This window comes from Elephas maximus, chromosome 11 (genome assembly GCF_024166365.1).
Source record: "Elephas maximus indicus isolate mEleMax1 chromosome 11, mEleMax1 primary haplotype, whole genome shotgun sequence".
NCBI classification, from domain to species: Eukaryota; Metazoa; Chordata; class Mammalia; order Proboscidea; family Elephantidae; genus Elephas; species Elephas maximus.
In genome coordinates, this window is record NC_064829.1 from 5,889,386 (window position 1) to 6,177,743 (window position 288,358).

The following is a 288,358-nucleotide window of genomic DNA, read 5'->3' on the forward strand; positions in this document are numbered from 1 at the left end:
TAATCTCTTCTATTCTAGTCTACTCTATTCTATTCCACCCTCCTCTCCCCTTCTCTAATCTAGACGTTTGGATTGGATTGGATGCATTGAACGGGATTCGACGTGATTAAGCTTGAATCAGCTCGATTCGATTCCATTTGGCTCTATTCGGTTCGTTGGGCTTGAATTGCTTCGATTCTGCTCAATTCGGCCTCTTTCGGCCCTATTCTGCTCTATTCGACTCTACTCTTTTCGTCTCTATTGGACTCCATTCTATTTATTCCACACCATTCGACACTATTCTGCTCTACTCTATCCTACACCACTCTAATTTACTCGAATCGATTAGACGTGATTCCTCTCATTTCGACTCCATTCGGCTCTATTCAGCTGTATTCGAGTCTACCCTATTCTACACTAGCCTACTCTATCGTACTCTAGTCTACTCGTCTCTATTTTCTTTATTCTTCCTATTCTGTTCTGTTCTATTCTACTCTATTCTACCCTACCCTATGCTACCCAACTCTACTCTATTCTAGTCCATTTGATTGGATTGGATTCAACCCATCTGGACACGATTCGGCTCAGTTTGGCTCTATTTAGCTCTGTTCGAAGCTATTCTACTCTACTCTGTTTCCCTCTACGCTACTCTAGCCTACCGTTTTCTGTATTCGTTCTGTATTGTTCTGTTCTCTTCTAGTCTCTTCTGTTTTATTTTATGCTACTCTATTCCACCCTGCCATACCCGAAGCTCCCCTACTCTAATCTGTTCAATTCGATTCCATGAATTTGGACACGATTCAGGTCGAATTGGTTCGATTCATGTCCATTCGGCTCCATTTGGCTCGAAGAGTGTCGATTCAGCTGGATTAGGCTCAATTCGGCTCCATTAGGCTCGATTTGCTGGATTTGGCTCAATTCAGCTCGATTCGGCCCTCTTCAGCCCTCTTCAGCACTATTCGGCTCTATTCGGCTCTTTTCTGCTCTTTTCGACTCCATTCGATTGCGTTGCACAGCATTCTACTCCACTCAACACTATTTTACTCTACCCTACCCTAATTGACTGGAATTGGTTCGAGGGGATTCAACGCGATTTGCCTTGTTTCCTCTCCATTTGGCTCGATTCGACTCTAGTCGACTCTGTTCTACTCTACACTATTCTGCTCTGCTCTAAGCTTTTGGACTCGATTCTCTTGTATTCTTTTTATTCTCTTTTACTGTGTTCAATTCTATTCTACTCTATTTTAACCAACCCTACTCCAATCTATTCCACTGGATTCGACTCCACGCATTTCGATGCGATTCGGCTCCAGTCGGCTCCGTTGCACTCCATTCATCCCTCTTGGGCTCCAATCGGTACGATTCGGTTCTAACCGGCTCCATTTCGCCCTGGTCAGCTCTATTCAGCTTGAATAGGCTCGATTCAACTCTATATGGCTCTATGAGTCTACTCAACTCTAGTATCTCTTTTCAACTCCATTCTACACCATTCTACTCCATCCGACTGTATTCTTCTCTATTCTATTGTCTTGTACTCTACCCTTCTCTAGTCTATTCTAATCGATTCGATTGGATTGGACTTGAATGGATGGGATTCAATGCAATTCAACGGGATTCGACGCGATCCAGCATGATTCCGCGGGATTTGGCGCCATTCATCTTGATTTCTGTCACGTTGGGTCTTTGGGGCTCTATTTTGCTCTAGTCGGCAATATTCAACTCTATTCTTCTAGACTCTGCACTACTCGACCCTACTCTATTCTTTCAGTTTTCTCTTCTATCCTGTTCTGTTCTACTGCATTTTGGTCTATCCTACCCTACTCTAACTTAGCCTACTGTAATCTGTTCTATTCTATTCAACAGACTTGAACGGGATTCGACCTGATTCAGGTCCTATCGGCTCGAATCAGCTCCTTTTTGTGCGAATTCAACTCGATTCGGTTTGACTTGGCCCTTTTCCTCTCTCTTCGGCTCTTTTCGGCAGGATTTGACTCGATTTGACTCTAGTCTACTCTTCTCTATTCTCTCTGGTCTATTCTAATCTATTCTTTTCTACCCTACCCTACCCTCATCTTACCTGCCCTACACTAAACTAGTTGATTGGATTCGACACTTTTCAACGCGATTCGACATGATTCTTCTCGATTCACCTCGAATTTGGTGGATTCGGCTGCATTCAGCTCTGTTTGGCTCTATTCAACTCTATTGGACTCTGTTCTACTGTACTCGTCTCTACTTCATTCTATTCGATTCTTTCTCTTGTGTTCTGTTCTGTTCTAGTCTAACCCCTCCTACTCTACCCTCCTCTACTCTAATCTATTCCATTCGATTCAATGCCTTTCAAGGCGATTCCATGGGATTAGGCTTGAATTGGCTTGATTTAGCTCGATTTGGCTTCAATCGGGTCAATTTGGCTCGATCCTGCTCGATTCAGCATCATTAGGCTCGATCCAAACTTATCCGGCCCTGTTCAGCTCTATTCAACTCTTTTCCACTTTATTCGTCTCTATTTGGCTCCATTCGACTCCATTCCACACCATTCTACTCTGTTCGACTCCATTCTACACTATTCTATTCTCTTCTCCCCCACCCTACTCTAATCTATTCGATTCATGGAGATTTGTCTCATTTCCTCTCCATTCGACTCGATTCAGCTCGAATTGGATCTATTCATCTCTATTCTGCACTACTCGACTCTGACTAGTCTACTCTACTCCACTCTACTCCATTCTACTCTTTGTATTCTCTTCTACTCTATGCTTCTCTAGTCTATTCCTCTGTGCCCTACCCTATTGAATCCCAGCCTAACCTACACTACTCTAAGCTGTTCTACTGAATTCGATTGCATTCGATTCGACCCGATTTGACACAATTGGACGGGATTCGGTGAGATTTCATGAGATTCGATGGGTTTTGGTGGGATTGGATGGACTTCGACGAGATTCCATGCGATAGGATGCGATTAGGTGCGATTTGGCTCAATCTAGCTTGGCTCATTTTCTTGGTCTCTATTTGGCTCATTCCAGCTCCGTTCGGCTCCATTCAGCTCGAATCTGGTCGATTGGACTTGATTGGGCTCGATTGGGCTCGATTGGGCTCGACTCAGCCCTATATGTCCCTATTCGGTGCTATTCCGCTCTATTCAACTCTTTTCTAGTCTATTCATCTCGGTTTGACTGCATTTGACTCCATTCCACACCATTCTATGCTCTTCTATTCTACAGAACCCTATGCCGCCCTAGTCTTTCCTCATCTAGTCTCTTCTTTTCGATTCTGTTGTATTGGATTCTCGTTTTCTCTTTTCTCTATTCCATCCTATGCTACTCTACCATACCCTACACGAAACTAAGCTATCCTGACTTATCCTCTTCTATTCTATTGGATTCTGTTTTCTCTGTTCTACCGTCTGCTACCCTACCTTATGACACCCTACTGTACCATACCCTACTCCATAGGGGTACTCAAGAAGGGTACTAGTTTGGAAAAGGGACTACCTAAGGCAAGGGGACTAGTTCAGGCTACTAGTTAGGGCCACTGTACTAGTTAAGAGTACTAGTTCATGGACGGGTACTAGTTAAGGCTACTAGGAAGGCAAGGTACAAGTGAAGGCTACGACTTCAGGCAAGCGTATTAGTTTAGGCTACTAGTTGATGCAAGGGTACAAGTTCATACTACTAATTAAGGCCAGGGTACTAGTTAAGGCAACTGGTCAAGGCAAGGGTAGTAGTTATGGGTAGCGATAAGGCCAGGGTACTAGTTAAGACTACTAGTTAATGCCAGGATACTAGTGGAGGCAAGGGTACTAGTGACGGCCAGGGTACTAGTTAAGGCTGGGCTACTAGTCCATGCAAGGCTCCTCCTTAAGCGTACTAGTTAAGGTTTGGCTACTAGTTAAGAGGACTAGTAAGGCAAGGGTAGACGTTAAGACCGTTCCTTAAGGCAAGGTGACTCGTTAAGGGTACTAGTTACCACAAGGCTTCTAGTTCAGAATACTAGTTAGGGCCACTGTACTAGTTCAGAGTACTAGTTAAGGCTACTAGGAAGGCAAGGAATGAGTTAAGTCCACTACTTCAGGCAAGAGTACTACTTAAGTCTACTAGTCGATGCAAGGGTACATGTTAATAGTACTGGCTAAGTCCAGGTTGCTAGGTAAGGCAACTGGTTAAGGCAAGGGTAGTAGTTATGGGTACTGATAAGGCCAGGCTACTAGTTAAGACTACTAGTTAATGCAAGGGTACTAGTTAAGGGTACTTGTTGAGGCAAGGGTAGCCATTAAGACTCTTCCTTAAGGCAAGGCTCCTAGTTAAGGGTACTAGTTAGGACAAGGCTACCAGTTCAGGATACTAGTTAGGGGCACTGTACTAGTTAAGAGTACTAGCTAAGGCACGAGTACTAGTTCAGGCCACTACTTAAGGCAGGAGTACTAGTTAAGGCTACTAGTTGATGCAAAAATACAAGTGAATACTACTAGTTAAGGCCAGGGTACTAGTTAAGGAAACTGGTTACGGCAAGGGTAGTAGTTCTGGGTACTGATACGGCCAGGGTACTAGTTCAGACTACTAGTGAATGCGAGGGTACTAGTTAAGGGTACTATTTAAGGCTACCAGTGAAGGCCAGGGTCTTAGTTAAGGCTACTGGAGAAGGCCAGGGTACTAGTGAAGGCAAGGCTACTAGTTAAGGGTACTAGTTTAGAGAAGGCTACTAGTTCAGGATACTAGTTAGAGGCACTGTACTAGTTAAGAGTACTAGCTAAGGCACGAGTACTAGTTCAGGCCACTACTTAAGGCAAGAGTACTAGTTAAGGCTACTCTTGGATGCAAGTTTACAAGTTGATACTTCTAGGTAAGGCCGGGGTACTAGTTAAGGCAACTGGTTAAGGCAAGGCTACTAGTTAAGGCAAGGCTACTAGTTAGGGGTAGTAGTTAAGGCTTGGCTACTAGTTAAGGGTACTAGCGAGGCAAGGGCAGACGTTAAGACTATTACTTAAAGCAAGGCTACTAGTTCAGGGGACTAATTCAGACAAGGCTACTAGTTCAGGCTACTCGTTATGGCCGCTGTACTAGTTAAGAGTGATAGTTAAGGCACAGGTACTAGTTAAGGATACCAGTTAAGGCAAGGTACAAGTGAAGGCTACTACTTAAGGCAAGACGACTCGTTTAGGCTACCAGTGGATTCAAGGGTACAAGTGAATACTACTAGTTAAGACCAGGGTACCAGTTAAGGCAGCTGGTTAAGGCCAGGGTAGGACTTATGGGGACTGAGAAGGCCAGGTACTAGTTAAGACTACTAGTTAAGGCGAGGGTACTAGTGAAGGGTACTAGTTGAGGCAAGGGTACGAGTGAAGGCCAGGGTACTAGTTAAGGCTACTGGTGAAGGCCAGGGTACTAGTTAAGGCAGGGCTACTAGTTCAGGGTACTAGTAAGGCAAGGGTAGACATTAAGACTATTACTTAAGGCAAGGCTACTAGTTAAGGGGAGTAGTTCAGACAAGGCTACTAGTTCAGGATACTACTTAAGGCAAGGGGAGTAGTTCAGATTCAGAATTTAGGGGACTTGTCAGGGCAAGGGTACTCTTCAAGGCTAGTTGTCTAGCCTACTGATCTATACCACTAGTCTGACTAGTCCAGCTGTCTTGTCTAGGCTACTACTCTAGACTTCTCTTGCCTACTCTACTCTAGTCTGCTTTCGTCTACCCTAGTCTACCCTATCAAAAACCACCCTACCCTAACCTTTTCGAATCTATTCAATTGGATTCGATTCAAAGCATTTCAATGGGATTGGACGCGATGATGCTTGAATCGGCTCATTCGGCACCATCAGCTCGATTCAGCTCGATTTGGCTTGAATCGCTTCGATTCAGCTTGTTTCAACTCAATTCGACTTGGTTCAGCCTTATTCGGCTCGATTCGACTCTTTTCTACTCTAGTTTTCTCTATGCAACTCCATTCGACTCGATTCTACTCTATTCTGTTCTACCCTACCCTACTCTAATCTATTCTAATGCATTCGATTGGACGCTATTCGACGCGATTCATCACGTTTTGTTTCCACTGGGCTCGATTCGGCTAGAATTGGCTCTATTCAGCTCTATTCTGCACTATTCCACTCTATTCGACTCTACTCTTCTCTACTTTACTCTGCTCTGCCGTACTGTGCTATCTTCTGTTCCTTCTATTATGTACTGTTCTATTCTATTCTGTTCTACCCTCCCAGCCGCTCCCCTCCCCTTCTCTAATCTTTGATTCTGTTCGAGTCATCGCATTTTCACGCCATTCGACCCGATTAGGCTTGAATCAGATCAAGTCGCTTCGAGTCGGTTCGATTGGGCTCCATTTTGCTCCATTCCGCTCCAGTGGCATCGATTCTGCTGGATTCTGCTCGATTAGGCCTTCTTTGGCCCTATTCGGCCCAACTATGCTCTATTCGACTCTTTTCTACTCTATTCGTCTCTAGTCGGCTCCGTTCTAATCCATGCCACACCATTCTGCACTATTCTCCTCTATTCTCGTCTACCCTTCCCTACCCTAATCTATTCGAATGGATTCGATTGGACCCGATTCGAAGCGATTCAACGCGATTCATCTTGTTTTGTCTCCATTCGCCTCAATTCGGCTATGTTCTGCACTATCTGACTCTTTTCTACTCTCTTCTATTCTGCTGGATTCTTTCTCTTCTGTTCTGTTCTCTCCTATTCTGTTGGACTCTGTTCTATCCTACCCTACCCAAGCCTACTGCACCCCACCCAAACCCACCCTACTTGAATCTATTTGATTCAATTTGATTCACTTCGACGCGATTGGACAGGATTCGACGGGATTCGACAAGGTCCGAAGGCATTTGACGGGATTCAAAGAGATTAGACGAGATTCCATACGATTCGACGTGATTCAGCAGAATTCTAGGAGATTGGACGCAATTCGAAGTTATTGGACGTGATAGGACGTGATTCGTCGTGATTCGACGACATTCGATGCAATCCGATGTGATACGAAGCGATTCGACCCGGTCCGACACAAAACGATGTGATTTGATGCGATTCGATATGATTCGATGTGATTCGACGCTATTCAGTGACAGTCGGCGTGATTCTGCTTGATTCAGCTCGATTAGGTGCGAATCGGCTCCATATGGCTCCTTTACGTCTCTATTCGGCTCCATTCAGCTCTGTTTTCTCTATTCGTCTCTATTTGGCCTATTCGCCTCTAATCGACTCTATTCGAGTCTATTCGACCCTACTCTTTTCTACTCTATTCTATTCCTTCTATTCTGTTCTAATCTCTTCTATTCTAGTCTACTCTATTCTATTCCACCCTCCTCTCCCCTTCTCTAATCTAGACGTTTGGATTGGATTGGATGCATTGAACGGGATTCGACGTGATTAAGCTTGAATCAGCTCGATTCGATTCCATTTGGCTCTATTCGGTTCGTTGGGCTTGAATTGCTTCGATTCTGCTCAATTCGGCCTCTTTCGGCCCTATTCTGCTCTATTCGACTCTACTCTTTTCGTCTCTATTGGACTCCATTCTATTTATTCCACACCATTCGACACTATTCTGCTCTACTCTATCCTACACCACTCTAATTTACTCGAATCGATTAGACGTGATTCCTCTCATTTCGACTCCATTCGGCTCTATTCAGCTGTATTCGAGTCTACCCTATTATACACTAGCCTACTCTATCGTACTCTAGTCTACTCGTCTCTATTTTCTTTATTCTTCCTATTCTGTTCTGTTCTATTCTACTCTATTCTACCCTACCCTATGCTACCCAACTCTACTCTATTCTAGTCCATTTGATTGGATTGGATTCAACCCATCTGGACACGATTCGGCTCAGTTTGGCTCTATTTAGCTCTGTTCGAAGCTATTCTACTCTACTCTGTTTCCCTCTACGCTACTCTAGCCTACCGTTTTCTGTATTCGTTCTGTATTGTTCTGTTCTCTTCTAGTCTCTTCTGTTTTATTTTATGCTACTCTATTCCACCCTGCCATACCCGAAGCTCCCCTACTCTAATCTGTTCAATTCGATTCCATGAATTTGGACACGATTCAGGTCGAATTGGTTCGATTCATGTCCATTCGGCTCCATTTGGCTCGAAGAGTGTCGATTCAGCTGGATTAGGCTCAATTCGGCTCCATTAGGCTCGATTTGCTGGATTTGGCTCAATTCAGCTCGATTCGGCCCTCTTCAGCCCTCTTCAGCACTATTCGGCTCTATTCGGCTCTTTTCTGCTCTTTTCGACTCCATTCGATTGCGTTGCACAGCATTCTACTCCACTCAACACTATTTTACTCTACCCTACCCTAATTGACTGGAATTGGTTCGAGGGGATTCAACGCGATTTGCCTTGTTTCCTCTCCATTTGGCTCGATTCGACTCTAGTCGACTCTGTTCTACTCTACACTATTCTGCTCTGCTCTAAGCTTTTGGACTCGATTCTCTTGTATTCTTTTTATTCTCTTTTACTGTGTTCAATTCTATTCTACTCTATTTTAACCAACCCTACTCCAATCTATTCCACTGGATTCGACTCCATGCATTTCGATGCGATTCGGCTCCAGTCGGCTCCGTTGCACTCCATTCATCCCTCTTGGGCTCCAATCGGTACGATTCGGTTCTAACCGGCTCCATTTCGCCCTGGTCAGCTCTATTCAGCTTGAATAGGCTCGATTCAACTCTATATGGCTCTATGAGTCTACTCAACTCTAGTATCTCTTTTCAACTCCATTCTACACCATTCTACTCCATCCGACTGTATTCTTCTCTATTCTATTGTCTTGTACTCTACCCTTCTCTAGTCTATTCTAATCGATTCGATTGGATTGGACTTGAATGGATGGGATTCAATGCAATTCAATGGGATTCGACGCGATCCAGCATGATTCCGCGGGATTTGGCGCCATTCATCTTGATTTCTGTCACGTTGGGTCTTTGGGGCTCTATTTTGCTCTAGTCGGCAATATTCAACTCTATTCTTCTAGACTCTGCACTACTCGACCCTACTCTATTCTTTCAGTTTTCTCTTCTATCCTGTTCTGTTCTACTGCATTTTGGTCTATCCTACCCTACTCTAACTTAGCCTACTGTAATCTGTTCTATTCTATTCAACAGACTTGAACGGGATTCGACCTGATTCAGGTCCTATCGGCTCGAATCAGCTCCTTTTTGTGCGAATTCAACTCGATTCGGTTTGACTTGGCCCTTTTCCTCTCTCTTCGGCTCTTTTCGGCAGGATTTGACTCTATTTGACTCTAGTCTACTCTTCTCTATTCTCTCTGGTCTATTCTAATCTATTCTTTTCTACCCTACCCTACCCTCATCTTACCTGCCCTACACTAAACTAGTTGATTGGATTCGACACTTTTCAACGCGATTCGACATGATTCTTCTCGATTCACCTCGAATTTGGTGGATTCGGCTGCATTCAGCTCTGTTTGGCTCTATTCAACTCTATTGGACTCTGTTCTACTGTACTCGTCTCTACTTCATTCTATTCGATTCTTTCTCTTGTGTTCTGTTCTGTTCTAGTCTAACCCCTCCTACTCTACCCTCCTCTACTCTAATCTATTCCATTCGATTCAATGCCTTTCAAGGCGATTCCATGGGATTAGGCTTGAATTGGCTTGATTTAGCTCGATTTGGCTTCAATCGGGTCAATTTGGCTCGATCCTGCTCGATTCAGCATCATTAGGCTCGATCCAAACTTATCCGGCCCTGTTCAGCTCTATTCAACTCTTTTCCACTTTATTCGTCTCTATTTGGCTCCATTCGACTCCATTCCACACCATTCTACTCTGTTCGACTCCATTCTACACTATTCTATTCTCTTCTCCCCCACCCTACTCTAATCTATTCGATTCATGGAGATTTGTCTCATTTCCTCTCCATTCGACTCGATTCAGCTCGAATTGGATCTATTCATCTCTATTCTGCACTACTCGACTCTGACTAGTCTACTCTACTCCACTCTACTCCATTCTACTCTTTGTATTCTCTTCTACTCTATGCTTCTCTAGTCTATTCCTCTGTGCCCTACCCTATTGAATCCCAGCCTAACCTACACTACTCTAAGCTGTTCTACTGAATTCGATTGCATTCGATTCGACCCGATTTGACACAATTGGACGGGATTCGGTGAGATTTCATGAGATTCGATGGGTTTTGGTGGGATTGGATGGACTTCGACGAGATTCCATGCGATAGGATGCGATTAGGTGCGATTTGGCTCAATCTAGCTTGGCTCATTTTCTTGGTCTCTATTTGGCTCATTCCAGCTCCGTTCGGCTCCATTCAGCTCGAATCTGGTCGATTGGACTTGATTGGGCTCGATTGGGCTCGATTGGGCTCGACTCAGCCCTATATGTCCCTATTCGGTGCTATTCCGCTCTATTCAACTCTTTTCTAGTCTGTTCATCTCGGTTTGACTGCATTTGACTCCATTCCACACCATTCTATGCTCTTCTATTCTACAGAACCCTATGCCGCCCTAGTCTTTCCTCATCTAGTCTCTTCTTTTCGATTCTGTTGTATTGGATTCTCGTTTTCTCTTTTCTCTATTCCATCCTATGCTACTCTACCATACCCTACACGAAACTAAGCTATCCTGACTTATCCTCTTCTATTCTATTGGATTCTGTTTTCTCTGTTCTACCGCCTGCTACCCTACCTTATGACACCCTACTGTACCATACCCTACTCCATAGGGGTACTCAAGAAGGGTACTAGTTTGGAAAAGGGACTACCTAAGGCAAGGGGACTAGTTCAGGCTACTAGTTAGGGCCACTGTACTAGTTAAGAGTACTAGTTCATGGACGGGTACTAGTTAAGGCTACTAGGAAGGCAAGGTACAAGTGAAGGCTACGACTTCAGGCAAGCGTATTAGTTTAGGCTACTAGTTGATGCAAGGGTACAAGTTCATACTACTAATTAAGGCCAGGGTACTAGTTAAGGCAACTGGTCAAGGCAAGGGTAGTAGTTATGGGTAGCGATAAGGCCAGGGTACTAGTTAAGACTACTAGTTAATGCCAGGATACTAGTGGAGGCAAGGGTACTAGTGACGGCCAGGGTACTAGTTAAGGCTGGGCTACTAGTCCATGCAAGGCTCCTCCTTAAGCGTACTAGTTAAGGTTTGGCTACTAGTTAAGAGGACTAGTAAGGCAAGGGTAGACGTTAAGACCGTTCCTTAAGGCAAGGTGACTCGTTAAGGGTACTAGTTACCACAAGGCTTCTAGTTCAGAATACTAGTTAGGGCCACTGTACTAGTTCAGAGTACTAGTTAAGGCTACTAGGAAGGCAAGGAATGAGTTAAGTCCACTACTTCAGGCAAGAGTACTACTTAAGTCTACTAGTCGATGCAAGGGTACATGTTAATAGTACTGGCTAAGTCCAGGTTGCTAGGTAAGGCAACTGGTTAAGGCAAGGGTAGTAGTTATGGGTACTGATAAGGCCAGGCTACTAGTTAAGACTACTAGTTAATGCAAGGGTACTAGTTAAGGGTACTTGTTGAGGCAAGGGTAGCCATTAAGACTCTTCCTTAAGGCAAGGCTCCTAGTTAAGGGTACTAGTTAGGACAAGGCTACCAGTTCAGGATACTAGTTAGGGGCACTGTACTAGTTAAGAGTACTAGCTAAGGCACGAGTACTAGTTCAGGCCACTACTTAAGGCAGGAGTACTAGTTAAGGCTACTAGTTGATGCAAAAATACAAGTGAATACTACTAGTTAAGGCCAGGGTACTAGTTAAGGAAACTGGTTACGGCAAGGGTAGTAGTTCTGGGTACTGATACGGCCAGGGTACTAGTTCAGACTACTAGTGAATGCGAGGGTACTAGTTAAGGGTACTATTTAAGGCTACCAGTGAAGGCCAGGGTCTTAGTTAAGGCTACTGGAGAAGGCCAGGGTACTAGTGAAGGCAAGGCTACTAGTTAAGGGTACTAGTTTAGAGAAGGCTACTAGTTCAGGATACTAGTTAGAGGCACTGTACTAGTTAAGAGTACTAGCTAAGGCACGAGTACTAGTTCAGGCCACTACTTAAGGCAAGAGTACTAGTTAAGGCTACTCTTGGATGCAAGTTTACAAGTTGATACTTCTAGGTAAGGCCGGGGTACTAGTTAAGGCAACTGGTTAAGGCAAGGCTACTAGTTAAGGCAAGGCTACTAGTTAGGGGTAGTAGTTAAGGCTTGGCTACTAGTTAAGGGTACTAGCGAGGCAAGGGCAGACGTTAAGACTATTACTTAAAGCAAGGCTACTAGTTCAGGGGACTAATTCAGACAAGGCTACTAGTTCAGGCTACTCGTTATGGCCGCTGTACTAGTTAAGAGTGATAGTTAAGGCACAGGTACTAGTTAAGGATACCAGTTAAGGCAAGGTACAAGTGAAGGCTACTACTTAAGGCAAGACGACTCGTTTAGGCTACCAGTGGATTCAAGGGTACAAGTGAATACTACTAGTTAAGACCAGGGTACCAGTTAAGGCAGCTGGTTAAGGCCAGGGTAGGACTTATGGGGACTGAGAAGGCCAGGTACTAGTTAAGACTACTAGTTAAGGCGAGGGTACTAGTGAAGGGTACTAGTTGAGGCAAGGGTACGAGTGAAGGCCAGGGTACTAGTTAAGGCTACTGGTGAAGGCCAGGGTACTAGTTAAGGCAGGGCTACTAGTTCAGGGTACTAGTAAGGCAAGGGTAGACATTAAGACTATTACTTAAGGCAAGGCTACTAGTTAAGGGGAGTAGTTCAGACAAGGCTACTAGTTCAGGATACTACTTAAGGCAAGGGGAGTAGTTCAGATTCAGAATTTAGGGGACTTGTCAGGGCAAGGGTACTCTTCAAGGCTAGTTGTCTAGCCTACTGATCTATACCACTAGTCTGACTAGTCCAGCTGTCTTGTCTAGGCTACTACTCTAGACTTCTCTTGCCTACTCTACTCTAGTCTGCTTTCGTCTACCCTAGTCTACCCTATCAAAAACCACCCTACCCTAACCTTTTCGAATCTATTCAATTGGATTCGATTCAAAGCATTTCAATGGGATTGGACGCGATGATGCTTGAATCGGCTCATTCGGCACCATCAGCTCGATTCAGCTCGATTTGGCTTGAATCGCTTCGATTCAGCTTGTTTCAACTCAATTCGACTTGGTTCAGCCTTATTCGGCTCGATTCGACTCTTTTCTACTCTAGTTTTCTCTATGCAACTCCATTCGACTCGATTCTACTCTATTCTGTTCTACCCTACCCTACTCTAATCTATTCTAATGCATTCGATTGGACGCTATTCGACGCGATTCATCACGTTTTGTCTCCATTGGGCTCGATTCGGCTAGAATTGGCTCTATTCAGCTCTATTCTGCACTATTCCACTCTATTCGACTCTACTCTTCTCTACTTTACTCTGCTCTACCGTACTGTGCTATCTTCTGTTCCTTCTATTATGTACTGTTCTATTCTATTCTGTTCTACCCTCCCAGCCGCTCCCCTCCCCTTCTCTAATCTTTGATTCTGTTCGAGTCATCGCATTTTCACGCCATTCGACCCGATTAGGCTTGAATCAGATCAAGTCGCTTCGAGTCGGTTCGATTGGGCTCCATTTTGCTCCATTCAGCTCCAATGGCATCAATTCTGCTGGATTCTGCTCGATTAGGCCTTCTTTGGCCCTATTCGGCCCAACTATGCTCTAGTCGACTCTTTTCTACTCTATTCGTCTCTAGTCGGCTCCGTTCTAATCCATGCCACACCATTCTGCACTATTCTCGTCTACCCTTCCCTACCCTAATCTATTCTAATGGATTCGATTTGACCCGATTCGAAGCGATTCAACGCGATTCATCTTGTTTTGTCTCCATTCGCCTCAATTCGGCTATGTTCTGCACTATCTGACTCTTTTCTACTCTCTTCTATTCTGCTGGATTCTTTCTCTTCTGTTCTGTTCTCTCCTATTCTGTTGGACTCTGTTCTATCCTACCCTACCCAAGCCTACTGCACCCCACCCAAACCCACCCTACTTGAATCTATTTGATTCAATTTGATTCACTTCGACGCGATTGGACAGGATTCGACGGGATTCGACAAGGTCCGAAGGCATTTGACGGGATTCAAAGAGATTAGACGAGATTCCATACGATTCGACGTGATTCAGCAGAATTCTAGGAGATTGGACGCAATTCGAAGTTATTGGACGTGATAGGACGTGATTCGTCGTGATTCGACGACATTCGATGCAATCCGATGTGATACGAAGCGATTCGACCCGGTCCGACACAAAACGATGTGATTTGATGCGATTCGATATGATTCGATGTGATTCGACGCTATTCAGTGACAGTCGGCGTGATTCTGCTTGATTCAGCTCGATTAGGTGCGAATCGGCTCCATATGGCTCCTTTACGTCTCTTTTCGGCTCCATTCAGCTCTGTTTTCTCTATTCGTCTCTATTTGGCCTATTCGCCTCTAATCGACTCTATTCGAGTCTATTCGACCCTACTCTTTTCTACTCTATTCTATTCCTTCTATTCTGTTCTAATCTCTTCTATTCTAGTCTACTCTATTCTATTCCACCCTCCTCTCCCCTTCTCTAATCTAGACGTTTGGATTGGATTGGATGCATTGAACGGGATTCGACGTGATTAAGCTTGAATCAGCTCGATTCGATTCCATTTGGCTCTATTCGGTTCGTTGGGCTTGAATTGCTTCGATTCTGCTCAATTCGGCCTCTTTCGGCCCTATTCTGCTCTATTCGACTCTACTCTTTTCGTCTCTATTGGACTCCATTCTATTTATTCCACACCATTCGACACTATTCTGCTCTACTCTATCCTACACCACTCTAATTTACTCGAATCGATTAGACGTGATTCCTCTCATTTCGACTCCATTCGGCTCTATTCAGCTGTATTCGAGTCTACCCTATTCTACACTAGCCTACTCTATCGTACTCTAGTCTACTCGTCTCTATTTTCTTTATTCTTCCTATTCTGTTCTGTTCTATTCTACTCTATTCTACCCTACCCTATGCTACCCAACTCTACTCTATTCTAGTCCATTTGATTGGATTGGATTCAACCCATCTGGACACGATTCGGCTCAGTTTGGCTCTATTTAGCTCTGTTCGAAGCTATTCTACTCTACTCTGTTTCCCTCTACGCTACTCTAGCCTACCGTTTTCTGTATTCGTTCTGTATTGTTCTGTTCTCTTCTAGTCTCTTCTGTTTTATTTTATGCTACTCTATTCCACCCTGCCATACCCGAAGCTCCCCTACTCTAATCTGTTCAATTCGATTCCATGAATTTGGACACGATTCAGGTCGAATTGGTTCGATTCATGTCCATTCGGCTCCATTTGGCTCGAAGAGTGTCGATTCAGCTGGATTAGGCTCAATTCGGCTCCATTAGGCTCGATTTGCTGGATTTGGCTCAATTCAGCTCGATTCGGCCCTCTTCAGCCCTCTTCAGCACTATTCGGCTCTATTCGGCTCTTTTCTGCTCTTTTCGACTCCATTCGATTGCGTTGCACAGCATTCTACTCCACTCAACACTATTTTACTCTACCCTACCCTAATTGACTGGAATTGGTTCGAGGGGATTCAACGCGATTTGCCTTGTTTCCTCTCCATTTGGCTCGATTCGACTCTAGTCGACTCTGTTCTACTCTACACTATTCTGCTCTGCTCTAAGCTTTTGGACTCGATTCTCTTGTATTCTTTTTATTCTCTTTTACTGTGTTCAATTCTATTCTACTCTATTTTAACCAACCCTACTCCAATCTATTCCACTGGATTCGACTCCACGCATTTCGATGCGATTCGGCTCCAGTCGGCTCCGTTGCACTCCATTCATCCCTCTTGGGCTCCAATCGGTACGATTCGGTTCTAACCGGCTCCATTTCGCCCTGGTCAGCTCTATTCAGCTTGAATAGGCTCGATTCAACTCTATATGGCTCTATGAGTCTACTCAACTCTAGTATCTCTTTTCAACTCCATTCTACACCATTCTACTCCATCCGACTGTATTCTTCTCTATTCTATTGTCTTGTACTCTACCCTTCTCTAGTCTATTCTAATCGATTCGATTGGATTGGACTTGAATGGATGGGATTCAATGCAATTCAACGGGATTCGACGCGATCCAGCATGATTCCGCGGGATTTGGCGCCATTCATCTTGATTTCTGTCACGTTGGGTCTTTGGGGCTCTATTTTGCTCTAGTCGGCAATATTCAACTCTATTCTTCTAGACTCTGCACTACTCGACCCTACTCTATTCTTTCAGTTTTCTCTTCTATCCTGTTCTGTTCTACTGCATTTTGGTCTATCCTACCCTACTCTAACTTAGCCTACTGTAATCTGTTCTATTCTATTCAACAGACTTGAACGGGATTCGACCTGATTCAGGTCCTATCGGCTCGAATCAGCTCCTTTTTGTGCGAATTCAACTCGATTCGGTTTGACTTGGCCCTTTTCCTCTCTCTTCGGCTCTTTTCGGCAGGATTTGACTCGATTTGACTCTAGTCTACTCTTCTCTATTCTCTCTGGTCTATTCTAATCTATTCTTTTCTACCCTACCCTACCCTCATCTTACCTGCCCTACACTAAACTAGTTGATTGGATTCGACACTTTTCAACGCGATTCGACATGATTCTTCTCGATTCACCTCGAATTTGGTGGATTCGGCTGCATTCAGCTCTGTTTGGCTCTATTCAACTCTATTGGACTCTGTTCTACTGTACTCGTCTCTACTTCATTCTATTCGATTCTTTCTCTTGTGTTCTGTTCTGTTCTAGTCTAACCCCTCCTACTCTACCCTCCTCTACTCTAATCTATTCCATTCGATTCAATGCCTTTCAAGGCGATTCCATGGGATTAGGCTTGAATTGGCTTGATTTAGCTCGATTTGGCTTCAATCGGGTCAATTTGGCTCGATCCTGCTCGATTCAGCATCATTAGGCTCGATCCAAACTTATCCGGCCCTGTTCAGCTCTATTCAACTCTTTTCCACTTTATTCGTCTCTATTTGGCTCCATTCGACTCCATTCCACACCATTCTACTCTGTTCGACTCCATTCTACACTATTCTATTCTCTTCTCCCCCACCCTACTCTAATCTATTCGATTCATGGAGATTTGTCTCATTTCCTCTCCATTCGACTCGATTCAGCTCGAATTGGATCTATTCATCTCTATTCTGCACTACTCGACTCTGACTAGTCTACTCTACTCCACTCTACTCCATTCTACTCTTTGTATTCTCTTCTACTCTATGCTTCTCTAGTCTATTCCTCTGTGCCCTACCCTATTGAATCCCAGCCTAACCTACACTACTCTAAGCTGTTCTACTGAATTCGATTGCATTCGATTCGACCCGATTTGACACAATTGGACGGGATTCGGTGAGATTTCATGAGATTCGATGGGTTTTGGTGGGATTGGATGGACTTCGACGAGATTCCATGCGATAGGATGCGATTAGGTGCGATTTGGCTCAATCTAGCTTGGCTCATTTTCTTGGTCTCTATTTGGCTCATTCCAGCTCCGTTCGGCTCCATTCAGCTCGAATCTGGTCGATTGGACTTGATTGGGCTCGATTGGGCTCGATTGGGCTCGACTCAGCCCTATATGTCCCTATTCGGTGCTATTCCGCTCTATTCAACTCTTTTCTAGTCTATTCATCTCGGTTTGACTGCATTTGACTCCATTCCACACCATTCTATGCTCTTCTATTCTACAGAACCCTATGCCGCCCTAGTCTTTCCTCATCTAGTCTCTTCTTTTCGATTCTGTTGTATTGGATTCTCGTTTTGTCTTTTCTCTATTCCATCCTATGCTACTCTACCATACCCTACACGAAACTAAGCTATCCTGACTTATCCTCTTCTATTCTATTGGATTCTGTTTTCTCTGTTCTACCGTCTGCTACCCTACCTTATGACACCCTACTGTACCATACCCTACTCCATAGGGGTACTCAAGAAGGGTACTAGTTTGGAAAAGGGACTACCTAAGGCAAGGGGACTAGTTCAGGCTACTAGTTAGGGCCACTGTACTAGTTAAGAGTACTAGTTCATGGACGGGTACTAGTTAAGGCTACTAGGAAGGCAAGGTACAAGTGAAGGCTACGACTTCAGGCAAGCGTATTAGTTTAGGCTACTAGTTGATGCAAGGGTACAAGTTCATACTACTAATTAAGGCCAGGGTACTAGTTAAGGCAACTGGTCAAGGCAAGGGTAGTAGTTATGGGTAGCGATAAGGCCAGGGTACTAGTTAAGACTACTAGTTAATGCCAGGATACTAGTGGAGGCAAGGGTACTAGTGACGGCCAGGGTACTAGTTAAGGCTGGGCTACTAGTCCATGCAAGGCTCCTCCTTAAGCGTACTAGTTAAGGTTTGGCTACTAGTTAAGAGGACTAGTAAGGCAAGGGTAGATGTTAAGACCATTCCTTAAGGCAAGGTGACTCGTTAAGGGTACTAGTTACCACAAGGCTTCTAGTTCAGAATACTAGTTAGGGCCACTGTACTAGTTCAGAGTACTAGTTAAGGCTACTAGGAAGGCAAGGAATGAGTTAAGTCCACTACTTCAGGCAAGAGTACTACTTAAGTCTACTAGTCGATGCAAGGGTACATGTTAATAGTACTGGCTAAGTCCAGGTTGCTAGGTAAGGCAACTGGTTAAGGCAAGGGTAGTAGTTATGGGTACTGATAAGGCCAGGCTACTAGTTAAGACTACTAGTTAATGCAAGGGTACTAGTTAAGGGTACTTGTTGAGGCAAGGGTAGCCATTAAGACTCTTCCTTAAGGCAAGGCTCCTAGTTAAGGGTACTAGTTAGGACAAGGCTACCAGTTCAGGATACTAGTTAGGGGCACTGTACTAGTTAAGAGTACTAGCTAAGGCACGAGTACTAGTTCAGGCCACTACTTAAGGCAGGAGTACTAGTTAAGGCTACTAGTTGATGCAAAAATACAAGTGAATACTACTAGTTAAGGCCAGGGTACTAGTTAAGGAAACTGGTTACGGCAAGGGTAGTAGTTCTGGGTACTGATACGGCCAGGGTACTAGTTCAGACTACTAGTGAATGCGAGGGTACTAGTTAAGGGTACTATTTAAGGCTACCAGTGAAGGCCAGGGTCTTAGTTAAGGCTACTGGAGAAGGCCAGGGTACTAGTGAAGGCAAGGCTACTAGTTAAGGGTACTAGTTTAGAGAAGGCTACTAGTTCAGGATACTAGTTAGAGGCACTGTACTAGTTAAGAGTACTAGCTAAGGCACGAGTACTAGTTCAGGCCACTACTTAAGGCAAGAGTACTAGTTAAGGCTACTCTTGGATGCAAGTTTACAAGTTGATACTTCTAGGTAAGGCCGGGGTACTAGTTAAGGCAACTGGTTAAGGCAAGGCTACTAGTTAAGGCAAGGCTACTAGTTAGGGGTAGTAGTTAAGGCCTGGCTACTAGTTAAGGGTACTAGCGAGGCAAGGGCAGACGTTAAGACTATTACTTAAAGCAAGGCTACTAGTTCAGGGGACTAATTCAGACAAGGCTACTAGTTCAGGCTACTCGTTATGGCCGCTGTACTAGTTAAGAGTGATAGTTAAGGCACAGGTACTAGTTAAGGATACCAGTTAAGGCAAGGTACAAGTGAAGGCTACTACTTAAGGCAAGACGACTCGTTTAGGCTACCAGTGGATTCAAGGGTACAAGTGAATACTACTAGTTAAGACCAGGGTACCAGTTAAGGCAGCTGGTTAAGGCCAGGGTAGGACTTATGGGGACTGAGAAGGCCAGGTACTAGTTAAGACTACTAGTTAAGGCGAGGGTACTAGTGAAGGGTACTAGTTGAGGCAAGGGTACGAGTGAAGGCCAGGGTACTAGTTAAGGCTACTGGTGAAGGCCAGGGTACTAGTTAAGGCAGGGCTACTAGTTCAGGGTACTAGTAAGGCAAGGGTAGACATTAAGACTATTACTTAAGGCAAGGCTACTAGTTAAGGGGAGTAGTTCAGACAAGGCTACTAGTTCAGGATACTACTTAAGGCAAGGGGAGTAGTTCAGATTCAGAATTTAGGGGACTTGTCAGGGCAAGGGTACTCTTCAAGGCTAGTTGTCTAGCCTACTGATCTATACCACTAGTCTGACTAGTCCAGCTGTCTTGTCTAGGCTACTACTCTAGACTTCTCTTGCCTACTCTACTCTAGTCTGCTTTCGTCTACCCTAGTCTACCCTATCAAAAACCACCCTACCCTAACCTTTTCGAATCTATTCAATTGGATTCGATTCAAAGCATTTCAATGGGATTGGACGCGATGATGCTTGAATCGGCTCATTCGGCACCATCAGCTCGATTCAGCTCGATTTGGCTTGAATCGCTTCGATTCAGCTTGTTTCAACTCAATTCGACTTGGTTCAGCCTTATTCGGCTCGATTCGACTCTTTTCTACTCTAGTTTTCTCTATGCAACTCCATTCGACTCGATTCTACTCTATTCTGTTCTACCCTACCCTACTCTAATCTATTCTAATGCATTCGATTGGACGCTATTCGACGCGATTCATCACGTTTTGTCTCCATTGGGCTCGATTCGGCTAGAATTGGCTCTATTCAGCTCTATTCTGCACTATTCCACTCTATTCGACTCTACTCTTCTCTACTTTACTCTGCTCTACCGTACTGTGCTATCTTCTGTTCCTTCTATTATGTACTGTTCTATTCTATTCTGTTCTACCCTCCCAGCCGCTCCCCTCCCCTTCTCTAATCTTTGATTCTGTTCGAGTCATCGCATTTTCACGCCATTCGACCCGATTAGGCTTGAATCAGATCAAGTCGCTTCGAGTCGGTTCGATTGGGCTCCATTTTGCTCCATTCAGCTCCAATGGCATCGATTCTGCTGGATTCTGCTCGATTAGGCCTTCTTTGGCCCTATTCGGCCCAACTATGCTCTAGTCGACTCTTTTCTACTCTATTCGTCTCTAGTCGGCTCCGTTCTAATCCATGCCACACCATTCTGCACTATTCTCGTCTACCCTTCCCTACCCTAATCTATTCTAATGGATTCGATTTGACCCGATTCGAAGCGATTCAACGCGATTCATCTTGTTTTGTCTCCATTCGCCTCAATTCGGCTATGTTCTGCACTATCTGACTCTTTTCTACTCTCTTCTATTCTGCTGGATTCTTTCTCTTCTGTTCTGTTCTCTCCTATTCTGTTGGACTCTGTTCTATCCTACCCTACCCAAGCCTACTGCACCCCACCCAAACCCACCCTACTTGAATCTATTTGATTCAATTTGATTCACTTCGACGCGATTGGACAGGATTCGACGGGATTCGACAAGGTCCGAAGGCATTTGACGGGATTCAAAGAGATTAGACGAGATTCCATACGATTCGACGTGATTCAGCAGAATTCTAGGAGATTGGACGCAATTCGAAGTTATTGGACGTGATAGGACGTGATTCGTCGTGATTCGACGACATTCGATGCAATCCGATGTGATACGAAGCGATTCGACCCGGTCCGACACAAAACGATGTGATTTGATGCGATTCGATATGATTCGATGTGATTCGACGCTATTCAGTGACAGTCGGCGTGATTCTGCTTGATTCAGCTCGATTAGGTGCGAATCGGCTCCATATGGCTCCTTTACGTCTCTATTCGGCTCCATTCAGCTCTGTTTTCTCTATTCGTCTCTATTTGGCCTATTCGCCTCTAATCGACTCTATTCGAGTCTATTCGACCCTACTCTTTTCTACTCTATTCTATTCCTTCTATTCTGTTCTAATCTCTTCTATTCTAGTCTACTCTATTCTATTCCACCCTCCTCTCCCCTTCTCTAATCTAGACGTTTGGATTGGATTGGATGCATTGAACGGGATTCGACGTGATTAAGCTTGAATCAGCTCGATTCGATTCCATTTGGCTCTATTCGGTTCGTTGGGCTTGAATTGCTTCGATTCTGCTCAATTCGGCCTCTTTCGGCCCTATTCTGCTCTATTCGACTCTACTCTTTTCGTCTCTATTGGACTCCATTCTATTTATTCCACACCATTCGACACTATTCTGCTCTACTCTATCCTACACCACTCTAATTTACTCGAATCGATTAGACGTGATTCCTCTCATTTCGACTCCATTCGGCTCTATTCAGCTGTATTCGAGTCTACCCTATTCTACACTAGCCTACTCTATCGTACTCTAGTCTACTCGTCTCTATTTTCTTTATTCTTCCTATTCTGTTCTGTTCTATTCTACTCTATTCTACCCTACCCTATGCTACCCAACTCTACTCTATTCTAGTCCATTTGATTGGATTGGATTCAACCCATCTGGACACGATTCGGCTCAGTTTGGCTCTATTTAGCTCTGTTCGAAGCTATTCTACTCTACTCTGTTTCCCTCTACGCTACTCTAGCCTACCGTTTTCTGTATTCGTTCTGTATTGTTCTGTTCTCTTCTAGTCTCTTCTGTTTTATTTTATGCTACTCTATTCCACCCTGCCATACCCGAAGCTCCCCTACTCTAATCTGTTCAATTCGATTCCATGAATTTGGACACGATTCAGGTCGAATTGGTTCGATTCATGTCCATTCGGCTCCATTTGGCTCGAAGAGTGTCGATTCAGCTGGATTAGGCTCAATTCGGCTCCATTAGGCTCGATTTGCTGGATTTGGCTCAATTCAGCTCGATTCGGCCCTCTTCAGCCCTCTTCAGCACTATTCGGCTCTATTCGGCTCTTTTCTGCTCTTTTCGACTCCATTCGATTGCGTTGCACAGCATTCTACTCCACTCAACACTATTTTACTCTACCCTACCCTAATTGACTGGAATTGGTTCGAGGGGATTCAACGCGATTTGCCTTGTTTCCTCTCCATTTGGCTCGATTCGACTCTAGTCGACTCTGTTCTACTCTACACTATTCTGCTCTGCTCTAAGCTTTTGGACTCGATTCTCTTGTATTCTTTTTATTCTCTTTTACTGTGTTCAATTCTATTCTACTCTATTTTAACCAACCCTACTCCAATCTATTCCACTGGATTCGACTCCACGCATTTCGATGCGATTCGGCTCCAGTCGGCTCCGTTGCACTCCATTCATCCCTCTTGGGCTCCAATCGGTACGATTCGGTTCTAACCGGCTCCATTTCGCCCTGGTCAGCTCTATTCAGCTTGAATAGGCTCGATTCAACTCTATATGGCTCTATGAGTCTACTCAACTCTAGTATCTCTTTTCAACTCCATTCTACACCATTCTACTCCATCCGACTGTATTCTTCTCTATTCTATTGTCTTGTACTCTACCCTTCTCTAGTCTATTCTAATCGATTCGATTGGATTGGACTTGAATGGATGGGATTCAATGCAATTCAACGGGATTCGACGCGATCCAGCATGATTCCGCGGGATTTGGCGCCATTCATCTTGATTTCTGTCACGTTGGGTCTTTGGGGCTCTATTTTGCTCTAGTCGGCAATATTCAACTCTATTCTTCTAGACTCTGCACTACTCGACCCTACTCTATTCTTTCAGTTTTCTCTTCTATCCTGTTCTGTTCTACTGCATTTTGGTCTATCCTACCCTACTCTAACTTAGCCTACTGTAATCTGTTCTATTCTATTCAACAGACTTGAACGGGATTCGACCTGATTCAGGTCCTATCGGCTCGAATCAGCTCCTTTTTGTGCGAATTCAACTCGATTCGGTTTGACTTGGCCCTTTTCCTCTCTCTTCGGCTCTTTTCGGCAGGATTTGACTCGATTTGACTCTAGTCTACTCTTCTCTATTCTCTCTGGTCTATTCTAATCTATTCTTTTCTACCCTACCCTACCCTCATCTTACCTGCCCTACACTAAACTAGTTGATTGGATTCGACACTTTTCAACGCGATTCGACATGATTCTTCTCGATTCACCTCGAATTTGGTGGATTCGGCTGCATTCAGCTCTGTTTGGCTCTATTCAACTCTATTGGACTCTGTTCTACTGTACTCGTCTCTACTTCATTCTATTCGATTCTTTCTCTTGTGTTCTGTTCTGTTCTAGTCTAACCCCTCCTACTCTACCCTCCTCTACTCTAATCTATTCCATTCGATTCAATGCCTTTCAAGGCGATTCCATGGGATTAGGCTTGAATTGGCTTGATTTAGCTCGATTTGGCTTCAATCGGGTCAATTTGGCTCGATCCTGCTCGATTCAGCATCATTAGGCTCGATCCAAACTTATCCGGCCCTGTTCAGCTCTATTCAACTCTTTTCCACTTTATTCGTCTCTATTTGGCTCCATTCGACTCCATTCCACACCATTCTACTCTGTTCGACTCCATTCTACACTATTCTATTCTCTTCTCCCCCACCCTACTCTAATCTATTCGATTCATGGAGATTTGTCTCATTTCCTCTCCATTCGACTCGATTCAGCTCGAATTGGATCTATTCATCTCTATTCTGCACTACTCGACTCTGACTAGTCTACTCTACTCCACTCTACTCCATTCTACTCTTTGTATTCTCTTCTACTCTATGCTTCTCTAGTCTATTCCTCTGTGCCCTACCCTATTGAATCCCAGCCTAACCTACACTACTCTAAGCTGTTCTACTGAATTCGATTGCATTCGATTCGACCCGATTTGACACAATTGGACGGGATTCGGTGAGATTTCATGAGATTCGATGGGTTTTGGTGGGATTGGATGGACTTCGACGAGATTCCATGCGATAGGATGCGATTAGGTGCGATTTGGCTCAATCTAGCTTGGCTCATTTTCTTGGTCTCTATTTGGCTCATTCCAGCTCCGTTCGGCTCCATTCAGCTCGAATCTGGTCGATTGGACTTGATTGGGCTCGATTGGGCTCGATTGGGCTCGACTCAGCCCTATATGTCCCTATTCGGTGCTATTCCGCTCTATTCAACTCTTTTCTAGTCTGTTCATCTCGGTTTGACTGCATTTGACTCCATTCCACACCATTCTATGCTCTTCTATTCTACAGAACCCTATGCCGCCCTAGTCTTTCCTCATCTAGTCTCTTCTTTTCGATTCTGTTGTATTGGATTCTCGTTTTCTCTTTTCTCTATTCCATCCTATGCTACTCTACCATACCCTACACGAAACTAAGCTATCCTGACTTATCCTCTTCTATTCTATTGGATTCTGTTTTCTCTGTTCTACCGTCTGCTACCCTACCTTATGACACCCTACTGTACCATACCCTACTCCATAGGGGTACTCAAGAAGGGTACTAGTTTGGAAAAGGGACTACCTAAGGCAAGGGGACTAGTTCAGGCTACTAGTTAGGGCCACTGTACTAGTTAAGAGTACTAGTTCATGGACGGGTACTAGTTAAGGCTACTAGGAAGGCAAGGTACAAGTGAAGGCTACGACTTCAGGCAAGCGTATTAGTTTAGGCTACTAGTTGATGCAAGGGTACAAGTTCATACTACTAATTAAGGCCAGGGTACTAGTTAAGGCAACTGGTCAAGGCAAGGGTAGTAGTTATGGGTAGCGATAAGGCCAGGGTACTAGTTAAGACTACTAGTTAATGCCAGGATACTAGTGGAGGCAAGGGTACTAGTGACGGCCAGGGTACTAGTTAAGGCTGGGCTACTAGTCCATGCAAGGCTCCTCCTTAAGCGTACTAGTTAAGGTTTGGCTACTAGTTAAGAGGACTAGTAAGGCAAGGGTAGACGTTAAGACCATTCCTTAAGGCAAGGTGACTCGTTAAGGGTACTAGTTACCACAAGGCTTCTAGTTCAGAATACTAGTTAGGGCCACTGTACTAGTTCAGAGTACTAGTTAAGGCTACTAGGAAGGCAAGGAATGAGTTAAGTCCACTACTTCAGGCAAGAGTACTACTTAAGTCTACTAGTCGATGCAAGGGTACATGTTAATAGTACTGGCTAAGTCCAGGTTGCTAGGTAAGGCAACTGGTTAAGGCAAGGGTAGTAGTTATGGGTACTGATAAGGCCAGGCTACTAGTTAAGACTACTAGTTAATGCAAGGGTACTAGTTAAGGGTACTTGTTGAGGCAAGGGTAGCCATTAAGACTCTTCCTTAAGGCAAGGCTCCTAGTTAAGGGTACTAGTTAGGACAAGGCTACCAGTTCAGGATACTAGTTAGGGGCACTGTACTAGTTAAGAGTACTAGCTAAGGCACGAGTACTAGTTCAGGCCACTACTTAAGGCAGGAGTACTAGTTAAGGCTACTAGTTGATGCAAAAATACAAGTGAATACTACTAGTTAAGGCCAGGGTACTAGTTAAGGAAACTGGTTACGGCAAGGGTAGTAGTTCTGGGTACTGATACGGCCAGGGTACTAGTTCAGACTACTAGTGAATGCGAGGGTACTAGTTAAGGGTACTATTTAAGGCTACCAGTGAAGGCCAGGGTCTTAGTTAAGGCTACTGGAGAAGGCCAGGGTACTAGTGAAGGCAAGGCTACTAGTTAAGGGTACTAGTTTAGAGAAGGCTACTAGTTCAGGATACTAGTTAGAGGCACTGTACTAGTTAAGAGTACTAGCTAAGGCACGAGTACTAGTTCAGGCCACTACTTAAGGCAAGAGTACTAGTTAAGGCTACTCTTGGATGCAAGTTTACAAGTTGATACTTCTAGGTAAGGCCGGGGTACTAGTTAAGGCAACTGGTTAAGGCAAGGCTACTAGTTAAGGCAAGGCTACTAGTTAGGGGTAGTAGTTAAGGCCTGGCTACTAGTTAAGGGTACTAGCGAGGCAAGGGCAGACGTTAAGACTATTACTTAAAGCAAGGCTACTAGTTCAGGGGACTAATTCAGACAAGGCTACTAGTTCAGGCTACTCGTTATGGCCGCTGTACTAGTTAAGAGTGATAGTTAAGGCACAGGTACTAGTTAAGGATACCAGTTAAGGCAAGGTACAAGTGAAGGCTACTACTTAAGGCAAGACGACTAGTTTAGGCTACCAGTGGATTCAAGGGTACAAGTGAATACTACTAGTTAAGACCAGGGTACCAGTTAAGGCAGCTGGTTAAGGCCAGGGTAGGACTTATGGGGACTGAGAAGGCCAGGTACTAGTTAAGACTACTAGTTAAGGCGAGGGTACTAGTGAAGGGTACTAGTTGAGGCAAGGGTACGAGTGAAGGCCAGGGTACTAGTTAAGGCTACTGGTGAAGGCCAGGGTACTAGTTAAGGCAGGGCTACTAGTTCAGGGTACTAGTAAGGCAAGGGTAGACATTAAGACTATTACTTAAGGCAAGGCTACTAGTTAAGGGGAGTAGTTCAGACAAGGCTACTAGTTCAGGATACTACTTAAGGCAAGGGGAGTAGTTCAGATTCAGAATTTAGGGGACTTGTCAGGGCAAGGGTACTCTTCAAGGCTAGTTGTCTAGCCTACTGATCTATACCACTAGTCTGACTAGTCCAGCTGTCTTGTCTAGGCTACTACTCTAGACTTCTCTTGCCTACTCTACTCTAGTCTGCTTTCGTCTACCCTAGTCTACCCTATCAAAAACCACCCTACCCTAACCTTTTCGAATCTATTCAATTGGATTCGATTCAAAGCATTTCAATGGGATTGGACGCGATGATGCTTGAATCGGCTCATTCGGCACCATCAGCTCGATTCAGCTCGATTTGGCTTGAATCGCTTCGATTCAGCTTGTTTCAACTCAATTCGACTTGGTTCAGCCTTATTCGGCTCGATTCGACTCTTTTCTACTCTAGTTTTCTCTATGCAACTCCATTCGACTCGATTCTACTCTATTCTGTTCTACCCTACCCTACTCTAATCTATTCTAATGCATTCGATTGGACGCTATTCGACGCGATTCATCACGTTTTGTCTCCATTGGGCTCGATTCGGCTAGAATTGGCTCTATTCAGCTCTATTCTGCACTATTCCACTCTATTCGACTCTACTCTTCTCTACTTTACTCTGCTCTACCGTACTGTGCTATCTTCTGTTCCTTCTATTATGTACTGTTCTATTCTATTCTGTTCTACCCTCCCAGCCGCTCCCCTCCCCTTCTCTAATCTTTGATTCTGTTCGAGTCATCGCATTTTCACGCCATTCGACCCGATTAGGCTTGAATCAGATCAAGTCGCTTCGAGTCGGTTCGATTGGGCTCCATTTTGCTCCATTCAGCTCCAATGGCATCGATTCTGCTGGATTCTGCTCGATTAGGCCTTCTTTGGCCCTATTCGGCCCAACTATGCTCTAGTCGACTCTTTTCTACTCTATTCGTCTCTAGTCGGCTCCGTTCTAATCCATGCCACACCATTCTGCACTATTCTCGTCTACCCTTCCCTACCCTAATCTATTCTAATGGATTCGATTTGACCCGATTCGAAGCGATTCAACGCGATTCATCTTGTTTTGTCTCCATTCGCCTCAATTCGGCTATGTTCTGCACTATCTGACTCTTTTCTACTCTCTTCTATTCTGCTGGATTCTTTCTCTTCTGTTCTGTTCTCTCCTATTCTGTTGGACTCTGTTCTATCCTACCCTACCCAAGCCTACTGCACCCCACCCAAACCCACCCTACTTGAATCTATTTGATTCAATTTGATTCACTTCGACGCGATTGGACAGGATTCGACGGGATTCGACAAGGTCCGAAGGCATTTGACGGGATTCAAAGAGATTAGACGAGATTCCATACGATTCGACGTGATTCAGCAGAATTCTAGGAGATTGGACGCAATTCGAAGTTATTGGACGTGATAGGACGTGATTCGTCGTGATTCGACGACATTCGATGCAATCCGATGTGATACGAAGCGATTCGACCCGGTCCGACACAAAACGATGTGATTTGATGCGATTCGATATGATTCGATGTGATTCGACGCTATTCAGTGACAGTCGGCGTGATTCTGCTTGATTCAGCTCGATTAGGTGCGAATCGGCTCCATATGGCTCCTTTACGTCTCTATTCGGCTCCATTCAGCTCTGTTTTCTCTATTCGTCTCTATTTGGCCTATTCGCCTCTAATCGACTCTATTCGAGTCTATTCGACCCTACTCTTTTCTACTCTATTCTATTCCTTCTATTCTGTTCTAATCTCTTCTATTCTAGTCTACTCTATTCTATTCCACCCTCCTCTCCCCTTCTCTAATCTAGACGTTTGGATTGGATTGGATGCATTGAACGGGATTCGACGTGATTAAGCTTGAATCAGCTCGATTCGATTCCATTTGGCTCTATTCGGTTCGTTGGGCTTGAATTGCTTCGATTCTGCTCAATTCGGCCTCTTTCGGCCCTATTCTGCTCTATTCGACTCTACTCTTTTCGTCTCTATTGGACTCCATTCTATTTATTCCACACCATTCGACACTATTCTGCTCTACTCTATCCTACACCACTCTAATTTACTCGAATCGATTAGACGTGATTCCTCTCATTTCGACTCCATTCGGCTCTATTCAGCTGTATTCGAGTCTACCCTATTCTACACTAGCCTACTCTATCGTACTCTAGTCTACTCGTCTCTATTTTCTTTATTCTTCCTATTCTGTTCTGTTCTATTCTACTCTATTCTACCCTACCCTATGCTACCCAACTCTACTCTATTCTAGTCCATTTGATTGGATTGGATTCAACCCATCTGGACACGATTCGGCTCAGTTTGGCTCTATTTAGCTCTGTTCGAAGCTATTCTACTCTACTCTGTTTCCCTCTACGCTACTCTAGCCTACCGTTTTCTGTATTCGTTCTGTATTGTTCTGTTCTCTTCTAGTCTCTTCTGTTTTATTTTATGCTACTCTATTCCACCCTGCCATACCCGAAGCTCCCCTACTCTAATCTGTTCAATTCGATTCCATGAATTTGGACACGATTCAGGTCGAATTGGTTCGATTCATGTCCATTCGGCTCCATTTGGCTCGAAGAGTGTCGATTCAGCTGGATTAGGCTCAATTCGGCTCCATTAGGCTCGATTTGCTGGATTTGGCTCAATTCAGCTCGATTCGGCCCTCTTCAGCCCTCTTCAGCACTATTCGGCTCTATTCGGCTCTTTTCTGCTCTTTTCGACTCCATTCGATTGCGTTGCACAGCATTCTACTCCACTCAACACTATTTTACTCTACCCTACCCTAATTGACTGGAATTGGTTCGAGGGGATTCAACGCGATTTGCCTTGTTTCCTCTCCATTTGGCTCGATTCGACTCTAGTCGACTCTGTTCTACTCTACACTATTCTGCTCTGCTCTAAGCTTTTGGACTCGATTCTCTTGTATTCTTTTTATTCTCTTTTACTGTGTTCAATTCTATTCTACTCTATTTTAACCAACCCTACTCCAATCTATTCCACTGGATTCGACTCCACGCATTTCGATGCGATTCGGCTCCAGTCGGCTCCGTTGCACTCCATTCATCCCTCTTGGGCTCCAATCGGTACGATTCGGTTCTAACCGGCTCCATTTCGCCCTGGTCAGCTCTATTCAGCTTGAATAGGCTCGATTCAACTCTATATGGCTCTATGAGTCTACTCAACTCTAGTATCTCTTTTCAACTCCATTCTACACCATTCTACTCCATCCGACTGTATTCTTCTCTATTCTATTGTCTTGTACTCTACCCTTCTCTAGTCTATTCTAATCGATTCGATTGGATTGGACTTGAATGGATGGGATTCAATGCAATTCAACGGGATTCGACGCGATCCAGCATGATTCCGCGGGATTTGGCGCCATTCATCTTGATTTCTGTCACGTTGGGTCTTTGGGGCTCTATTTTGCTCTAGTCGGCAATATTCAACTCTATTCTTCTAGACTCTGCACTACTCGACCCTACTCTATTCTTTCAGTTTTCTCTTCTATCCTGTTCTGTTCTACTGCATTTTGGTCTATCCTACCCTACTCTAACTTAGCCTACTGTAATCTGTTCTATTCTATTCAACAGACTTGAACGGGATTCGACCTGATTCAGGTCCTATCGGCTCGAATCAGCTCCTTTTTGTGCGAATTCAACTCGATTCGGTTTGACTTGGCCCTTTTCCTCTCTCTTCGGCTCTTTTCGGCAGGATTTGACTCTATTTGACTCTAGTCTACTCTTCTCTATTCTCTCTGGTCTATTCTAATCTATTCTTTTCTACCCTACCCTACCCTCATCTTACCTGCCCTACACTAAACTAGTTGATTGGATTCGACACTTTTCAACGCGATTCGACATGATTCTTCTCGATTCACCTCGAATTTGGTGGATTCGGCTGCATTCAGCTCTGTTTGGCTCTATTCAACTCTATTGGACTCTGTTCTACTGTACTCGTCTCTACTTCATTCTATTCGATTCTTTCTCTTGTGTTCTGTTCTGTTCTAGTCTAACCCCTCCTACTCTACCCTCCTCTACTCTAATCTATTCCATTCGATTCAATGCCTTTCAAGGCGATTCCATGGGATTAGGCTTGAATTGGCTTGATTTAGCTCGATTTGGCTTCAATCGGGTCAATTTGGCTCGATCCTGCTCGATTCAGCATCATTAGGCTCGATCCAAACTTATCCGGCTCTGTTCAGCTCTATTCAACTCTTTTCCACTTTATTCGTCTCTATTTGGCTCCATTCGACTCCATTCCACACCATTCTACTCTGTTCGACTCCATTCTACACTATTCTATTCTCTTCTCCCCCACCCTACTCTAATCTATTCGATTCATGGAGATTTGTCTCATTTCCTCTCCATTCGACTCGATTCAGCTCGAATTGGATCTATTCATCTCTATTCTGCACTACTCGACTCTGACTAGTCTACTCTACTCCACTCTACTCCATTCTACTCTTTGTATTCTCTTCTACTCTATGCTTCTCTAGTCTATTCCTCTGTGCCCTACCCTATTGAATCCCAGCCTAACCTACACTACTCTAAGCTGTTCTACTGAATTCGATTGCATTCGATTCGACCCGATTTGACACAATTGGACGGGATTCGGTGAGATTTCATGAGATTCGATGGGTTTTGGTGGGATTGGATGGACTTCGACGAGATTCCATGCGATAGGATGCGATTAGGTGCGATTTGGCTCAATCTAGCTTGGCTCATTTTCTTGGTCTCTATTTGGCTCATTCCAGCTCCGTTCGGCTCCATTCAGCTCGAATCTGGTCGATTGGACTTGATTGGGCTCGATTGGGCTCGATTGGGCTCGACTCAGCCCTATATGTCCCTATTCGGTGCTATTCCGCTCTATTCAACTCTTTTCTAGTCTGTTCATCTCGGTTTGACTGCATTTGACTCCATTCCACACCATTCTATGCTCTTCTATTCTACAGAACCCTATGCCGCCCTAGTCTTTCCTCATCTAGTCTCTTCTTTTCGATTCTGTTGTATTGGATTCTCGTTTTCTCTTTTCTCTATTCCATCCTATGCTACTCTACCATACCCTACACGAAACTAAGCTATCCTGACTTATCCTCTTCTATTCTATTGGATTCTGTTTTCTCTGTTCTACCGTCTGCTACCCTACCTTATGACACCCTACTGTACCATACCCTACTCCATAGGGGTACTCAAGAAGGGTACTAGTTTGGAAAAGGGACTACCTAAGGCAAGGGGACTAGTTCAGGCTACTAGTTAGGGCCACTGTACTAGTTAAGAGTACTAGTTCATGGACGGGTACTAGTTAAGGCTACTAGGAAGGCAAGGTACAAGTGAAGGCTACGACTTCAGGCAAGCGTATTAGTTTAGGCTACTAGTTGATGCAAGGGTACAAGTTCATACTACTAATTAAGGCCAGGGTACTAGTTAAGGCAACTGGTCAAGGCAAGGGTAGTAGTTATGGGTAGCGATAAGGCCAGGGTACTAGTTAAGACTACTAGTTAATGCCAGGATACTAGTGGAGGCAAGGGTACTAGTGACGGCCAGGGTACTAGTTAAGGCTGGGCTACTAGTCCATGCAAGGCTCCTCCTTAAGCGTACTAGTTAAGGTTTGGCTACTAGTTAAGAGGACTAGTAAGGCAAGGGTAGACGTTAAGACCATTCCTTAAGGCAAGGTGACTCGTTAAGGGTACTAGTTACCACAAGGCTTCTAGTTCAGAATACTAGTTAGGGCCACTGTACTAGTTCAGAGTACTAGTTAAGGCTACTAGGAAGGCAAGGAATGAGTTAAGTCCACTACTTCAGGCAAGAGTACTACTTAAGTCTACTAGTCGATGCAAGGGTACATGTTAATAGTACTGGCTAAGTCCAGGTTGCTAGGTAAGGCAACTGGTTAAGGCAAGGGTAGTAGTTATGGGTACTGATAAGGCCAGGCTACTAGTTAAGACTACTAGTTAATGCAAGGGTACTAGTTAAGGGTACTTGTTGAGGCAAGGGTAGCCATTAAGACTCTTCCTTAAGGCAAGGCTCCTAGTTAAGGGTACTAGTTAGGACAAGGCTACCAGTTCAGGATACTAGTTAGGGGCACTGTACTAGTTAAGAGTACTAGCTAAGGCACGAGTACTAGTTCAGGCCACTACTTAAGGCAGGAGTACTAGTTAAGGCTACTAGTTGATGCAAAAATACAAGTGAATACTACTAGTTAAGGCCAGGGTACTAGTTAAGGAAACTGGTTACGGCAAGGGTAGTAGTTCTGGGTACTGATACGGCCAGGGTACTAGTTCAGACTACTAGTGAATGCGAGGGTACTAGTTAAGGGTACTATTTAAGGCTACCAGTGAAGGCCAGGGTCTTAGTTAAGGCTACTGGAGAAGGCCAGGGTACTAGTGAAGGCAAGGCTACTAGTTAAGGGTACTAGTTTAGAGAAGGCTACTCGTTCAGGATACTAGTTAGAGGCACTGTACTAGTTAAGAGTACTAGCTAAGGCACGAGTACTAGTTCAGGCCACTACTTAAGGCAAGAGTACTAGTTAAGGCTACTCTTGGATGCAAGTTTACAAGTTGATACTTCTAGGTAAGGCCGGGGTACTAGTTAAGGCAACTGGTTAAGGCAAGGCTACTAGTTAAGGCAAGGCTACTAGTTAGGGGTAGTAGTTAAGGCTTGGCTACTAGTTAAGGGTACTAGCGAGGCAAGGGCAGACGTTAAGACTATTACTTAAAGCAAGGCTACTAGTTCAGGGGACTAATTCAGACAAGGCTACTAGTTCAGGCTACTCGTTATGGCCGCTGTACTAGTTAAGAGTGATAGTTAAGGCACAGGTACTAGTTAAGGATACCAGTTAAGGCAAGGTACAAGTGAAGGCTACTACTTAAGGCAAGACGACTCGTTTAGGCTACCAGTGGATTCAAGGGTACAAGTGAATACTACTAGTTAAGACCAGGGTACCAGTTAAGGCAGCTGGTTAAGGCCAGGGTAGGACTTATGGGGACTGAGAAGGCCAGGTACTAGTTAAGACTACTAGTTAAGGCGAGGGTACTAGTGAAGGGTACTAGTTGAGGCAAGGGTACGAGTGAAGGCCAGGGTACTAGTTAAGGCTACTGGTGAAGGCCAGGGTACTAGTTAAGGCAGGGCTACTAGTTCAGGGTACTAGTAAGGCAAGGGTAGACATTAAGACTATTACTTAAGGCAAGGCTACTAGTTAAGGGGAGTAGTTCAGACAAGGCTACTAGTTCAGGATACTACTTAAGGCAAGGGGAGTAGTTCAGATTCAGAATTTAGGGGACTTGTCAGGGCAAGGGTACTCTTCAAGGCTAGTTGTCTAGCCTACTGATCTATACCACTAGTCTGACTAGTCCAGCTGTCTTGTCTAGGCTACTACTCTAGACTTCTCTTGCCTACTCTACTCTAGTCTGCTTTCGTCTACCCTAGTCTACCCTATCAAAAACCACCCTACCCTAACCTTTTCGAATCTATTCAATTGGATTCGATTCAAAGCATTTCAATGGGATTGGACGCGATGATGCTTGAATCGGCTCATTCGGCACCATCAGCTCGATTCAGCTCGATTTGGCTTGAATCGCTTCGATTCAGCTTGTTTCAACTCAATTCGACTTGGTTCAGCCTTATTCGGCTCGATTCGACTCTTTTCTACTCTAGTTTTCTCTATGCAACTCCATTCGACTCGATTCTACTCTATTCTGTTCTACCCTACCCTACTCTAATCTATTCTAATGCATTCGATTGGACGCTATTCGACGCGATTCATCACGTTTTGTCTCCATTGGGCTCGATTCGGCTAGAATTGGCTCTATTCAGCTCTATTCTGCACTATTCCACTCTATTCGACTCTACTCTTCTCTACTTTACTCTGCTCTACCGTACTGTGCTATCTTCTGTTCCTTCTATTATGTACTGTTCTATTCTATTCTGTTCTACCCTCCCAGCCGCTCCCCTCCCCTTCTCTAATCTTTGATTCTGTTCGAGTCATCGCATTTTCACGCCATTCGACCCGATTAGGCTTGAATCAGATCAAGTCGCTTCGAGTCGGTTCGATTGGGCTCCATTTTGCTCCATTCAGCTCCAATGGCATCGATTCTGCTGGATTCTGCTCGATTAGGCCTTCTTTGGCCCTATTCGGCCCAACTATGCTCTAGTCGACTCTTTTCTACTCTATTCGTCTCTAGTCGGCTCCGTTCTAATCCATGCCACACCATTCTGCACTATTCTCGTCTACCCTTCCCTACCCTAATCTATTCTAATGGATTCGATTTGACCCGATTCGAAGCGATTCAACGCGATTCATCTTGTTTTGTCTCCATTCGCCTCAATTCGGCTATGTTCTGCACTATCTGACTCTTTTCTACTCTCTTCTATTCTGCTGGATTCTTTCTCTTCTGTTCTGTTCTCTCCTATTCTGTTGGACTCTGTTCTATCCTACCCTACCCAAGCCTACTGCACCCCACCCAAACCCACCCTACTTGAATCTATTTGATTCAATTTGATTCACTTCGACGCGATTGGACAGGATTCGACGGGATTCGACAAGGTCCGAAGGCATTTGACGGGATTCAAAGAGATTAGACGAGATTCCATACGATTCGACGTGATTCAGCAGAATTCTAGGAGATTGGACGCAATTCGAAGTTATTGGACGTGATAGGACGTGATTCGTCGTGATTCGACGACATTCGATGCAATCCGATGTGATACGAAGCGATTCGACCCGGTCCGACACAAAACGATGTGATTTGATGCGATTCGATATGATTCGATGTGATTCGACGCTATTCAGTGACAGTCGGCGTGATTCTGCTTGATTCAGCTCGATTAGGTGCGAATCGGCTCCATATGGCTCCTTTACGTCTCTATTCGGCTCCATTCAGCTCTGTTTTCTCTATTCGTCTCTATTTGGCCTATTCGCCTCTAATCGACTCTATTCGAGTCTATTCGACCCTACTCTTTTCTACTCTATTCTATTCCTTCTATTCTGTTCTAATCTCTTCTATTCTAGTCTACTCTATTCTATTCCACCCTCCTCTCCCCTTCTCTAATCTAGACGTTTGGATTGGATTGGATGCATTGAACGGGATTCGACGTGATTAAGCTTGAATCAGCTCGATTCGATTCCATTTGGCTCTATTCGGTTCGTTGGGCTTGAATTGCTTCGATTCTGCTCAATTCGGCCTCTTTCGGCCCTATTCTGCTCTATTCGACTCTACTCTTTTCGTCTCTATTGGACTCCATTCTATTTATTCCACACCATTCGACACTATTCTGCTCTACTCTATCCTACACCACTCTAATTTACTCGAATCGATTAGACGTGATTCCTCTCATTTCGACTCCATTCGGCTCTATTCAGCTGTATTCGAGTCTACCCTATTCTACACTAGCCTACTCTATCGTACTCTAGTCTACTCGTCTCTATTTTCTTTATTCTTCCTATTCTGTTCTGTTCTATTCTACTCTATTCTACCCTACCCTATGCTACCCAACTCTACTCTATTCTAGTCCATTTGATTGGATTGGATTCAACCCATCTGGACACGATTCGGCTCAGTTTGGCTCTATTTAGCTCTGTTCGAAGCTATTCTACTCTACTCTGTTTCCCTCTACGCTACTCTAGCCTACCGTTTTCTGTATTCGTTCTGTATTGTTCTGTTCTCTTCTAGTCTCTTCTGTTTTATTTTATGCTACTCTATTCCACCCTGCCATACCCGAAGCTCCCCTACTCTAATCTGTTCAATTCGATTCCATGAATTTGGACACGATTCAGGTCGAATTGGTTCGATTCATGTCCATTCGGCTCCATTTGGCTCGAAGAGTGTCGATTCAGCTGGATTAGGCTCAATTCGGCTCCATTAGGCTCGATTTGCTGGATTTGGCTCAATTCAGCTCGATTCGGCCCTCTTCAGCCCTCTTCAGCACTATTCGGCTCTATTCGGCTCTTTTCTGCTCTTTTCGACTCCATTCGATTGCGTTGCACAGCATTCTACTCCACTCAACACTATTTTACTCTACCCTACCCTAATTGACTGGAATTGGTTCGAGGGGATTCAACGCGATTTGCCTTGTTTCTTCTCCATTTGGCTCGATTCGACTCTAGTCGACTCTGTTCTACTCTACACTATTCTGCTCTGCTCTAAGCTTTTGGACTCGATTCTCTTGTATTCTTTTTATTCTCTTTTACTGTGTTCAATTCTATTCTACTCTATTTTAACCAACCCTACTCCAATCTATTCCACTGGATTCGACTCCACGCATTTCGATGCGATTCGGCTCCAGTCGGCTCCGTTGCACTCCATTCATCCCTCTTGGGCTCCAATCGGTACGATTCGGTTCTAACCGGCTCCATTTCGCCCTGGTCAGCTCTATTCAGCTTGAATAGGCTCGATTCAACTCTATATGGCTCTATGAGTCTACTCAACTCTAGTATCTCTTTTCAACTCCATTCTACACCATTCTACTCCATCCGACTGTATTCTTCTCTATTCTATTGTCTTGTACTCTACCCTTCTCTAGTCTATTCTAATCGATTCGATTGGATTGGACTTGAATGGATGGGATTCAATGCAATTCAACGGGATTCGACGCAATCCAGCATGATTCCGCGGGATTTGGCGCCATTCATCTTGATTTCTGTCACGTTGGGTCTTTGGGGCTCTATTTTGCTCTAGTCGGCAATATTCAACTCTATTCTTCTAGACTCTGCACTACTCGACCCTACTCTATTCTTTCAGTTTTCTCTTCTATCCTGTTCTGTTCTACTGCATTTTGGTCTATCCTACCCTACTCTAACTTAGCCTACTGTAATCTGTTCTATTCTATTCAACAGACTTGAACGGGATTCGACCTGATTCAGGTCCTATCGGCTCGAATCAGCTCCTTTTTGTGCGAATTCAACTCGATTCGGTTTGACTTGGCCCTTTTCCTCTCTCTTCGGCTCTTTTCGGCAGGATTTGACTCTATTTGACTCTAGTCTACTCTTCTCTATTCTCTCTGGTCTATTCTAATCTATTCTTTTCTACCCTACCCTACCCTCATCTTACCTGCCCTACACTAAACTAGTTGATTGGATTCGACACTTTTCAACGCGATTCGACATGATTCTTCTCGATTCACCTCGAATTTGGTGGATTCGGCTGCATTCAGCTCTGTTTGGCTCTATTCAACTCTATTGGACTCTGTTCTACTGTACTCGTCTCTACTTCATTCTATTCGATTCTTTCTCTTGTGTTCTGTTCTGTTCTAGTCTAACCCCTCCTACTCTACCCTCCTCTACTCTAATCTATTCCATTCGATTCAATGCCTTTCAAGGCGATTCCATGGGATTAGGCTTGAATTGGCTTGATTTAGCTCGATTTGGCTTCAATCGGGTCAATTTGGCTCGATCCTGCTCGATTCAGCATCATTAGGCTCGATCCAAACTTATCCGGCTCTGTTCAGCTCTATTCAACTCTTTTCCACTTTATTCGTCTCTATTTGGCTCCATTCGACTCCATTCCACACCATTCTACTCTGTTCGACTCCATTCTACACTATTCTATTCTCTTCTCCCCCACCCTACTCTAATCTATTCGATTCATGGAGATTTGTCTCATTTCCTCTCCATTCGACTCGATTCAGCTCGAATTGGATCTATTCATCTCTATTCTGCACTACTCGACTCTGACTAGTCTACTCTACTCCACTCTACTCCATTCTACTCTTTGTATTCTCTTCTACTCTATGCTTCTCTAGTCTATTCCTCTGTGCCCTACCCTATTGAATCCCAGCCTAACCTACACTACTCTAAGCTGTTCTACTGAATTCGATTGCATTCGATTCGACCCGATTTGACACAATTGGACGGGATTCGGTGAGATTTCATGAGATTCGATGGGTTTTGGTGGGATTGGATGGACTTCGACGAGATTCCATGCGATAGGATGCGATTAGGTGCGATTTGGCTCAATCTAGCTTGGCTCATTTTCTTGGTCTCTATTTGGCTCATTCCAGCTCCGTTCGGCTCCATTCAGCTCGAATCTGGTCGATTGGACTTGATTGGGCTCGATTGGGCTCGATTGGGCTCGACTCAGCCCTATATGTCCCTATTCGGTGCTATTCCGCTCTATTCAACTCTTTTCTAGTCTATTCATCTCGGTTTGACTGCATTTGACTCCATTCCACACCATTCTATGCTCTTCTATTCTACAGAACCCTATGCCGCCCTAGTCTTTCCTCATCTAGTCTCTTCTTTTCGATTCTGTTGTATTGGATTCTCGTTTTCTCTTTTCTCTATTCCATCCTATGCTACTCTACCATACCCTACATGAAACTAAGCTATCCTGACTTATCCTCTTCTATTCTATTGGATTCTGTTTTCTCTGTTCTACCGTCTGCTACCCTACCTTATGACACCCTACTGTACCATACCCTACTCCATAGGGGTACTCAAGAAGGGTACTAGTTTGGAAAAGGGACTACCTAAGGCAAGGGGACTAGTTCAGGCTACTAGTTAGGGCCACTGTACTAGTTAAGAGTACTAGTTCATGGACGGGTACTAGTTAAGGCTACTAGGAAGGCAAGGTACAAGTGAAGGCTACGACTTCAGGCAAGCGTATTAGTTTAGGCTACTAGTTGATGCAAGGGTACAAGTTCATACTACTAATTAAGGCCAGGGTACTAGTTAAGGCAACTGGTCAAGGCAAGGGTAGTAGTTATGGGTAGCGATAAGGCCAGGGTACTAGTTAAGACTACTAGTTAATGCCAGGATACTAGTGGAGGCAAGGGTACTAGTGACGGCCAGGGTACTAGTTAAGGCTGGGCTACTAGTCCATGCAAGGCTCCTCCTTAAGCGTACTAGTTAAGGTTTGGCTACTAGTTAAGAGGACTAGTAAGGCAAGGGTAGACGTTAAGACCATTCCTTAAGGCAAGGTGACTCGTTAAGGGTACTAGTTACCACAAGGCTTCTAGTTCAGAATACTAGTTAGGGCCACTGTACTAGTTCAGAGTACTAGTTAAGGCTACTAGGAAGGCAAGGAATGAGTTAAGTCCACTACTTCAGGCAAGAGTACTACTTAAGTCTACTAGTCGATGCAAGGGTACATGTTAATAGTACTGGCTAAGTCCAGGTTGCTAGGTAAGGCAACTGGTTAAGGCAAGGGTAGTAGTTATGGGTACTGATAAGGCCAGGCTACTAGTTAAGACTACTAGTTAATGCAAGGGTACTAGTTAAGGGTACTTGTTGAGGCAAGGGTAGCCATTAAGACTCTTCCTTAAGGCAAGGCTCCTAGTTAAGGGTACTAGTTAGGACAAGGCTACCAGTTCAGGATACTAGTTAGGGGCACTGTACTAGTTAAGAGTACTAGCTAAGGCACGAGTACTAGTTCAGGCCACTACTTAAGGCAGGAGTACTAGTTAAGGCTACTAGTTGATGCAAAAATACAAGTGAATACTACTAGTTAAGGCCAGGGTACTAGTTAAGGAAACTGGTTACGGCAAGGGTAGTAGTTCTGGGTACTGATACGGCCAGGGTACTAGTTCAGACTACTAGTGAATGCGAGGGTACTAGTTAAGGGTACTATTTAAGGCTACCAGTGAAGGCCAGGGTCTTAGTTAAGGCTACTGGAGAAGGCCAGGGTACTAGTGAAGGCAAGGCTACTAGTTAAGGGTACTAGTTTAGAGAAGGCTACTAGTTCAGGATACTAGTTAGAGGCACTGTACTAGTTAAGAGTACTAGCTAAGGCACGAGTACTAGTTCAGGCCACTACTTAAGGCAAGAGTACTAGTTAAGGCTACTCTTGGATGCAAGTTTACAAGTTGATACTTCTAGGTAAGGCCGGGGTACTAGTTAAGGCAACTGGTTAAGGCAAGGCTACTAGTTAAGGCAAGGCTACTAGTTAGGGGTAGTAGTTAAGGCTTGGCTACTAGTTAAGGGTACTAGCGAGGCAAGGGCAGACGTTAAGACTATTACTTAAAGCAAGGCTACTAGTTCAGGGGACTAATTCAGACAAGGCTACTAGTTCAGGCTACTCGTTATGGCCGCTGTACTAGTTAAGAGTGATAGTTAAGGCACAGGTACTAGTTAAGGATACCAGTTAAGGCAAGGTACAAGTGAAGGCTACTACTTAAGGCAAGACGACTCGTTTAGGCTACCAGTGGATTCAAGGGTACAAGTGAATACTACTAGTTAAGACCAGGGTACCAGTTAAGGCAGCTGGTTAAGGCCAGGGTAGGACTTATGGGGACTGAGAAGGCCAGGTACTAGTTAAGACTACTAGTTAAGGCGAGGGTACTAGTGAAGGGTACTAGTTGAGGCAAGGGTACGAGTGAAGGCCAGGGTACTAGTTAAGGCTACTGGTGAAGGCCAGGGTACTAGTTAAGGCAGGGCTACTAGTTCAGGGTACTAGTAAGGCAAGGGTAGACATTAAGACTATTACTTAAGGCAAGGCTACTAGTTAAGGGGAGTAGTTCAGACAAGGCTACTAGTTCAGGATACTACTTAAGGCAAGGGGAGTAGTTCAGATTCAGAATTTAGGGGACTTGTCAGGGCAAGGGTACTCTTCAAGGCTAGTTGTCTAGCCTACTGATCTATACCACTAGTCTGACTAGTCCAGCTGTCTTGTCTAGGCTACTACTCTAGACTTCTCTTGCCTACTCTACTCTAGTCTGCTTTCGTCTACCCTAGTCTACCCTATCAAAAACCACCCTACCCTAACCTTTTCGAATCTATTCAATTGGATTCGATTCAAAGCATTTCAATGGGATTGGACGCGATGATGCTTGAATCGGCTCATTCGGCACCATCAGCTCGATTCAGCTCGATTTGGCTTGAATCGCTTCGATTCAGCTTGTTTCAACTCAATTCGACTTGGTTCAGCCTTATTCGGCTCGATTCGACTCTTTTCTACTCTAGTTTTCTCTATGCAACTCCATTCGACTCGATTCTACTCTATTCTGTTCTACCCTACCCTACTCTAATCTATTCTAATGCATTCGATTGGACGCTATTCGACGCGATTCATCACGTTTTGTCTCCATTGGGCTCGATTCGGCTAGAATTGGCTCTATTCAGCTCTATTCTGCACTATTCCACTCTATTCGACTCTACTCTTCTCTACTTTACTCTGCTCTACCGTACTGTGCTATCTTCTGTTCCTTCTATTATGTACTGTTCTATTCTATTCTGTTCTACCCTCCCAGCCGCTCCCCTCCCCTTCTCTAATCTTTGATTCTGTTCGAGTCATCGCATTTTCACGCCATTCGACCCGATTAGGCTTGAATCAGATCAAGTCGCTTCGAGTCGGTTCGATTGGGCTCCATTTTGCTCCATTCAGCTCCAATGGCATCGATTCTGCTGGATTCTGCTCGATTAGGCCTTCTTTGGCCCTATTCGGCCCAACTATGCTCTAGTCGACTCTTTTCTACTCTATTCGTCTCTAGTCGGCTCCGTTCTAATCCATGCCACACCATTCTGCACTATTCTCGTCTACCCTTCCCTACCCTAATCTATTCTAATGGATTCGATTTGACCCGATTCGAAGCGATTCAACGCGATTCATCTTGTTTTGTCTCCATTCGCCTCAATTCGGCTATGTTCTGCACTATCTGACTCTTTTCTACTCTCTTCTATTCTGCTGGATTCTTTCTCTTCTGTTCTGTTCTCTCCTATTCTGTTGGACTCTGTTCTATCCTACCCTACCCAAGCCTACTGCACCCCACCCAAACCCACCCTACTTGAATCTATTTGATTCAATTTGATTCACTTCGACGCGATTGGACAGGATTCGACGGGATTCGACAAGGTCCGAAGGCATTTGACGGGATTCAAAGAGATTAGACGAGATTCCATACGATTCGACGTGATTCAGCAGAATTCTAGGAGATTGGACGCAATTCGAAGTTATTGGACGTGATAGGACGTGATTCGTCGTGATTCGACGACATTCGATGCAATCCGATGTGATACGAAGCGATTCGACCCGGTCCGACACAAAACGATGTGATTTGATGCGATTCGATATGATTCGATGTGATTCGACGCTATTCAGTGACAGTCGGCGTGATTCTGCTTGATTCAGCTCGATTAGGTGCGAATCGGCTCTATATGGCTCCTTTACGTCTCTTTTCGGCTCCATTCAGCTCTGTTTTCTCTATTCGTCTCTATTTGGCCTATTCGCCTCTAATCGACTCTATTCGAGTCTATTCGACCCTACTCTTTTCTACTCTATTCTATTCCTTCTATTCTGTTCTAATCTCTTCTATTCTAGTCTACTCTATTCTATTCCACCCTCCTCTCCCCTTCTCTAATCTAGACGTTTGGATTGGATTGGATGCATTGAACGGGATTCGACGTGATTAAGCTTGAATCAGCTCGATTCGATTCCATTTGGCTCTATTCGGTTCGTTGGGCTTGAATTGCTTCGATTCTGCTCAATTCGGCCTCTTTCGGCCCTATTCTGCTCTATTCGACTCTACTCTTTTCGTCTCTATTGGACTCCATTCTATTTATTCCACACCATTCGACACTATTCTGCTCTACTCTATCCTACACCACTCTAATTTACTCGAATCGATTAGACGTGATTCCTCTCATTTCGACTCCATTCGGCTCTATTCAGCTGTATTCGAGTCTACCCTATTCTACACTAGCCTACTCTATCGTACTCTAGTCTACTCGTCTCTATTTTCTTTATTCTTCCTATTCTGTTCTGTTCTATTCTACTCTATTCTACCCTACCCTATGCTACCCAACTCTACTCTATTCTAGTCCATTTGATTGGATTGGATTCAACCCATCTGGACACGATTCGGCTCAGTTTGGCTCTATTTAGCTCTGTTCGAAGCTATTCTACTCTACTCTGTTTCCCTCTACGCTACTCTAGCCTACCGTTTTCTGTATTCGTTCTGTATTGTTCTGTTCTCTTCTAGTCTCTTCTGTTTTATTTTATGCTACTCTATTCCACCCTGCCATACCCGAAGCTCCCCTACTCTAATCTGTTCAATTCGATTCCATGAATTTGGACACGATTCAGGTCGAATTGGTTCGATTCATGTCCATTCGGCTCCATTTGGCTCGAAGAGTGTCGATTCAGCTGGATTAGGCTCAATTCGGCTCCATTAGGCTCGATTTGCTGGATTTGGCTCAATTCAGCTCGATTCGGCCCTCTTCAGCCCTCTTCAGCACTATTCGGCTCTATTCGGCTCTTTTCTGCTCTTTTCGACTCCATTCGATTGCGTTGCACAGCATTCTACTCCACTCAACACTATTTTACTCTACCCTACCCTAATTGACTGGAATTGGTTCGAGGGGATTCAACGCGATTTGCCTTGTTTCTTCTCCATTTGGCTCGATTCGACTCTAGTCGACTCTGTTCTACTCTACACTATTCTGCTCTGCTCTAAGCTTTTGGACTCGATTCTCTTGTATTCTTTTTATTCTCTTTTACTGTGTTCAATTCTATTCTACTCTATTTTAACCAACCCTACTCCAATCTATTCCACTGGATTCGACTCCACGCATTTCGATGCGATTCGGCTCCAGTCGGCTCCGTTGCACTCCATTCATCCCTCTTGGGCTCCAATCGGTACGATTCGGTTCTAACCGGCTCCATTTCGCCCTGGTCAGCTCTATTCAGCTTGAATAGGCTCGATTCAACTCTATATGGCTCTATGAGTCTACTCAACTCTAGTATCTCTTTTCAACTCCATTCTACACCATTCTACTCCATCCGACTGTATTCTTCTCTATTCTATTGTCTTGTACTCTACCCTTCTCTAGTCTATTCTAATCGATTCGATTGGATTGGACTTGAATGGATGGGATTCAATGCAATTCAACGGGATTCGACGCGATCCAGCATGATTCCGCGGGATTTGGCGCCATTCATCTTGATTTCTGTCACGTTGGGTCTTTGGGGCTCTATTTTGCTCTAGTCGGCAATATTCAACTCTATTCTTCTAGACTCTGCACTACTCGACCCTACTCTATTCTTTCAGTTTTCTCTTCTATCCTGTTCTGTTCTACTGCATTTTGGTCTATCCTACCCTACTCTAACTTAGCCTACTGTAATCTGTTCTATTCTATTCAACAGACTTGAACGGGATTCGACCTGATTCAGGTCCTATCGGCTCGAATCAGCTCCTTTTTGTGCGAATTCAACTCGATTCGGTTTGACTTGGCCCTTTTCCTCTCTCTTCGGCTCTTTTCGGCAGGATTTGACTCTATTTGACTCTAGTCTACTCTTCTCTATTCTCTCTGGTCTATTCTAATCTATTCTTTTCTACCCTACCCTACCCTCATCTTACCTGCCCTACACTAAACTAGTTGATTGGATTCGACACTTTTCAACGCGATTCGACATGATTCTTCTCGATTCACCTCGAATTTGGTGGATTCGGCTGCATTCAGCTCTGTTTGGCTCTATTCAACTCTATTGGACTCTGTTCTACTGTACTCGTCTCTACTTCATTCTATTCGATTCTTTCTCTTGTGTTCTGTTCTGTTCTAGTCTAACCCCTCCTACTCTACCCTCCTCTACTCTAATCTATTCCATTCGATTCAATGCCTTTCAAGGCGATTCCATGGGATTAGGCTTGAATTGGCTTGATTTAGCTCGATTTGGCTTCAATCGGGTCAATTTGGCTCGATCCTGCTCGATTCAGCATCATTAGGCTCGATCCAAACTTATCCGGCTCTGTTCAGCTCTATTCAACTCTTTTCCACTTTATTCGTCTCTATTTGGCTCCATTCGACTCCATTCCACACCATTCTACTCTGTTCGACTCCATTCTACACTATTCTATTCTCTTCTCCCCCACCCTACTCTAATCTATTCGATTCATGGAGATTTGTCTCATTTCCTCTCCATTCGACTCGATTCAGCTCGAATTGGATCTATTCATCTCTATTCTGCACTACTCGACTCTGACTAGTCTACTCTACTCCACTCTACTCCATTCTACTCTTTGTATTCTCTTCTACTCTATGCTTCTCTAGTCTATTCCTCTGTGCCCTACCCTATTGAATCCCAGCCTAACCTACACTACTCTAAGCTGTTCTACTGAATTCGATTGCATTCGATTCGACCCGATTTGACACAATTGGACGGGATTCGGTGAGATTTCATGAGATTCGATGGGTTTTGGTGGGATTGGATGGACTTCGACGAGATTCCATGCGATAGGATGCGATTAGGTGCGATTTGGCTCAATCTAGCTTGGCTCATTTTCTTGGTCTCTATTTGGCTCATTCCAGCTCCGTTCGGCTCCATTCAGCTCGAATCTGGTCGATTGGACTTGATTGGGCTCGATTGGGCTCGATTGGGCTCGACTCAGCCCTATATGTCCCTATTCGGTGCTATTCCGCTCTATTCAACTCTTTTCTAGTCTATTCATCTCGGTTTGACTGCATTTGACTCCATTCCACACCATTCTATGCTCTTCTATTCTACAGAACCCTATGCCGCCCTAGTCTTTCCTCATCTAGTCTCTTCTTTTCGATTCTGTTGTATTGGATTCTCGTTTTCTCTTTTCTCTATTCCATCCTATGCTACTCTACCATACCCTACACGAAACTAAGCTATCCTGACTTATCCTCTTCTATTCTATTGGATTCTGTTTTCTCTGTTCTACCGTCTGCTACCCTACCTTATGACACCCTACTGTACCATACCCTACTCCATAGGGGTACTCAAGAAGGGTACTAGTTTGGAAAAGGGACTACCTAAGGCAAGGGGACTAGTTCAGGCTACTAGTTAGGGCCACTGTACTAGTTAAGAGTACTAGTTCATGGACGGGTACTAGTTAAGGCTACTAGGAAGGCAAGGTACAAGTGAAGGCTACGACTTCAGGCAAGCGTATTAGTTTAGGCTACTAGTTGATGCAAGGGTACAAGTTCATACTACTAATTAAGGCCAGGGTACTAGTTAAGGCAACTGGTCAAGGCAAGGGTAGTAGTTATGGGTAGCGATAAGGCCAGGGTACTAGTTAAGACTACTAGTTAATGCCAGGATACTAGTGGAGGCAAGGGTACTAGTGACGGCCAGGGTACTAGTTAAGGCTGGGCTACTAGTCCATGCAAGGCTCCTCCTTAAGCGTACTAGTTAAGGTTTGGCTACTAGTTAAGAGGACTAGTAAGGCAAGGGTAGACGTTAAGACCGTTCCTTAAGGCAAGGTGACTCGTTAAGGGTACTAGTTACCACAAGGCTTCTAGTTCAGAATACTAGTTAGGGCCACTGTACTAGTTCAGAGTACTAGTTAAGGCTACTAGGAAGGCAAGGAATGAGTTAAGTCCACTACTTCAGGCAAGAGTACTACTTAAGTCTACTAGTCGATGCAAGGGTACATGTTAATAGTACTGGCTAAGTCCAGGTTGCTAGGTAAGGCAACTGGTTAAGGCAAGGGTAGTAGTTATGGGTACTGATAAGGCCAGGCTACTAGTTAAGACTACTAGTTAATGCAAGGGTACTAGTTAAGGGTACTTGTTGAGGCAAGGGTAGCCATTAAGACTCTTCCTTAAGGCAAGGCTCCTAGTTAAGGGTACTAGTTAGGACAAGGCTACCAGTTCAGGATACTAGTTAGGGGCACTGTACTAGTTAAGAGTACTAGCTAAGGCACGAGTACTAGTTCAGGCCACTACTTAAGGCAGGAGTACTAGTTAAGGCTACTAGTTGATGCAAAAATACAAGTGAATACTACTAGTTAAGGCCAGGGTACTAGTTAAGGAAACTGGTTACGGCAAGGGTAGTAGTTCTGGGCACTGATACGGCCAGGGTACTAGTTCAGACTACTAGTGAATGCGAGGGTACTAGTTAAGGGTACTATTTAAGGCTACCAGTGAAGGCCAGGGTCTTAGTTAAGGCTACTGGAGAAGGCCAGGGTACTAGTGAAGGCAAGGCTACTAGTTAAGGGTACTAGTTTAGAGAAGGCTACTAGTTCAGGATACTAGTTAGAGGCACTGTACTAGTTAAGAGTACTAGCTAAGGCACGAGTACTAGTTCAGGCCACTACTTAAGGCAAGAGTACTAGTTAAGGCTACTCTTTGATGCAAGTTTACAAGTTGATACTTCTAGGTAAGGCCGGGGTACTAGTTAAGGCAACTGGTTAAGGCAAGGCTACTAGTTAAGGCAAGGCTACTAGTTAGGGGTAGTAGTTAAGGCTTGGCTACTAGTTAAGGGTACTAGCGAGGCAAGGGCAGACGTTAAGACTATTACTTAAAGCAAGGCTACTAGTTCAGGGGACTAATTCAGACAAGGCTACTAGTTCAGGCTACTCGTTATGGCCGCTGTACTAGTTAAGAGTGATAGTTAAGGCACAGGTACTAGTTAAGGATACCAGTTAAGGCAAGGTACAAGTGAAGGCTACTACTTAAGGCAAGACGACTCGTTTAGGCTACCAGTGGATTCAAGGGTACAAGTGAATACTACTAGTTAAGACCAGGGTACCAGTTAAGGCAGCTGGTTAAGGCCAGGGTAGGACTTATGGGGACTGAGAAGGCCAGGTACTAGTTAAGACTACTAGTTAAGGCGAGGGTACTAGTGAAGGGTACTAGTTGAGGCAAGGGTACGAGTGAAGGCCAGGGTACTAGTTAAGGCTACTGGTGAAGGCCAGGGTACTAGTTAAGGCAGGGCTACTAGTTCAGGGTACTAGTAAGGCAAGGGTAGACATTAAGACTATTACTTAAGGCAAGGCTACTAGTTAAGGGGAGTAGTTCAGACAAGGCTACTAGTTCAGGATACTACTTAAGGCAAGGGGAGTAGTTCAGATTCAGAATTTAGGGGACTTGTCAGGGCAAGGGTACTCTTCAAGGCTAGTTGTCTAGCCTACTGATCTATACCACTAGTCTGACTAGTCCAGCTGTCTTGTCTAGGCTACTACTCTAGACTTCTCTTGCCTACTCTACTCTAGTCTGCTTTCGTCTACCCTAGTCTACCCTATCAAAAACCACCCTACCCTAACCTTTTCGAATCTATTCAATTGGATTCGATTCAAAGCATTTCAATGGGATTGGACGCGATGATGCTTGAATCGGCTCATTCGGCACCATCAGCTCGATTCAGCTCGATTTGGCTTGAATCGCTTCGATTCAGCTTGTTTCAACTCAATTCGACTTGGTTCAGCCTTATTCGGCTCGATTCGACTCTTTTCTACTCTAGTTTTCTCTATGCAACTCCATTCGACTCGATTCTACTCTATTCTGTTCTACCCTACCCTACTCTAATCTATTCTAATGCATTCGATTGGACGCTATTCGACGCGATTCATCACGTTTTGTCTCCATTGGGCTCGATTCGGCTAGAATTGGCTCTATTCAGCTCTATTCTGCACTATTCCACTCTATTCGACTCTACTCTTCTCTACTTTACTCTGCTCTACCGTACTGTGCTATCTTCTGTTCCTTCTATTATGTACTGTTCTATTCTATTCTGTTCTACCCTCCCAGCCGCTCCCCTCCCCTTCTCTAATCTTTGATTCTGTTCGAGTCATCGCATTTTCACGCCATTCGACCCGATTAGGCTTGAATCAGATCAAGTCGCTTCGAGTCGGTTCGATTGGGCTCCATTTTGCTCCATTCAGCTCCAATGGCATCGATTCTGCTGGATTCTGCTCGATTAGGCCTTCTTTGGCCCTATTCGGCCCAACTATGCTCTAGTCGACTCTTTTCTACTCTATTCGTCTCTAGTCGGCTCCGTTCTAATCCATGCCACACCATTCTGCACTATTCTCGTCTACCCTTCCCTACCCTAATCTATTCTAATGGATTCGATTTGACCCGATTTGAAGCGATTCAACGCGATTCATCTTGTTTTGTCTCCATTCGCCTCAATTCGGCTATGTTCTGCACTATCTGACTCTTTTCTACTCTCTTCTATTCTGCTGGATTCTTTCTCTTCTGTTCTGTTCTCTCCTATTCTGTTGGACTCTGTTCTATCCTACCCTACCCAAGCCTACTGCACCCCACCCAAACCCACCCTACTTGAATCTATTTGATTCAATTTGATTCACTTCGACGCGATTGGACAGGATTCGACGGGATTCGACAAGGTCCGAAGGCATTTGACGGGATTCAAAGAGATTAGACGAGATTCCATACGATTCGACGTGATTCAGCAGAATTCTAGGAGATTGGACGCAATTCGAAGTTATTGGACGTGATAGGACGTGATTCGTCGTGATTCGACGACATTCGATGCAATCCGATGTGATACGAAGCGATTCGACCCGGTCCGACACAAAACGATGTGATTTGATGCGATTCGATATGATTCGATGTGATTCGACGCTATTCAGTGACAGTCGGCGTGATTCTGCTTGATTCAGCTCGATTAGGTGCGAATCGGCTCCATATGGCTCCTTTACGTCTCTATTCGGCTCCATTCAGCTCTGTTTTCTCTATTCGTCTCTATTTGGCCTATTCGCCTCTAATCGACTCTATTCGAGTCTATTCGACCCTACTCTTTTCTACTCTATTCTATTCCTTCTATTCTGTTCTAATCTCTTCTATTCTAGTCTACTCTATTCTATTCCACCCTCCTCTCCCCTTCTCTAATCTAGACGTTTGGATTGGATTGGATGCATTGAACGGGATTCGACGTGATTAAGCTTGAATCAGCTCGATTCGATTCCATTTGGCTCTATTCGGTTCGTTGGGCTTGAATTGCTTCGATTCTGCTCAATTCGGCCTCTTTCGGCCCTATTCTGCTCTATTCGACTCTACTCTTTTCGTCTCTATTGGACTCCATTCTATTTATTCCACACCATTCGACACTATTCTGCTCTACTCTATCCTACACCACTCTAATTTACTCGAATCGATTAGACGTGATTCCTCTCATTTCGACTCCATTCGGCTCTATTCAGCTGTATTCGAGTCTACCCTATTCTACACTAGCCTACTCTATCGTACTCTAGTCTACTCGTCTCTATTTTCTTTATTCTTCCTATTCTGTTCTGTTCTATTCTACTCTATTCTACCCTACCCTATGCTACCCAACTCTACTCTATTCTAGTCCATTTGATTGGATTGGATTCAACCCATCTGGACACGATTCGGCTCAGTTTGGCTCTATTTAGCTCTGTTCGAAGCTATTCTACTCTACTCTGTTTCCCTCTACGCTACTCTAGCCTACCGTTTTCTGTATTCGTTCTGTATTGTTCTGTTCTCTTCTAGTCTCTTCTGTTTTATTTTATGCTACTCTATTCCACCCTGCCATACCCGAAGCTCCCCTACTCTAATCTGTTCAATTCGATTCCATGAATTTGGACACGATTCAGGTCGAATTGGTTCGATTCATGTCCATTCGGCTCCATTTGGCTCGAAGAGTGTCGATTCAGCTGGATTAGGCTCAATTCGGCTCCATTAGGCTCGATTTGCTGGATTTGGCTCAATTCAGCTCGATTCGGCCCTCTTCAGCCCTCTTCAGCACTATTCGGCTCTATTCGGCTCTTTTCTGCTCTTTTCGACTCCATTCGATTGCGTTGCACAGCATTCTACTCCACTCAACACTATTTTACTCTACCCTACCCTAATTGACTGGAATTGGTTCGAGGGGATTCAACGCGATTTGCCTTGTTTCCTCTCCATTTGGCTCGATTCGACTCTAGTCGACTCTGTTCTACTCTACACTATTCTGCTCTGCTCTAAGCTTTTGGACTCGATTCTCTTGTATTCTTTTTATTCTCTTTTACTGTGTTCAATTCTATTCTACTCTATTTTAACCAACCCTACTCCAATCTATTCCACTGGATTCGACTCCACGCATTTCGATGCGATTCGGCTCCAGTCGGCTCCGTTGCACTCCATTCATCCCTCTTGGGCTCCAATCGGTACGATTCGGTTCTAACCGGCTCCATTTCGCCCTGGTCAGCTCTATTCAGCTTGAATAGGCTCGATTCAACTCTATATGGCTCTATGAGTCTACTCAACTCTAGTATCTCTTTTCAACTCCATTCTACACCATTCTACTCCATCCGACTGTATTCTTCTCTATTCTATTGTCTTGTACTCTACCCTTCTCTAGTCTATTCTAATCGATTCGATTGGATTGGACTTGAATGGATGGGATTCAATGCAATTCAACGGGATTCGACGCGATCCAGCATGATTCCGCGGGATTTGGCGCCATTCATCTTGATTTCTGTCACGTTGGGTCTTTGGGGCTCTATTTTGCTCTAGTCGGCAATATTCAACTCTATTCTTCTAGACTCTGCACTACTCGACCCTACTCTATTCTTTCAGTTTTCTCTTCTATCCTGTTCTGTTCTACTGCATTTTGGTCTATCCTACCCTACTCTAACTTAGCCTACTGTAATCTGTTCTATTCTATTCAACAGACTTGAACGGGATTCGACCTGATTCAGGTCCTATCGGCTCGAATCAGCTCCTTTTTGTGCGAATTCAACTCGATTCGGTTTGACTTGGCCCTTTTCCTCTCTCTTCGGCTCTTTTCGGCAGGATTTGACTCTATTTGACTCTAGTCTACTCTTCTCTATTCTCTCTGGTCTATTCTAATCTATTCTTTTCTACCCTACCCTACCCTCATCTTACCTGCCCTACACTAAACTAGTTGATTGGATTCGACACTTTTCAACGCGATTCGACATGATTCTTCTCGATTCACCTCGAATTTGGTGGATTCGGCTGCATTCAGCTCTGTTTGGCTCTATTCAACTCTATTGGACTCTGTTCTACTGTACTCGTCTCTACTTCATTCTATTCGATTCTTTCTCTTGTGTTCTGTTCTGTTCTAGTCTAACCCCTCCTACTCTACCCTCCTCTACTCTAATCTATTCCATTCGATTCAATGCCTTTCAAGGCGATTCCATGGGATTAGGCTTGAATTGGCTTGATTTAGCTCGATTTGGCTTCAATCGGGTCAATTTGGCTCGATCCTGCTCGATTCAGCATCATTAGGCTCGATCCAAACTTATCCGGCCCTGTTCAGCTCTATTCAACTCTTTTCCACTTTATTCGTCTCTATTTGGCTCCATTCGACTCCATTCCACACCATTCTACTCTGTTCGACTCCATTCTACACTATTCTATTCTCTTCTCCCCCACCCTACTCTAATCTATTCGATTCATGGAGATTTGTCTCATTTCCTCTCCATTCGACTCGATTCAGCTCGAATTGGATCTATTCATCTCTATTCTGCACTACTCGACTCTGACTAGTCTACTCTACTCCACTCTACTCCATTCTACTCTTTGTATTCTCTTCTACTCTATGCTTCTCTAGTCTATTCCTCTGTGCCCTACCCTATTGAATCCCAGCCTAACCTACACTACTCTAAGCTGTTCTACTGAATTCGATTGCATTCGATTCGACCCGATTTGACACAATTGGACGGGATTCGGTGAGATTTCATGAGATTCGATGGGTTTTGGTGGGATTAGATGGACTTCGACGAGATTCCATGCGATAGGATGCGATTAGGTGCGATTTGGCTCAATCTAGCTTGGCTCATTTTCTTGGTCTCTATTTGGCTCATTCCAGCTCCGTTCGGCTCCATTCAGCTCGAATCTGGTCGATTGGACTTGATTGGGCTCGATTGGGCTCGATTGGGCTCGACTCAGCCCTATATGTCCCTATTCGGTGCTATTCCGCTCTATTCAACTCTTTTCTAGTCTATTCATCTCGGTTTGACTGCATTTGACTCCATTCCACACCATTCTATGCTCTTCTATTCTACAGAACCCTATGCCGCCCTAGTCTTTCCTCATCTAGTCTCTTCTTTTCGATTCTGTTGTATTGGATTCTCGTTTTCTCTTTTCTCTATTCCATCCTATGCTACTCTACCATACCCTACACGAAACTAAGCTATCCTGACTTATCCTCTTCTATTCTATTGGATTCTGTTTTCTCTGTTCTACCGTCTGCTACCCTACCTTATGACACCCTACTGTACCATACCCTACTCCATAGGGGTACTCAAGAAGGGTACTAGTTTGGAAAAGGGACTACCTAAGGCAAGGGGACTAGTTCAGGCTACTAGTTAGGGCCACTGTACTAGTTAAGAGTACTAGTTCATGGACGGGTACTAGTTAAGGCTACTAGGAAGGCAAGGTACAAGTGAAGGCTACGACTTCAGGCAAGCATATTAGTTTAGGCTACTAGTTGATGCAAGGGTACAAGTTCATACTACTAATTAAGGCCAGGGTACTAGTTAAGGCAACTGGTCAAGGCAAGGGTAGTAGTTATGGGTAGCGATAAGGCCAGGGTACTAGTTAAGACTACTAGTTAATGCCAGGATACTAGTGGAGGCAAGGGTACTAGTGACGGCCAGGGTACTAGTTAAGGCTGGGCTACTAGTCCATGCAAGGCTCCTCCTTAAGCGTACTAGTTAAGGTTTGGCTACTAGTTAAGAGGACTAGTAAGGCAAGGGTAGACGTTAAGACCGTTCCTTAAGGCAAGGTGACTCGTTAAGGGTACTAGTTACCACAAGGCTTCTAGTTCAGAATACTAGTTAGGGCCACTGTACTAGTTCAGAGTACTAGTTAAGGCTACTAGGAAGGCAAGGAATGAGTTAAGTCCACTACTTCAGGCAAGAGTACTACTTAAGTCTACTAGTCGATGCAAGGGTACATGTTAATAGTACTGGCTAAGTCCAGGTTGCTAGGTAAGGCAACTGGTTAAGGCAAGGGTAGTAGTTATGGGTACTGATAAGGCCAGGCTACTAGTTAAGACTACTAGTTAATGCAAGGGTACTAGTTAAGGGTACTTGTTGAGGCAAGGGTAGCCATTAAGACTCTTCCTTAAGGCAAGGCTCCTAGTTAAGGGTACTAGTTAGGACAAGGCTACCAGTTCAGGATACTAGTTAGGGGCACTGTACTAGTTAAGAGTACTAGCTAAGGCACGAGTACTAGTTCAGGCCACTACTTAAGGCAGGAGTACTAGTTAAGGCTACTAGTTGATGCAAAAATACAAGTGAATACTACTAGTTAAGGCCAGGGTACTAGTTAAGGAAACTGGTTACGGCAAGGGTAGTAGTTCTGGGTACTGATACGGCCAGGGTACTAGTTCAGACTACTAGTGAATGCGAGGGTACTAGTTAAGGGTACTATTTAAGGCTACCAGTGAAGGCCAGGGTCTTAGTTAAGGCTACTGGAGAAGGCCAGGGTACTAGTGAAGGCAAGGCTACTAGTTAAGGGTACTAGTTTAGAGAAGGCTACTAGTTCAGGATACTAGTTAGAGGCACTGTACTAGTTAAGAGTACTAGCTAAGGCACGAGTACTAGTTCAGGCCACTACTTAAGGCAAGAGTACTAGTTAAGGCTACTCTTGGATGCAAGTTTACAAGTTGATACTTCTAGGTAAGGCCGGGGTACTAGTTAAGGCAACTGGTTAAGGCAAGGCTACTAGTTAAGGCAAGGCTACTAGTTAAGGCAAGGCTACTAGTTAGGGGTAGTAGTTAAGGCTTGGCTACTAGTTAAGGGTACTAGCGAGGCAAGGGCAGACGTTAAGACTATTACTTAAAGCAAGGCTACTAGTTCAGGGGACTAATTCAGACAAGGCTACTAGTTCAGGCTACTCGTTATGGCCGCTGTACTAGTTAAGAGTGATAGTTAAGGCACAGGTACTAGTTAAGGATACCAGTTAAGGCAAGGTACAAGTGAAGGCTACTACTTAAGGCAAGACGACTCGTTTAGGCTACCAGTGGATTCAAGGGTACAAGTGAATACTACTAGTTAAGACCAGGGTACCAGTTAAGGCAGCTGGTTAAGGCCAGGGTAGGACTTATGGGGACTGAGAAGGCCAGGTACTAGTTAAGACTACTAGTTAAGGCGAGGGTACTAGTGAAGGGTACTAGTTGAGGCAAGGGTACGAGTGAAGGCCAGGGTACTAGTTAAGGCTACTGGTGAAGGCCAGGGTACTAGTTAAGGCAGGGCTACTAGTTCAGGGTACTAGTAAGGCAAGGGTAGACATTAAGACTATTACTTAAGGCAAGGCTACTAGTTAAGGGGAGTAGTTCAGACAAGGCTACTAGTTCAGGATACTACTTAAGGCAAGGGGAGTAGTTCAGATTCAGAATTTAGGGGACTTGTCAGGGCAAGGGTACTCTTCAAGGCTAGTTGTCTAGCCTACTGATCTATACCACTAGTCTGACTAGTCCAGCTGTCTTGTCTAGGCTACTACTCTAGACTTCTCTTGCCTACTCTACTCTAGTCTGCTTTCGTCTACCCTAGTCTACCCTATCAAAAACCACCCTACCCTAACCTTTTCGAATCTATTCAATTGGATTCGATTCAAAGCATTTCAATGGGATTGGACGCGATGATGCTTGAATCGGCTCATTCGGCACCATCAGCTCGATTCAGCTCGATTTGGCTTGAATCGCTTCGATTCAGCTTGTTTCAACTCAATTCGACTTGGTTCAGCCTTATTCGGCTCGATTCGACTCTTTTCTACTCTAGTTTTCTCTATGCAACTCCATTCGACTCGATTCTACTCTATTCTGTTCTACCCTACCCTACTCTAATCTATTCTAATGCATTCGATTGGACGCTATTCGACGCGATTCATCACGTTTTGTCTCCATTGGGCTCGATTCGGCTAGAATTGGCTCTATTCAGCTCTATTCTGCACTATTCCACTCTATTCGACTCTACTCTTCTCTACTTTACTCTGCTCTACCGTACTGTGCTATCTTCTGTTCCTTCTATTATGTACTGTTCTATTCTATTCTGTTCTACCCTCCCAGCCGCTCCCCTCCCCTTCTCTAATCTTTGATTCTGTTCGAGTCATCGCATTTTCACGCCATTCGACCCGATTAGGCTTGAATCAGATCAAGTCGCTTCGAGTCGGTTCGATTGGGCTCCATTTTGCTCCATTCAGCTCCAGTGGCATCGATTCTGCTGGATTCTGCTCGATTAGGCCTTCTTTGGCCCTATTCGGCCCAACTATGCTCTAGTCGACTCTTTTCTACTCTATTCGTCTCTAGTCGGCTCCGTTCTAATCCATGCCACACCATTCTGCACTATTCTCGTCTACCCTTCCCTACCCTAATCTATTCTAATGGATTCGATTTGACCCGATTTGAAGCGATTCAACGCGATTCATCTTGTTTTGTCTCCATTCGCCTCAATTCGGCTATGTTCTGCACTATCTGACTCTTTTCTACTCTCTTCTATTCTGCTGGATTCTTTCTCTTCTGTTCTGTTCTCTCCTATTCTGTTGGACTCTGTTCTATCCTACCCTACCCAAGCCTACTGCACCCCACCCAAACCCACCCTACTTGAATCTATTTGATTCAATTTGATTCACTTCGACGCGATTGGACAGGATTCGACGGGATTCGACAAGGTCCGAAGGCATTTGACGGGATTCAAAGAGATTAGACGAGATTCCATACGATTCGACGTGATTCAGCAGAATTCTAGGAGATTGGACGCAATTCGAAGTTATTGGACGTGATAGGACGTGATTCGTCGTGATTCGACGACATTCGATGCAATCCGATGTGATACGAAGCGATTCGACCCGGTCCGACACAAAACGATGTGATTTGATGCGATTCGATATGATTCGATGTGATTCGACGCTATTCAGTGACAGTCGGCGTGATTCTGCTTGATTCAGCTCGATTAGGTGCGAATCGGCTCCATATGGCTCCTTTACGTCTCTATTCGGCTCCATTCAGCTCTGTTTTCTCTATTCGTCTCTATTTGGCCTATTCGCCTCTAATCGACTCTATTCGAGTCTATTCGACCCTACTCTTTTCTACTCTATTCTATTCCTTCTATTCTGTTCTAATCTCTTCTATTCTAGTCTACTCTATTCTATTCCACCCTCCTCTCCCCTTCTCTAATCTAGACGTTTGGATTGGATTGGATGCATTGAACGGGATTCGACGTGATTAAGCTTGAATCAGCTCGATTCGATTCCATTTGGCTCTATTCGGTTCGTTGGGCTTGAATTGCTTCGATTCTGCTCAATTCGGCCTCTTTCGGCCCTATTCTGCTCTATTCGACTCTACTCTTTTCGTCTCTATTGGACTCCATTCTATTTATTCCACACCATTCGACACTATTCTGCTCTACTCTATCCTACACCACTCTAATTTACTCGAATCGATTAGACGTGATTCCTCTCATTTCGACTCCATTCGGCTCTATTCAGCTGTATTCGAGTCTACCCTATTCTACACTAGCCTACTCTATCGTACTCTAGTCTACTCGTCTCTATTTTCTTTATTCTTCCTATTCTGTTCTGTTCTATTCTACTCTATTCTACCCTACCCTATGCTACCCAACTCTACTCTATTCTAGTCCATTTGATTGGATTGGATTCAACCCATCTGGACACGATTCGGCTCAGTTTGGCTCTATTTAGCTCTGTTCGAAGCTATTCTACTCTACTCTGTTTCCCTCTACGCTACTCTAGCCTACCGTTTTCTGTATTCGTTCTGTATTGTTCTGTTCTCTTCTAGTCTCTTCTGTTTTATTTTATGCTACTCTATTCCACCCTGCCATACCCGAAGCTCCCCTACTCTAATCTGTTCAATTCGATTCCATGAATTTGGACACGATTCAGGTCGAATTGGTTCGATTCATGTCCATTCGGCTCCATTTGGCTCGAAGAGTGTCGATTCAGCTGGATTAGGCTCAATTCGGCTCCATTAGGCTCGATTTGCTGGATTTGGCTCAATTCAGCTCGATTCGGCCCTCTTCAGCCCTCTTCAGCACTATTCGGCTCTATTCGGCTCTTTTCTGCTCTTTTCGACTCCATTCGATTGCGTTGCACAGCATTCTACTCCACTCAACACTATTTTACTCTACCCTACCCTAATTGACTGGAATTGGTTCGAGGGGATTCAACGCGATTTGCCTTGTTTCCTCTCCATTTGGCTCGATTCGACTCTAGTCGACTCTGTTCTACTCTACACTATTCTGCTCTGCTCTAAGCTTTTGGACTCGATTCTCTTGTATTCTTTTTATTCTCTTTTACTGTGTTCAATTCTATTCTACTCTATTTTAACCAACCCTACTCCAATCTATTCCACTGGATTCGACTCCACGCATTTCGATGCGATTCGGCTCCAGTCGGCTCCGTTGCACTCCATTCATCCCTCTTGGGCTCCAATCGGTACGATTCGGTTCTAACCGGCTCCATTTCGCCCTGGTCAGCTCTATTCAGCTTGAATAGGCTCGATTCAACTCTATATGGCTCTATGAGTCTACTCAACTCTAGTATCTCTTTTCAACTCCATTCTACACCATTCTACTCCATCCGACTGTATTCTTCTCTATTCTATTGTCTTGTACTCTACCCTTCTCTAGTCTATTCTAATCGATTCGATTGGATTGGACTTGAATGGATGGGATTCAATGCAATTCAACGGGATTCGACGCGATCCAGCATGATTCCGCGGGATTTGGCGCCATTCATCTTGATTTCTGTCACGTTGGGTCTTTGGGGCTCTATTTTGCTCTAGTCGGCAATATTCAACTCTATTCTTCTAGACTCTGCACTACTCGACCCTACTCTATTCTTTCAGTTTTCTCTTCTATCCTGTTCTGTTCTACTGCATTTTGGTCTATCCTACCCTACTCTAACTTAGCCTACTGTAATCTGTTCTATTCTATTCAACAGACTTGAACGGGATTCGACCTGATTCAGGTCCTATCGGCTCGAATCAGCTCCTTTTTGTGCGAATTCAACTCGATTCGGTTTGACTTGGCCCTTTTCCTCTCTCTTCGGCTCTTTTCGGCAGGATTTGACTCTATTTGACTCTAGTCTACTCTTCTCTATTCTCTCTGGTCTATTCTAATCTATTCTTTTCTACCCTACCCTACCCTCATCTTACCTGCCCTACACTAAACTAGTTGATTGGATTCGACACTTTTCAACGCGATTCGACATGATTCTTCTCGATTCACCTCGAATTTGGTGGATTCGGCTGCATTCAGCTCTGTTTGGCTCTATTCAACTCTATTGGACTCTGTTCTACTGTACTCGTCTCTACTTCATTCTATTCGATTCTTTCTCTTGTGTTCTGTTCTGTTCTAGTCTAACCCCTCCTACTCTACCCTCCTCTACTCTAATCTATTCCATTCGATTCAATGCCTTTCAAGGCGATTCCATGGGATTAGGCTTGAATTGGCTTGATTTAGCTCGATTTGGCTTCAATCGGGTCAATTTGGCTCGATCCTGCTCGATTCAGCATCATTAGGCTCGATCCAAACTTATCCGGCCCTGTTCAGCTCTATTCAACTCTTTTCCACTTTATTCGTCTCTATTTGGCTCCATTCGACTCCATTCCACACCATTCTACTCTGTTCGACTCCATTCTACACTATTCTATTCTCTTCTCCCCCACCCTACTCTAATCTATTCGATTCATGGAGATTTGTCTCATTTCCTCTCCATTCGACTCGATTCAGCTCGAATTGGATCTATTCATCTCTATTCTGCACTACTCGACTCTGACTAGTCTACTCTACTCCACTCTACTCCATTCTACTCTTTGTATTCTCTTCTACTCTATGCTTCTCTAGTCTATTCCTCTGTGCCCTACCCTATTGAATCCCAGCCTAACCTACACTACTCTAAGCTGTTCTACTGAATTCGATTGCATTCGATTCGACCCGATTTGACACAATTGGACGGGATTCGGTGAGATTTCATGAGATTCGATGGGTTTTGGTGGGATTAGATGGACTTCGACGAGATTCCATGCGATAGGATGCGATTAGGTGCGATTTGGCTCAATCTAGCTTGGCTCATTTTCTTGGTCTCTATTTGGCTCATTCCAGCTCCGTTCGGCTCCATTCAGCTCGAATCTGGTCGATTGGACTTGATTGGGCTCGATTGGGCTCGATTGGGCTCGACTCAGCCCTATATGTCCCTATTCGGTGCTATTCCGCTCTATTCAACTCTTTTCTAGTCTATTCATCTCGGTTTGACTGCATTTGACTCCATTCCACACCATTCTATGCTCTTCTATTCTACAGAACCCTATGCCGCCCTAGTCTTTCCTCATCTAGTCTCTTCTTTTCGATTCTGTTGTATTGGATTCTCGTTTTCTCTTTTCTCTATTCCATCCTATGCTACTCTACCATACCCTACACGAAACTAAGCTATCCTGACTTATCCTCTTCTATTCTATTGGATTCTGTTTTCTCTGTTCTACCGTCTGCTACCCTACCTTATGACACCCTACTGTACCATACCCTACTCCATAGGGGTACTCCAGAAGGGTACTAGTTTGGAAAAGGGACTACCTAAGGCAAGGGGACTAGTTCAGGCTACTAGTTAGGGCCACTGTACTAGTTAAGAGTACTAGTTCATGGACGGGTACTAGTTAAGGCTACTAGGAAGGCAAGGTACAAGTGAAGGCTACGACTTCAGGCAAGCGTATTAGTTTAGGCTACTAGTTGATGCAAGGGTACAAGTTCATACTACTAATTAAGGCCAGGGTACTAGTTAAGGCAACTGGTCAAGGCAAGGGTAGTAGTTATGGGTAGCGATAAGGCCAGGGTACTAGTTAAGACTACTAGTTAATGCCAGGATACTAGTGGAGGCAAGGGTACTAGTGACGGCCAGGGTACTAGTTAAGGCTGGGCTACTAGTCCATGCAAGGCTCCTCCTTAAGCGTACTAGTTAAGGTTTGGCTACTAGTTAAGAGGACTAGTAAGGCAAGGGTAGACGTTAAGACCGTTCCTTAAGGCAAGGTGACTCGTTAAGGGTACTAGTTACCACAAGGCTTCTAGTTCAGAATACTAGTTAGGGCCACTGTACTAGTTCAGAGTACTAGTTAAGGCTACTAGGAAGGCAAGGAATGAGTTAAGTCCACTACTTCAGGCAAGAGTACTACTTAAGTCTACTAGTCGATGCAAGGGTACATGTTAATAGTACTGGCTAAGTCCAGGTTGCTAGGTAAGGCAACTGGTTAAGGCAAGGGTAGTAGTTATGGGTACTGATAAGGCCAGGCTACTAGTTAAGACTACTAGTTAATGCAAGGGTACTAGTTAAGGGTACTTGTTGAGGCAAGGGTAGCCATTAAGACTCTTCCTTAAGGCAAGGCTCCTAGTTAAGGGTACTAGTTAGGACAAGGCTACCAGTTCAGGATACTAGTTAGGGGCACTGTACTAGTTAAGAGTACTAGCTAAGGCACGAGTACTAGTTCAGGCCACTACTTAAGGCAGGAGTACTAGTTAAGGCTACTAGTTGATGCAAAAATACAAGTGAATACTACTAGTTAAGGCCAGGGTACTAGTTAAGGAAACTGGTTACGGCAAGGGTAGTAGTTCTGGGTACTGATACGGCCAGGGTACTAGTTCAGACTACTAGTGAATGCGAGGGTACTAGTTAAGGGTACTATTTAAGGCTACCAGTGAAGGCCAGGGTCTTAGTTAAGGCTACTGGAGAAGGCCAGGGTACTAGTGAAGGCAAGGCTACTAGTTCAGGGTACTAGTAAGGCAAGGGTAGACATTAAGACTATTACTTAAGGCAAGGCTACTAGTTAAGGGGAGTAGTTCAGACAAGGCTACTAGTTCAGGATACTACTTAAGGCAAGGGGAGTAGTTCAGATTCAGAATTTAGGGGACTTGTCAGGGCAAGGGTACTCTTCAAGGCTAGTTGTCTAGCCTACTGATCTATACCACTAGTCTGACTAGTCCAGCTGTCTTGTCTAGGCTACTACTCTAGACTTCTCTTGCCTACTCTACTCTAGTCTGCTTTCGTCTACCCTAGTCTACCCTATCAAAAACCACCCTACCCTAACCTTTTCGAATCTATTCAATTGGATTCGATTCAAAGCATTTCAATGGGATTGGACGCGATGATGCTTGAATCGGCTCATTCGGCACCATCAGCTCGATTCAGCTCGATTTGGCTTGAATCGCTTCGATTCAGCTTGTTTCAACTCAATTCGACTTGGTTCAGCCTTATTCGGCTCGATTCGACTCTTTTCTACTCTAGTTTTCTCTATGCAACTCCATTCGACTCGATTCTACTCTATTCTGTTCTACCCTACCCTACTCTAATCTATTCTAATGCATTCGATTGGACGCTATTCGACGCGATTCATCACGTTTTGTCTCCATTGGGCTCGATTCGGCTAGAATTGGCTCTATTCAGCTCTATTCTGCACTATTCCACTCTATTCGACTCTACTCTTCTCTACTTTACTCTGCTCTACCGTACTGTGCTATCTTCTGTTCCTTCTATTATGTACTGTTCTATTCTATTCTGTTCTACCCTCCCAGCCGCTCCCCTCCCCTTCTCTAATCTTTGATTCTGTTCGAGTCATCGCATTTTCACGCCATTCGACCCGATTAGGCTTGAATCAGATCAAGTCGCTTCGAGTCGGTTCGATTGGGCTCCATTTTGCTCCATTCAGCTCCAGTGGCATCGATTCTGCTGGATTCTGCTCGATTAGGCCTTCTTTGGCCCTATTCGGCCCAACTATGCTCTAGTCGACTCTTTTCTACTCTATTCGTCTCTAGTCGGCTCCGTTCTAATCCATGCCACACCATTCTGCACTATTCTCGTCTACCCTTCCCTACCCTAATCTATTCTAATGGATTCGATTTGACCCGATTCGAAGCGATTCAACGCGATTCATCTTGTTTTGTCTCCATTCGCCTCAATTCGGCTATGTTCTGCACTATCTGACTCTTTTCTACTCTCTTCTATTCTGCTGGATTCTTTCTCTTCTGTTCTGTTCTCTCCTATTCTGTTGGACTCTGTTCTATCCTACCCTACCCAAGCCTACTGCACCCCACCCAAACCCACCCTACTTGAATCTATTTGATTCAATTTGATTCACTTCGACGCGATTGGACAGGATTCGACGGGATTCGACAAGGTCCGAAGGCATTTGACGGGATTCAAAGAGATTAGACGAGATTCCATACGATTCGACGTGATTCAGCAGAATTCTAGGAGATTGGACGCAATTCGAAGTTATTGGACGTGATAGGACGTGATTCGTCGTGATTCGACGACATTCGATGCAATCCGATGTGATACGAAGCGATTCGACCCGGTCCGACACAAAACGATGTGATTTGATGCGATTCGATATGATTCGATGTGATTCGACGCTATTCAGTGACAGTCGGCGTGATTCTGCTTGATTCAGCTCGATTAGGTGCGAATCGGCTCCATATGGCTCCTTTACGTCTCTTTTCGGCTCCATTCAGCTCTGTTTTCTCTATTCGTCTCTATTTGGCCTATTCGCCTCTAATCGACTCTATTCGAGTCTATTCGACCCTACTCTTTTCTACTCTATTCTATTCCTTCTATTCTGTTCTAATCTCTTCTATTCTAGTCTACTCTATTCTATTCCACCCTCCTCTCCCCTTCTCTAATCTAGACGTTTGGATTGGATTGGATGCATTGAACGGGATTCGACGTGATTAAGCTTGAATCAGCTCGATTCGATTCCATTTGGCTCTATTCGGTTCGTTGGGCTTGAATTGCTTCGATTCTGCTCAATTCGGCCTCTTTCGGCCCTATTCTGCTCTATTCGACTCTACTCTTTTCGTCTCTATTGGACTCCATTCTATTTATTCCACACCATTCGACACTATTCTGCTCTACTCTATCCTACACCACTCTAATTTACTCGAATCGATTAGACGTGATTCCTCTCATTTCGACTCCATTCGGCTCTATTCAGCTGTATTCGAGTCTACCCTATTCTACACTAGCCTACTCTATCGTACTCTAGTCTACTCGTCTCTATTTTCTTTATTCTTCCTATTCTGTTCTGTTCTATTCTACTCTATTCTACCCTACCCTATGCTACCCAACTCTACTCTATTCTAGTCCATTTGATTGGATTGGATTCAACCCATCTGGACACGATTCGGCTCAGTTTGGCTCTATTTAGCTCTGTTCGAAGCTATTCTACTCTACTCTGTTTCCCTCTACGCTACTCTAGCCTACCGTTTTCTGTATTCGTTCTGTATTGTTCTGTTCTCTTCTAGTCTCTTCTGTTTTATTTTATGCTACTCTATTCCACCCTGCCATACCCGAAGCTCCCCTACTCTAATCTGTTCAATTCGATTCCATGAATTTGGACACGATTCAGGTCGAATTGGTTCGATTCATGTCCATTCGGCTCCATTTGGCTCGAAGAGTGTCGATTCAGCTGGATTAGGCTCAATTCGGCTCCATTAGGCTCGATTTGCTGGATTTGGCTCAATTCAGCTCGATTCGGCCCTCTTCAGCCCTCTTCAGCACTATTCGGCTCTATTCGGCTCTTTTCTGCTCTTTTCGACTCCATTCGATTGCGTTGCACAGCATTCTACTCCACTCAACACTATTTTACTCTACCCTACCCTAATTGACTGGAATTGGTTCGAGGGGATTCAACGCGATTTGCCTTGTTTCCTCTCCATTTGGCTCGATTCGACTCTAGTCGACTCTGTTCTACTCTACACTATTCTGCTCTGCTCTAAGCTTTTGGACTCGATTCTCTTGTATTCTTTTTATTCTCTTTTACTGTGTTCAATTCTATTCTACTCTATTTTAACCAACCCTACTCCAATCTATTCCACTGGATTCGACTCCACGCATTTCGATGCGATTCGGCTCCAGTCGGCTCCGTTGCACTCCATTCATCCCTCTTGGGCTCCAATCGGTACGATTCGGTTCTAACCGGCTCCATTTCGCCCTGGTCAGCTCTATTCAGCTTGAATAGGCTCGATTCAACTCTATATGGCTCTATGAGTCTACTCAACTCTAGTATCTCTTTTCAACTCCATTCTACACCATTCTACTCCATCCGACTGTATTCTTCTCTATTCTATTGTCTTGTACTCTACCCTTCTCTAGTCTATTCTAATCGATTCGATTGGATTGGACTTGAATGGATGGGATTCAATGCAATTCAACGGGATTCGACGCGATCCAGCATGATTCCGCGGGATTTGGCGCCATTCATCTTGATTTCTGTCACGTTGGGTCTTTGGGGCTCTATTTTGCTCTAGTCGGCAATATTCAACTCTATTCTTCTAGACTCTGCACTACTCGACCCTACTCTATTCTTTCAGTTTTCTCTTCTATCCTGTTCTGTTCTACTGCATTTTGGTCTATCCTACCCTACTCTAACTTAGCCTACTGTAATCTGTTCTATTCTATTCAACAGACTTGAACGGGATTCGACCTGATTCAGGTCCTATCGGCTCGAATCAGCTCCTTTTTGTGCGAATTCAACTCGATTCGGTTTGACTTGGCCCTTTTCCTCTCTCTTCGGCTCTTTTCGGCAGGATTTGACTCTATTTGACTCTAGTCTACTCTTCTCTATTCTCTCTGGTCTATTCTAATCTATTCTTTTCTACCCTACCCTACCCTCATCTTACCTGCCCTACACTAAACTAGTTGATTGGATTCGACACTTTTCAACGCGATTCGACATGATTCTTCTCGATTCACCTCGAATTTGGTGGATTCGGCTGCATTCAGCTCTGTTTGGCTCTATTCAACTCTATTGGACTCTGTTCTACTGTACTCGTCTCTACTTCATTCTATTCGATTCTTTCTCTTGTGTTCTGTTCTGTTCTAGTCTAACCCCTCCTACTCTACCCTCCTCTACTCTAATCTATTCCATTCGATTCAATGCCTTTCAAGGCGATTCCATGGGATTAGGCTTGAATTGGCTTGATTTAGCTCGATTTGGCTTCAATCGGGTCAATTTGGCTCGATCCTGCTCGATTCAGCATCATTAGGCTCGATCCAAACTTATCCGGCCCTGTTCAGCTCTATTCAACTCTTTTCCACTTTATTCGTCTCTATTTGGCTCCATTCGACTCCATTCCACACCATTCTACTCTGTTCGACTCCATTCTACACTATTCTATTCTCTTCTCCCCCACCCTACTCTAATCTATTCGATTCATGGAGATTTGTCTCATTTCCTCTCCATTCGACTCGATTCAGCTCGAATTGGATCTATTCATCTCTATTCTGCACTACTCGACTCTGACTAGTCTACTCTACTCCACTCTACTCCATTCTACTCTTTGTATTCTCTTCTACTCTATGCTTCTCTAGTCTATTCCTCTGTGCCCTACCCTATTGAATCCCAGCCTAACCTACACTACTCTAAGCTGTTCTACTGAATTCGATTGCATTCGATTCGACCCGATTTGACACAATTGGACGGGATTCGGTGAGATTTCATGAGATTCGATGGGTTTTGGTGGGATTAGATGGACTTCGACGAGATTCCATGCGATAGGATGCGATTAGGTGCGATTTGGCTCAATCTAGCTTGGCTCATTTTCTTGGTCTCTATTTGGCTCATTCCAGCTCCGTTCGGCTCCATTCAGCTCGAATCTGGTCGATTGGACTTGATTGGGCTCGATTGGGCTCGATTGGGCTCGACTCAGCCCTATATGTCCCTATTCGGTGCTATTCCGCTCTATTCAACTCTTTTCTAGTCTATTCATCTCGGTTTGACTGCATTTGACTCCATTCCACACCATTCTATGCTCTTCTATTCTACAGAACCCTATGCCGCCCTAGTCTTTCCTCATCTAGTCTCTTCTTTTCGATTCTGTTGTATTGGATTCTCGTTTTCTCTTTTCTCTATTCCATCCTATGCTACTCTACCATACCCTACACGAAACTAAGCTATCCTGACTTATCCTCTTCTATTCTATTGGATTCTGTTTTCTCTGTTCTACCGTCTGCTACCCTACCTTATGACACCCTACTGTACCATACCCTACTCCATAGGGGTACTCCAGAAGGGTACTAGTTTGGAAAAGGGACTACCTAAGGCAAGGGGACTAGTTCAGGCTACTAGTTAGGGCCACTGTACTAGTTAAGAGTACTAGTTCATGGACGGGTACTAGTTAAGGCTACTAGGAAGGCAAGGTACAAGTGAAGGCTACGACTTCAGGCAAGCGTATTAGTTTAGGCTACTAGTTGATGCAAGGGTACAAGTTCATACTACTAATTAAGGCCAGGGTACTAGTTAAGGCAACTGGTCAAGGCAAGGGTAGTAGTTATGGGTAGCGATAAGGCCAGGGTACTAGTTAAGACTACTAGTTAATGCCAGGATACTAGTGGAGGCAAGGGTACTAGTGACGGCCAGGGTACTAGTTAAGGCTGGGCTACTAGTCCATGCAAGGCTCCTCCTTAAGCGTACTAGTTAAGGTTTGGCTACTAGTTAAGAGGACTAGTAAGGCAAGGGTAGACGTTAAGACCGTTCCTTAAGGCAAGGTGACTCGTTAAGGGTACTAGTTACCACAAGGCTTCTAGTTCAGAATACTAGTTAGGGCCACTGTACTAGTTCAGAGTACTAGTTAAGGCTACTAGGAAGGCAAGGAATGAGTTAAGTCCACTACTTCAGGCAAGAGTACTACTTAAGTCTACTAGTCGATGCAAGGGTACATGTTAATAGTACTGGCTAAGTCCAGGTTGCTAGGTAAGGCAACTGGTTAAGGCAAGGGTAGTAGTTATGGGTACTGATAAGGCCAGGCTACTAGTTAAGACTACTAGTTAATGCAAGGGTACTAGTTAAGGGTACTTGTTGAGGCAAGGGTAGCCATTAAGACTCTTCCTTAAGGCAAGGCTCCTAGTTAAGGGTACTAGTTAGGACAAGGCTACCAGTTCAGGATACTAGTTAGGGGCACTGTACTAGTTAAGAGTACTAGCTAAGGCACGAGTACTAGTTCAGGCCACTACTTAAGGCAGGAGTACTAGTTAAGGCTACTAGTTGATGCAAAAATACAAGTGAATACTACTAGTTAAGGCCAGGGTACTAGTTAAGGAAACTGGTTACGGCAAGGGTAGTAGTTCTGGGTACTGATACGGCCAGGGTACTAGTTCAGACTACTAGTGAATGCGAGGGTACTAGTTAAGGGTACTATTTAAGGCTACCAGTGAAGGCCAGGGTCTTAGTTAAGGCTACTGGAGAAGGCCAGGGTACTAGTGAAGGCAAGGCTACTAGTTAAGGGTACTAGTTTAGAGAAGGCTACTAGTTCAGGATACTAGTTAGAGGCACTGTACTAGTTAAGAGTACTAGCTAAGGCACGAGTACTAGTTCAGGCCACTACTTAAGGCAAGAGTACTAGTTAAGGCTGCTCTTTGATGCAAGTTTACAAGTTGATACTTCTAGGTAAGGCCGGGGTACTAGTTAAGGCAACTGGTTAAGGCAAGGCTACTAGTTAAGGCAAGGCTACTAGTTAAGGCAAGGCTACTAGTTAGGGGTAGTAGTTAAGGCTTGGCTACTAGTTAAGGGTACTAGCGAGGCAAGGGCAGACGTTAAGACTATTACTTAAAGCAAGGCTACTAGTTCAGGGGACTAATTCAGACAAGGCTACTAGTTCAGGCTACTCGTTATGGCCGCTGTACTAGTTAAGAGTGATAGTTAAGGCACAGGTACTAGTTAAGGATACCAGTTAAGGCAAGGTACAAGTGAAGGCTACTACTTAAGGCAAGACGACTCGTTTAGGCTACCAGTGGATTCAAGGGTACAAGTGAATACTACTAGTTAAGACCAGGGTACCAGTTAAGGCAGCTGGTTAAGGCCAGGGTAGGACTTATGGGGACTGAGAAGGCCAGGTACTAGTTAAGACTACTAGTTAAGGCGAGGATACTAGTGAAGGGTACTAGTTGAGGCAAGGGTACGAGTGAAGGCCAGGGTACTAGTTAAGGCTACTGGTGAAGGCCAGGGTACTAGTTAAGGCAGGGCTACTAGTTCAGGGTACTAGTAAGGCAAGGGTAGACATTAAGACTATTACTTAAGGCAAGGCTACTAGTTAAGGGGAGTAGTTCAGACAAGGCTACTAGTTCAGGATACTACTTAAGGCAAGGGGAGTAGTTCAGATTCAGAATTTAGGGGACTTGTCAGGGCAAGGGTACTCTTCAAGGCTAGTTGTCTAGCCTACTGATCTATACCACTAGTCTGACTAGTCCAGCTGTCTTGTCTAGGCTACTACTCTAGACTTCTCTTGCCTACTCTACTCTAGTCTGCTTTCGTCTACCCTAGTCTACCCTATCAAAAACCACCCTACCCTAACCTTTTCGAATCTATTCAATTGGATTCGATTCAAAGCATTTCAATGGGATTGGACGCGATGATGCTTGAATCGGCTCATTCGGCACCATCAGCTCGATTCAGCTCGATTTGGCTTGAATCGCTTCGATTCAGCTTGTTTCAACTCAATTCGACTTGGTTCAGCCTTATTCGGCTCGATTCGACTCTTTTCTACTCTAGTTTTCTCTATGCAACTCCATTCGACTCGATTCTACTCTATTCTGTTCTACCCTACCCTACTCTAATCTATTCTAATGCATTCGATTGGACGCTATTCGACGCGATTCATCACGTTTTGTCTCCATTGGGCTCGATTCGGCTAGAATTGGCTCTATTCAGCTCTATTCTGCACTATTCCACTCTATTCGACTCTACTCTTCTCTACTTTACTCTGCTCTACCGTACTGTGCTATCTTCTGTTCCTTCTATTATGTACTGTTCTATTCTATTCTGTTCTACCCTCCCAGCCGCTCCCCTCCCCTTCTCTAATCTTTGATTCTGTTCGAGTCATCGCATTTTCACGCCATTCGACCCGATTAGGCTTGAATCAGATCAAGTCGCTTCGAGTCGGTTCGATTGGGCTCCATTTTGCTCCATTCAGCTCCAGTGGCATCGATTCTGCTGGATTCTGCTCGATTAGGCCTTCTTTGGCCCTATTCGGCCCAACTATGCTCTAGTCGACTCTTTTCTACTCTATTCGTCTCTAGTCGGCTCCGTTCTAATCCATGCCACACCATTCTGCACTATTCTCGTCTACCCTTCCCTACCCTAATCTATTCTAATGGATTCGATTTGACCCGATTTGAAGCGATTCAACGCGATTCATCTTGTTTTGTCTCCATTCGCCTCAATTCGGCTATGTTCTGCACTATCTGACTCTTTTCTACTCTCTTCTATTCTGCTGGATTCTTTCTCTTCTGTTCTGTTCTCTCCTATTCTGTTGGACTCTGTTCTATCCTACCCTACCCAAGCCTACTGCACCCCACCCAAACCCACCCTACTTGAATCTATTTGATTCAATTTGATTCACTTCGACGCGATTGGACAGGATTCGACGGGATTCGACAAGGTCCGAAGGCATTTGACGGGATTCAAAGAGATTAGACGAGATTCCATACGATTCGACGTGATTCAGCAGAATTCTAGGAGATTGGACGCAATTCGAAGTTATTGGACGTGATAGGACGTGATTCGTCGTGATTCGACGACATTCGATGCAATCCGATGTGATACGAAGCGATTCGACCCGGTCCGACACAAAACGATGTGATTTGATGCGATTCGATATGATTCGATGTGATTCGACGCTATTCAGTGACAGTCGGCGTGATTCTGCTTGATTCAGCTCGATTAGGTGCGAATCGGCTCCATATGGCTCCTTTACGTCTCTATTCGGCTCCATTCAGCTCTGTTTTCTCTATTCGTCTCTATTTGGCCTATTCGCCTCTAATCGACTCTATTCGAGTCTATTCGACCCTACTCTTTTCTACTCTATTCTATTCCTTCTATTCTGTTCTAATCTCTTCTATTCTAGTCTACTCTATTCTATTCCACCCTCCTCTCCCCTTCTCTAATCTAGACGTTTGGATTGGATTGGATGCATTGAACGGGATTCGACGTGATTAAGCTTGAATCAGCTCGATTCGATTCCATTTGGCTCTATTCGGTTCGTTGGGCTTGAATTGCTTCGATTCTGCTCAATTCGGCCTCTTTCGGCCCTATTCTGCTCTATTCGACTCTACTCTTTTCGTCTCTATTGGACTCCATTCTATTTATTCCACACCATTCGACACTATTCTGCTCTACTCTATCCTACACCACTCTAATTTACTCGAATCGATTAGACGTGATTCCTCTCATTTCGACTCCATTCGGCTCTATTCAGCTGTATTCGAGTCTACCCTATTCTACACTAGCCTACTCTATCGTACTCTAGTCTACTCGTCTCTATTTTCTTTATTCTTCCTATTCTGTTCTGTTCTATTCTACTCTATTCTACCCTACCCTATGCTACCCAACTCTACTCTATTCTAGTCCATTTGATTGGATTGGATTCAACCCATCTGGACACGATTCGGCTCAGTTTGGCTCTATTTAGCTCTGTTCGAAGCTATTCTACTCTACTCTGTTTCCCTCTACGCTACTCTAGCCTACCGTTTTCTGTATTCGTTCTGTATTGTTCTGTTCTCTTCTAGTCTCTTCTGTTTTATTTTATGCTACTCTATTCCACCCTGCCATACCCGAAGCTCCCCTACTCTAATCTGTTCAATTCGATTCCATGAATTTGGACACGATTCAGGTCGAATTGGTTCGATTCATGTCCATTCGGCTCCATTTGGCTCGAAGAGTGTCGATTCAGCTGGATTAGGCTCAATTCGGCTCCATTAGGCTCGATTTGCTGGATTTGGCTCAATTCAGCTCGATTCGGCCCTCTTCAGCCCTCTTCAGCACTATTCGGCTCTATTCGGCTCTTTTCTGCTCTTTTCGACTCCATTCGATTGCGTTGCACAGCATTCTACTCCACTCAACACTATTTTACTCTACCCTACCCTAATTGACTGGAATTGGTTCGAGGGGATTCAACGCGATTTGCCTTGTTTCCTCTCCATTTGGCTCGATTCGACTCTAGTCGACTCTGTTCTACTCTACACTATTCTGCTCTGCTCTAAGCTTTTGGACTCGATTCTCTTGTATTCTTTTTATTCTCTTTTACTGTGTTCAATTCTATTCTACTCTATTTTAACCAACCCTACTCCAATCTATTCCACTGGATTCGACTCCACGCATTTCGATGCGATTCGGCTCCAGTCGGCTCCGTTGCACTCCATTCATCCCTCTTGGGCTCCAATCGGTACGATTCGGTTCTAACCGGCTCCATTTCGCCCTGGTCAGCTCTATTCAGCTTGAATAGGCTCGATTCAACTCTATATGGCTCTATGAGTCTACTCAACTCTAGTATCTCTTTTCAACTCCATTCTACACCATTCTACTCCATCCGACTGTATTCTTCTCTATTCTATTGTCTTGTACTCTACCCTTCTCTAGTCTATTCTAATCGATTCGATTGGATTGGACTTGAATGGATGGGATTCAATGCAATTCAACGGGATTCGACGCGATCCAGCATGATTCCGCGGGATTTGGCGCCATTCATCTTGATTTCTGTCACGTTGGGTCTTTGGGGCTCTATTTTGCTCTAGTCGGCAATATTCAACTCTATTCTTCTAGACTCTGCACTACTCGACCCTACTCTATTCTTTCAGTTTTCTCTTCTATCCTGTTCTGTTCTACTGCATTTTGGTCTATCCTACCCTACTCTAACTTAGCCTACTGTAATCTGTTCTATTCTATTCAACAGACTTGAACGGGATTCGACCTGATTCAGGTCCTATCGGCTCGAATCAGCTCCTTTTTGTGCGAATTCAACTCGATTCGGTTTGACTTGGCCCTTTTCCTCTCTCTTCGGCTCTTTTCGGCAGGATTTGACTCTATTTGACTCTAGTCTACTCTTCTCTATTCTCTCTGGTCTATTCTAATCTATTCTTTTCTACCCTACCCTACCCTCATCTTACCTGCCCTACACTAAACTAGTTGATTGGATTCGACACTTTTCAACGCGATTCGACATGATTCTTCTCGATTCACCTCGAATTTGGTGGATTCGGCTGCATTCAGCTCTGTTTGGCTCTATTCAACTCTATTGGACTCTGTTCTACTGTACTCGTCTCTACTTCATTCTATTCGATTCTTTCTCTTGTGTTCTGTTCTGTTCTAGTCTAACCCCTCCTACTCTACCCTCCTCTACTCTAATCTATTCCATTCGATTCAATGCCTTTCAAGGCGATTCCATGGGATTAGGCTTGAATTGGCTTGATTTAGCTCGATTTGGCTTCAATCGGGTCAATTTGGCTCGATCCTGCTCGATTCAGCATCATTAGGCTCGACCCAAACTTATCCGGCCCTGTTCAGCTCTATTCAACTCTTTTCCACTTTATTCGTCTCTATTTGGCTCCATTCGACTCCATTCCACACCATTCTACTCTGTTCGACTCCATTCTACACTATTCTATTCTCTTCTCCCCCACCCTACTCTAATCTATTCGATTCATGGAGATTTGTCTCATTTCCTCTCCATTCGACTCGATTCAGCTCGAATTGGATCTATTCATCTCTATTCTGCACTACTCGACTCTGACTAGTCTACTCTACTCCACTCTACTCCATTCTACTCTTTGTATTCTCTCCTACTCTATGCTTCTCTAGTCTATTCCTCTGTGCCCTACCCTATTGAATCCCAGCCTAACCTACACTACTCTAAGCTGTTCTACTGAATTCGATTGCATTCGATTCGACCCGATTTGACACAATTGGACGGGATTCGGTGAGATTTCATGAGATTCGATGGGTTTTGGTGGGATTGGATGGACTTCGACGAGATTCCATGCGATAGGATGCGATTAGGTGCGATTTGGCTCAATCTAGCTTGGCTCATTTTCTTGGTCTCTATTTGGCTCATTCCAGCTCCGTTCGGCTCCATTCAGCTCGAATCTGGTCGATTGGACTTGATTGGGCTCGATTGGGCTCGATTGGGCTCGACTCAGCCCTATATGTCCCTATTCGGTGCTATTCCGCTCTATTCAACTCTTTTCTAGTCTATTCATCTCGGTTTGACTGCATTTGACTCCATTCCACACCATTCTATGCTCTTCTATTCTACAGAACCCTATGCCGCCCTAGTCTTTCCTCATCTAGTCTCTTCTTTTCGATTCTGTTGTATTGGATTCTCGTTTTCTCTTTTCTCTATTCCATCCTATGCTACTCTACCATACCCTACACGAAACTAAGCTATCCTGACTTATCCTCTTCTATTCTATTGGATTCTGTTTTCTCTGTTCTACCGTCTGCTACCCTACCTTATGACACCCTACTGTACCATACCCTACTCCATAGGGGTACTCAAGAAGGGTACTAGTTTGGAAAAGGGACTACCTAAGGCAAGGGGACTAGTTCAGGCTACTAGTTAGGGCCACTGTACTAGTTAAGAGTACTAGTTCATGGACGGGTACTAGTTAAGGCTACTAGGAAGGCAAGGTACAAGTGAAGGCTACGACTTCAGGCAAGCGTATTAGTTTAGGCTACTAGTTGATGCAAGGGTACAAGTTCATACTACTAATTAAGGCCAGGGTACTAGTTAAGGCAACTGGTCAAGGCAAGGGTAGTAGTTATGGGTAGCGATAAGGCCAGGGTACTAGTTAAGACTACTAGTTAATGCCAGGATACTAGTGGAGGCAAGGGTACTAGTGACGGCCAGGGTACTAGTTAAGGCTGGGCTACTAGTCCATGCAAGGCTCCTCCTTAAGCGTACTAGTTAAGGTTTGGCTACTAGTTAAGAGGACTAGTAAGGCAAGGGTAGACGTTAAGACCGTTCCTTAAGGCAAGGTGACTCGTTAAGGGTACTAGTTACCACAAGGCTTCTAGTTCAGAATACTAGTTAGGGCCACTGTACTAGTTCAGAGTACTAGTTAAGGCTACTAGGAAGGCAAGGAATGAGTTAAGTCCACTACTTCAGGCAAGAGTACTACTTAAGTCTACTAGTCGATGCAAGGGTACATGTTAATAGTACTGGCTAAGTCCAGGTTGCTAGGTAAGGCAACTGGTTAAGGCAAGGGTAGTAGTTATGGGTACTGATAAGGCCAGGCTACTAGTTAAGACTACTAGTTAATGCAAGGGTACTAGTTAAGGGTACTTGTTGAGGCAAGGGTAGCCATTAAGACTCTTCCTTAAGGCAAGGCTCCTAGTTAAGGGTACTAGTTAGGACAAGGCTACCAGTTCAGGATACTAGTTAGGGGCACTGTACTAGTTAAGAGTACTAGCTAAGGCACGAGTACTAGTTCAGGCCACTACTTAAGGCAGGAGTACTAGTTAAGGCTACTAGTTGATGCAAAAATACAAGTGAATACTACTAGTTAAGGCCAGGGTACTAGTTAAGGAAACTGGTTACGGCAAGGGTAGTAGTTCTGGGTACTGATACGGCCAGGGTACTAGTTCAGACTACTAGTGAATGCGAGGGTACTAGTTAAGGGTACTATTTAAGGCTACCAGTGAAGGCCAGGGTCTTAGTTAAGGCTACTGGAGAAGGCCAGGGTACTAGTGAAGGCAAGGCTACTAGTTAAGGGTACTAGTTTAGAGAAGGCTACTAGTTCAGGATACTAGTTAGAGGCACTGTACTAGTTAAGAGTACTAGCTAAGGCACGAGTACTAGTTCAGGCCACTACTTAAGGCAAGAGTACTAGTTAAGGCTACTCTTTGATGCAAGTTTACAAGTTGATACTTCTAGGTAAGGCCGGGGTACTAGTTAAGGCAACTGGTTAAGGCAAGGCTACTAGTTAAGGCAAGGCTACTAGTTAGGGGTAGTAGTTAAGGCTTGGCTACTAGTTAAGGGTACTAGCGAGGCAAGGGCAGACGTTAAGACTATTACTTAAAGCAAGGCTACTAGTTCAGGGGACTAATTCAGACAAGGCTACTAGTTCAGGCTACTCGTTATGGCCGCTGTACTAGTTAAGAGTGATAGTTAAGGCACAGGTACTAGTTAAGGATACCAGTTAAGGCAAGGTACAAGTGAAGGCTACTACTTAAGGCAAGACGACTCGTTTAGGCTACCAGTGGATTCAAGGGTACAAGTGAATACTACTAGTTAAGACCAGGGTACCAGTTAAGGCAGCTGGTTAAGGCCAGGGTAGGACTTATGGGGACTGAGAAGGCCAGGTACTAGTTAAGACTACTAGTTAAGGCGAGGGTACTAGTGAAGGGTACTAGTTGAGGCAAGGGTACGAGTGAAGGCCAGGGTACTAGTTAAGGCTACTGGTGAAGGCCAGGGTACTAGTTAAGGCAGGGCTACTAGTTCAGGGTACTAGTAAGGCAAGGGTAGACATTAAGACTATTACTTAAGGCAAGGCTACTAGTTAAGGGGAGTAGTTCAGACAAGGCTACTAGTTCAGGATACTACTTAAGGCAAGGGGAGTAGTTCAGATTCAGAATTTAGGGGACTTGTCAGGGCAAGGGTACTCTTCAAGGCTAGTTGTCTAGCCTACTGATCTATACCACTAGTCTGACTAGTCCAGCTGTCTTGTCTAGGCTACTACTCTAGACTTCTCTTGCCTACTCTACTCTAGTCTGCTTTCGTCTACCCTAGTCTACCCTATCAAAAACCACCCTACCCTAACCTTTTCGAATCTATTCAATTGGATTCGATTCAAAGCATTTCAATGGGATTGGACGCGATGATGCTTGAATCGGCTCATTCGGCACCATCAGCTCGATTCAGCTCGATTTGGCTTGAATCGCTTCGATTCAGCTTGTTTCAACTCAATTCGACTTGGTTCAGCCTTATTCGGCTCGATTCGACTCTTTTCTACTCTAGTTTTCTCTATGCAACTCCATTCGACTCGATTCTACTCTATTCTGTTCTACCCTACCCTACTCTAATCTATTCTAATGCATTCGATTGGACGCTATTCGACGCGATTCATCACGTTTTGTCTCCATTGGGCTCGATTCGGCTAGAATTGGCTCTATTCAGCTCTATTCTGCACTATTCCACTCTATTCGACTCTACTCTTCTCTACTTTACTCTGCTCTACCGTACTGTGCTATCTTCTGTTCCTTCTATTATGTACTGTTCTATTCTATTCTGTTCTACCCTCCCAGCCGCTCCCCTCCCCTTCTCTAATCTTTGATTCTGTTCGAGTCATCGCATTTTCACGCCATTCGACCCGATTAGGCTTGAATCAGATCAAGTCGCTTCGAGTCGGTTCGATTGGGCTCCATTTTGCTCCATTCAGCTCCAGTGGCATCGATTCTGCTGGATTCTGCTCGATTAGGCCTTCTTTGGCCCTATTCGGCCCAACTATGCTCTAGTCGACTCTTTTCTACTCTATTCGTCTCTAGTCGGCTCCGTTCTAATCCATGCCACACCATTCTGCACTATTCTCGTCTACCCTTCCCTACCCTAATCTATTCTAATGGATTCGATTGGACCCGATTCGAAGCGATTCAACGCGATTCATCTTGTTTTGTCTCCATTCGCCTCAATTCGGCTATGTTCTGCACTATCTGACTCTTTTCTACTCTCTTCTATTCTGCTGGATTCTTTCTCTTCTGTTCTGTTCTCTCCTATTCTGTTGGACTCTGTTCTATCCTACCCTACCCAAGCCTACTGCACCCCACCCAAACCCACCCTACTTGAATCTATTTGATTCAATTTGATTCACTTCGACGCGATTGGACAGGATTCGACGGGATTCGACAAGGTCCGAAGGCATTTGACGGGATTCAAAGAGATTAGACGAGATTCCATACGATTCGACGTGATTCAGCAGAATTCTAGGAGATTGGACGCAATTCGAAGTTATTGGACGTGATAGGACGTGATTCGTCGTGATTCGACGACATTCGATGCAATCCGATGTGATACGAAGCGATTCGACCCGGTCCGACACAAAACGATGTGATTTGATGCGATTCGATATGATTCGATGTGATTCGACGCTATTCAGTGACAGTCGGCGTGATTCTGCTTGATTCAGCTCGATTAGGTGCGAATCGGCTCTATATGGCTCCTTTACGTCTCTTTTCGGCTCCATTCAGCTCTGTTTTCTCTATTCGTCTCTATTTGGCCTATTCGCCTCTAATCGACTCTATTCGAGTCTATTCGACCCTACTCTTTTCTACTCTATTCTATTCCTTCTATTCTGTTCTAATCTCTTCTATTCTAGTCTACTCTATTCTATTCCACCCTCCTCTCCCCTTCTCTAATCTAGACGTTTGGATTGGATTGGATGCATTGAACGGGATTCGACGTGATTAAGCTTGAATCAGCTCGATTCGATTCCATTTGGCTCTATTCGGTTCGTTGGGCTTGAATTGCTTCGATTCTGCTCAATTCGGCCTCTTTCGGCCCTATTCTGCTCTATTCGACTCTACTCTTTTCGTCTCTATTGGACTCCATTCTATTTATTCCACACCATTCGACACTATTCTGCTCTACTCTATCCTACACCACTCTAATTTACTCGAATCGATTAGACGTGATTCCTCTCATTTCGACTCCATTCGGCTCTATTCAGCTGTATTCGAGTCTACCCTATTCTACACTAGCCTACTCTATCGTACTCTAGTCTACTCGTCTCTATTTTCTTTATTCTTCCTATTCTGTTCTGTTCTATTCTACTCTATTCTACCCTACCCTATGCTACCCAACTCTACTCTATTCTAGTCCATTTGATTGGATTGGATTCAACCCATCTGGACACGATTCGGCTCAGTTTGGCTCTATTTAGCTCTGTTCGAAGCTATTCTACTCTACTCTGTTTCCCTCTACGCTACTCTAGCCTACCGTTTTCTGTATTCGTTCTGTATTGTTCTGTTCTCTTCTAGTCTCTTCTGTTTTATTTTATGCTACTCTATTCCACCCTGCCATACCCGAAGCTCCCCTACTCTAATCTGTTCAATTCGATTCCATGAATTTGGACACGATTCAGGTCGAATTGGTTCGATTCATGTCCATTCGGCTCCATTTGGCTCGAAGAGTGTCGATTCAGCTGGATTAGGCTCAATTCGGCTCCATTAGGCTCGATTTGCTGGATTTGGCTCAATTCAGCTCGATTCGGCCCTCTTCAGCCCTCTTCAGCACTATTCGGCTCTATTCGGCTCTTTTCTGCTCTTTTCGACTCCATTCGATTGCGTTGCACAGCATTCTACTCCACTCAACACTATTTTACTCTACCCTACCCTAATTGACTGGAATTGGTTCGAGGGGATTCAACGCGATTTGCCTTGTTTCCTCTCCATTTGGCTCGATTCGACTCTAGTCGACTCTGTTCTACTCTACACTATTCTGCTCTGCTCTAAGCTTTTGGACTCGATTCTCTTGTATTCTTTTTATTCTCTTTTACTGTGTTCAATTCTATTCTACTCTATTTTAACCAACCCTACTCCAATCTATTCCACTGGATTCGACTCCACGCATTTCGATGCGATTCGGCTCCAGTCGGCTCCGTTGCACTCCATTCATCCCTCTTGGGCTCCAATCGGTACGATTCGGTTCTAACCGGCTCCATTTCGCCCTGGTCAGCTCTATTCAGCTTGAATAGGCTCGATTCAACTCTATATGGCTCTATGAGTCTACTCAACTCTAGTATCTCTTTTCAACTCCATTCTACACCATTCTACTCCATCCGACTGTATTCTTCTCTATTCTATTGTCTTGTACTCTACCCTTCTCTAGTCTATTCTAATCGATTCGATTGGATTGGACTTGAATGGATGGGATTCAATGCAATTCAACGGGATTCGACGCGATCCAGCATGATTCCGCGGGATTTGGCGCCATTCATCTTGATTTCTGTCACGTTGGGTCTTTGGGGCTCTATTTTGCTCTAGTCGGCAATATTCAACTCTATTCTTCTAGACTCTGCACTACTCGACCCTACTCTATTCTTTCAGTTTTCTCTTCTATCCTGTTCTGTTCTACTGCATTTTGGTCTATCCTACCCTACTCTAACTTAGCCTACTGTAATCTGTTCTATTCTATTCAACAGACTTGAACGGGATTCGACCTGATTCAGGTCCTATCGGCTCGAATCAGCTCCTTTTTGTGCGAATTCAACTCGATTCGGTTTGACTTGGCCCTTTTCCTCTCTCTTCGGCTCTTTTCGGCAGGATTTGACTCTATTTGACTCTAGTCTACTCTTCTCTATTCTCTCTGGTCTATTCTAATCTATTCTTTTCTACCCTACCCTACCCTCATCTTACCTGCCCTACACTAAACTAGTTGATTGGATTCGACACTTTTCAACGCGATTCGACATGATTCTTCTCGATTCACCTCGAATTTGGTGGATTCGGCTGCATTCAGCTCTGTTTGGCTCTATTCAACTCTATTGGACTCTGTTCTACTGTACTCGTCTCTACTTCATTCTATTCGATTCTTTCTCTTGTGTTCTGTTCTGTTCTAGTCTAACCCCTCCTACTCTACCCTCCTCTACTCTAATCTATTCCATTCGATTCAATGCCTTTCAAGGCGATTCCATGGGATTAGGCTTGAATTGGCTTGATTTAGCTCGATTTGGCTTCAATCGGGTCAATTTGGCTCGATCCTGCTCGATTCAGCATCATTAGGCTCGACCCAAACTTATCCGGCCCTGTTCAGCTCTATTCAACTCTTTTCCACTTTATTCGTCTCTATTTGGCTCCATTCGACTCCATTCCACACCATTCTACTCTGTTCGACTCCATTCTACACTATTCTATTCTCTTCTCCCCCACCCTACTCTAATCTATTCGATTCATGGAGATTTGTCTCATTTCCTCTCCATTCGACTCGATTCAGCTCGAATTGGATCTATTCATCTCTATTCTGCACTGCTCGACTCTGACTAGTCTACTCTACTCCACTCTACTCCATTCTACTCTTTGTATTCTCTCCTACTCTATGCTTCTCTAGTCTATTCCTCTGTGCCCTACCCTATTGAATCCCAGCCTAACCTACACTACTCTAAGCTGTTCTACTGAATTCGATTGCATTCGATTCGACCCGATTTGACACAATTGGACGGGATTCGGTGAGATTTCATGAGATTCGATGGGTTTTGGTGGGATTGGATGGACTTCGACGAGATTCCATGCGATAGGATGCGATTAGGTGCGATTTGGCTCAATCTAGCTTGGCTCATTTTCTTGGTCTCTATTTGGCTCATTCCAGCTCCGTTCGGCTCCATTCAGCTCGAATCTGGTCGATTGGACTTGATTGGGCTCGATTGGGCTCGATTGGGCTCGACTCAGCCCTATATGTCCCTATTCGGTGCTATTCCGCTCTATTCAACTCTTTTCTAGTCTATTCATCTCGGTTTGACTGCATTTGACTCCATTCCACACCATTCTATGCTCTTCTATTCTACAGAACCCTATGCCGCCCTAGTCTTTCCTCATCTAGTCTCTTCTTTTCGATTCTGTTGTATTGGATTCTCGTTTTCTCTTTTCTCTATTCCATCCTATGCTACTCTACCATACCCTACACGAAACTAAGCTATCCTGACTTATCCTCTTCTATTCTATTGGATTCTGTTTTCTCTGTTCTACCGTCTGCTACCCTACCTTATGACACCCTACTGTACCATACCCTACTCCATAGGGGTACTCAAGAAGGGTACTAGTTTGGAAAAGGGACTACCTAAGGCAAGGGGACTAGTTCAGGCTACTAGTTAGGGCCACTGTACTAGTTAAGAGTACTAGTTCATGGACGGGTACTAGTTAAGGCTACTAGGAAGGCAAGGTACAAGTGAAGGCTACGACTTCAGGCAAGCGTATTAGTTTAGGCTACTAGTTGATGCAAGGGTACAAGTTCATACTACTAATTAAGGCCAGGGTACTAGTTAAGGCAACTGGTCAAGGCAAGGGTAGTAGTTATGGGTAGCGATAAGGCCAGGGTACTAGTTAAGACTACTAGTTAATGCCAGGATACTAGTGGAGGCAAGGGTACTAGTGACGGCCAGGGTACTAGTTAAGGCTGGGCTACTAGTCCATGCAAGGCTCCTCCTTAAGCGTACTAGTTAAGGTTTGGCTACTAGTTAAGAGAACTAGTAAGGCAAGGGTAGACGTTAAGACCGTTCCTTAAGGCAAGGTGACTCGTTAAGGGTACTAGTTACCACAAGGCTTCTAGTTCAGAATACTAGTTAGGGCCACTGTACTAGTTCAGAGTACTAGTTAAGGCTACTAGGAAGGCAAGGAATGAGTTAAGTCCACTACTTCAGGCAAGAGTACTACTTAAGTCTACTAGTCGATGCAAGGGTACATGTTAATAGTACTGGCTAAGTCCAGGTTGCTAGGTAAGGCAACTGGTTAAGGCAAGGGTAGTAGTTATGGGTACTGATAAGGCCAGGCTACTAGTTAAGACTACTAGTTAATGCAAGGGTACTAGTTAAGGGTACTTGTTGAGGCAAGGGTAGCCATTAAGACTCTTCCTTAAGGCAAGGCTCCTAGTTAAGGGTACTAGTTAGGACAAGGCTACCAGTTCAGGATACTAGTTAGGGGCACTGTACTAGTTAAGAGTACTAGCTAAGGCACGAGTACTAGTTCAGGCCACTACTTAAGGCAGGAGTACTAGTTAAGGCTACTAGTTGATGCAAAAATACAAGTGAATACTACTAGTTAAGGCCAGGGTACTAGTTAAGGAAACTGGTTACGGCAAGGGTAGTAGTTCTGGGCACTGATACGGCCAGGGTACTAGTTCAGACTACTAGTGAATGCGAGGGTACTAGTTAAGGGTACTATTTAAGGCTACCAGTGAAGGCCAGGGTCTTAGTTAAGGCTACTGGAGAAGGCCAGGGTACTAGTGAAGGCAAGGCTACTAGTTAAGGGTACTAGTTTAGAGAAGGCTACTAGTTCAGGATACTACTTAGAGGCACTGTACTAGTTAAGAGTACTAGCTAAGGCACGAGTACTAGTTCAGGCCACTACTTAAGGCAAGAGTACTAGTTAAGGCTACTCTTGGATGCAAGTTTACAAGTTGATACTTCTAGGTAAGGCCGGGGTACTAGTTAAGGCAACTGGTTAAGGCAAGGCTACTAGTTAAGGCAAGGCTACTAGTTAGGGGTAGTAGTTAAGGCTTGGCTACTAGTTAAGGGTACTAGCGAGGCAAGGGCAGACGTTAAGACTATTACTTAAAGCAAGGCTACTAGTTCAGGGGACTAATTCAGACAAGGCTACTAGTTCAGGCTACTCGTTATGGCCGCTGTACTAGTTAAGAGTGATAGTTAAGGCACAGGTACTAGTTAAGGATACCAGTTAAGGCAAGGTACAAGTGAAGGCTACTACTTAAGGCAAGACGACTAGTTTAGGCTACCAGTGGATTCAAGGGTACAAGTGAATACTACTAGTTAAGACCAGGGTACCAGTTAAGGCAGCTGGTTAAGGCCAGGGTAGGACTTATGGGGACTGAGAAGGCCAGGTACTAGTTAAGACTACTAGTTAAGGCGAGGGTACTAGTGAAGGGTACTAGTTGAGGCAAGGGTACGAGTGAAGGCCAGGGTACTAGTTAAGGCTACTGGTGAAGGCCAGGGTACTAGTTAAGGCAGGGCTACTAGTTCAGGGTACTCTTAAGGCAAGGGTAGACATTAAGACTATTACTTAAGGCAAGGCTACTAGTTAAGGGGAGTAGTTCAGACAAGGCTACTAGTTCAGGATACTACTTAAGGCAAGGGGAGTAGTTCAGATTCAGAATTTAGGGGACTTGTCAGGGCAAGGGTACTCTTCAAGGCTAGTTGTCTAGCCTACTGATCTATACCACTAGTCTGACTAGTCCAGCTGTCTTGTCTAGGCTACTACTCTAGACTTCTCTTGCCTACTCTACTCTAGTCTGCTTTCGTCTACCCTAGTCTACCCTATCAAAAACCACCCTACCCTAACCTTTTCGAATCTATTCAATTGGATTCGATTCAAAGCATTTCAATGGGATTGGACGCGATGATGCTTGAATCGGCTCATTCGGCACCATCAGCTCGATTCAGCTCGATTTGGCTTGAATCGCTTCGATTCAGCTTGTTTCAACTCAATTCGACTTGGTTCAGCCTTATTCGGCTCGATTCGACTCTTTTCTACTCTAGTTTTCTCTATGCAACTCCATTCGACTCGATTCTACTCTATTCTGTTCTACCCTACCCTACTCTAATCTATTCTAATGCATTCGATTGGACGCTATTCGACGCGATTCATCACGTTTTGTCTCCATTGGGCTCGATTCGGCTAGAATTGGCTCTATTCAGCTCTATTCTGCACTATTCCACTCTATTCGACTCTACTCTTCTCTACTTTACTCTGCTCTACCGTACTGTGCTATCTTCTGTTCCTTCTATTATGTACTGTTCTATTCTATTCTGTTCTACCCTCCCAGCCGCTCCCCTCCCCTTCTCTAATCTTTGATTCTGTTCGAGTCATCGCATTTTCACGCCATTCGACCCGATTAGGCTTGAATCAGATCAAGTCGCTTCGAGTCGGTTCGATTGGGCTCCATTTTGCTCCATTCAGCTCCAGTGGCATCGATTCTGCTGGATTCTGCTCGATTAGGCCTTCTTTGGCCCTATTCGGCCCAACTATGCTCTAGTCGACTCTTTTCTACTCTATTCGTCTCTAGTCGGCTCCGTTCTAATCCATGCCACACCATTCTGCACTATTCTCGTCTACCCTTCCCTACCCTAATCTATTCTAATGGATTCGATTTGACCCGATTCGAAGCGATTCAACGCGATTCATCTTGTTTTGTCTCCATTCGCCTCAATTCGGCTATGTTCTGCACTATCTGACTCTTTTCTACTCTCTTCTATTCTGCTGGATTCTTTCTCTTCTGTTCTGTTCTCTCCTATTCTGTTGGACTCTGTTCTATCCTACCCTACCCAAGCCTACTGCACCCCACCCAAACCCACCCTACTTGAATCTATTTGATTCAATTTGATTCACTTCGACGCGATTGGACAGGATTCGACGGGATTCGACAAGGTCCGAAGGCATTTGACGGGATTCAAAGAGATTAGACGAGATTCCATACGATTCGACGTGATTCAGCAGAATTCTAGGAGATTGGACGCAATTCGAAGTTATTGGACGTGATAGGACGTGATTCGTCGTGATTCGACGACATTCGATGCAATCCGATGTGATACGAAGCGATTCGACCCGGTCCGACACAAAACGATGTGATTTGATGCGATTCGATATGATTCGATGTGATTCGACGCTATTCAGTGACAGTCGGCGTGATTCTGCTTGATTCAGCTCGATTAGGTGCGAATCGGCTCCATATGGCTCCTTTACGTCTCTTTTCGGCTCCATTCAGCTCTGTTTTCTCTATTCGTCTCTATTTGGCCTATTCGCCTCTAATCGACTCTATTCGAGTCTATTCGACCCTACTCTTTTCTACTCTATTCTATTCCTTCTATTCTGTTCTAATCTCTTCTATTCTAGTCTACTCTATTCTATTCCACCCTCCTCTCCCCTTCTCTAATCTAGACGTTTGGATTGGATTGGATGCATTGAACGGGATTCGACGTGATTAAGCTTGAATCAGCTCGATTCGATTCCATTTGGCTCTATTCGGTTCGTTGGGCTTGAATTGCTTCGATTCTGCTCAATTCGGCCTCTTTCGGCCCTATTCTGCTCTATTCGACTCTACTCTTTTCGTCTCTATTGGACTCCATTCTATTTATTCCACACCATTCGACACTATTCTGCTCTACTCTATCCTACACCACTCTAATTTACTCGAATCGATTAGACGTGATTCCTCTCATTTCGACTCCATTCGGCTCTATTCAGCTGTATTCGAGTCTACCCTATTCTACACTAGCCTACTCTATCGTACTCTAGTCTACTCGTCTCTATTTTCTTTATTCTTCCTATTCTGTTCTGTTCTATTCTACTCTATTCTACCCTACCCTATGCTACCCAACTCTACTCTATTCTAGTCCATTTGATTGGATTGGATTCAACCCATCTGGACACGATTCGGCTCAGTTTGGCTCTATTTAGCTCTGTTCGAAGCTATTCTACTCTACTCTGTTTCCCTCTACGCTACTCTAGCTACTCTAGCCTACTGTTTTCTGTATTCGTTCTGTATTGTTCTGTTCTCTTCTGTTTTATTTTATGCTACTCTATTCCACCCTGCCATACCCGAACCTCCCCTACTCTAATCTGTTCAATTCGATTCCATGAATTTGGACACGATTCAGGTCGAATTGGTTCGATTCATGTCCATTCGGCTCCATTTGGCTCGAAGGGTATCGATTCAGCTGGATTCGGCTCAATTCGGCTCCATTAGGCTCGATTTCTGGATTTGGCTCAATTCAGCTCGATTCGGCCCTCTTCGGCCCTCTTCAGCACTATTCGGCTCTATTCGGCTCTTTTCGACTCTTTTCGACTCCATTCGATTGCGTTGCACAGCATTCTACTCCACTCAACACTATTTTACTCTACCCTACCCTAATTGACTGGAATTGGTTCGAGGGGATTCAACGCGATTTGCCTTGTTTCTTCTCCATTTGGCTCGATTCGACTCTATTCGACTCTGTTCTACTCTACACTATTCTGCTCTGCTCTAAGCTTTTGGACTCGATTCTCTTGTATTCTCTTTTACTGTGTTCAATTCTATTCTACTCTATTTTAACCAACCCTACTCTAATCTATTCCACTGGATTCGATTCCACGCATTTCGATGCGATTCGGCTCCAATCGGCTCCGTTGCACTCCATTCATCCCTCTTGGGCTCCAATCGGTTCGATTCAGTTCTAATCGGCTCCATTTCGCCCTGGTCAGCTCTATTCAGCTTGAATAGGCTCTATTCAACTCTATACGGCTCTATGAGTCTACTCAACTCTAGTATCTCTTTTCAACTCCATTCTACACCATTCTACTCCATCCGACTGTATTCTTCTCTATTCTATTGTCTTGTACTCTACCCTTCTCTAGTCTATTCTAATCGATTCGATTGGATTGGACTTGAATGGATGGGATTCAATGCAATTCAACGGGATTCGACGCGATCCAGCATGATTCCGTGGGATTCGGCGCCATTCATCTTGATTTCTATCACGTTGGGTCTTTGGGGCTCTATTTTGCTCTAGTCGGCAATATTCAACTCTATTCTCCTAGACTCTGCACTACTCGACCCTATTCTATTCTTTCAGTTCTCTTCTAGCCTGTTCTGTTCTACTGCATTTTGGTCTAGCCTACCCTACTCTAACTTAGCCTACTGTAATCTCTTCTATTCTAGTCAACAGACTTGAACGGGATTCGACCTGATTCAGGTCATATCGGCTCGAATCAGCTCCTTTTTGTGCGAATTCAACTCGATTCGGTTGGACTTGGCCCTTTTCCTCTCTCTTCGGCTCTTTTCGGCAGGATTTGACTCTATTTGACTCTAGTCTACTCTTCTCTATTCTCTCTGGTCTATTCTAATCTATTCTTTTCTACCCTACCCTACCCTCATCTTACCTGCCCTACACTAAACTAGTTGATTGGATTCGACACTTTTCAACGCGATTCGACATGATTCTTCTCGATTCACCTCGAATTTGGTGGATTCGGCTGCATTCAGCTCTGTTTGGCTCTATTCAACTCTATTGGACTCTGTTCTACTGTACTCGTCTCTACTTCATTCTATTCGATTCTTTCTCTTGTGTTCTGTTCTGTTCTAGTCTAACCCCTCCTACTCTACCCTCCTCTACTCTAATCTATTCCATTCGATTCAATGCCTTTCAAGGCGATTCCATGGCATTAGGCTTGAATTGGCTTGATTTAGCTCGATTTGGCTTCAGTCGGGTCAATTTGGCTCGATCCTGCTCGATTCAGCATCATTAGGCTCGACCCAAACTTATCCGGCCCTGTTCAGCTCTATTCAACTCTTTTCCACTTTATTCGTCTCTATTTGGCTCCATTCGACTCCATTCCACACCATTCTACTCTGTTCGACTCCATTCTACACTATTCTATTCTCTTCTCCCCCACCCTACTCTAATCTATTCGATTCATGGAGATTTGTCTCATTTCCTCTCCATTCGACTCGATTCAGCTCGAATTGGATCTATTCATCTCTATTCTGCACTACTCGACTCTGACTAGTCTACTCTACTCCACTCTACTCCATTCTACTCTTTGTATTCTCTTCTACTCTATGCTTCTCTAGTCTATTCCTCTGTGCCCTACCCTATTGAATCCCAGCCTAACCTACACTACTCTAAGCTGTTCTACTGAATTCGATTGCATTCGATTCGACCCGATTTGACACAATTGGACGGGATTCGGTGAGATTTCATGAGATTCGATGGGTTTTGGTGGGATTGGATGGACTTCGACGAGATTCCATGCGATAGGATGCGATTAGGTGCGATTTGGCTCAATCTAGCTTGGCTCATTTTCTTGGTCTCTATTTGGCTCATTCCAGCTCCGTTCGGCTCCATTCAGCTCGAATCTGGTCGATTGGACTTGATTGGGCTCGATTGGGCTCGATTGGGCTCGACTCAGCCCTAGATGTCCCTATTCGGTGCTATTCCGCTCTATTCAACTCTTTTCTAGTCTATTCATCTCGGTTTGACTGCATTTGACTCCATTCCACACCATTCTACGCTCTTCTATTCGACAGAACCCTATGCCGCCCTAGTCTTTCCTCATCTAGTCTCTTCTTTTTGATTCTGTTGTATTGGATTCTCGTTTTCTCTTTTCTCTATTCCATCCTATGCTACTCTACCATACCCTACACGAAACTAAGCTATCCTGACTTATCCTCTTCTATTCTATTGGATTCTGTTTTCTCTGTTCTACCGTCTGCTACCCTACCTTATGACACGCTACTGTACCATACCCTACTCCATAGGGGTACTCCAGAAGGGTACTAGTTTGGAAAAGGGACTACCTAAGGCAAGGGGACTAGTTCAGGCTACTAGTTAGGGCCACTCTACTAGTTAAGAGTACTAGTTCATGGACGGGTAGTAGTTAAGGCTACTAGGAAGGCAAGGTACAAGTGAAGGCTACGACTTCAGGCAAGCGCATTAGTTTAGGCTACTAGTTGATGCAAGGGTACAAGTTCATACTACTAATTCAGGCCAGGGTACTAGTTAAGGCAACTGGTCAAGGCAAGGGTAGTAGTTATGGGTAGCGAGAAGGCCAGGGTACTAGTTAAGACTACTAGTTAATGCCAGGGTACTAGTTGAGGCAAGGGTCCTAGTGACGGCCAGGGTACTAGTTAAGGCTGGGCTACTAGTCCATGCAAGGCTACTCCTTCAGGGTACTAGTTAAGGTTTGGCTACTAGTTAAGAGGACTAGTAAGGCAAGGGTAGATGTTAAGACTGTTCCTTAAGGCAAGGCGACTAGTTAAGGGTACGAGTTACCACAAGGCTTCTAGTTCAGAATACTAGTTAGGGCCACTGTAGTGGTTCAGAGTACTAGTTAAGGCTACTAGTAAGGCAAGGAACGAGTTAAGGCCACTACTTCAGGCAAGAGTACTAGTGTTGTCTACTAGTCGATGCAAGGGTACATGTTAATACGACTGGCTAAGTCCAGGTTGCTAGGTAAGGCAACTGGTTAAGGCAAGGGTAGTAGTTCTGGGTACTGATAAGGCCAGGGTACTAGTTAGGACTACTAGTTAATGCAAGGGTACTACTTAAGGGTACTTGTTGAGGCAAGGGTAGCCATTAAGACTATTCCTTAAGCAAGGCTCCTAGTTATGGGTACTAGTAAGGACAAGGCTACCAGTTCAGGATACTAGTTAGGGACACTGTACTAGTTAAGAGTACTAGCTAAGGCACGAGTACTAGTTCAGGCCACTTCTTAAGGCAAGAGTACTAGTTAAGGCTACTAGTTGATGCAAAAATACAAGTGAATACTACTAGTTCAGGCCAGGGTACTAGTTAAGGAAACTGGTTACGGCAAGGGTAGTAGTTCTGGGTACTGATACGGCCAGGGTACTAGTTCAGACTACTAGTTAATGCGAGGGGACTAGTTAAGGGTACTATTTAAGGCTACCAGTGAAGGCCAGGGTCTTAGTTAAGGCTACTGGAGAAGGCCAGGGTACTAGTGAAGGCAAGGCTACTAGTTAAGGGTACTAGTTTAGAGAAGGCTACTCGTTCAGGATACTAGTTAGAGGCACTGTACTAGTTAAGAGTACTAGCTAAGGCACGAGTACTAGTTCAGGCCACTACTTAAGGCAAGAGTACTAGTTAAGGCTACTCTTTGATGCAAGTTTACAAGTTGATACTTCTAGTTAAGGCCGGGGTACTACTTAAGGCAACTGGTTAAGGCAAGGGTACTAGTTAAGGCAAGGCTACTAGTTAGGGGTAGTGGTTAAGGCTTGGCTACTAGTTAAGGGTACTAGTAAGGCAAGGGCAGACGTTAAGACTATTACTTAAAGCAAGGCTACTAGTCCAGGGTACTAATTCAGACAAGGCTACTAGTTCAGGCTACTCGTTATGGCCGCTGTACTAGTTAAGAGTACTAGTTAAGGCACAGGTACTAGTTAAGGATACTAGTTAAGGCAAGCTACAAGTGAAGGCTACTACTTAAGGCAAGACGACTAGTTTAGGCTACCTGTGGATTCAAGGGTACCAGTGAATACTACTAGTTAAGACCAGGGTACCAGTTAAGGCAGCTGGTTAAGGCCAGGGTAGGACTTATAGGGACTGAGAAGGCCAGGTACCAGTTAAGACTACTAGTTAATGCGAGGGTACTAGTGAAGGGTACTAGTTGAGGCAAGGGTACGAGTGAAGGCCAGGGTACTAGTTCAGGCTACTGGTGAAGGCCAGGGTACTAGTTAAGGCTACTGGTGAAGGCCAGGGTACTAGTAAGGCAAGGGTAGACATTAAGACTATTACCTAAGGCAAGGCTACTAGTTAAGGGGAGTAGTTCAGACAAGGCTACTAGTTCAGGATACTAGTTAAGGCAAGGGGAGTAGCTCAGATTCAGAATTTAGGGGACTTGTCAGGGCAAGGGTACTCTTCAAGGCTAGTTGTCTAGCCTACTGATCTATACCACTAGTCTGACTAGTCCAGCTGTCTTGTCTAGGCTACTACTCTAGACTTCTCTTGTCTACTCTACTCTAGTCTACTTTCGTCTACCCTAGTCTACCCTATCAAAAACCACCCTACCCTAACCTTTTCGAATCTATTCCATTGGATTCGATTCAAAGCATTTCAATGGGATTGGACGCGATGATGCTCGAATCGGCTCATTCGGCACCATCAGCTCGATTCAGCTCGATTTGGCTTGAATCGCTTCGATTCAGCTTGTTTCAACTCAGTTCGACTTGGTTCAGCCTTATTCGGCTCGATTCGACTCTTTTCTACTCTAGTTTTCTCTATGCAACTCCATTCGACTCGATTCTACTCTATTCTGTTCTACCCTACCCTACTCTAATCTATTCTAATGGATTCGATTGGACGCTGTTCGACGCGATTCATCACGTTTTGTTTCCATTGGGCTCGATTCGGCTAGAATTGGCTCTATTCAGCTCTATTCTGCACTATTTCACTCTATTCGACTCTTCTCTACTTTACTCTTCTCTGCTCTACCGTACTGTGCTATCTTCTGTTCCTTCTATTATGTACTCTTCTATTCTATTCTGTTCTACCCTCCCAGCCGCTCCCCTCCCCTTCTCTAATCTTTGATTCTGTTCGAGTCATCGCATTTTCACGCCATTCGACCCCATTAGGCTTGAATCAGATCAATTCGCTTCGAGTCGGTTCGATTGGGCTCCATTTTGCTCCATTCAGCTCCAATGGCATCGATTCTGCCGGATTCTGCTCGATTAGGCCTTCTTTGGCCCTATTCGGCCCAACTATGCTCTATTCGACTCTTTTCTACTCGATTCGTCTCTAGTCGGCTCCGTTCTAACCCATTCCACACCATTCGGCACTATTCTCCTCTATTCTCGTCTACCCTTCCCTACCCTAATCTATTCGAATGGATTCGATTGGACCCGATTCGAAGCGATTCAACGCGATTCATCTTGTTTTGTCTCCATTCGCCTCAATTCGGCTATGTTCTGCACTATCTGACTCTTTTCTCCTCTATTCTATTCTGCTGGATTCTTTCTGTTCTGTTCTGTTCTCTCCTATTCTGTTGGACTCTGTTCTATCCTACCCTACCCAAGCCTCCTGCACCCCACCCAAACCCACCCTACTTGAATCTATTTGATTCAATTCGATTCACTTCGACGCGATTGGACAGGATTCGACGGGATTCGACAAGGTCCGAAGGCATTTGACGGGATTCAAAGAGATTAGACGAGATTCCATACGATTCGACGTGATTCAGCAGAATTCTAGGAGACTGGACGCAATTCGAAGTTATTGGACGTGATAGGACGTGATTCGTCGTGATTCGACGACATTGGATGCAATCCGATGCGATACGAAGCGATTCGTCCCGGTCCGACACAAAACGATGTGATTTGATGCGATTCGACATGATTCGATGTGATTCGACGCTATTCAGTGACAGTCGGCGTGATTCTGCTTGATTCAGCTCGATTAGGTGCGAATCGGCTCTATATGGCTCCTTTACGTCTCTATTCGGCTCCATTCAGCTCTGTTTTCTCTATTCGTCTCTTTTTGGCCTCTTCGTCTCTAACCGACTCTATTCGAGTCTATTCGACCCTACTCTTTTCTACTCTATTCTATTCCTTCTATTCTGTTCTAATCTCTTCCATTCTAGTCTACTCTATTCTATTCCACCCTCCTCTCCCCTTCTCTAATCTATACGTTTGGATTGGCTTGGATGCATTGAACGGGATTCGACGTGATTAAGCTTGAATCAGCTCGATTCTATTCCATTTGGCTCCATTCGGTTCGTTGGGCTTGACTTGCTTCGATTCTGCTCAATTCGGCCTCTTTCGGCCCTATTCTGCTCTATTCGACTCTACTCTTGTCGTCTCTATTTGACTCCATTCTATTTCTTCCACACCGTTCCACACTATTCTGCTCTACTCTATCCTACACCACTCTAATTTACTCGAATCGATTAGACGTGATTCCTCTCATTTCGACTCCATTCGGCTCTATTCAGCTGTATTCGAGTCTACCCTATTCTACACTAGCCTACTCTATCGTACTCTAGTCTACTCTTCTCTATTTTCTTTATTCTTCCTATTCTGTTCTGTTCTATTCTACTCTAGTCTACCCTACCCTATGCTACCCAACTCTACTCTATTCTAATCCATTGGATTGGATTGGATTCAACCCATTTGGACACGATTCGGCTCAGTTTGGCTCTATTTCGCTCTGCTCGAATCTATTCTACTCTACTCTGTTTCCCTCTACGCTACTCTAGCCTACTGTTTTCTGTATTCGTTCTGTATTGTTCTGTTCTCTTCTGTTTTATTTTATGCTACTCTATTCCACCCTGCCATACCCGAACCTCCCCTACTCTAATCTGTTCAATTCGATTCCATGAATTTGGACACGATTCAGGTCGAATTGGTTCGATTCATGTCCATTCGGCTCCATTTGGCTCGAAGGGTATCGATTCAGCTGGATTCGGCTCAATTCGGCTCCATTAGGCTCGATTTCTGGATTTGGCTCAATTCAGCTCGATTCGGCCCTCTTCGGCCCTCTTCAGCACTATTCGGCTCTATTCGGCTCTTTTCGACTCTTTTCGACTCCATTCGATTGCGTTGCACAGCATTCTACTCCACTCAACACTATTTTACTCTACCCTACCCTAATTGACTGGAATTGGTTCGAGGGGATTCAACGCGATTTGCCTTGTTTCTTCTCCATTTGGCTCGATTCGACTCTATTCGACTCTGTTCTACTCTACACTATTCTGCTCTGCTCTAAGCTTTTGGACTCGATTCTCTTGTATTCTCTTTTACTGTGTTCAATTCTATTCTACTCTATTTTAACCAACCCTACTCTAATCTATTCCACTGGATTCGATTCCACGCATTTCGATGCGATTCGGCTCCAATCGGCTCCGTTGCACTCCATTCATCCCTCTTGGGCTCCAATCGGTTCGATTCAGTTCTAATCGGCTCCATTTCGCCCTGGTCAGCTCTATTCAGCTTGAATAGGCTCTATTCAACTCTATACGGCTCTATGAGTCTACTCAACTCTAGTATCTCTTTTCAACTCCATTCTACACCATTCTACTCCATCCGACTGTATTCTTCTCTATTCTATTGTCTTGTACTCTACCCTTCTCTAGTCTATTCTAATCGATTCGATTGGATTGGACTTGAATGGATGGGATTCAATGCAATTCAACGGGATTCGACGCGATCCAGCATGATTCCGTGGGATTCGGCGCCATTCATCTTGATTTCTATCACGTTGGGTCTTTGGGGCTCTATTTTGCTCTAGTCGGCAATATTCAACTCTATTCTCCTAGACTCTGCACTACTCGACCCTATTCTATTCTTTCAGTTCTCTTCTAGCCTGTTCTGTTCTACTGCATTTTGGTCTAGCCTACCCTACTCTAACTTAGCCTACTGTAATCTCTTCTATTCTAGTCAACAGACTTGAACGGGATTCGACCTGATTCAGGTCATATCGGCTCGAATCAGCTCCTTTTTGTGCGAATTCAACTCGATTCGGTTGGACTTGGCCCTTTTCCTCTCTCTTCGGCTCTTTTCGGCAGGATTTGACTCTATTTGACTCTAGTCTACTCTTCTCTATTCTCTCTGGTCTATTCTAATCTATTCTTTTCTACCCTACCCTACCCTCATCTTACCTGCCCTACACTAAACTAGTTGATTGGATTCGACACTTTTCAACGCGATTCGACATGATTCTTCTCGATTCACCTCGAATTTGGTGGATTCGGCTGCATTCAGCTCTGTTTGGCTCTATTCAACTCTATTGGACTCTGTTCTACTGTACTCGTCTCTACTTCATTCTATTCGATTCTTTCTCTTGTGTTCTGTTCTGTTCTAGTCTAACCCCTCCTACTCTACCCTCCTCTACTCTAATCTATTCCATTCGATTCAATGCCTTTCAAGGCGATTCCATGGCATTAGGCTTGAATTGGCTTGATTTAGCTCGATTTGGCTTCAGTCGGGTCAATTTGGCTCGATCCTGCTCGATTCAGCATCATTAGGCTCGACCCAAACTTATCCGGCCCTGTTCAGCTCTATTCAACTCTTTTCCACTTTATTCGTCTCTATTTGGCTCCATTCGACTCCATTCCACACCATTCTACTCTGTTCGACTCCATTCTACACTATTCTATTCTCTTCTCCCCCACCCTACTCTAATCTATTCGATTCATGGAGATTTGTCTCATTTCCTCTCCATTCGACTCGATTCAGCTCGAATTGGATCTATTCATCTCTATTCTGCACTACTCGACTCTGACTAGTCTACTCTACTCCACTCTACTCCATTCTACTCTTTGTATTCTCTTCTACTCTATGCTTCTCTAGTCTATTCCTCTGTGCCCTACCCTATTGAATCCCAGCCTAACCTACACTACTCTAAGCTGTTCTACTGAATTCGATTGCATTCGATTCGACCCGATTTGACACAATTGGACGGGATTCGGTGAGATTTCATGAGATTCGATGGGTTTTGGTGGGATTGGATGGACTTCGACGAGATTCCATGCGATAGGATGCGATTAGGTGCGATTTGGCTCAATCTAGCTTGGCTCATTTTCTTGGTCTCTATTTGGCTCATTCCAGCTCCGTTCGGCTCCATTCAGCTCGAATCTGGTCGATTGGACTTGATTGGGCTCGATTGGGCTCGATTGGGCTCGACTCAGCCCTAGATGTCCCTATTCGGTGCTATTCCGCTCTATTCAACTCTTTTCTAGTCTATTCATCTCGGTTTGACTGCATTTGACTCCATTCCACACCATTCTACGCTCTTCTATTCGACAGAACCCTATGCCGCCCTAGTCTTTCCTCATCTAGTCTCTTCTTTTTGATTCTGTTGTATTGGATTCTCGTTTTCTCTTTTCTCTATTCCATCCTATGCTACTCTACCATACCCTACACGAAACTAAGCTATCCTGACTTATCCTCTTCTATTCTATTGGATTCTGTTTTCTCTGTTCTACCGTCTGCTACCCTACCTTATGACACGCTACTGTACCATACCCTACTCCATAGGGGTACTCCAGAAGGGTACTAGTTTGGAAAAGGGACTACCTAAGGCAAGGGGACTAGTTCAGGCTACTAGTTAGGGCCACTCTACTAGTTAAGAGTACTAGTTCATGGACGGGTAGTAGTTAAGGCTACTAGGAAGGCAAGGTACAAGTGAAGGCTACGACTTCAGGCAAGCGCATTAGTTTAGGCTACTAGTTGATGCAAGGGTACAAGTTCATACTACTAATTCAGGCCAGGGTACTAGTTAAGGCAACTGGTCAAGGCAAGGGTAGTAGTTATGGGTAGCGAGAAGGCCAGGGTACTAGTTAAGACTACTAGTTAATGCCAGGGTACTAGTTGAGGCAAGGGTCCTAGTGACGGCCAGGGTACTAGTTAAGGCTGGGCTACTAGTCCATGCAAGGCTACTCCTTCAGGGTACTAGTTAAGGTTTGGCTACTAGTTAAGAGGACTAGTAAGGCAAGGGTAGATGTTAAGACTGTTCCTTAAGGCAAGGCGACTAGTTAAGGGTACGAGTTACCACAAGGCTTCTAGTTCAGAATACTAGTTAGGGCCACTGTACTGGTTCAGAGTACTAGTTAAGGCTACTAGTAAGGCAAGGAACGAGTTAAGGCCACTACTTCAGGCAAGAGTACTAGTGTTGTCTACTAGTCGATGCAAGGGTACATGTTAATACGACTGGCTAAGTCCAGGTTGCTAGGTAAGGCAACTGGTTAAGGCAAGGGTAGTAGTTCTGGGTACTGATAAGGCCAGGGTACTAGTTAGGACTACTAGTTAATGCAAGGGTACTACTTAAGGGTACTTGTTGAGGCAAGGGTAGCCATTAAGACTATTCCTTAAGCAAGGCTCCTAGTTATGGGTACTAGTAAGGACAAGGCTACCAGTTCAGGATACTAGTTAGGGACACTGTACTAGTTAAGAGTACTAGCTAAGGCACGAGTACTAGTTCAGGCCACTTCTTAAGGCAAGAGTACTAGTTAAGGCTACTAGTTGATGCAAAAATACAAGTGAATACTACTAGTTCAGGCCAGGGTACTAGTTAAGGAAACTGGTTACGGCAAGGGTAGTAGTTCTGGGTACTGATACGGCCAGGGTACTAGTTCAGACTACTAGTTAATGCGAGGGGACTAGTTAAGGGTACTATTTAAGGCTACCAGTGAAGGCCAGGGTCTTAGTTAAGGCTACTGGAGAAGGCCAGGGTACTAGTGAAGGCAAGGCTACTAGTTAAGGGTACTAGTTTAGAGAAGGCTACTCGTTCAGGATACTAGTTAGAGGCACTGTACTAGTTAAGAGTACTAGCTAAGGCACGAGTACTAGTTCAGGCCACTACTTAAGGCAAGAGTACTAGTTAAGGCTACTCTTTGATGCAAGTTTACAAGTTGATACTTCTAGTTAAGGCCGGGGTACTACTTAAGGCAACTGGTTAAGGCAAGGGTACTAGTTAAGGCAAGGCTACTAGTTAGGGGTAGTGGTTAAGGCTTGGCTACTAGTTAAGGGTACTAGTAAGGCAAGGGCAGACGTTAAGACTATTACTTAAAGCAAGGCTACTAGTCCAGGGTACTAATTCAGACAAGGCTACTAGTTCAGGCTACTCGTTATGGCCGCTGTACTAGTTAAGAGTACTAGTTAAGGCACAGGTACTAGTTAAGGATACTAGTTAAGGCAAGCTACAAGTGAAGGCTACTACTTAAGGCAAGACGACTAGTTTAGGCTACCTGTGGATTCAAGGGTACCAGTGAATACTACTAGTTAAGACCAGGGTACCAGTTAAGGCAGCTGGTTAAGGCCAGGGTAGGACTTATAGGGACTGAGAAGGCCAGGTACCAGTTAAGACTACTAGTTAATGCGAGGGTACTAGTGAAGGGTACTAGTTGAGGCAAGGGTACGAGTGAAGGCCAGGGTACTAGTTAAGGCTACTGGTGAAGGCCAGGGTACTAGTTAAGGCTACTGGTGAAGGCCAGGGTACTAGTAAGGCAAGGGTAGACATTAAGACTATTACCTAAGGCAAGGCTACTAGTTAAGGGGAGTAGTTCAGACAAGGCTACTAGTTCAGGATACTAGTTAAGGCAAGGGGAGTAGTTCAGATTCAGAATTTAGGGGACTTGTCAGGGCAAGGGTACTCTTCAAGGCTAGTTGTCTAGCCTACTGATCTATACCACTAGTCTGACTAGTCCAGCTGTCTTGTCTAGGCTACTACTCTAGACTTCTCTTGTCTACTCTACTCTAGTCTACTTTCGTCTACCCTAGTCTACCCTATCAAAAACCACCCTACCCTAACCTTTTCGAATCTATTCCATTGGATTCGATTCAAAGCATTTCAATGGGATTGGACGCGATGATGCTCGAATCGGCTCATTCGGCACCATCAGCTCGATTCAGCTCGATTTGGCTTGAATCGCTTCGATTCAGCTTGTTTCAACTCAGTTCGACTTGGTTCAGCCTTATTCGGCTCGATTCGACTCTTTTCTACTCTAGTTTTCTCTATGCAACTCCATTCGACTCGATTCTACTCTATTCTGTTCTACCCTACCCTACTCTAATCTATTCTAATGGATTCGATTGGACGCTATTCGACGCGATTCATCACGTTTTGTTTCCATTGGGCTCGATTCGGCTAGAATTGGCTCTATTCAGCTCTATTCTGCACTATTTCACTCTATTCGACTCTTCTCTACTTTACTCTTCTCTGCTCTACCGTACTGTGCTATCTTCTGTTCCTTCTATTATGTACTCTTCTATTCTATTCTGTTCTACCCTCCCAGCCGCTCCCCTCCCCTTCTCTAATCTTTGATTCTGTTCGAGTCATCGCATTTTCACGCCATTCGACCCCATTAGGCTTGAATCAGATCAATTCGCTTCGAGTCGGTTCGATTGGGCTCCATTTTGCTCCATTCAGCTCCAATGGCATCGATTCTGCCGGATTCTGCTCGATTAGGCCTTCTTTGGCCCTATTCGGCCCAACTATGCTCTATTCGACTCTTTTCTACTCGATTCGTCTCTAGTCGGCTCCGTTCTAATCCATTCCACACCATTCGGCACTATTCTCCTCTATTCTCGTCTACCCTTCCCTACCCTAATCTATTCGAATGGATTCGATTGGACCCGATTCGAAGCGATTCAACGCGATTCATCTTGTTTTGTCTCCATTCGCCTCAATTCGGCTATGTTCTGCACTATCTGACTCTTTTCTCCTCTATTCTATTCTGCTGGATTCTTTCTGTTCTGTTCTGTTCTCTCCTATTCTGTTGGACTCTGTTCTATCCTACCCTACCCAAGCCTCCTGCACCCCACCCAAACCCACCCTACTTGAATCTATTTGATTCAATTCGATTCACTTCGACGCGATTGGACAGGATTCGACGGGATTCGACAAGGTCCGAAGGCATTTGACGGGATTCAAAGAGATTAGACGAGATTCCATACGATTCGACGTGATTCAGCAGAATTCTAGGAGACTGGACGCAATTCGAAGTTATTGGACGTGATAGGACGTGATTCGTCGTGATTCGACGACATTGGATGCAATCCGATGCGATACGAAGCGATTCGTCCCGGTCCGACACAAAACGATGTGATTTGATGCGATTCGACATGATTCGATGTGATTCGACGCTATTCAGTGACAGTCGGCGTGATTCTGCTTGATTCAGCTCGATTAGGTGCGAATCGGCTCTATATGGCTCCTTTACGTCTCTATTCGGCTCCATTCAGCTCTGTTTTCTCTATTCGTCTCTTTTTGGCCTCTTCGTCTCTAACCGACTCTATTCGAGTCTATTCGACCCTACTCTTTTCTACTCTATTCTATTCCTTCTATTCTGTTCTAATCTCTTCCATTCTAGTCTACTCTATTCTATTCCACCCTCCTCTCCCCTTCTCTAATCTATACGTTTGGATTGGCTTGGATGCATTGAACGGGATTCGACGTGATTAAGCTTGAATCAGCTCGATTCTATTCCATTTGGCTCCATTCGGTTCGTTGGGCTTGACTTGCTTCGATTCTGCTCAATTCGGCCTCTTTCGGCCCTATTCTGCTCTATTCGACTCTACTCTTGTCGTCTCTATTTGACTCCATTCTATTTCTTCCACACCGTTCCACACTATTCTGCTCTACTCTATCCTACACCACTCTAATTTACTCGAATCGATTAGACGTGATTCCTCTCATTTCGACTCCATTCGGCTCTATTCAGCTGTATTCGAGTCTACCCTATTCTACACTAGCCTACTCTATCGTACTCTAGTCTACTCTTCTCTATTTTCTTTATTCTTCCTATTCTGTTCTGTTCTATTCTACTCTAGTCTACCCTACCCTATGCTACCCAACTCTACTCTATTCTAATCCATTGGATTGGATTGGATTCAACCCATTTGGACACGATTCGGCTCAGTTTGGCTCTATTTCGCTCTGCTCGAATCTATTCTACTCTACTCTGTTTCCCTCTACGCTACTCTAGCCTACTGTTTTCTGTATTCGTTCTGTATTGTTCTGTTCTCTTCTGTTTTATTTTATGCTACTCTATTCCACCCTGCCATACCCGAACCTCCCCTACTCTAATCTGTTCAATTCGATTCCATGAATTTGGACACGATTCAGGTCGAATTGGTTCGATTCATGTCCATTCGGCTCCATTTGGCTCGAAGGGTATCGATTCAGCTGGATTCGGCTCAATTCGGCTCCATTAGGCTCGATTTCTGGATTTGGCTCAATTCAGCTCGATTCGGCCCTCTTCGGCCCTCTTCAGCACTATTCGGCTCTATTCGGCTCTTTTCGACTCTTTTCGACTCCATTCGATTGCGTTGCACAGCATTCTACTCCACTCAACACTATTTTACTCTACCCTACCCTAATTGACTGGAATTGGTTCGAGGGGATTCAACGCGATTTGCCTTGTTTCTTCTCCATTTGGCTCGATTCGACTCTATTCGACTCTGTTCTACTCTACACTATTCTGCTCTGCTCTAAGCTTTTGGACTCGATTCTCTTGTATTCTCTTTTACTGTGTTCAATTCTATTCTACTCTATTTTAACCAACCCTACTCTAATCTATTCCACTGGATTCGATTCCACGCATGTCGATGCGATTCGGCTCCAATCGGCTCCGTTGCACTCCATTCATCCCTCTTGGGCTCCAATCGGTTCGATTCAGTTCTAACCGGCTCCATTTCGCCCTGGTCAGCTCTATTCAGCTTGAATAGGCTCTATTCAACTCTATACGGCTCTATGAGTCTACTCAACTCTGGTATCTCTTTTCAACTCCATTCTACACCATTCTACTCCATCCGACTGTATTCTTCTCTATTCTATTGTCTTGTACTCTACCCTTCTCTAGTCTATTCTAATCGATTCGATTGGATTGGACTTGAATGGATGGGATTCAATGCAATTCAACGGGATTCGACGCGATCCAGCATGATTCCGTGGGATTCGGCGCCATTCATCTTGATTTCTATCACGTTGGGTCTTTGGGGCTCTATTTTGCTCTAGTCGGCAATATTCAACTCTATTCTCCTAGACTCTGCACTACTCGACCCTATTCTATTCTTTCAGTTCTCTTCTAGCCTGTTCTGTTCTACTGCATTTTGGTCTAGCCTACCCTACTCTAACTTAGCCTACTGTAATCTCTTCTATTCTATTCAACAGACTTGAACGGGATTCGACCTGATTCAGGTCATATCGGCTCGAATCAGCTCCTTTTTGTGCGAATTCAACTCGATTCGGTTGGACTTGGCCCTTTTCCTCTCTATTCGGCTCTTTTCGGCAGGATTTGACTCGATTTGACTCTAGTCTACTCTTCTCTATTCTTTCTGGTCTATTCTAATCTATTCTTTTCTACCCTCCCCTCCCCTCATCTTACCTGCCCTACACTAAACTAGTTGATTGGATTCGACACTTTTCAACGCGATTCGACATGATTCTTCTCGATTCACCTCGAATTTGGTGGATTCGGCTGCATTCAGCTCTGTTTGGCTCTATTCAACTCTATTGGACTCTATTCTACTGTACTCGTCTCTACTTCATTCTATTCGATTCTTTCTCTTGTGTTCTGTTCTGTTCTAGTCTAACCCCTCCTACTCTACCCTCCTCTACTCTAATCTATTCCATTCGATTCAATGCCTTTCAAGGCGATTCCATGGCATTAGGCTTGAATTGGCTTGATTTAGCTCGATTTGGCTTGAATCGGGTCAACTTGGCTCGATTCTGCTCGATTCAGCATCATTAGGCTCGATCCAAACTTATCCGGCCCTGTTCAGCTCTATTCAACTCTTTTCTACTTTATTCGTCTCTATTTGGCTCCATTCGACTCCATTCCACACCATTCTACTCTGTTCGACTCCATTCTACACTATTCTATTCTCTTCTCCCCCACCCTACTCTAATCTATTCGATTCATGGAGATTTGTCTCATTTCCTCTCCATTCGACTCGATTCAGCTCGAATTGGATCTATTCATCTCTATTCTGCACTACTCGACTCTGACTAGTCTCCTCTACTCCACTCTACTCCATTCTACTCTTTGTATTCTCTTCTACTCTACGCTTCTCTAGTCTATTCCTCTGTGCCCTACCCTATTGAATCCCAGCCTAACCTACACTACTCTAAGCTGTTCTATTGAATTCAATTGCATTCGATTCGACCCGATTGGACACAATTGGACGGGATTCGGTGAGATTTCATGAGATTCGATGGGTTTTGGTGGGATTGGATGGACTTCGACGAGATTCCATGCGATAGGATGCGATTAGGTGCGATTTGGCTCGATCTAGCTTGGCTCATTTTCTTGGTCTCTATTTGGCTCATTCCAGCTCCATTCGGCTCCATTCAGCTCGAATCTGGTCGATTGGACTTGATTGGGCTCGATTGGGCTCGATTGGGCTCGACTCAGCCCTAGATGTCCCTATTCGGTGCTATTCCGCTCTATTCAACTCTTTTCTAGTCTATTCATCTCGGTTTGACTGCATTTGACTCCATTGCACACCATTCTACGCTCTTCTATTCGACAGAACCCTATGCCGCCCTAGTCTTTCCTCATCTAGTCTCTTCTTTTTGATTCTGTTGTATTGGATTCTCGTTTTCTCTCTTCTCTATTCCATCCTATGCTACTCGACCATACCCTACACGAAACTAAGCTATCCTGACTTATCCTCTTCTATTCTATTGGACTCTGTTTTCTCTGTTCTACCGTATGCTACCCTACCTTATGACACGCTACTGTACCATACCCTACTCCATAGGGGTACTCCAGAAGGGTACTAGTTTGGAAAAGGGACTACCTAAGGCAAGGGGACTAGTTCAGGCTACTAGTTAGGGCCACTCTACTAGTTAAGAGTACTAGTTCATGGACGGGTAGTAGTTAAGGCTACTAGGAAGGCAAGGTACAAGTGAAGGCTACGACTTCAGGCAAGCGCATTAGTTTAGGCTACTAGTTGATGCAAGGGTACAAGTTCATACTACTAATTCAGGCCAGGGTACTAGTTAAGGCAACTGGTCAAGGCAAGGGTAGTAGTTATGGGTAGCGAGAAGGCCAGGGTACTAGTTAAGACTACTAGTTAATTCCAAGGTACTAGTTGAGGCAGGGGTACTAGTGACGGCCAGGGTACTAGTTAAGGCTGGGCTACTAGTCCATGCAAGGCTACTCCTTCAGGGTACTAGTTAAGGTTTGGCTACTAGTTAAGAGGACTAGTAAGGCAAGGGTAGATGTTAAGACTGTTCCTTAAGGCAAGGCGACTAGTTAAGGGTACGAGTTACCACAAGGCTTCTAGTTCAGAATACTAGTTAGGGCCACTGTACTGGTTCAGAGTACTAGTTAAGGCTACTAGTAAGGCAAGGAACGAGTTAAGGCCACTACTTCAGGCAAGAGTACTAGTGTTGTCTACTAGTCGATGCAAGGGTACATGTTAATACGACTGGCTAAGTCCAGGTTGCTAGGTAAGGCAACTGGTTAAGGCAAGGGTAGTAGTTCTGGGTACTGATAAGGCCAGGGTACTAGTTAAGACTACTAGTTAATGCAAGGGTACTACTTAAGGGTACTTGTTGAGGCAAGGGTAGCCATTAAGACTATTCCTTAAGCAAGGCTCCTAGTTATGGGTACTAGTAAGGACAAGGCTACCAGTTCAGGATACTAGTTAGGGGCACTGTACTAGTTAAGAGTACTAGCTAAGGCACGAGTACTAGTTCAGGCCACTTCTTAAGGCAAGAGTACTAGTTAAGGCTACTAGTTGATGCAAAAATACAAGTGAATACTACTAGTTCAGGCCAGGGTACTAGTTAAGGAAACTGGTTACGGCAAGGGTAGTAGTTCTGGGTACTGATACGGCCAGGGTACTAGTTCAGACTACTAGTTAATGCGAGGGGACTAGTTAAGGGTACTATTTAAGGCTACCAGTGAAGGCCAGGGTCTTAGTTAAGGCTACTGGAGAAGGCCAGGGTACTAGTGAAGGCAAGGCTACTAGTTAAGGGTACTAGTTTAGAGAAGGCTACTCGTTCAGGATACTAGTTAGAGGCACTGTACTAGTTAAGAGTACTAGCTAAGGCACGAGTACTAGTTCAGGCCACTACTTAAGGCAAGAGTACTAGTTAAGGCTACTCTTTGATGCAAGTTTACAAGTTGATACTTCTAGTTAAGGCCGGGGTACTACTTAAGGCAACTGGTTAAGGCAAGGGTACTAGTTCAGGCAAGGCTACTAGTTAGGGGTAGTGGTTAAGGCTTGGCTACTAGTTAAGGGTACTAGTAAGGCAAGGGCAGACGTTAAGACTAAAAGCAAGGCTACTAGTCCAGGGTACTAATTCAGACAAGGCTACTAGTTCAGGCTACTCGTTATGGCCGCTGTACTAGTTAAGAGTACTAGTTAAGGCACAGGTACTAGTTAAGGATACTAGTTAAGGCAAGCTACAAGTGAAGGCTACTACTTAAGGCAAGACGACTAGTTTAGGCTACCTGTGGATTCAAGGGTACCAGTGAATACTGCTAGTTAAGACCAGGGTACCAGTTAAGGCAGCTGGTTAAGGCCAGGGTAGGACTTATAGGGACTGAGAAGGCCAGGTACCAGTTAAGACTACTAGTTAATGCGAGGGTACTAGTGAAGGGTACTAGTTGAGGCAAGGGTACGAGTGAAGGCCAGGGTACTAGTTAAGGCTACTGGTGAAGGCCAGGGTACTAGTTAAGGCTACTGGTGAAGGCCAGGGTACTAGTAAGGCAAGGGTAGACATTAAGACTATTACTTAAGGCAAGGCTACTAGTTAAGGGGAGTAGTTCAGACAAGGCTACTAGTTCAGGATACTAGTTAAGGCAAGGGGAGTAGTTCAGATTCAGAATTTAGGGGACTTGTCAGGGCAAGGGTACTCTTCAAGGCTAGTTGTCTAGCCTACTGATCTATACCACTAGTCTGACTAGTCCAGCTGTCTTGTCTAGGCTACTACTCTAGACTTCTCTTGTCTACTCTACTCTAGTCTACTTTCGTCTACCCTAGTCTACCCTATCAAAAACCACCCTACCCTAACCTTTTCGAATCTATTCCATTGGATTCGATTCAAAGCATTTCAATGGGATTGGACGCGATGATGCTCGAATCGGCTCATTCGGCACCATCAGCTCGATTCAGCTCGATTTGGCTTGAATCGCTTCGATTCAGCTTGTTTCAACTCAGTTCGACTTGGTTCAGCCTTATTCGGCTCGATTCGACTCTTTTCTACTCTAGTTTTCTCTATGCAACTCCATTCGACTCGATTCTACTCTATTCTGTTCTACCCTACCCTACTCTAATCTATTCTAATGGATTCGATTGGACGCTGTTCGACGCGATTCATCACGTTTTGTTTCCATTGGGCTCGATTCGGCTAGAATTGGCTCTATTCAGCTCTATTCTGCACTATTTCACTCTATTCGACTCTTCTCTACTTTACTCTTCTCTGCTCTACCGTACTGTGCTATCTTCTGTTCCTTCTATTATGTACTCTTCTATTCTATTCTGTTCTACCCTCCCAGCCGCTCCCCTCCCGTTCTCTAATCTTTGATTCTGTTCGAGTCATCGCATTTTCACGCCATTCGACCCCATTAGGCTTGAATCAGATCAATTCGCTTCGAGTCGGTTCGATTGGGCTCCATTTTGCTCCATTCAGCTCCAATGGCATCGATTCTGCCGGATTCTGCTCGATTAGGCCTTCTTTGGCCCTATTCGGCCCAACTATGCTCTATTCGACTCTTTTCTACTCGATTCGTCTCTAGTCGGCTCCGTTCTAACCCATTCCACACCATTCGGCACTATTCTCCTCTATTCTCGTCTACCCTTCCCTACCCTAATCTATTCGAATGGATTCGATTGGACCCGATTCGAAGCGATTCAACGCGATTCATCTTGTTTTGTCTCCATTCGCCTCAATTCGGCTATGTTCTGCACTATCTGACTCTTTTCTCCTCTATTCTATTCTGCTGGATTCTTTCTGTTCTGTTCTGTTCTCTCCTATTCTGTTGGACTCTGTTCTATCCTACCCTACCCAAGCCTACTGCACCCCACCCAAACCCACCCTACTTGAATCTATTTGATTCAATTCGATTCACTTCGACGCGATTGGACAGGATTCGACGGGATTCGACAAGGTCTGAAGGCATTTGACGGGATTCAAAGAGATTAGACGAGATTCCATACGATTCGACGTGATTCAGCAGAATTCTAGGAGACTGGACGCAATTCGAAGTTATTGGACGTGATAGGACGTGATTCGTCGTGATTCGACGACATTGGATGCAATCCGATGCGATACGAAGCGATTCGTCCCGGTCCGACACAAAACGATGTGATTTGATGCGATTCGACATGATTCGATGTGATTCGACGCTATTCAGTGACAGTCGGCGTGATTCTGCTTGATTCAGCTCGATTAGGTGCGAATCGGCTCTATATGGCTCCTTTACGTCTCTATTCGGCTCCATTCAGCTCTGTTTTCTCTATTCGTCTCTTTTTGGCCTCTTCGTCTCTAACCGACTCTATTCGAGTCTATTCGACCCTACTCTTTTCTACTCTATTCTATTCCTTCTATTCTGTTCTAATCTCTTCTATTCTAGTCTACTCTATTCTATTCCACCCTCCTCTCCCCTTCTCTAATCTATACGTTTGGATTGGCTTGGATGCATTGAACGGGATTCGACGTGATTAAGCTTGAATCAGCTCGATTCTATTCCATTTGGCTCCATTCGGTTCGTTGGGCTTGAATTGCTTCGATTCTGCTCAATTCGGCCTCTTTCGGCCCTATTCTGCTCTATTCGACTCTACTCTTGTCGTCTCTATTTGACTCCATTCTATTTATTCCACACCATTCCACACTATTCTGCTCTACTCTATCCTACACCACTCTAATTTACTCGAATCGATTAGACGTGATTCCTCTCATTTCGACTCCATTCGGCTCTATTCAGCTGTATTCGAGTCTACCCTATTCTACACTAGCCTACTCTATCGTACTCTAGTCTACTCTTCTCTATTTTCTTTATTCTTCCTATTCTGTTCTGTTCTATTCTACTCTAGTCTACCCTACCCTATGCTACCCAACTCTACTCTATTCTAATCCATTGGATTGGATTGGATTCAACCCATTTGGACACGATTCGGCTCAGTTTGCCTCTATTTCGCTCTGCTCGAATCTATTCTACTCTACTCTGTTTCCCTCTACGCTACTCTAGCCTACTGTTTTCTGTATTCGTTCTGTATTGTTCTGTTCTCTTCTATTCTCTTCTGTTTTATTTTATGCTACTCTATTCCACCCTGCCATACCCGAACCTCCCCTACTCTAATCTGTTCAATTCGATTCCATGAATTTGGACACGATTCAGGTCGAATTGGTTCGATTCATGTCCATTCGGCTCCATTTGGCTCGAAGGGTATCGATTCAGCTGGATTCGGCTCAATTCGGCTCCATTAGGCTCGATTTCTGGATTTGGCTCAATTCAGCTCGATTCGGCCCTCTTCGGCCCTCTTCAGCACTATTCGGCTCTATTCGGCTCTTTTCTACTCTTTTCGACTCCATTCGATTGCGTTGCACAGCATTCTACTCCACTCAACACTATTTTACTCTACCCTACCCTAATTGACTGGAATTGGTTCGAGGGGATTCAACGCGATTTGCCTTGTTTCTTCTCCATTTGGCTCGATTCGACTCTATTCGACTCTGTTCTACTCTACACTATTCTGCTCTGCTCTAAGCTTTTGGACTCGATTCTCTTGTATTCTCTTTATTCTCTTTTACTGTGTTCAATTCTATTCTACTCTATTTTAACCAACCCTACTCTAATCTATTCCACTGGATTCGATTCCACGCATGTCGATGCGATTCGGCTCCAATCGGCTCCGTTGCACTCCATTCATCCCTCTTGGGCTCCAATCGGTTCGATTCAGTTCTAACCGGCTCCATTTCGCCCTGGTCAGCTCTATTCAGCTTGAATAGGCTCTATTCAACTCTATACGGCTCTATGAGTCTACTCAACTCTGGTATCTCTTTTCAACTCCATTCTACACCATTCTACTCCATCCGACTGTATTCTTCTCTATTCTATTGTCTTGTACTCTACCCTTCTCTAGTCTATTCTAATCGATTCGATTGGATTGGACTTGAATGGATGGGATTCAATGCAATTCAACGGGATTCGACGCGATCCAGCATGATTCCGTGGGATTCGGCGCCATTCATCTTGATTTCTATCACGTTGGGTCTTTGGGGCTCTATTTTGCTCTAGTCGGCAATATTCAACTCTATTCTCCTAGACTCTGCACTACTCGACCCTATTCTATTCTTTCAGTTCTCTTCTAGCCTGTTCTGTTCTACTGCATTTTGGTCTAGCCTACCCTACTCTAACTTAGCCTACTGTAATCTCTTCTATTCTATTCAACAGACTTGAACGGGATTCGACCTGATTCAGGTCATATCGGCTCGAATCAGCTCCTTTTTGTGCGAATTCAACTCGATTCGGTTGGACTTGGCCCTTTTCCTCTCTATTCGGCTCTTTTCGGCAGGATTTGACTCGATTTGACTCTAGTCTACTCTTCTCTATTCTTTCTGGTCTATTCTAATCTATTCTTTTCTACCCTCCCCTCCCCTCATCTTACCTGCCCTACACTAAACTAGTTGATTGGATTCGACACTTTTCAACGCGATTCGACATGATTCTTCTCGATTCACCTCGAATTTGGTGGATTCGGCTGCATTCAGCTCTGTTTGGCTCTATTCAACTCTATTGGACTCTATTCTACTGTACTCGTCTCTACTTCATTCTATTCGATTCTTTCTCTTGTGTTCTGTTCTGTTCTAGTCTAACCCCTCCTACTCTACCCTCCTCTACTCTAATCTATTCCATTCGATTCAATGCCTTTCAAGGCGATTCCATGGCATTAGGCTTGAATTGGCTTGATTTAGCTCGATTTGGCTTGAATCGGGTCAACTTGGCTCGATTCTGCTCGATTCAGCATCATTAGGCTCGATCCAAACTTATCCGGCCCTGTTCAGCTCTATTCAACTCTTTTCTACTTTATTCGTCTCTATTTGGCTCCATTCGACTCCATTCCACACCATTCTACTCTGTTCGACTCCATTCTACACTATTCTATTCTCTTCTCCCCCACCCTACTCTAATCTATTCGATTCATGGAGATTTGTCTCATTTCCTCTCCATTCGACTCGATTCAGCTCGAATTGGATCTATTCATCTCTATTCTGCACTACTCGACTCTGACTAGTCTCCTCTACTCCACTCTACTCCATTCTACTCTTTGTATTCTCTTCTACTCTATGCTTCCCTAGTCTATTCCTCTGTGCCCTACCCTATTGAATCCCAGCCTAACCTACACTACTCTAAGCTGTTCTATTGAATTCAATTGCATTCGATTCGACCCGATTGGACACAATTGGACGGGATTCGGTGAGATTTCATGAGATTCGATGGGTTTTGGTGGGATTGGATGGACTTCGATGAGATTCGATGCAATAGGATGCGATTAGGTGCGATTTGGCTCGATCTAGCTTGGTTCATTTTCTTGGTCTCTATTTGGCTCATTCCAGCTCCATTCGGCTCCATTCAGCTCGAATCTGGTCGATTGGACTTGATTGGGCTCGATTGGGCTCGATTGGGCTCGACTCAGCCCTAGATGTCCCTATTCGGTGCTATTCCGCTCTATTCAACTCTTTTCTAGTCTATTCATCTCGGTTTGACTGCATTTGACTCCATTCCACACCATTCTACGCTCTTCTATTCGACAGAACCCTATGCCGCCCTAGTCTTTCCTCATCTAGTCTCTTCTTTTTGATTCTGTTGTATTGGATTCTCGTTTTCTCTTTTCTCTATTCCATCCTATGCTACTCTACCATACCCTACACGAAACTAAGCTATCCTGACTTATCCTCTTCTATTCTATTGGATTTTGTTTTCTCTGTTCTACCGTATGCTACCCTACCTTATGACACGCTACTGTACCATACCCTACTCCATAGGGGTACTCCAGAAGGGTACTAGTTTGGAAAAGGGACTACCTAAGGCAAGGGGACTAGTTCAGGCTACTAGTTAGGGCCACTCTACTAGTTAAGAGTACTAGTTCATGGACGGGTAGTAGTTAAGGCTACTAGGAAGGCAAGGTACAAGTGAAGGCTACGACTTCAGGCAAGCGCATTAGTTTAGGCTACTAGTTGATGCAAGGGTACAAGTTCATACTACTAATTCAGGCCAGGGTACTAGTTAAGGCAACTGGTCAAGGCAAGGGTAGTAGTTATGGGTAGCGAGAAGGCCAGGGTACTAGTTAAGACTACTAGTTAATGCCAGGGTACTAGTTGAGGCAAGGGTCCTAGTGACGGCCAGGGTACTAGTTAAGGCTGGGCTACTAGTCCATGCAAGGCTACTCCTTCAGGGTACTAGTTAAGGTTTGGCTACTAGTTAAGAGGACTAGTAAGGCAAGGGTAGATGTTAAGACTGTTCCTTAAGGCAAGGCGACTAGTTAAGGGTACGAGTTACCACAAGGCTTCTAGTTCAGAATACTAGTTAGGGCCACTGTACTGGTTCAGAGTACTAGTTAAGGCTACTAGTAAGGCAAGGAACGAGTTAAGGCCACTACTTCAGGCAAGAGTACTAGTGTTGTCTACTAGTCGATGCAAGGGTACATGTTAATACGACTGGCTAAGTCCAGGTTGCTAGGTAAGGCAACTGGTTAAGGCAAGGGTAGTAGTTCTGGGTACTGATAAGGCCAGGGTACTAGTTAAGACTACTAGTTAATGCAAGGGTACTACTTAAGGGTACTTGTTGAGGCAAGGGTAGCCATTAAGACTATTCCTTAAGCAAGGCTCCTAGTTATGGGTACTAGTAAGGACAAGGCTACCAGTTCAGGATACTAGTTAGGGGCACTGTACTAGTTAAGAGTACTAGCTAAGGCACGAGTACTAGTTCAGGCCACTTCTTAAGGCAAGAGTACTAGTTAAGGCTACTAGTTGATGCAAAAATACAAGTGAATACTACTAGTTCAGGCCAGGGTACTAGTTAAGGAAACTGGTTACGGCAAGGGTAGTAGTTCTGGGTACTGATACGGCCAGGGTACTAGTTCAGACTACTAGTTAATGCGAGGGGACTAGTTAAGGGTACTATTTAAGGCTACCAGTGAAGGCCAGGGTCTTAGTTAAGGCTACTGGAGAAGGCCAGGGTACTAGTGAAGGCAAGGCTACTAGTTAAGGGTACTAGTTTAGAGAAGGCTACTCGTTCAGGATACTAGTTAGAGGCACTGTACTAGTTAAGAGTACTAGCTAAGGCACGAGTACTAGTTCAGGCCACTACTTAAGGCAAGAGTACTAGTTAAGGCTACTCTTTGATGCAAGTTTACAAGTTGATACTTCTAGTTAAGGCCGGGGTACTACTTAAGGCAACTGGTTAAGCCAAGGGTACTAGTTCAGGCAAGGCTACTAGTTAGGGGTAGTGGTTAAGGCTTGGCTACTAGTTAAGGGTACTAGTAAGGCAAGGGCAGACGTTAAGACTATTACTTAAAGCAAGGCTACTAGTCCAGGGTACTAATTCAGACAAGGCTACTAGTTCAGGCTACTCGTTATGGCCGCTGTACTAGTTAAGAGTACTAGTTAAGGCACAGGTACTAGTTAAGGATACTAGTTAAGGCAAGCTACAAGTGAAGGCTACTACTTAAGGCAAGACGACTAGTTTAGGCTACCTGTGGATTCAAGGGTACCAGTGAATACTACTAGTTAAGACCAGGGTACCAGTTAAGGCAGCTGGTTAAGGCCAGGGTAGGACTTATAGGGACTGAGAAGGCCAGGTACCAGTTAAGACTACTAGTTAATGCGAGGGTACTAGTGAAGGGTACTAGTTGAGGCAAGGGTACGAGTGAAGGCCAGGGTACTAGTTAAGGCTACTGGTGAAGGCCAGGGTACTAGTTAAGGCTACTGGTGAAGGCCAGGGTACTAGTAAGGCAAGGGTAGACATTAAGACTATTACTTAAGGCAAGGCTACTAGTTAAGGGGAGTAGTTCAGACAAGGCTACTAGTTCAGGATACTAGTTAAGGCAAGGGGAGTAGTTCAGATTCAGAATTTAGGGGACTTGTCAGGGCAAGGGTACTCTTCAAGGCTAGTTGTCTAGCCTACTGATCTATACCACTAGTCGGACTAGTCCAGCTGTCTTGTCTAGGCTACTACTCTAGACTTCTCTTGTCTACTCTACTCTAGTCTACTTTCGTCTACCCTAGTCTACCCTATCAAAAACCACCCTACCCTAACCTTTTCGAATCTATTCCATTGGATTCGATTCAAAGCATTTCAATGGGATTGGACGCGATGATGCTCGAATCGGCTCATTCGGCACCATCAGCTCGATTCAGCTCGATTTGGCTTGAATCGCTTCGATTCAGCTTGTTTCAACTCAGTTCGACTTGGTTCAGCCTTATTCGGCTCGATTCGACTCTTTTCTACTCTAGTTTTCTCTATGCAACTCCATTCGACTCGATTCTACTCTATTCTGTTCTACCCTACCCTACTCTAATCTATTCTAATGGATTCGATTGGACGCTGTTCGACGCGATTCATCACGTTTTGTTTCCATTGGGCTCGATTCGGCTAGAATTGGCTCTATTCAGCTCTATTCTGCACTATTTCACTCTATTCGACTCTTCTCTACTTTACTCTTCTCTGCTCTACCGTACTGTGCTATCTTCTGTTCCTTCTATTATGTACTCTTCTATTCTATTCTGTTCTACCCTCCCAGCCGCTCCCCTCCCGTTCTCTAATCTTTGATTCTGTTCGAGTCATCGCATTTTCACGCCATTCGACCCCATTAGGCTTGAATCAGATCAATTCGCTTCGAGTCGGTTCGATTGGGCTCCATTTTGCTCCATTCAGCTCCAATGGCATCGATTCTGCCGGATTCTGCTCGATTAGGCCTTCTTTGGCCCTATTCGGCCCAACTATGCTCTATTCGACTCTTTTCTACTCGATTCGTCTCTAGTCGGCTCCGTTCTAATCCATTCCACACCATTCGGCACTATTCTCCTCTATTCTCGTCTACCCTTCCCTACCCTAATCTATTCGAATGGATTCGATTGGACCCGATTCGAAGCGATTCAACGCGATTCATCTTGTTTTGTCTCCATTCGCCTCAATTCGGCTATGTTCTGCACTATCTGACTCTTTTCTCCTCTATTCTATTCTGCTGGATTCTTTCTGTTCTGTTCTGTTCTCTCCTATTCTGTTGGACTCTGTTCTATCCTACCCTACCCAAGCCTACTGCACCCCACCCAAACCCACCCTACTTGAATCTATTTGATTCAATTCGATTCACTTCGACGCGATTGGACAGGATTCGACGGGATTCGACAAGGTTCGAAGGCATTTGACGGGATTCAAAGAGATTAGACGAGATTCCATACGATTCGACGTGATTCAGCAGAATTCTAGGAGACTGGACGCAATTCGAAGTTATTGGACGTGATAGGACGTGATTCGTCGTGATTCGACGACATTGGATGCAATCCGATGCGATACGAAGCGATTCGTCCCGGTCCGACACAAAACGATGTGATTTGATGCGATTCGACATGATTCGATGTGATTCGACGCTATTCAGTGACAGTCGGCGTGATTCTGCTTGATTCAGCTCGATTAGGTGCGAATCGGCTCTATATGGCTCCTTTACGTCTCTATTCGGCTCCATTCAGCTCTGTTTTCTCTATTCGTCTCTTTTTGGCCTCTTCGTCTCTAACCGACTCTATTCGAGTCTATTCGACCCTACTCTTTTCTACTCTATTCTATTCCTTCTATTCTGTTCTAATCTCTTCTATTCTAGTCTACTCTATTCTATTCCACCCTCCTCTCCCCTTCTCTAATCTATACGTTTGGATTGGCTTGGATGCATTGAACGGGATTCGACGTGATTAAGCTTGAATCAGCTCGATTCTATTCCATTTGGCTCCATTCGGTTCGTTGGGCTTGAATTGCTTCGATTCTGCTCAATTCGGCCTCTTTCGGCCCTATTCCGCTCTATTCGACTCTTCTCTACTCTTTTCGTCTCTATTTGACTCCATTCTATTTATTCCACACCATTCCACACTATTCTGCTCTACTCTATCCTACACCACTCTAATTTACTCGAATCGATTAGACGTGATTCCTCTCATTTCGACTCCATTCGGCTCTATTCAGCTGTATTCGAGTCTACCCTATTCTACACTAGCCTACTCTATCGTACTCTAGTCTACTCTTCTCTATTTTCTTTCTTCTTCCTATTCTGTTCTGTTCTATTCTACTCTAGTCTACCCTACCCTATGCTACCCAACTCTACTCTATTCTAATCCATTGGATTGGATTGGATTCAACCCATTTGGACACGATTCGGCTCAGTTTGCCTCTATTTCGCTCTGCTCGAATCTATTCTACTCTACTCTGTTTCCCTCTACGCTACTCTAGCCTACTGTTTTCTGTATTCGTTCTGTATTGTTCTGTTCTCTTCTATTCTCTTCTGTTTTATTTTATGCTACTCTATTCCACCCTGCCATACCCGAACCTCCCCTACTCTAATCTGTTCAATTCGATTCCATGAATTTGGACACGATTCAGGTCGAATTGGTTCGATTCATGTCCATTCGGCTCCATTTGGCTCGAAGGGTATCGATTCAGCTGGATTCGGCTCAATTCGGCTCCATTAGGCTCGATTTCTGGATTTGGCTCAATTCAGCTCGATTCGGCCCTCTTCGGCCCTCTTCAGCACTATTCGGCTCTATTCGGCTCTTTTCTACTCTTTTCGACTCCATTCGATTGCGTTGCACAGCATTCTACTCCACTCAACACTATTTTACTCTACCCTACCCTAATTGACTGGAATTGGTTCGAGGGGATTCAACGCGATTTGCCTTGTTTCTTCTCCATTTGGCTCGATTCGACTCTATTCGACTCTGTTCTACTCTACACTATTCTGCTCTGCTCTAAGCTTTTGGACTCGATTCTCTTGTATTCTCTTTATTCTCTTTTACTGTGTTCAATTCTATTCTACTCTATTTTAACCAACCCTACTCTAATCTATTCCACTGGATTCGATTCCACGCATGTCGATGCGATTCGGCTCCAATCGGCTCCGTTGCACTCCATTCATCCCTCTTGGGCTCCAATCGGTTCGATTCAGTTCTAATCGGCTCCATTTCGCCCTGGTCAGCTCTATTCAGCTTGAATAGGCTCTATTCAACTCTATACGGCTCTATGAGTCTACTCAACTCTGGTATCTCTTTTCAACTCCATTCTACACCATTCTACTCCATCCGACTGTATTCTTCTCTATTCTATTGTCTTGTACTCTACCCTTCTCTAGTCTATTCTAATCGATTCGATTGGATTGGACTTGAATGGATGGGATTCAATGCAATTCAACGGGATTCGACGCGATCCAGCATGATTCCGTGGGATTCGGCGCCATTCATCTTGATTTCTATCACGTTGGGTCTTTGGGGCTCTATTTTGCTCTAGTCGGCAATATTCAACTCTATTCTCCTAGACTCTGCACTACTCGACCCTATTCTATTCTTTCAGTTCTCTTCTAGCCTGTTCTGTTCTACTGCATTTTGGTCTAGCCTACCCTACTCTAACTTAGCCTACTGTAATCTCTTCTATTCTAGTCAACAGACTTGAACGGGATTCGACCTGATTCAGGTCATATCGGCTCGAATCAGCTCCTTTTTGTGCGAATTCAACTCGATTCGGTTGGACTTGGCCCTTTTCCTCTCTATTCGGCTCTTTTCGGCAGGATTTGACTCGATTTGACTCTAGTCTACTCTTCTCTATTCTTTCTGGTCTATTCTAATCTATTCTTTTCTACCCTCCCCTCCCCTCATCTTACCTGCCCTACACTAAACTAGTTGATTGGATTCGACACTTTTCAACGCGATTCGACATGATTCTTCTCGATTCACCTCGAATTTGGTGGATTCGGCTGCATTCAGCTCTGTTTGGCTCTATTCAACTCTATTGGACTCTATTCTACTGTACTCGTCTCTACTTCATTCTATTCGATTCTTTCTCTTGTGTTCTGTTCTGTTCTAGTCTAACCCCTCCTACTCTACCCTCCTCTACTCTAATCTATTCCATTCGATTCAATGCCTTTCAAGGCGATTCCATGGCATTAGGCTTGAATTGGCTTGATTTAGCTCGATTTGGCTTGAATCGGGTCAACTTGGCTCGATTCTGCTCGATTCAGCATCATTAGGCTCGATCCAAACTTATCCGGCCCTGTTCAGCTCTATTCAACTCTTTTCTACTTTATTCGTCTCTATTTGGCTCCATTCGACTCCATTCCACACCATTCTACTCTGTTCGACTCCATTCTACACTATTCTATTCTCTTCTCCCCCACCCTACTCTAATCTATTCGATTCATGGAGATTTGTCTCATTTCCTCTCCATTCGACTCAATTCAGCTCGAATTGGATCTATTCATCTCTATTCTGCACTACTCGACTCTGACTAGTCTCCTCTACTCCACTCTACTCCATTCTACTCTTTGTATTCTCTTCTACTCTATGCTTCCCTAGTCTATTCCTCTGTGCCCTACCCTATTGAATCCCAGCCTAACCTACACTACTCTAAGCTGTTCTATTGAATTCAATTGCATTCGATTCGACCCGATTGGACACAATTGGACGGGATTCGGTGAGATTTCATGAGATTCGATGGGTTTTGGTGGGATTGGATGGACTTCAATGAGATTCGATGCAATAGGATGCGATTAGGTGCGATTTGGCTCGATCTAGCTTGGTTCATTTTCTTGGTCTCTATTTGGCTCATTCCAGCTCCATTTGGCTCCATTCAGCTCGAATCTGGTCGATTGGACTTGATTGGGCTCGATTGGGCTCGATTGGGCTCGACTCAGCCCTAGATGTCCCTATTCGGTGCTATTCCGCTCTATTCAACTCTTTTCTAGTCTATTCATCTCGGTTTGACTGCATTTGACTCCATTGCACACCATTCTATGCTCTTCTATTCGACAGAACCCTATGCCACCCTAGTCTTTCCTCATCTAGTCTCTTCTTTTTGATTCTGTTGTATTGGATTCTCGTTTTCTCTCTTCTCTATTCCATCCTATGCTACTCGACCATACCCTACACGAAACTAAGCTATCCTGACTTATCCTCTTCTATTCTATTGGACTCTGTTTTCTCTGTTCTACCGTATGCTACCCTACCTTATGACACGCTACTGTACCATACCCTACTCCATAGGGGTACTCCAGAAGGGTACTAGTTTGGAAAAGGGACTACCTAAGGCAAGGGGACTAGTTCAGGCTACTAGTTAGGGCCACTCTACTAGTTAAGAGTACTAGTTCATGGACGGGTAGTAGTTAAGGCTACTAGGAAGGCAAGGTACAAGTGAAGGCTACGACTTCAGGCAAGCGCATTAGTTTAGGCTACTAGTTGATGCAAGGGTACAAGTTCATACTACTAATTCAGGCCAGGGTACTAGTTAAGGCAACTGGTCAAGGCAAGGGTAGTAGTTATGGGTAGCGAGAAGGCCAGGGTACTAGTTAAGACTACTAGTTAATTCCAAGGTACTAGTTGAGGCAGGGGTACTAGTGACGGCCAGGGTACTAGTTAAGGCTGGGCTACTAGTCCATGCAAGGCTACTCCTTCAGGGTACTAGTTAAGGTTTGGCTACTAGTTAAGAGGACTAGTAAGGCAAGGGTAGATGTTAAGACTGTTCCTTAAGGCAAGGCGACTAGTTAAGGGTACGAGTTACCACAAGGCTTCTAGTTCAGAATACTAGTTAGGGCCACTGTACTGGTTCAGAGTACTAGTTAAGGCTACTAGTAAGGCAAGGAACGAGTTAAGGCCACTACTTCAGGCAAGAGTACTAGTGTTGTCTACTAGTCGATGCAAGGGTACATGTTAATACGACTGGCTAAGTCCAGGTTGCTAGGTAAGGCAACTGGTTAAGGCAAGGGTAGTAGTTCTGGGTACTGATAAGGCCAGGGTACTAGTTAAGACTACTAGTTAATGCAAGGGTACTAGTTAAGGGTACTTGTTGAGGCAAGGGTAGCCATTAAGACTATTCCTTAAGCAAGGCTCCTAGTTATGGGTACTAGTAAGGACAAGGCTACCAGTTCAGGATACTAGTTAGGGACACTGTACTAGTTAAGAGTACTAGCTAAGGCACGAGTACTAGTTCAGGCCACTTCTTAAGGCAAGAGTACTAGTTAAGGCTACTAGTTGATGCAAAAATACAAGTGAATACTACTAGTTCAGGCCAGGGTACTAGTTAAGGAAACTGGTTACGGCAAGGGTAGTAGTTCTGGGTACTGATACGGCCAGGGTACTAGTTCAGACTACTAGTTAATGCGAGGGGACTAGTTAAGGGTACTATTTAAGGCTACCAGTGAAGGCCAGGGTCTTAGTTAAGGCTACTGGAGAAGGCCAGGGTACTAGTGAAGGCAAGGCTACTAGTTAAGGGTACTAGTTTAGAGAAGGCTACTCGTTCAGGATACTAGTTAGAGGCACTGTACTAGTTAAGAGTACTAGCTAAGGCACGAGTACTAGTTCAGGCCACTACTTAAGGCAAGAGTACTAGTTAAGGCTACTCTTTGATGCAAGTTTACAAGTTGATACTTCTAGTTAAGGCCGGGGTACTACTTAAGGCAACTGGTTAAGGCAAGGGTACTAGTTCAGGCAAGGCTACTAGTTAGGGGTAGTGGTTAAGGCTTGGCTACTAGTTAAGGGTACTAGTAAGGCAAGGGCAGACGTTAAGACTATTACTTAAAGCAAGGCTACTAGTCCAGGGTACTAATTCAGACAAGGCTACTAGTTCAGGCTACTCGTTATGGCCGCTGTACTAGTTAAGAGTACTAGTTAAGGCACAGGTACTAGTTAAGGATACTAGTTAAGGCAAGCTACAAGTGAAGGCTACTACTTAAGGCAAGACGACTAGTTTAGGCTACCTGTGGATTCAAGGGTACCAGTGAATACTGCTAGTTAAGACCAGGGTACCAGTTAAGGCAGCTGGTTAAGGCCAGGGTAGGACTTATAGGGACTGAGAAGGCCAGTACCAGTTAAGACTACTAGTTAATGCGAGGGTACTAGTGAAGGGTACTAGTTGAGGCAAGGGTACGAGTGAAGGCCAGGGTACTAGTTAAGGCTACTGGTGAAGGCCAGGGTACTAGTTAAGGCTACTGGTGAAGGCCAGGGTACTAGTAAGGCAAGGGTAGACATTAAGACTATTACTTAAGGCAAGGCTACTAGTTAAGGGGAGTAGTTCAGACAAGGCTACTAGTTCAGGATACTAGTTAAGGCAAGGGGAGTAGTTCAGATTCAGAATTTAGGGGACTTGTCAGGGCAAGGGTACTCTTCAAGGCTAGTTGTCTAGCCTACTGATCTATACCACTAGTCTGACTAGTCCAGCTGTCTTGTCTAGGCTACTACTCTAGACTTCTCTTGTCTACTCTACTCTAGTCTACTTTCGTCTACCCTAGTCTACCCTATCAAAAACCACCCTACCCTAACCTTTTCGAATCTATTCCATTGGATTCGATTCAAAGCATTTCAATGGGATTGGACGCGATGATGCTCGAATCGGCTCATTCGGCACCATCAGCTCGATTCAGCTCGATTTGGCTTGAATCGCTTCGATTCAGCTTGTTTCAACTCAGTTCGACTTGGTTCAGCCTTATTCGGCTCGATTCGACTCTTTTCTACTCTAGTTTTCTCTATGCAACTCCATTCGACTCGATTCTACTCTATTCTGTTCTACCCTACCCTACTCTAATCTATTCTAATGGATTCGATTGGACGCTGTTCGACGCGATTCATCACGTTTTGTTTCCATTGGGCTCGATTCGGCTAGAATTGGCTCTATTCAGCTCTATTCTGCACTATTTCACTCTATTCGACTCTTCTCTACTTTACTCTTCTCTGCTCTACCGTACTGTGCTATCTTCTGTTCCTTCTATTATGTACTCTTCTATTCTATTCTGTTCTACCCTCCCAGCCGCTCCCCTCCCGTTCTCTAATCTTTGATTCTGTTCGAGTCATCGCATTTTCACGCCATTCGACCCCATTAGGCTTGAATCAGATCAATTCGCTTCGAGTCGGTTCGATTGGGCTCCATTTTGCTCCATTCAGCTCCAATGGCATCGATTCTGCCGGATTCTGCTCGATTAGGCCTTCTTTGGCCCTATTCGGCCCAACTATGCTCTATTCGACTCTTTTCTACTCGATTCGTCTCTAGTCGGCTCCGTTCTAATCCATTCCACACCATTCGGCACTATTCTCCTCTATTCTCGTCTACCCTTCCCTACCCTAATCTATTCGAATGGATTCGATTGGACCCGATTCGAAGCGATTCAACGCGATTCATCTTGTTTTGTCTCCATTCGCCTCAATTCGGCTATGTTCTGCACTATCTGACTCTTTTCTCCTCTATTCTATTCTGCTGGATTCTTTCTGTTCTGTTCTGTTCTCTCCTATTCTGTTGGACTCTGTTCTATCCTACCCTACCCAAGCCTACTGCACCCCACCCAAACCCACCCTACTTGAATCTATTTGATTCAATTCGATTCACTTCGACGCGATTGGACAGGATTCGACGGGATTCGACAAGGTTCGAAGGCATGTGACGGGATTCAAAGAGATTAGACGAGATTCCATACGATTCGACGTGATTCAGCAGAATTCTAGGAGACTGGACGCAATTCGAAGTTATTGGACGTGATAGGACGTGATTCGTCGTGATTCGACGACATTGGATGCAATCCGATGCGATACGAAGCGATTCGTCCCGGTCCGACACAAAACGATGTGATTTGATGCGATTCGACATGATTCGATGTGATTCGACGCTATTCAGTGACAGTCGGCGTGATTCTGCTTGATTCAGCTCGATTAGGTGCGAATCGGCTCTATATGGCTCCTTTACGTCTCTATTCGGCTCCATTCAGCTCTGTTTTCTCTATTCGTCTCTTTTTGGCCTCTTCGTCTCTAACCGACTCTATTCGAGTCTATTCGACCCTACTCTTTTCTACTCTATTCTATTCCTTCTATTCTGTTCTAATCTCTTCTATTCTAGTCTACTCTATTCTATTCCACCCTCCTCTCCCCTTCTCTAATCTATACGTTTGGATTGGCTTGGATGCATTGAACGGGATTCGACGTGATTAAGCTTGAATCAGCTCGATTCTATTCCATTTGGCTCCATTCGGTTCGTTGGGCTTGAATTGCTTCGATTCTGCTCAATTCGGCCTCTTTCGGCCCTATTCCGCTCTATTCGACTCTTCTCTACTCTTTTCGTCTCTATTTGACTCCATTCTATTTATTCCACACCATTCCACACTATTCTGCTCTACTCTATCCTACACCACTCTAATTTACTCGAATCGATTAGACGTGATTCCTCTCATTTCGACTCCATTCGGCTCTATTCAGCTGTATTCGAGTCTACCCTATTCTACACTAGCCTACTCTATCGTACTCTAGTCTACTCTTCTCTATTTTCTTTATTCTTCCTATTCTGTTCTGTTCTATTCTACTCTAGTCTACCCTACCCTATGCTACCCAACTCTACTCTATTCTAATCCATTGGATTGGATTGGATTCAACCCATTTGGACACGATTCGGCTCAGTTTGCCTCTATTTCGCTCTGCTCGAATCTATTCTACTCTACTCTGTTTCCCTCTACGCTACTCTAGCCTACTGTTTTCTGTATTCGTTCTGTATTGTTCTGTTCTCTTCTATTCTCTTCTGTTTTATTTTATGCTACTCTATTCCACCCTGCCATACCCGAACCTCCCCTACTCTAATCTGTTCAATTCGATTCCATGAATTTGGACACGATTCAGGTCGAATTGGTTCGATTCATGTCCATTCGGCTCCATTTGGCTCGAAGGGTATCGATTCAGCTGGATTCGGCTCAATTCGGCTCCATTAGGCTCGATTTCTGGATTTGGCTCAATTCAGCTCGATTCGGCCCTCTTCGGCCCTCTTCAGCACTATTCGGCTCTATTCGGCTCTTTTCTACTCTTTTCGACTCCATTCGATTGCGTTGCACAGCATTCTACTCCACTCAACACTATTTTACTCTACCCTACCCTAATTGACTGGAATTGGTTCGAGGGGATTCAACGCGATTTGCCTTGTTTCTTCTCCATTTGGCTCGATTCGACTCTATTCGACTCTGTTCTACTCTACACTATTCTGCTCTGCTCTAAGCTTTTGGACTCGATTCTCTTGTATTCTCTTTATTCTCTTTTACTGTGTTCAATTCTATTCTACTCTATTTTAACCAACCCTACTCTAATCTATTCCACTGGATTCGATTCCACGCATTTCGATGCGATTCGGCTCCAATCGGCTCCGTTGCACTCCATTCATCCCTCTTGGGCTCCAATCGGTTCGATTCAGTTCTAATCGGCTCCATTTCGCCCTGGTCAGCTCTATTCAGCTTGAATAGGCTCTATTCAACTCTATACGGCTCTATGAGTCTACTCAACTCTGGTATCTCTTTTCAACTCCATTCTACACCATTCTACTCCATCCGACTGTATTCTTCTCTATTCTATTGTCTTGTACTCTACCCTTCTCTAGTCTATTCTAATCGATTCGATTGGATTGGACTTGAATGGATGGGATTCAATGCAATTCAACGGGATTCGACGCGATCCAGCATGATTCCGTGGGATTCGGCGCCATTCATCTTGATTTCTATCACGTTGGGTCTTTGGGGCTCTATTTTGCTCTAGTCGGCAATATTCAACTCTATTCTCCTAGACTCTGCACTACTCGACCCTATTCTATTCTTTCAGTTCTCTTCTAGCCTGTTCTGTTCTACTGCATTTTGGTCTAGCCTACCCTACTCTAACTTAGCCTACTGTAATCTCTTCTATTCTATTCAACAGACTTGAACGGGATTCGACCTGATTCAGGTCATATCGGCTCGAATCAGCTCCTTTTTGTGCGAATTCAACTCGATTCGGTTGGACTTGGCCCTTTTCCTCTCTATTCGGCTCTTTTCGGCAGGATTTGACTCGATTTGACTCTAGTCTACTCTTCTCTATTCTTTCTGGTCTATTCTAATCTATTCTTTTCTACCCTCCCCTCCCCTCATCTTACCTGCCCTACACTAAACTAGTTGATTGGATTCGACACTTTTCAACGCGATTCGACATGATTCTTCTCGATTCACCTCGAATTTGGTGGATTCGGCTGCATTCAGCTCTGTTTGGCTCTATTCAACTCTATTGGACTCTATTCTACTGTACTCGTCTCTACTTCATTCTATTCGATTCTTTCTCTTGTGTTCTGTTCTGTTCTAGTCTAACCCCTCCTACTCTACCCTCCTCTACTCTAATCTATTCCATTCGATTCAATGCCTTTCAAGGCGATTCCATGGCATTAGGCTTGAATTGGCTTGATTTAGCTCGATTTGGCTTGAATCGGGTCAACTTGGCTCGATTCTGCTCGATTCAGCATCATTAGGCTCGATCCAAACTTATCCGGCCCTGTTCAGCTCTATTCAACTCTTTTCTACTTTATTCGTCTCTATTTGGCTCCATTCGACTCCATTCCACACCATTCTACTCTGTTCGACTCCATTCTACACTATTCTATTCTCTTCTCCCCCACCCTACTCTAATCTATTCGATTCATGGAGATTTGTCTCATTTCCTCTCCATTCGACTCAATTCAGCTCGAATTGGATCTATTCATCTCTATTCTGCACTACTCGACTCTGACTAGTCTCCTCTACTCCACTCTACTCCATTCTACTCTTTGTATTCTCTTCTACTCTATGCTTCCCTAGTCTATTCCTCTGTGCCCTACCCTATTGAATCCCAGCCTAACCTACACTACTCTAAGCTGTTCTATTGAATTCAATTGCATTCGATTCGACCCGATTGGACACAATTGGACGGGATTCGGTGAGATTTCATGAGATTCGATGGGTTTTGGTGGGATTGGATGGACTTCGATGAGATTCGATGCAATAGGATGCGATTAGGTGCGATTTGGCTCGATCTAGCTTGGTTCATTTTCTTGGTCTCTATTTGGCTCATTCCAGCTCCATTTGGCTCCATTCAGCTCGAATCTGGTCGATTGGACTTGATTGGGCTCGATTGGGCTCGATTGGGCTCGACTCAGCCCTAGATGTCCCTATTCGGTGCTATTCCGCTCTATTCAACTCTTTTCTAGTCTATTCATCTCGGTTTGACTGCATTTGACTCCATTGCACACCATTCTATGCTCTTCTATTCGACAGAACCCTATGCCACCCTAGTCTTTCCTCATCTAGTCTCTTCTTTTTGATTCTGTTGTATTGGATTCTCGTTTTCTCTCTTCTCTATTCCATCCTATGCTACTCTACCATACCCTACACGAAACTAAGCTATCCTGACTTATCCTCTTCTATTCTATTGGACTCTGTTTTCTCTGTTCTACCGTATGCTACCCTACCTTATGACACGCTACTGTACCATACCCTACTCCATAGGGGTACTCCAGAAGGGTACTAGTTTGGAAAAGGGACTACCTAAGGCAAGGGGACTAGTTCAGGCTACTAGTTAGGGCCACTCTACTAGTTAAGAGTACTAGTTCATGGACGGGTAGTAGTTAAGGCTACTAGGAAGGCAAGGTACAAGTGAAGGCTACGACTTCAGGCAAGCGCATTAGTTTAGGCTACTAGTTGATGCAAGGGTACAAGTTCATACTACTAATTCAGGCCAGGGTACTAGTTAAGGCAACTGGTCAAGGCAAGGGTAGTAGTTATGGGTAGCGAGAAGGCCAGGGTACTAGTTAAGACTACTAGTTAATTCCAAGGTACTAGTTGAGGCAGGGGTCCTAGTGACGGCCAGGGTACTAGTTAAGGCTGGGCTACTAGTCCATGCAAGGCTACTCCTTCAGGGTACTAGTTAAGGTTTGGCTACTAGTTAAGAGGACTAGTAAGGCAAGGGTAGATGTTAAGACTGTTCCTTAAGGCAAGGCGACTAGTTAAGGGTACGAGTTACCACAAGGCTTCTAGTTCAGAATACTAGTTAGGGCCACTGTACTGGTTCAGAGTACTAGTTAAGGCTACTAGTAAGGCAAGGAACGAGTTAAGGCCACTACTTCAGGCAAGAGTACTAGTGTTGTCTACTAGTCGATGCAAGGGTACATGTTAATACGACTGGCTAAGTCCAGGTTGCTAGGTAAGGCAACTGGTTAAGGCAAGGGTAGTAGTTCTGGGTACTGATAAGGCCAGGGTACTAGTTAAGACTACTAGTTAATGCAAGGGTACTAGTTAAGGGTACTTGTTGAGGCAAGGGTAGCCATTAAGACTATTCCTTAAGCAAGGCTCCTAGTTATGGGTACTAGTAAGGACAAGGCTACCAGTTCAGGATACTAGTTAGGGACACTGTACTAGTTAAGAGTACTAGCTAAGGCACGAGTACTAGTTCAGGCCACTTCTTAAGGCAAGAGTACTAGTTAAGGCTACTAGTTGATGCAAAAATACAAGTGAATACTACTAGTTCAGGCCAGGGTACTAGTTAAGGAAACTGGTTACGGCAAGGGTAGTAGTTCTGGGTACTGATACGGCCAGGGTACTAGTTCAGACTACTAGTTAATGCGAGGGGACTAGTTAAGGGTACTATTTAAGGCTACCAGTGAAGGCCAGGGTCTTAGTTAAGGCTACTGGAGAAGGCCAGGGTACTAGTGAAGGCAAGGCTACTAGTTAAGGGTACTAGTTTAGAGAAGGCTACTCGTTCAGGATACTAGTTAGAGGCACTGTACTAGTTAAGAGTACTAGCTAAGGCACGAGTACTAGTTCAGGCCACTACTTAAGGCAAGAGTACTAGTTAAGGCTACTCTTTGATGCAAGTTTACAAGTTGATACTTCTAGTTAAGGCCGGGGTACTACTTAAGGCAACTGGTTAAGGCAAGGGTACTAGTTCAGGCAAGGCTACTAGTTAGGGGTAGTGGTTAAGGCTTGGCTACTAGTTAAGGGTACTAGTAAGGCAAGGGCAGACGTTAAGACTATTACTTAAAGCAAGGCTACTAGTCCAGGGTACTAATTCAGACAAGGCTACTAGTTCAGGCTACTCGTTATGGCCGCTGTACTAGTTAAGAGTACTAGTTAAGGCACAGGTACTAGTTAAGGATACTAGTTAAGGCAAGCTACAAGTGAAGGCTACTACTTAAGGCAAGACGACTAGTTTAGGCTACCTGTGGATTCAAGGGTACCAGTGAATACTGCTAGTTAAGACCAGGGTACCAGTTAAGGCAGCTGGTTAAGGCCAGGGTAGGACTTATAGGGACTGAGAAGGCCAGTACCAGTTAAGACTACTAGTTAATGCGAGGGTACTAGTGAAGGGTACTAGTTGAGGCAAGGGTACGAGTGAAGGCCAGGGTACTAGTTAAGGCTACTGGTGAAGGCCAGGGTACTAGTTAAGGCTACTGGTGAAGGCCAGGGTACTAGTAAGGCAAGGGTAGACATTAAGACTATTACTTAAGGCAAGGCTACTAGTTAAGGGGAGTAGTTCAGACAAGGCTACTAGTTCAGGATACTAGTTAAGGCAAGGGGAGTAGTTCAGATTCAGAATTTAGGGGACTTGTCAGGGCAAGGGTACTCTTCAAGGCTAGTTGTCTAGCCTACTGATCTATACCACTAGTCTGACTAGTCCAGCTGTCTTGTCTAGGCTACTACTCTAGACTTCTCTTGTCTACTCTACTCTAGTCTACTTTCGTCTACCCTAGTCTACCCTATCAAAAACCACCCTACCCTAACCTTTTCGAATCTATTCCATTGGATTCGATTCAAAGCATTTCAATGGGATTGGACGCGATGATGCTCGAATCGGCTCATTCGGCACCATCAGCTCGATTCAGCTCGATTTGGCTTGAATCGCTTCGATTCAGCTTGTTTCAACTCAGTTCGACTTGGTTCAGCCTTATTCGGCTCGATTCGACTCTTTTCTACTCTAGTTTTCTCTATGCAACTCCATTCGACTCGATTCTACTCTATTCTGTTCTACCCTACCCTACTCTAATCTATTCTAATGGATTCGATTGGACGCTGTTCGACGCGATTCATCACGTTTTGTTTCCATTGGGCTCGATTCGGCTAGAATTGGCTCTATTCAGCTCTATTCTGCACTATTTCACTCTATTCGACTCTTCTCTACTTTACTCTTCTCTGCTCTACCGTACTGTGCTATCTTCTGTTCCTTCTATTATGTACTCTTCTATTCTATTCTGTTCTACCCTCCCAGCCGCTCCCCTCCCGTTCTCTAATCTTTGATTCTGTTCGAGTCATCGCATTTTCACGCCATTCGACCCCATTAGGCTTGAATCAGATCAATTCGCTTCGAGTCGGTTCGATTGGGCTCCATTTTGCTCCATTCAGCTCCAATGGCATCGATTCTGCCGGATTCTGCTCGATTAGGCCTTCTTTGGCCCTATTCGGCCCAACTATGCTCTATTCGACTCTTTTCTACTCGATTCGTCTCTAGTCGGCTCCGTTCTAATCCATTCCACACCATTCGGCACTATTCTCCTCTATTCTCGTCTACCCTTCCCTACCCTAATCTATTCGAATGGATTCGATTGGACCCGATTCGAAGCGATTCAACGCGATTCATCTTGTTTTGTCTCCATTCGCCTCAATTCGGCTATGTTCTGCACTATCTGACTCTTTTCTCCTCTATTCTATTCTGCTGGATTCTTTCTGTTCTGTTCTGTTCTCTCCTATTCTGTTGGACTCTGTTCTATCCTACCCTACCCAAGCCTACTGCACCCCACCCAAACCCACCCTACTTGAATCTATTTGATTCAATTCGATTCACTTCGACGCGATTGGACAGGATTCGACGGGATTCGACAAGGTTCGAAGGCATGTGACGGGATTCAAAGAGATTAGACGAGATTCCATACGATTCGACGTGATTCAGCAGAATTCTAGGAGACTGGACGCAATTCGAAGTTATTGGACGTGATAGGACGTGATTCGTCGTGATTCGACGACATTGGATGCAATCCGATGCGATACGAAGCGATTCGTCCCGGTCCGACACAAAACGATGTGATTTGATGCGATTCGACATGATTCGATGTGATTCGACGCTATTCAGTGACAGTCGGCGTGATTCTGCTTGATTCAGCTCGATTAGGTGCGAATCGGCTCTATATGGCTCCTTTACGTCTCTATTCGGCTCCATTCAGCTCTGTTTTCTCTATTCGTCTCTTTTTGGCCTCTTCGTCTCTAACCGACTCTATTCGAGTCTATTCGACCCTACTCTTTTCTACTCTATTCTATTCCTTCTATTCTGTTCTAATCTCTTCTATTCTAGTCTACTCTATTCTATTCCACCCTCCTCTCCCCTTCTCTAATCTATACGTTTGGATTGGCTTGGATGCATTGAACGGGATTCGACGTGATTAAGCTTGAATCAGCTCGATTCTATTCCATTTGGCTCCATTCGGTTCGTTGGGCTTGAATTGCTTCGATTCTGCTCAATTCGGCCTCTTTCGGCCCTATTCCGCTCTATTCGACTCTTCTCTACTCTTTTCGTCTCTATTTGACTCCATTCTATTTATTCCACACCATTCCACACTATTCTGCTCTACTCTATCCTACACCACTCTAATTTACTCGAATCGATTAGACGTGATTCCTCTCATTTCGACTCCATTCGGCTCTATTCAGCTGTATTCGAGTCTACCCTATTCTACACTAGCCTACTCTATCGTACTCTAGTCTACTCTTCTCTATTTTCTTTCTTCTTCCTATTCTGTTCTGTTCTATTCTACTCTAGTCTACCCTACCCTATGCTACCCAACTCTACTCTATTCTAATCCATTGGATTGGATTGGATTCAACCCATTTGGACACGATTCGGCTCAGTTGGCCTCTATTTCGCTCTGCTCGAATCTATTCTACTCTACTCTGTTTCCCTCTACGCTACTCTAGCCTACTGTTTTCTGTATTCGTTCTGTATTGTTCTGTTCTCTTCTATTCTCTTCTGTTTTATTTTATGCTACTCTATTCCACCCTGCCATACCCGAACCTCCCCTACTCTAATCTGTTCAATTCGATTCCATGAATTTGGACACGATTCAGGTCGAATTGGTTCGATTCATGTCCATTCGGCTCCATTTGGCTCGAAGGGTATCGATTCAGCTGGATTCGGCTCAATTCGGCTCCATTAGGCTCGATTTCTGGATTTGGCTCAATTCAGCTCGATTCGGCCCTCTTCGGCCCTCTTCAGCACTATTCGGCTCTATTCGGCTCTTTTCTACTCTTTTCGACTCCATTCGATTGCGTTGCACAGCATTCTACTCCACTCAACACTATTTTACTCTACCCTACCCTAATTGACTGGAATTGGTTCGAGGGGATTCAACGCGATTTGCCTTGTTTCTTCTCCATTTGGCTCGATTCGACTCTATTCGACTCTGTTCTACTCTACACTATTCTGCTCTGCTCTAAGCTTTTGGACTCGATTCTCTTGTATTCTCTTTATTCTCTTTTACTGTGTTCAATTCTATTCTACTCTATTTTAACCAACCCTACTCTAATCTATTCCACTGGATTCGATTCCACGCATGTCGATGCGATTCGGCTCCAATCGGCTCCGTTGCACTCCATTCATCCCTCTTGGGCTCCAATCGGTTCGATTCAGTTCTAATCGGCTCCATTTCGCCCTGGTCAGCTCTATTCAGCTTGAATAGGCTCTATTCAACTCTATACGGCTCTATGAGTCTACTCAACTCTGGTATCTCTTTTCAACTCCATTCTACACCATTCTACTCCATCCGACTGTATTCTTCTCTATTCTATTGTCTTGTACTCTACCCTTCTCTAGTCTATTCTAATCGATTCGATTGGATTGGACTTGAATGGATGGGATTCAATGCAATTCAACGGGATTCGACGCGATCCAGCATGATTCCGTGGGATTCGGCGCCATTCATCTTGATTTCTATCACGTTGGGTCTTTGGGGCTCTATTTTGCTCTAGTCGGCAATATTCAACTCTATTCTCCTAGACTCTGCACTACTCGACCCTATTCTATTCTTTCAGTTCTCTTCTAGCCTGTTCTGTTCTACTGCATTTTGGTCTAGCCTACCCTACTCTAACTTAGCCTACTGTAATCTCTTCTATTCTATTCAACAGACTTGAACGGGATTCGACCTGATTCAGGTCATATCGGCTCGAATCAGCTCCTTTTTGTGCGAATTCAACTCGATTCGGTTGGACTTGGCCCTTTTCCTCTCTATTCGGCTCTTTTCGGCAGGATTTGACTCGATTTGACTCTAGTCTACTCTTCTCTATTCTTTCTGGTCTATTCTAATCTATTCTTTTCTACCCTCCCCTCCCCTCATCTTACCTGCCCTACACTAAACTAGTTGATTGGATTCGACACTTTTCAACGCGATTCGACATGATTCTTCTCGATTCACCTCGAATTTGGTGGATTCGGCTGCATTCAGCTCTGTTTGGCTCTATTCAACTCTATTGGACTCTGTTCTACTGTACTCGTCTCTACTTCATTCTATTCGATTCTTTCTCTTGTGTTCTGTTCTGTTCTAGTCTAACCCCTCCTACTCTACCCTCCTCTACTCTAATCTATTCCATTCGATTCAATGCCTTTCAAGGCGATTCCATGGCATTAGGCTTGAATTGGCTTGATTTAGCTCGATTTGGCTTGAATCGGGTCAACTTGGCTCGATTCTGCTCGATTCAGCATCATTAGGCTCGATCCAAACTTATCCGGCCCTGTTCAGCTCTATTCAACTCTTTTCTACTTTATTCGTCTCTATTTGGCTCCATTCGACTCCATTCCACACCATTCTACTCTGTTCGACTCCATTCTACACTATTCTATTCTCTTCTCCCCCACCCTACTCTAATCTATTCGATTCATGGAGATTTGTCTCATTTCCTCTCCATTCGACTCAATTCAGCTCGAATTGGATCTATTCATCTCTATTCTGCACTACTCGACTCTGACTAGTCTCCTCTACTCCACTCTACTCCATTCTACTCTTTGTATTCTCTTCTACTCTATGCTTCCCTAGTCTATTCCTCTGTGCCCTACCCTATTGAATCCCAGCCTAACCTACACTACTCTAAGCTGTTCTATTGAATTCAATTGCATTCGATTCGACCCGATTGGACACAATTGGACGGGATTCGGTGAGATTTCATGAGATTCGATGGGTTTTGGTGGGAATGGATGGACTTCGATGAGATTCGATGCAATAGGATGCGATTAGGTGCGATTTGGCTCGATCTAGCTTGGTTCATTTTCTTGGTCTCTATTTGGCTCATTCCAGCTCCATTCGGCTCCATTCAGCTCGAATCTGGTCGATTGGACTTGATTGGGCTCGATTGGGCTCGATTGGGCTCGATTGGGCTCGACTCAGCCCTAGATGTCCCTATTCGGTGCTATTCCGCTCTATTCAACTCTTTTCTAGTCTATTCATCTCGGTTTGACTGCATTTGACTCCATTGCACACCATTCTATGCTCTTCTATTCGACAGAACCCTATGCCACCCTAGTCTTTCCTCATCTAGTCTCTTCTTTTTGATTCTGTTGTATTGGATTCTCGTTTTCTCTCTTCTCTATTCCATCCTATGCTACTCGACCATACCCTACACGAAACTAAGCTATCCTGACTTATCCTCTTCTATTCTATTGGACTCTGTTTTCTCTGTTCTACCGTATGCTACCCTACCTTATGACACGCTACTGTACCATACCCTACTCCATAGGGGTACTCCAGAAGGGTACTAGTTTGGAAAAGGGACTACCTAAGGCAAGGGGACTAGTTCAGGCTACTAGTTAGGGCCACTCTACTAGTTAAGAGTACTAGTTCATGGACGGGTAGTAGTTAAGGCTACTAGGAAGGCAAGGTACAAGTGAAGGCTACGACTTCAGGCAAGCGCATTAGTTTAGGCTACTAGTTGATGCAAGGGTACAAGTTCATACTACTAATTCAGGCCAGGGTACTAGTTAAGGCAACTGGTCAAGGCAAGGGTAGTAGTTATGGGTAGCGAGAAGGCCAGGGTACTAGTTAAGACTACTAGTTAATTCCAAGGTACTAGTTGAGGCAGGGGTACTAGTGACGGCCAGGGTACTAGTTAAGGCTGGGCTACTAGTCCATGCAAGGCTACTCCTTCAGGGTACTAGTTAAGGTTTGGCTACTAGTTAAGAGGACTAGTAAGGCAAGGGTAGATGTTAAGACTGTTCCTTAAGGCAAGGCGACTAGTTAAGGGTACGAGTTACCACAAGGCTTCTAGTTCAGAATACTAGTTAGGGCCACTGTACTGGTTCAGAGTACTAGTTAAGGCTACTAGTAAGGCAAGGAACGAGTTAAGGCCACTACTTCAGGCAAGAGTACTAGTGTTGTCTACTAGTCGATGCAAGGGTACATGTTAATACGACTGGCTAAGTCCAGGTTGCTAGGTAAGGCAACTGGTTAAGGCAAGGGTAGTAGTTCTGGGTACTGATAAGGCCAGGGTACTAGTTAAGACTACTAGTTAATGCAAGGGTACTACTTAAGGGTACTTGTTGAGGCAAGGGTAGCCATTAAGACTATTCCTTAAGCAAGGCTCCTAGTTATGGGTACTAGTAAGGACAAGGCTACCAGTTCAGGATACTAGTTAGGGACACTGTACTAGTTAAGAGTACTAGCTAAGGCACGAGTACTAGTTCAGGCCACTTCTTAAGGCAAGAGTACTAGTTAAGGCTACTAGTTGATGCAAAAATACAAGTGAATACTACTAGTTCAGGCCAGGGTACTAGTTAAGGAAACTGGTTACGGCAAGGGTAGTAGTTCTGGGTACTGATACGGCCAGGGTACTAGTTCAGACTACTAGTTAATGCGAGGGGACTAGTTAAGGGTACTATTTAAGGCTACCAGTGAAGGCCAGGGTCTTAGTTAAGGCTACTGGAGAAGGCCAGGGTACTAGTGAAGGCAAGGCTACTAGTTAAGGGTACTAGTTTAGAGAAGGCTACTCGTTCAGGATACTAGTTAGAGGCACTGTACTAGTTAAGAGTACTAGCTAAGGCACGAGTACTAGTTCAGGCCACTACTTAAGGCAAGAGTACTAGTTAAGGCTACTCTTTGATGCAAGTTTACAAGTTGATACTTCTAGTTAAGGCCGGGGTACTACTTAAGGCAACTGGTTAAGGCAAGGGTACTAGTTCAGGCAAGGCTACTAGTTAGGGGTAGTGGTTAAGGCTTGGCTACTAGTTAAGGGTACTAGTAAGGCAAGGGCAGACGTTAAGACTATTACTTAAAGCAAGGCTACTAGTCCAGGGTACTAATTCAGACAAGGCTACTAGTTCAGGCTACTCGTTATGGCCGCTGTACTAGTTAAGAGTACTAGTTAAGGCACAGGTACTAGTTAAGGATACTAGTTAAGGCAAGCTACAAGTGAAGGCTACTACTTAAGGCAAGACGACTAGTTTAGGCTACCTGTGGATTCAAGGGTACCAGTGAATACTGCTAGTTAAGACCAGGGTACCAGTTAAGGCAGCTGGTTAAGGCCAGGGTAGGACTTATAGGGACTGAGAAGGCCAGTACCAGTTAAGACTACTAGTTAATGCGAGGGTACTAGTGAAGGGTACTAGTTGAGGCAAGGGTACGAGTGAAGGCCAGGGTACTAGTTAAGGCTACTGGTGAAGGCCAGGGTACTAGTTAAGGCTACTGGTGAAGGCCAGGGTACTAGTAAGGCAAGGGTAGACATTAAGACTATTACTTAAGGCAAGGCTACTAGTTAAGGGGAGTAGTTCAGACAAGGCTACTAGTTCAGGATACTAGTTAAGGCAAGGGGAGTAGTTCAGATTCAGAATTTAGGGGACTTGTCAGGGCAAGGGTACTCTTCAAGGCTAGTTGTCTAGCCTACTGATCTATACCACTAGTCTGACTAGTCCAGCTGTCTTGTCTAGGCTACTACTCTAGACTTCTCTTGTCTACTCTACTCTAGTCTACTTTCGTCTACCCTAGTCTACCCTATCAAAAACCACCCTACCCTAACCTTTTCGAATCTATTCCATTGGATTCGATTCAAAGCATTTCAATGGGATTGGACGCGATGATGCTCGAATCGGCTCATTCGGCACCATCAGCTCGATTCAGCTCGATTTGGCTTGAATCGCTTCGATTCAGCTTGTTTCAACTCAGTTCGACTTGGTTCAGCCTTATTCGGCTCGATTCGACTCTTTTCTACTCTAGTTTTCTCTATGCAACTCCATTCGACTCGATTCTACTCTATTCTGTTCTACCCTACCCTACTCTAATCTATTCTAATGGATTCGATTGGACGCTGTTCGACGCGATTCATCACGTTTTGTTTCCATTGGGCTCGATTCGGCTAGAATTGGCTCTATTCAGCTCTATTCTGCACTATTTCACTCTATTCGACTCTTCTCTACTTTACTCTTCTCTGCTCTACCGTACTGTGCTATCTTCTGTTCCTTCTATTATGTACTCTTCTATTCTATTCTGTTCTACCCTCCCAGCCGCTCCCCTCCCGTTCTCTAATCTTTGATTCTGTTCGAGTCATCGCATTTTCACGCCATTCGACCCCATTAGGCTTGAATCAGATCAATTCGCTTCGAGTCGGTTCGATTGGGCTCCATTTTGCTCCATTCAGCTCCAATGGCATCGATTCTGCCGGATTCTGCTCGATTAGGCCTTCTTTGGCCCTATTCGGCCCAACTATGCTCTATTCGACTCTTTTCTACTCGATTCGTCTCTAGTCGGCTCCGTTCTAATCCATTCCACACCATTCGGCACTATTCTCCTCTATTCTCGTCTACCCTTCCCTACCCTAATCTATTCGAATGGATTCGATTGGACCCGATTCGAAGCGATTCAACGCGATTCATCTTGTTTTGTCTCCATTCGCCTCAATTCGGCTATGTTCTGCACTATCTGACTCTTTTCTCCTCTATTCTATTCTGCTGGATTCTTTCTGTTCTGTTCTGTTCTCTCCTATTCTGTTGGACTCTGTTCTATCCTACCCTACCCAAGCCTACTGCACCCCACCCAAACCCACCCTACTTGAATCTATTTGATTCAATTCGATTCACTTCGACGCGATTGGACAGGATTCGACGGTATTCGACAAGGTCCGAAGGCATTTGACGGGATTCAAAGAGATTAGACGAGATTCCATACGATTCGACGTGATTCAGCAGAATTCTAGGAGACTGGACGCAATTCGAAGTTATTGGACGTGATAGGACGTGATTCGTCGTGATTCGACGACATTGGATGCAATCCGATGCGATACGAAGCGATTCGTCCCGGTCCGACACAAAACGATGTGATTTGATGCGATTCGACATGATTCGATGTGATTCGACGCTATTCAGTGACAGTCGGCGTGATTCTGCTTGATTCAGCTCGATTAGGTGCGAATCGGCTCTATATGGCTCCTTTACGTCTCTATTCGGCTCCATTCAGCTCTGTTTTCTCTATTCGTCTCTTTTTGGCCTCTTCGTCTCTAACCGACTCTATTCGAGTCTATTCGACCCTACTCTTTTCTACTCTATTCTATTCCTTCTATTCTGTTCTAATCTCTTCTATTCTAGTCTATTCTATTCCACCCTCCTCTCCCCTTCTCTAATCTATACGTTTGGATTGGCTTGGATGCATTGAACGGGATTCGACGTGATTAAGCTTGAATCAGCTCGATTCTATTCCATTTGGCTCCATTCGGTTCGTTGGGCTTGAATTGCTTCGATTCTGCTCAATTCGGCCTCTTTCGGCCCTATTCCGCTCTATTCGACTCTTCTCTACTCTTTTCGTCTCTATTTGACTCCATTCTATTTATTCCACACCATTCCACACTATTCTGCTCTACTCTATCCTACACCACTCTAATTTACTCGAATCGATTAGACGTGATTCCTCTCATTTCGACTCCATTCGGCTCTATTCAGCTGTATTCGAGTCTACCCTATTCTACACTAGCCTACTCTATCGTACTCTAGTCTACTCTTCTCTATTTTCTTTCTTCTTCCTATTCTGTTCTGTTCTATTCTACTCTAGTCTACCCTACCCTATGCTACCCAACTCTACTCTATTCTAATCCATTGGATTGGATTGGATTCAACCCATTTGGACACGATTCGGCTCAGTTTGCCTCTATTTCGCTCTGCTCGAATCTATTCTACTCTACTCTGTTTCCCTCTACGCTACTCTAGCCTACTGTTTTCTGTATTCGTTCTGTATTGTTCTGTTCTCTTCTATTCTCTTCTGTTTTATTTTATGCTACTCTATTCCACCCTGCCATACCCGAACCTCCCCTACTCTAATCTGTTCAATTCGATTCCATGAATTTGGACACGATTCAGGTCGAATTGGTTCGATTCATGTCCATTCGGCTCCATTTGGCTCGAAGGGTATCGATTCAGCTGGATTCGGCTCAATTCGGCTCCATTAGGCTCGATTTCTGGATTTGGCTCAATTCAGCTCGATTCGGCCCTCTTCGGCCCTCTTCAGCACTATTCGGCTCTATTCGGCTCTTTTCTACTCTTTTCGACTCCATTCGATTGCGTTGCACAGCATTCTACTCCACTCAACACTATTTTACTCTACCCTACCCTAATTGACTGGAATTGGTTCGAGGGGATTCAACGCGATTTGCCTTGTTTCTTCTCCATTTGGCTCGATTCGACTCTATTCGACTCTGTTCTACTCTACACTATTCTGCTCTGCTCTAAGCTTTTGGACTCGATTCTCTTGTATTCTCTTTATTCTCTTTTACTGTGTTCAATTCTATTCTACTCTATTTTAACCAACCCTACTCTAATCTATTCCACTGGATTCGATTCCACGCATGTCGATGCGATTCGGCTCCAATCGGCTCCGTTGCACTCCATTCATCCCTCTTGGGCTCCAATCGGTTCGATTCAGTTCTAATCGGCTCCATTTCGCCCTGGTCAGCTCTATTCAGCTTGAATAGGCTCTATTCAACTCTATACGGCTCTATGAGTCTACTCAACTCTGGTATCTCTTTTCAACTCCATTCTACACCATTCTACTCCATCCGACTGTATTCTTCTCTATTCTATTGTCTTGTACTCTACCCTTCTCTAGTCTATTCTAATCGATTCGATTGGATTGGACTTGAATGGATGGGATTCAATGCAATTCAACGGGATTCGACGCGATCCAGCATGATTCCGTGGGATTCGGCGCCATTCATCTTGATTTCTATCACGTTGGGTCTTTGGGGCTCTATTTTGCTCTAGTCGGCAATATTCAACTCTATTCTCCTAGACTCTGCACTACTCGACCCTATTCTATTCTTTCAGTTCTCTTCTAGCCTGTTCTGTTCTACTGCATTTTGGTCTAGCCTACCCTACTCTAACTTAGCCTACTGTAATCTCTTCTATTCTATTCAACAGACTTGAACGGGATTCGACCTGATTCAGGTCATATCGGCTCGAATCAGCTCCTTTTTGTGCGAATTCAACTCGATTCGGTTGGACTTGGCCCTTTTCCTCTCTATTCGGCTCTTTTCGGCAGGATTTGACTCGATTTGACTCTAGTCTACTCTTCTCTATTCTTTCTGGTCTATTCTAATCTATTCTTTTCTACCCTCCCCTCCCCTCATCTTACCTGCCCTACACTAAACTAGTTGATTGGATTCGACACTTTTCAACGCGATTCGACATGATTCTTCTCGATTCACCTCGAATTTGGTGGATTCGGCTGCATTCAGCTCTGTTTGGCTCTATTCAACTCTATTGGACTCTATTCTACTGTACTCGTCTCTACTTCATTCTATTCGATTCTTTCTCTTGTGTTCTGTTCTGTTCTAGTCTAACCCCTCCTACTCTACCCTCCTCTACTCTAATCTATTCCATTCGATTCAATGCCTTTCAAGGCGATTCCATGGCATTAGGCTTGAATTGGCTTGATTTAGCTCGATTTGGCTTGAATCGGGTCAACTTGGCTCGATTCTGCTCGATTCAGCATCATTAGGCTCGATCCAAACTTATCCGGCCCTGTTCAGCTCTATTCAACTCTTTTCTACTTTATTCGTCTCTATTTGGCTCCATTCGACTCCATTCCACACCATTCTACTCTGTTCGACTCCATTCTACACTATTCTATTCTCTTCTCCCCCACCCTACTCTAATCTATTCGATTCATGGAGATTTGTCTCATTTCCTCTCCATTCGACTCAATTCAGCTCGAATTGGATCTATTCATCTCTATTCTGCACTACTCGACTCTGACTAGTCTCCTCTACTCCACTCTACTCCATTCTACTCTTTGTATTCTCTTCTACTCTATGCTTCCCTAGTCTATTCCTCTGTGCCCTACCCTATTGAATCCCAGCCTAACCTACACTACTCTAAGCTGTTCTATTGAATTCAATTGCATTCGATTCGACCCGATTGGACACAATTGGACGGGATTCGGTGAGATTTCATGAGATTCGATGGGTTTTGGTGGGATTGGATGGACTTCGATGAGATTCGATGCAATAGGATGCGATTAGGTGCGATTTGGCTCGATCTAGCTTGGTTCATTTTCTTGGTCTCTATTTGGCTCATTCCAGCTCCATTCGGCTCCATTCAGCTCGAATCTGGTCGATTGGACTTGATTGGGCTCGATTGGGCTCGATTGGGCTCGACTCAGCCCTAGATGTCCCTATTCGGTGCTATTCCGCTCTATTCAACTCTTTTCTAGTCTATTCATCTCGGTTTGACTGCATTTGACTCCATTGCACACCATTCTATGCTCTTCTATTCGACAGAACCCTATGCCACCCTAGTCTTTCCTCATCTAGTCTCTTCTTTTTGATTCTGTTGTATTGGATTCTCGTTTTCTCTCTTCTCTATTCCATCCTATGCTACTCGACCATACCCTACACGAAACTAAGCTATCCTGACTTATCCTCTTCTATTCTATTGGACTCTGTTTTCTCTGTTCTACCGTATGCTACCCTACCTTATGACACGCTACTGTACCATACCCTACTCCATAGGGGTACTCCAGAAGGGTACTAGTTTGGAAAAGGGACTACCTAAGGCAAGGGGACTAGTTCAGGCTACTAGTTAGGGCCACTCTACTAGTTAAGAGTGCTAGTTCATGGACGGGTAGTAGTTAAGGCTACTAGGAAGGCAAGGTACAAGTGAAGGCTACGACTTCAGGCAAGCGCATTAGTTTAGGCTACTAGTTGATGCAAGGGTACAAGTTCATACTACTAATTCAGGCCAGGGTACTAGTTAAGGCAACTGGTCAAGGCAAGGGTAGTAGTTATGGGTAGCGAGAAGGCCAGGGTACTAGTTAAGACTACTAGTTAATTCCAAGGTACTAGTTGAGGCAGGGGTACTAGTGACGGCCAGGGTACTAGTTAAGGCTGGGCTACTAGTCCATGCAAGGCTACTCCTTCAGGGTACTAGTTAAGGTTTGGCTACTAGTTAAGAGGACTAGTAAGGCAAGGGTAGATGTTAAGACTGTTCCTTAAGGCAAGGCGACTAGTTAAGGGTACGAGTTACCACAAGGCTTCTAGTTCAGAATACTAGTTAGGGCCACTGTACTGGTTCAGAGTACTAGTTAAGGCTACTAGTAAGGCAAGGAACGAGTTAAGGCCACTACTTCAGGCAAGAGTACTAGTGTTGTCTACTAGTCGATGCAAGGGTACATGTTAATACGACTGGCTAAGTCCAGGTTGCTAGGTAAGGCAACTGGTTAAGGCAAGGGTAGTAGTTCTGGGTACTGATAAGGCCAGGGTACTAGTTAAGACTACTAGTTAATGCAAGGGTACTACTTAAGGGTACTTGTTGAGGCAAGGGTAGCCATTAAGACTATTCCTTAAGCAAGGCTCCTAGTTATGGGTACTAGTAAGGACAAGGCTACCAGTTCAGGATACTAGTTAGGGACACTGTACTAGTTAAGAGTACTAGCTAAGGCACGAGTACTAGTTCAGGCCACTTCTTAAGGCAAGAGTACTAGTTAAGGCTACTAGTTGATGCAAAAATACAAGTGAATACTACTAGTTCAGGCCAGGGTACTAGTTAAGGAAACTGGTTACGGCAAGGGTAGTAGTTCTGGGTACTGATACGGCCAGGGTACTAGTTCAGACTACTAGTTAATGCGAGGGGACTAGTTAAGGGTACTATTTAAGGCTACCAGTGAAGGCCAGGGTCTTAGTTAAGGCTACTGGAGAAGGCCAGGGTACTAGTGAAGGCAAGGCTACTAGTTAAGGGTACTAGTTTAGAGAAGGCTACTCGTTCAGGATACTAGTTAGAGGCACTGTACTAGTTAAGAGTACTAGCTAAGGCACGAGTACTAGTTCAGGCCACTACTTAAGGCAAGAGTACTAGTTAAGGCTACTCTTTGATGCAAGTTTACAAGTTGATACTTCTAGTTAAGGCCGGGGTACTACTTAAGGCAACTGGTTAAGGCAAGGGTACTAGTTAAGGCAAGGCTACTAGTTAGGGGTAGTGGTTAAGGCTTGGCTACTAGTTAAGGGTACTAGTAAGGCAAGGGCAGACGTTAAGACTATTACTTAAAGCAAGGCTACTAGTCCAGGGTACTAATTCAGACAAGGCTACTAGTTCAGGCTACTCGTTATGGCCGCTGTACTAGTTAAGAGTACTAGTTAAGGCACAGGTACTAGTTAAGGATACTAGTTAAGGCAAGCTACAAGTGAAGGCTACTACTTAAGGCAAGACGACTAGTTTAGGCTACCTGTGGATTCAAGGGTACCAGTGAATACTGCTAGTTAAGACCAGGGTACCAGTTAAGGCAGCTGGTTAAGGCCAGGGTAGGACTTATAGGGACTGAGAAGGCCAGTACCAGTTAAGACTACTAGTTAATGCGAGGGTACTAGTGAAGGGTACTAGTTGAGGCAAGGGTACGAGTGAAGGCCAGGGTACTAGTTAAGGCTACTGGTGAAGGCCAGGGTACTAGTTAAGGCTACTGGTGAAGGCCAGGGTACTAGTAAGGCAAGGGTAGACATTAAGACTATTACTTAAGGCAAGGCTACTAGTTAAGGGGAGTAGTTCAGACAAGGCTACTAGTTCAGGATACTAGTTAAGGCAAGGGGAGTAGTTCAGATTCAGAATTTAGGGGACTTGTCAGGGCAAGGGTACTCTTCAAGGCTAGTTGTCTAGCCTACTGATCTATACCACTAGTCTGACTAGTCCAGCTGTCTTGTCTAGGCTACTACTCTAGACTTCTCTTGTCTACTCTACTCTAGTCTACTTTCGTCTACCCTAGTCTACCCTATCAAAAACCACCCTACCCTAACCTTTTCGAATCTATTCCATTGGATTCGATTCAAAGCATTTCAATGGGATTGGATGCGATGATGCTCGAATCGGCTCATTCGGCACCATCAGCTCGATTCAGCTCGATTTGGCTTGAATCGCTTCGATTCAGCTTGTTTCAACTCAGTTCGACTTGGTTCAGCCTTATTCGGCTCGATTCGACTCTTTTCTACTCTAGTTTTCTCTATGCAACTCCATTCGACTCGATTCTACTCTATTCTGTTCTACCCTACCCTACTCTAATCTATTCTAATGGATTCGATTGGACGCTGTTCGACGCGATTCATCACGTTTTGTTTCCATTGGGCTCGATTCGGCTAGAATTGGCTCTATTCAGCTCTATTCTGCACTATTTCACTCTATTCGACTCTTCTCTACTTTACTCTTCTCTGCTCTACCGTACTGTGCTATCTTCTGTTCCTTCTATTATGTACTCTTCTATTCTATTCTGTTCTACCCTCCCAGCCGCTCCCCTCCCGTTCTCTAATCTTTGATTCTGTTCGAGTCATCGCATTTTCACGCCATTCGACCCCATTAGGCTTGAATCAGATCAATTCGCTTCGAGTCGGTTCGATTGGGCTCCATTTTGCTCCATTCAGCTCCAATGGCATCGATTCTGCCGGATTCTGCTCGATTAGGCCTTCTTTGGCCCTATTCGGCCCAACTATGCTCTATTCGACTCTTTTCTACTCGATTCGTCTCTAGTCGGCTCCGTTCTAATCCATTCCACACCATTCGGCACTATTCTCCTCTATTCTCGTCTACCCTTCCCTACCCTAATCTATTCGAATGGATTCGATTGGACCCGATTCGAAGCGATTCAACGCGATTCATCTTGTTTTGTCTCCATTCGCCTCAATTCGGCTATGTTCTGCACTATCTGACTCTTTTCTCCTCTATTCTATTCTGCTGGATTCTTTCTGTTCTGTTCTGTTCTCTCCTATTCTGTTGGACTCTGTTCTATCCTACCCTACCCAAGCCTACTGCACCCCACCCAAACCCACCCTACTTGAATCTATTTGATTCAATTCGATTCACTTCGACGCGATTGGACAGGATTCGACGGTATTCGACAAGGTCCGAAGGCATTTGACGGGATTCAAAGAGATTAGACGAGATTCCATACGATTCGACGTGATTCAGCAGAATTCTAGGAGACTGGACGCAATTCGAAGTTATTGGACGTGATAGGACGTGATTCGTCGTGATTCGACGACATTGGATGCAATCCGATGCGATACGAAGCGATTCGTCCCGGTCCGACACAAAACGATGTGATTTGATGCGATTCGACATGATTCGATGTGATTCGACGCTATTCAGTGACAGTCGGCGTGATTCTGCTTGATTCAGCTCGATTAGGTGCGAATCGGCTCTATATGGCTCCTTTACGTCTCTATTCGGCTCCATTCAGCTCTGTTTTCTCTATTCGTCTCTTTTTGGCCTCTTCGTCTCTAACCGACTCTATTCGAGTCTATTCGACCCTACTCTTTTCTACTCTATTCTATTCCTTCTATTCTGTTCTAATCTCTTCTATTCTAGTCTACTCTATTCTATTCCACCCTCCTCTCCCCTTCTCTAATCTATACGTTTGGATTGGCTTGGATGCATTGAACGGGATTCGACGTGATTAAGCTTGAATCAGCTCGATTCTATTCCATTTGGCTCCATTCGGTTCGTTGGGCTTGAATTGCTTCGATTCTGCTCAATTCGGCCTCTTTCGGCCCTATTCCGCTCTATTCGACTCTTCTCTACTCTTTTCGTCTCTATTTGACTCCATTCTATTTATTCCACACCATTCCACACTATTCTGCTCTACTCTATCCTACACCACTCTAATTTACTCGAATCGATTAGACGTGATTCCTCTCATTTCGACTCCATTCGGCTCTATTCAGCTGTATTCGAGTCTACCCTATTCTACACTAGCCTACTCTATCGTACTCTAGTCTACTCTTCTCTATTTTCTTTATTCTTCCTATTCTGTTCTGTTCTATTCTACTCTAGTCTACCCTACCCTATGCTACCCAACTCTACTCTATTCTAATCCATTGGATTGGATTGGATTCAACCCATTTGGACACGATTCGGCTCAGTTGGCCTCTATTTCGCTCTGCTCGAATCTATTCTACTCTACTCTGTTTCCCTCTACGCTACTCTAGCCTACTGTTTTCTGTATTCGTTCTGTATTGTTCTGTTCTCTTCTATTCTCTTCTGTTTTATTTTATGCTACTCTATTCCACCCTGCCATACCCGAACCTCCCCTACTCTAATCTGTTCAATTCGATTCCATGAATTTGGACACGATTCAGGTCGAATTGGTTCGATTCATGTCCATTCGGCTCCATTTGGCTCGAAGGGTATCGATTCAGCTGGATTCGGCTCAATTCGGCTCCATTAGGCTCGATTTCTGGATTTGGCTCAATTCAGCTCGATTCGGCCCTCTTCGGCCCTCTTCAGCACTATTCGGCTCTATTCGGCTCTTTTCTACTCTTTTCGACTCCATTCGATTGCGTTGCACAGCATTCTACTCCACTCAACACTATTTTACTCTACCCTACCCTAATTGACTGGAATTGGTTCGAGGGGATTCAACGCGATTTGCCTTGTTTCTTCTCCATTTGGCTCGATTCGACTCTATTCGACTCTGTTCTACTCTACACTATTCTGCTCTGCTCTAAGCTTTTGGACTCGATTCTCTTGTATTCTCTTTATTCTCTTTTACTGTGTTCAATTCTATTCTACTCTATTTTAACCAACCCTACTCTAATCTATTCCACTGGATTCGATTCCACGCATGTCGATGCGATTCGGCTCCAATCGGCTCCGTTGCACTCCATTCATCCCTCTTGGGCTCCAATCGGTTCGATTCAGTTCTAATCGGCTCCATTTCGCCCTGGTCAGCTCTATTCAGCTTGAATAGGCTCTATTCAACTCTATACGGCTCTATGAGTCTACTCAACTCTGGTATCTCTTTTCAACTCCATTCTACACCATTCTACTCCATCCGACTGTATTCTTCTCTATTCTATTGTCTTGTACTCTACCCTTCTCTAGTCTATTCTAATCGATTCGATTGGATTGGACTTGAATGGATGGGATTCAATGCAATTCAACGGGATTCGACGCGATCCAGCATGATTCCGTGGGATTCGGCGCCATTCATCTTGATTTCTATCACGTTGGGTCTTTGGGGCTCTATTTTGCTCTAGTCGGCAATATTCAACTCTATTCTCCTAGACTCTGCACTACTCGACCCTATTCTATTCTTTCAGTTCTCTTCTAGCCTGTTCTGTTCTACTGCATTTTGGTCTAGCCTACCCTACTCTAACTTAGCCTACTGTAATCTCTTCTATTCTATTCAACAGACTTGAACGGGATTCGACCTGATTCAGGTCATATCGGCTCGAATCAGCTCCTTTTTGTGCGAATTCAACTCGATTCGGTTGGACTTGGCCCTTTTCCTCTCTATTCGGCTCTTTTCGGCAGGATTTGACTCGATTTGACTCTAGTCTACTCTTCTCTATTCTTTCTGGTCTATTCTAATCTATTCTTTTCTACCCTCCCCTCCCCTCATCTTACCTGCCCTACACTAAACTAGTTGATTGGATTCGACACTTTTCAACGCGATTCGACATGATTCTTCTCGATTCACCTCGAATTTGGTGGATTCGGCTGCATTCAGCTCTGTTTGGCTCTATTCAACTCTATTGGACTCTATTCTACTGTACTCGTCTCTACTTCATTCTATTCGATTCTTTCTCTTGTGTTCTGTTCTGTTCTAGTCTAACCCCTCCTACTCTACCCTCCTCTACTCTAATCTATTCCATTCGATTCAATGCCTTTCAAGGCGATTCCATGGCATTAGGCTTGAATTGGCTTGATTTAGCTCGATTTGGCTTGAATCGGGTCAACTTGGCTCGATTCTGCTCGATTCAGCATCATTAGGCTCGATCCAAACTTATCCGGCCCTGTTCAGCTCTATTCAACTCTTTTCTACTTTATTCGTCTCTATTTGGCTCCATTCGACTCCATTCCACACCATTCTACTCTGTTCGACTCCATTCTACACTATTCTATTCTCTTCTCCCCCACCCTACTCTAATCTATTCGATTCATGGAGATTTGTCTCATTTCCTCTCCATTCGACTCAATTCAGCTCGAATTGGATCTATTCATCTCTATTCTGCACTACTCGACTCTGACTAGTCTCCTCTACTCCACTCTACTCCATTCTACTCTTTGTATTCTCTTCTACTCTATGCTTCCCTAGTCTATTCCTCTGTGCCCTACCCTATTGAATCCCAGCCTAACCTACACTACTCTAAGCTGTTCTATTGAATTCAATTGCATTCGATTCGACCCGATTGGACACAATTGGACGGGATTCGGTGAGATTTCATGAGATTCGATGGGTTTTGGTGGGATTGGATGGACTTCGATGAGATTCGATGCAATAGGATGCGATTAGGTGCGATTTGGCTCGATCTAGCTTGGTTCATTTTCTTGGTCTCTATTTGGCTCATTCCAGCTCCATTCGGCTCCATTCAGCTCGAATCTGGTCGATTGGACTTGATTGGGCTCGATTGGGCTCGATTGGGCTCGACTCAGCCCTAGATGTCCCTATTCGGTGCTATTCCGCTCTATTCAACTCTTTTCTAGTCTATTCATCTCGGTTTGACTGCATTTGACTCCATTGCACACCATTCTATGCTCTTCTATTCGACAGAACCCTATGCCACCCTAGTCTTTCCTCATCTAGTCTCTTCTTTTTGATTCTGTTGTATTGGATTCTCGTTTTCTCTCTTCTCTATTCCATCCTATGCTACTCGACCATACCCTACACGAAACTAAGCTATCCTGACTTATCCTCTTCTATTCTATTGGACTCTGTTTTCTCTGTTCTACCGTATGCTACCCTACCTTATGACACGCTACTGTACCATACCCTACTCCATAGGGGTACTCCAGAAGGGTACTAGTTTGGAAAAGGGACTACCTAAGGCAAGGGGACTAGTTCAGGCTACTAGTTAGGGCCACTCTACTAGTTAAGAGTGCTAGTTCATGGACGGGTAGTAGTTAAGGCTACTAGGAAGGCAAGGTACAAGTGAAGGCTACGACTTCAGGCAAGCGCATTAGTTTAGGCTACTAGTTGATGCAAGGGTACAAGTTCATACTACTAATTCAGGCCAGGGTACTAGTTAAGGCAACTGGTCAAGGCAAGGGTAGTAGTTATGGGTAGCGAGAAGGCCAGGGTACTAGTTAAGACTACTAGTTAATTCCAAGGTACTAGTTGAGGCAGGGGTACTAGTGACGGCCAGGGTACTAGTTAAGGCTGGGCTACTAGTCCATGCAAGGCTACTCCTTCAGGGTACTAGTTAAGGTTTGGCTACTAGTTAAGAGGACTAGTAAGGCAAGGGTAGATGTTAAGACTGTTCCTTAAGGCAAGGCGACTAGTTAAGGGTACGAGTTACCACAAGGCTTCTAGTTCAGAATACTAGTTAGGGCCACTGTACTGGTTCAGAGTACTAGTTAAGGCTACTAGTAAGGCAAGGAACGAGTTAAGGCCACTACTTCAGGCAAGAGTACTAGTGTTGTCTACTAGTCGATGCAAGGGTACATGTTAATACGACTGGCTAAGTCCAGGTTGCTAGGTAAGGCAACTGGTTAAGGCAAGGGTAGTAGTTCTGGGTACTGATAAGGCCAGGGTACTAGTTAAGACTACTAGTTAATGCAAGGGTACTACTTAAGGGTACTTGTTGAGGCAAGGGTAGCCATTAAGACTATTCCTTAAGCAAGGCTCCTAGTTATGGGTACTAGTAAGGACAAGGCTACCAGTTCAGGATACTAGTTAGGGGCACTGTACTAGTTAAGAGTACTAGCTAAGGCACGAGTACTAGTTCAGGCCACTTCTTAAGGCAAGAGTACTAGTTAAGGCTACTAGTTGATGCAAAAATACAAGTGAATACTACTAGTTCAGGCCAGGGTACTAGTTAAGGAAACTGGTTACGGCAAGGGTAGTAGTTCTGGGTACTGATACGGCCAGGGTACTAGTTCAGACTACTAGTTAATGCGAGGGGACTAGTTAAGGGTACTATTTAAGGCTACCAGTGAAGGCCAGGGTCTTAGTTAAGGCTACTGGAGAAGGCCAGGGTACTAGTGAAGGCAAGGCTACTAGTTAAGGGTACTAGTTTAGAGAAGGCTACTCGTTCAGGATACTAGTTAGAGGCACTGTACTAGTTAAGAGTACTAGCTAAGGCACGAGTACTAGTTCAGGCCACTACTTAAGGCAAGAGTACTAGTTAAGGCTACTCTTTGATGCAAGTTTACAAGTTGATACTTCTAGTTAAGGCCGGGGTACTACTTAAGGCAACTGGTTAAGGCAAGGGTACTAGTTCAGGCAAGGCTACTAGTTAGGGGTAGTGGTTAAGGCTTGGCTACTAGTTAAGGGTACTAGTAAGGCAAGGGCAGACGTTAAGACTATTACTTAAAGCAAGGCTACTAGTCCAGGGTACTAATTCAGACAAGGCTACTAGTTCAGGCTACTCGTTATGGCCGCTGTACTAGTTAAGAGTACTAGTTAAGGCACAGGTACTAGTTAAGGATACTAGTTAAGGCAAGCTACAAGTGAAGGCTACTACTTAAGGCAAGACGACTAGTTTAGGCTACCTGTGGATTCAAGGGTACCAGTGAATACTGCTAGTTAAGACCAGGGTACCAGTTAAGGCAGCTGGTTAAGGCCAGGGTAGGACTTATAGGGACTGAGAAGGCCAGTACCAGTTAAGACTACTAGTTAATGCGAGGGTACTAGTGAAGGGTACTAGTTGAGGCAAGGGTACGAGTGAAGGCCAGGGTACTAGTTAAGGCTACTGGTGAAGGCCAGGGTACTAGTTAAGGCTACTGGTGAAGGCCAGGGTACTAGTAAGGCAAGGGTAGACATTAAGACTATTACTTAAGGCAAGGCTACTAGTTAAGGGGAGTAGTTCAGACAAGGCTACTAGTTCAGGATACTAGTTAAGGCAAGGGGAGTAGTTCAGATTCAGAATTTAGGGGACTTGTCAGGGCAAGGGTACTCTTCAAGGCTAGTTGTCTAGCCTACTGATCTATACCACTAGTCTGACTAGTCCAGCTGTCTTGTCTAGGCTACTACTCTAGACTTCTCTTGTCTACTCTACTCTAGTCTACTTTCGTCTACCCTAATCTACCCTATCAAAAACCACCCTACCCTAACCTTTTCGAATCTATTCCATTGGATTCGATTCAAAGCATTTCAATGGGATTGGACGCGATGATGCTCGAATCGGCTCATTCGGCACCATCAGCTCGATTCAGCTCGATTTGGCTTGAATCGCTTCGATTCAGCTTGTTTCAACTCAGTTCGACTTGGTTCAGCCTTATTCGGCTCGATTCGACTCTTTTCTACTCTAGTTTTCTCTATGCAACTCCATTCGACTCGATTCTACTCTATTCTGTTCTACCCTACCCTACTCTAATCTATTCTAATGGATTCGATTGGACGCTGTTCGACGCGATTCATCACGTTTTGTTTCCATTGGGCTCGATTCGGCTAGAATTGGCTCTATTCAGCTCTATTCTGCACTATTTCACTCTATTCGACTCTTCTCTACTTTACTCTTCTCTGCTCTACCGTACTGTGCTATCTTCTGTTCCTTCTATTATGTACTCTTCTATTCTATTCTGTTCTACCCTCCCAGCCGCTCCCCTCCCGTTCTCTAATCTTTGATTCTGTTCGAGTCATCGCATTTTCACGCCATTCGACCCCATTAGGCTTGAATCAGATCAATTCGCTTCGAGTCGGTTCGATTGGGCTCCATTTTGCTCCATTCAGCTCCAATGGCATCGATTCTGCCGGATTCTGCTCGATTAGGCCTTCTTTGGCCCTATTCGGCCCAACTATGCTCTATTCGACTCTTTTCTACTCGATTCGTCTCTAGTCGGCTCCGTTCTAATCCATTCCACACCATTCGGCACTATTCTCCTCTATTCTCGTCTACCCTTCCCTACCCTAATCTATTCGAATGGATTCGATTGGACCCGATTCGAAGCGATTCAACGCGATTCATCTTGTTTTGTCTCCATTCGCCTCAATTCGGCTATGTTCTGCACTATCTGACTCTTTTCTCCTCTATTCTATTCTGCTGGATTCTTTCTGTTCTGTTCTGTTCTCTCCTATTCTGTTGGACTCTGTTCTATCCTACCCTACCCAAGCCTACTGCACCCCACCCAAACCCACCCTACTTGAATCTATTTGATTCAATTCGATTCACTTCGACGCGATTGGACAGGATTCGACGGGATTCGACAAGGTCCGAAGGCATGTGACGGGATTCAAAGAGATTAGACGAGATTCCATACGATTCGACGTGATTCAGCAGAATTCTAGGAGACTGGACGCAATTCGAAGTTATTGGACGTGATAGGACGTGATTCGTCGTGATTCGACGACATTGGATGCAATCCGATGCGATACGAAGCGATTCGTCCCGGTCCGACACAAAACGATGTGATTTGATGCGATTCGACATGATTCGATGTGATTCGACGCTATTCAGTGACAGTCGGCGTGATTCTGCTTGATTCAGCTCGATTAGGTGCGAATCGGCTCTATATGGCTCCTTTACGTCTCTATTCGGCTCCATTCAGCTCTGTTTTCTCTATTCGTCTCTTTTTGGCCTCTTCGTCTCTAACCGACTCTATTCGAGTCTATTCGACCCTACTCTTTTCTACTCTATTCTATTCCTTCTATTCTGTTCTAATCTCTTCTATTCTAGTCTACTCTATTCTATTCCACCCTCCTCTCCCCTTCTCTAATCTATACGTTTGGATTGGCTTGGATGCATTGAACGGGATTCGACGTGATTAAGCTTGAATCAGCTCGATTCTATTCCATTTGGCTCCATTCGGTTCGTTGGGCTTGAATTGCTTCGATTCTGCTCAATTCGGCCTCTTTCGGCCCTATTCCGCTCTATTCGACTCTTCTCTACTCTTTTCGTCTCTATTTGACTCCATTCTATTTATTCCACACCATTCCACACTATTCTGCTCTACTCTATCCTACACCACTCTAATTTACTCGAATCGATTAGACGTGATTCCTCTCATTTCGACTCCATTCGGCTCTATTCAGCTGTATTCGAGTCTACCCTATTCTACACTAGCCTACTCTATCGTACTCTAGTCTACTCTTCTCTATTTTCTTTATTCTTCCTATTCTGTTCTGTTCTATTCTACTCTAGTCTACCCTACCCTATGCTACCCAACTCTACTCTATTCTAATCCATTGGATTGGATTGGATTCAACCCATTTGGACACGATTCGGCTCAGTTTGCCTCTATTTCGCTCTGCTCGAATCTATTCTACTCTACTCTGTTTCCCTCTACGCTACTCTAGCCTACTGTTTTCTGTATTCGTTCTGTATTGTTCTGTTCTCTTCTATTCTCTTCTGTTTTATTTTATGCTACTCTATTCCACCCTGCCATACCCGAACCTCCCCTACTCTAATCTGTTCAATTCGATTCCATGAATTTGGACACGATTCAGGTCGAATTGGTTCGATTCATGTCCATTCGGCTCCATTTGGCTCGAAGGGTATCGATTCAGCTGGATTCGGCTCAATTCGGCTCCATTAGGCTCGATTTCTGGATTTGGCTCAATTCAGCTCGATTCGGCCCTCTTCGGCCCTCTTCAGCACTATTCGGCTCTATTCGGCTCTTTTCTACTCTTTTCGACTCCATTCGATTGCGTTGCACAGCATTCTACTCCACTCAACACTATTTTACTCTACCCTACCCTAATTGACTGGAATTGGTTCGAGGGGATTCAACGCGATTTGCCTTGTTTCTTCTCCATTTGGCTCGATTCGACTCTATTCGACTCTGTTCTACTCTACACTATTCTGCTCTGCTCTAAGCTTTTGGACTCGATTCTCTTGTATTCTCTTTATTCTCTTTTACTGTGTTCAATTCTATTCTACTCTATTTTAACCAACCCTACTCTAATCTATTCCACTGGATTCGATTCCACGCATGTCGATGCGATTCGGCTCCAATCGGCTCCGTTGCACTCCATTCATCCCTCTTGGGCTCCAATCGGTTCGATTCAGTTCTAATCGGCTCCATTTCGCCCTGGTCAGCTCTATTCAGCTTGAATAGGCTCTATTCAACTCTATACGGCTCTATGAGTCTACTCAACTCTGGTATCTCTTTTCAACTCCATTCTACACCATTCTACTCCATCCGACTGTATTCTTCTCTATTCTATTGTCTTGTACTCTACCCTTCTCTAGTCTATTCTAATCGATTCGATTGGATTGGACTTGAATGGATGGGATTCAATGCAATTCAACGGGATTCGACGCGATCCAGCATGATTCCGTGGGATTCGGCGCCATTCATCTTGATTTCTATCACGTTGGGTCTTTGGGGCTCTATTTTGCTCTAGTCGGCAATATTCAACTCTATTCTCCTAGACTCTGCACTACTCGACCCTATTCTATTCTTTCAGTTCTCTTCTAGCCTGTTCTGTTCTACTGCATTTTGGTCTAGCCTACCCTACTCTAACTTAGCCTACTGTAATCTCTTCTATTCTATTCAACAGACTTGAACGGGATTCGACCTGATTCAGGTCATATCGGCTCGAATCAGCTCCTTTTTGTGCGAATTCAACTCGATTCGGTTGGACTTGGCCCTTTTCCTCTCTATTCGGCTCTTTTCGGCAGGATTTGACTCGATTTGACTCTAGTCTACTCTTCTCTATTCTTTCTGGTCTATTCTAATCTATTCTTTTCTACCCTCCCCTCCCCTCATCTTACCTGCCCTACACTAAACTAGTTGATTGGATTCGACACTTTTCAACGCGATTCGACATGATTCTTCTCGATTCACCTCGAATTTGGTGGATTCGGCTGCATTCAGCTCTGTTTGGCTCTATTCAACTCTATTGGACTCTGTTCTACTGTACTCGTCTCTACTTCATTCTATTCGATTCTTTCTCTTGTGTTCTGTTCTGTTCTAGTCTAACCCCTCCTACTCTACCCTCCTCTACTCTAATCTATTCCATTCGATTCAATGCCTTTCAAGGCGATTCCATGGCATTAGGCTTGAATTGGCTTGATTTAGCTCGATTTGGCTTGAATCGGGTCAACTTGGCTCGATTCTGCTCGATTCAGCATCATTAGGCTCGATCCAAACTTATCCGGCCCTGTTCAGCTCTATTCAACTCTTTTCTACTTTATTCGTCTCTATTTGGCTCCATTCGACTCCATTCCACACCATTCTACTCTGTTCGACTCCATTCTACACTATTCTATTCTCTTCTCCCCCACCCTACTCTAATCTATTCGATTCATGGAGATTTGTCTCATTTCCTCTCCATTCGACTCAATTCAGCTCGAATTGGATCTATTCATCTCTATTCTGCACTACTCGACTCTGACTAGTCTCCTCTACTCCACTCTACTCCATTCTACTCTTTGTATTCTCTTCTACTCTATGCTTCCCTAGTCTATTCCTCTGTGCCCTACCCTATTGAATCCCAGCCTAACCTACACTACTCTAAGCTGTTCTATTGAATTCAATTGCATTCGATTCGACCCGATTGGACACAATTGGACGGGATTCGGTGAGATTTCATGAGATTCGATGGGTTTTGGTGGGATTGGATGGACTTCGATGAGATTCGATGCAATAGGATGCGATTAGGTGCGATTTGGCTCGATCTAGCTTGGTTCATTTTCTTGGTCTCTATTTGGCTCATTCCAGCTCCATTCGGCTCCATTCAGCTCGAATCTGGTCGATTGGACTTGATTGGGCTCGATTGGGCTCGATTGGGCTCGACTCAGCCCTAGATGTCCCTATTCGGTGCTATTCCGCTCTATTCAACTCTTTTCTAGTCTATTCATCTCGGTTTGACTGCATTTGACTCCATTGCACACCATTCTATGCTCTTCTATTCGACAGAACCCTATGCCACCCTAGTCTTTCCTCATCTAGTCTCTTCTTTTTGATTCTGTTGTATTGGATTCTCGTTTTCTCTCTTCTCTATTCCATCCTATGCTACTCGACCATACCCTACACGAAACTAAGCTATCCTGACTTATCCTCTTCTATTCTATTGGACTCTGTTTTCTCTGTTCTACCGTATGCTACCCTACCTTATGACACGCTACTGTACCATACCCTACTCCATAGGGGTACTCCAGAAGGGTACTAGTTTGGAAAAGGGACTACCTAAGGCAAGGGGACTAGTTCAGGCTACTAGTTAGGGCCACTCTACTAGTTAAGAGTGCTAGTTCATGGACGGGTAGTAGTTAAGGCTACTAGGAAGGCAAGGTACAAGTGAAGGCTACGACTTCAGGCAAGCGCATTAGTTTAGGCTACTAGTTGATGCAAGGGTACAAGTTCATACTACTAATTCAGGCCAGGGTACTAGTTAAGGCAACTGGTCAAGGCAAGGGTAGTAGTTATGGGTAGCGAGAAGGCCAGGGTACTAGTTAAGACTACTAGTTAATTCCAAGGTACTAGTTGAGGCAGGGGTACTAGTGACGGCCAGGGTACTAGTTAAGGCTGGGCTACTAGTCCATGCAAGGCTACTCCTTCAGGGTACTAGTTAAGGTTTGGCTACTAGTTAAGAGGACTAGTAAGGCAAGGGTAGATGTTAAGACTGTTCCTTAAGGCAAGGCGACTAGTTAAGGGTACGAGTTACCACAAGGCTTCTAGTTCAGAATACTAGTTAGGGCCACTGTACTGGTTCAGAGTACTAGTTAAGGCTACTAGTAAGGCAAGGAACGAGTTAAGGCCACTACTTCAGGCAAGAGTAGTAGTGTTGTCTACTAGTCGATGCAAGGGTACATGTTAATACGACTGGCTAAGTCCAGGTTGCTAGGTAAGGCAACTGGTTAAGGCAAGGGTAGTAGTTCTGGGTACTGATAAGGCCAGGGTACTAGTTAAGACTACTAGTTAATGCAAGGGTACTACTTAAGGGTACTTGTTGAGGCAAGGGTAGCCATTAAGACTATTCCTTAAGCAAGGCTCCTATTTATGGGTACTAGTAAGGACAAGGCTACCAGTTCAGGATACTAGTTAGGGGCACTGTACTAGTTAAGAGTACTAGCTAAGGCACGAGTACTAGTTCAGGCCACTTCTTAAGGCAAGAGTACTAGTTAAGGCTACTAGTTGATGCAAAAATACAAGTGAATACTACTAGTTCAGGCCAGGGTACTAGTTAAGGAAACTGGTTACGGCAAGGGTAGTAGTTCTGGGTACTGATACGGCCAGGGTACTAGTTCAGACTACTAGTTAATGCGAGGGGACTAGTTAAGGGTACTATTTAAGGCTACCAGTGAAGGCCAGGGTCTTAGTTAAGGCTACTGGAGAAGGCCAGGGTACTAGTGAAGGCAAGGCTACTAGTTAAGGGTACTAGTTTAGAGAAGGCTACTCGTTCAGGATACTAGTTAGAGGCACTGTACTAGTTAAGAGTACTAGCTAAGGCACGAGTACTAGTTCAGGCCACTACTTAAGGCAAGAGTACTAGTTAAGGCTACTCTTTGATGCAAGTTTACAAGTTGATACTTCTAGTTAAGGCCGGGGTACTACTTAAGGCAACTGGTTAAGGCAAGGGTACTAGTTAAGGCAAGGCTACTAGTTAGGGGTAGTGGTTAAGGCTTGGCTACTAGTTAAGGGTACTAGTAAGGCAAGGGCAGACGTTAAGACTATTACTTAAAGCAAGGCTACTAGTCCAGGGTACTAATTCAGACAAGGCTACTAGTTCAGGCTACTCGTTATGGCCGCTGTACTAGTTAAGAGTACTAGTTAAGGCACAGGTACTAGTTAAGGATACTAGTTAAGGCAAGCTACAAGTGAAGGCTACTACTTAAGGCAAGACGACTAGTTTAGGCTACCTGTGGATTCAAGGGTACCAGTGAATACTACTAGTTAAGACCAGGGTACCAGTTAAGGCAGCTGGTTAAGGCCAGGGTAGGACTTAATAGGGACTGAGAAGGCCAGTACCAGTTAAGACTACTAGTTAATGCGAGGGTACTAGTGAAGGGTACTAGTTGAGGCAAGGGTACGAGTGAAGGCCAGGGTACTAGTTAAGGCTACTGGTGAAGGCCAGGGTACTAGTTAAGGCTACTGGTGAAGGCCAGGGTACTAGTAAGGCAAGGGTAGACATTAAGACTATTACTTAAGGCAAGGCTACTAGTTAAGGGGAGTAGTTCAGACAAGGCTACTAGTTCAGGATACTAGTTAAGGCAAGGGGAGTAGTTCAGATTCAGAATTTAGGGGACTTGTCAGGGCAAGGGTACTCTTCAAGGCTAGTTGTCTAGCCTACTGATCTATACCACTAGTCTGACTAGTCCAGCTGTCTTGTCTAGGCTACTACTCTAGACTTCTCTTGTCTACTCTACTCTAGTCTACTTTCGTCTACCCTAATCTACCCTATCAAAAACCACCCTACCCTAACCTTTTCGAATCTATTCCATTGGATTCGATTCAAAGCATTTCAATGGGATTGGACGCGATGATGCTCGAATCGGCTCATTCGGCACCATCAGCTCGATTCAGCTCGATTTGGCTTGAATCGCTTCGATTCAGCTTGTTTCAACTCAGTTCGACTTGGTTCAGCCTTATTCGGCTCGATTCGACTCTTTTCTACTCTAGTTTTCTCTATGCAACTCCATTCGACTTGATTCTACTCTATTCTGTTCTACCCTACCCTACTCTAATCTATTCTAATGGATTCGATTGGACGCTGTTCGACGCGATTCATCACGTTTTGTTTCCATTGGGCTCGATTCGGCTAGAATTGGCTCTATTCAGCTCTATTCTGCACTATTTCACTCTATTCGACTCTTCTCTACTTTACTCTTCTCTGCTCTACCGTACTGTGCTATCTTCTGTTCCTTCTATTATGTACTCTTCTATTCTATTCTGTTCTACCCTCCCAGCCGCTCCCCTCCCCTTCTCTAATCTTTGATTCTGTTCGAGTCATCGCATTTTCACGCCATTCGACCCCATTAGGCTTGAATCAGATCAATTCGCTTCGAGTCGGTTCGATTGGGCTCCATTTTGCTCCATTCAGCTCCAATGGCATCGATTCTGCCGGATTCTGCTCGATTAGGCCTTCTTTGGCCCTATTCGGCCCAACTATGCTCTATTCGACTCTTTTCTACTCGATTCGTCTCTAGTCGGCTCCGTTCTAATCCATTCCACACCATTCGGCACTATTCTCCTCTATTCTCGTCTACCCTTCCCTACCCTAATCTATTCGAATGGATTCGATTGGACCCGATTCGAAGCGATTCAACGCGATTCATCTTGTTTTGTCTCCATTCGCCTCAATTCGGCTATGTTCTGCACTATCTGACTCTTTTCTCCTCTATTCTATTCTGCTGGATTCTTTCTGTTCTGTTCTGTTCTCTCCTATTCTGTTGGACTCTGTTCTATCCTACCCTACCCAAGCCTACTGCACCCCACCCAAACCCACCCTACTTGAATCTATTTGATTCAATTCGATTCACTTCGACGCGATTGGACAGGATTCGACGGTATTCAACAAGGTCCGAAGGCATTTGACGGGATTCAAAGAGATTAGACGAGATTCCATACGATTCGACGTGATTCAGCAGAATTCTAGGAGACTGGACGCAATTCGAAGTTATTGGACGTGATAGGACGTGATTCGTCGTGATTCGACGACATTGGATGCAATCCGATGCGATACGAAGCGATTCGTCCCGGTCCGACACAAAACGATGTGATTTGATGCGATTCGACATGATTCGATGTGATTCGACGCTATTCAGTGACAGTCGGCGTGATTCTGCTTGATTCAGCTCGATTAGGTGCGAATCGGCTCTATATGGCTCCTTTACGTCTCTATTCGGCTCCATTCAGCTCTGTTTTCTCTATTCGTCTCTTTTTGGCCTCTTCGTCTCTAACCGACTCTATTCGAGTCTATTCGACCCTACTCTTTTCTACTCTATTCTATTCCTTCTATTCTGTTCTAATCTCTTCTATTCTAGTCTACTCTATTCTATTCCACCCTCCTCTCCCCTTCTCTAATCTATACGTTTGGATTGGCTTGGATGCATTGAACGGGATTCGACGTGATTAAGCTTGAATCAGCTCGATTCTATTCCATTTGGCTCCATTCGGTTCGTTGGGCTTGAATTGCTTCGATTCTGCTCAATTCGGCCTCTTTCGGCCCTATTCCGCTCTATTCGACTCTTCTCTACTCTTTTCGTCTCTATTTGACTCCATTCTATTTATTCCACACCATTCCACACTATTCTGCTCTACTCTATCCTACACCACTCTAATTTACTCGAATCGATTAGACGTGATTCCTCTCATTTCGACTCCATTCGGCTCTATTCAGCTGTATTCGAGTCTACCCTATTCTACACTAGCCTACTCTATCGTACTCTAGTCTACTCTTCTCTATTTTCTTTCTTCTTCCTATTCTGTTCTGTTCTATTCTACTCTAGTCTACCCTACCCTATGCTACCCAACTCTACTCTATTCTAATCCATTGGATTGAATTGGATTCAACCCATTTGGACACGATTCGGCTCAGTTTGCCTCTATTTCGCTCTGCTCGAATCTATTCTACTCTACTCTGTTTCCCTCTACGCTACTCTAGCCTACTGTTTTCTGTATTCGTTCTGTATTGTTCTGTTCTCTTCTATTCTCTTCTGTTTTATTTTATGCTACTCTATTCCACCCTGCCATACCCGAACCTCCCCTACTCTAATCTGTTCAATTCGATTCCATGAATTTGGACACGATTCAGGTCGAATTGGTTCGATTCATGTCCATTCGGCTCCATTTGGCTCGAAGGGTATCGATTCAGCTGGATTCGGCTCAATTCGGCTCCATTAGGCTCGATTTCTGGATTTGGCTCAATTCAGCTCGATTCGGCCCTCTTCGGCCCTCTTCAGCACTATTCGGCTCTATTCGGCTCTTTTCTACTCTTTTCGACTCCATTCGATTGCGTTGCACAGCATTCTACTCCACTCAACACTATTTTACTCTACCCTACCCTAATTGACTGGAATTGGTTCGAGGGGATTCAACGCGATTTGCCTTGTTTCTTCTCCATTTGGCTCGATTCGACTCTATTCGACTCTGTTCTACTCTACACTATTCTGCTCTGCTCTAAGCTTTTGGACTCGATTCTCTTGTATTCTCTTTATTCTCTTTTACTGTGTTCAATTCTATTCTACTCTATTTTAACCAACCCTACTCTAATCTATTCCACTGGATTCGATTCCACGCATGTCGATGCGATTCGGCTCCAATCGGCTCCGTTGCACTCCATTCATCCCTCTTGGGCTCCAATCGGTTCGATTCAGTTCTAATCGGCTCCATTTCGCCCTGGTCAGCTCTATTCAGCTTGAATAGGCTCTATTCAACTCTATACGGCTCTATGAGTCTACTCAACTCTGGTATCTCTTTTCAACTCCATTCTACACCATTCTACTCCATCCGACTGTATTCTTCTCTATTCTATTGTCTTGTACTCTACCCTTCTCTAGTCTATTCTAATCGATTCGATTGGATTGGACTTGAATGGATGGGATTCAATGCAATTCAACGGGATTCGACGCGATCCAGCATGATTCCGTGGGATTCGGCGCCATTCATCTTGATTTCTATCACGTTGGGTCTTTGGGGCTCTATTTTGCTCTAGTCGGCAATATTCAACTCTATTCTCCTAGACTCTGCACTACTCGACCCTGTTCTATTCTTTCAGTTCTCTTCTAGCCTGTTCTGTTCTACTGCATTTTGGTCTAGCCTACCCTACTCTAACTTAGCCTACTGTAATCTCTTCTATTCTATTCAACAGACTTGAACGGGATTCGACCTGATTCAGGTCATATCGGCTCGAATCAGCTCCTTTTTGTGCGAATTCAACTCGATTCGGTTGGACTTGGCCCTTTTCCTCTCTATTCGGCTCTTTTCGGCAGGATTTGACTCGATTTGACTCTAGTCTACTCTTCTCTATTCTTTCTGGTCTATTCTAATCTATTCTTTTCTACCCTCCCCTCCCCTCATCTTACCTGCCCTACACTAAACTAGTTGATTGGATTCGACACTTTTCAACGCGATTCGACATGATTCTTCTCGATTCACCTCGAATTTGGTGGATTCGGCTGCATTCAGCTCTGTTTGGCTCTATTCAACTCTATTGGACTCTATTCTACTGTACTCGTCTCTACTTCATTCTATTCGATTCTTTCTCTTGTGTTCTGTTCTGTTCTAGTCTAACCCCTCCTACTCTACCCTCCTCTACTCTAATCTATTCCATTCGATTCAATGCCTTTCAAGGCGATTCCATGGCATTAGGCTTGAATTGGCTTGATTTAGCTCGATTTGGCTTGAATCGGGTCAACTTGGCTCGATTCTGCTCGATTCAGCATCATTAGGCTCGATCCAAACTTATCCGGCCCTGTTCAGCTCTATTCAACTCTTTTCTACTTTATTCGTCTCTATTTGGCTCCATTCGACTCCATTCCACACCATTCTACTCTGTTCGACTCCATTCTACACTATTCTATTCTCTTCTCCCCCACCCTACTCTAATCTATTCGATTCATGGAGATTTGTCTCATTTCCTCTCCATTCGACTCAATTCAGCTCGAATTGGATCTATTCATCTCTATTCTGCACTACTCGACTCTGACTAGTCTCCTCTACTCCACTCTACTCCATTCTACTCTTTGTATTCTCTTCTACTCTATGCTTCCCTAGTCTATTCCTCTGTGCCCTACCCTATTGAATCCCAGCCTAACCTACACTACTCTAAGCTGTTCTATTGAATTCAATTGCATTCGATTCGACCCGATTGGACACAATTGGACGGGATTCGGTGAGATTTCATGAGATTCGATGGGTTTTGGTGGGAATGGATGGACTTCGATGAGATTCGATGCAATAGGATGCGATTAGGTGCGATTTGGCTCGATCTAGCTTGGTTCATTTTCTTGGTCTCTATTTGGCTCATTCCAGCTCCATTCGGCTCCATTCAGCTCGAATCTGGTCGATTGGACTTGATTGGGCTCGATTGGGCTCGATTGGGCTCGATTGGGCTCGACTCAGCCCTAGATGTCCCTATTCGGTGCTATTCCGCTCTATTCAACTCTTTTCTAGTCTATTCATCTCGGTTTGACTGCATTTGACTCCATTGCACACCATTCTATGCTCTTCTATTCGACAGAACCCTATGCCACCCTAGTCTTTCCTCATCTAGTCTCTTCTTTTTGATTCTGTTGTATTGGATTCTCGTTTTCTCTCTTCTCTATTCCATCCTATGCTACTCGACCATACCCTACACGAAACTAAGCTATCCTGACTTATCCTCTTCTATTCTATTGGACTCTGTTTTCTCTGTTCTACCGTATGCTACCCTACCTTATGACACGCTACTGTACCATACCCTACTCCATAGGGGTACTCCAGAAGGGTACTAGTTTGGAAAAGGGACTACCTAAGGCAAGGGGACTAGTTCAGGCTACTAGTTAGGGCCACTCTACTAGTTAAGAGTACTAGTTCATGGACGGGTAGTAGTTAAGGCTACTAGGAAGGCAAGGTACAAGTGAAGGCTACGACTTCAGGCAAGCGCATTAGTTTAGGCTACTAGTTGATGCAAGGGTACAAGTTCATACTACTAATTCAGGCCAGGGTACTAGTTAAGGCAACTGGTCAAGGCAAGGGTAGTAGTTATGGGTAGCGAGAAGGCCAGGGTACTAGTTAAGACTACTAGTTAATTCCAAGGTACTAGTTGAGGCAGGGGTACTAGTGACGGCCAGGGTACTAGTTAAGGCTGGGCTACTAGTCCATGCAAGGCTACTCCTTCAGGGTACTAGTTAAGGTTTGGCTACTAGTTAAGAGGACTAGTAAGGCAAGGGTAGATGTTAAGACTGTTCCTTAAGGCAAGGCGACTAGTTAAGGGTACGAGTTACCACAAGGCTTCTAGTTCAGAATACTAGTTAGGGCCACTGTACTGGTTCAGAGTACTAGTTAAGGCTACTAGTAAGGCAAGGAACGAGTTAAGGCCACTACTTCAGGCAAGAGTACTAGTGTTGTCTACTAGTCGATGCAAGGGTACATGTTAATACGACTGGCTAAGTCCAGGTTGCTAGGTAAGGCAACTGGTTAAGGCAAGGGTAGTAGTTCTGGGTACTGATAAGGCCAGGGTACTAGTTAAGACTACTAGTTAATGCAAGGGTACTACTTAAGGGTACTTGTTGAGGCAAGGGTAGCCATTAAGACTATTCCTTAAGCAAGGCTCCTATTTATGGGTACTAGTAAGGACAAGGCTACCAGTTCAGGATACTAGTTAGGGGCACTGTACTAGTTAAGAGTACTAGCTAAGGCACGAGTACTAGTTCAGGCCACTTCTTAAGGCAAGAGTACTAGTTAAGGCTACTAGTTGATGCAAAAATACAAGTGAATACTACTAGTTCAGGCCAGGGTACTAGTTAAGGAAACTGGTTACGGCAAGGGTAGTAGTTCTGGGTACTGATACGGCCAGGGTACTAGTTCAGACTACTAGTTAATGCGAGGGGACTAGTTAAGGGTACTATTTAAGGCTACCAGTGAAGGCCAGGGTCTTAGTTAAGGCTACTGGAGAAGGCCAGGGTACTAGTGAAGGCAAGGCTACTAGTTAAGGGTACTAGTTTAGAGAAGGCTACTCGTTCAGGATACTAGTTAGAGGCACTGTACTAGTTAAGAGTACTAGCTAAGGCACGAGTACTAGTTCAGGCCACTACTTAAGGCAAGAGTACTAGTTAAGGCTACTCTTTGATGCAAGTTTACAAGTTGATACTTCTAGTTAAGGCCGGGGTACTACTTAAGGCAACTGGTTAAGGCAAGGGTACTAGTTAAGGCAAGGCTACTAGTTAGGGGTAGTGGTTAAGGCTTGGCTACTAGTTAAGGGTACTAGTAAGGCAAGGGCAGACGTTAAGACTATTACTTAAAGCAAGGCTACTAGTCCAGGGTACTAATTCAGACAAGGCTACTAGTTCAGGCTACTCGTTATGGCCGCTGTACTAGTTAAGAGTACTAGTTAAGGCACAGGTACTAGTTAAGGATACTAGTTAAGGCAAGCTACAAGTGAAGGCTACTACTTAAGGCAAGACGACTAGTTTAGGCTACCTGTGGATTCAAGGGTACCAGTGAATACTACTAGTTAAGACCAGGGTACCAGTTAAGGCAGCTGGTTAAGGCCAGGGTAGGACTTAATAGGGACTGAGAAGGCCAGTACCAGTTAAGACTACTAGTTAATGCGAGGGTACTAGTGAAGGGTACTAGTTGAGGCAAGGGTACGAGTGAAGGCCAGGGTACTAGTTAAGGCTACTGGTGAAGGCCAGGGTACTAGTTAAGGCTACTGGTGAAGGCCAGGGTACTAGTAAGGCAAGGGTAGACATTAAGACTATTACTTAAGGCAAGGCTACTAGTTAAGGGGAGTAGTTCAGACAAGGCTACTAGTTCAGGATACTAGTTAAGGCAAGGGGAGTAGTTCAGATTCAGAATTTAGGGGACTTGTCAGGGCAAGGGTACTCTTCAAGGCTAGTTGTCTAGCCTACTGATCTATACCACTAGTCTGACTAGTCCAGCTGTCTTGTCTAGGCTACTACTCTAGACTTCTCTTGTCTACTCTACTCTAGTCTACTTTCGTCTACCCTAATCTACCCTATCAAAAACCACCCTACCCTAACCTTTTCGAATCTATTCCATTGGATTCGATTCAAAGCATTTCAATGGGATTGGACGCGATGATGCTCGAATCGGCTCATTCGGCACCATCAGCTCGATTCAGCTCGATTTGGCTTGAATCGCTTCGATTCAGCTTGTTTCAACTCAGTTCGACTTGGTTCAGCCTTATTCGGCTCGATTCGACTCTTTTCTACTCTAGTTTTCTCTATGCAACTCCATTCGACTCGATTCTACTCTATTCTGTTCTACCCTACCCTACTCTAATCTATTCTAATGGATTCGATTGGACGCTGTTCGACGCGATTCATCACGTTTTGTTTCCATTGGGCTCGATTCGGCTAGAATTGGCTCTATTCAGCTCTATTCTGCACTATTTCACTCTATTCGACTCTTCTCTACTTTACTCTTCTCTGCTCTACCGTACTGTGCTATCTTCTGTTCCTTCTATTATGTACTCTTCTATTCTATTCTGTTCTACCCTCCCAGCCGCTCCCCTCCCGTTCTCTAATCTTTGATTCTGTTCGAGTCATCGCATTTTCACGCCATTCGACCCCATTAGGCTTGAATCAGATCAATTCGCTTCGAGTCGGTTCGATTGGGCTCCATTTTGCTCCATTCAGCTCCAATGGCATCGATTCTGCCGGATTCTGCTCGATTAGGCCTTCTTTGGCCCTATTCGGCCCAACTATGCTCTATTCGACTCTTTTCTACTCGATTCGTCTCTAGTCGGCTCCGTTCTAATCCATTCCACACCATTCGGCACTATTCTCCTCTATTCTCGTCTACCCTTCCCTACCCTAATCTATTCGAATGGATTCGATTGGACCCGATTCGAAGCGATTCAACGCGATTCATCTTGTTTTGTCTCCATTCGCCTCAATTCGGCTATGTTCTGCACTATCTGACTCTTTTCTCCTCTATTCTATTCTGCTGGATTCTTTCTGTTCTGTTCTGTTCTCTCCTATTCTGTTGGACTCTGTTCTATCCTACCCTACCCAAGCCTACTGCACCCCACCCAAACCCACCCTACTTGAATCTATTTGATTCAATTCGATTCACTTCGACGCGATTGGACAGGATTCGACGGTATTCGACAAGGTCCGAAGGCATTTGACGGGATTCAAAGAGATTAGACGAGATTCCATACGATTCGACGTGATTCAGCAGAATTCTAGGAGACTGGACGCAATTCGAAGTTATTGGACGTGATAGGACGTGATTCGTCGTGATTCGACGACATTGGATGCAATCCGATGCGATACGAAGCGATTCGTCCCGGTCCGACACAAAACGATGTGATTTGATGCGATTCGACATGATTCGATGTGATTCGACGCTATTCAGTGACAGTCGGCGTGATTCTGCTTGATTCAGCTCGATTAGGTGCGAATCGGCTCTATATGGCTCCTTTACGTCTCTATTCGGCTCCATTCAGCTCTGTTTTCTCTATTCGTCTCTTTTTGGCCTCTTCGTCTCTAACCGACTCTATTCGAGTCTATTCGACCCTACTCTTTTCTACTCTATTCTATTCCTTCTATTCTGTTCTAATCTCTTCTATTCTAGTCTACTCTATTCTATTCCACCCTCCTCTCCCCTTCTCTAATCTATACGTTTGGATTGGCTTGGATGCATTGAACGGGATTCGACGTGATTAAGCTTGAATCAGCTCGATTCTATTCCATTTGGCTCCATTCGGTTCGTTGGGCTTGAATTGCTTCGATTCTGCTCAATTCGGCCTCTTTCGGCCCTATTCCGCTCTATTCGACTCTTCTCTACTCTTTTCGTCTCTATTTGACTCCATTCTATTTATTCCACACCATTCCACACTATTCTGCTCTACTCTATCCTACACCACTCTAATTTACTCGAATCGATTAGACGTGATTCCTCTCATTTCGACTCCATTCGGCTCTATTCAGCTGTATTCGAGTCTACCCTATTCTACACTAGCCTACTCTATCGTACTCTAGTCTACTCTTCTCTATTTTCTTTCTTCTTCCTATTCTGTTCTGTTCTATTCTACTCTAGTCTACCCTACCCTATGCTACCCAACTCTACTCTATTCTAATCCATTGGATTGGATTGGATTCAACCCATTTGGACACGATTCGGCTCAGTTTGCCTCTATTTCGCTCTGCTCGAATCTATTCTACTCTACTCTGTTTCCCTCTACGCTACTCTAGCCTACTGTTTTCTGTATTCGTTCTGTATTGTTCTGTTCTCTTCTATTCTCTTCTGTTTTATTTTATGCTACTCTATTCCACCCTGCCATACCCGAACCTCCCCTACTCTAATCTGTTCAATTCGATTCCATGAATTTGGACACGATTCAGGTCGAATTGGTTCGATTCATGTCCATTCGGCTCCATTTGGCTCGAAGGGTATCGATTCAGCTGGATTCGGCTCAATTCGGCTCCATTAGGCTCGATTTCTGGATTTGGCTCAATTCAGCTCGATTCGGCCCTCTTCGGCCCTCTTCAGCACTATTCGGCTCTATTCGGCTCTTTTCTACTCTTTTCGACTCCATTCGATTGCGTTGCACAGCATTCTACTCCACTCAACACTATTTTACTCTACCCTACCCTAATTGACTGGAATTGGTTCGAGGGGATTCAACGCGATTTGCCTTGTTTCTTCTCCATTTGGCTCGATTCGACTCTATTCGACTCTGTTCTACTCTACACTATTCTGCTCTGCTCTAAGCTTTTGGACTCGATTCTCTTGTATTCTCTTTATTCTCTTTTACTGTGTTCAATTCTATTCTACTCTATTTTAACCAACCCTACTCTAATCTATTCCACTGGATTCGATTCCACGCATGTCGATGCGATTCGGCTCCAATCGGCTCCGTTGCACTCCATTCATCCCTCTTGGGCTCCAATCGGTTCGATTCAGTTCTAATCGGCTCCATTTCGCCCTGGTCAGCTCTATTCACCTTGAATAGGCTCTATTCAACTCTATACGGCTCTATGAGTCTACTCAACTCTGGTATCTCTTTTCAACTCCATTCTACACCATTCTACTCCATCCGACTGTATTCTTCTCTATTCTATTGTCTTGTACTCTACCCTTCTCTAGTCTATTCTAATCGATTCGATTGGATTGGACTTGAATGGATGGGATTCAATGCAATTCAACGGGATTCGACGCGATCCAGCATGATTCCGTGGGATTCGGCGCCATTCATCTTGATTTCTATCACGTTGGGTCTTTGGGGCTCTATTTTGCTCTAGTCGGCAATATTCAACTCTATTATCCTAGACTCTGCACTACTCGACCCTGTTCTATTCTTTCAGTTCTCTTCTAGCCTGTTCTGTTCTACTGCATTTTGGTCTAGCCTACCCTACTCTAACTTAGCCTACTGTAATCTCTTCTATTCTATTCAACAGACTTGAACGGGATTCGACCTGATTCAGGTCATATCGGCTCGAATCAGCTCCTTTTTGTGCGAATTCAACTCGATTCGGTTGGACTTGGCCCTTTTCCTCTCTATTCGGCTCTTTTCGGCAGGATTTGACTCGATTTGACTCTAGTCTACTCTTCTCTATTCTTTCTGGTCTATTCTAATCTATTCTTTTCTACCCTCCCCTCCCCTCATCTTACCTGCCCTACACTAAACTAGTTGATTGGATTCGACACTTTTCAACGCGATTCGACATGATTCTTCTCGATTCACCTCGAATTTGGTGGATTCGGCTGCATTCAGCTCTGTTTGGCTCTATTCAACTCTATTGGACTCTATTCTACTGTACTCGTCTCTACTTCATTCTATTCGATTCTTTCTCTTGTGTTCTGTTCTGTTCTAGTCTAACCCCTCCTACTCTACCCTCCTCTACTCTAATCTATTCCATTCGATTCAATGCCTTTCAAGGCGATTCCATGGCATTAGGCTTGAATTGGCTTGATTTAGCTCGATTTGGCTTGAATCGGGTCAACTTGGCTCGATTCTGCTCGATTCAGCATCATTAGGCTCGATCCAAACTTATCCGGCCCTGTTCAGCTCTATTCAACTCTTTTCTACTTTATTCGTCTCTATTTGGCTCCATTCGACTCCATTCCACACCATTCTACTCTGTTCGACTCCATTCTACACTATTCTATTCTCTTCTCCCCCACCCTACTCTAATCTATTCGATTCATGGAGATTTGTCTCATTTCCTCTCCATTCGACTCAATTCAGCTCGAATTGGATCTATTCATCTCTATTCTGCACTACTCGACTCTGACTAGTCTCCTCTACTCCACTCTACTCCATTCTACTCTTTGTATTCTCTTCTACTCTATGCTTCCCTAGTCTATTCCTCTGTGCCCTACCCTATTGAATCCCAGCCTAACCTACACTACTCTAAGCTGTTCTATTGAATTCAATTGCATTCGATTCGACCCGATTGGACACAATTGGACGGGATTCGGTGAGATTTCATGAGATTCGATGGGTTTTGGTGGGATTGGATGGACTTCGATGAGATTCGATGCAATAGGATGCGATTAGGTGCGATTTGGCTCGATCTAGCTTGGTTCATTTTCTTGGTCTCTATTTGGCTCATTCCAGCTCCATTCGGCTCCATTCAGCTCGAATCTGGTCGATTGGACTTGATTGGGCTCGATTGGGCTCGATTGGGCTCGACTCAGCCCTAGATGTCCCTATTCGGTGCTATTCCGCTCTATTCAACTCTTTTCTAGTCTATTCATCTCGGTTTGACTGCATTTGACTCCATTGCACACCATTCTATGCTCTTCTATTCGACAGAACCCTATGCCACCCTAGTCTTTCCTCATCTAGTCTCTTCTTTTTGATTCTGTTGTATTGGATTCTCGTTTTCTCTCTTCTCTATTCCATCCTATGCTACTCGACCATACCCTACACGAAACTAAGCTATCCTGACTTATCCTCTTCTATTCTATTGGACTCTGTTTTCTCTGTTCTACCGTATGCTACCCTACCTTATGACACGCTACTGTACCATACCCTACTCCATAGGGGTACTCCAGAAGGGTACTAGTTTGGAAAAGGGACTACCTAAGGCAAGGGGACTAGTTCAGGCTACTAGTTAGGGCCACTCTACTAGTTAAGAGTACTAGTTCATGGACGGGTAGTAGTTAAGGCTACTAGGAAGGCAAGGTACAAGTGAAGGCTACGACTTCAGGCAAGCGCATTAGTTTAGGCTACTAGTTGATGCAAGGGTACAAGTTCATACTACTAATTCAGGCCAGGGTACTAGTTAAGGCAACTGGTCAAGGCAAGGGTAGTAGTTCTGGGTACTGATACGGCCAGGGTACTAGTTCAGACTACTAGTTAATGCGAGGGGACTAGTTAAGGGTACTATTTAAGGCTACCAGTGAAGGCCAGGGTCTTAGTTAAGGCTACTGGAGAAGGCCAGGGTACTAGTGAAGGCAAGGCTACTAGTTAAGGGTACTAGTTTAGAGAAGGCTACTCGTTCAGGATACTAGTTAGAGGCACTGTACTAGTTAAGAGTACTAGCTAAGGCACGAGTACTAGTTCAGGCCACTACTTAAGGCAAGAGTACTAGTTAAGGCTACTCTTTGATGCAAGTTTACAAGTTGATACTTCTAGTTAAGGCCGGGGTACTACTTAAGGCAACTGGTTAAGGCAAGGGTACTAGTTAAGGCAAGGCTACTAGTTAGGGGTAGTGGTTAAGGCTTGGCTACTAGTTAAGGGTACTAGTAAGGCAAGGGCAGACGTTAAGACTATTACTTAAAGCAAGGCTACTAGTCCAGGGTACTAATTCAGACAAGGCTACTAGTTCAGGCTACTCGTTATGGCCGCTGTACTAGTTAAGAGTACTAGTTAAGGCACAGGTACTAGTTAAGGATACTAGTTAAGGCAAGCTACAAGTGAAGGCTACTACTTAAGGCAAGATGACTAGTTTAGGCTACCTGTGGATTCAAGGGTACCAGTGAATACTGCTAGTTAAGACCAGGGTACCAGTTAAGGCAGCTGGTTAAGGCCAGGGTAGGACTTATAGGGACTGAGAAGGCCAGTACCAGTTAAGACTACTAGTTAATGCGAGGGTACTAGTGAAGGGTACTAGTTGAGGCAAGGGTACGAGTGAAGGCCAGGGTACTAGTTAAGGCTACTGGTGAAGGCCAGGGTACTAGTTAAGGCTACTGGTGAAGGCCAGGGTACTAGTAAGGCAAGGGTAGACATTAAGACTATTACTTAAGGCAAGGCTACTAGTTAAGGGGAGTAGTTCAGACAAGGCTACTAGTTCAGGATACTAGTTAAGGCAAGGGGAGTAGTTCAGATTCAGAATTTAGGGGACTTGTCAGGGCAAGGGTACTCTTCAAGGCTAGTTGTCTAGCCTACTGATCTATACCACTAGTCTGACTAGTCCAGCTGTCTTGTCTAGGCTACTACTCTAGACTTCTCTTGTCTACTCTACTCTAGTCTACTTTCGTCTACCCTAGTCTACCCTATCAAAAACCACCCTACCCTAACCTTTTCGAATCTATTCCATTGGATTCGATTCAAAGCATTTCAATGGGATTGGACGCGATGATGCTCGAATCGGCTCATTCGGCACCATCAGCTCGATTCAGCTCGATTTGGCTTGAATCGCTTCGATTCAGCTTGTTTCAACTCAGTTCGACTTGGTTCAGCCTTATTCGGCTCGATTCGACTCTTTTCTACTCTAGTTTTCTCTATGCAACTCCATTCGACTCGATTCTACTCTATTCTGTTCTACCCTACCCTACTCTAATCTATTCTAATGGATTCGATTGGACGCTGTTCGACGCGATTCATCACGTTTTGTTTCCATTGGGCTCGATTCGGCTAGAATTGGCTCTATTCAGCTCTATTCTGCACTATTTCACTCTATTCGACTCTTCTCTACTTTACTCTTCTCTGCTCTACCGTACTGTGCTATCTTCTGTTCCTTCTATTATGTACTCTTCTATTCTATTCTGTTCTACCCTCCCAGCCGCTCCCTTCCCGTTCTCTAATCTTTGATTCTGTTCGAGTCATCGCATTTTCACGCCATTCGACCCCATTAGGCTTGAATCAGATCAATTCGCTTCGAGTCGGTTCGATTGGGCTCCATTTTGCTCCATTCAGCTCCAATGGCATCGATTCTGCCGGATTCTGCTCGATTAGGCCTTCTTTGGCCCTATTCGGCCCAACTATGCTCTATTCGACTCTTTTCTACTCGATTCGTCTCTAGTCGGCTCCGTTCTAATCCATTCCACACCATTCGGCACTATTCTCCTCTATTCTCGTCTACCCTTCCCTACCCTAATCTATTCGAATGGATTCGATTGGACCCGATTCGAAGCGATTCAACGCGATTCATCTTGTTTTGTCTCCATTCGCCTCAATTCGGCTATGTTCTGCACTATCTGACTCTTTTCTCCTCTATTCTATTCTGCTGGATTCTTTCTGTTCTGTTCTGTTCTCTCCTATTCTGTTGGACTCTGTTCTATCCTACCCTACCCAAGCCTACTGCACCCCACCCAAACCCACCCTACTTGAATCTATTTGATTCAATTCGATTCACTTCGACGCGATTGGACAGGATTCGACGGTATTCGACAAGGTCCGAAGGCATTTGACGGGATTCAAAGAGATTAGACGAGATTCCATACGATTCGACGTGATTCAGCAGAATTCTAGGAGACTGGACGCAATTCGAAGTTATTGGACGTGATAGGACGTGATTCGTCGTGATTCGACGACATTGGATGCAATCCGATGCGATACGAAGCGATTCGTCCCGGTCCGACACAAAACGATGTGATTTGATGCGATTCGACATGATTCGATGTGATTCGACGCTATTCAGTGACAGTCGGCGTGATTCTGCTTGATTCAGCTCGATTAGGTGCGAATCGGCTCTATATGGCTCCTTTACGTCTCTATTCGGCTCCATTCAGCTCTGTTTTCTCTATTCGTCTCTTTTTGGCCTCTTCGTCTCTAACCGACTCTATTCGAGTCTATTCGACCCTACTCTTTTCTACTCTATTCTATTCCTTCTATTCTGTTCTAATCTCTTCTATTCTAGTCTACTCTATTCTATTCCACCCTCCTCTCCCCTTCTCTAATCTATACGTTTGGATTGGCTTGGATGCATTGAACGGGATTCGACGTGATTAAGCTTGAATCAGCTCGATTCTATTCCATTTGGCTCCATTCGGTTCGTTGGGCTTGAATTGCTTCGATTCTGCTCAATTCGGCCTCTTTCGGCCCTATTCTGCTCTATTCGACTCTTCTCTACTCTTTTCGTCTCTATTTGACTCCATTCTATTTATTCCACACCATTCCACACTATTCTGCTCTACTCTATCCTACACCACTCTAATTTACTCGAATCGATTAGACGTGATTCCTCTCATTTCGACTCCATTCGGCTCTATTCAGCTGTATTCGAGTCTACCCTATTCTACACTAGCCTACTCTATCGTACTCTAGTCTACTCTTCTCTATTTTCTTTCTTCTTCCTATTCTGTTCTGTTCTATTCTACTCTAGTCTACCCTACCCTATGCTACCCAACTCTACTCTATTCTAATCCATTGGATTGGATTGGATTCAACCCATTTGGACACGATTCGGCTCAGTTTGCCTCTATTTCGCTCTGCTCGAATCTATTCTACTCTACTCTGTTTCCCTCTACGCTACTCTAGCCTACTGTTTTCTGTATTCGTTCTGTATTGTTCTGTTCTCTTCTATTCTCTTCTGTTTTATTTTATGCTACTCTATTCCACCCTGCCATACCCGAACCTCCCCTACTCTAATCTGTTCAATTCGATTCCATGAATTTGGACACGATTCAGGTCGAATTGGTTCGATTCATGTCCATTCGGCTCCATTTGGCTCGAAGGGTATCGATTCAGCTGGATTCGGCTCAATTCGGCTCCATTAGGCTCGATTTCTGGATTTGGCTCAATTCAGCTCGATTCGGCCCTCTTCGGCCCTCTTCAGCACTATTCGGCTCTATTCGGCTCTTTTCTACTCTTTTCGACTCCATTCGATTGCGTTGCACAGCATTCTACTCCACTCAACACTATTTTACTCTACCCTACCCTAATTGACTGGAATTGGTTCGAGGGGATTCAACGCGATTTGCCTTGTTTCTTCTCCATTTGGCTCGATTCGACTCTATTCGACTCTGTTCTACTCTACACTATTCTGCTCTGCTCTAAGCTTTTGGACTCGATTCTCTTGTATTCTCTTTATTCTCTTTTACTGTGTTCAATTCTATTCTACTCTATTTTAACCAACCCTACTCTAATCTATTCCACTGGATTCGATTCCACGCATGTCGATGCGATTCGGCTCCAATCGGCTCCGTTGCACTCCATTCATCCCTCTTGGGCTCCAATCGGTTCGATTCAGTTCTAATCGGCTCCATTTCGCCCTGGTCAGCTCTATTCAGCTTGAATAGGCTCTATTCAACTCTATACGGCTCTATGAGTCTACTCAACTCTGGTATCTCTTTTCAACTCCATTCTACACCATTCTACTCCATCCGACTGTATTCTTCTCTATTCTATTGTCTTGTACTCTACCCTTCTCTAGTCTATTCTAATCGATTCGATTGGATTGGACTTGAATGGATGGGATTCAATGCAATTCAACGGGATTCGACGCGATCCAGCATGATTCCGTGGGATTCGGCGCCATTCATCTTGATTTCTATCACGTTGGGTCTTTGGGGCTCTATTTTGCTCTAGTCGGCAATATTCAACTCTATTCTCCTAGACTCTGCACTACTCGACCCTATTCTATTCTTTCAGTTCTCTTCTAGCCTGTTCTGTTCTACTGCATTTTGGTCTAGCCTACCCTACTCTAACTTAGCCTACTGTAATCTCTTCTATTCTATTCAACAGACTTGAACGGGATTCGACCTGATTCAGGTCATATCGGCTCGAATCAGCTCCTTTTTGTGCGAATTCAACTCGATTCGGTTGGACTTGGCCCTTTTCCTCTCTATTCGGCTCTTTTCGGCAGGATTTGACTCGATTTGACTCTAGTCTACTCTTCTCTATTCTTTCTGGTCTATTCTAATCTATTCTTTTCTACCCTCCCCTCCCCTCATCTTACCTGCCCTACACTAAACTAGTTGATTGGATTCGACACTTTTCAACGCGATTCGACATGATTCTTCTCGATTCACCTCGAATTTGGTGGATTCGGCTGCATTCAGCTCTGTTTGGCTCTATTCAACTCTATTGGACTCTATTCTACTGTACTCGTCTCTACTTCATTCTATTCGATTCTTTCTCTTGTGTTCTGTTCTGTTCTAGTCTAACCCCTCCTACTCTACCCTCCTCTACTCTAATCTATTCCATTCGATTCAATGCCTTTCAAGGCGATTCCATGGCATTAGGCTTGAATTGGCTTGATTTAGCTCGATTTGGCTTGAATCGGGTCAACTTGGCTCGATTCTGCTCGATTCAGCATCATTAGGCTCGATCCAAACTTATCCGGCCCTGTTCAGCTCTATTCAACTCTTTTCTACTTTATTCGTCTCTATTTGGCTCCATTCGACTCCATTCCACACCATTCTACTCTGTTCGACTCCATTCTACACTATTCTATTCTCTTCTCCCCCACCCTACTCTAATCTATTCGATTCATGGAGATTTGTCTCATTTCCTCTCCATTCGACTCAATTCAGCTCGAATTGGATCTATTCATCTCTATTCTGCACTACTCGACTCTGACTAGTCTCCTCTACTCCACTCTACTCCATTCTACTCTTTGTATTCTCTTCTACTCTATGCTTCCCTAGTCTATTCCTCTGTGCCCTACCCTATTGAATCCCAGCCTAACCTACACTACTCTAAGCTGTTCTATTGAATTCAATTGCATTCGATTCGACCCGATTGGACACAATTGGACGGGATTCGGTGAGATTTCATGAGATTCGATGGGTTTTGGTGGGATTGGATGGACTTCGATGAGATTCGATGCAATAGGATGCGATTAGGTGCGATTTGGCTCGATCTAGCTTGGTTCATTTTCTTGGTCTCTATTTGGCTCATTCCAGCTCCATTCGGCTCCATTCAGCTCGAATCTGGTCGATTGGACTTGATTGGGCTCGATTGGGCTCGATTGGGCTCGACTCAGCCCTAGATGTCCCTATTCGGTGCTATTCCGCTCTATTCAACTCTTTTCTAGTCTATTCATCTCGGTTTGACTGCATTTGACTCCATTCCACACCATTCTATGCTCTTCTATTCGACAGAACCCTATGCCACCCTAGTCTTTCCTCATCTAGTCTCTTCTTTTTGATTCTGTTGTATTGGATTCTCGTTTTCTCTCTTCTCTATTCCATCCTATGCTACTCGACCATACCCTACACGAAACTAAGCTATCCTGACTTATCCTCTTCTATTCTATTGGACTCTGTTTTCTCTGTTCTACCGTATGCTACCCTACCTTATGACACGCTACTGTACCATACCCTACTCCATAGGGGTACTCCAGAAGGGTACTAGTTTGGAAAAGGGACTACCTAAGGCAAGGGGACTAGTTCAGGCTACTAGTTAGGGCCACTCTACTAGTTAAGAGTACTAGTTCATGGACGGGTAGTAGTTAAGGCTACTAGGAAGGCAAGGTACAAGTGAAGGCTACGACTTCAGGCAAGCGCATTAGTTTAGGCTACTAGTTGATGCAAGGGTACAAGTTCATACTACTAATTCAGGCCAGGGTACTAGTTAAGGCAACTGGTCAAGGCAAGGGTAGTAGTTATGGGTAGCGATAAGGCCAGGGTACTAGTTAAGACTACTAGTTAATTCCAAGGTACTAGTTGAGGCAGGGGTACTAGTGACGGCCAGGGTACTAGTTAAGGCTGGGCTACTAGTCCATGCAAGGCTACTCCTTCAGGGTACTAGTTAAGGTTTGGCTACTAGTTAAGAGGACTAGTAAGGCAAGGGTAGATGTTAAGACTGTTCCTTAAGGCAAGGCGACTAGTTAAGGGTACGAGTTACCACAAGGCTTCTAGTTCAGAATACTAGTTAGGGCCACTGTACTGGTTCAGAGTACTAGTTAAGGCTACTAGTAAGGCAAGGAACGAGTTAAGGCCACTACTTCAGGCAAGAGTACTAGTGTTGTCTACTAGTCGATGCAAGGGTACATGTTAATACGACTGGCTAAGTCCAGGTTGCTAGGTAAGGCAACTGGTTAAGGCAAGGGTAGTAGTTCTGGGTACTGATAAGGCCAGGGTACTAGTTAAGACTACTAGTTAATGCAAGGGTACTACTTAAGGGTACTTGTTGAGGCAAGGGTAGCCATTAAGACTATTCCTTAAGCAAGGCTCCTAGTTATGAGTACTAGTAAGGACAAGGCTACCAGTTCAGGATACTAGTTAGGGGCACTGTACTAGTTAAGAGTACTAGCTAAGGCACGAGTACTAGTTCAGGCCACTTCTTAAGGCAAGAGTACTAGTTAAGGCTACTAGTTGATGCAAAAATACAAGTGAATACTACTAGTTCAGGCCAGGGTACTAGTTAAGGAAACTGGTTACGGCAAGGGTAGTAGTTCTGGGTACTGATACGGCCAGGGTACTAGTTCAGACTACTAGTTAATGCGAGGGGACTAGTTAAGGGTACTATTTAAGGCTACCAGTGAAGGCCAGGGTCTTAGTTAAGGCTACTGGAGAAGGCCAGGGTACTAGTGAAGGCAAGGCTACTAGTTAAGGGTACTAGTTTAGAGAAGGCTACTCGTTCAGGATACTAGTTAGAGGCACTGTACTAGTTAAGAGTACTAGCTAAGGCACGAGTACTAGTTCAGGCCACTACTTAAGGCAAGAGTACTAGTTAAGGCTACTCTTTGATGCAAGTTTACAAGTTGATACTTCTAGTTAAGGCCGGGGTACTACTTAAGGCAACTGGTTAAGGCAAGGGTACTAGTTAAGGCAAGGCTACTAGTTAGGGGTAGTGGTTAAGGCTTGGCTACTAGTTAAGGGTACTAGTAAGGCAAGGGCAGACGTTAAGACTATTACTTAAAGCAAGGCTACTAGTCCAGGGTACTAATTCAGACAAGGCTACTAGTTCAGGCTACTCGTTATGGCCGCTGTACTAGTTAAGAGTACTAGTTAAGGCACAGGTACTAGTTAAGGATACTAGTTAAGGCAAGCTACAAGTGAAGGCTACTACTTAAGGCAAGACGACTAGTTTAGGCTACCTGTGGATTCAAGGGTACCAGTGAATACTACTAGTTAAGACCAGGGTACCAGTTAAGGCAGCTGGTTAAGGCCAGGGTAGGACTTATAGGGACTGAGAAGGCCAGGTACCAGTTAAGACTACTAGTTAATGCGAGGGTACTAGTGAAGGGTACTAGTTGAGGCAAGGGTACGAGTGAAGGCCAGGGTACTAGTTAAGGCTACTGGTGAAGGCCAGGGTACTAGTTAAGGCTACTGGTGAAGGCCAGGGTACTAGTAAGGCAAGGGTAGACATTAAGACTATTACTTAAGGCAAGGCTACTAGTTAAGGGGAGTAGTTCAGACAAGGCTACTAGTTCAGGATACTAGTTAAGGCAAGGGGAGTAGTTCAGATTCAGAATTTAGGGGACTTGTCAGGGCAAGGGTACTCTTCAAGGCTAGTTGTCTAGCCTACTGATCTATACCACTAGTCTGACTAGTCCAGCTGTCTTGTCTAGGCTACTACTCTAGACTTCTCTTGTCTACTCTACTCTAGTCTACTTTCGTCTACCCTAGTCTACCCTATCAAAAACCACCCTACCCTAACCTTTTCGAATCTATTCCATTGGATTCGATTCAAAGCATTTCAATGGGATTGGACGCGATGATGCTCGAATCGGCTCATTCGGCACCATCAGCTCGATTCAGCTCGATTTGGCTTGAATCGCTTCGATTCAGCTTGTTTCAACTCAGTTCGACTTGGTTCAGCCTTATTCGGCTCGATTCGACTCTTTTCTACTCTAGTTTTCTCTATGCAACTCCATTCGACTCGATTCTACTCTATTCTGTTCTACCCTACCCTACTCTAATCTATTCTAATGGATTCGATTGGACGCTGTTCGACGCGATTCATCACGTTTTGTTTCCATTGGGCTCGATTCGGCTAGAATTGGCTCTATTCAGCTCTATTCTGCACTATTTCACTCTATTCGACTCTTCTCTACTTTACTCTTCTCTGCTCTACCGTACTGTGCTATCTTCTGTTCCTTCTATTATGTACTCTTCTATTCTATTCTGTTCTACCCTCCCAGCCGCTCCCCTCCCGTTCTCTAATCTTTGATTCTGTTCGAGTCATCGCATTTTCACGCCATTCGACCCCATTAAGCTTGAATCAGATCAATTCGCTTCGAGTCGGTTCGATTGGGCTCCATTTTGCTCCATTCAGCTCCAATGGCATCGATTCTGCCGGATTCTGCTCGATTAGGCCTTCTTTGGCCCTATTCGGCCCAACTATGCTCTATTCGACTCTTTTCTACTCGATTCGTCTCTAGTCGGCTCCGTTCTAATCCATTCCACACCATTCGGCACTATTCTCCTCTATTCTCGTCTACCCTTCCCTACCCTAATCTATTCGAATGGATTCGATTGGACCCGATTCGAAGCGATTCAACGCGATTCATCTTGTTTTGTCTCCATTCGCCTCAATTCGGCTATGTTCTGCACTATCTGACTCTTTTCTCCTCTATTCTATTCTGCTGGATTCTTTCTGTTCTGTTCTGTTCTCTCCTATTCTGTTGGACTCTGTTCTATCCTACCCTACCCAAGCCTACTGCACCCCACCCAAACCCACCCTACTTGAATCTATTTGATTCAATTCGATTCACTTCGACGCGATTGGACAGGATTCGACGGTATTCGACAAGGTCCGAAGGCATTTGACGGGATTCAAAGAGATTAGACGAGATTCCATACGATTCGACGTGATTCAGCAGAATTCTAGGAGACTGGACGCAATTCGAAGTTATTGGACGTGATAGGACGTGATTCGTCGTGATTCGACGACATTGGATGCAATCCGATGCGATACGAAGCGATTCGTCCCGGTCCGACACAAAACGATGTGATTTGATGCGATTCGACATGATTCGATGTGATTCGACGCTATTCAGTGACAGTCGGCGTGATTCTGCTTGATTCAGCTCGATTAGGTGCGAATCGGCTCTATATGGCTCCTTTACGTCTCTATTCGGCTCCATTCAGCTCTGTTTTCTCTATTCGTCTCTTTTTGGCCTCTTCGTCTCTAACCGACTCTATTCGAGTCTATTCGACCCTACTCTTTTCTACTCTATTCTATTCCTTCTATTCTGTTCTAATCTCTTCTATTCTAGTCTACTCTATTCTATTCCACCCTCCTCTCCCCTTCTCTAATCTATACGTTTGGATTGGCTTGGATGCATTGAACGGGATTCGACGTGATTAAGCTTGAATCAGCTCGATTCTATTCCATTTGGCTCCATTCGGTTCGTTGGGCTTGAATTGCTTCGATTCTGCTCAATTCGGCCTCTTTCGGCCCTATTCCGCTCTATTCGACTCTTCTCTACTCTTTTCGTCTCTATTTGACTCCATTCTATTTATTCCACACCATTCCACACTATTCTGCTCTACTCTATCCTACACCACTCTAATTTACTCGAATCGATTAGACGTGATTCCTCTCATTTCGACTCCATTCGGCTCTATTCAGCTGTATTCGAGTCTACCCTATTCTACACTAGCCTACTCTATCGTACTCTAGTCTACTCTTCTCTATTTTCTTTCTTCTTCCTATTCTGTTCTGTTCTATTCTACTCTAGTCTACCCTACCCTATGCTACCCAACTCTACTCTATTCTAATCCATTGGATTGGATTGGATTCAACCCATTTGGACACGATTCGGCTCAGTTTGCCTCTATTTCGCTCTGCTCGAATCTATTCTACTCTACTCTGTTTCCCTCTACGCTACTCTAGCCTACTGTTTTCTGTATTCGTTCTGTATTGTTCTGTTCTCTTCTATTCTCTTCTGTTTTATTTTATGCTACTCTATTCCACCCTGCCATACCCGAACCTCCCCTACTCTAATCTGTTCAATTCGATTCCATGAATTTGGACACGATTCAGGTCGAATTGGTTCGATTCATGTCCATTCGGCTCCATTTGGCTCGAAGGGTATCGATTCAGCTGGATTCGGCTCAATTCGGCTCCATTAGGCTCGATTTCTGGATTTGGCTCAATTCAGCTCGATTCGGCCCTCTTCGGCCCTCTTCAGCACTATTCGGCTCTATTCGGCTCTTTTCTACTCTTTTCGACTCCATTCGATTGCGTTGCACAGCATTCTACTCCACTCAACACTATTTTACTCTACCCTACCCTAATTGACTGGAATTGGTTCGAGGGGATTCAACGCGATTTGCCTTGTTTCTTCTCCATTTGGCTCGATTCGACTCTATTCGACTCTGTTCTACTCTACACTATTCTGCTCTGCTCTAAGCTTTTGGACTCGATTCTCTTGTATTCTCTTTTACTGTGTTCAATTCTATTCTACTCTATTTTAACCAACCCTACTCTAATCTATTCCACTGGATTCGATTCCACGCATGTCGATGCGATTCGGCTCCAATCGGCTCCGTTGCACTCCATTCATCCCTCTTGGGCTCCAATCGGTTCGATTCAGTTCTAATCGGCTCCATTTCGCCCTGGTCAGCTCTATTCAGCTTGAATAGTCTCTATTCAACTCTATACGGCTCTATGAGTCTACTCAACTCTGGTATCTCTTTTCAACTCCATTCTACACCATTCTACTCCATCCGACTGTATTCTTCTCTATTCTATTGTCTTGTACTCTACCCTTCTCTAGTCTATTCTAATCGATTCGATTGGATTGGACTTGAATGGATGGGATTCAATGCAATTCAACGGGATTCGACGCGATCCAGCATGATTCCGTGGGATTCGGCGCCATTCATCTTGATTTCTATCACGTTGGGTCTTTGGGGCTCTATTTTGCTCTAGTCGGCAATATTCAACTCTATTCTCCTAGACTCTGCACTACTCGACCCTGTTCTATTCTTTCAGTTCTCTTCTAGCCTGTTCTGTTCTACTGCATTTTGGTCTAGCCTACCCTACTCTAACTTAGCCTACTGTAATCTCTTCTATTCTATTCAACAGACTTGAACGGGATTCGACCTGATTCAGGTCATATCGGCTCGAATCAGCTCCTTTTTGTGCGAATTCAACTCGATTCGGTTGGACTTGGCCCTTTTCCTCTCTATTCGGCTCTTTTCGGCAGGATTTGACTCGATTTGACTCTAGTCTACTCTTCTCTATTCTTTCTGGTCTATTCTAATCTATTCTTTTCTACCCTCCCCTCCCCTCATCTTACCTGCCCTACACTAAACTAGTTGATTGGATTCGACACTTTTCAACGCGATTCGACATGATTCTTCTCGATTCACCTCGAATTTGGTGGATTCGGCTGCATTCAGCTCTGTTTGGCTCTATTCAACTCTATTGGACTCTATTCTACTGTACTCGTCTCTACTTCATTCTATTCGATTCTTTCTCTTGTGTTCTGTTCTGTTCTAGTCTAACCCCTCCTACTCTACCCTCCTCTACTCTAATCTATTCCATTCGATTCAATGCCTTTCAAGGCGATTCCATGGCATTAGGCTTGAATTGGCTTGATTTAGCTCGATTTGGCTTGAATCGGGTCAACTTGGCTCGATTCTGCTCGATTCAGCATCATTAGGCTCGATCCAAACTTATCCGGCCCTGTTCAGCTCTATTCAACTCTTTTCTACTTTATTCGTCTCTATTTGGCTCCATTCGACTCCATTCCACACCATTCTACTCTGTTCGACTCCATTCTACACTATTCTATTCTCTTCTCCCCCACCCTACTCTAATCTATTCGATTCATGGAGATTTGTCTCATTTCCTCTCCATTCGACTCAATTCAGCTCGAATTGGATCTATTCATCTCTATTCTGCACTACTCGACTCTGACTAGTCTCCTCTACTCCACTCTACTCCATTCTACTCTTTGTATTCTCTTCTACTCTATGCTTCCCTAGTCTATTCCTCTGTGCCCTACCCTATTGAATCCCAGCCTAACCTACACTACTCTAAGCTGTTCTATTGAATTCAATTGCATTCGATTCGACCCGATTGGACACAATTGGACGGGATTCGGTGAGATTTCATGAGATTCGATGGGTTTTGGTGGGATTGGATGGACTTCGATGAGATTCAATGCAATAGGATGCGATTAGGTGCGATTTGGCTCGATCTAGCTTGGTTCATTTTCTTGGTCTCTATTTGGCTCATTCCAGCTCCATTCGGCTCCATTCAGCTCGAATCTGGTCGATTGGACTTGATTGGGCTCGATTGGGCTCGATTGGGCTCGACTCAGCCCTAGATGTCCCTATTCGGTGCTATTCCGCTCTATTCAACTCTTTTCTAGTCTATTCATCTCGGTTTGACTGCATTTGACTCCATTCCACACCATTCTATGCTCTTCTATTCGACAGAACCCTATGCCGCCCTAGTCTTTCCTCATCTAGTCTCTTCTTTTTGATTCTGTTGTATTGGATTCTCGTTTTCTCTCTTCTCTATTCCATCCTATGCTACTCTACCATACCCTACACGAAACTAAGCTATCCTGACTTATCCTCTTCTATTCTATTGGACTCTGTTTTCTCTGTTCTACCGTATGCTACCCTACCTTATGACACGCTACTGTACCATACCCTACTCCATAGGGGTACTCCAGAAGGGTACTAGTTTGGAAAAGGGACTACCTAAGGCAAGGGGACTAGTTCAGGCTACTAGTTAGGGCCACTCTACTAGTTAAGAGTACTAGTTCATGGACGGGTAGTAGTTAAGGCTACTAGGAAGGCAAGGTACAAGTGAAGGCTACGACTTCAGGCAAGCGCATTAGTTTAGGCTACTAGTTGATGCAAGGGTACAAGTTCATACTACTAATTCAGGCCAGGGTACTAGTTAAGGCAACTGGTCAAGGCAAGGGTAGTAGTTATGGGTAGCGAGAAGGCCAGGGTACTAGTTAAGACTACTAGTTAATGCCAGGGTACTAGTTGAGGCAAGGGTCCTAGTGACGGCCAGGGTACTAGTTAAGGCTGGGCTACTAGTCCATGCAAGGCTACTCCTTCAGGGTACTAGTTAAGGTTTGGCTACTAGTTAAGAGGACTAGTAAGGCAAGGGTAGATGTTAAGACTGTTCCTTAAGGCAAGGCGACTAGTTAAGGGTACGAGTTACCACAAGGCTTCTAGTTCAGAATACTAGTTAGGGCCACTGTACTGGTTCAGAGTACTAGTTAAGGCTACTAGTAAGGCAAGGAACGAGTTAAGGCCACTACTTCAGGCAAGAGTACTAGTGTTGTCTACTAGTCGATGCAAGGGTACATGTTAATACGACTGGCTAAGTCCAGGTTGCTAGGTAAGGCAACTGGTTAAGGCAAGGGTAGTAGTTCTGGGTACTGATAAGGCCAGGGTACTAGTTAAGACTACTAGTTAATGCAAGGGTACTACTTAAGGGTACTTGTTGAGGCAAGGGTAGCCATTAAGACTATTCCTTAAGCAAGGCTCCTAGTTATGAGTACTAGTAAGGACAAGGCTACCAGTTCAGGATACTAGTTAGGGGCACTGTACTAGTTAAGAGTACTAGCTAAGGCACGAGTACTAGTTCAGGCCACTTCTTAAGGCAAGAGTACTAGTTAAGGCTACTAGTTGATGCAAAAATACAAGTGAATACTACTAGTTCAGGCCAGGGTACTAGTTAAGGAAACTGGTTACGGCAAGGGTAGTAGTTCTGGGTACTGATACGGCCAGGGTACTAGTTCAGACTACTAGTTAATGCGAGGGGACTAGTTAAGGGTACTATTTAAGGCTACCAGTGAAGGCCAGGGTCTTAGTTAAGGCTACTGGAGAAGGCCAGGGTACTAGTGAAGGCAAGGCTACTAGTTAAGGGTACTAGTTTAGAGAAGGCTACTCGTTCAGGATACTAGTTAGAGGCACTGTACTAGTTAAGAGTACTAGCTAAGGCACGAGTACTAGTTCAGGCCACTACTTAAGGCAAGAGTACTAGTTAAGGCTACTCTTTGATGCAAGTTTACAAGTTGATACTTCTAGTTAAGGCCGGGGTACTACTTAAGGCAACTGGTTAAGGCAAGGGTACTAGTTCAGGCAAGGCTACTAGTTAGGGGTAGTGGTTAAGGCTTGGCTACTAGTTAAGGGTACTAGTAAGGCAAGGGCAGACGTTAAGACTATTACTTAAAGCAAGGCTACTAGTCCAGGGTACTAATTCAGACAAGGCTACTAGTTCAGGCTACTCGTTATGGCCGCTGTACTAGTTAAGAGTACTAGTTAAGGCACAGGTACTAGTTAAGGATACTAGTTAAGGCAAGCTACAAGTGAAGGCTACTACTTAAGGCAAGACGACTAGTTTAGGCTACCTGTGGATTCAAGGGTACCAGTGAATACTACTAGTTAAGACCAGGGTACCAGTTAAGGCAGCTGGTTAAGGCCAGGGTAGGACTTATAGGGACTGAGAAGGCCAGGTACCAGTTAAGACTACTAGTTAATGCGAGGGTACTAGTGAAGGGTACTAGTTGAGGCAAGGGTACGAGTGAAGGCCAGGGTACTAGTTAAGGCTACTGGTGAAGGCCAGGGTACTAGTTAAGGCTACTGGTGAAGGCCAGGGTACTAGTAAGGCAAGGGTAGACATTAAGACTATTACTTAAGGCAAGGCTACTAGTTAAGGGGAGTAGTTCAGACAAGGCTACTAGTTCAGGATACTAGTTAAGGCAAGGGGAGTAGTTCAGATTCAGAATTTAGGGGACTTGTCAGGGCAAGGGTACTCTTCAAGGCTAGTTGTCTAGCCTACTGATCTATACCACTAGTCTGACTAGTCCAGCTGTCTTGTCTAGGCTACTACTCTAGACTTCTCTTGTCTACTCTACTCTAGTCTACTTTCGTCTACCCTAGTCTACCCTATCAAAAACCACCCTACCCTAACCTTTTCGAATCTATTCCATTGGATTCGATTCAAAGCATTTCAATGGGATTGGACGCGATGATGCTCGAATCGGCTCATTCGGCACCATCAGCTCGATTCAGCTCGATTTGGCTTGAATCGCTTCGATTCAGCTTGTTTCAACTCAGTTCGACTTGGTTCAGCCTTATTCGGCTCGATTCGACTCTTTTCTACTCTAGTTTTCTCTATGCAACTCCATTCGACTCGATTCTACTCTATTCTGTTCTACCCTACCCTACTCTAATCTATTCTAATGGATTCGATTGGACGCTGTTCGACGCGATTCATCACGTTTTGTTTCCATTGGGCTCGATTCGGCTAGAATTGGCTCTATTCAGCTCTATTCTGCACTATTTCACTCTATTCGACTCTTCTCTACTTTACTCTTCTCTGCTCTACCGTACTGTGCTATCTTCTGTTCCTTCTATTATGTACTCTTCTATTCTATTCTGTTCTACCCTCCCAGCCGCTCCCCTCCCCTTCTCTAATCTTTGATTCTGTTCGAGTCATCGCATTTTCACGCCATTCGACCCCATTAGGCTTGAATCAGATCAATTCGCTTCGAGTCGGTTCGATTGGGCTCCATTTTGCTCCATTCAGCTCCAATGGCATCGATTCTGCCGGATTCTGCTCGATTAGGCCTTCTTTGGCCCTATTCGGCCCAACTATGCTCTATTCGACTCTTTTCTACTCGATTCGTCTCTAGTCGGCTCCGTTCTAATCCATTCCACACCATTCGGCACTATTCTCCTCTATTCTCGTCTACCCTTCCCTACCCTAATCTATTCGAATGGATTCGATTGGACCCGATTCGAAGCGATTCAACGCGATTCATCTTGTTTTGTCTCCATTCGCCTCAATTCGGCTATGTTCTGCACTATCTGACTCTTTTCTCCTCTATTCTATTCTGCTGGATTCTTTCTGTTCTGTTCTGTTCTCTCCTATTCTGTTGGACTCTGTTCTATCCTACCCTACCCAAGCCTACTGCACCCCACCCAAACCCACCCTACTTGAATCTATTTGATTCAATTCGATTCACTTCGACGCGATTGGACAGGATTCGACGGGATTCGACAAGGTTCGAAGGCATTTGACGGGATTCAAAGAGATTAGACGAGATTCCATACGATTCGACGTGATTCAGCAGAATTCTAGGAGACTGGACGCAATTCGAAGTTATTGGACGTGATAGGACGTGATTCGTCGTGATTCGACGACATTGGATGCAATCCGATGCGATACGAAGCGATTCGTCCCGGTCCGACACAAAACGATGTGATTTGATGCGATTCGACATGATTCGATGTGATTCGACGCTATTCAGTGACAGTCGGCGTGATTCTGCTTGATTCAGCTCGATTAGGTGCGAATCGGCTCTATATGGCTCCTTTACGTCTCTATTCGGCTCCATTCAGCTCTGTTTTCTCTATTCGTCTCTTTTTGGCCTCTTCGTCTCTAACCGACTCTATTCGAGTCTATTCGACCCTACTCTTTTCTACTCTATTCTATTCCTTCTATTCTGTTCTAATCTCTTCTATTCTAGTCTACTCTATTCTATTCCACCCTCCTCTCCCCTTCTCTAATCTATACGTTTGGATTGGCTTGGATGCATTGAACGGGATTCGACGTGATTAAGCTTGAATCAGCTCGATTCTATTCCATTTGGCTCCATTCGGTTCGTTGGGCTTGACTTGCTTCGATTCTGCTCAATTCGGCCTCTTTCGGCCCTATTCTGCTCTATTCGACTCTTCTCTACTCTTTTCGTCTCTATTTGACTCCATTCTATTTATTCCACACCATTCCACACTCTTCTGCTCTACTCTATCCTACACCACTCTAATTTACTCGAATCGATTAGACGTGATTCCTCTCATTTCGACTCCATTCGGCTCTATTCAGCTGTATTCGAGTCTACCCTATTCTACACTAGCCTACTCTATCGTACTCTAGTCTACTCTTCTCTATTTTCTTTCTTCTTCCTATTCTGTTCTGTTCTATTCTACTCTAGTCTACCCTACCCTATGCTACCCAACTCTACTCTATTCTAATCCATTGGATTGGATTGGATTCAACCCATTTGGACACGATTCGGCTCAGTTTGCCTCTATTTCGCTCTGCTCGAATCTATTCTACTCTACTCTGTTTCCCTCTACGCTACTCTAGCCTACTGTTTTCTGTATTCGTTCTGTATTGTTCTGTTCTCTTCTGTTTTATTTTATGCTACTCTATTCCACCCTGCCATACCCGAACCTCCCCTACTCTAATCTGTTCAATTCGATTCCATGAATTTGGACACGATTCAGGTCGAATTGGTTCGATTCATGTCCATTCGGCTCCATTTGGCTCGAAGGGTATCGATTCAGCTGGATTCGGCTCAATTCGGCTCCATTAGGCTCGATTTCTGGATTTGGCTCAATTCAGCTCGATTCGGCCCTCTTCGGCCCTCTTCAGCACTATTCGGCTCTATTCGGCTCTTTTCTACTCTTTTCGACTCCATTCGATTGCGTTGCACAGCATTCTACTCCACTCAACACTATTTTACTCTACCCTACCCTAATTGACTGGAATTGGTTCGAGGGGATTCAACGCGATTTGCCTTGTTTCTTCTCCATTTGGCTCGATTCGACTCTATTCGACTCTGTTCTACTCTACACTATTCTGCTCTGCTCTAAGCTTTTGGACTCGATTCTCTTGTATTCTCTTTATTCTCTTTTACTGTGTTCAATTCTATTCTACTCTATTTTAACCAACCCTACTCTAATCTATTCCACTGGATTCGATTCCACGCATGTCGATGCGATTCGGCTCCAATCGGCTCCGTTGCACTCCATTCATCCCTCTTGGGCTCCAATCGGTTCGATTCAGTTCTAATCGGCTCCATTTCGCCCTGGTCAGCTCTATTCACCTTGAATAGGCTCTATTCAACTCTATACGGCTCTATGAGTCTACTCAACTCTGGTATCTCTTTTCAACTCCATTCTACACCATTCTACTCCATCCGACTGTATTCTTCTCTATTCTATTGTCTTGTACTCTACCCTTCTCTAGTCTATTCTAATCGATTCGATTGGATTGGACTTGAATGGATGGGATTCAATGCAATTCAACGGGATTCGACGCGATCCAGCATGATTCCGTGGGATTCGGCGCCATTCATCTTGATTTCTATCACGTTGGGTCTTTGGGGCTCTATTTTGCTCTAGTCGGCAATATTCAACTCTATTATCCTAGACTCTGCACTACTCGACCCTGTTCTATTCTTTCAGTTCTCTTCTAGCCTGTTCTGTTCTACTGCATTTTGGTCTAGCCTACCCTACTCTAACTTAGCCTACTGTAATCTCTTCTATTCTATTCAACAGACTTGAACGGGATTCGACCTGATTCAGGTCATATCGGCTCGAATCAGCTCCTTTTTGTGCGAATTCAACTCGATTCGGTTGGACTTGGCCCTTTTCCTCTCTATTCGGCTCTTTTCGGCAGGATTTGACTCGATTTGACTCTAGTCTACTCTTCTCTATTCTTTCTGGTCTATTCTAATCTATTCTTTTCTACCCTCCCCTCCCCTCATCTTACCTGCCCTACACTAAACTAGTTGATTGGATTCGACACTTTTCAACGCGATTCGACATGATTCTTCTCGATTCACCTCGAATTTGGTGGATTCGGCTGCATTCAGCTCTGTTTGGCTCTATTCAACTCTATTGGACTCTATTCTACTGTACTCGTCTCTACTTCATTCTATTCGATTCTTTCTCTTGTGTTCTGTTCTGTTCTAGTCTAACCCCTCCTACTCTACCCTCCTCTACTCTAATCTATTCCATTCGATTCAATGCCTTTCAAGGCGATTCCATGGCATTAGGCTTGAATTGGCTTGATTTAGCTCGATTTGGCTTGAATCGGGTCAACTTGGCTCGATTCTGCTCGATTCAGCATCATTAGGCTCGATCCAAACTTATCCGGCCCTGTTCAGCTCTATTCAACTCTTTTCTACTTTATTCGTCTCTATTTGGCTCCATTCGACTCCATTCCACACCATTCTACTCTGTTCGACTCCATTCTACACTATTCTATTCTCTTCTCCCCCACCCTACTCTAATCTATTCGATTCATGGAGATTTGTCTCATTTCCTCTCCATTCGACTCAATTCAGCTCGAATTGGATCTATTCATCTCTATTCTGCACTACTCGACTCTGACTAGTCTCCTCTACTCCACTCTACTCCATTCTACTCTTTGTATTCTCTTCTACTCTATGCTTCCCTAGTCTATTCCTCTGTGCCCTACCCTATTGAATCCCAGCCTAACCTACACTACTCTAAGCTGTTCTATTGAATTCAATTGCATTCGATTCGACCCGATTGGACACAATTGGACGGGATTCGGTGAGATTTCATGAGATTCGATGGGTTTTGGTGGGATTGGATGGACTTCGACGAGATTCGATGCAATAGGATGCGATTAGGTGCGATTTGGCTCGATCTAGCTTGGTTCATTTTCTTGGTCTCTATTTGGCTCATTCCAGCTCCATTCGGCTCCATTCAGCTCGAATCTGGTCGATTGGACTTGATTGGGCTCGATTGGGCTCGATTGGGCTCGACTCAGCCCTAGATGTCCCTATTCGGTGCTATTCCGCTCTATTCAACTCTTTTCTAGTCTATTCATCTCGGTTTGACTGCATTTGACTCCATTCCACACCATTCTACGCTCTTCTATTCGACAGAACCCTATGCCGCCCTAGTCTTTCCTCATCTAGTCTCTTCTTTTTGATTCTGTTGTATTGGATTCTCGTTTTCTCTCTTCTCTATTCCATCCTATGCTACTCTACCATACCCTACACGAAACTAAGCTATCCTGACTTATCCTCTTCTATTCTATTGGACTCTGTTTTCTCTGTTCTACCGTATGCTACCCTACCTTATGACACGCTACTGTACCATACCCTACTCCATAGGGGTACTCCAGAAGGGTACTAGTTTGGAAAAGGGACTACCTAAGGCAAGGGGACTAGTTCAGGCTACTAGTTAGGGCCACTCTACTAGTTAAGAGTACTAGTTCATGGACGGGTAGTAGTTAAGGCTACTAGGAAGGCAAGGTACAAGTGAAGGCTACGACTTCAGGCAAGCGCATTAGTTTAGGCTACTAGTTGATGCAAGGGTACAAGTTCATACTACTAATTCAGGCCAGGGTACTAGTTAAGGCAACTGGTCAAGGCAAGGGTAGTAGTTATGGGTAGCGAGAAGGCCAGGGTACTAGTTAAGACTACTAGTTAATGCCAGGGTACTAGTTGAGGCAAGGGTACTAGTGACGGCCAGGGTACTAGTTAATGCTGGGCTACTAGTCCATGCAAGGCTACTCCTTCAGGGTACTAGTTAAGGTTTGGCTACTAGTTAAGAGGACTAGTAAGGCAAGGGTAGATGTTAAGACTGTTCCTTAAGGCAAGGCGACTAGTTAAGGGTACGAGTTACCACAAGGCTTCTAGTTCAGAATACTAGTTAGGGCCACTGTACTGGTTCAGAGTACTAGTTAAGGCTACTAGTAAGGCAAGGAACGAGTTAAGGCCACTACTTCAGGCAAGAGTACTAGTGTTGTCTACTAGTCGATGCAAGGGTACATGTTAATACGACTGGCTAAGTCCAGGTTGCTAGGTAAGGCAACTGGTTAAGGCAAGGGTAGTAGTTCTGGGTACTGATAAGGCCAGGGTACTAGTTAAGACTACTAGTTAATGCAAGGGTACTACTTAAGGGTACTTGTTGAGGCAAGGGTAGCCATTAAGACTATTCCTTAAGCAAGGCTCCTAGTTATGGGTACTAGTAAGGACAAGGCTACCAGTTCAGGATACTAGTTAGGGGCACTGTACTAGTTAAGAGTACTAGCTAAGGCACGAGTACTAGTTCAGGCCACTTCTTAAGGCAAGAGTACTAGTTAAGGCTACTAGTTGATGCAAAAATACAAGTGAATACTACTAGTTCAGGCCAGGGTACTAGTTAAGGAAACTGGTTACGGCAAGGGTAGTAGTTCTGGGTACTGATACGGCCAGGGTACTAGTTCAGACTACTAGTTAATGCGAGGGGACTAGTTAAGGGTACTATTTAAGGCTACCAGTGAAGGCCAGGGTCTTAGTTAAGGCTACTGGAGAAGGCCAGGGTACTAGTGAAGGCAAGGCTACTAGTTAAGGGTACTAGTTTAGAGAAGGCTACTCGTTCAGGATACTAGTTAGAGGCACTGTACTAGTTAAGAGTACTAGCTAAGGCACGAGTACTAGTTCAGGCCACTACTTAAGGCAAGAGTACTAGTTAAGGCTACTCTTTGATGCAAGTTTACAAGTTGATACTTCTAGTTAAGGCCGGGGTACTACTTAAGGCAACTGGTTAAGGCAAGGGTACTAGTTCAGGCAAGGCTACTAGTTAGGGGTAGTGGTTAAGGCTTGGCTACTAGTTAAGGGTACTAGTAAGGCAAGGGCAGACGTTAAGACTATTACTTAAAGCAAGGCTACTAGTCCAGGGTACTAATTCAGACAAGGCTACTAGTTCAGGCTACTCGTTATGGCCGCTGTACTAGTTAAGAGTACTAGTTAAGGCACAGGTACTAGTTAAGGATACTAGTTAAGGCAAGCTACAAGTGAAGGCTACTACTTAAGGCAAGACGACTAGTTTAGGCTACCTGTGGATTCAAGGGTACCAGTGAATACTACTAGTTAAGACCAGGGTACCAGTTAAGGCAGCTGGTTAAGGCCAGGGTAGGACTTATAGGGACTGAGAAGGCCAGGTACCAGTTAAGACTACTAGTTAATGCGAGGGTACTAGTGAAGGGTACTAGTTGAGGCAAGGGTACGAGTGAAGGCCAGGGTACTAGTTAAGGCTACTGGTGAAGGCCAGGGTACTAGTTAAGGCTACTGGTGAAGGCCAGGGTACTAGTAAGGCAAGGGTAGACATTAAGACTATTACTTAAGGCAAGGCTACTAGTTAAGGGGAGTAGTTCAGACAAGGCTACTAGTTCAGGATACTAGTTAAGGCAAGGGGAGTAGTTCAGATTCAGAATTTAGGGGACTTGTCAGGGCAAGGGTACTCTTCAAGGCTAGTTGTCTAGCCTACTGATCTATACCACTAGTCTGACTAGTCCAGCTGTCTTGTCTAGGCTACTACTCTAGACTTCTCTTGTCTACTCTACTCTAGTCTACTTTCGTCTACCCTAGTCTACCCTATCAAAAACCACCCTACCCTAACCTTTTCGAATCTATTCCATTGGATTCGATTCAAAGCATTTCAATGGGATTGGACGCGATGATGCTCGAATCGGCTCATTCGGCACCATCAGCTCGATTCAGCTCGATTTGGCTTGAATCGCTTCGATTCAGCTTGTTTCAACTCAGTTCGACTTGGTTCAGCCTTATTCGGCTCGATTCGACTCTTTTCTACTCTAGTTTTCTCTATGCAACTCCATTCGACTCGATTCTACTCTATTCTGTTCTACCCTACCCTACTCTAATCTATTCTAATGGATTCGATTGGACGCTGTTCGACGCGATTCATCACGTTTTGTTTCCATTGGGCTCGATTCGGCTAGAATTGGCTCTATTCAGCTCTATTCTGCACTATTTCACTCTATTCGACTCTTCTCTACTTTACTCTTCTCTGCTCTATCGTACTGTGCTATCTTCTGTTCCTTCTATTATGTACTCTTCTATTCTATTCTGTTCTACCCTCCCAGCCGCTCCCCTCCCCTTCTCTAATCTTTGATTCTGTTCGAGTCATCGCATTTTCACGCCATTCGACCCCATTAGGCTTGAATCAGATCAATTCGCTTCGAGTCGGTTCGATTGGGCTCCATTTTGCTCCATTCAGCTCCAATGGCATCGATTCTGCCGGATTCTGCTCGATTAGGCCTTCTTTGGCCCTATTCGGCCCAACTATGCTCTATTCGACTCTTTTCTACTCGATTCGTCTCTAGTCGGCTCCGTTCTAATCCATTCCACACCATTCGGCACTATTCTCCTCTATTCTCGTCTACCCTTCCCTACCCTAATCTATTCGAATGGATTCGATTGGACCCGATTCGAAGCGATTCAACGCGATTCATCTTGTTTTGTCTCCATTCGCCTCAATTCGGCTATGTTCTGCACTATCTGACTCTTTTCTCCTCTATTCTATTCTGCTGGATTCTTTCTGTTCTGTTCTGTTCTCTCCTATTCTGTTGGACTCTGTTCTATCCTACCCTACCCAAGCCTACTGCACCCCACCCAAACCCACCCTACTTGAATCTATTTGATTCAATTCGATTCACTTCGACGCGATTGGACAGGATTCGACGGGATTCGACAAGGTTCGAAGGCATTTGACGGGATTCAAAGAGATTAGACGAGATTCCATACGATTCGACGTGATTCAGCAGAATTCTAGGAGACTGGACGCAATTCGAAGTTATTGGACGTGATAGGACGTGATTCGTCGTGATTCGACGACATTGGATGCAATCCGATGCGATACGAAGCGATTCGTCCCGGTCCGACACAAAACGATGTGATTTGATGCGATTCGACATGATTCGATGTGATTCGACGCTATTCAGTGACAGTCGGCGTGATTCTGCTTGATTCAGCTCGATTAGGTGCGAATCGGCTCTATATGGCTCCTTTACGTCTCTATTCGGCTCCATTCAGCTCTGTTTTCTCTATTCGTCTCTTTTTGGCCTCTTCGTCTCTAACCGACTCTATTCGAGTCTATTCGACCCTACTCTTTTCTACTCTATTCTATTCCTTCTATTCTGTTCTAATCTCTTCTATTCTAGTCTACTCTATTCTATTCCACCCTCCTCTCCCCTTCTCTAATCTATACGTTTGGATTGGCTTGGATGCATTGAACGGGATTCGACGTGATTAAGCTTGAATCAGCTCGATTCTATTCCATTTGGCTCCATTCGGTTCGTTGGGCTTGACTTGCTTCGATTCTGCTCAATTCGGCCTCTTTCGGCCCTATTCTGCTCTATTCGACTCTTCTCTACTCTTTTCGTCTCTATTTGACTCCATTCTATTTATTCCACACCATTCCACACTCTTCTGCTCTACTCTATCCTACACCACTCTAATTTACTCGAATCGATTAGACGTGATTCCTCTCATTTCGACTCCATTCGGCTCTATTCAGCTGTATTCGAGTCTACCCTATTCTACACTAGCCTACTCTATCGTACTCTAGTCTACTCTTCTCTATTTTCTTTCTTCTTCCTATTCTGTTCTGTTCTATTCTACTCTAGTCTACCCTACCCTATGCTACCCAACTCTACTCTATTCTAATCCATTGGATTGGATTGGATTCAACCCATTTGGACACGATTCGGCTCAGTTTGCCTCTATTTCGCTCTGCTCGAATCTATTCTACTCTACTCTGTTTCCCTCTACGCTACTCTAGCCTACTGTTTTCTGTATTCGTTCTGTATTGTTCTGTTCTCTTCTGTTTTATTTTATGCTACTCTATTCCACCCTGCCATACCCGAACCTCCCCTACTCTAATCTGTTCAATTCGATTCCATGAATTTGGACACGATTCAGGTCGAATTGGTTCGATTCATGTCCATTCGGCTCCATTTGGCTCGAAGGGTATCGATTCAGCTGGATTCGGCTCAATTCGGCTCCATTAGGCTCGATTTCTGGATTTGGCTCAATTCAGCTCGATTCGGCCCTCTTCGGCCCTCTTCAGCACTATTCGGCTCTATTCGGCTCTTTTCTACTCTTTTCGACTCCATTCGATTGCGTTGCACAGCATTCTACTCCACTCAACACTATTTTACTCTACCCTACCCTAATTGACTGGAATTGGTTCGAGGGGATTCAACGCGATTTGCCTTGTTTCTTCTCCATTTGGCTCGATTCGACTCTATTCGACTCTGTTCTACTCTACACTATTCTGCTCTGCTCTAAGCTTTTGGACTCGATTCTCTTGTATTCTCTTTATTCTCTTTTACTGTGTTCAATTCTATTCTACTCTATTTTAACCAACCCTACTCTAATCTATTCCACTGGATTCGATTCCACGCATGTCGATGCGATTCGGCTCCAATCGGCTCCGTTGCACTCCATTCATCCTTCTTGGGCTCCAATCGGTTCGATTCAGTTCTAATCGGCTCCATTTCGCCCTGGTCAGCTCTATTCACCTTGAATAGGCTCTATTCAACTCTATACGGCTCTATGAGTCTACTCAACTCTGGTATCTCTTTTCAACTCCATTCTACACCATTCTACTCCATCCGACTGTATTCTTCTCTATTCTATTGTCTTGTACTCTACCCTTCTCTAGTCTATTCTAATCGATTCGATTGGATTGGACTTGAATGGATGGGATTCAATGCAATTCAACGGGATTCGACGCGATCCAGCATGATTCCGTGGGATTCGGCGCCATTCATCTTGATTTCTATCACGTTGGGTCTTTGGGGCTCTATTTTGCTCTAGTCGGCAATATTCAACTCTATTATCCTAGACTCTGCACTACTCGACCCTGTTCTATTCTTTCAGTTCTCTTCTAGCCTGTTCTGTTCTACTGCATTTTGGTCTAGCCTACCCTACTCTAACTTAGCCTACTGTAATCTCTTCTATTCTATTCAACAGACTTGAACGGGATTCGACCTGATTCAGGTCATATCGGCTCGAATCAGCTCCTTTTTGTGCGAATTCAACTCGATTCGGTTGGACTTGGCCCTTTTCCTCTCTATTCGGCTCTTTTCGGCAGGATTTGACTCGATTTGACTCTAGTCTACTCTTCTCTATTCTTTCTGGTCTATTCTAATCTATTCTTTTCTACCCTCCCCTCCCCTCATCTTACCTGCCCTACACTAAACTAGTTGATTGGATTCGACACTTTTCAACGCGATTCGACATGATTCTTCTCGATTCACCTCGAATTTGGTGGATTCGGCTGCATTCAGCTCTGTTTGGCTCTATTCAACTCTATTGGACTCTATTCTACTGTACTCGTCTCTACTTCATTCTATTCGATTCTTTCTCTTGTGTTCTGTTCTGTTCTAGTCTAACCCCTCCTACTCTACCCTCCTCTACTCTAATCTATTCCATTCGATTCAATGCCTTTCAAGGCGATTCCATGGCATTAGGCTTGAATTGGCTTGATTTAGCTCGATTTGGCTTGAATCGGGTCAACTTGGCTCGATTCTGCTCGATTCAGCATCATTAGGCTCGATCCAAACTTATCCGGCCCTGTTCAGCTCTATTCAACTCTTTTCTACTTTATTCGTCTCTATTTGGCTCCATTCGACTCCATTCCACACCATTCTACTCTGTTCGACTCCATTCTACACTATTCTATTCTCTTCTCCCCCACCCTACTCTAATCTATTCGATTCATGGAGATTTGTCTCATTTCCTCTCCATTCGACTCAATTCAGCTCGAATTGGATCTATTCATCTCTATTCTGCACTACTCGACTCTGACTAGTCTCCTCTACTCCACTCTACTCCATTCTACTCTTTGTATTCTCTTCTACTCTATGCTTCCCTAGTCTATTCCTCTGTGCCCTACCCTATTGAATCCCAGCCTAACCTACACTACTCTAAGCTGTTCTATTGAATTCAATTGCATTCGATTCGACCCGATTGGACACAATTGGACGGGATTCGGTGAGATTTCATGAGATTCGATGGGTTTTGGTGGGATTGGATGGACTTCGACGAGATTCGATGCAATAGGATGCGATTAGGTGCGATTTGGCTCGATCTAGCTTGGTTCATTTTCTTGGTCTCTATTTGGCTCATTCCAGCTCCATTCGGCTCCATTCAGCTCGAATCTGGTCGATTGGACTTGATTGGGCTCGATTGGGCTCGATTGGGCTCGACTCAGCCCTAGATGTCCCTATTCGGTGCTATTCCGCTCTATTCAACTCTTTTCTAGTCTATTCATCTCGGTTTGACTGCATTTGACTCCATTCCACACCATTCTACGCTCTTCTATTCGACAGAACCCTATGCCGCCCTAGTCTTTCCTCATCTAGTCTCTTCTTTTTGATTCTGTTGTATTGGATTCTCGTTTTCTCTCTTCTCTATTCCATCCTATGCTACTCTACCATACCCTACACGAAACTAAGCTATCCTGACTTATCCTCTTCTATTCTATTGGACTCTGTTTTCTCTGTTCTACCGTATGCTACCCTACCTTATGACACGCTACTGTACCATACCCTACTCCATAGGGGTACTCCAGAAGGGTACTAGTTTGGAAAAGGGACTACCTAAGGCAAGGGGACTAGTTCAGGCTACTAGTTAGGGCCACTCTACTAGTTAAGAGTACTAGTTCATGGACGGGTAGTAGTTAAGGCTACTAGGAAGGCAAGGTACAAGTGAAGGCTACGACTTCAGGCAAGCGCATTAGTTTAGGCTACTAGTTGATGCAAGGGTACAAGTTCATACTACTAATTCAGGCCAGGGTACTAGTTAAGGCAACTGGTCAAGGCAAGGGTAGTAGTTATGGGTAGCGAGAAGGCCAGGGTACTAGTTAAGACTACTAGTTAATGCCAGGGTACTAGTTGAGGCAAGGGTACTAGTGACGGCCAGGGTACTAGTTAATGCTGGGCTACTAGTCCATGCAAGGCTACTCCTTCAGGGTACTAGTTAAGGTTTGGCTACTAGTTAAGAGGACTAGTAAGGCAAGGGTAGATGTTAAGACTGTTCCTTAAGGCAAGGCGACTAGTTAAGGGTACGAGTTACCACAAGGCTTCTAGTTCAGAATACTAGTTAGGGCCACTGTACTGGTTCAGAGTACTAGTTAAGGCTACTAGTAAGGCAAGGAACGAGTTAAGGCCACTACTTCAGGCAAGAGTACTAGTGTTGTCTACTAGTCGATGCAAGGGTACATGTTAATACGACTGGCTAAGTCCAGGTTGCTAGGTAAGGCAACTGGTTAAGGCAAGGGTAGTAGTTCTGGGTACTGATAAGGCCAGGGTACTAGTTAAGACTACTAGTTAATGCAAGGGTACTACTTAAGGGTACTTGTTGAGGCAAGGGTAGCCATTAAGACTATTCCTTAAGCAAGGCTCCTAGTTATGGGTACTAGTAAGGACAAGGCTACCAGTTCAGGATACTAGTTAGGGGCACTGTACTAGTTAAGAGTACTAGCTAAGGCACGAGTACTAGTTCAGGCCACTTCTTAAGGCAAGAGTACTAGTTAAGGCTACTAGTTGATGCAAAAATACAAGTGAATACTACTAGTTCAGGCCAGGGTACTAGTTAAGGAAACTGGTTACGGCAAGGGTAGTAGTTCTGGGTACTGATACGGCCAGGGTACTAGTTCAGACTACTAGTTAATGCGAGGGGACTAGTTAAGGGTACTATTTAAGGCTACCAGTGAAGGCCAGGGTCTTAGTTAAGGCTACTGGAGAAGGCCAGGGTACTAGTGAAGGCAAGGCTACTAGTTAAGGGTACTAGTTTAGAGAAGGCTACTCGTTCAGGATACTAGTTAGAGGCACTGTACTAGTTAAGAGTACTAGCTAAGGCACGAGTACTAGTTCAGGCCACTACTTAAGGCAAGAGTACTAGTTAAGGCTACTCTTTGATGCAAGTTTACAAGTTGATACTTCTAGTTAAGGCCGGGGTACTACTTAAGGCAACTGGTTAAGGCAAGGGTACTAGTTAAGGCAAGGCTACTAGTTAGGGGTAGTGGTTAAGGCTTGGCTACTAGTTAAGGGTACTAGTAAGGCAAGGGCAGACGTTAAGACTATTACTTAAAGCAAGGCTACTAGTCCAGGGTACTAATTCAGACAAGGCTACTAGTTCAGGCTACTCGTTATGGCCGCTGTACTAGTTAAGAGTACTAGTTAAGGCACAGGTACTAGTTAAGGATACTAGTTAAGGCAAGCTACAAGTGAAGGCTACTACTTAAGGCAAGACGACTAGTTTAGGCTACCTGTGGATTCAAGGGTACCAGTGAATACTACTAGTTAAGACCAGGGTACCAGTTAAGGCAGCTGGTTAAGGCCAGGGTAGGACTTATAGGGACTGAGAAGGCCAGGTACCAGTTAAGACTACTAGTTAATGCGAGGGTACTAGTGAAGGGTACTAGTTGAGGCAAGGGTACGAGTGAAGGCCAGGGTACTAGTTAAGGCTACTGGTGAAGGCCAGGGTACTAGTTAAGGCTACTGGTGAAGGCCAGGGTACTAGTAAGGCAAGGGTAGACATTAAGACTATTACTTAAGGCAAGGCTACTAGTTAAGGGGAGTAGTTCAGACAAGGCTACTAGTTCAGGATACTAGTTAAGGCAAGGGGAGTAGTTCAGATTCAGAATTTAGGGGACTTGTCAGGGCAAGGGTACTCTTCAAGGCTAGTTGTCTAGCCTACTGATCTATACCACTAGTCTGACTAGTCCAGCTGTCTTGTCTAGGCTACTACTCTAGACTTCTCTTGTCTACTCTACTCTAGTCTACTTTCGTCTACCCTAGTCTACCCTATCAAAAACCACCCTACCCTAACCTTTTCGAATCTATTCCATTGGATTCGATTCAAAGCATTTCAATGGGATTGGACGCGATGATGCTCGAATCGGCTCATTCGGCACCATCAGCTCGATTCAGCTCGATTTGGCTTGAATCGCTTCGATTCAGCTTGTTTCAACTCAGTTCGACTTGGTTCAGCCTTATTCGGCTCGATTCGACTCTTTTCTACTCTAGTTTTCTCTATGCAACTCCATTCGACTCGATTCTACTCTATTCTGTTCTACCCTACCCTACTCTAATCTATTCTAATGGATTCGATTGGACGCTGTTCGACGCGATTCATCACGTTTTGTTTCCATTGGGCTCGATTCGGCTAGAATTGGCTCTATTCAGCTCTATTCTGCACTATTTCACTCTATTCGACTCTTCTCTACTTTACTCTTCTCTGCTCTATCGTACTGTGCTATCTTCTGTTCCTTCTATTATGTACTCTTCTATTCTATTCTTTTCTACCCTCCCAGCCGCTCCCCTCCCCTTCTCTAATCTTTGATTCTGTTCGAGTCATCGCATTTTCACGCCATTCGACCCCATTAGGCTTGAATCAGATCAATTCGCTTCGAGTCGGTTCGATTGGGCTCCATTTTGCTCCATTCAGCTCCAATGGCATCGATTCTGCCGGATTCTGCTCGATTAGGCCTTCTTTGGCCCTATTCGGCCCAACTATGCTCTATTCGACTCTTTTCTACTCGATTCGTCTCTAGTCGGCTCCGTTCTAATCCATTCCACACCATTCGGCACTATTCTCCTCTATTCTCGTCTACCCTTCCCTACCCTAATCTATTCGAATGGATTCGATTGGACCCGATTCGAAGCGATTCAACGCGATTCATCTTGTTTTGTCTCCATTCGCCTCAATTCGGCTATGTTCTGCACTATCTGACTCTTTTCTCCTCTATTCTATTCTGCTGGATTCTTTCTGTTCTGTTCTGTTCTCTCCTATTCTGTTGGACTCTGTTCTATCCTACCCTACCCAAGCCTACTGCACCCCACCCAAACCCACCCTACTTGAATCTATTTGATTCAATTCGATTCACTTCGACGCGATTGGACAGGATTCGACGGGATTCGACAAGGTTCGAAGGCATTTGACGGGATTCAAAGAGATTAGACGAGATTCCATACGATTCGACGTGATTCAGCAGAATTCTAGGAGACTGGACGCAATTCGAAGTTATTGGACGTGATAGGACGTGATTCGTCGTGATTCGACGACATTGGATGCAATCCGATGCGATACGAAGCGATTCGTCCCGGTCCGACACAAAACGATGTGATTTGATGCGATTCGACATGATTCGATGTGATTCGACGCTATTCAGTGACAGTCGGCGTGATTCTGCTTGATTCAGCTCGATTAGGTGCGAATCGGCTCTATATGGCTCCTTTACGTCTCTATTCGGCTCCATTCAGCTCTGTTTTCTCTATTCGTCTCTTTTTGGCCTCTTCGTCTCTAACCGACTCTATTCGAGTCTATTCGACCCTACTCTTTTCTACTCTATTCTATTCCTTCTATTCTGTTCTAATCTCTTCTATTCTAGTCTACTCTATTCTATTCCACCCTCCTCTCCCCTTCTCTAATCTATACGTTTGGATTGGCTTGGATGCATTGAACGGGATTCGACGTGATTAAGCTTGAATCAGCTCGATTCTATTCCATTTGGCTCCATTCGGTTCGTTGGGCTTGACTTGCTTCGATTCTGCTCAATTCGGCCTCTTTCGGCCCTATTCTGCTCTATTCGACTCTTCTCTACTCTTTTCGTCTCTATTTGACTCCATTCTATTTATTCCACACCATTCCACACTATTCTGCTCTACTCTATCCTACACCACTCTAATTTACTCGAATCGATTAGACGTGATTCCTCTCATTTCGACTCCATTCGGCTCTATTCAGCTGTATTCGAGTCTACCCTATTCTACACTAGCCTACTCTATCGTACTCTAGTCTACTCTTCTCTATTTTCTTTCTTCTTCCTATTCTGTTCTGTTCTATTCTACTCTAGTCTACCCTACCCTATGCTACCCAACTCTACTCTATTCTAATCCATTGGATTGGATTGGATTCAACCCATTTGGACACGATTCGGCTCAGTTTGCCTCTATTTCGCTCTGCTCGAATCTATTCTACTCTACTCTGTTTCCCTCTACGCTACTCTAGCCTACTGTTTTCTGTATTCGTTCTGTATTGTTCTGTTCTCTTCTGTTTTATTTTATGCTACTCTATTCCACCCTGCCATACCCGAACCTCCCCTACTCTAATCTGTTCAATTCGATTCCATGAATTTGGACACGATTCAGGTCGAATTGGTTCGATTCATGTCCATTCGGCTCCATTTGGCTCGAAGGGTATCGATTCAGCTGGATTCGGCTCAATTCGGCTCCATTAGGCTCGATTTCTGGATTTGGCTCAATTCAGCTCGATTCGGCCCTCTTCGGCCCTCTTCAGCACTATTCGGCTCTATTCGGCTCTTTTCTACTCTTTTCGACTCCATTCGATTGCGTTGCACAGCATTCTACTCCACTCAACACTATTTTACTCTACCCTACCCTAATTGACTGGAATTGGTTCGAGGGGATTCAACGCGATTTGCCTTGTTTCTTCTCCATTTGGCTCGATTCGACTCTATTCGACTCTGTTCTACTCTACACTATTCTGCTCTGCTCTAAGCTTTTGGACTCGATTCTCTTGTATTCTCTTTATTCTCTTTTACTGTGTTCAATTCTATTCTACTCTATTTTAACCAACCCTACTCTAATCTATTCCACTGGATTCGATTCCACGCATGTCGATGCGATTCGGCTCCAATCGGCTCCGTTGCACTCCATTCATCCCTCTTGGGCTCCAATCGGTTCGATTCAGTTCTAATCGGCTCCATTTCGCCCTGGTCAGCTCTATTCACCTTGAATAGGCTCTATTCAACTCTATACGGCTCTATGAGTCTACTCAACTCTGGTATCTCTTTTCAACTCCATTCTACACCATTCTACTCCATCCGACTGTATTCTTCTCTATTCTATTGTCTTGTACTCTACCCTTCTCTAGTCTATTCTAATCGATTCGATTGGATTGGACTTGAATGGATGGGATTCAATGCAATTCAACGGGATTCGACGCGATCCAGCATGATTCCGTGGGATTCGGCGCCATTCATCTTGATTTCTATCACGTTGGGTCTTTGGGGCTCTATTTTGCTCTAGTCGGCAATATTCAACTCTATTATCCTAGACTCTGCACTACTCGACCCTGTTCTATTCTTTCAGTTCTCTTCTAGCCTGTTCTGTTCTACTGCATTTTGGTCTAGCCTACCCTACTCTAACTTAGCCTACTGTAATCTCTTCTATTCTATTCAACAGACTTGAACGGGATTCGACCTGATTCAGGTCATATCGGCTCGAATCAGCTCCTTTTTGTGCGAATTCAACTCGATTCGGTTGGACTTGGCCCTTTTCCTCTCTATTCGGCTCTTTTCGGCAGGATTTGACTCGATTTGACTCTAGTCTACTCTTCTCTATTCTTTCTGGTCTATTCTAATCTATTCTTTTCTACCCTCCCCTCCCCTCATCTTACCTGCCCTACACTAAACTAGTTGATTGGATTCGACACTTTTCAACGCGATTCGACATGATTCTTCTCGATTCACCTCGAATTTGGTGGATTCGGCTGCATTCAGCTCTGTTTGGCTCTATTCAACTCTATTGGACTCTATTCTACTGTACTCGTCTCTACTTCATTCTATTCGATTCTTTCTCTTGTGTTCTGTTCTGTTCTAGTCTAACCCCTCCTACTCTACCCTCCTCTACTCTAATCTATTCCATTCGATTCAATGCCTTTCAAGGCGATTCCATGGCATTAGGCTTGAATTGGCTTGATTTAGCTCGATTTGGCTCGATTCAGCATCATTAGGCTCGATCCAAACTTATCCGGCCCTGTTCAGCTCTATTCAACTCTTTTCTACTTTATTCGTCTCTATTTGGCTCCATTCGACTCCATTCCACACCATTCTACTCTGTTCGACTCCATTCTACACTATTCTATTCTCTTCTCCCCCACCCTACTCTAATCTATTCGATTCATGGAGATTTGTCTCATTTCCTCTCCATTCGACTCAATTCAGCTCGAATTGGATCTATTCATCTCTATTCTGCACTACTCGACTCTGACTAGTCTCCTCTACTCCACTCTACTCCATTCTACTCTTTGTATTCTCTTCTACTCTATGCTTCCCTAGTCTATTCCTCTGTGCCCTACCCTATTGAATCCCAGCCTAACCTACACTACTCTAAGCTGTTCTATTGAATTCAATTGCATTCGATTCGACCCGATTGGACACAATTGGACGGGATTCGGTGAGATTTCATGAGATTCGATGGGTTTTGGTGGGATTGGACGGACTTCGATGAGATTCGATGCAATAGGATGCGATTAGGTGCGATTTGGCTCAATCTAGCTTGGTTCATTTTCTTGGTCTCTATTTGGCTCATTCCAGCTCCATTCGGCTCCATTCAGCTCGAATCTGGTCGATTGGACTTGATTGGGCTCGATTGGGCTCGATTGGGCTCGACTCAGCCCTAGATGTCCCTATTCGGTGCTATTCCGCTCTATTCAACTCTTTTCTAGTCTATTCATCTCGGTTTGACTGCATTTGACTCCATTGCACACCATTCTATGCTCTTCTATTCGACAGAACCCTATGCCACCCTAGTCTTTCCTCATCTAGTCTCTTCTTTTTGATTCTGTTGTATTGGATTCTTGTTTTCTCTCTTCTCTATTCCATCCTATGCTACTCGACCATACCCTACACGAAACTAAGCTATCCTGACTTATCCTCTTCTATTCTATTGGACTCTGTTTTCTCTGTTCTACCGTATGCTACCCTACCTTATGACACGCTACTGTACCATACCCTACTCCATAGGGGTACTCCAGAAGGGTACTAGTTTGGAAAAGGGACTACCTAAGGCAAGGGGACTAGTTCAGGCTACTAGTTAGGGCCACTCTACTAGTTAAGAGTACTAGTTCATGGACGGGTAGTAGTTAAGGCTACTAGGAAGGCAAGGTACAAGTGAAGGCTACGACTTCAGGCAAGCGCATTAGTTTAGGCTACTAGTTGATGCAAGGGTACAAGTTCATACTACTAATTCAGGCCAGGGTACTAGTTAAGGCAACTGGTCAAGGCAAGGGTAGTAGTTCTGGGTACTGATACGGCCAGGGTACTAGTTCAGACTACTAGTTAATGCGAGGGGACTAGTTAAGGGTACTATTTAAGGCTACCAGTGAAGGCCAGGGTCTTAGTTAAGGCTACTGGAGAAGGCCAGGGTACTAGTGAAGGCAAGGCTACTAGTTAAGGGTACTAGTTTAGAGAAGGCTACTCGTTCAGGATACTAGTTAGAGGCACTGTACTAGTTAAGAGTACTAGCTAAGGCACGAGTACTAGTTCAGGCCACTACTTAAGGCAAGAGTACTAGTTAAGGCTACTCTTTGATGCAAGTTTACAAGTTGATACTTCTAGTTAAGGCCGGGGTACTACTTAAGGCAACTGGTTAAGGCAAGGGTACTAGTTCAGGCAAGGCTACTAGTTAGGGGTAGTGGTTAAGGCTTGGCTACTAGTTAAGGGTACTAGTAAGGCAAGGGCAGACGTTAAGACTATTACTTAAAGCAAGGCTACTAGTCCAGGGTACTAATTCAGACAAGGCTACTAGTTCAGGCTACTCGTTATGGCCGCTGTACTAGTTAAGAGTACTAGTTAAGGCACAGGTACTAGTTAAGGATACTAGTTAAGGCAAGCTACAAGTGAAGGCTACTACTTAAGGCAAGACGACTAGTTTAGGCTACCTGTGGATTCAAGGGTACCAGTGAATACTGCTAGTTAAGACCAGGGTACCAGTTAAGGCAGCTGGTTAAGGCCAGGGTAGGACTTATAGGGACTGAGAAGGCCAGGTACCAGTTAAGACTACTAGTTAATGCGAGGGTACTAGTGAAGGGTACTAGTTGAGGCAAGGGTACGAGTGAAGGCCAGGGTACTAGTTAAGGCTACTGGTGAAGGCCAGGGTACTAGTTAAGGCTACTGGTGAAGGCCAGGGTACTAGTAAGGCAAGGGTAGACATTAAGACTATTACTTAAGGCAAGGCTACTAGTTAAGGGGAGTAGTTCAGACAAGGCTACTAGTTCAGGATACTAGTTAAGGCAAGGGGAGTAGTTCAGATTCAGAATTTAGGGGACTTGTCAGGGCAAGGGTACTCTTCAAGGCTAGTTGTCTAGCCTACTGATCTATACCACTAGTCTGACTAGTCCAGCTGTCTTGTCTAGGCTACTACTCTAGACTTCTCTTGTCTACTCTACTCTAGTCTACTTTCGTCTACCCTAGTCTACCCTATCAAAAACCACCCTACCCTAACCTTTTCGAATCTATTCCATTGGATTCGATTCAAAGCATTTCAATGGGATTGGACGCGATGATGCTCGAATCGGCTCATTCGGCACCATCAGCTCGATTCAGCTCGATTTGGCTTGAATCGCTTCGATTCAGCTTGTTTCAACTCAGTTCGACTTGGTTCAGCCTTATTCAGCTCGATTCGACTCTTTTCTACTCTAGTTTTCTCTATGCAACTCCATTCGACTCGATTCTACTCTATTCTGTTCTACCCTACCCTACTCTAATCTATTCTAATGGATTCGATTGGACGCTGTTCGACGCGATTCATCACGTTTTGTTTCCATTGGGCTCGATTCGGCTAGAATTGGCTCTATTCAGCTCTATTCTGCACTATTTCACTCTATTCGACTCTTCTCTACTTTACTCTTCTCTGCTCTATCGTACTGTGCTATCTTCTGTTCCTTCTATTATGTACTCTTCTATTCTATTCTGTTCTACCCTCCCAGCCGCTCCCCTCCCCTTCTCTAATCTTTGATTCTGTTCGAGTCATCGCATTTTCACGCCATTCGACCCCATTAGGCTTGAATCAGATCAATTCGCTTCGAGTCGGTTCGATTGGGCTCCATTTTGCTCCATTCAGCTCCAATGGCATCGATTCTGCCGGATTCTGCTCGATTAGGCCTTCTTTGGCCCTATTCGGCCCAACTATGCTCTATTCGACTCTTTTCTACTCGATTCGTCTCTAGTCGGCTCCGTTCTAATCCATTCCACACCATTCGGCACTATTCTCCTCTATTCTCGTCTACCCTTCCCTACCCTAATCTATTCGAATGGATTCGATTGGACCCGATTCGAAGCGATTCAACGCGATTCATCTTGTTTTGTCTCCATTCGCCTCAATTCCCCTATGTTCTGCACTATCTGACTCTTTTCTCCTCTATTCTATTCTGCTGGATTCTTTCTGTTCTGTTCTGTTCTCTCCTATTCTGTTGGACTCTGTTCTATCCTACCCTACCCAAGCCTACTGCACCCCACCCAAACCCACCCTACTTGAATCTATTTGATTCAATTCGATTCACTTCGACGCGATTGGACAGGATTCGACGGTATTCGACAAGGTCCGAAGGCATTTGACGGGATTCAAAGAGATTAGACGAGATTCCATACGATTCGACGTGATTCAGCAGAATTCTAGGAGACTGGACGCAATTCGAAGTTATTGGACGTGATAGGACGTGATTCGTCGTGATTCGACGACATTGGATGCAATCCGATGCGATACGAAGCGATTCGTCCCGGTCCGACACAAAACGATGTGATTTGATGCGATTCGACATGATTCGATGTGATTCGACGCTATTCAGTGACAGTCGGCGTGATTCTGCTTGATTCAGCTCGATTAGGTGCGAATCGGCTCTATATGGCTCCTTTACGTCTCTATTCGGCTCCATTCAGCTCTGTTTTCTCTATTCGTCTCTTTTTGGCCTCTTCGTCTCTAACCGACTCTATTCGAGTCTATTCGACCCTACTCTTTTCTACTCTATTCTATTCCTTCTATTCTGTTCTAATCTCTTCTATTCTAGTCTACTCTATTCTATTCCACCCTCCTCTCCCCTTCTCTAATCTATACGTTTGGATTGGCTTGGATGCATTGAACGGGATTCGACGTGATTAAGCTTGAATCAGCTCGATTCTATTCCATTTGGCTCCATTCGGTTCGTTGGGCTTGAATTGCTTCGATTCTGCTCAATTCGGCCTCTTTCGGCCCTATTCCGCTCTATTCGACTCTTCTCTACTCTTTTCGTCTCTATTTGACTCCATTCTATTTATTCCACACCATTCCACACTATTCTGCTCTACTCTATCCTACACCACTCTAATTTACTCGAATCGATTAGACGTGATTCCTCTCATTTCGACTCCATTCGGCTCTATTCAGCTGTATTCGAGTCTACCCTATTCTACACTAGCCTACTCTATCGTACTCTAGTCTACTCTTCTCTATTTTCTTTCTTCTTCCTATTCTGTTCTGTTCTATTCTACTCTAGTCTACCCTACCCTATGCTACCCAACTCTACTCTATTCTAATCCATTGGATTGGATTGGATTCAACCCATTTGGACACGATTCGGCTCAGTTTGCCTCTATTTCGCTCTGCTCGAATCTATTCTACTCTACTCTGTTTCCCTCTACGCTACTCTAGCCTACTGTTTTCTGTATTCGTTCTGTATTGTTCTGTTCTCTTCTATTCTCTTCTGTTTTATTTTATGCTACTCTATTCCACCCTGCCATACCCGAACCTCCCCTACTCTAATCTGTTCAATTCGATTCCATGAATTTGGACACGATTCAGGTCGAATTGGTTCGATTCATGTCCATTCGGCTCCATTTGGCTCGAAGGGTATCGATTCAGCTGGATTCGGCTCAATTCGGCTCCATTAGGCTCGATTTCTGGATTTGGCTCAATTCAGCTCGATTCGGCCCTCTTCGGCCCTCTTCAGCACTATTCGGCTCTTTTCTACTCTTTTCGACTCCATTCGATTGCGTTGCACAGCATTCTACTCCACTCAACACTATTTTACTCTACCCTACCCTAATTGACTGGAATTGGTTCGAGGGGATTCAACGCGATTTGCCTTGTTTCTTCTCCATTTGGCTCGATTCGACTCTATTCGACTCTGTTCTACTCTACACTATTCTGCTCTGCTCTAAGCTTTTGGACTCGATTCTCTTGTATTCTCTTTATTCTCTTTTACTGTGTTCAATTCTATTCTACTCTATTTTAACCAACCCTACTCTAATCTATTCCACTGGATTCGATTCCACGCATGTCGATGCGATTCGGCTCCAATCGGCTCCGTTGCACTCCATTCATCCCTCTTGGGCTCCAATCGGTTCGATTCAGTTCTAATCGGCTCCATTTCGCCCTGGTCAGCTCTATTCAGCTTGAATAGGCTCTATTCAACTCTATACGGCTCTATGAGTCTACTCAACTCTGGTATCTCTTTTCAACTCCATTCTACACCATTCTACTCCATCCGACTGTATTCTTCTCTATTCTATTGTCTTGTACTCTACCCTTCTCTAGTCTATTCTAATCGATTCGATTGGATTGGACTTGAATGGATGGGATTCAATGCAATTCAACGGGATTCGACGCGATCCAGCATGATTCCGTGGGATTCGGCGCCATTCATCTTGATTTCTATCACGTTGGGTCTTTGGGGCTCTATTTTGCTCTAGTCGGCAATATTCAACTCTATTCTCCTAGACTCTGCACTACTCGACCCTGTTCTATTCTTTCAGTTCTCTTCTAGCCTGTTCTGTTCTACTGCATTTTGGTCTAGCCTACCCTACTCTAACTTAGCCTACTGTAATCTCTTCTATTCTATTCAACAGACTTGAACGGGATTCGACCTGATTCAGGTCATATCGGCTCGAATCAGCTCCTTTTTGTGCGAATTCAACTCGATTCGGTTGGACTTGGCCCTTTTCCTCTCTATTCGGCTCTTTTCGGCAGGATTTGACTCGATTTGACTCTAGTCTACTCTTCTCTATTCTTTCTGGTCTATTCTAATCTATTCTTTTCTACCCTCCCCTCCCCTCATCTTACCTGCCCTACACTAAACTAGTTGATTGGATTCGACACTTTTCAACGCGATTCGACATGATTCTTCTCGATTCACCTCGAATTTGGTGGATTCGGCTGCATTCAGCTCTGTTTGGCTCTATTCAACTCTATTGGACTCTATTCTACTGTACTCGTCTCTACTTCATTCTATTCGATTCTTTCTCTTGTGTTCTGTTCTGTTCTAGTCTAACCCCTCCTACTCTACCCTCCTCTACTCTAATCTATTCCATTCGATTCAATGCCTTTCAAGGCGATTCCATGGCATTAGGCTTGAATTGGCTTGATTTAGCTCGATTTGGCTTGAATCGGGTCAACTTGGCTCGATTCTGCTCGATTCAGCATCATTAGGCTCGATCCAAACTTATCCGGCCCTGTTCAGCTCTATTCAACTCTTTTCTACTTTATTCGTCTCTATTTGGCTCCATTCGACTCCATTCCACACCATTCTACTCTGTTCGACTCCATTCTACACTATTCTATTCTCTTCTCCCCCACCCTACTCTAATCTATTCGATTCATGGAGATTTGTCTCATTTCCTCTCCATTCGACTCAATTCAGCTCGAATTGGATCTATTCATCTCTATTCTGCACTACTCGACTCTGACTAGTCTCCTCTACTCCACTCTACTCCATTCTACTCTTTGTATTCTCTTCTACTCTATGCTTCCCTAGTCTATTCCTCTGTGCCCTACCCTATTGAATCCCAGCCTAACCTACACTACTCTAAGCTGTTCTATTGAATTCAATTGCATTCGATTCGACCCGATTGGACACAATTGGACGGGATTCGGTGAGATTTCATGAGATTCGATGGGTTTTGGTGGGATTGGATGGACTTCGATGAGATTCGATGCAATAGGATGCGATTAGGTGCGATTTGGCTCGATCTAGCTTGGTTCATTTTCTTGGTCTCTATTTGGCTCATTCCAGCTCCATTCGGCTCCATTCAGCTCGAATCTGGTCGATTGGACTTGATTGGGCTCGATTGGGCTCGATTGGGCTCGACTCAGCCCTAGATGTCCCTATTCGGTGCTATTCCGCTCTATTCAACTCTTTTCTAGTCTATTCATCTCGGTTTGACTGCATTTGACTCCATTGCACACCATTCTATGCTCTTCTATTCGACAGAACCCTATGCCACCCTAGTCTTTCCTCATCTAGTCTCTTCTTTTTGATTCTGTTGTATTGGATTCTCGTTTTCTCTCTTCTCTATTCCATCCTATGCTACTCGACCATACCCTACACGAAACTAAGCTATCCTGACTTATCCTCTTCTATTCTATTGGACTCTGTTTTCTCTGTTCTACCGTATGCTACCCTACCTTATGACACGCTACTGTACCATACCCTACTCCATAGGGGTACTCCAGAAGGGTACTAGTTTGGAAAAGGGACTACCTAAGGCAAGGGGACTAGTTCAGGCTACTAGTTAGGGCCACTCTACTAGTTAAGAGTACTAGTTCATGGACGGGTAGTAGTTAAGGCTACTAGGAAGGCAAGGTACAAGTGAAGGCTACGACTTCAGGCAAGCGCATTAGTTTAGGCTACTAGTTGATGCAAGGGTACAAGTTCATACTACTAATTCAGGCCAGGGTACTAGTTAAGGCAACTGGTCAAGGCAAGGGTAGTAGTTATGGGTAGCGATAAGGCCAGGGTACTAGTTAAGACTACTAGTTAATTCCAAGGTACTAGTTGAGGCAGGGGTACTAGTGACGGCCAGGGTACTAGTTAAGGCTGGGCTACTAGTCCATGCAAGGCTACTCCTTCAGGGTACTAGTTAAGGTTTGGCTACTAGTTAAGAGGACTAGTAAGGCAAGGGTAGATGTTAAGACTGTTCCTTAAGGCAAGGCGACTAGTTAAGGGTACGAGTTACCACAAGGCTTCTAGTTCAGAATACTAGTTAGGGCCACTGTACTGGTTCAGAGTACTAGTTAAGGCTACTAGTAAGGCAAGGAACGAGTTAAGGCCACTACTTCAGGCAAGAGTACTAGTGTTGTCTACTAGTCGATGCAAGGGTACATGTTAATACGACTGGCTAAGTCCAGGTTGCTAGGTAAGGCAACTGGTTAAGGCAAGGGTAGTAGTTCTGGGTACTGATAAGGCCAGGGTACTAGTTAAGACTACTAGTTAATGCAAGGGTACTACTTAAGGGTACTTGTTGAGGCAAGGGTAGCCATTAAGACTATTCCTTAAGCAAGGCTCCTAGTTATGGGTACTAGTAAGGACAAGGCTACCAGTTCAGGATACTAGTTAGGGGCACTGTACTAGTTAAGAGTACTAGCTAAGGCACGAGTACTAGTTCAGGCCACTTCTTAAGGCAAGAGTACTAGTTAAGGCTACTAGTTGATGCAAAAATACAAGTGAATACTACTAGTTCAGGCCAGGGTACTAGTTAAGGAAACTGGTTACGGCAAGGGTAGTAGTTCTGGGTACTGATACGGCCAGGGTACTAGTTCAGACTACTAGTTAATGCGAGGGGACTAGTTAAGGGTACTATTTAAGGCTACCAGTGAAGGCCAGGGTCTTAGTTAAGGCTACTGGAGAAGGCCAGGGTACTAGTGAAGGCAAGGCTACTAGTTAAGGGTACTAGTTTAGAGAAGGCTACTCGTTCAGGATACTAGTTAGAGGCACTGTACTAGTTAAGAGTACTAGCTAAGGCACGAGTACTAGTTCAGGCCACTACTTAAGGCAAGAGTACTAGTTAAGGCTACTCTTTGATGCAAGTTTACAAGTTGATACTTCTAGTTAAGGCCGGGGTACTACTTAAGGCAACTGGTTAAGGCAAGGGTACTAGTTAAGGCAAGGCTACTAGTTAGGGGTAGTGGTTAAGGCTTGGCTACTAGTTAAGGGTACTAGTAAGGCAAGGGCAGACGTTAAGACTATTACTTAAAGCAAGGCTACTAGTCCAGGGTACTAATTCAGACAAGGCTACTAGTTCAGGCTACTCGTTATGGCCGCTGTACTAGTTAAGAGTACTAGTTAAGGCACAGGTACTAGTTAAGGATACTAGTTAAGGCAAGCTACAAGTGAAGGCTACTACTTAAGGCAAGACGACTAGTTTAGGCTACCTGTGGATTCAAGGGTACCAGTGAATACTACTAGTTAAGACCAGGGTACCAGTTAAGGCAGCTGGTTAAGGCCAGGGTAGGACTTATAGGGACTGAGAAGGCCAGGTACCAGTTAAGACTACTAGTTAATGCGAGGGTACTAGTGAAGGGTACTAGTTGAGGCAAGGGTACGAGTGAAGGCCAGGGTACTAGTTAAGGCTACTGGTGAAGGCCAGGGTACTAGTTAAGGCTACTGGTGAAGGCCAGGGTACTAGTAAGGCAAGGGTAGACATTAAGACTATTACTTAAGGCAAGGCTACTAGTTAAGGGGAGTAGTTCAGACAAGGCTACTAGTTCAGGATACTAGTTAAGGCAAGGGGAGTAGTTCAGATTCAGAATTTAGGGGACTTGTCAGGGCAAGGGTACTCTTCAAGGCTAGTTGTCTAGCCTACTGATCTATACCACTAGTCTGACTAGTCCAGCTGTCTTGTCTAGGCTACTACTCTAGACTTCTCTTGTCTACTCTACTCTAGTCTACTTTCGTCTACCCTAGTCTACCCTATCAAAAACCACCCTACCCTAACCTTTTCGAATCTATTCCATTGGATTCGATTCAAAGCATTTCAATGGGATTGGACGCGATGATGCTCGAATCGGCTCATTCGGCACCATCAGCTCGATTCAGCTCGATTTGGCTTGAATCGCTTCGATTCAGCTTGTTTCAACTCAGTTCGACTTGGTTCAGCCTTATTCGGCTCGATTCGACTCTTTTCTACTCTAGTTTTCTCTATGCAACTCCATTCGACTCGATTCTACTCTATTCTGTTCTACCCTACCCTACTCTAATCTATTCTAATGGATTCGATTGGACGCTGTTCGACGCGATTCATCACGTTTTGTTTCCATTGGGCTCGATTCGGCTAGAATTGGCTCTATTCAGCTCTATTCTGCACTATTTCACTCTATTCGACTCTTCTCTACTTTACTCTTCTCTGCTCTACCGTACTGTGCTATCTTCTGTTCCTTCTATTATGTACTCTTCTATTCTATTCTGTTCTACCCTCCCAGCCGCTCCCCTCCCCTTCTCTAATCTTTGATTCTGTTCGAGTCATCGCATTTTCACGCCATTCGACCCCATTAGGCTTGAATCAGATCAATTCGCTTCGAGTCGGTTCGATTGGGCTCCATTTTGCTCCATTCAGCTCCAATGGCATCGATTCTGCCGGATTCTGCTCGATTAGGCCTTCTTTGGCCCTATTCGGCCCAACTATGCTCTATTCGACTCTTTTCTACTCGATTCGTCTCTAGTCGGCTCCGTTCTAATCCATTCCACACCATTCGGCACTATTCTCCTCTATTCTCGTCTACCCTTCCCTACCCTAATCTATTCGAATGGATTCGATTGGACCCGATTCGAAGCGATTCAACGCGATTCATCTTGTTTTGTCTCCATTCGCCTCAATTCGGCTATGTTCTGCACTATCTGACTCTTTTCTCCTCTATTCTATTCTGCTGGATTCTTTCTGTTCTGTTCTGTTCTCTCCTATTCTGTTGGACTCTGTTCTATCCTACCCTACCCAAGCCTACTGCACCCCACCCAAACCCACCCTACTTGAATCTATTTGATTCAATTCGATTCACTTCGACGCGATTGGACAGGATTCGACGGGATTCGACAAGGTCCGAAGGCATTTGACGGGATTCAAAGAGATTAGACGAGATTCCATACGATTCGACGTGATTCAGCAGAATTCTAGGAGACTGGACGCAATTCGAAGTTATTGGACGTGATAGGACGTGATTCGTCGTGATTCGACGACATTGGATGCAATCCGATGCGATACGAAGCGATTCGTCCCGGTCCGACACAAAACGATGTGATTTGATGCGATTCGACATGATTCGATGTGATTCGACGCTATTCAGTGACAGTCGGCGTGATTCTGCTTGATTCAGCTCGATTAGGTGCGAATCGGCTCTATATGGCTCCTTTACGTCTCTATTCGGCTCCATTCAGCTCTGTTTTCTCTATTCGTCTCTTTTTGGCCTCTTCGTCTCTAACCGACTCTATTCGAGTCTATTCGACCCTACTCTTTTCTACTCTATTCTATTCCTTCTATTCTGTTCTAATCTCTTCTATTCTAGTCTACTCTATTCTATTCCACCCTCCTCTCCCCTTCTCTAATCTATACGTTTGGATTGGCTTGGATGCATTGAACGGGATTCGACGTGATTAAGCTTGAATCAGCTCGATTCTATTCCATTTGGCTCCATTCGGTTCGTTGGGCTTGAATTGCTTCGATTCTGCTCAATTCGGCCTCTTTCGGCCCTATTCCGCTCTATTCGACTCTTCTCTACTCTTTTCGTCTCTATTTGACTCCATTCTATTTATTCCACACCATTCCACACTATTCTGCTCTACTCTATCCTACACCACTCTAATTTACTCGAATCGATTAGACGTGATTCCTCTCATTTCGACTCCATTCGGCTCTATTCAGCTGTATTCGAGTCTACCCTATTCTACACTAGCCTACTCTATCGTACTCTAGTCTACTCTTCTCTATTTTCTTTCTTCTTCCTATTCTGTTCTGTTCTATTCTACTCTAGTCTACCCTACCCTATGCTACCCAACTCTACTCTATTCTAATCCATTGGATTGGATTGGATTCAACCCATTTGGACACGATTCGGCTCAGTTTGCCTCTATTTCGCTCTGCTCGAATCTATTCTACTCTACTCTGTTTCCCTCTACGCTACTCTAGCCTACTGTTTTCTGTATTCGTTCTGTATTGTTCTGTTCTCTTCTATTCTCTTCTGTTTTATTTTATGCTACTCTATTCCACCCTGCCATACCCGAACCTCCCCTACTCTAATCTGTTCAATTCGATTCCATGAATTTGGACACGATTCAGGTCGAATTGGTTCGATTCATGTCCATTCGGCTCCATTTGGCTCGAAGGGTATCGATTCAGCTGGATTCGGCTCAATTCGGCTCCATTAGGCTCGATTTCTGGATTTGGCTCAATTCAGCTCGATTCGGCCCTCTTCGGCCCTCTTCAGCACTATTCGGCTCTATTCGGCTCTTTTCTACTCTTTTCGACTCCATTCGATTGCGTTGCACAGCATTCTACTCCACTCAACACTATTTTACTCTACCCTACCCTAATTGACTGGAATTGGTTCGAGGGGATTCAACGCGATTTGCCTTGTTTCTTCTCCATTTGGCTCGATTCGACTCTATTCGACTCTGTTCTACTCTACACTATTCTGCTCTGCTCTAAGCTTTTGGACTCGATTCTCTTGTATTCTCTTTATTCTCTTTTACTGTGTTCAATTCTATTCTACTCTATTTTAACCAACCCTACTCTAATCTATTCCACTGGATTCGATTCCACGCATGTCGATGCGATTCGGCTCCAATCGGCTCCGTTGCACTCCATTCATCCCTCTTGGGCTCCAATCGGTTCGATTCAGTTCTAATCGGCTCCATTTCGCCCTGGTCAGCTCTATTCACCTTGAATAGGCTCTATTCAACTCTATACGGCTCTATGAGTCTACTCAACTCTGGTATCTCTTTTCAACTCCATTCTACACCATTCTACTCCATCCGACTGTATTCTTCTCTATTCTATTGTCTTGTACTCTACCCTTCTCTAGTCTATTCTAATCGATTCGATTGGATTGGACTTGAATGGATGGGATTCAATGCAATTCAACGGGATTCGACGCGATCCAGCATGATTCCGTGGGATTCGGCGCCATTCATCTTGATTTCTATCACGTTGGGTCTTTGGGGCTCTATTTTGCTCTAGTCGGCAATATTCAACTCTATTCTCCTAGACTCTGCACTACTCGACCCTGTTCTATTCTTTCAGTTCTCTTCTAGCCTGTTCTGTTCTACTGCATTTTGGTCTAGCCTACCCTACTCTAACTTAGCCTACTGTAATCTCTTCTATTCTATTCAACAGACTTGAACGGGATTCGACCTGATTCAGGTCATATCGGCTCGAATCAGCTCCTTTTTGTGCGAATTCAACTCGATTCGGTTGGACTTGGCCCTTTTCCTCTCTATTCGGCTCTTTTCGGCAGGATTTGACTCGATTTGACTCTAGTCTACTCTTCTCTATTCTTTCTGGTCTATTCTAATCTATTCTTTTCTACCCTCCCCTCCCCTCATCTTACCTGCCCTACACTAAACTAGTTGATTGGATTCGACACTTTTCAACGCGATTCGACATGATTCTTCTCGATTCACCTCGAATTTGGTGGATTCGGCTGCATTCAGCTCTGTTTGGCTCTATTCAACTCTATTGGACTCTATTCTACTGTACTCGTCTCTACTTCATTCTATTCGATTCTTTCTCTTGTGTTCTGTTCTGTTCTAGTCTAACCCCTCCTACTCTACCCTCCTCTACTCTAATCTATTCCATTCGATTCAATGCCTTTCAAGGCGATTCCATGGCATTAGGCTTGAATTGGCTTGATTTAGCTCGATTTGGCTTGAATCGGGTCAACTTGGCTCGATTCTGCTCGATTCAGCATCATTAGGCTCGATCCAAACTTATCCGGCCCTGTTCAGCTCTATTCAACTCTTTTCTACTTTATTCGTCTCTATTTGGCTCCATTCGACTCCATTCCACACCATTCTACTCTGTTCGACTCCATTCTACACTATTCTATTCTCTTCTCCCCCACCCTACTCTAATCTATTCGATTCATGGAGATTTGTCTCATTTCCTCTCCATTCGACTCAATTCAGCTCGAATTGGATCTATTCATCTCTATTCTGCACTACTCGACTCTGACTAGTCTCCTCTACTCCACTCTACTCCATTCTACTCTTTGTATTCTCTTCTACTCTATGCTTCCCTAGTCTATTCCTCTGTGCCCTACCCTATTGAATCCCAGCCTAACCTACACTACTCTAAGCTGTTCTATTGAATTCAATTGCATTCGATTCGACCCGATTGGACACAATTGGACGGGATTCGGTGAGATTTCATGAGATTCGATGGGTTTTGGTGGGATTGGATGGACTTCGATGAGATTCGATGCAATAGGATGCGATTAGGTGCGATTTGGCTCGATCTAGCTTGGTTCATTTTCTTGGTCTCTATTTGGCTCATTCCAGCTCCATTCGGCTCCATTCAGCTCGAATCTGGTCGATTGGACTTGATTGGGCTCGATTGGGCTCGATTGGGCTCGACTCAGCCCTAGATGTCCCTATTCGGTGCTATTCCGCTCTATTCAACTCTTTTCTAGTCTATTCATCTCGGTTTGACTGCATTTGACTCCATTCCACACCATTCTATGCTCTTCTATTCGACAGAACCCTATGCCGCCCTAGTCTTTCCTCATCTAGTCTCTTCTTTTTGATTCTGTTGTATTGGATTCTCGTTTTCTCTCTTCTCTATTCCATCCTATGCTACTCTACCATACCCTACACGAAACTAAGCTATCCTGACTTATCCTCTTCTATTCTATTGGACTCTGTTTTCTCTGTTCTACCGTATGCTACCCTACCTTATGACACGCTACTGTACCATACCCTACTCCATAGGGGTACTCCAGAAGGGTACTAGTTTGGAAAAGGGACTACCTAAGGCAAGGGGACTAGTTCAGGCTACTAGTTAGGGCCACTCTACTAGTTAAGAGTACTAGTGCATGGACGGGTAGTAGTTAAGGCTACTAGGAAGGCAAGGTACAAGTGAAGGCTACGACTTCAGGCAAGCGCATTAGTTTAGGCTACTAGTTGATGCAAGGGTACAAGTTCATACTACTAATTCAGGCCAGGGTACTAGTTAAGGCAACTGGTCAAGGCAAGGGTAGTAGTTATGGGTAGCGAGAAGGCCAGGGTACTAGTTAAGACTACTAGTTAATGCCAGGGTACTAGTTGAGGCAAGGGTACTAGTGACGGCCAGGGTACTAGTTAAGGCTGGGCTACTAGTCCATGCAAGGCTACTCCTTCAGGGTACTAGTTAAGGTTTGGCTACTAGTTAAGAGGACTAGTAAGGCAAGGGTAGATGTTAAGACTGTTCCTTAAGGCAAGGCGACTAGTTAAGGGTACGAGTTACCACAAGGCTTCTAGTTCAGAATACTAGTTAGGGCCACTGTACTGGTTCAGAGTACTAGTTAAGGCTACTAGTAAGGCAAGGAACGAGTTAAGGCCACTACTTCAGGCAAGAGTACTAGTGTTGTCTACTAGTCGATGCAAGGGTACATGTTAATACGACTGGCTAAGTCCAGGTTGCTAGGTAAGGCAACTGGTTAAGGCAAGGGTAGTAGTTCTGGGTACTGATAAGGCCAGGGTACTAGTTAAGACTACTAGTTAATGCAAGGGTACTACTTAAGGGTACTTGTTGAGGCAAGGGTAGCCATTAAGACTATTCCTTAAGCAAGGCTCCTAGTTATGGGTACTAGTAAGGACAAGGCTACCAGTTCAGGATACTAGTTAGGGGCACTGTACTAGTTAAGAGTACTAGCTAAGGCACGAGTACTAGTTCAGGCCACTTCTTAAGGCAAGAGTACTAGTTAAGGCTACTAGTTGATGCAAAAATACAAGTGAATACTACTAGTTCAGGCCAGGGTACTAGTTAAGGAAACTGGTTACGGCAAGGGTAGTAGTTCTGGGTACTGATACGGCCAGGGTACTAGTTCAGACTACTAGTTAATGCGAGGGGACTAGTTAAGGGTACTATTTAAGGCTACCAGTGAAGGCCAGGGTCTTAGTTAAGGCTACTGGAGAAGGCCAGGGTACTAGTGAAGGCAAGGCTACTAGTTAAGGGTACTAGTTTAGAGAAGGCTACTCGTTCAGGATACTAGTTAGAGGCACTGTACTAGTTAAGAGTACTAGCTAAGGCACGAGTACTAGTTCAGGCCACTACTTAAGGCAAGAGTACTAGTTAAGGCTACTCTTTGATGCAAGTTTACAAGTTGATACTTCTAGTTAAGGCCGGGGTACTACTTAAGGCAACTGGTTAAGGCAAGGGTACTAGTTCAGGCAAGGCTACTAGTTAGGGGTAGTGGTTAAGGCTTGGCTACTAGTTAAGGGTACTAGTAAGGCAAGGGCAGACGTTAAGACTATTACTTAAAGCAAGGCTACTAGTCCAGGGTACTAATTCAGACAAGGCTACTAGTTCAGGCTACTCGTTATGGCCGCTGTACTAGTTAAGAGTACTAGTTAAGGCACAGGTACTAGTTAAGGATACTAGTTAAGGCAAGCTACAAGTGAAGGCTACTACTTAAGGCAAGACGACTAGTTTAGGCTACCTGTGGATTCAAGGGTACCAGTGAATACTACTAGTTAAGACCAGGGTACCAGTTAAGGCAGCTGGTTAAGGCCAGGGTAGGACTTATAGGGACTGAGAAGGCCAGGTACCAGTTAAGACTACTAGTTAATGCGAGGGTACTAGTGAAGGGTACTAGTTGAGGCAAGGGTACGAGTGAAGGCCAGGGTACTAGTTAAGGCTACTGGTGAAGGCCAGGGTACTAGTTAAGGCTACTGGTGAAGGCCAGGGTACTAGTAAGGCAAGGGTAGACATTAAGACTATTACTTAAGGCAAGGCTACTAGTTAAGGGGAGTAGTTCAGACAAGGCTACTAGTTCAGGATACTAGTTAAGGCAAGGGGAGTAGTTCAGATTCAGAATTTAGGGGACTTGTCAGGGCAAGGGTACTCTTCAAGGCTAGTTGTCTAGCCTACTGATCTATACCACTAGTCTGACTAGTCCAGCTGTCTTGTCTAGGCTACTACTCTAGACTTCTCTTGTCTACTCTACTCTAGTCTACTTTCGTCTACCCTAGTCTACCCTATCAAAAACCACCCTACCCTAACCTTTTCGAATCTATTCCATTGGATTCGATTCAAAGCATTTCAATGGGATTGGACGCGATGATGCTCGAATCGGCTCATTCGGCACCATCAGCTCGATTCAGCTCGATTTGGCTTGAATCGCTTCGATTCAGCTTGTTTCAACTCAGTTCGACTTGGTTCAGCCTTATTCGGCTCGATTCGACTCTTTTCTACTCTAGTTTTCTCTATGCAACTCCATTCGACTCGATTCTACTCTATTCTGTTCTACCCTACCCTACTCTAATCTATTCTAATGGATTCGATTGGACGCTGTTCGACGCGATTCATCACGTTTTGTTTCCATTGGGCTCGATTCGGCTAGAATTGGCTCTATTCAGCTCTATTCTGCACTATTTCACTCTATTCGACTCTTCTCTACTCTTCTCTGCTCTACCGTACTGTGCTATCTTCTGTTCCTTCTATTATGTACTCTTCTATTCTATTCTGTTCTACCCTCCCAGCCGCTCCCCTCCCCTTCTCTAATCTTTGATTCTGTTCGAGTCATCGCATTTTCACGCCATTCGACCCCATTAGGCTTGAATCAGATCAATTCGCTTCGAGTCGGTTCGATTGGGCTCCATTTTGCTCCATTCAGCTCCAATGGCATCGATTCTGCCGGATTCTGCTCGATTAGGCCTTCTTTGGCCCTATTCGGCCCAACTATGCTCTATTCGACTCTTTTCTACTCGATTCGTCTCTAGTCGGCTCCGTTCTAATCCATTCCACACCATTCGGCACTATTCTCCTCTATTCTCGTCTACCCTTCCCTACCCTAATCTATTCGAATGGATTCGATTGGACCCGATTCGAAGCGATTCAACGCGATTCATCTTGTTTTGTCTCCATTCGCCTCAATTCGGCTATGTTCTGCACTATCTGACTCTTTTCTCCTCTATTCTATTCTGCTGGATTCTTTCTGTTCTGTTCTGTTCTCTCCTATTCTGTTGGACTCTGTTCTATCCTACCCTACCCAAGCCTACTGCACCCCACCCAAACCCACCCTACTTGAATCTATTTGATTCAATTCGATTCACTTCGACGCGATTGGACAGGATTCGACGGGATTCGACAAGGTTCGAAGGCATTTGACGGGATTCAAAGAGATTAGACGAGATTCCATACGATTCGACGTGATTCAGCAGAATTCTAGGAGACTGGACGCAATTCGAAGTTATTGGACGTGATAGGACGTGATTCGTCGTGATTCGACGACATTGGATGCAATCCGATGCGATACGAAGCGATTCGTCCCGGTCCGACACAAAACGATGTGATTTGATGCGATTCGACATGATTCGATGTGATTCGACGCTATTCAGTGACAGTCGGCGTGATTCTGCTTGATTCAGCTCGATTAGGTGCGAATCGGCTCTATATGGCTCCTTTACGTCTCTATTCGGCTCCATTCAGCTCTGTTTTCTCTATTCGTCTCTTTTTGGCCTCTTCGTCTCTAACCGACTCTATTCGAGTCTATTCGACCCTACTCTTTTCTACTCTATTCTATTCCTTCTATTCTGTTCTAATCTCTTCTATTCTAGTCTACTCTATTCTATTCCACCCTCCTCTCCCCTTCTCTAATCTATACGTTTGGATTGGCTTGGATGCATTGAACGGGATTCGACGTGATTAAGCTTGAATCAGCTCGATTCTATTCCATTTGGCTCCATTCGGTTCGTTGGGCTTGACTTGCTTCGATTCTGCTCAATTCGGCCTCTTTCGGCCCTATTCCACTCTATTCGACTCTTCTCTACTCTTTTCGTCTCTATTTGACTCCATTCTATTTATTCCACACCATTCCACACTATTCTGCTCTACTCTATCCTACACCACTCTAATTTACTCGAATCGATTAGACGTGATTCCTCTCATTTCGACTCCATTCGGCTCTATTCAGCTGTATTCGAGTCTACCCTATTCTACACTAGCCTACTCTATCGTACTCTAGTCTACTCTTCTCTATTTTCTTTCTTCTTCCTATTCTGTTCTGTTCTATTCTACTCTAGTCTACCCTACCCTATGCTACCCAACTCTACTCTATTCTAATCCATTGGATTGGATTGGATTCAACCCATTTGGACACGATTCGGCTCAGTTTGCCTCTATTTCGCTCTGCTCGAATCTATTCTACTCTACTCTGTTTCCCTCTACGCTACTCTAGCCTACTGTTTTCTGTATTCGTTCTGTATTGTTCTGTTCTCTTCTGTTTTATTTTATGCTACTCTATTCCACCCTGCCATACCCGAACCTCCCCTACTCTAATCTGTTCAATTCGATTCCATGAATTTGGACACGATTCAGGTCGAATTGGTTCGATTCATGTCCATTCGGCTCCATTTGGCTCGAAGGGTATCGATTCAGCTGGATTCGGCTCAATTCGGCTCCATTAGGCTCGATTTCTGGATTTGGCTCAATTCAGCTCGATTCGGCCCTCTTCGGCCCTCTTCAGCACTATTCGGCTCTATTCGGCTCTTTTCTACTCTTTTCGACTCCATTCGATTGCGTTGCACAGCATTCTACTCCACTCAACACTATTTTACTCTACCCTACCCTAATTGACTGGAATTGGTTCGAGGGGATTCAACGCGATTTGCCTTGTTTCTTCTCCATTTGGCTCGATTCGACTCTATTCGACTCTGTTCTACTCTACACTATTCTGCTCTGCTCTAAGCTTTTGGACTCGATTCTCTTGTATTCTCTTTATTCTCTTTTACTGTGTTCAATTCTATTCTACTCTATTTTAACCAACCCTACTCTAATCTATTCCACTGGATTCGATTCCACGCATGTCGATGCGATTCGGCTCCAATCGGCTCCGTTGCACTCCATTCATCCCTCTTGGGCTCCAATCGGTTCGATTCAGTTCTAATCGGCTCCATTTCGCCCTGGTCAGCTCTATTCACCTTGAATAGGCTCTATTCAACTCTATACGGCTCTATGAGTCTACTCAACTCTGGTATCTCTTTTCAACTCCATTCTACACCATTCTACTCCATCCGACTGTATTCTTCTCTATTCTATTGTCTTGTACTCTACCCTTCTCTAGTCTATTCTAATCGATTCGATTGGATTGGACTTGAATGGATGGGATTCAATGCAATTCAACGGGATTCGACGCGATCCAGCATGATTCCGTGGGATTCGGCGCCATTCATCTTGATTTCTATCACGTTGGGTCTTTGGGGCTCTATTTTGCTCTAGTCGGCAATATTCAACTCTATTCTCCTAGACTCTGCACTACTCGACCCTGTTCTATTCTTTCAGTTCTCTTCTATCCTGTTCTGTTCTACTGCATTTTGGTCTAGCCTACCCTACTCTAACTTAGCCTACTGTAATCTCTTCTATTCTATTCAACAGACTTGAACGGGATTCGACCTGATTCAGGTCATATCGGCTCGAATCAGCTCCTTTTTGTGCGAATTCAACTCGATTCGGTTGGACTTGGCCCTTTTCCTCTCTATTCGGCTCTTTTCGGCAGGATTTGACTCGATTTGACTCTAGTCTACTCTTCTCTATTCTTTCTGGTCTATTCTAATCTATTCTTTTCTACCCTCCCCTCCCCTCATCTTACCTGCCCTACACTAAACTAGTTGATTGGATTCGACACTTTTCAACGCGATTCGACATGATTCTTCTCGATTCACCTCGAATTTGGTGGATTCGGCTGCATTCAGCTCTGTTTGGCTCTATTCAACTCTATTGGACTCTATTCTACTGTACTCGTCTCTACTTCATTCTATTCGATTCTTTCTCTTGTGTTCTGTTCTGTTCTAGTCTAACCCCTCCTACTCTACCCTCCTCTACTCTAATCTATTCCATTCGATTCAATGCCTTTCAAGGCGATTCCATGGCATTAGGCTTGAATTGGCTTGATTTAGCTCGATTTGGCTTGAATCGGGTCAACTTGGCTCGATTCTGCTCGATTCAGCATCATTAGGCTCGATCCAAACTTATCCGGCCCTGTTCAGCTCTATTCAACTCTTTTCTACTTTATTCGTCTCTATTTGGCTCCATTCGACTCCATTCCACACCATTCTACTCTGTTCGACTCCATTCTACACTATTCTATTCTCTTCTCCCCCACCCTACTCTAATCTATTCGATTCATGGAGATTTGTCTCATTTCCTCTCCATTCGACTCAATTCAGCTCGAATTGGATCTATTCATCTCTATTCTGCACTACTCGACTCTGACTAGTCTCCTCTACTCCACTCTACTCCATTCTACTCTTTGTATTCTCTTCTACTCTATGCTTCCCTAGTCTATTCCTCTGTGCCCTACCCTATTGAATCCCAGCCTAACCTACACTACTCTAAGCTGTTCTATTGAATTCAATTGCATTCGATTCGACCCGATTGGACACAATTGGACGGGATTCGGTGAGATTTCATGAGATTCGATGGGTTTTGGTGGGATTGGATGGACTTCGACGAGATTCGATGCAATAGGATGCGATTAGGTGCGATTTGGCTCGATCTAGCTTGGTTCATTTTCTTGGTCTCTATTTGGCTCATTCCAGCTCCATTCGGCTCCATTCAGCTCGAATCTGGTCGATTGGACTTGATTGGGCTCGATTGGGCTCGATTGGGCTCGACTCAGCCCTAGATGTCCCTATTCGGTGCTATTCCGCTCTATTCAACTCTTTTCTAGTCTATTCATCTCGGTTTGACTGCATTTGACTCCATTCCACACCATTCTATGCTCTTCTATTCGACAGAACCCTATGCCGCCCTAGTCTTTCCTCATCTAGTCTCTTCTTTTTGATTCTGTTGTATTGGATTCTCGTTTTCTCTCTTCTCTATTCCATCCTATGCTACTCTACCATACCCTACACGAAACTAAGCTATCCTGACTTATCCTCTTCTATTCTATTGGACTCTGTTTTCTCTGTTCTACCGTATGCTACCCTACCTTATGACACGCTACTGTACCATACCCTACTCCATAGGGGTACTCCAGAAGGGTACTAGTTTGGAAAAGGGACTACCTAAGGCAAGGGGACTAGTTCAGGCTACTAGTTAGGGCCACTCTACTAGTTAAGAGTACTAGTGCATGGACGGGTAGTAGTTAAGGCTACTAGGAAGGCAAGGTACAAGTGAAGGCTACGACTTCAGGCAAGCGCATTAGTTTAGGCTACTAGTTGATGCAAGGGTACAAGTTCATACTACTAATTCAGGCCAGGGTACTAGTTAAGGCAACTGGTCAAGGCAAGGGTAGTAGTTATGGGTAGCGAGAAGGCCAGGGTACTAGTTAAGACTACTAGTTAATGCCAGGGTACTAGTTGAGGCAAGGGTCCTAGTGACGGCCAGGGTACTAGTTAAGGCTGGGCTACTAGTCCATGCAAGGCTACTCCTTCAGGGTACTAGTTAAGGTTTGGCTACTAGTTAAGAGGACTAGTAAGGCAAGGGTAGATGTTAAGACTGTTCCTTAAGGCAAGGCGACTAGTTAAGGGTACGAGTTACCACAAGGCTTCTAGTTCAGAATACTAGTTAGGGCCACTGTACTGGTTCAGAGTACTAGTTAAGGCTACTAGTAAGGCAAGGAACGAGTTAAGGCCACTACTTCAGGCAAGAGTACTAGTGTTGTCTACTAGTCGATGCAAGGGTACATGTTAATACGACTGGCTAAGTCCAGGTTGCTAGGTAAGGCAACTGGTTAAGGCAAGGGTAGTAGTTCTGGGTACTGATAAGGCCAGGGTACTAGTTAAGACTACTAGTTAATGCAAGGGTACTACTTAAGGGTACTTGTTGAGGCAAGGGTAGCCATTAAGACTATTCCTTAAGCAAGGCTCCTAGTTATGGGTACTAGTAAGGACAAGGCTACCAGTTCAGGATACTAGTTAGGGGCACTGTACTAGTTAAGAGTACTAGCTAAGGCACGAGTACTAGTTCAGGCCACTTCTTAAGGCAAGAGTACTAGTTAAGGCTACTAGTTGATGCAAAAATACAAGTGAATACTACTAGTTCAGGCCAGGGTACTAGTTAAGGAAACTGGTTATGGCAAGGGTAGTAGTTCTGGGTACTGATACGGCCAGGGTACTAGTTCAGACTACTAGTTAATGCGAGGGGACTAGTTAAGGGTACTATTTAAGGCTACCAGTGAAGGCCAGGGTCTTAGTTAAGGCTACTGGAGAAGGCCAGGGTACTAGTGAAGGCAAGGCTACTAGTTAAGGGTACTAGTTTAGAGAAGGCTACTCGTTCAGGATACTAGTTAGAGGCACTGTACTAGTTAAGAGTACTAGCTAAGGCACGAGTACTAGTTCAGGCCACTACTTAAGGCAAGAGTACTAGTTAAGGCTACTCTTTGATGCAAGTTTACAAGTTGATACTTCTAGTTAAGGCCGGGGTACTACTTAAGGCAACTGGTTAAGGCAAGGGTACTAGTTAAGGCAAGGCTACTAGTTAGGGGTAGTGGTTAAGGCTTGGCTACTAGTTAAGGGTACTAGTAAGGCAAGGGCAGACGTTAAGACTATTACTTAAAGCAAGGCTACTAGTCCAGGGTACTAATTCAGACAAGGCTACTAGTTCAGGCTACTCGTTATGGCCGCTGTACTAGTTAAGAGTACTAGTTAAGGCACAGGTACTAGTTAAGGATACTAGTTAAGGCAAGCTACAAGTGAAGGCTACTACTTAAGGCAAGACGACTAGTTTAGGCTACCTGTGGATTCAAGGGTACCAGTGAATACTACTAGTTAAGACCAGGGTACCAGTTAAGGCAGCTGGTTAAGGCCAGGGTAGGACTTATAGGGACTGAGAAGGCCAGGTACCAGTTAAGACTACTAGTTAATGCGAGGGTACTAGTGAAGGGTACTAGTTGAGGCAAGGGTACGAGTGAAGGCCAGGGTACTAGTTAAGGCTACTGGTGAAGGCCAGGGTACTAGTTAAGGCTACTGGTGAAGGCCAGGGTACTAGTAAGGCAAGGGTAGACATTAAGACTATTACTTAAGGCAAGGCTACTAGTTAAGGGGAGTAGTTCAGACAAGGCTACTAGTTCAGGATACTAGTTAAGGCAAGGGGAGTAGTTCAGATTCAGAATTTAGGGGACTTGTCAGGGCAAGGGTACTCTTCAAGGCTAGTTGTCTAGCCTACTGATCTATACCACTAGTCTGACTAGTCCAGCTGTCTTGTCTAGGCTACTACTCTAGACTTCTCTTGTCTACTCTACTCTAGTCTACTTTCGTCTACCCTAGTCTACCCTATCAAAAACCACCCTACCCTAACCTTTTCGAATCTATTCCATTGGATTCGATTCAAAGCATTTCAATGGGATTGGACGCGATGATGCTCGAATCGGCTCATTCGGCACCATCAGCTCGATTCAGCTCGATTTGGCTTGAATCGCTTCGATTCAGCTTGTTTCAACTCAGTTCGACTTGGTTCAGCCTTATTCGGCTCGATTCGACTCTTTTCTACTCTAGTTTTCTCTATGCAACTCCATTCGACTCGATTCTACTCTATTCTGTTCTACCCTACCCTACTCTAATCTATTCTAATGGATTCGATTGGACGCTGTTCAACGCGATTCATCACGTTTTGTTTCCATTGGGCTCGATTCGGCTAGAATTGGCTCTATTCAGCTCTATTCTGCACTATTTCACTCTATTCGACTCTTCTCTACTTTACTCTTCTCTGCTCTACCGTACTGTGCTATCTTCTGTTCCTTCTATTATGTACTCTTCTATTCTATTCTGTTCTACCCTCCCAGCCGCTCCCCTCCCCTTCTCTAATCTTTGATTCTGTTCGAGTCATCGCATTTTCACGCCATTCGACCCCATTAGGCTTGAATCAGATCAATTCGCTTCGAGTCGGTTCGATTGGGCTCCATTTTGCTCCATTCAGCTCCAATGGCATCGATTCTGCCGGATTCTGCTCGATTAGGCCTTCTTTGGCCCTATTCGGCCCAACTATGCTCTATTCGACTCTTTTCTACTCGATTCGTCTCTAGTCGGCTCCGTTCTAATCCATTCCACACCATTCGGCACTATTCTCCTCTATTCTCGTCTACCCTTCCCTACCCTAATCTATTCGAATGGATTCGATTGGACCCGATTCGAAGCGATTCAACGCGATTCATCTTGTTTTGTCTCCATTCGCCTCAATTCGGCTATGTTCTGCACTATCTGACTCTTTTCTCCTCTATTCTATTCTGCTGGATTCTTTCTGTTCTGTTCTGTTCTCTCCTATTCTGTTGGACTCTGTTCTATCCTACCCTACCCAAGCCTACTGCACCCCACCCAAACCCACCCTACTTGAATCTATTTGATTCAATTCGATTCACTTCGACGCGATTGGACAGGATTCGACGGGATTCGACAAGGTCCGAAGGCATTTGACGGGATTCAAAGAGATTAGACGAGATTCCATACGATTCGACGTGATTCAGCAGAATTCTAGGAGACTGGACGCAATTCGAAGTTATTGGACGTGATAGGACGTGATTCGTCGTGATTCGACGACATTGGATGCAATCCGATGCGATACGAAGCGATTCGTCCCGGTCCGACACAAAACGATGTGATTTGATGCGATTCGACATGATTCGATGTGATTCGACGCTATTCAGTGACAGTCGGCGTGATTCTGCTTGATTCAGCTCGATTAGGTGCGAATCGGCTCTATATGGCTCCTTTACGTCTCTATTCGGCTCCATTCAGCTCTGTTTTCTCTATTCGTCTCTTTTTGGCCTCTTCGTCTCTAACCGACTCTATTCGAGTCTATTCGACCCTACTCTTTTCTACTCTATTCTATTCCTTCTATTCTGTTCTAATCTCTTCTATTCTAGTCTACTCTATTCTATTCCACCCTCCTCTCCCCTTCTCTAATCTATACGTTTGGATTGGCTTGGATGCATTGAACGGGATTCGACGTGATTAAGCTTGAATCAGCTCGATTCTATTCCATTTGGCTCCATTCGGTTCGTTGGGCTTGAATTGCTTCGATTCTGCTCAATTCGGCCTCTTTCGGCCCTATTCCGCTCTATTCGACTCTTCTCTACTCTTTTCGTCTCTATTTGACTCCATTCTATTTATTCCACACCATTCCACACTATTCTGCTCTACTCTATCCTACACCACTCTAATTTACTCGAATCGATTAGACGTGATTCCTCTCATTTCGACTCCATTCGGCTCTATTCAGCTGTATTCGAGTCTACCCTATTCTACACTAGCCTACTCTATCGTACTCTAGTCTACTCTTCTCTATTTTCTTTCTTCTTCCTATTCTGTTCTGTTCTATTCTACTCTAGTCTACCCTACCCTATGCTACCCAACTCTACTCTATTCTAATCCATTGGATTGGATTGGATTCAACCCATTTGGACACGATTCGGCTCAGTTTGCCTCTATTTCGCTCTGCTCGAATCTATTCTACTCTACTCTGTTTCCCTCTACGCTACTCTAGCCTACTGTTTTCTGTATTCGTTCTGTATTGTTCTGTTCTCTTCTATTCTCTTCTGTTTTATTTTATGCTACTCTATTCCACCCTGCCATACCCGAACCTCCCCTACTCTAATCTGTTCAATTCGATTCCATGAATTTGGACACGATTCAGGTCGAATTGGTTCGATTCATGTCCATTCGGCTCCATTTGGCTCGAAGGGTATCGATTCAGCTGGATTCGGCTCAATTCGGCTCCATTAGGCTCGATTTCTGGATTTGGCTCAATTCAGCTCGATTCGGCCCTCTTCGGCCCTCTTCAGCACTATTCGGCTCTATTCGGCTCTTTTCTACTCTTTTCGACTCCATTCGATTGCGTTGCACAGCATTCTACTCCACTCAACACTATTTTACTCTACCCTACCCTAATTGACTGGAATTGGTTCGAGGGGATTCAACGCGATTTGCCTTGTTTCTTCTCCATTTGGCTCGATTCGACTCTATTCGACTCTGTTCTACTCTACACTATTCTGCTCTGCTCTAAGCTTTTGGACTCGATTCTCTTGTATTCTCTTTATTCTCTTTTACTGTGTTCAATTCTATTCTACTCTATTTTAACCAACCCTACTCTAATCTATTCCACTGGATTCGATTCCACGCATGTCGATGCGATTCGGCTCCAATCGGCTCCGTTGCACTCCATTCATCCCTCTTGGGCTCCAATCGGTTCGATTCAGTTCTAATCGGCTCCATTTCGCCCTGGTCAGCTCTATTCAGCTTGAATAGGCTCTATTCAACTCTATACGGCTCTATGAGTCTACTCAACTCTGGTATCTCTTTTCAACTCCATTCTACACCATTCTACTCCATCCGACTGTATTCTTCTCTATTCTATTGTCTTGTACTCTACCCTTCTCTAGTCTATTCTAATCGATTCGATTGGATTGGACTTGAATGGATGGGATTCAATGCAATTCAACGGGATTCGACGCGATCCAGCATGATTCCGTGGGATTCGGCGCCATTCATCTTGATTTCTATCACGTTGGGTCTTTGGGGCTCTATTTTGCTCTAGTCGGCAATATTCAACTCTATTCTCCTAGACTCTGCACTACTCGACCCTGTTCTATTCTTTCAGTTCTCTTCTAGCCTGTTCTGTTCTACTGCATTTTGGTCTAGCCTACCCTACTCTAACTTAGCCTACTGTAATCTCTTCTATTCTATTCAACAGACTTGAACGGGATTCGACCTGATTCAGGTCATATCGGCTCGAATCAGCTCCTTTTTGTGCGAATTCAACTCGATTCGGTTGGACTTGGCCCTTTTCCTCTCTATTCGGCTCTTTTCGGCAGGATTTGACTCGATTTGACTCTAGTCTACTCTTCTCTATTCTTTCTGGTCTATTCTAATCTATTCTTTTCTACCCTCCCCTCCCCTCATCTTACCTGCCCTACACTAAACTAGTTGATTGGATTCGACACTTTTCAACGCGATTCGACATGATTCTTCTCGATTCACCTCGAATTTGGTGGATTCGGCTGCATTCAGCTCTGTTTGGCTCTATTCAACTCTATTGGACTCTATTCTACTGTACTCGTCTCTACTTCATTCTATTCGATTCTTTCTCTTGTGTTCTGTTCTGTTCTAGTCTAACCCCTCCTACTCTACCCTCCTCTACTCTAATCTATTCCATTCGATTCAATGCCTTTCAAGGCGATTCCATGGCATTAGGCTTGAATTGGCTTGATTTAGCTCGATTTGGCTTGAATCGGGTCAACTTGGCTCGATTCTGCTCGATTCAGCATCATTAGGCTCGATCCAAACTTATCCGGCCCTGTTCAGCTCTATTCAACTCTTTTCTACTTTATTCGTCTCTATTTGGCTCCATTCGACTCCATTCCACACCATTCTACTCTGTTCGACTCCATTCTACACTATTCTATTCTCTTCTCCCCCACCCTACTCTAATCTATTCGATTCATGGAGATTTGTCTCATTTCCTCTCCATTCGACTCAATTCAGCTCGAATTGGATCTATTCATCTCTATTCTGCACTACTCGACTCTGACTAGTCTCCTCTACTCCACTCTACTCCATTCTACTCTTTGTATTCTCTTCTACTCTATGCTTCCCTAGTCTATTCCTCTGTGCCCTACCCTATTGAATCCCAGCCTAACCTACACTACTCTAAGCTGTTCTATTGAATTCAATTGCATTCGATTCGACCCGATTGGACACAATTGGACGGGATTCGGTGAGATTTCATGAGATTCGATGGGTTTTGGTGGGATTGGATGGACTTCGATGAGATTCGATGCAATAGGATGCGATTAGGTGCGATTTGGCTCGATCTAGCTTGGTTCATTTTCTTGGTCTCTATTTGGCTCATTCCAGCTCCATTCGGCTCCATTCAGCTCGAATCTGGTCGATTGGACTTGATTGGGCTCGATTGGGCTCGATTGGGCTCGACTCAGCCCTAGATGTCCCTATTCGGTGCTATTCCGCTCTATTCAACTCTTTTCTAGTCTATTCATCTCGGTTTGACTGCATTTGACTCCATTGCACACCATTCTATGCTCTTCTATTCGACAGAACCCTATGCCACCCTAGTCTTTCCTCATCTAGTCTCTTCTTTTTGATTCTGTTGTATTGGATTCTCGTTTTCTCTCTTCTCTATTCCATCCTATGCTACTCGACCATACCCTACACGAAACTAAGCTATCCTGACTTATCCTCTTCTATTCTATTGGACTCTGTTTTCTCTGTTCTACCGTATGCTACCCTACCTTATGACACGCTACTGTACCATACCCTACTCCATAGGGGTACTCCAGAAGGGTACTAGTTTGGAAAAGGGACTACCTAAGGCAAGGGGACTAGTTCAGGCTACTAGTTAGGGCCACTCTACTAGTTAAGAGTACTAGTTCATGGACGGGTAGTAGTTAAGGCTACTAGGAAGGCAAGGTACAAGTGAAGGCTACGACTTCAGGCAAGCGCATTAGTTTAGGCTACTAGTTGATGCAAGGGTACAAGTTCATACTACTAATTCAGGCCAGGGTACTAGTTAAGGCAACTGGTCAAGGCAAGGGTAGTAGTTATGGGTAGCGATAAGGCCAGGGTACTAGTTAAGACTACTAGTTAATTCCAAGGTACTAGTTGAGGCAGGGGTACTAGTGACGGCCAGGGTACTAGTTAAGGCTGGGCTACTAGTCCATGCAAGGCTACTCCTTCAGGGTACTAGTTAAGGTTTGGCTACTAGTTAAGAGGACTAGTAAGGCAAGGGTAGATGTTAAGACTGTTCCTTAAGGCAAGGCGACTAGTTAAGGGTACGAGTTACCACAAGGCTTCTAGTTCAGAATACTAGTTAGGGCCACTGTACTGGTTCAGAGTACTAGTTAAGGCTACTAGTAAGGCAAGGAACGAGTTAAGGCCACTACTTCAGGCAAGAGTACTAGTGTTGTCTACTAGTCGATGCAAGGGTACATGTTAATACGACTGGCTAAGTCCAGGTTGCTAGGTAAGGCAACTGGTTAAGGCAAGGGTAGTAGTTCTGGGTACTGATAAGGCCAGGGTACTAGTTAAGACTACTAGTTAATGCAAGGGTACTACTTAAGGGTACTTGTTGAGGCAAGGGTAGCCATTAAGACTATTCCTTAAGCAAGGCTCCTAGTTATGAGTACTAGTAAGGACAAGGCTACCAGCTCAGGATACTAGTTAGGGGCACTGTACTAGTTAAGAGTACTAGCTAAGGCACGAGTACTAGTTCAGGCCACTTCTTAAGGCAAGAGTACTAGTTAAGGCTACTAGTTGATGCAAAAATACAAGTGAATACTACTAGTTCAGGCCAGGGTACTAGTTAAGGAAACTGGTTACGGCAAGGGTAGTAGTTCTGGGTACTGATACGGCCAGGGTACTAGTTCAGACTACTAGTTAATGCGAGGGGACTAGTTAAGGGTACTATTTAAGGCTACCAGTGAAGGCCAGGGTCTTAGTTAAGGCTACTGGAGAAGGCCAGGGTACTAGTGAAGGCAAGGCTACTAGTTAAGGGTACTAGTTTAGAGAAGGCTACTCGTTCAGGATACTAGTTAGAGGCACTGTACTAGTTAAGAGTACTAGCTAAGGCACGAGTACTAGTTCAGGCCACTACTTAAGGCAAGAGTACTAGTTAAGGCTACTCTTTGATGCAAGTTTACAAGTTGATACTTCTAGTTAAGGCCGGGGTACTACTTAAGGCAACTGGTTAAGGCAAGGGTACTAGTTCAGGCAAGGCTACTAGTTAGGGGTAGTGGTTAAGGCTTGGCTACTAGTTAAGGGTACTAGTAAGGCAAGGGCAGACGTTAAGACTATTACTTAAAGCAAGGCTACTAGTCCAGGGTACTAATTCAGACAAGGCTACTAGTTCAGGCTACTCGTTATGGCCGCTGTACTAGTTAAGAGTACTAGTTAAGGCACAGGTACTAGTTAAGGATACTAGTTAAGGCAAGCTACAAGTGAAGGCTACTACTTAAGGCAAGACGACTAGTTTAGGCTACCTGTGGATTCAAGGGTACCAGTGAATACTACTAGTTAAGACCAGGGTACCAGTTAAGGCAGCTGGTTAAGGCCAGGGTAGGACTTATAGGGACTGAGAAGGCCAGGTACCAGTTAAGACTACTAGTTAATGCGAGGGTACTAGTGAAGGGTACTAGTTGAGGCAAGGGTACGAGTGAAGGCCAGGGTACTAGTTAAGGCTACTGGTGAAGGCCAGGGTACTAGTTAAGGCTACTGGTGAAGGCCAGGGTACTAGTAAGGCAAGGGTAGACATTAAGACTATTACTTAAGGCAAGGCTACTAGTTAAGGGGAGTAGTTCAGACAAGGCTACTAGTTCAGGATACTAGTTAAGGCAAGGGGAGTAGTTCAGATTCAGAATTTAGGGGACTTGTCAGGGCAAGGGTACTCTTCAAGGCTAGTTGTCTAGCCTACTGATCTATACCACTAGTCTGACTAGTCCAGCTGTCTTGTCTAGGCTACTACTCTAGACTTCTCTTGTCTACTCTACTCTAGTCTACTTTCGTCTACCCTAGTCTACCCTATCAAAAACCACCCTACCCTAACCTTTTCGAATCTATTCCATTGGATTCGATTCAAAGCATTTCAATGGGATTGGACGCGATGATGCTCGAATCGGCTCATTCGGCACCATCAGCTCGATTCAGCTCGATTTGGCTTGAATCGCTTCGATTCAGCTTGTTTCAACTCAGTTCGACTTGGTTCAGCCTTATTCGGCTCGATTCGACTCTTTTCTACTCTAGTTTTCTCTATGCAACTCCATTCGACTCGATTCTACTCTATTCTGTTCTACCCTACCCTACTCTAATCTATTCTAATGGATTCGATTGGACGCTGTTCGACGCGATTCATCACGTTTTGTTTCCATTGGGCTCGATTCGGCTAGAATTGGCTCTATTCAGCTCTATTCTGCACTATTTCACTCTATTCGACTCTTCTCTACTTTACTCTTCTCTGCTCTACCGTACTGTGCTATCTTCTGTTCCTTCTATTATGTACTCTTCTATTCTATTCTGTTCTACCCTCCCAGCCGCTCCCCTCCCGTTCTCTAATCTTTGATTCTGTTCGAGTCATCGCATTTTCACGCCATTCGACCCCATTAGGCTTGAATCAGATCAATTCGCTTCGAGTCGGTTCGATTGGGCTCCATTTTGCTCCATTCAGCTCCAATGGCATCGATTCTGCCGGATTCTGCTCGATTAGGCCTTCTTTGGCCCTATTCGGCCCAACTATGCTCTATTCGACTCTTTTCTACTCGATTCGTCTCTAGTCGGCTCCGTTCTAATCCATTCCACACCATTCGGCACTATTCTCCTCTATTCTCGTCTACCCTTCCCTACCCTAATCTATTCGAATGGATTCGATTGGACCCGATTCGAAGCGATTCAACGCGATTCATCTTGTTTTGTCTCCATTCGCCTCAATTCGGCTATGTTCTGCACTATCTGACTCTTTTCTCCTCTATTCTATTCTGCTGGATTCTTTCTGTTCTGTTCTGTTCTCTCCTATTCTGTTGGACTCTGTTCTATCCTACCCTACCCAAGCCTACTGCACCCCACCCAAACCCACCCTACTTGAATCTATTTGATTCAATTCGATTCACTTCGACGCGATTGGACAGGATTCGACGGTATTCGACAAGGTCCGAAGGCATTTGACGGGATTCAAAGAGATTAGACGAGATTCCATACGATTCGACGTGATTCAGCAGAATTCTAGGAGACTGGACGCAATTCGAAGTTATTGGACGTGATAGGACGTGATTCGTCGTGATTCGACGACATTGGATGCAATCCGATGCGATACGAAGCGATTCGTCCCGGTCCGACACAAAACGATGTGATTTGATGCGATTCGACATGATTCGATGTGATTCGACGCTATTCAGTGACAGTCGGCGTGATTCTGCTTGATTCAGCTCGATTAGGTGCGAATCGGCTCTATATGGCTCCTTTACGTCTCTATTCGGCTCCATTCAGCTCTGTTTTCTCTATTCGTCTCTTTTTGGCCTCTTCGTCTCTAACCGACTCTATTCGAGTCTATTCGACCCTACTCTTTTCTACTCTATTCTATTCCTTCTATTCTGTTCTAATCTCTTCTATTCTAGTCTACTCTATTCTATTCCACCCTCCTCTCCCCTTCTCTAATCTATACGTTTGGATTGGCTTGGATGCATTGAACGGGATTCGACGTGATTAAGCTTGAATCAGCTCGATTCTATTCCATTTGGCTCCATTCGGTTCGTTGGGCTTGAATTGCTTCGATTCTGCTCAATTCGGCCTCTTTCGGCCCTATTCCGCTCTATTCGACTCTTCTCTACTCTTTTCGTCTCTATTTGACTCCATTCTATTTATTCCACACCATTCCACACTATTCTGCTCTACTCTATCCTACACCACTCTAATTTACTCGAATCGATTAGACGTGATTCCTCTCATTTCGACTCCATTCGGCTCTATTCAGCTGTATTCGAGTCTACCCTATTCTACACTAGCCTACTCTATCGTACTCTAGTCTACTCTTCTCTATTTTCTTTCTTCTTCCTATTCTGTTCTGTTCTATTCTACTCTAGTCTACCCTACCCTATGCTACCCAACTCTACTCTATTCTAATCCATTGGATTGGATTGGATTCAACCCATTTGGACACGATTCGGCTCAGTTTGCCTCTATTTCGCTCTGCTCGAATCTATTCTACTCTACTCTGTTTCCCTCTACGCTACTCTAGCCTACTGTTTTCTGTATTCGTTCTGTATTGTTCTGTTCTCTTCTATTCTCTTCTGTTTTATTTTATGCTACTCTATTCCACCCTGCCATACCCGAACCTCCCCTACTCTAATCTGTTCAATTCGATTCCATGAATTTGGACACGATTCAGGTCGAATTGGTTCGATTCATGTCCATTCGGCTCCATTTGGCTCGAAGGGTATCGATTCAGCTGGATTCGGCTCAATTCGGCTCCATTAGGCTCGATTTCTGGATTTGGCTCAATTCAGCTCGATTCGGCCCTCTTCGGCCCTCTTCAGCACTATTCGGCTCTATTCGGCTCTTTTCTACTCTTTTCGACTCCATTCGATTGCGTTGCACAGCATTCTACTCCACTCAACACTATTTTACTCTACCCTACCCTAATTGACTGGAATTGGTTCGAGGGGATTCAACGCGATTTGCCTTGTTTCTTCTCCATTTGGCTCGATTCGACTCTATTCGACTCTGTTCTACTCTACACTATTCTGCTCTGCTCTAAGCTTTTGGACTCGATTCTCTTGTATTCTCTTTATTCTCTTTTACTGTGTTCAATTCTATTCTACTCTATTTTAACCAACCCTACTCTAATCTATTCCACTGGATTCGATTCCACGCATGTCGATGCGATTCGGCTCCAATCGGCTCCGTTGCACTCCATTCATCCCTCTTGGGCTCCAATCGGTTCGATTCAGTTCTAATCGGCTCCATTTCGCCCTGGTCAGCTCTATTCAGCTTGAATAGGCTCTATTCAACTCTATACGGCTCTATGAGTCTACTCAACTCTGGTATCTCTTTTCAACTCCATTCTACACCATTCTACTCCATCCGACTGTATTCTTCTCTATTCTATTGTCTTGTACTCTACCCTTCTCTAGTCTATTCTAATCGATTCGATTGGATTGGACTTGAATGGATGGGATTCAATGCAATTCAACGGGATTCGACGCGATCCAGCATGATTCCGTGGGATTCGGCGCCATTCATCTTGATTTCTATCACGTTGGGTCTTTGGGGCTCTATTTTGCTCTAGTCGGCAATATTCAACTCTATTCTCCTAGACTCTGCACTACTCGACCCTATTCTATTCTTTCAGTTCTCTTCTAGCCTGTTCTGTTCTACTGCATTTTGGTCTAGCCTACCCTACTCTAACTTAGCCTACTGTAATCTCTTCTATTCTATTCAACAGACTTGAACGGGATTCGACCTGATTCAGGTCATATCGGCTCGAATCAGCTCCTTTTTGTGCGAATTCAACTCGATTCGGTTGGACTTGGCCCTTTTCCTCTCTATTCGGCTCTTTTCGGCAGGATTTGACTCGATTTGACTCTAGTCTACTCTTCTCTATTCTTTCTGGTCTATTCTAATCTATTCTTTTCTACCCTCCCCTCCCCTCATCTTACCTGCCCTACACTAAACTAGTTGATTGGATTCGACACTTTTCAACGCGATTCGACATGATTCTTCTCGATTCACCTCGAATTTGGTGGATTCGGCTGCATTCAGCTCTGTTTGGCTCTATTCAACTCTATTGGACTCTATTCTACTGTACTCGTCTCTACTTCATTCTATTCGATTCTTTCTCTTGTGTTCTGTTCTGTTCTAGTCTAACCCCTCCTACTCTACCCTCCTCTACTCTAATCTATTCCATTCGATTCAATGCCTTTCAAGGCGATTCCATGGCATTAGGCTTGAATTGGCTTGATTTAGCTCGATTTGGCTTGAATCGGGTCAACTTGGCTCGATTCTGCTCGATTCAGCATCATTAGGCTCGATCCAAACTTATCCGGCCCTGTTCAGCTCTATTCAACTCTTTTCTACTTTATTCGTCTCTATTTGGCTCCATTCGACTCCATTCCACACCATTCTACTCTGTTCGACTCCATTCTACACTATTCTATTCTCTTCTCCCCCACCCTACTCTAATCTATTCGATTCATGGAGATTTGTCTCATTTCCTCTCCATTCGACTCAATTCAGCTCGAATTGGATCTATTCATCTCTATTCTGCACTACTCGACTCTGACTAGTCTCCTCTACTCCACTCTACTCCATTCTACTCTTTGTATTCTCTTCTACTCTATGCTTCCCTAGTCTATTCCTCTGTGCCCTACCCTATTGAATCCCAGCCTAACCTACACTACTCTAAGCTGTTCTATTGAATTCAATTGCATTCGATTCGACCCGATTGGACACAATTGGACGGGATTCGGTGAGATTTCATGAGATTCGATGGGTTTTGGTGGGATTGGATGGACTTCGATGAGATTCGATGCAATAGGATGCGATTAGGTGCGATTTGGCTCGATCTAGCTTGGTTCATTTTCTTGGTCTCTATTTGGCTCATTCCAGCTCCATTCGGCTCCATTCAGCTCGAATCTGGTCGATTGGACTTGATTGGGCTCGATTGGGCTCGATTGGGCTCGACTCAGCCCTAGATGTCCCTATTCGGTGCTATTCCGCTCTATTCAACTCTTTTCTAGTCTATTCATCTCGGTTTGACTGCATTTGACTCCATTCCACACCATTCTATGCTCTTCTATTCGACAGAACCCTATGCCACCCTAGTCTTTCCTCATCTAGTCTCTTCTTTTTGATTCTGTTGTATTGGATTCTCGTTTTCTCTCTTCTCTATTCCATCCTATGCTACTCGACCATACCCTACACGAAACTAAGCTATCCTGACTTATCCTCTTCTATTCTATTGGACTCTGTTTTCTCTGTTCTACCGTATGCTACCCTACCTTATGACACGCTACTGTACCATACCCTACTCCATAGGGGTACTCCAGAAGGGTACTAGTTTGGAAAAGGGACTACCTAAGGCAAGGGGACTAGTTCAGGCTACTAGTTAGGGCCACTCTACTAGTTAAGAGTACTAGTTCATGGACGGGTAGTAGTTAAGGCTACTAGGAAGGCAAGGTACAAGTGAAGGCTACGACTTCAGGCAAGCGCATTAGTTTAGGCTACTAGTTGATGCAAGGGTACAAGTTCATACTACTAATTCAGGCCAGGGTACTAGTTAAGGCAACTGGTCAAGGCAAGGGTAGTAGTTATGGGTAGCGATAAGGCCAGGGTACTAGTTAAGACTACTAGTTAATTCCAAGGTACTAGTTGAGGCAGGGGTACTAGTGACGGCCAGGGTACTAGTTAAGGCTGGGCTACTAGTCCATGCAAGGCTACTCCTTCAGGGTACTAGTTAAGGTTTGGCTACTAGTTAAGAGGACTAGTAAGGCAAGGGTAGATGTTAAGACTGTTCCTTAAGGCAAGGCGACTAGTTAAGGGTACGAGTTACCACAAGGCTTCTAGTTCAGAATACTAGTTAGGGCCACTGTACTGGTTCAGAGTACTAGTTAAGGCTACTAGTAAGGCAAGGAACGAGTTAAGGCCACTACTTCAGGCAAGAGTACTAGTGTTGTCTACTAGTCGATGCAAGGGTACATGTTAATATGACTGGCTAAGTCCAGGTTGCTAGGTAAGGCAACTGGTTAAGGCAAGGGTAGTAGTTCTGGGTACTGATAAGGCCAGGGTACTAGTTAAGACTACTAGTTAATGCAAGGGTACTACTTAAGGGTACTTGTTGAGGCAAGGGTAGCCATTAAGACTATTCCTTAAGCAAGGCTCCTAGTTATGAGTACTAGTAAGGACAAGGCTACCAGTTCAGGATACTAGTTAGGGGCACTGTACTAGTTAAGAGTACTAGCTAAGGCACGAGTACTAGTTCAGGCCACTTCTTAAGGCAAGAGTACTAGTTAAGGCTACTAGTTGATGCAAAAATACAAGTGAATACTACTAGTTCAGGCCAGGGTACTAGTTAAGGAAACTGGTTACGGCAAGGGTAGTAGTTCTGGGTACTGATACGGCCAGGGTACTAGTTCAGACTACTAGTTAATGCGAGGGGACTAGTTAAGGGTACTATTTAAGGCTACCAGTGAAGGCCAGGGTCTTAGTTAAGGCTACTGGAGAAGGCCAGGGTACTAGTGAAGGCAAGGCTACTAGTTAAGGGTACTAGTTTAGAGAAGGCTACTCGTTCAGGATACTAGTTAGAGGCACTGTACTAGTTAAGAGTACTAGCTAAGGCACGAGTACTAGTTCAGGCCACTACTTAAGGCAAGAGTACTAGTTAAGGCTACTCTTTGATGCAAGTTTACAAGTTGATACTTCTAGTTAAGGCCGGGGTACTACTTAAGGCAACTGGTTAAGGCAAGGGTACTAGTTCAGGCAAGGCTACTAGTTAGGGGTAGTGGTTAAGGCTTGGCTACTAGTTAAGGGTACTAGTAAGGCAAGGGCAGACGTTAAGACTATTACTTAAAGCAAGGCTACTAGTCCAGGGTACTAATTCAGACAAGGCTACTAGTTCAGGCTACTCGTTATGGCCGCTGTACTAGTTAAGAGTACTAGTTAAGGCACAGGTACTAGTTAAGGATACTAGTTAAGGCAAGCTACAAGTGAAGGCTACTACTTAAGGCAAGACGACTAGTTTAGGCTACCTGTGGATTCAAGGGTACCAGTGAATACTACTAGTTAAGACCAGGGTACCAGTTAAGGCAGCTGGTTAAGGCCAGGGTAGGACTTATAGGGACTGAGAAGGCCAGGTACCAGTTAAGACTACTAGTTAATGCGAGGGTACTAGTGAAGGGTACTAGTTGAGGCAAGGGTACGAGTGAAGGCCAGGGTACTAGTTAAGGCTACTGGTGAAGGCCAGGGTACTAGTTAAGGCTACTGGTGAAGGCCAGGGTACTAGTAAGGCAAGGGTAGACATTAAGACTATTACTTAAGGCAAGGCTACTAGTTAAGGGGAGTAGTTCAGACAAGGCTACTAGTTCAGGATACTAGTTAAGGCAAGGGGAGTAGTTCAGATTCAGAATTTAGGGGACTTGTCAGGGCAAGGGTACTCTTCAAGGCTAGTTGTCTAGCCTACTGATCTATACCACTAGTCTGACTAGTCCAGCTGTCTTGTCTAGGCTACTACTCTAGACTTCTCTTGTCTACTCTACTCTAGTCTACTTTCGTCTACCCTAGTCTACCCTATCAAAAACCACCCTACCCTAACCTTTTCGAATCTATTCCATTGGATTCGATTCAAAGCATTTCAATGGGATTGGACGCGATGATGCTCGAATCGGCTCATTCGGCACCATCAGCTCGATTCAGCTCGATTTGGCTTGAATCGCTTCGATTCAGCTTGTTTCAACTCAGTTCGACTTGGTTCAGCCTTATTCGGCTCGATTCGACTCTTTTCTACTCTAGTTTTCTCTATGCAACTCCATTCGACTCGATTCTACTCTATTCTGTTCTACCCTACCCTACTCTAATCTATTCTAATGGATTCGATTGGACGCTGTTCGACGCGATTCATCACGTTTTGTTTCCATTGGGCTCGATTCGGCTAGAATTGGCTCTATTCAGCTCTATTCTGCACTATTTCACTCTATTCGACTCTTCTCTACTTTACTCTTCTCTGCTCTACCGTACTGTGCTATCTTCTGTTCCTTCTATTATGTACTCTTCTATTCTATTCTGTTCTACCCTCCCAGCCGCTCCCCTCCCCTTCTCTAATCTTTGATTCTGTTCGAGTCATCGCATTTTCACGCCATTCGACCCCATTAGGCTTGAATCAGATCAATTCGCTTCGAGTCGGTTCGATTGGGCTCCATTTTGCTCCATTCAGCTCCAATGGCATCGATTCTGCCGGATTCTGCTCGATTAGGCCTTCTTTGGCCCTATTCGGCCCAACTATGCTCTATTCGACTCTTTTCTACTCGATTCGTCTCTAGTCGGCTCCGTTCTAATCCATTCCACACCATTCGGCACTATTCTCCTCTATTCTCGTCTACCCTTCCCTACCCTAATCTATTCGAATGGATTCGATTGGACCCGATTCGAAGCGATTCAACGCGATTCATCTTGTTTTGTCTCCATTCGCCTCAATTCGGCTATGTTCTGCACTATCTGACTCTTTTCTCCTCTATTCTATTCTGCTGGATTCTTTCTGTTCTGTTCTGTTCTCTCCTATTCTGTTGGACTCTGTTCTATCCTACCCTACCCAAGCCTACTGCACCCCACCCAAACCCACCCTACTTGAATCTATTTGATTCAATTCGATTCACTTCGACGCGATTGGACAGGATTCGACGGGATTCGACAAGGTCCGAAGGCATTTGACGGGATTCAAAGAGATTAGACGAGATTCCATACGATTCGACGTGATTCAGCAGAATTCTAGGAGACTGGACGCAATTCGAAGTTATTGGACGTGATAGGACGTGATTCGTCGTGATTCGACGACATTGGATGCAATCCGATGCGATACGAAGCGATTCGTCCCGGTCCGACACAAAACGATGTGATTTGATGCGATTCGACATGATTCGATGTGATTCGACGCTATTCAGTGACAGTCGGCGTGATTCTGCTTGATTCAGCTCGATTAGGTGCGAATCGGCTCTATATGGCTCCTTTACGTCTCTATTCGGCTCCATTCAGCTCTGTTTTCTCTATTCGTCTCTTTTTGGCCTCTTCGTCTCTAACCGACTCTATTCGAGTCTATTCGACCCTACTCTTTTCTACTCTATTCTATTCCTTCTATTCTGTTCTAATCTCTTCTATTCTAGTCTACTCTATTCTATTCCACCCTCCTCTCCCCTTCTCTAATCTATACGTTTGGATTGGCTTGGATGCATTGAACGGGATTCGACGTGATTAAGCTTGAATCAGCTCGATTCTATTCCATTTGGCTCCATTCGGTTCGTTGGGCTTGAATTGCTTCGATTCTGCTCAATTCGGCCTCTTTCGGCCCTATTCCGCTCTATTCGACTCTTCTCTACTCTTTTCGTCTCTATTTGACTCCATTCTATTTATTCCACACCATTCCACACTATTCTGCTCTACTCTATCCTACACCACTCTAATTTACTCAAATCGATTAGACGTGATTCCTCTCATTTCGACTCCATTCGGCTCTATTCAGCTGTATTCGAGTCTACCCTATTCTACACTAGCCTACTCTATCGTACTCTAGTCTACTCTTCTCTATTTTCTTTCTTCTTCCTATTCTGTTCTGTTCTATTCTACTCTAGTCTACCCTACCCTATGCTACCCAACTCTACTCTATTCTAATCCATTGGATTGGATTGGATTCAACCCATTTGGACACGATTCGGCTCAGTTTGCCTCTATTTCGCTCTGCTCGAATCTATTCTACTCTACTCTGTTTCCCTCTACGCTACTCTAGCCTACTGTTTTCTGTATTCGTTCTGTATTGTTCTGTTCTCTTCTATTCTCTTCTGTTTTATTTTATGCTACTCTATTCCACCCTGCCATACCCGAACCTCCCCTACTCTAATCTGTTCAATTCGATTCCATGAATTTGGACACGATTCAGGTCGAATTGGTTCGATTCATGTCCATTCGGCTCCATTTGGCTCGAAGGGTATCGATTCAGCTGGATTCGGCTCAATTCGGCTCCATTAGGCTCGATTTCTGGATTTGGCTCAATTCAGCTCGATTCGGCCCTCTTCGGCCCTCTTCAGCACTATTCGGCTCTATTCGGCTCTTTTCTACTCTTTTCGACTCCATTCGATTGCGTTGCACAGCATTCTACTCCACTCAACACTATTTTACTCTACCCTACCCTAATTGACTGGAATTGGTTCGAGGGGATTCAACGCGATTTGCCTTGTTTCTTCTCCATTTGGCTCGATTCGACTCTATTCGACTCTGTTCTACTCTACACTATTCTGCTCTGCTCTAAGCTTTTGGACTCGATTCTCTTGTATTCTCTTTATTCTCTTTTACTGTGTTCAATTCTATTCTACTCTATTTTAACCAACCCTACTCTAATCTATTCCACTGGATTCGATTCCACGCATGTCGATGCGATTCGGCTCCAATCGGCTCCGTTGCACTCCATTCATCCCTCTTGGGCTCCAATCGGTTCGATTCAGTTCTAATCGGCTCCATTTCGCCCTGGTCAGCTCTATTCACCTTGAATAGGCTCTATTCAACTCTATACGGCTCTATGAGTCTACTCAACTCTGGTATCTCTTTTCAACTCCATTCTACACCATTCTACTCCATCCGACTGTATTCTTCTCTATTCTATTGTCTTGTACTCTACCCTTCTCTAGTCTATTCTAATCGATTCGATTGGATTGGACTTGAATGGATGGGATTCAATGCAATTCAACGGGATTCGACGCGATCCAGCATGATTCCGTGGGATTCGGCGCCATTCATCTTGATTTCTATCACGTTGGGTCTTTGGGGCTCTATTTTGCTCTAGTCGGCAATATTCAACTCTATTCTCCTAGACTCTGCACTACTCGACCCTGTTCTATTCTTTCAGTTCTCTTCTAGCCTGTTCTGTTCTACTGCATTTTGGTCTAGCCTACCCTACTCTAACTTAGCCTACTGTAATCTCTTCTATTCTATTCAACAGACTTGAACGGGATTCGACCTGATTCAGGTCATATCGGCTCGAATCAGCTCCTTTTTGTGCGAATTCAACTCGATTCGGTTGGACTTGGCCCTTTTCCTCTCTATTCGGCTCTTTTCGGCAGGATTTGACTCGATTTGACTCTAGTCTACTCTTCTCTATTCTTTCTGGTCTATTCTAATCTATTCTTTTCTACCCTCCCCTCCCCTCATCTTACCTGCCCTACACTAAACTAGTTGATTGGATTCGACACTTTTCAACGCGATTCGACATGATTCTTCTCGATTCACCTCGAATTTGGTGGATTCGGCTGCATTCAGCTCTGTTTGGCTCTATTCAACTCTATTGGACTCTATTCTACTGTACTCGTCTCTACTTCATTCTATTCGATTCTTTCTCTTGTGTTCTGTTCTGTTCTAGTCTAACCCCTCCTACTCTACCCTCCTCTACTCTAATCTATTCCATTCGATTCAATGCCTTTCAAGGCGATTCCATGGCATTAGGCTTGAATTGGCTTGATTTAGCTCGATTTGGCTTGAATCGGGTCAACTTGGCTCGATTCTGCTCGATTCAGCATCATTAGGCTCGATCCAAACTTATCCGGCCCTGTTCAGCTCTATTCAACTCTTTTCTACTTTATTCGTCTCTATTTGGCTCCATTCGACTCCATTCCACACCATTCTACTCTGTTCGACTCCATTCTACACTATTCTATTCTCTTCTCCCCCACCCTACTCTAATCTATTCGATTCATGGAGATTTGTCTCATTTCCTCTCCATTCGACTCAATTCAGCTCGAATTGGATCTATTCATCTCTATTCTGCACTACTCGACTCTGACTAGTCTCCTCTACTCCACTCTACTCCATTCTACTCTTTGTATTCTCTTCTACTCTATGCTTCCCTAGTCTATTCCTCTGTGCCCTACCCTATTGAATCCCAGCCTAACCTACACTACTCTAAGCTGTTCTATTGAATTCAATTGCATTCGATTCGACCCGATTGGACACAATTGGACGGGATTCGGTGAGATTTCATGAGATTCGATGGGTTTTGGTGGGATTGGATGGACTTCGATGAGATTCGATGCAATAGGATGCGATTAGGTGCGATTTGGCTCGATCTAGCTTGGTTCATTTTCTTGGTCTCTATTTGGCTCATTCCAGCTCCATTCGGCTCCATTCAGCTCGAATCTGGTCGATTGGACTTGATTGGGCTCGATTGGGCTCGATTGGGCTCGACTCAGCCCTAGATGTCCCTATTCGGTGCTATTCCGCTCTATTCAACTCTTTTCTAGTCTATTCATCTCGGTTTGACTGCATTTGACTCCATTCCACACCATTCTATGCTCTTCTATTCGACAGAACCCTATGCCGCCCTAGTCTTTCCTCATCTAGTCTCTTCTTTTTGATTCTGTTGTATTGGATTCTCGTTTTCTCTCTTCTCTATTCCATCCTATGCTACTCTACCATACCCTACACGAAACTAAGCTATCCTGACTTATCCTCTTCTATTCTATTGGACTCTGTTTTCTCTGTTCTACCGTATGCTACCCTACCTTATGACACGCTACTGTACCATACCCTACTCCATAGGGGTACTCCAGAAGGGTACTAGTTTGGAAAAGGGACTACCTAAGGCAAGGGGACTAGTTCAGGCTACTAGTTAGGGCCACTCTACTAGTTAAGAGTACTAGTGCATGGACGGGTAGTAGTTAAGGCTACTAGGAAGGCAAGGTACAAGTGAAGGCTACGACTTCAGGCAAGCGCATTAGTTTAGGCTACTAGTTGATGCAAGGGTACAAGTTCATACTACTAATTCAGGCCAGGGTACTAGTTAAGGCAACTGGTCAAGGCAAGGGTAGTAGTTATGGGTAGCGAGAAGGCCAGGGTACTAGTTAAGACTACTAGTTAATGCCAGGGTACTAGTTGAGGCAAGGGTCCTAGTGACGGCCAGGGTACTAGTTAAGGCTGGGCTACTAGTCCATGCAAGGCTACTCCTTCAGGGTACTAGTTAAGGTTTGGCTACTAGTTAAGAGGACTAGTAAGGCAAGGGTAGATGTTAAGACTGTTCCTTAAGGCAAGGCGACTAGTTAAGGGTACGAGTTACCACAAGGCTTCTAGTTCAGAATACTAGTTAGGGCCACTGTACTGGTTCAGAGTACTAGTTAAGGCTACTAGTAAGGCAAGGAACGAGTTAAGGCCACTACTTCAGGCAAGAGTACTAGTGTTGTCTACTAGTCGATGCAAGGGTACATGTTAATACGACTGGCTAAGTCCAGGTTGCTAGGTAAGGCAACTGGTTAAGGCAAGGGTAGTAGTTCTGGGTACTGATAAGGCCAGGGTACTAGTTAAGACTACTAGTTAATGCAAGGGTACTACTTAAGGGTACTTGTTGAGGCAAGGGTAGCCATTAAGACTATTCCTTAAGCAAGGCTCCTAGTTATGGGTACTAGTAAGGACAAGGCTACCAGTTCAGGATACTAGTTAGGGGCACTGTACTAGTTAAGAGTACTAGCTAAGGCACGAGTACTAGTTCAGGCCACTTCTTAAGGCAAGAGTACTAGTTAAGGCTACTAGTTGATGCAAAAATACAAGTGAATACTACTAGTTCAGGCCAGGGTACTAGTTAAGGAAACTGGTTACGGCAAGGGTAGTAGTTCTGGGTACTGATACGGCCAGGGTACTAGTTCAGACTACTAGTTAATGCGAGGGGACTAGTTAAGGGTACTATTTAAGGCTACCAGTGAAGGCCAGGGTCTTAGTTAAGGCTACTGGAGAAGGCCAGGGTACTAGTGAAGGCAAGGCTACTAGTTAAGGGTACTAGTTTAGAGAAGGCTACTCGTTCAGGATACTAGTTAGAGGCACTGTACTAGTTAAGAGTACTAGCTAAGGCACGAGTACTAGTTCAGGCCACTACTTAAGGCAAGAGTACTAGTTAAGGCTACTCTTTGATGCAAGTTTACAAGTTGATACTTCTAGTTAAGGCCGGGGTACTACTTAAGGCAACTGGTTAAGGCAAGGGTACTAGTTCAGGCAAGGCTACTAGTTAGGGGTAGTGGTTAAGGCTTGGCTACTAGTTAAGGGTACTAGTAAGGCAAGGGCAGACGTTAAGACTATTACTTAAAGCAAGGCTACTAGTCCAGGGTACTAATTCAGACAAGGCTACTAGTTCAGGCTACTCGTTATGGCCGCTGTACTAGTTAAGAGTACTAGTTAAGGCACAGGTACTAGTTAAGGATACTAGTTAAGGCAAGCTACAAGTGAAGGCTACTACTTAAGGCAAGACGACTAGTTTAGGCTACCTGTGGATTCAAGGGTACCAGTGAATACTACTAGTTAAGACCAGGGTACCAGTTAAGGCAGCTGGTTAAGGCCAGGGTAGGACTTATAGGGACTGAGAAGGCCAGGTACCAGTTAAGACTACTAGTTAATGCGAGGGTACTAGTGAAGGGTACTAGTTGAGGCAAGGGTACGAGTGAAGGCCAGGGTACTAGTTAAGGCTACTGGTGAAGGCCAGGGTACTAGTTAAGGCTACTGGTGAAGGCCAGGGTACTAGTAAGGCAAGGGTAGACATTAAGACTATTACTTAAGGCAAGGCTACTAGTTAAGGGGAGTAGTTCAGACAAGGCTACTAGTTCAGGATACTAGTTAAGGCAAGGGGAGTAGTTCAGATTCAGAATTTAGGGGACTTGTCAGGGCAAGGGTACTCTTCAAGGCTAGTTGTCTAGCCTACTGATCTATACCACTAGTCTGACTAGTCCAGCTGTCTTGTCTAGGCTACTACTCTAGACTTCTCTTGTCTACTCTACTCTAGTCTACTTTCGTCTACCCTAGTCTACCCTATCAAAAACCACCCTACCCTAACCTTTTCGAATCTATTCCATTGGATTCGATTCAAAGCATTTCAATGGGATTGGACGCGATGATGCTCGAATCGGCTCATTCGGCACCATCAGCTCGATTCAGCTCGATTTGGCTTGAATCGCTTCGATTCAGCTTGTTTCAACTCAGTTCGACTTGGTTCAGCCTTATTCGGCTCGATTCGACTCTTTTCTACTCTAGTTTTCTCTATGCAACTCCATTCGACTCGATTCTACTCTATTCTGTTCTACCCTACCCTACTCTAATCTATTCTAATGGATTCGATTGGACGCTGTTCGACGCGATTCATCACGTTTTGTTTCCATTGGGCTCGATTCGGCTAGAATTGGCTCTATTCAGCTCTATTCTGCACTATTTCACTCTATTCGACTCTTCTCTACTCTTCTCTGCTCTACCGTACTGTGCTATCTTCTGTTCCTTCTATTATGTACTCTTCTATTCTATTCTGTTCTACCCTCCCAGCCGCTCCCCTCCCCTTCTCTAATCTTTGATTCTGTTCGAGTCATCGCATTTTCACGCCATTCGACCCCATTAGGCTTGAATCAGATCAATTCGCTTCGAGTCGGTTCGATTGGGCTCCATTTTGCTCCATTCAGCTCCAATGGCATCGATTCTGCCGGATTCTGCTCGATTAGGCCTTCTTTGGCCCTATTCGGCCCAACTATGCTCTATTCGACTCTTTTCTACTCGATTCGTCTCTAGTCGGCTCCGTTCTAATCCATTCCACACCATTCGGCACTATTCTCCTCTATTCTCGTCTACCCTTCCCTACCCTAATCTATTCGAATGGATTCGATTGGACCCGATTCGAAGCGATTCAACGCGATTCATCTTGTTTTGTCTCCATTCGCCTCAATTCGGCTATGTTCTGCACTATCTGACTCTTTTCTCCTCTATTCTATTCTGCTGGATTCTTTCTGTTCTGTTCTGTTCTCTCCTATTCTGTTGGACTCTGTTCTATCCTACCCTACCCAAGCCTACTGCACCCCACCCAAACCCACCCTACTTGAATCTATTTGATTCAATTCGATTCACTTCGACGCGATTGGACAGGATTCGACGGGATTCGACAAGGTTCGAAGGCATTTGACGGGATTCAAAGAGATTAGACGAGATTCCATACGATTCGACGTGATTCAGCAGAATTCTAGGAGACTGGACGCAATTCGAAGTTATTGGACGTGATAGGACGTGATTCGTCGTGATTCGACGACATTGGATGCAATCCGATGCGATACGAAGCGATTCGTCCCGGTCCGACACAAAACGATGTGATTTGATGCGATTCGACATGATTCGATGTGATTCGACGCTATTCAGTGACAGTCGGCGTGATTCTGCTTGATTCAGCTCGATTAGGTGCGAATCGGCTCTATATGGCTCCTTTACGTCTCTATTCGGCTCCATTCAGCTCTGTTTTCTCTATTCGTCTCTTTTTGGCCTCTTCGTCTCTAACCGACTCTATTCGAGTCTATTCGACCCTACTCTTTTCTACTCTATTCTATTCCTTCTATTCTGTTCTAATCTCTTCTATTCTAGTCTACTCTATTCTATTCCACCCTCCTCTCCCCTTCTCTAATCTATACGTTTGGATTGGCTTGGATGCATTGAACGGGATTCGACGTGATTAAGCTTGAATCAGCTCGATTCTATTCCATTTGGCTCCATTCGGTTCGTTGGGCTTGACTTGCTTCGATTCTGCTCAATTCGGCCTCTTTCGGCCCTATTCTGCTCTATTCGACTCTTCTCTACTCTTTTCGTCTCTATTTGACTCCATTCTATTTATTCCACACCATTCCACACTATTCTGCTCTACTCTATCCTACACCACTCTAATTTACTCGAATCGATTAGACGTGATTCCTCTCATTTCGACTCCATTCGGCTCTATTCAGCTGTATTCGAGTCTACCCTATTCTACACTAGCCTACTCTATCGTACTCTAGTCTACTCTTCTCTATTTTCTTTCTTCTTCCTATTCTGTTCTGTTCTATTCTACTCTAGTCTACCCTACCCTATGCTACCCAACTCTACTCTATTCTAATCCATTGGATTGGATTGGATTCAACCCATTTGGACACGATTCGGCTCAGTTTGCCTCTATTTCGCTCTGCTCGAATCTATTCTACTCTACTCTGTTTCCCTCTACGCTACTCTAGCCTACTGTTTTCTGTATTCGTTCTGTATTGTTCTGTTCTCTTCTGTTTTATTTTATGCTACTCTATTCCACCCTGCCATACCCGAACCTCCCCTACTCTAATCTGTTCAATTCGATTCCATGAATTTGGACACGATTCAGGTCGAATTGGTTCGATTCATGTCCATTCGGCTCCATTTGGCTCGAAGGGTATCGATTCAGCTGGATTCGGCTCAATTCGGCTCCATTAGGCTCGATTTCTGGATTTGGCTCAATTCAGCTCGATTCGGCCCTCTTCGGCCCTCTTCAGCACTATTCGGCTCTATTCGGCTCTTTTCTACTCTTTTCGACTCCATTCGATTGCGTTGCACAGCATTCTACTCCACTCAACACTATTTTACTCTACCCTACCCTAATTGACTGGAATTGGTTCGAGGGGATTCAACGCGATTTGCCTTGTTTCTTCTCCATTTGGCTCGATTCGACTCTATTCGACTCTGTTCTACTCTACACTATTCTGCTCTGCTCTAAGCTTTTGGACTCGATTCTCTTGTATTCTCTTTATTCTCTTTTACTGTGTTCAATTCTATTCTACTCTATTTTAACCAACCCTACTCTAATCTATTCCACTGGATTCGATTCCACGCATGTCGATGCGATTCGGCTCCAATCGGCTCCGTTGCACTCCATTCATCCCTCTTGGGCTCCAATCGGTTCGATTCAGTTCTAATCGGCTCCATTTCGCCCTGGTCAGCTCTATTCACCTTGAATAGGCTCTATTCAACTCTATACGGCTCTATGAGTCTACTCAACTCTGGTATCTCTTTTCAACTCCATTCTACACCATTCTACTCCATCCGACTGTATTCTTCTCTATTCTATTGTCTTGTACTCTACCCTTCTCTAGTCTATTCTAATCGATTCGATTGGATTGGACTTGAATGGATGGGATTCAATGCAATTCAACGGGATTCGACGCGATCCAGCATGATTCCGTGGGATTCGGCGCCATTCATCTTGATTTCTATCACGTTGGGTCTTTGGGGCTCTATTTTGCTCTAGTCGGCAATATTCAACTCTATTATCCTAGACTCTGCACTACTCGACCCTGTTCTATTCTTTCAGTTCTCTTCTAGCCTGTTCTGTTCTACTGCATTTTGGTCTAGCCTACCCTACTCTAACTTAGCCTACTGTAATCTCTTCTATTCTATTCAACAGACTTGAACGGGATTCGACCTGATTCAGGTCATATCGGCTCGAATCAGCTCCTTTTTGTGCGAATTCAACTCGATTCGGTTGGACTTGGCCCTTTTCCTCTCTATTCGGCTCTTTTCGGCAGGATTTGACTCGATTTGACTCTAGTCTACTCTTCTCTATTCTTTCTGGTCTATTCTAATCTATTCTTTTCTACCCTCCCCTCCCCTCATCTTACCTGCCCTACACTAAACTAGTTGATTGGATTCGACACTTTTCAACGCGATTCGACATGATTCTTCTCGATTCACCTCGAATTTGGTGGATTCGGCTGCATTCAGCTCTGTTTGGCTCTATTCAACTCTATTGGACTCTATTCTACTGTACTCGTCTCTACTTCATTCTATTCGATTCTTTCTCTTGTGTTCTGTTCTGTTCTAGTCTAACCCCTCCTACTCTACCCTCCTCTACTCTAATCTATTCCATTCGATTCAATGCCTTTCAAGGCGATTCCATGGCATTAGGCTTGAATTGGCTTGATTTAGCTCGATTTGGCTTGAATCGGGTCAACTTGGCTCGATTCTGCTCGATTCAGCATCATTAGGCTCGATCCAAACTTATCCGGCCCTGTTCAGCTCTATTCAACTCTTTTCTACTTTATTCGTCTCTATTTGGCTCCATTCGACTCCATTCCACACCATTCTACTCTGTTCGACTCCATTCTACACTATTCTATTCTCTTCTCCCCCACCCTACTCTAATCTATTCGATTCATGGAGATTTGTCTCATTTCCTCTCCATTCGACTCAATTCAGCTCGAATTGGATCTATTCATCTCTATTCTGCACTACTCGACTCTGACTAGTCTCCTCTACTCCACTCTACTCCATTCTACTCTTTGTATTCTCTTCTACTCTATGCTTCCCTAGTCTATTCCTCTGTGCCCTACCCTATTGAATCCCAGCCTAACCTACACTACTCTAAGCTGTTCTATTGAATTCAATTGCATTCGATTCGACCCGATTGGACACAATTGGACGGGATTCGGTGAGATTTCATGAGATTCGATGGGTTTTGGTGGGATTGGATGGACTTCGACGAGATTCGATGCAATAGGATGCGATTAGGTGCGATTTGGCTCGATCTAGCTTGGTTCATTTTCTTGGTCTCTATTTGGCTCATTCCAGCTCCATTCGGCTCCATTCAGCTCGAATCTGGTCGATTGGACTTGATTGGGCTCGATTGGGCTCGACTCAGCCCTAGATGTCCCTATTCGGTGCTATTCCGCTCTATTCAACTCTTTTCTAGTCTATTCATCTCGGTTTGACTGCATTTGACTCCATTCCACACCATTCTATGCTCTTCTATTCGACAGAACCCTATGCCGCCCTAGTCTTTCCTCATCTAGTCTCTTCTTTTTGATTCTGTTGTATTGGATTCTCGTTTTCTCTCTTCTCTATTCCATCCTATGCTACTCTACCATACCCTACACGAAACTAAGCTATCCTGACTTATCCTCTTCTATTCTATTGGACTCTGTTTTCTCTGTTCTACCGTATGCTACCCTACCTTATGACACGCTACTGTACCATACCCTACTCCATAGGGGTACTCCAGAAGGGTACTAGTTTGGAAAAGGGACTACCTAAGGCAAGGGGACTAGTTCAGGCTACTAGTTAGGGCCACTCTACTAGTTAAGAGTACTAGTGCATGGACGGGTAGTAGTTAAGGCTACTAGGAAGGCAAGGTACAAGTGAAGGCTACGACTTCAGGCAAGCGCATTAGTTTAGGCTACTAGTTGATGCAAGGGTACAAGTTCATACTACTAATTCAGGCCAGGGTACTAGTTAAGGCAACTGGTCAAGGCAAGGGTAGTAGTTATGGGTAGCGAGAAGGCCAGGGTACTAGTTAAGACTACTAGTTAATGCCAGGGTACTAGTTGAGGCAAGGGTCCTAGTGACGGCCAGGGTACTAGTTAAGGCTGGGCTACTAGTCCATGCAAGGCTACTCCTTCAGGGTACTAGTTAAGGTTTGGCTACTAGTTAAGAGGACTAGTAAGGCAAGGGTAGATGTTAAGACTGTTCCTTAAGGCAAGGCGACTAGTTAAGGGTACGAGTTACCACAAGGCTTCTAGTTCAGAATACTAGTTAGGGCCACTGTACTGGTTCAGAGTACTAGTTAAGGCTACTAGTAAGGCAAGGAACGAGTTAAGGCCACTACTTCAGGCAAGAGTACTAGTGTTGTCTACTAGTCGATGCAAGGGTACATGTTAATACGACTGGCTAAGTCCAGGTTGCTAGGTAAGGCAACTGGTTAAGGCAAGGGTAGTAGTTCTGGGTACTGATAAGGCCAGGGTACTAGTTAAGACTACTAGTTAATGCAAGGGTACTACTTAAGGGTACTTGTTGAGGCAAGGGTAGCCATTAAGACTATTCCTTAAGCAAGGCTCCTAGTTATGGGTACTAGTAAGGACAAGGCTACCAGTTCAGGATACTAGTTAGGGGCACTGTACTAGTTAAGAGTACTAGCTAAGGCACGAGTACTAGTTCAGGCCACTTCTTAAGGCAAGAGTACTAGTTAAGGCTACTAGTTGATGCAAAAATACAAGTGAATACTACTAGTTCAGGCCAGGGTACTAGTTAAGGAAACTGGTTATGGCAAGGGTAGTAGTTCTGGGTACTGATACGGCCAGGGTACTAGTTCAGACTACTAGTTAATGCGAGGGGACTAGTTAAGGGTACTATTTAAGGCTACCAGTGAAGGCCAGGGTCTTAGTTAAGGCTACTGGAGAAGGCCAGGGTACTAGTGAAGGCAAGGCTACTAGTTAAGGGTACTAGTTTAGAGAAGGCTACTCGTTCAGGATACTAGTTAGAGGCACTGTACTAGTTAAGAGTACTAGCTAAGGCACGAGTACTAGTTCAGGCCACTACTTAAGGCAAGAGTACTAGTTAAGGCTACTCTTTGATGCAAGTTTACAAGTTGATACTTCTAGTTAAGGCCGGGGTACTACTTAAGGCAACTGGTTAAGGCAAGGGTACTAGTTCAGGCAAGGCTACTAGTTAGGGGTAGTGGTTAAGGCTTGGCTACTAGTTAAGGGTACTAGTAAGGCAAGGGCAGACGTTAAGACTATTACTTAAAGCAAGGCTACTAGTCCAGGGTACTAATTCAGACAAGGCTACTAGTTCAGGCTACTCGTTATGGCCGCTGTACTAGTTAAGAGTACTAGTTAAGGCACAGGTACTAGTTAAGGATACTAGTTAAGGCAAGCTACAAGTGAAGGCTACTACTTAAGGCAAGACGACTAGTTTAGGCTACCTGTGGATTCAAGGGTACCAGTGAATACTACTAGTTAAGACCAGGGTACCAGTTAAGGCAGCTGGTTAAGGCCAGGGTAGGACTTATAGGGACTGAGAAGGCCAGGTACCAGTTAAGACTACTAGTTAATGCGAGGGTACTAGTGAAGGGTACTAGTTGAGGCAAGGGTACGAGTGAAGGCCAGGGTACTAGTTAAGGCTACTGGTGAAGGCCAGGGTACTAGTTAAGGCTACTGGTGAAGGCCAGGGTACTAGTAAGGCAAGGGTAGACATTAAGACTATTACTTAAGGCAAGGCTACTAGTTAAAGGGAGTAGTTCAGACAAGGCTACTAGTTCAGGATACTAGTTAAGGCAAGGGGAGTAGTTCAGATTCAGAATTTAGGGGACTTGTCAGGGCAAGGGTACTCTTCAAGGCTAGTTGTCTAGCCTACTGATCTATACCACTAGTCTGACTAGTCCAGCTGTCTTGTCTAGGCTACTACTCTAGACTTCTCTTGTCTACTCTACTCTAGTCTACTTTCGTCTACCCTAGTCTACCCTATCAAAAACCACCCTACCCTAACCTTTTCGAATCTATTCCATTGGATTCGATTCAAAGCATTTCAATGGGATTGGACGCGATGATGCTCGAATCGGCTCATTCGGCACCATCAGCTCGATTCAGCTCGATTTGGCTTGAATCGCTTCGATTCAGCTTGTTTCAACTCAGTTCGACTTGGTTCAGCCTTATTCGGCTCGATTCGACTCTTTTCTACTCTAGTTTTCTCTATGCAACTCCATTCGACTCGATTCTACTCTATTCTGTTCTACCCTACCCTACTCTAATCTATTCTAATGGATTCGATTGGACGCTGTTCGACGCGATTCATCACGTTTTGTTTCCATTGGGCTCGATTCGGCTAGAATTGGCTCTATTCAGCTCTATTCTGCACTATTTCACTCTATTCGACTCTTCTCTACTTTACTCTTCTCTGCTCTACCGTACTGTGCTATCTTCTGTTCCTTCTATTATGTACTCTTCTATTCTATTCTGTTCTACCCTCCCAGCCGCTCCCCTCCCCTTCTCTAATCTTTGATTCTGTTCGAGTCATCGCATTTTCACGCCATTCGACCCCATTAGGCTTGAATCAGATCAATTCGCTTCGAGTCGGTTCGATTGGGCTCCATTTTGCTCCATTCAGCTCCAATGGCATCGATTCTGCCGGATTCTGCTCGATTAGGCCTTCTTTGGCCCTATTCGGCCTAACTATGCTCTATTCGACTCTTTTCTACTCGATTCGTCTCTAGTCGGCTCCGTTCTAATCCATTCCACACCATTCGGCACTATTCTCCTCTATTCTCGTCTACCCTTCCCTACCCTAATCTATTCGAATGGATTCGATTGGACCCGATTCGAAGCGATTCAACGCGATTCATCTTGTTTTGTCTCCATTCGCCTCAATTCGGCTATGTTCTGCACTATCTGACTCTTTTCTCCTCTATTCTATTCTGCTGGATTCTTTCTGTTCTGTTCTGTTCTCTCCTATTCTGTTGGACTCTGTTCTATCCTACCCTACCCAAGCCTACTGCACCCCACCCAAACCCACCCTACTTGAATCTATTTGATTCAATTCGATTCACTTCGACGCGATTGGACAGGATTCGACGGGATTCGACAAGGTTCGAAGGCATTTGACGGGATTCAAAGAGATTAGACGAGATTCCATACGATTCGACGTGATTCAGCAGAATTCTAGGAGACTGGACGCAATTCGAAGTTATTGGACGTGATAGGACGTGATTCGTCGTGATTCGACGACATTGGATGCAATCCGATGCGATACGAAGCGATTCGTCCCGGTCCGACACAAAACGATGTGATTTGATGCGATTCGACATGATTCGATGTGATTCGACGCTATTCAGTGACAGTCGGCGTGATTCTGCTTGATTCAGCTCGATTAGGTGCGAATCGGCTCTATATGGCTCCTTTACGTCTCTATTCGGCTCCATTCAGCTCTGTTTTCTCTATTCGTCTCTTTTTGGCCTCTTCGTCTCTAACCGACTCTATTCGAGTCTATTCGACCCTACTCTTTTCTACTCTATTCTATTCCTTCTATTCTGTTCTAATCTCTTCTATTCTAGTCTACTCTATTCTATTCCACCCTCCTCTCCCCTTCTCTAATCTATACGTTTGGATTGGCTTGGATGCATTGAACGGGATTCGACGTGATTAAGCTTGAATCAGCTCGATTCTATTCCATTTGGCTCCATTCGGTTCGTTGGGCTTGACTTGCTTCGATTCTGCTCAATTCGGCCTCTTTCGGCCCTATTCTGCTCTATTCGACTCTTCTCTACTCTTTTCGTCTCTATTTGACTCCATTCTATTTATTCCACACCATTCCACACTATTCTGCTCTACTCTATCCTACACCACTCTAATTTACTCGAATCGATTAGACGTGATTCCTCTCATTTCGACTCCATTCGGCTCTATTCAGCTGTATTCGAGTCTACCCTATTCTACACTAGCCTACTCTATCGTACTCTAGTCTACTCTTCTCTATTTTCTTTCTTCTTCCTATTCTGTTCTGTTCTATTCTACTCTAGTCTACCCTACCCTATGCTACCCAACTCTACTCTATTCTAATCCATTGGATTGGATTGGATTCAACCCATTTGGACACGATTCGGCTCAGTTTGCCTCTATTTCGCTCTGCTCGAATCTATTCTACTCTACTCTGTTTCCCTCTACGCTACTCTAGCCTACTGTTTTCTGTATTCGTTCTGTATTGTTCTGTTCTCTTCTGTTTTATTTTATGCTACTCTATTCCACCCTGCCATACCCGAACCTCCCCTACTCTAATCTGTTCAATTCGATTCCATGAATTTGGACACGATTCAGGTCGAATTGGTTCGATTCATGTCCATTCGGCTCCATTTGGCTCGAAGGGTATCGATTCAGCTGGATTCGGCTCAATTCGGCTCCATTAGGCTCGATTTCTGGATTTGGCTCAATTCAGCTCGATTCGGCCCTCTTCGGCCCTCTTCAGCACTATTCGGCTCTATTCGGCTCTTTTCTACTCTTTTCGACTCCATTCGATTGCGTTGCACAGCATTCTACTCCACTCAACACTATTTTACTCTACCCTACCCTAATTGACTGGAATTGGTTCGAGGGGATTCAACGCGATTTGCCTTGTTTCTTCTCCATTTGGCTCGATTCGACTCTATTCGACTCTGTTCTACTCTACACTATTCTGCTCTGCTCTAAGCTTTTGGACTCGATTCTCTTGTATTCTCTTTATTCTCTTTTACTGTGTTCAATTCTATTCTACTCTATTTTAACCAACCCTACTCTAATCTATTCCACTGGATTCGATTCCACGCATGTCGATGCGATTCGGCTCCAATCGGCTCCGTTGCACTCCATTCATCCCTCTTGGGCTCCAATCGGTTCGATTCAGTTCTAATCGGCTCCATTTCGCCCTGGTCAGCTCTATTCACCTTGAATAGGCTCTATTCAACTCTATACGGCTCTATGAGTCTACTCAACTCTGGTATCTCTTTTCAACTCCATTCTACACCATTCTACTCCATCCGACTGTATTCTTCTCTATTCTATTGTCTTGTACTCTACCCTTCTCTAGTCTATTCTAATCGATTCGATTGGATTGGACTTGAATGGATGGGATTCAATGCAATTCAACGGGATTCGACGCGATCCAGCATGATTCCGTGGGATTCGGCGCCATTCATCTTGATTTCTATCACGTTGGGTCTTTGGGGCTCTATTTTGCTCTAGTCGGCAATATTCAACTCTATTCTCCTAGACTCTGCACTACTCGACCCTGTTCTATTCTTTCAGTTCTCTTCTAGCCTGTTCTGTTCTACTGCATTTTGGTCTAGCCTACCCTACTCTAACTTAGCCTACTGTAATCTCTTCTATTCTATTCAACAGACTTGAACGGGATTCGACCTGATTCAGGTCATATCGGCTCGAATCAGCTCCTTTTTGTGCGAATTCAACTCGATTCGGTTGGACTTGGCCCTTTTCCTCTCTATTCGGCTCTTTTCGGCAGGATTTGACTCGATTTGACTCTAGTCTACTCTTCTCTATTCTTTCTGGTCTATTCTAATCTATTCTTTTCTACCCTCCCCTCCCCTCATCTTACCTGCCCTACACTAAACTAGTTGATTGGATTCGACACTTTTCAACGCGATTCGACATGATTCTTCTCGATTCACCTCGAATTTGGTGGATTCGGCTGCATTCAGCTCTGTTTGGCTCTATTCAACTCTATTGGACTCTATTCTACTGTACTCGTCTCTACTTCATTCTATTCGATTCTTTCTCTTGTGTTCTGTTCTGTTCTAGTCTAACCCCTCCTACTCTACCCTCCTCTACTCTAATCTATTCCATTCGATTCAATGCCTTTCAAGGCGATTCCATGGCATTAGGCTTGAATTGGCTTGATTTAGCTCGATTTGGCTTGAATCGGGTCAACTTGGCTCGATTCTGCTCGATTCAGCATCATTAGGCTCGATCCAAACTTATCCGGCCCTGTTCAGCTCTATTCAACTCTTTTCTACTTTATTCGTCTCTATTTGGCTCCATTCGACTCCATTCCACACCATTCTACTCTGTTCGACTCCATTCTACACTATTCTATTCTCTTCTCCCCCACCCTACTCTAATCTATTCGATTCATGGAGATTTGTCTCATTTCCTCTCCATTCGACTCAATTCAGCTCGAATTGGATCTATTCATCTCTATTCTGCACTACTCGACTCTGACTAGTCTCCTCTACTCCACTCTACTCCATTCTACTCTTTGTATTCTCTTCTACTCTATGCTTCCCTAGTCTATTCCTCTGTGCCCTACCCTATTGAATCCCAGCCTAACCTACACTACTCTAAGCTGTTCTATTGAATTCAATTGCATTCGATTCGACCCGATTGGACACAATTGGACGGGATTCGGTGAGATTTCATGAGATTCGATGGGTTTTGGTGGGATTGGATGGACTTCGACGAGATTCGATGCAATAGGATGCGATTAGGTGCGATTTGGCTCGATCTAGCTTGGTTCATTTTCTTGGTCTCTATTTGGCTCATTCCAGCTCCATTCGGCTCCATTCAGCTCGAATCTGGTCGATTGGACTTGATTGGGCTCGATTGGGCTCGATTGGGCTCGACTCAGCCCTAGATGTCCCTATTCGGTGCTATTCCGCTCTATTCAACTCTTTTCTAGTCTATTCATCTCGGTTTGACTGCATTTGACTCCATTCCACACCATTCTATGCTCTTCTATTCGACAGAACCCTATGCCGCCCTAGTCTTTCCTCATCTAGTCTCTTCTTTTTGATTCTGTTGTATTGGATTCTCGTTTTCTCTCTTCTCTATTCCATCCTATGCTACTCTACCATACCCTACACGAAACTAAGCTATCCTGACTTATCCTCTTCTATTCTATTGGACTCTGTTTTCTCTGTTCTACCGTATGCTACCCTACCTTATGACACGCTACTGTACCATACCCTACTCCATAGGGGTACTCCAGAAGGGTACTAGTTTGGAAAAGGGACTACCTAAGGCAAGGGGACTAGTTCAGGCTACTAGTTAGGGCCACTCTACTAGTTAAGAGTACTAGTTCATGGACGGGTAGTAGTTAAGGCTACTAGGAAGGCAAGGTACAAGTGAAGGCTACGACTTCAGGCAAGCGCATTAGTTTAGGCTACTAGTTGATGCAAGGGTACAAGTTCATACTACTAATTCAGGCCAGGGTACTAGTTAAGGCAACTGGTCAAGGCAAGGGTAGTAGTTATGGGTAGCGAGAAGGCCAGGGTACTAGTTAAGACTACTAGTTAATGCCAGGGTACTAGTTGAGGCAAGGGTACTAGTGACGGCCAGGGTACTAGTTAAGGCTGGGCTACTAGTCCATGCAAGGCTACTCCTTCAGGGTACTAGTTAAGGTTTGGCTACTAGTTAAGAGGACTAGTAAGGCAAGGGTAGATGTTAAGACTGTTCCTTAAGGCAAGGCGACTAGTTAAGGGTACGAGTTACCACAAGGCTTCTAGTTCAGAATACTAGTTAGGGCCACTGTACTGGTTCAGAGTACTAGTTAAGGCTACTAGTAAGGCAAGGAACGAGTTAAGGCCACTACTTCAGGCAAGAGTACTAGTGTTGTCTACTAGTCGATGCAAGGGTACATGTTAATACGACTGGCTAAGTCCAGGTTGCTAGGTAAGGCAACTGGTTAAGGCAAGGGTAGTAGTTCTGGGTACTGATAAGGCCAGGGTACTAGTTAAGACTACTAGTTAATGCAAGGGTACTACTTAAGGGTACTTGTTGAGGCAAGGGTAGCCATTAAGACTATTCCTTAAGCAAGGCTCCTAGTTATGGGTACTAGTAAGGACAAGGCTACCAGTTCAGGATACTAGTTAGGGGCACTGTACTAGTTAAGAGTACTAGCTAAGGCACGAGTACTAGTTCAGGCCACTTCTTAAGGCAAGAGTACTAGTTAAGGCTACTAGTTGATGCAAAAATACAAGTGAATACTACTAGTTCAGGCCAGGGTACTAGTTAAGGAAACTGGTTACGGCAAGGGTAGTAGTTCTGGGTACTGATACGGCCAGGGTACTAGTTCAGACTACTAGTTAATGCGAGGGGACTAGTTAAGGGTACTATTTAAGGCTACCAGTGAAGGCCAGGGTCTTAGTTAAGGCTACTGGAGAAGGCCAGGGTACTAGTGAAGGCAAGGCTACTAGTTAAGGGTACTAGTTTAGAGAAGGCTACTCGTTCAGGATACTAGTTAGAGGCACTGTACTAGTTAAGAGTACTAGCTAAGGCACGAGTACTAGTTCAGGCCACTACTTAAGGCAAGAGTACTAGTTAAGGCTACTCTTTGATGCAAGTTTACAAGTTGATACTTCTAGTTAAGGCCGGGGTACTACTTAAGGCAACTGGTTAAGGCAAGGGTACTAGTTAAGGCAAGGCTACTAGTTAGGGGTAGTGGTTAAGGCTTGGCTACTAGTTAAGGGTACTAGTAAGGCAAGGGCAGACGTTAAGACTATTACTTAAAGCAAGGCTACTAGTCCAGGGTACTAATTCAGACAAGGCTACTAGTTCAGGCTACTCGTTATGGCCGCTGTACTAGTTAAGAGTACTAGTTAAGGCACAGGTACTAGTTAAGGATACTAGTTAAGGCAAGCTACAAGTGAAGGCTACTACTTAAGGCAAGACGACTAGTTTAGGCTACCTGTGGATTCAAGGGTACCAGTGAATACTACTAGTTAAGACCAGGGTACCAGTTAAGGCAGCTGGTTAAGGCCAGGGTAGGACTTATAGGGACTGAGAAGGCCAGGTACCAGTTAAGACTACTAGTTAATGCGAGGGTACTAGTGAAGGGTACTAGTTGAGGCAAGGGTACGAGTGAAGGCCAGGGTACTAGTTCAGGCTACTGGTGAAGGCCAGGGTACTAGTAAGGCAAGGGTAGACATTAAGACTATTACTTAAGGCAAGGCTACTAGTTAAGGGGAGTAGTTCAGACAAGGCTACTAGTTCAGGATACTAGTTAAGGCAAGGGGAGTAGTTCAGATTCAGAATTTAGGGGACTTGTCAGGGCAAGGGTACTCTTCAAGGCTAGTTGTCTAGCCTACTGATCTATACCACTAGTCGGACTAGTCCAGCTGTCGTGTCTAGGCTACTACTCTAGACTTCTCTTGTCTACTCTACTCTAGTCTACTTTCGTCTACCCTAGTCTACCCTATCAAAAACCACCCTACCCTAACCTTTTCGAATCTATTCCATTGGATTCGATTCAAAGCATTTCAATGGGATTGGACGCGGTGATGCTCGAATCGGCTCATTCGGCACCATCAGCTCGATTCAGCTCGATTTGGCTTGAATCGCTTCGATTCAGCTTGTTTCAACTCACTTCGACCTGGTTCAGCCTTATTCGGCTCGATTCGACTCTTTTCTACTCTAGTTTTCTCTATGCAACTCCATTCGACTCGATTCTACCCTATTCTCTTCTACCCTACCCTACTCTAATCTATTCTAATGGATTCGATTGGACTCTATTCGACGCGATTCATCACGTTTTGTTTCCATTGGGCTCGATTCGGCTAGAATTGGCTCTATTCAGCTCTATTCTGCACTATTCCACTCTATTCGACTCTCCTCTTCTCGACTTTACTCTTCTCTGCTCTATCGTACTGTGCTATCTTCTGTTCCTTCTATTACGTACTCTTCTCTTCTATTCTGTTCTACCCTCCCAGCCGCTCCCCTCCCCTTCTCTAATCTTTGATTCTGTTCGAGTCATCGCATTTTCACGCCATTCGACCCCATTAGGCTTGAATCAGATCAATTCGCTTCGAGTCGGTTCGATTGGGCTCCATTTTGCTCCATTCAGCTCCAATGGCATCGATTCTGCGGGATTCTGCTCGATTAGGCCTTCTTTGGCCCTATTCGGCCCAACTATGCTCTATTCGACTCTTTTCTACTCGATTCGTCTCTAGTCGGCTCCGTTCTAATCCATTCCACACCATTCGGCACTATTCTCCTCTATTCTCGTCTACCCTTCCCTACCCTAATCTATTCGAATGGATTCGATTGGACCCGATTCGAAGCGATTCAACGCGATTCATCTTGTTTTGTCTCCATTCGCCTCAATTCGGCTATGTTCTGCACTATCTTACTCTTTTCTACTCTATTCTATTCTACTGGATTCTTTCTGTTCTGTTCTGTTCTCTCCTATTCTGTTGGACTCTGTTCTATCCTACCCTACCCAAGCCTACTGCACCCCACCCAAACCCACCCTACTTGAATCTATTTGATTCAATTCGATTCACTTCGACGCGATTGGACAGGATTCGACGGGATTCGACAAGGTCCGAAGGCATTTGACGGGATTCAAAGAGATTAGACGAGATTCCATACGATTCGACGTGATTCAGCAGAATTCTAGGAGACTGGACGCAATTCGAAGTTATTGGACGTGATAGGACGTGATTCGTCGTGATTCGACGACATTGGATGCAATCCGATGCGATACGAAGCGATTCGACCCGGTCCGACACAAAACGATGTGTTTTGATGCGATTCGACATGATTCGATGTGATTCGACGCTATTCAGTGACAGTCGGCGTGATTCTGCTTGATTCAGCTCGATTAGGTGCGAATCGGCTCTATATGGCTCCTTTACGTCTCTATTCGGCTCCATTCAGCTCTGTTTTCTCTATTCGTCTCTTTTTGGCCTCTTCGTCTCTAACCGACTCTATTCGAGTCTATTCGACCCTACTCTTTTCTACTCTATTCTATTCCTTCTATTCTGTTCTAATCTCTTCTATTCTAGTCTACTCTATTCTATTCCACCCTCCTCTCCCCTTCTCTAATCTATACGTTTGGATTGGCTTGGATGCATTGAACGGGATTCGACGTGATTAAGCTTGAATCAGCTCGATTCTATTCCATTTGGCTCCATTCGGTTCGTTGGGCTTGAATTGCTTCGATTCTGCTCAATTCGGCCTCTTTCGGCCCTATTCTGCTCTATTCGACTCTTCTCTACTCTTTTCGTCTCTATTTGACTCCATTCTATTTATTCCACACCATTCCACACTATTCTGCTCTACTCTATCCTACACCACTCTAATTTACTCGAATCGATTAGACGTGATTCCTCTCATTTCGACTCCATTCGGCTCTATTCAGCTGTATTCGAGTCTACCCTATTCTACACTAGCCTACTCTATCGTACTCTAGTCTACTCTTCTCTATTTTCTTTATTCTTTCTATTCTGTTCTGTTCTATTCTACTCTACTCTACCCTACCCTGTGCTACCCAACTCTACTCTATTCTAATCCATTCGATTGGATTGGATTCAACCCATTTGGACACGATTCGGCTCAGTTTGGCTCTATTTAGCTCTGTTCGAATCTATTCTACTCTACTCTGTTTCCCTCTATGCTACTCTAGCCTACGCTTTTCTGTATTCGTTCTGTATTGTTCTGTTCTCTTCTATGCTACTCTACTCTATTCCACCCTGCCATACCCGAACCTCCCCTACTCTAATCTGTTCAATTCGATTCCATGAATTTGGACACGACTCAGGTCGAATTGGTTCGATTCATGTCCGTTTGGCTCCATTTGGCTCGAAGAGTGCCGATTCAGCTGGATTCGGCTCAATTCGGCTCCATTAGGCTCGATTTGCTGGATTTGGCTCAATTCAGCTCGATTCGGCCCTCTTCGGCCCTCTTCAGCACTATTCGGCTCTATTCGGCTCTTTTCTACTCTTTTCGACTCCATTCGATTGCGTTGCACAGCATTCTACTCCACTCAACACTATTTTACTCTACCCTACCCTAATTGACTGGAATTGGTTCGAGGGGATTCAACGCGATTTGCCTTGTTTCTTCTCCATTTGGCTCGATTCGACTCTATTCGACTCTGTTCTACTCTACACTATTCTGCTCTGCTCTAAGCTTTTGGACTCGATTCTCTTGTATTCTCTTTATTCTCTTTTACTGTGTTCAATTCTATTCTACTCTATTTTAACCAACCCTACTCTAATCTATTCCACTGGATTCGATTCCACGCATGTCGATGCGATTCGGCTCCAATCGGCTCCGTTGCACTCCATTCATCCCTCTTGGGCTCCAATCGATTCGATTCAGTTCTAATCGGCTCCATTTCGCCCTGGTCAGCTCTATTCAGCTTGAATAGGCTCTATTCAACTCTATACGGCTCTATGAGTCTACTCAACTCTAGTATCTCTTTTCAACTCCATTCTACACCATTCTACTCCATCCGACTGTATTCTTCTCTATTCTATTGTCTTGTACTCTACCCTTCTCTAGTCTATTCTAATCGATTCGATTGGATTGGACTTGAATGGATGGGATTGAATGCAATTCAACGGGATTCGACGCAATCCAGCATGACTCCGCAGGATTCGGCGCGATTCGTCTTGATTGCTATCGCTCCGGCTCTTTTTGGCTCTATATGGCTGTATTTGGCTCTATTTGGCAATATTCAGCTCTATTCTTCTCTTCTCTACAGTACTTGACCCTATTCTATTCTTTCAGTTCTGTTCTGTTCTATCCTGTTCTGTGCTACTGCATTCTATTCTAGCCTACCCTACCCTAACTTACCCTACTCTAATCTCGTCTATTCTAGTCAACACTCTTGAACGGGGTTCAACCTGACTTGGGTCATGTCAGCTCGATTCAGCTCCTTTCTGCGTCATCAACTCGATTCGGTTCTGATCGGCTCTTTTCCGCTCTATTTTGTCTTTTCAGCACTATTCGATTCTATTTGACTCTCGTCTACTCTATTCTTTCTGTTCTGTTCTATTCTACTCTATTCTATTCTACCCTACCCTACCCTAAACTTACCTGCCCTACACTAATCTATTTGATTTGATTCGACACATTTCAATCCGGTTCAACATGATTCGTCTCGATTGACCTAGAATTTGGTCGATTCAGCTGCATTCAGCTCTGTTCGGCTCTATGCAACTCTATTAGACTCTATTCTAGTCTACTCGTCTCTACTTAATTGTAGTCTATTGTTTCTGTTGTGTTCTACTCTAACCCCTCCTAGCCTACTCTAATCGATTCGGGTCGAGTCTATGCATCTGAACGCAATTCCATGTCATTAGGCTTGAATCGCCTTGATTTAGCTCTATCTGCCTTGAATTGGGTCAATTCGGCTCGATTCGGCTCGATTCAGCATAATTAGGCTCGTTCCAACCTTATTCGGCCCTGTTCGGCTCTAGGCAACACTTTTCTAATTCATTCGTCTCTATTTGGCTCCATTCAACACCATTTCACACCATTCTACTCTGTTCGACTCCATTCTACACTATTCTACTCTATTCTATTCTGTTCTACTCTGCGCTACTCTAATCTATTGTAATTGATTCGATTCATCGCGATTTGTCTCTTTTCCTCTCCATTCGACTCGATTCAGCTCGAATTGAATCTGTTCATCTATATTCTGCACTATTCAACTCTGACTATTTTACTCTACTCAACTCTACTCCATTCTACTCTTTGCATTCTCTTCTCTTCTACTCTTTTTGGCAGGATTTGACTCTATTTGACTCTAGTCTACTCTTCTCTATTCTTTCTGTTCTATTCTAATCTATTCTTTTCTACCCTACCCTCCCCTCATCTTACCTGCCCTGCACTAAACTATTGGATTGGATTCGACACTTTTCAACGCGATTCGACATGATTCTTCTCGATTCACCTCGAATTTGGTGGATTCGGCTGCATTCAGCTCTGTTTGGCTCTATTCAACTCTATTGGACTCTAGTCTACTGTACTCGTCTCTACTTCATTCTATTCGATTCTTTCTCTTGTGTTCTGTTCTGTTCTAGTCTAACCCCTCCTACTCTACCCTCCTCTACTCTATTCAATTCGATTCAATGCCTTTCAAGGCGATTCCATGGCATTAGGCTTGAATTGGCTTGATTTAGCTCGATTTGGCTTGAATCGGGTCAACTTGGCTCGATTCTGCTCGATTCAGCATCATTAGGCTCGATCCAAACTTATCCGGCCCTGTTCAGCTCTATTCAACTCTTTTCTACTTTATTCGTCTCTATTTGGCTCCATTCGACTCCATTCCACACCATTCTACTCTGTTCGACTCCATTCTACACTATTCTATTCTCTTCTCCCCCACCCTACTCTAATCTATTCGATTCATGGAGATTTGTCTCATTTCCTCTCCATTCGACTCGATTCAGCTCGAATTGGATCTATTCATCTCTATTCTGCACTACTCGACTCTGACTAGTCTCCTCTACTCCACTCTACTCCATTCTACTCTTTGTATTCTCTTCTACTCTATGCTTCTCTAGTCTATTCCTCTGTGCCCTACCCTATTGAATCCCAGCCTAACCTACACTACTCTAAGCTGTTCTATTGAATTCAATTGCATTCGATTCGACCCGATTGGACACAATTGGACGGGATTCGGTGAGATTTCATGAGATTCGATGGGTTTTGGTGGGATTGGATGGACTTCGACGAGATTCGATGCAATAGGATGCGATTAGGTGCGATTTGGCTCGATCTAGCTTGGCTCATTTTCTTGGTCTCTATTTGGCTCATTCCAGCTCCATTCGGCTCCATTCAGCTCGAATCTGGTCGATTGGACTTGATTGGGCTCGATTGGGCTCGACTCAGCCCTAGATGTCCCTATTCGGTGCTATTCCGCTCTATTCAACTCTTTTCTAGTCTATTCATCTCGGTTTGACTGCATTTGACTCCATTCCACACCATTCTATGCTCTTCTATTCGACAGAACCCTATGCCGCCCTAGTCTTTCCTCATCTAGTCTCTTCTTTTCGATCCTGTTGTATCGGATTCTCGTTTTCTCTTTTCTCTATTCCATCCTATGCTACTCTACCATACCCTACATGAAACTAACCTATCCTGACTTATCCTCTTCTATTCTATTGGATTCTGTTTTCTCTGTTCTACCGTATGCTACCCTACCTTATGACACCCTTCTGTACCATACCCTACGATAGGGGTCCTCAAGAAGCGTACTAGTTTGGAAAAGGGACTACCTAAGGCAAGGGGACTAGTTCAGGCTACTAGTTAGGGCCACTCTACTAGTTAAGAGTACTAGTTTATGGACGGGTACTAGTTAAGGCTACTAGGAAGGCAAGGTACAAGTGAAGGCTACTACTTCAGGCAAGCGTATTAGTTTAGGCTACTAGTTGATGCAAGGGTACAAGTTCATACTACTAATTCAGGCCAGGGTACTAGTTAAGGCAACTGGTCAAGGCAAGGGTAGTAGTTATGGGTAGCGATACGGCCAGGGTTCTAGTTAAGACTACGAGTTAATGCGAGGGTACTAGTTAAGGGTACTAGTTAAGGCTACCAGTGAAGGCCAGGGTCTTAGTTAAGGCTACTGGAGAAGGCCAGGGTACTAGTGAAGGCAAGGCTACTAGTTAAGGGAAGGCTACTAGTTCAGGATACTAGCTAGGGGCACTGTACTAGTTAAGAGTACTTGCTAAGGCACGAGTACTAATTCAGGCCACTAATTAAGGCAAGAGTACTAGTTAAGGCTAGTATTTCATGCAAGTTTACAAGTTGATACTTCTAGTTAAGGCCAGGGTATTAGTTCAGGCAACTGGTAAAGGCAAGGGTAGTAGTTATGGATAGCGATAAGGCCAGGGTACTAATTAAGATTACTAGTTAATGCCAGGGTACTAGTTGAGGCAAGGGTACTAGTGACGGCCAGGGTACTAGTTAAAGCTGGGCTACTAGTCCATGCAAGGCTACTACTTAAGGGTACTAGTTAAGGTTTGGCTACTAGTTAAGAGTACTAGTAAGGCAAGGGTAGACGTTAAGACTGTTCCTTAAGGCAAGGCGACTAGTTAAGGGTACTAATTCAGACAAGGCTACTAGTTCAGGCTACTATTTCGGGCCACTCTACTAGTTAAGAGTACTTGTTAAGGTACAGGAACTAGTTAAGGATACTAGGTAAGGCAAGGTCCAAGTTAAGGCTAATGCTTAAGGGAAGACTACTTCTTTAGGCTACTAGTTGATTCAAGGGTACAAGTCAATAGTAGTAGTTAAGACCAGGGTACCAGTTAAGGGAGCTGGTTAAGGCAGGGGTAGTACTTATGGGTACTGATAAGGCCAGGTACTAGTTAAGACTACTAGTTAATGCAAGGGTACCAGTTAAGGGTACTAGTTGAGGCAAGGGTACTAGTGAAGGCCAGGGTACTAGTGAAGCCCAGGGTACTAGTGAAGGCTACTGGTGAAGGCCAGGGTACTAGTTAAGGCAGGGCTACTAGTTCAGGGTACTAGTAAGGCAAGGGTAGACGTTAAGACTATTAAGACAAGGCTACTAGTTAAGGGTACTAGTTCAGACAAGGCTACTAGTTCAGGATACTAGTTAAGGCAATGGAAGTAGTTCAGATTCATAATTTAGGGTACTTGTCAAGGCAACGGTACTCTTCAAGGCTAGTTGTCTAGCCTACTGATCTATACCACTAGTCGGACTAGTCTAGCTGACTTGTCTAGGCTACTAACTAGACTTCTGTCTACTCTACTGTAGTCTACTTTCGTCTACCCTAGTCTACCCTATCAAAAACCACCCTACCCTAACCTTTTCGAATCTATTCAATTGGATTCGATTCAAAGCATTTCAATGGGATTGGACGCGATGATGCTTGAATCGGCTCATTCGGCACCATCAGCTCGATTCAGCTCGATTTGGCTTGAATCGCTTCGATTCAGCTTGTTTCAACTCACTTCGACCTGGTTCAGCCTTATTCGGCTCGATTCGACTCTTTTCTACTCTAGTTTTCTCTATGCAACTCCATTCGACTCGATTCTACCCTATTCTCTTCTACCCTACCCTACTCTAATCTATTCTAATGGATTCGATTGGACTCTATTCGACGCGATTCATCACGTTTTGTTTCCATTGGGCTCGATTCGGCTAGAATTGGCTCTATTCAGCTCTATTCTGCACTATTCCACTCTATTCGACTCTCCTCTTCTCGACTTTACTCTTCTCTGCTCTATCGTACTGTGCTATCTTCTGTTCCTTCTATTACGTACTCTTCTCTTCTATTCTGTTCTACCCTCCCAGCCGCTCCCCTCCCCTTCTCTAATCTTTGATTCTGTTCGAGTCATCGCATTTTCACGCCATTCGACCCGATTAGGCTTGAATCAGATCAATTTGCTTCGAGTCGGTTCGATTGGGCTCCATTTTGCTCCATTCAGCTCCAATGGCATCGATTCTGCTGGATTCTGCTCGATTAGGCCTTCTTTGGCCCTATTCGGCCCAACTATGCTCTATTCGACTCTTTTCTACTCGATTCGTCTCTAGTCGGCTCCGTTCTAATCCATTCCACACCATTCGGCACTATTCTCCTCTATTCTCGTCTACCCTTCCCTACCCTAATCTATTCGAATGGATTCGATTGGACCCGATTCGAAGCGATTCAACGCGATTCATCTTGTTTTGTCTCCATTCGCCTCAATTCGGCTATGTTCTGCACTATCTTACTCTTTTCTACTCTATTCTATTCTACTGGATTCTTTCTGTTCTGTTCTGTTCTCTCCTATTCTGTTGGACTCTGTTCTATCCTACCCTACCCAAGCCTACTGCACCCCACCCAAACCCACCCTACTTGAATCTATTTGATTCAATTCGATTCACTTCGACGCGATTGGACAGGATTCGATGGGATTCGACAAGGTCCGAAGGCATTTGACGGGATTCAAAGAGATTAGACGAGATTCCATACGATTCGACGTGATTCAGCAGAATTCTAGGAGACTGGACGCAATTCGAAGTTATTGGACGTGATAGGACGTGATTCGTCGTGATTCGACGACATTGGATGCAATCCGATGCGATACGAAGCGATTCGACCCGGTCCGACACAAAACGATGTGTTTTGATGCGATTCGACATGATTCGATGTGATTCGACGCTATTCAGTGACAGTCGGCGTGATTCTGCTTGATTCAGCTCGATTAGGTGCGAATCGGCTCTATATGGCTCCTTTACGTCTCTATTCGGCTCCATTCAGCTCTGTTTTCTCTATTCGTCTCTTTTTGGCCTCTTCGTCTCTAACCGAATCTATTCGAGTCTATTCGACCCTACTCTTTTCTACTCTATTCTATTCCTTCTATTCTGTTCTAATCTCTTCTATTCTAGTCTACTCTATTCTATTCCACCCTCCTCTCCCCTTCTCTAATCTATACGTTTGGATTGGCTTGGATGCATTGAACGGGATTCGACGTGATTAAGCTTGAATCAGCTCGATTCTATTCCATTTGGCTCCATTCGGTTCGTTGGGCTTGAATTGCTTCGATTCTGCTCAATTCGGCCTCTTTCGGCCCTATTCTGCTCTATTCGACTCTTCTCTACTCTTTTCGTCTCTATTTGACTCCATTCTATTTATTCCACACCATTCCACACTATTCTGCTCTACTCTATCCTACACCACTCTAATTTACTCGAATCGATTAGATGTGATTCCTCTCATTTCGACTCCATTCGGCTCTATTCAGCTGTATTCGAGTCTACCCTATTCTACACTAGCCTACTCTATCGTACTCTAGTCTACTCTTCTCTATTTTCTTTATTCTTTCTATTCTGTTCTGTTCTATTCTACTCTACTCTACCCTACCCTGTGCTACCCAACTCTACTCTATTCTAATCCATTCGATTGGATTGGATTCAACCCATTTGGACACGATTCGGCTCAGTTTGGCTCTATTTAGCTCTGTTCGAATCTATTCTACTCTACTCTGTTTCCCTCTATGCTACTCTAGCCTACGCTTTTCTGTATTCGTTCTGTATTGTTCTGTTCTCTTCTATGCTACTCTACTCTATTCCACCCTGCCATACCCGAACCTCCCCTACTCTAATCTGTTCAATTCGATTCCATGAATTTGGACACGACTCAGGTCGAATTGGTTCGATTCATGTCCGTTTGGCTCCATTTGGCTCGAAGAGTGCCGATTCAGCTGGATTCGGCTCAATTCGGCTCCATTAGGCTCGATTTGCTGGATTTGGCTCAATTCAGCTCGATTCGGCCCTCTTCGGCCCTCTTCAGCACTATTCGGCTCTATTCGGCTCTTTTCTACTCTTTTCGACTCCATTCGATTGCGTTGCACAGCATTCTACTCCACTCAACACTATTTTACTCTACCCTACCCTAATTGACTGGAATTGGTTCGAGGGGATTCAACGCGATTTGCCTTGTTTCTTCTCCATTTGGCTCGATTCGACTCTATTCGACTCTGTTCTACTCTACACTATTCTGCTCTGCTCTAAGCTTTTGGACTCGATTCTCTTGTATTCTCTTTTACTGTGTTCAATTCTATTCTACTCTATTTTAACCAACCCTACTCTAATCTATTCCACTGGATTCGATTCCACGCATGTCGATGCGATTCGGCTCCAATCGGCTCCGTTGCACTCCATTCATCCCTCTTGGGCTCCAATCGGTTCGATTCAGTTCTAATCGGCTCCATTTCGCCCTGGTCAGCTCTATTCAGCTTGAATAGGCTCTATTCAACTCTATACGGCTCTATGAGTCTACTCAACTCTGGTATCTCTTTTCAACTCCATTCTACACCATTCTACTCCATCCGACTGTATTCTTCTCTATTCTATTGTCTTGTACTCTACCCTTCTCTAGTCTATTCTAATCGATTCGATTGGATTGGACTTGAATGGATGGGATTCAATGCAATTCAACGGGATTCGACGCGATCCAGCATGATTCCGTGGGATTCGGCGCCATTCATCTTGATTTCTATCACGTTGGGTCTTTGGGGCTCTATTTTGCTCTAGTCGGCAATATTCAACTCTATTCTCCTAGACTCTGCACTACTCGACCCTGTTCTATTCTTTCAGTTCTCTTCTAGCCTGTTCTGTTCTACTGCATTTTGGTCTAGCCTACCCTACTCTAACTTAGCCTACTGTAATCTCTTCTATTCTATTCAACAGACTTGAACGGGATTCGACCTGATTCAGGTCATATCGGCTCGAATCAGCTCCTTTTTGTGCGAATTCAACTCGATTCGGTTGGACTTGGCCCTTTTCCTCTCTATTCGGCTCTTTTCGGCAGGATTTGACTCGATTTGACTCTAGTCTACTCTTCTCTATTCTTTCTGGTCTATTCTAATCTATTCTTTTCTACCCTCCCCTCCCCTCATCTTACCTGCCCTACACTAAACTAGTTGATTGGATTCGACACTTTTCAACGCGATTCGACATGATTCTTCTCGATTCACCTCGAATTTGGTGGATTCGGCTGCATTCAGCTCTGTTTGGCTCTATTCAACTCTATTGGACTCTATTCTACTGTACTCGTCTCTACTTCATTCTATTCGATTCTTTCTCTTGTGTTCTGTTCTGTTCTAGTCTAACCCCTCCTACTCTACCCTCCTCTACTCTAATCTATTCCATTCGATTCAATGCCTTTCAAGGCGATTCCATGGCATTAGGCTTGAATTGGCTTGATTTAGCTCGATTTGGCTTGAATCGGGTCAACTTGGCTCGATTCTGCTCGATTCAGCATCATTAGGCTCGATCCAAACTTATCCGGCCCTGTTCAGCTCTATTCAACTCTTTTCTACTTTATTCGTCTCTATTTGGCTCCATTCGACTCCATTCCACACCATTCTACTCTGTTCGACTCCATTCTACACTATTCTATTCTCTTCTCCCCCACCCTACTCTAATCTATTCGATTCATGGAGATTTGTCTCATTTCCTCTCCATTCGACTCAATTCAGCTCGAATTGGATCTATTCATCTCTATTCTGCACTACTCGACTCTGACTAGTCTCCTCTACTCCACTCTACTCCATTCTACTCTTTGTATTCTCTTCTACTCTATGCTTCCCTAGTCTATTCCTCTGTGCCCTACCCTATTGAATCCCAGCCTAACCTACACTACTCTAAGCTTTTCTATTGAATTCAATTGCATTCGATTCGACCCGATTGGACACAATTGGACGGGATTCGGTGAGATTTCATGAGATTCGATGGGTTTTGGTGGGATTGGATGGACTTCGATGAGATTCGATGCAATAGGATGCGATTAGGTGCGATTTGGCTCGATCTAGCTTGGTTCATTTTCTTGGTCTCTATTTGGCTCATTCCAGCTCCATTCGGCTCCATTCAGCTCGAATCTGGTCGATTGGACTTGATTGGGCTCGATTGGGCTCGATTGGGCTCGACTCAGCCCTAGATGTCCCTATTCGGTGCTATTCCGCTCTATTCAACTCTTTTCTAGTCTATTCATCTCGGTTTGACTGCATTTGACTCCATTCCACACCATTCTATGCTCTTCTATTCGACAGAACCCTATGCCGCCCTAGTCTTTCCTCATCTAGTCTCTTCTTTTTGATTCTGTTGTATTGGATTCTCGTTTTCTCTCTTCTCTATTCCATCCTATGCTACTCTACCATACCCTACACGAAACTAAGCTATCCTGACTTATCCTCTTCTATTCTATTGGACTCTGTTTTCTCTGTTCTACCGTATGCTACCCTACCTTATGACACGCTACTGTACCATACCCTACTCCATAGGGGTACTCCAGAAGGGTACTAGTTTGGAAAAGGGACTACCTAAGGCAAGGGGACTAGTTCAGGCTACTAGTTAGGGCCACTCTACTAGTTAAGAGTACTAGTGCATGGACGGGTAGTAGTTAAGGCTACTAGGAAGGCAAGGTACAAGTGAAGGCTACGACTTCAGGCAAGCGCATTAGTTTAGGCTACTAGTTGATGCAAGGGTACAAGTTCATACTACTAATTCAGGCCAGGGTACTAGTTAAGGCAACTGGTCAAGGCAAGGGTAGTAGTTATGGGTAGCGAGAAGGCCAGGGTACTAGTTAAGACTACTAGTTAATGCCAGGGTACTAGTTGAGGCAAGGGTCCTAGTGACGGCCAGGGTACTAGTTAAGGCTGGGCTACTAGTCCATGCAAGGCTACTCCTTCAGGGTACTAGTTAAGGTTTGGCTACTAGTTAAGAGGACTAGTAAGGCAAGGGTAGATGTTAAGACTGTTCCTTAAGGCAAGGCGACTAGTTAAGGGTACGAGTTACCACAAGGCTTCTAGTTCAGAATACTAGTTAGGGCCACTGTACTGGTTCAGAGTACTAGTTAAGGCTACTAGTAAGGCAAGGAACGAGTTAAGGCCACTACTTCAGGCAAGAGTACTAGTGTTGTCTACTAGTCGATGCAAGGGTACATGTTAATACGACTGGCTAAGTCCAGGTTGCTAGGTAAGGCAACTGGTTAAGGCAAGGGTAGTAGTTCTGGGTACTGATAAGGCCAGGGTACTAGTTAAGACTACTAGTTAATGCAAGGGTACTACTTAAGGGTACTTGTTGAGGCAAGGGTAGCCATTAAGACTATTCCTTAAGCAAGGCTCCTAGTTATGAGTACTAGTAAGGACAAGGCTACCAGTTCAGGATACTAGTTAGGGGCACTGTACTAGTTAAGAGTACTAGCTAAGGCACGAGTACTAGTTCAGGCCACTTCTTAAGGCAAGAGTACTAGTTAAGGCTACTAGTTGATGCAAAAATACAAGTGAATACTACTAGTTCAGGCCAGGGTACTAGTTAAGGAAACTGGTTACGGCAAGGGTAGTAGTTCTGGGTACTGATACGGCCAGGGTACTAGTTCAGACTACTAGTTAATGCGAGGGGACTAGTTAAGGGTACTATTTAAGGCTACCAGTGAAGGCCAGGGTCTTAGTTAAGGCTACTGGAGAAGGCCAGGGTACTAGTGAAGGCAAGGCTACTAGTTAAGGGTACTAGTTTAGAGAAGGCTACTCGTTCAGGATACTAGTTAGAGGCACTGTACTAGTTAAGAGTACTAGCTAAGGCACGAGTACTAGTTCAGGCCACTACTTAAGGCAAGAGTACTAGTTAAGGCTACTCTTTGATGCAAGTTTACAAGTTGATACTTCTAGTTAAGGCCGGGGTACTACTTAAGGCAACTGGTTAAGGCAAGGGTACTAGTTCAGGCAAGGCTACTAGTTAGGGGTAGTGGTTAAGGCTTGGCTACTAGTTAAGGGTACTAGTAAGGCAAGGGCAGACGTTAAGACTATTACTTAAAGCAAGGCTACTAGTCCAGGGTACTAATTCAGACAAGGCTACTAGTTCAGGCTACTCGTTATGGCCGCTGTACTAGTTAAGAGTACTAGTTAAGGCACAGGTACTAGTTAAGGATACTAGTTAAGGCAAGCTACAAGTGAAGGCTACTACTTAAGGCAAGACGACTAGTTTAGGCTACCTGTGGATTCAAGGGTACCAGTGAATACTACTAGTTAAGACCAGGGTACCAGTTAAGGCAGCTGGTTAAGGCCAGGGTAGGACTTATAGGGACTGAGAAGGCCAGGTACCAGTTAAGACTACTAGTTAATGCGAGGGTACTAGTGAAGGGTACTAGTTGAGGCAAGGGTACGAGTGAAGGCCAGGGTACTAGTTAAGGCTACTGGTGAAGGCCAGGGTACTAGTTAAGGCTACTGGTGAAGGCCAGGGTACTAGTAAGGCAAGGGTAGACATTAAGACTATTACTTAAGGCAAGGCTACTAGTTAAGGGGAGTAGTTCAGACAAGGCTACTAGTTCAGGATACTAGTTAAGGCAAGGGGAGTAGTTCAGATTCAGAATTTAGGGGACTTGTCAGGGCAAGGGTACTCTTCAAGGCTAGTTGTCTAGCCTACTGATCTATACCACTAGTCGGACTAGTCCAGCTGTCTTGTCTAGGCTACTACTCTAGACTTCTCTTGTCTACTCTACTCTAGTCTACTTTCGTCTACCCTAGTCTACCCTATCAAAAACCACCCTACCCTAACCTTTTCGAATCTATTCCATTGGATTCGATTCAAAGCATTTCAATGGGATTGGACGCGATGATGCTCGAATCGGCTCATTCGGCACCATCAGCTCGATTCAGCTCGATTTGGCTTGAATCGCTTCGATTCAGCTTGTTTCAACTCAGTTCGACTTGGTTCAGCCTTATTCGGCTCGATTCGACTCTTTTCTACTCTAGTTTTCTCTATGCAACTCCATTCGACTCGATTCTACTCTATTCTGTTCTACCCTACCCTACTCTAATCTATTCTAATGGATTCGATTGGACGCTGTTCGACGCGATTCATCACGTTTTGTTTCCATTGGGCTCGATTCGGCTAGAATTGGCTCTATTCAGCTCTATTCTGCACTATTTCACTCTATTCGACTCTTCTCTACTTTACTCTTCTCTGCTCTACCGTACTGTGCTATCTTCTGTTCCTTCTATTATGTACTCTTCTATTCTATTCTGTTCTACCCTCCCAGCCGCTCCCCTCCCCTTCTCTAATCTTTGATTCTGTTCGAGTCATCGCATTTTCACGCCATTCGACCCCATTAGGCTTGAATCAGATCAATTCGCTTCGAGTCGGTTCGATTGGGCTCCATTTTGCTCCATTCAGCTCCAATGGCATCGATTCTGCCGGATTCTGCTCGATTAGGCCTTCTTTGGCCCTATTCGGCCCAACTATGCTCTATTCGACTCTTTTCTACTCGATTCGTCTCTAGTCGGCTCCGTTCTAATCCATTCCACACCATTCGGCACTATTCTCCTCTATTCTCGTCTACCCTTCCCTACCCTAATCTATTCGAATGGATTCGATTGGACCCGATTCGAAGCGATTCAACGCGATTCATCTTGTTTTGTCTCCATTCGCCTCAATTCGGCTATGTTCTGCACTATCTGACTCTTTTCTCCTCTATTCTATTCTGCTGGATTCTTTCTGTTCTGTTCTGTTCTCTCCTATTCTGTTGGACTCTGTTCTATCCTACCCTACCCAAGCCTACTGCACCCCACCCAAACCCACCCTACTTGAATCTATTTGATTCAATTCGATTCACTTCGACGCGATTGGACAGGATTCGACGGGATTCGACAAGGTTCGAAGGCATTTGACGGGATTCAAAGAGATTAGACGAGATTCCATACGATTCGACGTGATTCAGCAGAATTCTAGGAGACTGGACGCAATTCGAAGTTATTGGACGTGATAGGACGTGATTCGTCGTGATTCGACGACATTGGATGCAATCCGATGCGATACGAAGCGATTCGTCCCGGTCCGACACAAAACGATGTGATTTGATGCGATTCGACATGATTCGATGTGATTCGACGCTATTCAGTGACAGTCGGCGTGATTCTGCTTGATTCAGCTCGATTAGGTGCGAATCGGCTCTATATGGCTCCTTTACGTCTCTATTCGGCTCCATTCAGCTCTGTTTTCTCTATTCGTCTCTTTTTGGCCTCTTCGTCTCTAACCGACTCTATTCGAGTCTATTCGACCCTACTCTTTTCTACTCTATTCTATTCCTTCTATTCTGTTCTAATCTCTTCTATTCTAGTCTACTCTATTCTATTCCACCCTCCTCTCCCCTTCTCTAATCTATACGTTTGGATTGGCTTGGATGCATTGAACGGGATTCGACGTGATTAAGCTTGAATCAGCTCGATTCTATTCCATTTGGCTCCATTCGGTTCGTTGGGCTTGACTTGCTTCGATTCTGCTCAATTCGGCCTCTTTCGGCCCTATTCTGCTCTATTCGACTCTTCTCTACTCTTTTCGTCTCTATTTGACTCCATTCTATTTATTCCACACCATTCCACACTCTTCTGCTCTACTCTATCCTACACCACTCTAATTTACTCGAATCGATTAGACGTGATTCCTCTCATTTCGACTCCATTCGGCTCTATTCAGCTGTATTCGAGTCTACCCTATTCTACACTAGCCTACTCTATCGTACTCTAGTCTACTCTTCTCTATTTTCTTTCTTCTTCCTATTCTGTTCTGTTCTATTCTACTCTAGTCTACCCTACCCTATGCTACCCAACTCTACTCTATTCTAATCCATTGGATTGGATTGGATTCAACCCATTTGGACACGATTCGGCTCAGTTTGCCTCTATTTCGCTCTGCTCGAATCTATTCTACTCTACTCTGTTTCCCTCTACGCTACTCTAGCCTACTGTTTTCTGTATTCGTTCTGTATTGTTCTGTTCTCTTCTGTTTTATTTTATGCTACTCTATTCCACCCTGCCATACCCGAACCTCCCCTACTCTAATCTGTTCAATTCGATTCCATGAATTTGGACACGATTCAGGTCGAATTGGTTCGATTCATGTCCATTCGGCTCCATTTGGCTCGAAGGGTATCGATTCAGCTGGATTCGGCTCAATTCGGCTCCATTAGGCTCGATTTCTGGATTTGGCTCAATTCAGCTCGATTCGGCCCTCTTCGGCCCTCTTCAGCACTATTCGGCTCTATTCGGCTCTTTTCTACTCTTTTCGACTCCATTCGATTGCGTTGCACAGCATTCTACTCCACTCAACACTATTTTACTCTACCCTACCCTAATTGACTGGAATTGGTTCGAGGGGATTCAACGCGATTTGCCTTGTTTCTTCTCCATTTGGCTCGATTCGACTCTATTCGACTCTGTTCTACTCTACACTATTCTGCTCTGCTCTAAGCTTTTGGACTCGATTCTCTTGTATTCTCTTTATTCTCTTTTACTGTGTTCAATTCTATTCTACTCTATTTTAACCAACCCTACTCTAATCTATTCCACTGGATTCGATTCCACGCATGTCGATGCGATTCGGCTCCAATCGGCTCCGTTGCACTCCATTCATCCCTCTTGGGCTCCAATCGGTTCGATTCAGTTCTAATCGGCTCCATTTCGCCCTGGTCAGCTCTATTCACCTTGAATAGGCTCTATTCAACTCTATACGGCTCTATGAGTCTACTCAACTCTGGTATCTCTTTTCAACTCCATTCTACACCATTCTACTCCATCCGACTGTATTCTTCTCTATTCTATTGTCTTGTACTCTACCCTTCTCTAGTCTATTCTAATCGATTCGATTGGATTGGACTTGAATGGATGGGATTCAATGCAATTCAACGGGATTCGACGCGATCCAGCATGATTCCGTGGGATTCGGCGCCATTCATCTTGATTTCTATCACGTTGGGTCTTTGGGGCTCTATTTTGCTCTAGTCGGCAATATTCAACTCTATTCTCCTAGACTCTGCACTACTCGACCCTGTTCTATTCTTTCAGTTCTCTTCTAGCCTGTTCTGTTCTACTGCATTTTGGTCTAGCCTACCCTACTCTAACTTAGCCTACTGTAATCTCTTCTATTCTATTCAACAGACTTGAACGGGATTCGACCTGATTCAGGTCATATCGGCTCGAATCAGCTCCTTTTTGTGCGAATTCAACTCGATTCGGTTGGACTTGGCCCTTTTCCTCTCTATTCGGCTCTTTTCGGCAGGATTTGACTCGATTTGACTCTAGTCTACTCTTCTCTATTCTTTCTGGTCTATTCTAATCTATTCTTTTCTACCCTCCCCTCCCCTCATCTTACCTGCCCTACACTAAACTAGTTGATTGGATTCGACACTTTTCAACGCGATTCGACATGATTCTTCTCGATTCACCTCGAATTTGGTGGATTCGGCTGCATTCAGCTCTGTTTGGCTCTATTCAACTCTATTGGACTCTATTCTACTGTACTCGTCTCTACTTCATTCTATTCGATTCTTTCTCTTGTGTTCTGTTCTGTTCTAGTCTAACCCCTCCTACTCTACCCTCCTCTACTCTAATCTATTCCATTCGATTCAATGCCTTTCAAGGCGATTCCATGGCATTAGGCTTGAATTGGCTTGATTTAGCTCGATTTGGCTTGAATCGGGTCAACTTGGCTCGATTCTGCTCGATTCAGCATCATTAGGCTCGATCCAAACTTATCCGGCCCTGTTCAGCTCTATTCAACTCTTTTCTACTTTATTCGTCTCTATTTGGCTCCATTCGACTCCATTCCACACCATTCTACTCTGTTCGACTCCATTCTACACTATTCTATTCTCTTCTCCCCCACCCTACTCTAATCTATTCGATTCATGGAGATTTGTCTCATTTCCTCTCCATTCGACTCAATTCAGCTCGAATTGGATCTATTCATCTCTATTCTGCACTACTCGACTCTGACTAGTCTCCTCTACTCCACTCTACTCCATTCTACTCTTTGTATTCTCTTCTACTCTATGCTTCCCTAGTCTATTCCTCTGTGCCCTACCCTATTGAATCCCAGCCTAACCTACACTACTCTAAGCTGTTCTATTGAATTCAATTGCATTCGATTCGACCCGATTGGACACAATTGGACGGGATTCGGTGAGATTTCATGAGATTCGATGGGTTTTGGTGGGATTGGATGGACTTCGACGAGATTCGATGCAATAGGATGCGATTAGGTGCGATTTGGCTCGATCTAGCTTGGTTCATTTTCTTGGTCTCTATTTGGCTCATTCCAGCTCCATTCGGCTCCATTCAGCTCGAATCTGGTCGATTGGACTTGATTGGGCTCGATTGGGCTCGATTGGGCTCGACTCAGCCCTAGATGTCCCTATTCGGTGCTATTCCGCTCTATTCAACTCTTTTCTAGTCTATTCATCTCGGTTTGACTGCATTTGACTCCATTCCACACCATTCTACGCTCTTCTATTCGACAGAACCCTATGCCGCCCTAGTCTTTCCTCATCTAGTCTCTTCTTTTTGATTCTGTTGTATTGGATTCTCGTTTTCTCTCTTCTCTATTCCATCCTATGCTACTCTACCATACCCTACACGAAACTAAGCTATCCTGACTTATCCTCTTCTATTCTATTGGACTCTGTTTTCTCTGTTCTACCGTATGCTACCCTACCTTATGACACGCTACTGTACCATACCCTACTCCATAGGGGTACTCCAGAAGGGTACTAGTTTGGAAAAGGGACTACCTAAGGCAAGGGGACTAGTTCAGGCTACTAGTTAGGGCCACTCTACTAGTTAAGAGTACTAGTTCATGGACGGGTAGTAGTTAAGGCTACTAGGAAGGCAAGGTACAAGTGAAGGCTACGACTTCAGGCAAGCGCATTAGTTTAGGCTACTAGTTGATGCAAGGGTACAAGTTCATACTACTAATTCAGGCCAGGGTACTAGTTAAGGCAACTGGTCAAGGCAAGGGTAGTAGTTATGGGTAGCGAGAAGGCCAGGGTACTAGTTAAGACTACTAGTTAATGCCAGGGTACTAGTTGAGGCAAGGGTCCTAGTGACGGCCAGGGTACTAGTTAAGGCTGGGCTACTAGTCCATGCAAGGCTACTCCTTCAGGGTACTAGTTAAGGTTTGGCTACTAGTTAAGAGGACTAGTAAGGCAAGGGTAGATGTTAAGACTGTTCCTTAAGGCAAGGCGACTAGTTAAGGGTACGAGTTACCACAAGGCTTCTAGTTCAGAATACTAGTTAGGGCCACTGTACTGGTTCAGAGTACTAGTTAAGGCTACTAGTAAGGCAAGGAACGAGTTAAGGCCACTACTTCAGGCAAGAGTACTAGTGTTGTCTACTAGTCGATGCAAGGGTACATGTTAATACGACTGGCTAAGTCCAGGTTGCTAGGTAAGGCAACTGGTTAAGGCAAGGGTAGTAGTTCTGGGTACTGATAAGGCCAGGGTACTAGTTAAGACTACTAGTTAATGCAAGGGTACTACTTAAGGGTACTTGTTGAGGCAAGGGTAGCCATTAAGACTATTCCTTAAGCAAGGCTCCTAGTTATGGGTACTAGTAAGGACAAGGCTACCAGTTCAGGATACTAGTTAGGGGCACTGTACTAGTTAAGAGTACTAGCTAAGGCACGAGTACTAGTTCAGGCCACTTCTTAAGGCAAGAGTACTAGTTAAGGCTACTAGTTGATGCAAAAATACAAGTGAATACTACTAGTTCAGGCCAGGGTACTAGTTAAGGAAACTGGTTACGGCAAGGGTAGTAGTTCTGGGTACTGATACGGCCAGGGTACTAGTTCAGACTACTAGTTAATGCGAGGGGACTAGTTAAGGGTACTATTTAAGGCTACCAGTGAAGGCCAGGGTCTTAGTTAAGGCTACTGGAGAAGGCCAGGGTACTAGTGAAGGCAAGGCTACTAGTTAAGGGTACTAGTTTAGAGAAGGCTACTCGTTCAGGATACTAGTTAGAGGCACTGTACTAGTTAAGAGTACTAGCTAAGGCACGAGTACTAGTTCAGGCCACTACTTAAGGCAAGAGTACTAGTTAAGGCTACTCTTTGATGCAAGTTTACAAGTTGATACTTCTAGTTAAGGCCGGGGTACTACTTAAGGCAACTGGTTAAGGCAAGGGTACTAGTTAAGGCAAGGCTACTAGTTAGGGGTAGTGGTTAAGGCTTGGCTACTAGTTAAGGGTACTAGTAAGGCAAGGGCAGACGTTAAGACTATTACTTAAAGCAAGGCTACTAGTCCAGGGTACTAATTCAGACAAGGCTACTAGTTCAGGCTACTCGTTATGGCCGCTGTACTAGTTAAGAGTACTAGTTAAGGCACAGGTACTAGTTAAGGATACTAGTTAAGGCAAGCTACAAGTGAAGGCTACTACTTAAGGCAAGACGACTAGTTTAGGCTACCTGTGGATTCAAGGGTACCAGTGAATACTACTAGTTAAGACCAGGGTACCAGTTAAGGCAGCTGGTTAAGGCCAGGGTAGGACTTATAGGGACTGAGAAGGCCAGGTACCAGTTAAGACTACTAGTTAATGCGAGGGTACTAGTGAAGGGTACTAGTTGAGGCAAGGGTACGAGTGAAGGCCAGGGTACTAGTTAAGGCTACTGGTGAAGGCCAGGGTACTAGTTAAGGCTACTGGTGAAGGCCAGGGTACTAGTAAGGCAAGGGTAGACATTAAGACTATTACTTAAGGCAAGGCTACTAGTTAAGGGGAGTAGTTCAGACAAGGCTACTAGTTCAGGATACTAGTTAAGGCAAGGGGAGTAGTTCAGATTCAGAATTTAGGGGACTTGTCAGGGCAAGGGTACTCTTCAAGGCTAGTTGTCTAGCCTACTGATCTATACCACTAGTCTGACTAGTCCAGCTGTCTTGTCTAGGCTACTACTCTAGACTTCTCTTGTCTACTCTACTCTAGTCTACTTTCGTCTACCCTAGTCTACCCTATCAAAAACCACCCTACCCTAACCTTTTCGAATCTATTCCATTGGATTCGATTCAAAGCATTTCAATGGGATTGGACGCGATGATGCTCGAATCGGCTCATTCGGCACCATCAGCTCGATTCAGCTCGATTTGGCTTGAATCGCTTCGATTCAGCTTGTTTCAACTCAGTTCGACTTGGTTCAGCCTTATTCGGCTCGATTCGACTCTTTTCTACTCTAGTTTTCTCTATGCAACTCCATTCGACTCGATTCTACTCTATTCTGTTCTACCCTACCCTACTCTAATCTATTCTAATGGATTCGATTGGACGCTGTTCGACGCGATTCATCACGTTTTGTTTCCATTGGGCTCGATTCGGCTAGAATTGGCTCTATTCAGCTCTATTCTGCACTATTTCACTCTATTCGACTCTTCTCTACTTTACTCTTCTCTGCTCTATCGTACTGTGCTATCTTCTGTTCCTTCTATTATGTACTCTTCTATTCTATTCTGTTCTACCCTCCCAGCCGCTCCCCTCCCCTTCTCTAATCTTTGATTCTGTTCGAGTCATCGCATTTTCACGCCATTCGACCCCATTAGGCTTGAATCAGATCAATTCGCTTCGAGTCGGTTCGATTGGGCTCCATTTTGCTCCATTCAGCTCCAATGGCATCGATTCTGCCGGATTCTGCTCGATTAGGCCTTCTTTGGCCCTATTCGGCCCAACTATGCTCTATTCGACTCTTTTCTACTCGATTCGTCTCTAGTCGGCTCCGTTCTAATCCATTCCACACCATTCGGCACTATTCTCCTCTATTCTCGTCTACCCTTCCCTACCCTAATCTATTCGAATGGATTCGATTGGACCCGATTCGAAGCGATTCAACGCGATTCATCTTGTTTTGTCTCCATTCGCCTCAATTCGGCTATGTTCTGCACTATCTGACTCTTTTCTCCTCTATTCTATTCTGCTGGATTCTTTCTGTTCTGTTCTGTTCTCTCCTATTCTGTTGGACTCTGTTCTATCCTACCCTACCCAAGCCTACTGCACCCCACCCAAACCCACCCTACTTGAATCTATTTGATTCAATTCGATTCACTTCGACGCGATTGGACAGGATTCGACGGGATTCGACAAGGTTCGAAGGCATTTGACGGGATTCAAAGAGATTAGACGAGATTCCATACGATTCGACGTGATTCAGCAGAATTCTAGGAGACTGGACGCAATTCGAAGTTATTGGACGTGATAGGACGTGATTCGTCGTGATTCGACGACATTGGATGCAATCCGATGCGATACGAAGCGATTCGTCCCGGTCCGACACAAAACGATGTGATTTGATGCGATTCGACATGATTCGATGTGATTCGACGCTATTCAGTGACAGTCGGCGTGATTCTGCTTGATTCAGCTCGATTAGGTGCGAATCGGCTCTATATGGCTCCTTTACGTCTCTATTCGGCTCCATTCAGCTCTGTTTTCTCTATTCGTCTCTTTTTGGCCTCTTCGTCTCTAACCGACTCTATTCGAGTCTATTCGACCCTACTCTTTTCTACTCTATTCTATTCCTTCTATTCTGTTCTAATCTCTTCTATTCTAGTCTACTCTATTCTATTCCACCCTCCTCTCCCCTTCTCTAATCTATACGTTTGGATTGGCTTGGATGCATTGAACGGGATTCGACGTGATTAAGCTTGAATCAGCTCGATTCTATTCCATTTGGCTCCATTCGGTTCGTTGGGCTTGACTTGCTTCGATTCTGCTCAATTCGGCCTCTTTCGGCCCTATTCTGCTCTATTCGACTCTTCTCTACTCTTTTCGTCTCTATTTGACTCCATTCTATTTATTCCACACCATTCCACACTATTCTGCTCTACTCTATCCTACACCACTCTAATTTACTCGAATCGATTAGACGTGATTCCTCTCATTTCGACTCCATTCGGCTCTATTCAGCTGTATTCGAGTCTACCCTATTCTACACTAGCCTACTCTATCGTACTCTAGTCTACTCTTCTCTATTTTCTTTCTTCTTCCTATTCTGTTCTGTTCTATTCTACTCTAGTCTACCCTACCCTATGCTACCCAACTCTACTCTATTCTAATCCATTGGATTGGATTGGATTCAACCCATTTGGACACGATTCGGCTCAGTTTGCCTCTATTTCGCTCTGCTCGAATCTATTCTACTCTACTCTGTTTCCCTCTACGCTACTCTAGCCTACTGTTTTCTGTATTCGTTCTGTATTGTTCTGTTCTCTTCTGTTTTATTTTATGCTACTCTATTCCACCCTGCCATACCCGAACCTCCCCTACTCTAATCTGTTCAATTCGATTCCATGAATTTGGACACGATTCAGGTCGAATTGGTTCGATTCATGTCCATTCGGCTCCATTTGGCTCGAAGGGTATCGATTCAGCTGGATTCGGCTCAATTCGGCTCCATTAGGCTCGATTTCTGGA